This window comes from Peromyscus leucopus, chromosome 4, assembly GCF_004664715.2.
Source record: "Peromyscus leucopus breed LL Stock chromosome 4, UCI_PerLeu_2.1, whole genome shotgun sequence".
Taxonomy (NCBI): domain Eukaryota; kingdom Metazoa; phylum Chordata; class Mammalia; order Rodentia; family Cricetidae; genus Peromyscus; species Peromyscus leucopus.
Genome location: NC_051066.1, coordinates 26,986,564 through 27,259,166, shown reverse-complemented (window position 1 = coordinate 27,259,166; position 272,603 = coordinate 26,986,564). Strand labels below are relative to the sequence as shown.

General features: G+C 41.6%; 1 protein-coding gene and 1 non-coding gene across 3 annotated transcripts; one reads left to right on the top strand and one right to left on the bottom strand.

Moving 5' to 3' along the window:
- Positions 1 to 29,925: 29,925 nt before the first annotated feature.
- Positions 29,926 to 150,339, bottom strand: Epc2 (enhancer of polycomb homolog 2). Of its 2 annotated transcripts, XM_028879447.2 has the most exons (14): positions 149,886 to 150,339; positions 107,342 to 107,501; positions 69,458 to 69,603; positions 59,082 to 59,288; positions 53,243 to 53,391; positions 52,277 to 52,409; positions 50,113 to 50,307; positions 46,988 to 47,077; positions 45,767 to 45,912; positions 45,315 to 45,658; positions 35,564 to 35,700; positions 33,338 to 33,497; positions 32,209 to 32,542; positions 29,926 to 31,186 (listed from the first exon to the last, which is right to left on the bottom strand). In XM_028879447.2, exons 1-14 carry the CDS (start codon positions 150,036 to 150,038, stop codon positions 31,114 to 31,116), a joined length of 2,427 nt encoding a protein of 808 aa, XP_028735280.1. In that variant the 5' UTR covers positions 150,039 to 150,339; the 3' UTR covers positions 29,926 to 31,113. The 2 variants fall into 2 exon arrangements, with proteins under 2 accessions (XP_028735280.1, XP_028735355.1); XM_028879522.2 differs by lacking the exon at positions 50,113 to 50,307 and having other exon boundaries at positions 149,886 to 150,107.
- Positions 150,340 to 202,410: 52,071 nt separating this feature from the next.
- On the top strand, positions 202,411 to 202,535 carry LOC114705207. The gene has a single exon (XR_003736364.1). It is a non-coding gene; the product is annotated as a small nucleolar RNA SNORA29 (small nucleolar RNA).
- Positions 202,536 to 272,603: the final 70,068 nt, after the last annotated feature.

Here is a 272,603-nt window from a genome sequence, read left to right as displayed (position 1 = left end):
ACCTTCCCCAAACGACTAGATCTACATAAAAAACTTGACATAATGTTAAGTTGTATTAAGGTTCTCCAGAGAGATGGAACCAATAGAAGACAGATAAATAGATAGATAGACAGACAGATAGGTGATAGATGTTACTGGATTAGTAGGGCAATTGGATTACAAGGTTATAGTGGCTGAGAGGTCTCTTAGTATGTTATCTACAAGATGAAGTCCCTGGGATGTTGGTAGCATGACTCAATTTAAGCTCCAAAGCCTCATAACCATGAGGTGTTGGTGACAATGTTGCAACTCTGACCCTGAGGCTAAAGGCCTGAGAATCTCTCCTGGTGGTTGGTCCAAATCCTGTAATTCAAAGACCAGAGAACCTGAGCTCTGATAGCTAAGGGTAGGAGGAGGGTGTTCTGGCTCCAGAGGGCAAGAACAAGTTAGATTTCCCACTGCCCTTTTGTTCCTCACAGGGTGCCTGCTGATTGCATGGTACCACATGAGGGTAAATCTTCCCACTTGGTCCACTACCCAGGAAGCACTTTCATAGACAGTATCAGAAATAATGCTCTCCCAGCTGTCTATCTAGCTCTTAATCAAGTCAACACCTAAAATTAACCATCACACAGGTATACAAAGGAAGATGTGTGAATACCTTTATTCCCACAGAAATCCTACTTTCCCCCTCAGAATAAAGGATTTGGTTTTCCCTTTTTCTTCTTAGCATTTTTAAACAGAATCTTCTTTACACAGAATCACTTAAAAACACAAGAAAGCATTCCTCGCTGTGTTGCTCATAAATTACAAGTATCCTGTGTTCTTCCTTGCCCTATGATAGATAGCTTTATTTTTCAACTTGATACACCTAGAATCACCTGAGAAAAGTGTCTACTTTGAACTGTCCTTTGGGCTATTATCTTATTAAGTTAATAGATAGGGGAAGACCCAGCCCACTGTGGGTGGTACCATTCCCTAGGCAAGAGGTCCTGAACTGTGTAAGAGTAGAAACATCAAACTGAGCACAAGCAATGTGTACATTGCTTCTCTCTTCTCTCACATATGGATATTTCCTCTGTTTGTTTGAGACTCCTACCTTGACTTTCTCACAGTGATAGACAGTAACCTAGAATTGTGAGCTAAAATAAACCCTTTCTCCCCAGTACTGCTTTTTGATAAGATATTTTAATACAACAGAAGTGAAACTAAGATACCCTCCCCTAATGGTTTGAAATTTATATATTTTATCTTTAATTATATGATGTTATATTCTAATAATGATATTTAAATGTTTTCTATCAATGTTGGATACATATGTATCCAAAAGGCCAATAGTACCAGTGCCAAAATTTTATTATATTGCTTCTTTTAAAAAAATGTCATGTGGGCCTAGTAAAACTGATTCAGCAGGAAAAATGTTGTCTCTACATCACACAATACACACACACACACACACACACACACACACACATACACACACACACACACACACACACACACACACACACACACACGCGCGCGCGCGTGTGCGCACCTTTATGATGTTGAGATATGTCCTCTGCATCTCTATATTCTTCAGGACTGTTTTCATGTGATGTGACATTTTGTTAAAAAGTCTTTTCTGGGGCTGGAGAGATGGTTCAGAGGTTAAGAGCACTGACTGCTCTTCCAGAGATCCTGAGTTCAAGTCCCAGCAACCACATGGTGGCTCACAACCATCTGTAATGAGATCTGGCACCCACTTCTGCATACCTAATAAATAAATAAATAAATTGTTAAAAAAAAGTCTTTTCTGCATCTATTGAGATCATCATCTATTGATGATCATGTGGTTTCAGTCCTTGAGTCAATTTACATGATGGATTGCCTGTATGCTGAATTACCCCTTCATCTCTGGGATGAAGCCCACTTGATTATGGTGGGTAATGTTTATGATGTGTTCTTGAATTTGGCTTGCAATTTTTTTGTTTTGCCTTGCTTTGGTTTGGTTTTTCAAGACAAGGTTTCTTTGTGTAACAGCCTTGGCTGTCCTGGAACTTGCTCTGTAGACCAGGCACCCTCATACTCACAGAGGTCCACCTGCCTCTGCCTCTGGGTACTGGGATTAAAGGTGTGTGCCACCACCACCTGACTGGTTTGCAAGTATTTGTCTGTCAGTGTTCATCAAAGAAATTTTCTTTTCTTCTTGGCTTTTTAATCTGGTTTTGGTATCAAGGTAATAGTAACTTCATAAAAAGAATTTGTAAATGTTCTTTCCTTTTATATTTTACAGAATAATTTGAGGAGTATTGGTATTAGTTCTTCCTGGAAGGTCTGGTAGAATTCTATGCTGAATCCATCTGGCTTTCCTTAGTTGGGAGATTTGTAATTGCTTGTTATAATCCTGGTAATCTCAGTGGTTGGTTTAGGTCTATTTAAGTTATCTTCTTCATCTTGATTTAATTTTGATAAGTCATACACATCTAGAAACTCATCTATTTTTAAAATTTTTTTCAGTTTAGGTGAAAATAGATTTTTTATTTGAAATATGACTTAGGATTCTTGGAATTTCCTCAGTGTCTATTATAAATCCTCTTTTTCCTTTCTAATTTTATTAATTTGAATTCTCTCTTCCCACCCCATGCTAATTTTGATAAAGTTATGTCAATCTTGTATATCTTTTAACAGAATCTACTTTATTTCATTGATTCCTTGGATTTTTGTTTGTATTTTATTCATTTCAGCCCTGATTGTGATTCTTTCTTCCCATACATGATATGAGATGATAGAATTTTTGTACATAAAAGACCCCAAAGACTCCATCAGAAAATCTGAACAATTGGCGAACACATTCAACAAAGTATCAGGATACAAAATCAGTTCACAAATACTGACCAATACAATGCACCACAGACATGTATACAGGACAGTCTGACGGAAGCAACTTATCAACAGAGGTTTCCCCTTCCCAGGCGACTCTAGCTTGCATCAAGTTGACAAAACTAATCAGCACACACTGGATAACTACTTGTAGAAGAATGAAACTAGATCCTTAGTGCTCAGGATGCATGAAGCTCAGCACCAAATGGACCAAGAACCTCAACATAACCCCTGTTAGAGGAAAATAGGGGGGGGGTGGAGAGACTCAGAAAAGGGAGTTCTGAATAAGACTCTGATAACACAGGCATTGAGAACAGCAATTGGTGAATGAGACCTCATGAAACTGAAAAGATTCTGTGCAGCAAAAGACACCATCATTCAAGTAGGCTTCCATTGATATGCTCATAGAACTCAGGAAACCAATGAGGCACTTGGGCAGATTCCTTTAAGAGAGGGGCGATAGAACTCAGGTGATATGAAGAGAAAATGGGGAATGGAGCAAGAAAAATTAATTGGGGTGAGAGATGGGAAGATACAGTAGAGGAGGGAGTGTGGGGAAGGACAACTAACATTAAAGACTTTTGAAAAAGCCAAATGGAACCCTATAACTCTAGAAACTTCCTAGACTATATATGCACTTATAATATATATAATGTGTAATATGTGTATATTACACACACATATTACATATGTGTATGTATATATGCATATATATATGTAACATGCATATATGTGTATGTATATATGCATATATATACATGTAACATGTATATATGTGTATATAAATATTTGCATATATATGTATATATTTCAAGGCAGGGTTTGTCTGTGTAGCCCTGGATGTCCCAGAACTCACTTTGTAGACCAGGCTGGGCACAAACTCTGAGATCCGCCTACCTCTGTCTCCTGAGTGCTGGGATTAAAGCTACCACACTTAGCTGCATACATATACATTTAAAAGGGTTTAAATGGAGTGTTACCCTTTAACAAGGGGACAGCATCTCTCCCAGACACAATAGGCTGTCAAATATAAAGCCTAGTGCAAACAATGAGTCATCTCATTAGCAGTTGTGGTCAGTGGAGTCCCATAGATCCTCAAAAATGATAGGCTATTGCCATTGCTCTTTGTTACCCTCCAGAACTTGATGGTAAGACCCTATTTGCTGAAGACATCATATACTTGAGTCATTGCATGTGGAGAAATCAAGCTGGTACTGACCTGGAAGCTTTATACCTGCCTGCTCGCTATCACAGCTACGCAAGGTGCTATATGCACTACCAAGGGAGGAAATGAAACATCATTCTTACTTGCCTGTCAGTCCTACAACCTACAATAATGGGGCCTAAAGATATGGCTTAATGGTTATGGTAGTTTGAATAAATTGGCCTCCATAGGCCCAAAGGGAGAGGCACTATTAGGAGGGGTGGCCTTGTGGGAGTGGGTGTGGCTTTGTTGAAGGAGGTGTGTTGGTGAGGGGTGGCCTCTCAGGTCTCAGAAGCTCAAGCAAGTTCACTTCCTGCTGCCTTCAGATCAAGATGTAGAACTCTCAGCTACTTCTCCAGCACCATGTCTGCCTGCATGCTGCCATGATGATAATGGACTAAACCTCTGAACTGTAATCCAGCCCCAATTAAATGTTTTCCTTTATAATAGTTGCTGTAGTCATGGTGTCTCTTCACAGCAGTGAAACCCTAAGACATTGGTTAAGAACACTGGTTGCTCTTTCAGAGGACTAAGGTTCAATACCCAGCACCTGTATGGCAGCTCACAACCATCCACAATTTTAGCTTTCTTGGGTATAGGCAGGCATATGGTGCAAAAACATGTATGCACCATAAACACATTTTTTAAATAAAAAGATATGCCAAATGGTGTGATTGTGGCACAAATGGTTATGGAAGTAATCAAACCCTTTCTGATTGAATATAAGATACCTTTCAGAAGATAGAATGCATGTAAATGGGGACAAGAACCTGAAGCTAGGCAGGTAATAGGCCCTAGGGGGAGCTTACTACTATTATTCAGCTAACGGACATGCTATTAAACTGACTCCTAAAGACTTACCATTACACCCACAGATAAGTGGATCTCTCAACTCTCATCAGAGGGTTGTTTTTTTTTTGTTTTGTTTTGTTTTGTTTTTTGTAGTAGACGGCAGTTGACACAGAGACCCACAATTGATCAATATGCAGAGAATAAGAGATTGTAGGGGTGGCACATGCCTTTACTCCCAGCACTCGGAGGCAGAAGCAGGTGGATCTTTGTGAGTTCAAGGCCAGCCTGGGCTACAGAGCGAGATCCAAGAAAGGCGCAAAGCAACACAGAGAAAACCTGTCTTGAAAAACCTAAATAAATAAATAAATAAATAGATTGTAGGGGTGCTCAACTCTAAGTGAGACATCTACATCACAGTCATCCTCCCAAGGCTCAGGGATCATTACAGACAAAAAAAGGGGAGTGGGGATTGTAAGAGCAAGAGGAAGTGGATGATTACATCAAAGCAGTACTCATCAGACATGACAGCACAGTTGCTCACAGGAACCTACACACATCAGCTGTGACAGCATGCACAAGACCTGCACAAGATCAAGCCAGACAAAATACCAGCATGAAGTGAGGAGGTGGTCAGGAAATCCTTCCCACCCCTGCTGAGGAGTATTAGCAATTCATGGCTGCTAGCAGGAGAGTCTGTTTTCTTCAAGGATATGGTCCCCAAGCATCTATCAGTGCTCCAGTAGATGGCAGGCATATGGTACATACTCCATGCACATACATATAGCACTAAGAGGACTCTGTGGGTTTAAAAAAGAGAACACATGAAAGTGAGAAGGATCAGTGTGGGGGATAGAGGTAGACTTGTTCAAAACACATCATATGAGTGCATAAAATTCTTTGTTTTGAGCCAGGCAATTGTGGTGCATGCCTTCAATCCCACCAGAGGCAGGTAGAGCTCTATGAGTTTGAGGCCAGCCTGGTCTACAGAGCTAGCTAGTTCCAGGACAGCCAAAGCTACACACACACACACACACACACACACACACACACACACAAACAAAACAAAACAACAACAACAACAAAAAACCCTGTCTCGAAAAACAAAAAACAAAACAAAACCAATTATTCTTCCTTGTTTCTGTTTGTTTGTTGAAACAGGGTCTCACAGTGTAGCCTTGGTCTTCCTGGAACTAGCTCTGTAGACCAGGCTGGCCTCGAACTCACAGAGAATCATCTGCCTCTGCTTCCCAAGTGCTGGGATTAGAGGTGTGTGTCACCATGCCCAGGTCTGTATACAATTCTTAATCCATAAAAAAGGAGAGCCTAACTTTATAAACTAAATGTCATGTGGCTGAAGATGTAGCTAAGTTAGTAAAGACTGAGTTTGATTCCAGATACACCACACACACACACACACACACACACACACACACACACACTCAGCATGACACATGGCATACTCACACAGGCACACTCACAGTTGTTTATCATAAAAGCTTTCAATACAGACAAGCATTTATCAGGGAGCATAATGAATTCTCAGCAGCTTAAATATGAGGCACATGTACCAAGTCATGCCTGATCAATTATTTCTTCCCTGTTATTTTGAGATATATCCCAGATATATCATTTTATCTGTAAAAGCTTTCCCCACTTCAAGAAGGCATATGAATTTGTATATATCTAAATATAACATCCAGGTTGTACATATGAATCAATGGCATCAAATATCCAGAATCTCAAGGGTCTCATAAATGTCATTAGGTTCTTTTTCCTGCAGCTTGTTCACATTGGGAAACAAAGTTCCCATGTTGCAATTGGTTAAGGTAATTCCTTCTTCTGTTCCATCCTGAGGTTCTCTTCCACGCCCCCCAATCTATTTGTTGAAAACTATGGGTTGTTTGTGTCATGGATCCTTGTCTGGACTTCTTTTAAGGTTTATTTCTTTTCTTTCATCTGTATGAGTGTTTTGCTTGCATGTATGTGTATGTACCACATGTGTATCTGGTGTCCCAGGAGGTCGTCAGATCCTCTGGTTTTATAGCTTTGGGTAGCTGTGAGCTTCCAGTTGGGTGCTGGGCATTGAGCTCAGGTCCTCTGCAAGAATAAGAAATGCTCTTAACCACGGAGCCATCTCTCCAGCCCCAAGTGTGGATTTTGCTGGTTTCATTCCTTGAATGCGAGGCTGAACTGGCCTTTCTCCATTTGAGAGCTGGAACACTTGGAGAAACTCCTGTCTAGTCCTGGCTTGCCTTGTGTCACAGTTAGTGAAGACAAGGCTGGAGAACCATTTTATTATCTCTTTTACTTAACAGTTTTCAAAACAATGGCTGCATTTCCTTCTATCCCGTAGTGATCGTCATCTAGATTTATTCTTGCTCTCCTTTCCATTTTCCCATTCCTCTACACTCATGCATTTAAATATATTTGGTATGCTTTGGTCCACTGTAGTTATCATTGTGTCAGGTTCTCTATGTCCACAGACTACACTTTTGGAAGGCCAAGAGCCACTGTGTGCAACCAGTCAGCAGCCGGTAAACAGACCCCAGCGTCTCCCAGTTGGGAAGTGGCAGACAGGCCTTGAGCAGTGATCCCCAAGCCTGGCTGCAAGTTCAACTGCATGGCAGCAAGAATGGACTCCCCAGATTGTGGCTTCTTTCTTACGTTTTTTGAGGTCTATCCCTGCTGTTAGTGGTTTGTTTATTTTGAACACTGAGTTGCTACACATCAGAATTTATTAATCTTTTCACCATCTGATGGTCATTTGGATCATTTCCAGGTTCTGCCTATGATAAATAAAGTGATATAAGCATTCAAGCATGAGTCTTATTTATGATGGACACCTGTCTTCATTTCTTCTAGATGGGAGCTGGGCTTGGATTTTCAGTTTTATATGCTTAACTTTATGAGACACTTCTAAGAGTTTTACCAAGGGATTATACCATTGCATATTTCTACCTCATTGTGCTAACGACATTCTAACAGTCCCCCATGCTCACTAGCACTGGGTGTTACCAGACCATTGAATTCTGGCAGCTAGAGTAGTTATGGAGTGACTTCCGCTGCGACTTACATTTGCATTTCCCTAGTGACCCAGGCTCCTGATCATGTTTAGGTGCTGGTGGGCTATTCTTGGGTTCTCTGTTGTGATGTGTCTGTCCTTGGACCCTGGGCTGGTGTGTTATCTTTCTGTGTTCTAGATACAAGTCCTTCATCAAATACAGATAGATGCATTTTGAGAACTTTGTTGTAAGCCATAATTTGTTGTTTTCCTTCCTTCCCTTCTTCCTCCCTTCCTGGCAAAGATTGGTGTTGAATTCCTAACTGAACACATACCAGGTTCCTGTTTCACCACTGTGCTAGGCCTCCAGCCCTTTTTCTATTTTATTTCATGCTATTCTTATAACCCTGGGTCTTCCCTCAACTGTAGCCCAAGCTCAAATAGAATATACTGTTTCCTGAGCACTTACTTTGACTCCTCTACTGTGTCAGGTTCTCAATGTCCACAGACTACACTTTTGGCAGGCCAAGAGCCACTGTGTGCAACCAGTCAGCAGCCGGTAAACAGACTCCTAGTGTCTCCCAGTTGGGAAGTGGCAGACAGGCCATGAGCAGTGATCCCCAACCCTGGCTGCAAGTTCAATTTCGTGACAGCAAGTGAGGTTAAAATGTCTGGTGCATGCCAGTGGGTGGTGGCCCACACCTTTAATCCCAGCACTTGGGAGGCAGAGCCAGGTAAATCTCTGTAAGTTCGAGGCCAGCCTGGTCTACAGAGCGAGATCCAGGACAGGCACCAAAACTACACAGAGAAATCCTGTCTCCAAAAACCAAAGTAAGTAAGTAAGTAAATAAATAAATAAATAAATAAATAAATAAATAAATAAATGTCTGGTGCCTTCCTCCTGCCCCCCGCCCCCCCCCCCGCGCCCCGTTTACCCAGGAGGAGGGGATGGGGGATGGTCTAGTTGGGGGAGGGGAGGGGAAGGACAGCAATAAAAGAAACATCTTGATAAAGCCAGTCCTTTTATGGTGGGATTAGGGAGAAACCTGGTGCCAGAGAAACTCCCAGGAATCCACAAGGATGACCCCAGCTAAGACATCCTAACAACAGTGGAGAGGGTGCCTGAACTGGCCGCGCCTGTAATCCAATGTGTGACTGATTGCCATCATAGAACCTTCATCCAGTAACTGATGGAAACTGATGCAGAGATCCACAGCCAAGCATTGGGCCGAGCTCCAGGAGTTCTGTTGAAGAGAGGGAAGAGGAATTGTATGAGCCAAGGGGGTCACGGTCATGATGGGGGAACTCACAGAGACAGCTGAGCTGAGCGCTCATGGGAGCTCACAGACGCTAGACAGCTAGGGAGCCTGCATGGGGCTACTGACCTAGGCCCTCTGCATGTGGGTGACAGTTACATAGCTTCATCTGTTTGTGGGGCTGATAGCAGAGGGACCAGGACCTGATCCTGATGCATGAGCTGGCTTTTTGGAACCTATTCCCTATGGTGGGATGCCTAGTTCAGCCATGATGCAGGGGGAGGAGCTTAGTCCTGCCTCAACTTGATAGGCCATGCGTTGTTGACTCCCATGAGAGGCCTTACCCTTCTGAGGAGTGGATGGGGAAGTGGAGTGTAGAAAGGAGGTGGGGGGGAGGGGACGGGAGGAGAGGAGGGAGGGAAACTGTGGTTAGTTAGTAAGTAAAATAAATTTTAAAAAATTTAATTTAAAAAAATGTCTAGTGCCAAAGCACTGACCTCAGCAGTTCAGATTTAATTGGGCCTGGGGAAGCTCCTAGACATGGATATTTTAAAAAGCTCCTTAGTTGATTCTGATGACCAAAATGTCTGATTCAAAATGTACTTTGAGTGCCCTGCTCAAGGTCTGGCTCCTAAGGCTCCCCCCCCCTCAACTCAGGAAGAATTAAATGGCAGGCCATCCTGAGCCCTGGACCAGCGTCATCCCCAGACTGTGCGCACAGAACGCTCGCCTGGCTGACGCAGTTCTGCTGGGAGACGGGAGACGCTTTAGGTTTTAATTTAAGAGCTCTTTAAAATCCAATCTCTCTTCCACCCCCACCTCCCAGGAGGCAGCACACCCAGACGTCAGCTCCAGAAACCATGCCCAGTTCTGGAGGCTGCAGCAGTCTGGGGAGCCATCCAAGGTGTCCTTGTAGTCAGGCAGTCACAACCGGCAATCCCCAGTTGCAGAGGGGTCTCAGTGTTTTACTGCAAACAGCTCTCTCACTGACGATTTTCAATTTGCTGTCATTTAATGAGGCTTCAAGGAAGGCGGCTGTGTGGTGGGGGAGGGGCCCACATTGCTTGGCAGTGTTCTATTAACAGGACTGTGGCTTTGGGAGGCTGAGCTGTATTCCCTAACAGTCAGCAAACCGCTTCCTCTAAAATAATACCTGTCTTGATGTTCCTCCTTGAGATGTTTATAGCTCCTTGCAATGAACCCCAGCGGTCCTTATTTATTCCAGAATCAGAGCCCCACTATCACTTGGTTGAGGCAGGGAGAAAATGAATTTCATGAATGACTCCGTGGAGCACTGAAGATTGCCATCATCACTGGAGTGTCAAAAACGATATGCAAATGATGCTGGAGGTTTGTTCCCAGCCACCAAGCCCTGCAGTCCTCGAAAGATTGCTTCAGGGGAACCAGGTGAGTCTCACCAAGACCCATTCTCTCCAGAAAGCTCGGGACCCTGCTTACCAGAACAGAGTCAAGCTCCAGGGGCACCCCAGGGATTGGTGGGGTCTCAGGGCCACATATCCAGAGCAGTGGCTTTTAAGGGTGACCCATGGGCCACCAGCATGAACATCACCTGGAATACGGCAGAAATGAAACTCATCAGCTGAGCTCAGATCTCCTACTGCAGAGACCCGGGGCTGGGGTCCAGCCATCCATGTTTCCACAAGCCCTCCAGGGGATTCTGAGAGATCAGGAACCACCGTCTGAGTCTTGCCTCTAAAGAACATCTCTCTTGGAAAGTGTGGGCCCTCCTGAATTACAAGCAGGAAAATGTCAGGGAAGAACATCCCCACCCCACCACCCCCGCACGCCAATGCAGTTAGTTTCTGGTCATTTCCCTGCTGCTGTGTAGGGATGCATTGGGGAAAGCTAGGCGGTGAAAGCAAGACCCTACCCGCAGCAGAGCTGAGTAGCAAATCTTTGCTGACTGCTGGCTGCTGTGCCAGGTGGCTGGTGAAGAGCTGCATCGGCAGACGGCACCTCTGCTTCAGGTGCACCTCTGCTCCAGTTGTGCCAGGTCTGCAGCTATACCTCGAAAGGCTACTGGATGAACAGAAGTTAGGGAAGTGGGACGACGAAAGGGGAGTGTCAGGAACTACTCCTCCCAGCCCATAGAAATAGACTGAACATCAGCCCCAGCTGGCTGCTGTAAGCAACATGCACAGTGGCATGGAGCCTCGCTCAGGAAACAGGAACTTAAAAACAAGAGTTTCACCGGGCGGTGGTGGTGCATGCCTTTAATCCCAGCACTCGGGAGGCAGAGGCAGGCGGATCTCTGTGAGTTCGAAGCCAGTCTGGTCTACAAAGCAAAAAAAACACAAAGCTACACAGAGAAACCCTGTCTCGAAAAACCAAAACAAACAAACAAAAAACCCAAGAGTTTCATCCTTAATGCAGAGAGGCACTGAGGAAAACAGGACAGGCTTAGGGGTGAAGATGAGCCCCAAATCAGCGTATTCTTACGATGCTAGACTGGTTTGCAAAGACACATAAACATGGAGATGGCTAAAATAGAAAAAAAGCTTAATAGGCCTGCAGATTCCGGGAACAGAGGGCATGGTGTTTCATAGGGACCACCTGAAGAAGCCAGGAGAGGGAGAGAGCCCAGTTAGAGCCTTCCTTGGGCGTCTGCCTTTCTGCGCAGTGTGGTAGGTAGGGCAGGACCCACAGGACTAGATCCAGCCAGTATGAATAGTCCCCCTGGGGCTGGGCCTCAGGGGCTGTCCTTGGCTGTCCGCTTCCTGGCCCCGGGGTAGGTTAGAGTAGGGGAAAGGCATCGGGATCAGACAATGTCAGGCAGACTCTGCTGGTGGTCCTGGAGGGGCAAGTTTCCCCATGGGGGTGTCTCTAGGAACCCACAAGGCCAAGCCTTTGGTTCCGTTTCCCTCTAAGGAAACAAAAGGTCAGTGGACACACGAGGCAGTGAAATGAGATACTGAAAGCCTCCTCCACACTGGCCGCTGCCCTCGCTCGCTCGCTGTAGCATCCGCACCATCTTCAGCCATCCCACACTCAGGGCACGGCCAGCGTCTCTGAGGGGCTGGATTGCGATTTAGCTGTATAAACTTCACAAGGGAAGCTGCTAAGGAGACTTCACAACAATACAAGGTATCTAGGCTCTGGTGGGAGCCCAGGGTGAGCACCGGTCCGAAGAGGCCCCTGGAAAAAGGCATAAACATCAGGACCTGAAAGGCGTTTGTGGGGTAGGCAGACGTGGAGAGAGTTAAAGGAAAAACTCAAGTTTCCTGGGCAAGAAAGAGAGATTTGCCTCAGTTTCTACAGATTGTCGACGCAGCTCGGAGCCCCAGGCACAATCCATAGCTTTCTCAGGCTGCGTGGACACCTCTGCCCTTCTTCCCCGGCAGAAGCTGAACCTTTCTGCCTAGAACCCAACCAGCAAGGAGGGACTGACCACAGCTTTTGACAAGCAGAGGACTACGGTACCCAGCACCCACATTTGAACAGCCTTCTCCCAGGCGTGCTCTTGTGTGGCCGCCAGCTCTGGGGAGAACATATGCTCCACAGATGTCCTCAAGGTTAGGTGTTCGGGCCACTGTGTATAGAAATGAGCACAAAAGGTTTCTTGGCGTGGGATCCCAGAGCCTTGGCAAAATGTCAGCAACAGGAACACAGCTCAGCTGATGAGGGTGTGGGAGGGGAGGTTGGGGCATCGGGTGCCAAAGCTTTCAGAGCAAGGCTAGAGGCCACCCTGTCTCCAAGCTCGCTAATGGAACCCTGAGGTTGAGCAGGGCTGGAGTGGGTGGCCTCTAGGAACCCCAGAGGGAACATGGCAGGGTAGACACCCCTATACTCTGTCCCGAGGCAGGGCTTAGGAAGCCTGGACTTCTGGCTGCAATCCCTGTATATCACGGGCAATGAAGTTCTTCTCATACCTTAAGAAAAACTCACTCAAACAGATCAGAGCACAAAACAATCTGACTAAAAGGCGTAGGGTGAAATCTTCATGTCCTTGGATTTGATTATATATTTTTAGATCATGGGGCCCCCGTGCGTGAGCAACAACAACAATAATAAACTAACTTTCAAAACGGAAGGCTTTCCATCGACATTCTCAGGAAAGTGAAAGGGGAGCTGCAGAAACAGAGGAAAACTCCACAGACCACATCACTCCTGAGGATCTAGTATCCAGCGCATAAAGGATCCTCACAGACCCCAGTGTGGGGGCAGAGGCCTGGGTCTTGTTAGGGTTACTATTGCTGTGATGAACACCATGACCGGAAACAAGTTGGGGAGGAAAGCGTTTATTTGGCTTACACTTCCAGACATCCAGAGAAGTTAGGGCAGGAACTCAAACAGGGCAGGAACCTGGAGACAGGAGCTGATGCAGAAGCCATGGGGGAGTGGGGGCTGGGGGGAGGGGGGGGATGTGTTTGCTGCTTATTGGCTTGCTCCGACTACTTTCTTACAGAACCCAGGACCACCAGCCCAGTGATGGCCCCATCCACAATGGCCTGGGCCTTCTCCCATCAGTCACTAATTAAGAAAATATCCGACAGGCTTGCCCACAGCACAATCTTATAGAGGCATTTTCTTAATTGAGGTTCTCTCCTCTCAAATGACTTAAATTTGTGCAAAGTTGACATAAATCTATCCTGCACAGCCTGTAATCCCAGCTCTTAGGAAGCAGAGGTGGGAGCAGCACAAGTTCAAGGCTAACCAAGGTTACATAGTGAATCTCGTCAACGAACAGACACAAGTCCATTAATTTAACCAAAAAGGCAAGAAACGCAGCCTTTAAAATGGGCAGAGGACTTGAACAGACATTTTTCCAGAGAACACATGCAATTAGCCAACAAGCATATTAAGTGTATTGAATTTCATCACTCATCAGGGAAATGCAAATTAAACCCATAATGGCTATTTTTTTTTTTTTTTAAGGAAAGTTAATCTTGGCAAGGACATGGGGAAATTGGAGATCTTTTACATCAATGATAACAACAGCTTCATACGGTTTTCTCATGGCTGGTAAGAGTTCGGTGAGTCTTCAAAAAGTTAAACACAAACAGAAACAAATACATATGTACCCATGTCCGCAGTAGCATTATCCTAAAGGTCCAAAATATCCTCCAACAAATGAGTTAATAATTATATTTACATGTAATATGAAGCCATAAAGAGGATGACATGCCGAGACGTGTTACAGCATAAATAAATCTTAAGAACAGTGCACTAAGTAAAAAGCGAAGGAACAGAAAAAGAGACTATAGGAAAAGATGCTTAATCTCTTTCAGTAAAAGAGAAATTAAACCTACAGAAGCCAAGAGGCCCTGCCTTTCAGACTGACAAGCATTCCAAAGTTGAAACCACTCTGCTGGCCATGCTGTGTGGAGCAGACACAAATGTCACTGGTGAGGGCCACTACATTCATTCTGTCCATCCTCACCAAACGTGCAGTTGTACACATCTTCTAACTGACAAATCCTGTCTGGGGCATGTCACCGCCACATCAGTCCACACTGGGAGTTCATTAAGATAGGGAGGACAAGCAGTGGCCTGAGGTCTGTTTTCATGAGTCACATTAGGGGCTCAAACACCCCATCTGGCAGAAGTAAAGTTTGAGACCAAGACCAAGGCCAGCTGCTTTCCATTCCGTTCTCTCCATTGGTACAAATTCAACACCCCCAGGGGAGCCATGCCTTTAAAACTTTTATAGTCTCAACAGTGTCCCGTGGGGTTTTAAACACAGAGGATAGTCAGTAGTTAGTGAATAAAATGATAGACAAGTAAATAAACAAAGGAAGAAACAGAAGTTGCTTGGGTTTGATTTCCATTGCAGTCACTTCGTCAATCTTCCTTTCTTTGATTTGTCTTGTCCTGGAGGATTTTCACACTGTATCTCAAACTGGTGTGTGACTTATGATGTGGCTCACGCTTACGTTGAACTCATGTTGACCCCTGCTTCATACTAAATGCTGGGGTTATAGGTTGGGCCACCACATCTAGAATTTATAAATATGTTCTAAGGTCATTAGCTGGATGTCGGGCCTGCAGTAATTTCACTCTTTCTAGTGAGTTTGCTCATTTGAAATACCCAGTGAAGATACATGCAAAGAAGGGCCTTCAATCTAATGAAGTCAAGCTAAATTTGTGAATAGCTTCAAAATGTCTAGACTTGATTTTATGTTATATTTGTTTGAAAATTGGAGTTTGGGCGTGGCGTGGCACGGTGTGGCGTGGCGTGGCGTGGCGTGGCCTGGCAGTGTAGGCTTTTCATTTCTGCTCTCAGGAGGCAAGGCCGGAGGAGCTCAGGCCTGAGACCCACCCAAGCCACATAGGGAGATCCCATATCCAAAAATAAAAACCAGACAAATGAAATTGGGTAATTTGATGAGCTTCTACTTAGCTATAACAATCTTAAATCTCACCCTAATAGCAAATGAGCATTTAAAAATACTGAATTCAAGGCAATATTTAAGAAGAGTCTCTAGCCCAGTAGTTCTCAACCTGTGGGTTGTGACCCTTGGGGGGGGGTCAAACAACCCTTTCACAGGAGTCACCTAAGACCATCAGAAAACACAGATATTTACATTGTGATTTGTAACAGTAGCAAAATTACAGTTAGGAAATAGCAACGAGATAATTTTATGCTTGGGGAGTCAGCAAAACATGAGGAACTGTATTAAAGGGTCACAGCCTTAGGAAGGTTGAGAACCACTGCTCTAACCTATACAATGTATATGATAAAGCACCTGGTGTTATGGGTGGTAACGTCACTCGACACTTGCAGAATTATAACTAAGAGCTGGAAGCCACCGAAAGAACTGCAGTCCTGCAAGGGAAGCACACACCTGGAACTGGCGTGCACCGGGCAGGGGCCTCAGCTTGGGCACATCCAGCTCTGATTCGGACAAGCTCTTTCACCTGACTGGGACCCAGTTGAGGAATGGATTACATCATTTGTAGAGTTCTTTTTCAGTTATTAAAAAAAAAAAAAAAAGTGCCATCTATTCCCCCAAGACATACGGAAAAGAGCGAAAGCTTGGGGGAGAGGGGTTTTTTCACACCTTTGTAAACACAAAACCCAATTTCCACAGCTCCTTCTGAAGCAATGAGAGCAGAGCGGTTCATAGATGACAAATGAGCTCAAGCCAAAGCACCTTTGGATAACGGGCGGTGAGCATCAACCTCTGGAGGCAGAGTCCACGTTTCACAACCTGATGAGGCTGCTGAGGGCTGCAGACAGCCTCCTTCTGAAATAGCTGAAGTAGAAAGCTGCCAGCTCCCTGACTGATCACTGTTGACAAATCACCTTGACAACACGTTGCAGGAGGGAACACAGAAGAGGCTGCGGGGTGGCTCACCGTAACCATTGATGAAAACGCCAGCTTACGAGCAGGATGGCCACAGGGCTGCTGTCGGTCTGCTCCCGGGTTCTCTCACACGGGAACACAAATACTTATCCATATAAATAGAGGCAGAAAAACCACCTTGGGGAATCTTGGATACTATTTCCTGCTGCTAGAACCTTAGATCCTATTTTCATCTGCTAGACGATGGCTGAGAGATGCATAAGATGGTCACTACCTCACAGGAAGGCTTCCCAAGGAAAAGCAAGTTGTGACACAGAGGGCCAGCCTGTTTCAGTAGAAACTAGTTTAGATTTCAAATCTCTTGGGTTAAGATTTGAAACCATGTTTGGCGGCCACTGCGACTGGTTTAAGATGATAATAGATGGGACATGGAAAATCTCATAAGCTCATTGAGTAGCACTATAGTTAATCATTCACTCGCTTATTCAACAAACATCCCCATAATTGCCAAGTGCCTGAGAGACAGGGGAGAACAAGCCCCTACCCTTATGAGGCGTAGAAGACAGATGAAAGAACCAAAGAAGACACAAATAATAGAGTTAAGTCACTTGTAGATGACTGAGGTAGAAAATAATGGTCCCAGGCTCCCAGGGGAAGACGGCCAGGGGGCAAGTTCTTGAGATGAAAGAAGCAGGAGGGATTCTCTGAAGATGGGATCTGCAAGAACTAGAAGATAAGAGAACAAAGAGAAGGGTGCTCTAAGCAGAAGGAAGAGGAGACAAAGCAGGAGATGGTTAGAGGCAAGGACCAGCTACACAGTGGGACACCTGAGTGAGGCAGAAGGATGACCTGGGTTTGCCCATGAAGACGGGATAAGAACAGCAAAGGTCTTAAGACCATGGTGGGAACTGTAATGGGAAGAAATGGGAAGGGAGGAGTTCCTTATTGTTTTTTGCTCAATGTGGTTGTTGGAGGGTCATATTTGCTACCTAATTATCAGTAACAGGAGTTGGGAGAAGCACCATGGGGTCATTGAGGTATAAGAGCTGGCAGCCATCTGGACAAGGCAGAAACAGCAGGACAAGAGAAGAATGGGCAGGCTCAATGTATGTTTTGGAGCACCCATCCAAAGACTTGTGGCTTCACCGCAATGGAGCGAGGTAGTACCATACCCTGAGATGGGGAAGTCTAGGAGGGGAGGGGTGGAGGGATGGTGGCCATGGCTGGGGAGAAAGTGGAAAATTGTGGGTAGGCATGTGTGTGAGACTTCACATGGAAGTGCCGCAAAGACTCTGGAGGTAGGACAGTGCGATTTGGAGCAGAGTTCTGGGCTAAAGATGAACATGTGGAAACCTCAAGATAAAGGTGACAAAGTAGATCCTAACCCAAAGTTGTAAGAATTAAAGATGTCCTTCATATTGGCTAAAGGAAAAAGCCATCAGGAGGCCATTACAATTCTAAATATATACACACTGAATACAGATACAGCAGCCTTCGAGAAACAAATACTGCTAGACAGAGTCACAGTTATAGAGGGTGACTTTAATACCTCATTCTCACCAATAGACTTGACTCTCACAAGTTGTCCTCTGGTCTCCACATCCTCACTGTGGTATGTGCAACCCCATGTACACACACACACACACATACACACACACATACACACACACACACACACACACACACTCACTCACTCACAATATAAAAAGAAAAATTAATGAATTTCTAGATGTATATGACATATCAAAGTTAAGTCAAGATAAGATAAATAAGTTAAACAGATAAATAAGGTTGAAGCAACTTAAAAAAAAAAAAAAGAATCCAGGTCCAGACAGATTCAGTGCAACATTCTGGTACTACTTTGAAGAACCAACACTGAGTCTTTTCAAGTTGTTCCATAAGCTGGAAAAAGAAGGAGTGCTTCCAAACTTATTTTACAAAGCCAATATTAATTACCTTAATTCCCAAACAGAAAAAGACACAACAAAAAAGAAAATGATATACTAGTCCCTGTGTTGGACATAGACACAACAATTAGCAATTAGCAATAAAATACTTGCAAAGTGAATGCAGGAACACACAAAAAGAATTCATTGCTGGGCATAGCAGCACACATTTTTACTCCCTGCACTCAGTGGCAGATCATTGTGACTCTGACGCCAGCCTGATCTACATAATGAGTTCTAAACCAACTATGACTCTATTTATCTCTAAATAAATAAATAACAAAAATAATAACATTAAGAGAACATTCATCATGATCAAGTTGGCTTCATTACAGAGAGATATAGGGATGGTTCAACACATGCAAATCAATAAATATAGTATGTCACATAAGTGTTCTCAAGGACTGAAATCACATGATCATCTCAACAGGTGTTTTAAGAAAGGGAGTTTGACAAAATCTAACATGACTTCATGATAAAAAGCAAGAAGAGAGGCTGGTGAGACGGCTCAGTAGGTGAGAACACTGGCTGCTCTTCCAGAGGACCCAGATTCAATTCTGAGCACCCATATGCAGCTTACCAATCTGTAACTCCAGTTCCAGGGATCCGGCATATCATATAGACATACATGCACGTAAAACATCAATGTACTGTAGATGTAATTCTGAACGGTCTTATTAAAGAAGAAACACAGAGCCAAATAAAGAGTTAAAAAGCCCAGAGATCAGAGCAGTAGCCAAGAGCTAAGACCACTTTATCTTACCACTCGCTGCCATCCTTCCCGAAAGAGACCTTCTTCCTGTGTCCTGTCTGTTTATTGCCTTTCTGTTCTGCCTTCTCATTGGCTGTAAACCCAACCACATGACTTCCTCATCACTGCCTGTCTATACAGACCTCCAGGTCTCTATGCTTGGTACTGGGATTAAAGGTGTGTGTCATCATGCTGTCTGTGTCCTTGAACACACAGAGACTTTGCTTGCCATGTGATCGGATTAAGGACATGTGCTACCACCACCTGACTTCTACTTAATAGCTTGCTCTTAGCTCTGATCCCCAGGCAACTTTATTTATTAACATACAAACAAAATCACATTTCAGCCCAAATAAAATATCACCATAATGTACATAAAATAAAAATAAATAAATCATTACAAATAATAATTTTAAAAGCCCTGAAGAGATTAGAAATGGAGGGAACTTAACAAAAGGTATATAAGACAAACCTACAGCCAATATCATGGCAAGTGAAGAAAAACTCAAGGCATTCCCACCAGGGTCTGAAGCAAGACAAGCACTCCATTCAATTTAATGCTTGAAGTTTTAGCTAGATCAATCAGACAAGAGCAGGAAATAAAAGTGATACAAATGGGAAAGGAAGAAGTCAAAGTATTCTTATTTTGAGATAATACTCTTTTATGCACAAGAGTCCGTGAAGAACCAACCAACTTAGACGGATAAATGTTTTCAGCAATGGGGCAGGACACAAAGTTAACACTCAAAAACTAGCAGCTTTCCTGTGTGCTACTGACAAATTGAGAAAGAAATTATGGAAACCATTGCATTCAGGATAACCTAAAATCACCCAACATTGGAACAAACCAAGGAGGTGAAAACCTCTGTAATGAAAATACTAACGACGAAAATTGAGGAGGCTTCTAGAATACGGAAAGGCTTCCTATGCTGTGGATTAGAAGTATATTATAAAATGGCCATCCTACCAAAAGCAATGTAGAGATTCATCGCAAATGGGGTGGTTTCAAAGAACATGGCCACCAAAGGGAGTGGCACTATTAGGAGGTGTGGCCTTGTAGAAGAAAAGTGTGTCACCGGAAGGAAGTGTGTCACTCTGGGGGCAGGCTTTGAGGTCTCTTTTGCTCAGGCTTTCCTCAGTGTGACTATTCAGTCAACTTCCTGTTGCCTGCAAGATGTAGGATTCTCAGCTATTTCTCCAGCACCATATCTGCCTGCATGCCACCATACTCCCTGTCATGATAACGGGACTAGACCTCTGAAACTGTAAGCGAGCCACCCCAATGAACTGTTTTCTTTGTAAGAGTTGCCATGGTCGTGGTGTCTCTTCATTGTAGTTGTTTTTTGTTTTTTCACTATTAGGGGGCCTGCCACCAGCTCCCAGATAAATACATGGAGACTTATTCTTATTTATGAATGCCTGGCCTTAGCTTGACTTATTTCTAGCCAGCTCTTCTAACTTAAATTAACCCATTTCTCTCCTATGTTTTGCCTCTGGGCTTTTTACTTTTCTTTATTCTATATGTCTTTCTTCCCTTCTTACTCTGTGCTGGCTGTGTGGCTATGTGGCTGGCCCTGGTGTCCTCCCCTCCTTCTCCTTTTCTCACTCCTTGCTCTCCTTTTTTTCTGCATGCCAGCCCTGACTGTCTTTTCTCCTGCCTAGCTATTGGCCATTCAGCTCTTTATTAGACCAATCAGGTGTTTCAGGCAGGCAAAGTAACACAGCTTTAAAGAGTTAAACAAATGCAACATAAAAGAATACAACACATCTTTGCATCATTAAACAAATATTTCACAGCATAAACAAATACAACACATCTTAAACTAATATTCCACAACACTTCACAGCAATTAAAAACCCTGAGATGGAAGTTGGTACCAGGGACTGGGGCATTGCTGTGATAGGTCTACTCATTGTATTTGTTTTGAGGAATTTGGACTTTGGCACTTTTGGTTATAAAATCGATGGGATGCTTTAAGCACTTCTTAATGTTATTTGAACTGTCAGGGGCTCACTCAAGGTTTCAGAGGAAAAGAATTTTAGTATGTTGCCTAGAGATCATTCTTGTGATATGTCGGAGAAGAAAGTGGCTGCCTTTCACCTGTCTGAAGAGTCTGCCTGAGGCTAAAGTGAAGAGTTTTAGATTAATTCTGTTGACAGAAGAAATCTCAAAACAGCCTCATATGGACTCTGTGGTGTGGTTATTAGTGGTAACTCTAATGAAGATTTATAATGAAAGGAGAAAGCTGAGCAGGGTAAATTACAAAATGTAAATTTTGAGGTGAAAAATAGTACCAGGAAGTGGAAGGGAGCTAAATCCTCTGTTCAAGGAGATAAGCAGATTAAGAAATGGAATATAGGGAGTGGTGAGCTCAGGGCAAGACCCCACCAGCTACATTTCCATCTTGTGAAAAGGGACTAAAGAAGTTTAAAGCTGGGTGTGGTGGGGCACACCTTTAATCCTAGCACTGGGAAGGCAAAGGCTGGCGGATCTGAGTTCGAGGCCAGCCTGGTGAACAAAGCAAGTTTCAGGACAGCCAAGCTTAGGCAGTGAGGTGCAGAAAGCTGGTGATGATGTAATTGAATGAGGGCAGCATGTTCCAGCCTCAGCAAGCAGCAGAACTTGGCAGTTTGGCTCTGTGGTTCTGGGTTTAGAGTTAAGGATAGAAGAAAGGCATTATGGAATTTACCCCTGAGATTAAGGAAAGCTGTTGAGGCCAGTCATGTTTAGCAAATGGCAAGGCAGAATAAGATTAGGTGGTACCTTCAAATGGAAGATAGAGATGAAGAAGGGTAGACTCAGAGGACATGCAGCAAAACACCACCAGGAGAAGCAGGATATGAGAGAACAGGTAATGCCATGAAGCCACGTGGCAAAACATAGATTACTAGAAGCCAAACAGCTTTATCAACCAATGAGAGCAAAACATATGCACAGCATACAGAAAGACATCCCACAGCACTTCCCTTTTCTGTCTAATCAAAAAGAAAGGTCTTAACTTTAACATAGCAAAATTATATATCACAAAAACATTTATTAAGCAAGAATTACCATTACAATATCTACTCTACTTGTATTTGGTAAAATTGAAGAAAATATTCTATCATCTATCCTATATTTGTGAATCTAAAGTTTCATATCTAATTTACCTTTTATTTTAACCAAGGAAAACTGTAATTATAGACATCTAGTCTTCAAATCCATCAAAGACCCCAGAAAGATATAATACTACCTAAGTAAACAGGAAGTGAATTGTAAGCAACTTCCAAATTTCTAGAAATGACAGAGACAGCTGGCTGCCTGGACAGTCGCCCAAAGTTCTTTTGCAATGTTGGGGCATCCATCTTCAGGCTGTAGGCCTAGAGTCTCTGGCATATTTTTCAGTGAGGCAGGCAATTTGAAGGACTGTTTCACCTATTGGCAAAGTTCATCAGTTGCTTTTCTCTGTGTCCTGTAGTATATCTGGCAGTGGCTGGGAGAAGCCTCTTTGTATCCCAGCCTGTGAGAGACCACAGGAGTCTGCCATGTTGCCGCTGAAGCCTGCTGTGACCAGGGAGACATGAACTAGGAAGCTGCACTTATCTTTGTACTAGAATCTCTTCTTAAGTTCTCTCAGGTTTTAGGTGGAAACTCTTGCCAACACATATGGTTACCATATATAGATGGAAGTTTTCCTGTGTCCCGCCTGGTCCCACAGCTGCTCAGTCCCAAGTAAACACATAGAGGCTTATATTAATTACAAACTGTATGGCCTATGGCTTAGGCTCATTACTAACTAGCTCTTACAATTCAACCCATTTCTATTAATCTATGTTTTGCCACATAGCTTCGTGGTATTACCTGTTCTCTCACATTTTGCTTCTCCTGGCTGTGGCTCACAGTATCTCCTCTGAGTCCACCCTTCTTCATCTCCATCTTCAGTTTGAAGGTACCACCTAACCTTATTCTGCCTTGCCATTGGCCAAACATTTATTTATCAGCCAACGAAAGCAAAACATATTCATAGTATACATAAAGACATCTTACAGCACTGGGAAGTGATAAGCACTTTTGGAGCTAGGGACCTATTTGGAGGATGTAGGCCATTTGGGGCTGTGCACTTGGGACCATATATTGTCTTGGGTTCTTCTATGTCTGTCTTGTTTATTGTTTCCTTGTAGGTGGAGTTTTTTATCAGGACAGCTGGCCAGCTCCCAAATAACCACACAAAGACTTAATATTAATTATAAATGCTTGGCCAATAGCCTAGGTCTTTTACTAACTAGCTCTTACAACTTAAATTAACCCATATTTCTTATCTATGCTCTGCCATGTGGTGGTACCATTTTTAGCACAGCATATTCATCTTGCTTCTCTCTGCATTTCCTGCGACTTTTTCTTCTTCTCCTGGCATTCTTGTTTTGTCCATAAGTCCCACCTAACCTTTTCCTGCCTAGCTACTGGCCAGTCAGCTCTTTATAAACCAATGAGAGTAATACATATTCACAGTGTACAAAAAGATTGTTCCACAACATTTCCTGACCTCCCCGAGGTGAGCAGCTTTGCTCTGCCGTGCTCTTCTGCTGGTGATGTTCTGTCTCATGGGGCCCAGAAACAATACAGCTGGCTGATCATGGACTGAAACTGTGACTCAAAATAAACCATGTCCCCTTTTGAGTTGTTTCTGAGGCATTTATCATAGTGATGAAATACTTGACTCCCATGCCCTTCACACCCAGAGGCTCCACATCCTTGCATACAATGGAGGGTCAAAAAATGATCAGAAACATTGTTTCTGTTCTAAATGAGTACAGACTTTGTTTTGTTGTCCTTACCCAAAGAGTAGAAACAGGCACTTATGTAGTGCTGGCCTTATATAAGATACTATAAGCAATCTAACCAGGACTTAAATGTATGTGAGAGGACATCCTTCACCAGGCCCTCACTAGGTAGTGAGGTTGAGTGAGGTAAGCCTGACCCAGAAGGGCAAATGTCACATGTTCTCTCTCCTCTGAGACTCCTAGCTCCAAGTCTTCAGATGTGAGTGCATATCCTGGAATAACTGCAGAAACCAGGAAAGTCAAAGGGGGCACGCGAGGAGGCAAAAGAGAGGGGGACAGCAGGCTACAAGAGATCTGAAGGGGAAATGAGAAAAATGAAGGAGCTTTCATTAGGGTATGGGGAGGCAGATAAATTCAGGAGTGGGCATGAGGGTAAAATAACAGTGCGGATGTCTGAAAAGGTCATAGAGTCAAATTATTTTATGTCCACATAAAATGACATACTGTAAATCTAAATCTGTATATACATGTATAAATGTAGTTTAAATGAAAGTTTCCTATCTGGGATGACGACACTCCCCACAAGAGCAAAACTCCCAACACCAGGCATAAGAAGCATCCTTTTGAGTTTTTAGTCCGAATTGCCCAAAAGACTCCAAAGCATTACAGAGTGTTGTTGTCTTTGGTTGCCTTCCAGAGGTGGAGGTAAGTCCCTATTGCAGAAGACAGCTTGCATCTTGGACACAAGACCCAGAGGTCCCGAGTTGCGATCTGAAAGCGTATTCCTTAAGGAGTAGCTTTCATAGTAGTAGAAGTTTCTATGCCAACTTCCAAGGGAGTAAGCAACTTTAGAAAGTAATCCTAACCAGCTATGACACCTATGAACCACAAAAACAAAGGGAGAAATGATGTAATTATGATTTCAAAAAATAGTATTATTTTAAAAAGTGTGTGAGAGGGTGTGTGTCAGCAAGTGCAAATGTTACTTTACAGTTGGAACCTAAATATCTATGGATTTTGATACTCACTGAGGTCCTGTGTTGTTGATTTTTTTTTTTCCTCTTTGAGGAGCTTGCCACTCTGCTCCCAAATAATCATACAGAGATTTATTCTTATTTATGAATGTCTGGCCTTAGCTTGGCTTATTTCTAGTCAGCGTTTCTTAATTAATTATCCCATCTATCTTTTGTCTCTGGGCTTTTGCCTTTCTCTATTTCTGAATACCTTATCTTCCCTTCTTATTCCACGTTTGAGTGTGTGGCTGGTCCCTGGCATCTTCCTCTCCTCCTCTTCTCTCTTCTTCCTTGTTTTCTTTTCTCTATTATTCTCTCTGCCTGCCAGCCCTATTTCTCGCTCCTCCTTAGCTATCAGCTGTTCAGCTCTTTATCAGAACAACCAGGTGTTTCAGGCAGGCAAAGGAACACAGCTTCACAGACTTAAACAAATATAACATAAAAGAATGCCACACATCTTTGCATCATTAATCAAACATTCCACAGCATAAACTAATGTAACATAACTTCAGCTAATATTGTACAACAGTCATGGAACACATTTCTTTTGGATACCCACTGATGAGCTGAATAGAGGGTTCCATGCTATCCTGGGTTTCAGGCATCCACTGGAGGTCTTAAGATTTATCCCGTGGGTCTACCACAGTGACACACACAAATTAGAGGAGTGTGGGCAGAGCTGGTCTAGAGAGGCTGCAAACCTCGAACACTTGAAAGTGCTCATCACACTGTTAGAGGATAATTCTTGGAGCAGAATGTTCTGGAAGAACTTCCCAAGAGCATCCAAGAATGTTCCTTGGAAGCTCGGGTTGCTTGAGAAGGTGTGAGGAATATCTAACATTTATGTAGAGAATTTTAAGCAACCACATTTTAGATCTGCAATGGACTGCCGAAATAGAGTGCATCCCCCATAAATCTCACAAGCTTAAAGGGGGAGAGAGAAAAGCAGTTGTTATAAAATTCTTTATAATTCACATGAATTCTAGTGCCTGGGAACTTGCTCAGAGAAATTTTTGCATTTCAGAGGAGTTAATGAGGCTAGGGAAATAATTTCCCTCATTGGCCCACAAAGAAATAAAATCTGTGCTTCTAAGCAGTTACTTGCATACTATCATGAATATAAAGCAGAAATGTTAACATTAGCTGTAGTTATTATGTGGCAAGGGAGCTTGGAAAAAACCAGCCAACCCACCCACCCAACTACACAAGAAAAGAATTGCAATGACCCAAGCACAGGATACCAATATCCCAATTCAATCTTGGTGACTCCAGTCCAATGAGCCTGGTATGTGAGGGCACATATATTTTTTTTTTTTCCACCCATGTGAATGGGTACTGCTGTGGCTCAGATTCAGCTTCTTCGGTAGCTGGTACTATAGGTGTGCCCTGCCATGGCCTATACACGTAGTTCTCAAATCTTAGATGTTCTTGATGCCCAGAAGTGCTGAACAGAACTGTCCTCAGGCTTTTTCTCACATCTCCTTGATCATTTCTATGGCTGGATTTGCTTGCAGATTGTGCCTTTCTTTTTCCCACCCCACTCTGCTTCTGCATGGTTTTCCTATCACCTGACTGCCTCTTCTTTCCTTGGCTCCCCTCCCACCCTGCCCACGTAGATGCTCAGGCTCTGCTGCTTGCTGTTCTCATCAATTCCAGCTTCCACAAAGGCTTTGGGCTTGTTGTCTTTCTTCAGTCCTGACCTTATCGTCTGCCCAACAAAACAGCTGTGTTTGTATTTGAGTGTCTTAAATTGTATCATTACACAATTTGGCAAATAATTTTAAAGGTATTATCTCAAGTAATTCCGAATATTACAACCTGTACAACTAGTGTCCTAATCTAGTGTCCAGAGTTGAAGGAATGCTGGGGTGAATGGTAGGAAGATGCAGTTATCTGATGACAAAGATGGCGAGGCAGACACCCTATAATTCCTGTTATTTATGCCAAGTGTGCAAGGCCATCGACGTGCTTCAAACCAATAGACTATAGCAAATATGAAGGTTTGGAAGATGGGATTAAAGGCCCTAATCACTTAGTGGAACTCACCGGTCAGCTGACAGAACCTTCAGTGATGGCTTCATAAACAGGAATTTCACAGCCCCAAGGAAAAGAGTTGTTACAACCTAAGGAGCTTGGAAATGGCCCCTTCTCTACTTTGAGCATCTAGATTAGAATACAGCCCAGGTATCAGGAGACTGCAGCGATTCCAAACCTGCACGGTGACATTCTTCAGCAGTGTTCACATACTGATATCCTATGCTGAAACCCGAAGCCTGCATCCTGGCATCTTAAAAGTGACCTCACCTTGTTACTGACCCAAATCAACTCCCTTCAGTGAGACAAGTGCATTCAACACATTTTTAAAACATTGTGTGCCCCTAAGGCCCAGATTAAGCAGAGGAAGCTTTCAATGTGAGTAGATACAGGGCTTGAATGTATATGCCATTGCTGAGAGTGTGGCTTTCTGAAATGGTTTGGATTTTTTACTAACGGTAAAATATTTGATATGCATCAAACTCTATTTTGGGATTACCTAAAGTAAGCATCAAAGAAATGATTACTGAAATATACGGCTGTTACCTTTCTCTTACCTATGCTAAAATTTTGACAACTAAAAAGCCCTTCAGACAGTGTGAGGGACAGGAGGGCATACATCTGACTTGCTATTCATATGGTACGATGGTTATAAGGCAATGGATCCTGACAAGAGCAGGGAAGAGGTTTCTGGAATGCCTTGAGAAGGAGCTTCCTAAATAACACAAATTCAGGGATAAGACCAGCAAAGGATTAAAACATCCCTCTGAAGATTTTGTACTTTATCATTCTGTGTTCTCTCTTGGTTACAGTCATTAAGTTGGTTACAGTTATTCCACACGAGTGTATCTAGATGTTTGCTGCAATACTCCCCATTTGTCAGCTTCTGTGTCGCTCATGACTCGAGACTGACTTAGATCTGACATCGCTGACTTCCTTGGCAAACATCCAGCAGCACATGGGCACACACAAGCCTCCACCAAGTTCATCAGGGAGGCTTCTTTTACAGTTTCAGGACCTTTCTGACCTTACAATGGGGAAACAAAAGGTCCAGAAAGGGCCAACCTCAGCCCAGTCCTGCTCCCCTTTTTGCATGCGGCCTGAGGGCTTGGGAACACTCACCAGCTAGATGTGGAGGACCAGCTCGAAGGCAGGCCTGCAAATGCATGCAGCTTGGTGGTGAAAGAGTGTGGATGAGGTGGAGGTTGTGTGGGTAAACTTGTGGGCTGCTGCAGATGCCAACAAGCACAGGGCAACACAGTGAGGAAGCTCAGGAGAGGACTTTCACATCACAAGTGGGAGGCGGCGACTATCTGGGTTTAATCCCTGGCTCAGGAGCTCAGCTTGCTCCAAACCTTTCTCTAACTGGCAAAGTGAGTTATTACCTTTTAAAATTGTTTGCCGAAAGGAGTCAAGGGACAATAAAGCACAAATTATGTGAGACAGTGTAGCATCATACTTGAATTCAGCTCAACATATCAGGTCAAAGTTTCTAAGATGTCAGCCCTCTTTACTGCTCTCAACCCCTCCCAGCCCTCGAGCGATATTAACAATAAAATACTAAACACAGTTACAAACACTGTCCTTAAAAAGAAAAAAAAGCTACAATACTATACATATACACTTAAAAACAGCACACTGCAAATATTTGTATTTTCTCTCTCTCTCTCTCTCTTTCTTTCTTTTTTTGATCTTTTGCCAAAGAAACAAACTATGTCCTCCAATATACTTAGAACTGTATGGTAATACTGACTTTGATTTACTGAGAAAGGGGGTATTATTTAGTAAGGTAGAAAAATGCAGTTTGCTGGATATTTTGCCTATATCAATTAAAGGATGACCCAGCACCCAAGTAGCTCTTCTGTAATTTAAACAAATGTACACACAAAACTAAAACCTATTCCTATCCCCACACCCTCCAAAGGAATGCATTTCCCCAGTATTCAGAAATGCTCCAAGAAGTGGCGGACATGGCAGCATGCTGAGCAGACACACAAGCCACCCCTTAATTTAACAGTACCTCTTCCTTTCAGGCCTGTTTGGGGAACCATGCACACGAGTAAATGAAATGCCATTTACGAAGCAGGTACAACCACCAAAGGAAGGGAGACTTGGATTTTCTATTTTACTTCAAAGGAACAAATCAAGTGGCCATTAATTAGTTTTTGTAAGTTCTGGACTTGCTACCACCTCCAAAAGCTGTACAAATAGAGTTCTCTTGTTTTACTTATTTATAACATGGACACACACACACACACACAAACACACACACACGTATATTTATATATATCACATAAGGCAAATTAACTTCATGCTTTACTTCAGCAAAATGGGGGAAAAGCTTTCTCTGAAATTGGCACTGAAGTTTCAAATTCTTAATAGCAAGAAGATACATCCAACTGTAAGCAGAATGAACAGTCATATACATATCAATCAAAATTATTTCCTTTATATCATCAGCAGTGAACCCCAGAGGTAGTATGGCAGAAACGAGCATGGATCCTATCAGGTCACAACCAACAAAGTAATTCAATTCATTTTTTTCCCTGTGGTTTTGACCATAAATTTCTTTACATTTAGGATCTGAATAAAAACCACTCTCAGCAGAAATCCTGGTCCATTAATTTAACTGACAATAAGTTTACAACTTTCAGGACTGCAGATATAAAAAAGGTATAAAATTATGTTCAGTTTGAAATGGTTTTAATTGTATTCATTAAAAATATTTACATTTCCCAGGACTTCCAAAACCCCCTTGCAATATAATTCTACACTATATTCTATTTATTTATAAAATGAGGCTCATTTATGAGATTTCAATGACTGCTATACTGCAAATTACTTACATTCTGTAAAATATTTTAAGAACTTTTCATAGCAAAGGTAGTTTATATTGGATTCCCTGGAACCCAATAGTGCCCACAGATGAGCCTCTTCAAACTCTTCACTTAATACTTGGAAAGCACTTCAAGATGACAAACACTACCACGTGCTAGTCTGTCCTTCGCTCTCACTTACACTGTGTGCACATTGTGAAATAAACACATATGCAGCATGGCCGTGTTTTGATATGTATTTTTTATTTCCCTGCAGTTTTCACTTATCAAGAACAAGTAACAGGGAAAGTTGTCTGAACTAGTGCATAAACAAACATTCTGAAACACCACTACACGTATCTAATTTACAAGAACCGTATAAAAAAGTCACTAAAACACTACACTATGAAGGTGTCCAACACTTACAGTCAGACTTTTTCCAACCCGTTACTTGCCTTGTAGCCACAGGAAAACTCCAAAATTGAAAAGACAATCTTGCCACAACCCTCCCCCCTCCCAAAACCTGGGATGGCTCGATATATAGACTTCCAATAATTATTGCAATGATATAATGCAATACATACCTGGTAAATATCTTTTATGTGGTGTGTTTACAGTTTTAAAGCCAGTTAAAATATGCAGTCTTCAGATAAAATGTAATCCATGAAAAATTTTCTATCTGCACAGTTTAAATGTGCTAGATGCATAATTTTCCTAGTCCACTTTTTCTGTGTAATTATTTTTATAAACTGGTATTATAAATAGAAATATACATTCAAAATATATGGAAAAGTGAGTTACTACATTAAATTTGCATGTATCGATCCATCCCTTTCCCCTGCACAGTAATAGAAAATACTATTTTGCCTTGAAGTTGTATTTGACAGTGAAATGCCACTAAAGTATTTACCAAAAAGTCCATCTAGTCAAATTGTGAAACAAAATGAACCAAGTGAAAACTTTACAGTTCCTTTAGAAAAAAATTACAAGAATTTCATTTCCTAGCTATGAATCTTTAACTTTTTAGACACAAAGTTGGATTTATTTTTTTTTTACAAGATACAAAATGTAAACATGGCAAAATAAATAGTTAAAACAAGTGATGCAGGATCCCATTTCATGCTCATGATCCCATTAAAGAATTATTTTTAAAATCCATTCAGTTGCAAATTCAAGTGCAAAAGCATGATGATGAATATCTACTATTCAAGTAACAGAAATAATATTGATGATACAAAGAAACTATTTTACAAGGTAGTGATTTTCCCAATTTTACAAAATATACATCATATATCGATTTAATATCCGATATCCTGTAGTCCATTTGGGTCCACTGTTCTGCTCTGTGGTCCACAGAGTGGTGCCTTTGTACTCCGCTGGAACATGAAGGACGCACACCATCCACACAGGGCAAAGCCACATGCTTTAGGTTATGTCACTTCCATAGCTACTGTGGTCTCTGCTATTCCATTCAAACCCAGTCTCTCAGGTTCGTGGTTCTCTCTATAGTGAGATAAGAGCAGAATAAGCATTAGCACTCATGAGAATATACTGAGTATGGACAGGTCACATGGTTAAGTAACTATAACTAGACATAACCCCACAAAAACCTCAATTTTTATCACTTCCAGGCAGGAATAAAGATTTTTTTTCTTTAGCCCAGAAATTCTACTAATTTTTAATACTAGTGATAAATTAAGGAATACGTAACATGATTAGATTAATCCAAGCTTCTTTTTAAAAGCTTACAGTCAAAACTTATTAAGCCATACAAATAAATTTATTTTCTGTTTTACTCTTCTCTCTGCACTAGTGTCATTGAAAGGAACATAGAAACTTGCCCTGCAAAACATTATTTAGTTTTAGAAAGCTCTTACAATTTTTCCACATACACATACTATCAAAATAAAATTGTTTTAAAAAATATAAAGTAAAGGGTCATAGAGTATGATATCAACTTAAGCTCTGGTATAAACTTATGACAGCTCCAACCTAGACTATTAATCTATAGAAATATGATTAGATAGGGGTAGAGAGATGGCTCAGCAGTTAAGAGCACTTGTTGCTCCTGTAGAGGACCTAGGTTTGATTCCTAGCACAGAAACAATGTCTTGCATCCATCTGTAACTCCAATCCCAGGGAATCTGATGCCTTCCACTGGTATCCACAGGTACCAGGCATGCACATGGTGCATACACATGCATGCAGATCAAACATTCATACATATAAAATAATAAATCTAAAAAGATTAAAAAAATAAAATTAAAAAAATATGGGAGTGACTGAAGCTTCTGAAGTATCAGTCAGTTTAACATTCTCTTGTCTTTCAACAACTCTGGTTGGTATTTAAGGATGCTACTAGTGTATGTAGACACAGAGCTTTCTTTGTGTTAAGCAAATCCTCACGCTTTTTTGAAAAATCAAGTCTGTCAACAGACACTGCTGGAACAGTGACAAGCCAAAGGCCCTTCTCTTCCTTCCGGACAGTTGGTGCAAAGCCCGAGACTGGTCCCTGCACCACACACCTGGCCATGCTGCTGATGGCGCTGCTGGGAGTAACCTTTGGCACTCTGTCCATACTGGCAGCAACTGTGGCAAGTTTTAAGGCTGTTGGCGATGGTGCTGAAGTCCGTGTATTGATATGCACATTGACAGGAGAAACAACACTGACGTTATTGAGGTGCACTGCATTGGTCAGGCAGGAATTGTTCATGGGAAGCGGCTGAGGACTGCTTGTGCACAATGCTGGGATCAAGTGGTTTGTAGTAGTGTGGCCAACTGTCCTTACAAGCTGTACAGCTGAAATCCCTGCGCTGGATGATAAAGCCATATTGGTGGAATATAATGTTTTAGACGGTCCTGCAAAAGAGGGGGGAAACCATTCAATTAGTGTCATGGGACAATAAAAAAATCTCTAAAAATTAGGAATTTAGTAATAAAAGTAAATGTACTCATATTCTAGTTTAATAAATTCTAAGTTAACTTTCCATATCAGTCATATAAAGAAGCTTCACAAAGCATTCTGCTTCCTCTTTACGAGTCTCCTCTGGAAATAAATAAATAGGACAGATGAAAATGATAGCTGGATTGCCCTAGAGATTTAGAGGCATACAAGGTTCAGCAAGCGCAGACTGAAGAAAGAAAAGAAGAATGGTGATCCTGAGGACAAGTAAATGAAACGAGAGAATTCTGAGTGTGAGAGCTGCAAGGGGACAGAGTAGCATGTCTCTGGAGTGCAGGTAGGTAGCAGCAGACAGGCCTTCACAGCCACAATGTATCACAAGAGGAGGAGTCTGGGGAAGTACGCCTATGAAAACGGTATATTTACATGGGAAGGCAACCCGACCTCGAGCTTTTTAACTGACTGTGCTGCTTTGTATTTCACTTCATAATCAATTCATAGATGAATCAGTGTGGGTAGCCGATAAGGAGCTCAGTGGATTTCCTTACCCGTGGGTGAAATCAGGATGGATGGAGGTAACTACAGAGAACACAGTGTGAGAATCTGGGAAGCACTCAGCTATTCATCCACGCCCGTCTGAGGCACTCTGAAGAGTATTTGTATACGTTTCTCTGTGCACATGACAGACTCAAACCCACCTTCCTAAGTGGCAACTTCAAGTTACTAAGGAGTATGTGAAACCCCAGTTGTACCTGAAGGCTGGACGACACCATTCATGTTGTTGTGGCCAGGGTTCTGTTCCTTGGATACCTCGCTGCGACTTGGAACAGGAGCACTGACCACTGCAGAAGCAGCGAAGTGGGCGCTGGCTGAGTCAAGTGTTTTAGACATACAGTCAGAGGTGCTTGAGCCCTATAAAAGGGGTAGGAGCACAGTTTAGTTTTCCACGTTTCTTTGTCTGTCTGCCCGTCTGTCCGTCCATCCTTCCATCCATCTAGCTATATCCATCTAATCTCCATCTGTCCGTCCACCCCGCCCCCCCTCGTGGTAGGGACAACAGGGATACCAGTACATGTGGTGGTTAGAGGACAACTGTCAGGAATTGGTCTGTCCTTCCACCATGTCAGTCCCAGGGATCCAACTCAGGCTATCAGACTTGGCAGCAAGTGCCTTTACCCGCCATCTTGCCAGCACTCTATATTCCCAGTTTTGTTAGATGTGATGAATGAGCACATTAAGGAATGTGTGGAACCCAAAAGGACAGTGCCTTTCTAATTGTGAATAGCCAGAAGTACTTAGATGAGAGATATATGACTTTAGATTATTATTTTTTTTGCTTTATGAAGCATGAAAATTACCAAAAACTAACAAGCAATTATTTCTGAGAAAGAACTACTAAACTGAAAAACCCATGCTCTATTAATTTTTCTAGGTAATAATGAACAATTTAAAAACTTCTTGATGAGCAGACACCATAAATTAAAAAAAAAAAAATCACAGACATGATTAATAGCCACTCCTATCACAATGTAAAAACCTAGACTGATCCAATTTTGAAGCAGACTGCTAACAGTTCAGGTTAGTTACCCTAAGAGACTTACAAGCAGCAAAGCAAACCACAGTGGCCACTCTTCCATGATTCTGTGTAAAACTGGCGGCTACTAACACTGATAGCTGTAGGTTCTAAGTCAAGCCCAGATCGACTGGGACTACCAGAGGTGTGTGTATAAGCAACCAGGATCACCAAGATTTTCATGGTGTGGACTCATATTTTTAGGTAAAAGGACTGACCCTTTGAGAATGAACTAACCACAGTTGGAAGATCCTGGTTTGAGAACTCAAAGAGTGTGGCCAAACTGAGTAACTCTTAATTACTGAGATTTGTGATTTTTGAAATTATGGAACAACAAAACTGAAGACCTACAATGTGAAGTTCATTCTCTGGTGATTCAATTTTGAGATTATTTCTTTTTGTTTTGCTTTTAATGGCTTGAAACAACAAACTATGCATTCTTGCATAGTTTGGGAGGTCACAGCCACAGAGTCTTACATGGCTCACTCATATCAAGTGTTTGCTGTGTTGGTTTCCTGCAACCTTAAGTAGTATTCTCACTTGCATCACTCGTGTCTGTATTTATGGGTGTCTATGGACTTCCTTTATGCATTTCTTTTTCCCTTCAGGGAAATGTGGTTCAGAGAGGCAAGGGAGGCTGTGCAGCTTAGATTTACTGCACAATTCAATAGAATTCCTTCTCCTCGTGAGCTACACTGACACAGTACTTAAGCACAAACTTGAGGAAGAGGTTAGAAAAGCCATATTCTTTTTTTTTTTTTTTTTTAGATTTATTTATTTATTATGTATACAGAAGAGGGTGCCAGATCTCATTACAGATGGTTGTGAGCCACCATGTGGTTGCTGGGAATTGAACTCAGGACCTCTGGAAGAGCAGCCAGTGCTCTAAACCTCTGAGCCATCTCTCCAGCCCCCATATTCTTTTTTTTTAAACTATCTCTTTTCTTTTTTTAATTTATTGATTTATTTATTTTGTATACAGTGTGCCTGTGTGTCAGAAGAGGGTACCAGATCTCACTATTGATGGTTGTGAGCCACCATGTGGTTGCTGGGAATTGAACTCAGGACCTCTGGAAGAGCAGCCAGTGCTCTAAACCTCTGAGCCATCTCTCCAGCCCTAGAAAAGTCATATTCTTAAAAAAGAAAATGGTGATGAGGGTGAGGAGTGAGTTTCAAAACTACATAATTATTTTATAAAGTCTCAACAATCCTTCCAAAAACTAGTTATTTCTCTCTTAAATCTAAAATACCACATGTGGCTCTCAAAGTAACCAGAGACTATTCTGTAAATTAGCCATTCAAAAACAGGTGATTTGACTAAGGAAACCGGGGTTATTTTCAGACTCCAGAGCACAGGTGTAAAGTCATCTGTAGCAAACAGGAGAAGAGAGAAGCAGGAGGTCACCTGTGCTTTTGGATGTGTCTGCTGCGAGGAATGCTGGGATTGCTGTTTCTGTTGAAGCTGGGCAAGTTGCTGCCTTTGCATTTGAACTAGCTGCTGCTGATGTGTCTGGAACTGCTCTTCTGTGATGCCCCCTGTTACTGAGAAAGAATGAATAAGCGATTATTAAAGTATTTCTAAAGACATAAGCAGAGTACAATGCAAACCAGTTAAGTCAAAAAGCAAACACAACCACAATATATATCTGCAGAGTAGAATCACAGTGGCAAGTCTTTCAGTGTGGTGTATGTTCGCACCTATCTCCTTCGTCCCTATGCCGTTTTTAACTGTATAACAGGACTCTGGCATGAGAAATTTACCATTTACTCAGACTGAAGCTTGTCTTTGATTTTTTTTTGATATTTACTTGTATATTTAGTATGTAAATGTGTATACCACAATGCATGGATGGAGGTCAGAGGACAACTTGTAGTAGTGGGCTCTCTCCATCCACCAAGTGAATCATGAGTACTGAACTCAGGTCTTCAGGCTTGGTGGAAAGTGCCTTTCATTACCCACTGAGCATTCGTGCTGGCCTCAGTTTCAGTGTCTTTAAGATCCTCTTAGTTCTCTACATTAGAGTTCCCGTGGAGGAACAGTAGTAATAATAACAACAATAAACACTTGTATTTACTAATGTAAACATTAATAATGACCAAGTTATGGCTTTAATAAGAGAGGGCCACCTGCAAGACAAAATGACTTCTCCCAGTTTTCATGATACTTAAGTGAAAATACTTTCCTTTTTGATTCTAAATTGGAGTAGAAAACAAAGACATTCAGCAACCACAAGCCCCAGTACATTCAACATCTAAAATACATTCTATCAACTAAGAGCTGGAAACGAGACATTTTCAGAAAACTAGAGTGGACCTGCAGATGCAACCACCAGTGCTCTGACCAGCATGTGAAGTTCTGAGTTTCAAGAAAAAGCAAGACACCCATTTTCTTAAGCTGACAGAAGGATCAGCTCAAAAAAGTTACAAGATAAAATTTTTCTCAAAGAACTGTAAACAAAATTTCATGAACTGATATTTAAGTGGGCTGCTGACAGGCCCACTTAGCGAACACAAGGATCTTCATAGAAATTAGTGCACATTTAGAATACAAGTGTCCAGCCACGCCAGAAGACATGCATACTCTTAAAAGTAAGTCTCACTCTTTTTTTCTTTTTGCGGTGCTAGGGGCCCATACCTCAGCTAAGCAGATTCTACCACAGAGCTACATCTCCAGCCCCACTCTACTTAAAAAAAAAAAAAAAAAAAAAAAAAAAAAAAAAAAAAAAAAAAAAAAAAAGCTTTCTTTTCTCCTACTTTACTCAATCAGTAATAATTTACTATCTGTTCCCACACAGAATGGCACCCTACAAATTTCAGTGACTAAAGGGAAAATACATTAGAAAAAGGGCTATTAATGTAAAGTCCTACAGTGTGTCTGGGAAGAACCAAAATGTCAGTCAATGTTCACATTATGTACTGAGTGATCTAATCAATACGACCTATAATCAAGGTTACTTTACCCCCAAAGTTTCTGTTTAGTAAGACTATCAAATGAGAACATCTTGATAGTGCTGTAGACACATAGCCAAATTGTGCCTAGAAAAACTCTTACCTTTTTTTAAAAAAAATATATAAAAAGGGAATTATGTCTAGAGATGGACAAAGCTTTAAACATACTTTCATTTCTCTTATATAGCATCATAATTTCTAGTGAGCTATGAGAGAAAATAAATATTTTATTTCTAGAAGATTCCAAACCCTGGTGTATTTATTATACTGCTCACTTTAGAATTTTTACCTATATTTTTGAAGTACATAATAAAAATTTTACTGAATTACAAACAAAAACAAATATTCTTCTTTGCACATGTTAAACTCATTTCAAGTTCTATTTTTAAGTGAAAAAAATAATTCTAAAGTTATATTCTTCAAAATCAAATGAAAACATGAAGTATTCATGAATTTCCAGCTGTTTGAAAACTTTGGGGAAAAAGATGTGAAAAATAGCTTACTAGGCAGGAGGAAAAACTGTAAATCTAAATAATTTAGCAAGTCTTACATGTCTTCTAATGCTGGGCCATTTGGAATTGAGAGCTATCTCAGACCAATGATTAGAGCTGAGCTTTATGTTGTAGAAAAGGGAGACTCATGAAGGTTAGCTTATGGATAAAATATAAAACATCACACTTTTCATTGTATTTAAAAACAGGAATGTAAGCCTCTTTTCTTCTCTTTCCAAAGTCTTGTGAGGTGGTTGGTAAAATGGTTCTAATTTAGAATAAAACACACGTGACTGACAGCTAATAGAAATGCTCCAAACCCCAGAACCTTTTCACTGTATTCTAAGAGCTTAGACATTCAAAGATTTCTTAATCTGGGCACTTTGAATTCCAGAGATTCTGATTCTGGGTGTTTAACCACTCAACTTCACATAAATATTCCAAAATACAAACACTTGGAAATCCACAACACTTTGGTCTCCTTAAGTATTTCAGATACAGGACAGTACACTGTTAGTAAACCGACTAATTTGTCATTTGAATTGAATAAATTATTTTTAGCATGGAGTGTGGTGGTACCTGGCTGTGGTCCCGCTAAAGCAGCAAGATTAGCTAAGGTTGCACAGGGACAATTATTCTTGAGTTAGTCCATGGCTAACAAAGAATTGCCAACTAAGTGTTCTGCACACTTTAATGAGCAAGTTGTCTTTTGTGCATATATTTAATAGGGGTACTATAAACTCTCATCCCTGATCCCACTTCTAGTTAAGAATCACTGGTAAAACAACAACGAACAAAACCAAATCCAAAACCTAAAATAAAACAAAACCCAATTCTACAATATAGACAGGCTTTTAAATTACACCCTCTCTGCTTTATTCCAAGATTAGTTTGCTATTTCCATTCCTGACATTCAGTTCTTTACTAAGGTGTTTTGTGTTGCAAACAAACTGATGTTCTTTATCCAGAATTTTCTAGAGTACTGTTCAGCATCACTTCAATTCCTTACATGAAAATAACAAATAGTAATCAAGATAGAAAGCTGGAATAATGATCCTCTCCTCCCTTCAAGGCAGGGCTTCACACGACCCAGGCTGGCCCAGAACTCACTACACAGTGGCGTATGATCCAGAACCCGTGATCTCCTGCTTCTATCTCTCAAGTGCTGGAATTATAACCATGTGTCCACGTCCAGCACAAACACCCTAATTCCTCTGTTACCAGAGAGTGGTGGCGAAGGAAAGGTGGTAAGAGATAACGCGGTTTTTCATGCTACAGACACAATAGTGAGCTGACTCTCAGGGCTCACTTATTGGTGGGAAAAGAATAAAACTTAGATTAAAAACACTTCCTAAATGGATTATTTTTCCTTCCATGATTTGTTAGATTATTTGCACGAGATTTATTTATTTATTTTTTTTACGCCGAGTCATCTAGTGGCACACATTAAAATGCATCAGAAAGGTCACAGCTAAGAGTTAGTGAACAGATCCACCTGGGATGAAACGCAGGGAAGGAGCTCCACTTTGGTCAGGCGGTAGTGGCAAAGGCAGAAGTCAGGATGAACCAGAGAACAAGCTCTCTTCTTCTTGCAGCCAAACGAACTCTTCTATCTGACACACTGGCAGCTTAAGAGGAAATTTAGTTCACTCACCAAAGTTCTATCAGGTCACAATGACCACAAACCTGTCTGTCCTGAAAGGAGACAATATTTGACTGACTGCTTTAGATGGACGAGAAACATTTTTTTTTCTTAAGTAAATGCTTTATAAATCTTCCTGGCTAACATTCTCCGAGAGACTGGTATATCTCCTAAAGAATTTCTCCCTTTCTGTACTCAAGACTGTATAGACTGGCACCTTGGCATCTCTGGCTGCGTGTGCATTGTTGCCAGTGTTTTCTAAAAGCACCCTTTCTATACAAAAACCTCAGTACCCCTCTTGTATTAGCTGGCTTTGATTCTTCAGATGAATCCATAAACCCTTTACAGACACTAGCCACCATTCTTTTCTGCAGGGAGCTTCCTATACGGTGCTTTGCTTAGGCTAACCTCTTTGCACTTTTCTCTCCTGGCTTCTGGATAGTGATCCATGGAAAAAAATACTCTGGATACTTCATAGAGTTTATAGTAACATAACTACAAAGTCCTAAGATTGGATCCACAGAGGTATTCTTGTGGTTATATGAAATATATATATCCAAGTATTTCTTAACTTTGTATTGCTATTCACTGATAAAGTAGAGAGAAAAATAAAACAGAAACATGTTCTAGATACTCCATGATGATACAAATGATCATTCTACCACAGAATATTGACCCCCCCCCTTTTTTTTGACTTGTGCCCACCTTTGCTTTTTAACTTTTAACAGTGTTTCTTAAACTGGGCCAAGATGATGTATTCTTTGAGAAGGCGTGATTGTTCAAATACTGTCCTAGAATGCATTTTCAGTTTAATGGAGAGCACCTAATGTGGTGATGAGATTATGTTATCTTGTATTTTCTACCTGGTAGGTCTTTGTTATGAATTATAGCAAATGGTTTAAAGCAATGCTGATCGCACCGGGATTTCATTTTAAAGGACAGATCTGGGTCTGAACTGGGGGCAGGCAGATAAAGAGGGTCTGTCTTAAATCTTCCATGTCCTCATAAATGACTGGAGGTACTTCAGAGAAGAGCTAGGGGAATTGGAATTACTGTACAAGCCTACAAATGTTCTACAAACACAACTTCTAGATTCAGGAAAATAACTGTAATGGTTGGAAGGGTCAGGAAACGAACAAATGGATACAAGGATAATGAAAACAGACTTCCAATGCCCAAGCATAGTAGGGAACATTAAAACAGTGTTAATTCATATAAATGTCATACTACAATATTTTAATACCTTAGGACTGAACTTTTTTCTTATCTTTAGAGGCAACCATAATCTCCCCCAAACACCTTATGAGTATTTATGTTAGTTGTTAAAGCAATTTCACTTGCTAACACTTTATGCTTGCAAGCATTCCATGGCAATGTAAGAATAGAAAAAGAAACTGAGTACACGAAAACTCAAGAATTCCTCCTGGAACACTGGCAAACTGTGAACGACTATAAGGTATCTGGAGGTGCTCAAAAAGACTGTTGTTTGTTATCTATCAAAACATGCAAGAAAAGAAAACTATATCATGTTAACTTGACTGTGTATCACTGAAACCTATGTTAAATGTAAATCTGCCCCTTCAAGTTTGAAAGTAAAGCTGTTTTACATATTTAACATTTTCTTGAACTTAATACTAAAGAAAAAAAAATCTAAAAAAACTGACAGTACCTGTTTCAAATGACTATAAATTAGTATCCTCTACTTGCATATGGAATGTAATATTGCCATGTGCTATAAGCTTCTTGAAGATAATTGTTTTCTTCCTCACTTTTTGATTGTTAGACAACATAATGTTTTGTATATAAAACAGAATGTAAATAATTTCATATGAAATAATTTTTTTGCTTATCCACTTGTTATGTTCAATACATCTTGTCTTTCCTTTTTCAATCCTGTTGAGTTTTTAAATTAAGAAAGATTATTTTAGCTGGGTGGTGGTGGTGCATACCTTTAATCCCAGCATTCGGGAGGCAGAGGCAGGAGAATCCCTGAGTTTGAGGCCAGCCTGGTCTACAGACAAGGAGGAGGAGGAGGAGAAGGATGGGACAGGAGGAGGAGGAGGAAGATCTTTATGTAGTAATTAATAATGTGTCACTTAATTTAAAATAAGTTTCCTGTTTTGGTTTAATACTTAGGGCACACATTTAAATTTTCCTTGAAGCATACCAAAGTAATAAATATAAGATAGGTATGATGGGATACACATGTAATTCTAGCACTCCAGAGGTTGAGGCAGGAAGACCATTAAGTTTGAGGCTATAACGGGCTACACAGAGACCTTGTCTCTGAATAATCAATACATTAAATAAGTCATATTTCTGCTTAAACACTTCATTTATTGGGATTTCCCAGCTGGAAAAGGAAACTCAGCACTAATAATTTAATTCAGAAATATTCTCAAACAGGTAAAAATATGTGCCTATCTTATTGGTCTTGACAATGCACAGCTTTCAAGACCAAAGTTCACTAAAGCAAGTAAATGACAAACTCTAGTAATTTAATGGGATTCCCTATTAGTTATTCAGCTGTTGTTTACAAAATGACTTCTCACTAGTACCTGCATTCCCATGTCTGATCTCACCCCCACCCCCCGGTGGTGTAAGGAACCAAACCCAGGGTCTGCTAGGCAAGCTCCACCACTGAACAACACTGTCAGCCACCAAGCCCATTATTTTTAAAACAAAATTTTAAAAATTGAAAAGGCTCATGACCTCAAGGATGGAGAGGACCTCAGGAAGTCTTAGCAGGAAATAAATAAATTCTTTGCTTTCCTGACAAATAAATGCGAAGAGCTGATTTGAAAAGGTTGACGTGTAGTGCTGTGAAGATGCTAGTTAGCAAAGTGCTTCCTGTGCAACCACGGCAACTGAGTTCAGGGCCTCAGGTTAAAAGCAGGGGGAGCAGAAAGAAAGCACCCAGTCTCAGCGCCAGAGAGACAAGACAGGCAGTTCTCTGGAACTTACTGGCTAGCGAGCGTGGCTAATTGGTGAGCTTAGGCTCAGTAAAAGATCCCATCTCAAAAAATAACAGTGGAGAGCATCAGACTACTGACATTGAACTCTGGCCTCCATACAAACATACATATATCCTAATACACACACATACATACACCACATATAAACATATGCAGAATGACCTCCAACGTATCTGTTACTGCTTAAACACTAACATTTACTTTGTGTGTACAAGTTTGTGTTTGTATACAAGTGTATGTGCACATGTGCAGACGAACAACCGTGGTGTCATTATTCAGGAGCTGTCCATCCTGTTGTTGCTGTTGTTTTTTAAATATCTGATCCTAACTATTGGCTTGGAGTTTCACAAGTAGGCTCAGCTGGATATCAGAGAGCTCCAGAGATGTGCCAATCTCTACCTCCTTAGCTCTGGGATCACACTCATGTACTACCATGCTTGGCTGTGTGTGTGTGTGTGTGTGTGTGTGTGTACATTCTAGAGATCAAACTCAGGTCCTCATGCTTGGCTGTGTGTGTGTACATTCTAGAGATCAAACTCAGGTCCTCATGCTTGGCTGTGTGTGTGTGTGTGTGTGTGTGTGTGTGTGTGTGTACATTCTAGAGATCAAACTCAGGTCCTCATGCTTGCAAGGCAATTTTACTTTACTGACATTTCTCAAAATTTCTCAAGGGAGGAAGAAAGGGATGCTATTATGACACATGTATTTAAAACACATGAAAAATGGCAAGACATGCACACACACTTATGATGGTAATCTAAATGCTTTTTGGTGACAACACATGGATAATGTACCTCATAACGAGAAAACTGTTTCAGTTACATTAAGTTATAATTGTGGAGCAATATATATTCAGAATTGATATAGCAACAGAGGAAAAAATATATATGTTATAGAAAAGTGATGTCAAATCCAGAGTTCATCTGGGACATATAGTAGAATTCTGTAAATACTCAAATTGAGAATTCATTCAAATCATTTTTAACATGCTATACATTGGAAGAATTAAAAAGTCAATGTATAGTCAAACACCATTATAAACACCTATATATGATATGTTTCAAATTCCCTTTTTGAATGTTTGGTAAGAAATTTCTATTCAGATAATTTTGAACAATTTTGGGAGCTGGCTGGAGAAAGACTCAACCTAATATTGTTTAACTTCTTGTTATGACAGATTTCTAGACACTGCATGATCTCAATTTATACTACGTATTTTTATACATTTCAGATAAAAAGGCTCATTAAGCTTCACAACCTCACAAACTGAATATAAAGGGCCATCATTTTCTTAAAGTTCAGCTGGGAGAAAATGAACCAACATATTCAGAAAAATACAGGACAACTTCCACTCATTCAAAAAATTCTAATTTTCTACTGCAATGTTTAAATGGATGAATGTCTATATCAAGTTGGAAAACAGCTCAATACACACAAGATTGTGAACACCAGATTCCAAACTGAAGAACTGTAAAATCACTTTAAATAAGTCTAATATAACTGTAGACCTACTAATGCACATCCAAGACATAATTCAGATACGTATATGTTTGCTAGTAGCCAACAGCAGTTAGTGCAGAGACTCACAGCTGGTCAAGGGGTAAAGAACAGCTGACTGCTGAGTGCTCAGCTTTAAACCAAGCTTGCAAATCACCACATCCAATGTTCAGGGATACTGAGGGAAGGGGACAGAAAGAATTAAGAGATGAATAATAGGGAGGAAGGCTGAGAAATACGGTCTTATGCTTGCAACAAGGTCATGGCATTCAGGAAGTCATAATAGCTGTGGCTGATTGCATGGGGCATAAACAAGAATGAACCAGAAAATAAACATTCACAGAGAGGGGAGGGTCTCATGGGGCCCTACATCATCCACGGGAGCTAATGGCAATCTAGGGCTGCTGGAGGAGAGGAAGTCAGTTGTCTTCAGTGACATACTGGTGAGTCCAGGGGATAGGCTCACACCTTTGCCCACAGTAGGGGCCATGATTAAACCAAGTGATTCTCCCAAACAAAACAAAAGAACAAGAAACTGGGAGAGGGACTTGATGGGTGGAAGAGAGGCTTTGAAAAGGCTGAGAGGAAAACAAGAAAGAAGGGAGGAATGAATTTCACCAGAATATACTATTTATGTGCATAAAATTGTTAAAGAATAAGTTGTTTTAAAAACGAAATAAGACGTTTTGTAAGAAAGGGTACTTAACAGTATTAAATCACACATTTTCACTGGATACCATGCATAATTGCAGTGTATACATTATAAACATATTTCTAAACTATATATATATTTGTAAAGTTGTGATAAGATTACTTACAGAATAAAATAAATCAAAATTACATTTTAGAATGTCTGGATATTGAAATTATTTACAAATAATAAGTTATCAATTATTTACAAATCATAAAAATACTAAATTAATTTGAGCACAAACTCATATCCTGTAGGTGTGTGTGTGCATGTGTGGTGTGTGTGTGTGTGTGTGTGTGTGTGTGTGTGTGTGTGTGTGTGTGTGTGTATATTGAGACAGGGCCTCAAACTAGCTATGCAGTCAAGGATGACCTTGAACTCCTGATCTTCCTGCCTCTACCTTCCAAATTTTGAGATTATAATCACACGTCACCACATCTAGCACAGTATCTCTTAAAATGAAAAAAGATCTTTCTGATCTCAACTAAAAAGGTAAGCTATCAGACCAAAATCACTACTCAGTGAGCCTCCTTTCAAAAAAAAAAAATTCATTTTCCAGAAAGGTTTTCAATGAGACTCTCAAGGAGCAATGCTTACATTCCATCCAAGTTAATGAATAATTTTTTTTAAAAAAACGTAAGTTGAGAGCATTGTACAATGATTACTGGGAGGCAACTAATAAGCAGTAAGCTCACAGGGAACACTGTATTCGGCCCACACATTCGCCACACCAGACATTCACATGCCAAATTAGTAGGGGGTATGCTTCTTATGCTGAAAACTAAAAATACAATTTATTTCCCAAGTAGGAAAATAAGTCTCCAAAATTGATTATGAGTTGACTTATCACATAATGGACATGAAGGAGAAGAGTGGCGAGAGAGACTTGTGGCAGATCTTTTGATGCTTACCTGATATGCCGTTCTTGCTGGTGTTCAATAAAGCTACAGATGCTGCAGAAACTCTTTTACTGCTCACAGTCTGCCCTGGTTTTCTTGAGGTACATTCTTCATTATCAATGTCCTGTACATTTAGTAGCCTTGGCTGGAAACACTGTAGTCGACATGATCTGATATTGCTTAATATTTCAGAAAGGGACAGTCTATTTTCACAAGGTTTACTGGAAGCATTGGTCCGAGAGAAATTAGAAGAAAAGTCTATAGTTTGGGAAGAGCTTGAAGAACCATTCAGCATCTCAGGGTCTATCTGTTTCAGGACTGGGTCATGTTCTGTAGATATTCGGTCCATTATGACCCTGTAAAGCAGTAAGACAGACATGTGTATATTATATATAAAATACATAGCTGTTTCTCTATGGCTTGCCTTTCAGCTAGAAAATGAAAACAAGGTCAAAGTAGCTTACCTTCCACCTCTGCCAATTCGTCTCCGTGCAAATCCTATACACCTTCTTGGAACTGTAAGTGTGGTGAGACAATGCTTAGATCTCAACTTATCTAGGTCTGCCAACTCTGAATTTTCACACGTATGGTTAGCTTGGTCCAAACGAGGCTGCAAAGAGAGAGAGACAGGAAAAAAAATAACTCATAGAGTAATTATGAAAGGAAGAAAAGTTAAATAATGATAAAAAATAAAATGACTGAAGGTAGTATTAGGAGAACAATTAAAATTTAGATGAAAACCTAAGAAGAGTATGTTTTAATATTGATTTATACATGGGGAATAGGTGAAATTATTAACTAATTTTTTTCAGGGGGTATGCTAGAGACAACTGAAAGTTGAAGTGTATGCACGGGTTAAGCTTAAGCATTCTCTTTACTTTTAAGGACTGGAGAGCCTATTTCTTGGCCTTTCCATTCTGTGGATCACTCTGTTTTCTGTCTCACCGTCTGTCCCCCTCGACAGCAGTTTCACTGTCCTTTATCAGCCTAACTGAAAACAAATCCTCATTCATCCTACATCAAGTCTACCCTCAAAAAAGCTGTCTATGTGAGCATAGCATAATGCAATCACACGGTTCCTACAAACCATGTTAAAAGGGAAAAACCACCTTCACTACTCTATAGTTATTACACTTGATGGAAAACGTTAGCACTGGAAAGTCAAGGTTATTCTCTAACACTGCACCCAAAATGGGACATTAATAAAACAAAGAGATTTTTTAATGTGTCTGAAATGTATAGGTACAATTATCAGATAACACTGGCATGAAAGAAAGTTTAAAAATTATACTTACTGGGTATATATTCCATACACACACACACACACACACACACACACACACACACACACACACAAAATCAGTGAAAACCCAGAAGCTATCAAAAGTTCTGAAGCCAACTTAGACATGTGCAATTAATTTTCACAATTGTTAAAGCTATAATTAAAGCTCCAAATGAAATAATTTTTTAAAATAGTTGTCTTATTTCCAGGTAAAAGATTCTGACATCCTTTGAAAGAATTTGGCATCTTTCATCTACTTTTGTTGGTATTCACACACTACAGGAGGCATAAAATAAAAAATACTGATGCACTTCCCACTTTTAGACTCAGCCTAAGTTACCTTGACATGAATGATCTGTTAATTCCAGCTCACCAAAAATATCACAAAAAATAAAGTTCTTACAGCATAATACTGGCATCCTGCCCGCCTTCTGAAAGCACAGGGACCATCAGGATCATTTTCTTCTTCAGGTTCTGATGCTGGAGATGGTACCTGGATAAAACAGGTGTTCCATTTAGCAGTTACCAGGTTAACAGATCAATGTACATAAAGATCGAAAATGAAATCAGACCACAAACACATCTGCTACATCCAGCAGGTAGCTAATTTGCCCCAAACATTTAATAACTGTTACATAAATATTTTCTGTGGCTATAAATCTGTATTTTTAAGATTCATTCTTGCATCTAAGTACACATGGTATTTTCTTGTTTCTGAACATAAAGGCTAGATTTAAGAATTAGTATAGTTTTAATATATATCCCATTTATATAAAGTCATAAATTATGCAGTCACAAATACTTGATGACAGTTATGCTTCCCTATAGGTAGTTAGTTGTATTTTTATTTAGAAACTCCTCTTTTTTTGGGAAACTTCTTTCTGTAATAAAGCCAAATGCTAGGAAGAAAGGGGCATTGGCTTCCTGGAAACCAGAGCCACAGAAGCTGTGAGGGGCCATGTAGGTGCTGGAAGCAAACCTAGGTCCTCTTTAAGAGCACCTAGCCATCTCTCTAGCCCTTTAAATCCCTGCTTAAACCTAACAGGTCAGAAACAAAATCAGAAGACAGAAATTTGCTAACGTATATAAACAGATTGGTTGCTGAGAGTAAGTTTAAGATCACAACAGTAGAGCAAAAGCATAAAGACTTGAGTTGCTACATTAAAAAGGATTTTGCCAGGACCAGACGCTACCAGCCAAATATCCTTATATAATCTGAAGGGGAACCCTAGGATAGCACTGAGTTTTTAGAGCACATTTTATGTCATAAATGCAGGGTAAGTAATATTATGTAAAATATACTCTGATAATCAGAGAAACAATAAATATAAATGTCCACCCTAATTGTTAAACACCATAAATACCTTAGTACTTAAGTTTTAGTTGTCTTACAATTTTACTTTGCAGTACATCTTTTTCTCACAAATGCCTGCTTAATCATATTTACCTGGCATGGTTTTGAACCTCACAAATCCCTTATTCCATTTTAGAGAGGAAGTTTTTTTCCCTTCACATTAATTTCAAATTGGGTCACCTTGGGGAAAGGGCATTTGTTTGAGGTTCCACTATCCCTTCAATACCCCATGGAGGAAAAAGGTACAGAGAGGCGGGGTTAATTCTCCTTCCTGAGGTATCAACTCCCAAACTCAAAACTATAAAGAAATTTTAACAATTTGGTTCCTCTACAAGTATCTACCTCTTCTAAAACAGATAAGGAGGTGATACAGTGTCTGACAACCCTTTGCATGAAGCACTTCATTCCTTCCTAACTCTCCCTCCCTAGGGAAGGACTCCAGCATGCACAGAAAGGTAACAACATACAGCGATAACAGAAGAAGCAGACTATAATCAGAGCAGACATGGGGCTTCTTCCCAACTACAATGTTAGTCAGCCTGGATATAATACTCCCTTAAGGTTATGTATTCCTCTGTTCCTTTTCTATTGGACAACATGCTATCTTCCTGAAATCTACCCCTGGGGGGAATTTAGAAGAGCTATAGTTATAGTAATACCTACATTATATATTGACACCAAGGTATAGGAAAGCAGTTCTCAGTAATGTGAAAATACCAAAAAAAAAACAAAAACAAAAACAAAAAAAACCCAACAACAACAACAATAACAACAAAAAAACCAAACCAATGGAAGTTGAGTAAGACCTAGTAACAGGCTCCAGAGCACAGGCAAGACTTTCTAGGTTCTCACTAGTACTGACAGTAACCTACTCTGCAAGTTTTACATGCATTTATTTAATTGTATCATTTGCTGACTTAAGCTTTTAATAATTTCCCATTTGCCTACATCATCCCTTCCATCTTTTCCTATCTCTTCTGTTAGACTCCAGCAATGCCAAACTGGTACATTTTCCTCTCACAAGAGTCTCTATTTCCTCTACCTGAAAGAACTTGATAGGTCCACTATTTATTACATTTCTCATTTCTTCAGAATGGTCATCTGATGACTGCAAAGGGTTATCCCAGACTAACTGGATAATTTTTCTGACAAATGTAATGACTGATTTCATTAAGTGGTTCTCAAGAACATATAAAATAAAGCATATTTTGTGCACTTACTAATACATATGGATGCCAGAATATCATGTGGGGGAGAAAAAGCAAGTTGGTGACAGGGTAAAAAAGTAATACAGCCACAGGAGGTATATTTTATGACCTGGATTTTAAATGGCTGCAACAATAAAAGGCTTTACAAGCAGTCTTGCTTCTAAAGTTGTATTTTTGATGTTGGCTTTTAAAAGAACATTTATTTTAAGTAAATAAAACTATTAAACTATGACACATCTGATAGTAGATTCAAGCTGTTACTGTATTTTCTTGTGAATGCTTTATAGATCGTATAGAAAGAAGAAAAATAAGTTATTGTCAGACCAGGTGATTTTTTGAAAAATAATCTGATCCTTTAATATATAAAATAAAAATCTTGTTTTAAAAACAACACTGATGAAAATGACATTAAAAGAATTTTTTTATTCTAAATACTCTGCTATGAAACTGTTGAATAGCTGACAAAGAATTTTTCACAAGTTAAAAGTTTAATTAATTCTTCTAAGTCTTCTTTAAAATAAAAGAGCTATTACCTGACAAATAAATAAACTTTGCATTAACTATAAAAATCTATTATGTTGGTTGACTATGACAAAAAGTGAGCTGCTGGTAAACATTGTACTCATGTTTAAATGTCTTCAAACACTGTCATCTTGGACTCAGTAAAGCTATTTCTAAAAGGCCATTTTACAAACAGGGAGAAGCCAAAGATGCCTGTTTTTATGAAAGGGAACCTGAAACTATCTAACTGTCCCACAGAACACACCTCTACAGCTGACAGAAAATCACAGTAAGTCCTGTGAGTGACAATATGTGTGCAGACATGTACACTTATGAAATATGTAGAAATGTTTTATACCACTAAGTGAGCAGAGCAGAAGCAAGACTAAGATGCCAATTACGTTTCGGAATATAGGAAATCAAAGAGCAGGAGGACACGTGTTGAAAACAGTTTCAAACAAGCACCTGTGGAAATTCATCTTCATCTGAGCTCTGAAAGTCATATTGCTTAATGTCACTCTTATTGATCACAGGCAATGTCTCAGGAGTGGGCTGCGGAGGAGCTATCACAGCCTCTGCCACCTTAGGCTTCTTTGGGTACTTCTTCTTTTGACGAACCACATCAGAAGCCTCTTCTTTCAAAGACAAATGATGAGGGTGCTGTTTACGTGTCGGATTTTCCCCCAAAAGGAAGAAATGAAAATCATTTTAGAAGTCATGAAAAACTATGCTGGTCTTTGAAAAACATACACTTTTCTTTAGGAGTGAATTTTAATTATTTTTTTAAGTATGAAAACTTTATTATGGTCATAAACTGAAACATGATTTAGATTTACTTTCTGTAATTTATAATGAAAAATAATTATGGTGTTTAAGTTTGGTTTTTATGAATAGTTAAACTGTAATTTTTAGATTGTCGTATTATCATACCATTCAGTATTTTAAAGTATTTAAATTTAATTCTTAGCTAAATCCACTGTGCTGATGAACAAAATTCATTACTTTATTTTAAAACATAAATGAATTAGATCACAAACTTATTAATTTAGTTAGTTCTACACTTATTTCAAATTTTAAAAAATGTCTACATGTGGTATCTTTTGAGAAAAATAATATGAGCTAGACAAATACCTTCATTTTTTTGCAACATATAATTATTGCCTTGACTGAACAATAATCAAATGGTTCTCTAGTACCCCAGGGTTCTGTGGAGTCCATCTGGCAAAGGGGCTGACTGCAGGGTTGGGCCCCTCCTCCTTCCCACAAAGCAGAGACCTGTTTCTATTTTATATACTGGTTGGTATTGCTTTTGATAAAAGGAGAATTGCGACTTTAAAAAAGGTGCTGGAAATGACTGTTCTGAGCAAGAAAGTAAAAAAAAAAAATATTAAAAATGTAAAATTCATAAGGAAATTAGATAATGAATCATGTAGCCAAAATATTAAAATTACCTTAAAATGAGAAACAGTGCATACAACAGAAATGCTGTTTGAGGGACAGATCATCCTTAGTGAAATATAAGCTACTTGATAGAGATGGATAATTGGGTATAAACTATTAGATCAAAAGGAAAACTCCAAATTCTCAGCAATTTTCTGTTTTAAGGTGGGAAGAATGAAAATTACATATAGTAACTATGTGTGTAGGATAAGACAATAATGTGTTACACTGTATCTCTAAAAATAATAGTTAGACTATTTTTATTGACTTAGATAAGACCTAAAGTAAGATTCAATGTAATTCTATCAATCATTATAGGTTAAAATTTTATGTTCTAAAATTTTATGTAATGATACTCTTAGGAAAAGCTCTGACTGATACAAAGTGGATTGATTAAAAAGTAGTTTTCGCAGTGACATTTGTTGTGCTGATAACTTTTTTTTTTTTGGCTCTCTTTGAGATGTGATTCAAAGGGAATCGGGTGGGTGGGCTAGATGCCTGTGATTAATAAGAACCTGCTGGTTGAACTGACATGCATTGAATGAGGAGGAGTCATACTGCTCCACATTCTTCCTTGGTGTTTAAAAATGAACCCATGAAAAACAATGACATTTTTAAAGATGAATTTTCCACAAACACCCCAAGTCACTTATAAAATCTTGCTGCAGGCAAGCCTCTACTTACTGTTTAGATGCTTCAGGTCAATGCTTATTTAAATCTAAACTTCTTAAAATGAAAGGCTCTATGAAGTTTTACATACCCAAATTAAATAATACTTGAATACAGCAAATGAGCACTAAATAAAGTGTTCATCAAGGCTAGCTCTTTTACTGGGAATAAACCATGTTCCAGAATACAGAGGACTTTCTAAAGTCAATCAAGGTATGTAACTGGCAAATGCTGGTTCTGGCAATGACCCTGTTCTCTAGAGAAGCAGACAGCACATCAAAACAATGCATTTTGGGAGACATGAACTCAAACTGCAATGTGACACTTACTAGCTATGATCTAGAAGTCACAGAGGTAGAGTTCTTGAGGGGACTAATGGGTCAGCTGTATATAAATCAAAGCAGTAGCATGATAATAAAAACAAACAAACAAACAAACCCATGCTATTTACTGTCTTCCTTTGCCACCACATTATGTAATCAATATTACCACCCATGATTCTCTCCAAAGAATTATTTACCTTAGTTTTACATTCTTGAACTTTGTGGTGGTTTCCATTATGAAGAGTTGCTGGTGTGGCATATAACTCTTTTTCTGATCTATTAACTTTCACTTCATTAAGGATTTCACCCCCATAATCTCCCAGATGATATCTTGAAAAGATAATAAAGTATAAGAAAATAAAGCAGAGTTTAATGAAAGAAAAATATATTAAAAACTATGACATTTTAAGTAACTGAATGAGCAAAACAGAACTATCAATTTTGGGGGGTGGGAAGAGATGAGATAGAGCCTCAAGTGTGCAGGTGGCCTCAAACTTGCTTCAACTCCTGATCCTCCTGGGTCAACCTCAACTGCTAAAATTACAGGCATGTGCCACCAAGCCTAGCTTTAGGATAGCAGATTATTGTTAAAGAGAAAAGTTACAGAAACAAACAAGTTCATATTTGAGGTTCAGTTAAAAACACAACAAACAAGAAACTTGAGAAATGACTAAGGCATATAATGCATGACTTATGTATTAAAAATACCTAATGTATTTTATTAAGCACTGGGACTATTGCTTAGAATGTTTATTTCAGCATCACACAAAATTCCCTAAAACCTAATGGAACTTCAGTCAATTTAATTATGAAGGAGAATACTTCATAGATCCTAATTCTATTTAAGAATAGAAACAGGAAATTTCACCTTTCAACCATTCATTTCCTTTAAATATTGTTTAAGAAAAAGTAATACAGAGAAATGGGCAAGGTAATCCCTAGGTTTTGTTAAGAAAAGCACAATGACTCTGACAATATCTAAAAAGATCAATTCTCTATACCAAAATGCCCCCAAATGAAATATAAACCATACTAATCTAATTTTAAAAACAACTAGTAACCACAACTCTTAAAAGGCAGAAATGAAATTCTACTATATCATTGCTATCTATGGTCACAAAGCCTGGCTATCATGGCCCTAGTACAAACAGGGGTAATGGTACCTTTTCTCCACGACTTCCAATGTTAAGTGCAATAATTCCCTTTTGGTTTTCTCTCTTCTCTTAATCATTTCCAAAATCGTTATGGCTCTGCTGAACTCCCGCCTCAGCTTCAGCATCTTTTCATAAGAGGCTTCATCATTCTTACGGTTCTTTTGAAATAATAATTTTAAAGAATAATGAAATTATCCATGTTTCCAGTTTCATTTAACAAGCTCTTACCAAATCTCAATTATCCTATAACTTTTAAATTATTAAAATAAACAAATAGCAAACCCAAATAGCAACTCCACAAGAACTTACCTGTTTAACTTTGAAAACTTAAGTACAAGCAATGTTCAGAAAAATAAAAATGTTGATAACTAATGGCACAGAAAGAATAATTCCAATGTAGAAAAAAATCCAACTGACATAAAACATAGCATATAAAAATTATAAAGTCCTTGTACTGTAGTAATATGCTACCAAATGATAAAAATAGTCTTGCCAAGATCTAAAAAGTAGCCCACATGAGCATCTAACCATGTATCTATCCATCTAAATCTATAGGGGGAGCTAAAAGGTTCACAGCAATATAATACTGCTGTGGGGCGGTCTTTCTGTATGCTGTGAAAATGTGTTGCTACCATTGGTTAATAAAGAAGTTGCTATGGCCTATAGTAAGACAGAATAGTGCCAGGTGAGGAATCCAAGCAGAAACAAGGAGAAGAAAGCAGAGTCAGAGGAGATGCTGAGAGCCGCCCAGGGAAGCAAGATGTAATAGAACACAGGTAACACCACAAGCCAGTGGCAACACATAGTTGAACAGAAATGGGTTAATTTAAGTTGTAAGAGCCTGAGCCATACGCCAAAGTTTGTAATTAATATAAGCCTCTGTGTGTTTACTTGGGACTGAGTGGCTGTGGGACACAGGAAAACTTCTGGCTACACAATATAATCAAGAACAATGACAAAATTTTACTTCCAGCAGCTCAGAAAACTGAAAATAGAATATTGAACACCTAAAGAAATGGGATTCTCATGCTTCAAGGTATACCTCATTGAAGGGGATGAAAGAGGTCCAACAAAAACTTTAGACTTCAGAATATTGCTAACTTCTTACCTATAAGCATAAAACATAACTTCAACTAAAGATGGCTTTGTTGTAATAAGCAGCATTCATAAGAATATAAAATCACCAATGATGTGTGCTTTAAATGTCCCCATAGTGTCTAATTTATACAGAGCCACATTTAAACAAAGACCTCTACTACTCCTCAACTGGCAGACAGACCTATACTTTAAGCAATCTTTTCATTCTTAACAATTGGCTATATTAGAAAGAATCTAATCTAATTTAATCTAATCTAAAGGTAGTTTGCAGAACACAGTTTTAAGCAATTTTGGAGCATAAACAGGAAACAATAACTTGTAACTGAAAACAATTAACATGATCAACAGCAAACATTAAAGTGCCTACTATTCTGCTAATACTCTATGTGCTTCCCAGATATGTGTCTACATATCAACACATATAAGAGACAAAGAATCAAAAGATACATATTCAGGAGGCTATAGTCACCTAAATTACTCTTCCTAACCTTTTCTTTCCTCTGCTGTGCCCCTTCTACTCTTCAAAAATTTATTTTGAAATAATTTCAGACATACAAAATTACAAAAATAGCACAAATAATACTTTCCATGGATATTTAACCAGATCTCCCAAAGGTTTAAAGTTTAACTAGCTTTTTATCTCCAGTTAGGTATATAAATATACATAATATTTGCAGTATTTTCCAAATTTGAGGTGAACAAACATCACTTAATACTGTAATCTGCTTTTACAAAAACAATAATGTTTTCATATAATCACAACACAGTGATCAAAATCAAGAAACTAAGATCAATAGAATATCAGTGAGACAGTATTTTTATTTTCAAAATTAATTTTTTTTGCAAGTCTGATTCAAGATTAAATACTGTTTTTAGTTGTTATACTTCTAATACCTCATTATTTGGAAAATTTCCATTTTTCTGTGATCATCATGATCTCCTTTTTTAAATGGAGAATATTTATTTTTGTAGTGTATTCCTCAATTTGAGTTTCACTGATGTTTTCCCATGATTACATTCAGGTTGTATGTTTTTGGCACAACCACCACAGAAATGATGTTGACTCTGTCTCACACCCTATCAAGAGTTAGATACCACAATTTGTCCTATTACTGCTGATTACTCAATTAAGATGGTGTCTGTCAGGTTTACCTATTAAAATACTTTTCCCTTTTAAATTAACATAATATGTTGTATAATTACATAAGCATTGTGTGTCCTTAAAATTTCCCTCATTAGTTTAATGTTCAATGGTTCTTTCACATGAAATAATTATTAGTATTGTGGTTGCCAAATGGTGAAGTTTAAACTGTTCCTGTTGATTTTTTTTTAAAGTTTTGATATCTATAGAAAAAATTGTAATGAATGGATAAAGAAAATGTACATATACACAGTGGAAACTTTTTTAGCTATAAAAATGAAATCATATTTAAAAGAAAATAGATAAAATTGGAGATCAATATGTTAAACAAAATAAGCCAAGATTCAGAAAGACAAATACTACATTTTTTCCCATGTGTAGAATCTAGATTGAAATTTGTGTATGCACAGATGTGTATATGTGTGGTCATGAAAACAGAAAGAGGATGAATGGATCTTGGAGGGGGTGGTAATACATGAGACATGAGGCATAAGGGAAGACTTTGGTGGTTTGAAAGCAAATGGCCCCCAAAGGAAGTGGCACTATTAGGTACGGCCTTGGAGGAAGTGTGTCATCGTGGGGGCAGACTTTGAGGTGTCTTGCTCAAGCTTCTCTCAGTGTGACTGTCAGTCAACTTCCTGTTGCCTGCAAAATGTAGGACTCCTAATTCCTCCAGCAGCACATCTGCCTGCATGCCACCATGCTCCCTGCCATGAGGATAATGAACTGGACCTCTGAAATTGTAAGTGAGCCCCCTCAATGAAATGTTTTCCTTATAAGAGTTGCTGTGGTCATGGTATATCTTCACAGCAAGAGTAATCCTAACTGACAATCTGCAGGTGTTAAGAGGACCAGCAGGTGGAGAACAGTGTTAGGAATGGGGGAGATAGCATAAAGACATACATGAAACTTATGTTTGACTTAAAAACATTCACATGTTTTCAGTCTCTGTCTTAATCTCCCTTTTAAGTAAGGGAGATTAAGTAAGTATGGGCTCATGGGCTATTCTGTGAGCTGATTCATTACTCTCATTATTTTGATTCTTAAACTTTCCCAGCTCCCTTCAGGTTGGCTCCTGTGACCTACTATGGCTCCAATGTTTTCATTTTCTTGCACAGCAGAATCCTTCTTTCACGTTTATCTTTATACTTCACCACCATTAAAAACAATAGTTCACACTGATACTGTTTCTATTCTCTTCAATTGGCATTTCTCTCTAATTTCTAACTCTTTACCCTTTCTGTAACTGTCCCTGCATGGGGCCAGCTTATGTTGCTTTAAAGATTTTTTTCATTTATGTTTTATTTTATCTTAATGGTATGTGTGTGTGCAGTTATGTGTACCATGAGTGCAAGTGCCCACAGAAGCCACATGTGTTGAGTTACCCTGGAGCTGAAGTTACAGAAGTTGTGAACTGTAAACTAAACTTAGGCCTTCTCCAAGAGCATCTTTTCCAATATGATCTAACTGCTCCATCCCTCCAGCTCCTCAGGATTAATTCTTCTTGTTGCAGCTATATATTATACTTCTGTACCCACCATTAAATCCCTAGGGAAGTGATTTTCAAACTACTGTCATTTGGAGTCAACTGCAGATCTTTTTGTAATGGAAGATGATTCACAGGTGACTGATGTGCACAGGCAGAACTGTGAACCTGGGAGTTTCCCTTCCCACCCAATTACATTTTTGAGTCAGAGGTAGACAGATGGCACAGGCAATAAATAAGACTGTATCTATGTAGTTAGCATATTAAATACACATGCTGATTGGGACTTTCTAACCAGTACATTCAGATAAGATCATCTGGTGTAAAAATGTCCTAAAGTACTTATTAATATCCAAGTTAATTTTAGTTCAGTGAGTTCTAGTTCAATTCTAGACTGCCCTGCAAACACTGCCATGCAAACAGTAGTCCTTCTGGCCTCTGCACAAGCTCTAAGTGTTTGTAAGTTTAATGAGGCAAAGAAAGGAATCAGGGCCTCGTTACCAGCAGTATTATCCCTATATGCCACATCCTGCCCACCTCCTCTCTACCTAGTGTGTGGCATGATTTGTGGAGCACTTTCCCATCTTTCTCATTTTGAGACACAATATGCATTTGTTAATAGCACACAGTGCATGGCAGGGATAATCCATCTGGTCTAAAATCGGAGAGAAGAATGAAAAACAAAGAGCACTGAAAAGGAAACTGCAGTACCCTGCAGAGAAAAATGAAAATAATGAGCTAGACAAAAGGCAAGAAGCAACGTCAGGAAAAATTGGTATTGGTGATTGACATGCCTAATTTAAGAAACAGTTACTAGTAATACATTGCACAATACATTGCTAAAAAAGAATAAAGTATACTTTTATATCCAGAATGCCACTTATATGCAAATAAATCATCAATCTCAAGGATTTTACACTAAAGGAAGCACAATACTACTGTCTTTGCAGAAAAGATTACTAATAGTCATGTTTATTATGTAACCCAAATGATGACACTGCTTTTAAAAGGCAACTGGTACTTTTCAATACTGACAAGTCTCTTTCTTCACAGCCAGTCCATATGTAAACACAGTTACTGTGTTCACAAACTTAGTTCATCTTAAAAAGTCTTTTCTAATTAAGATGTTACAACCTCAAAATCCTTAGCTCTTCTCAGTTAAGACTGGGGTGCTAAACTGAAAAATAAGTCTGTGCTAGTGACAGTCATATATTCTTGGGAAATCCATCCTCTTATGTTTAGGAAAATCACATTCATAATAAAAACTTATACAAAAATTCTAGTTATTAACTGGTAGGAGAATTTTTCTTAAAATATATAAATCCCTGCATCTGCTGTATTTCACAGCTGTTATGTTAACAGCTGACGAAGATAATCTTTCAATGTTAGCAGAAACAAGAATCCACAGAAAATGCTTTGTTCCAAATTATAATTCTTCAGTTTTTATCTTAAGTGTTCCTGTTTTCTTGTGAAGTTAACAGAATATGATACCATGTGTAGTATTTACTGTTCCTTATGATAAATGCAATCCAGTGAACAATCCCCTGAAACAATACTTCCATTTTATTCTATATCATATCATTCCACAGTATGAAATTTTATTTCTCTTAAATTCTAATGCACACTTCTGGAATTCAGATGTATACATGTCTGTCAATTTGAAATCTGACACAACTGACAATTAAGAAGGTGAGAAAAAGATGCCACTGTTACTTTTGGTAATTTCCAGAACAGGTTTGAAAAAGAACTCTTCCTTACTTCCTACAATCTCAAAACTCAGAGGCAACAAGACCATTTCACTTGCAAGAACAAGACTACCATTTCAAAGCTCCTCTGTAACCAAGGAAAAGTAGTGTTCAGATTCTCAGCTTCTCAAATAGAAGTGATTCATGAGTGCATGTATAGTTCATTGAGGAACTCAAAACCTTCAAGTGTATAAGCACATACAACTCTTCCTATGGCTACAACTGGAAGTCTAGGGCGAGCATAACAAATATTGTAAACACATGGTCAAAGATCAACTGAAAAGTAGGCTTTCAGTTCATCAGTGTCACTGTGTTCAAATGATGAATGACAGTAAATACTATCAAGCTACATGCAATTAAATACAATGTGGACATTACCTTTCGAGTCTGCATTTTCTCTGTTCTCCTCCGAAATGCAACGTAAGGATCATTGTTGGTAGAGCCATCTCTTTTCTCTTGCTTAATCTGGGGGATGAGGGATGGCCCCCTGCAGTTTTTCCGTTTTCTCACCCAGTAGTCATATACAGCTTTAATAAGGTAATCGTCTTCATTTAGCAGCAGTTTTGCTTCTTGAAGTGTTACAAGCTAAACAGAAAGCACAAGATGTCACCAAGGGCAATGTTGACAACAAAGTCAGTTTAAACTACAGCAACTGGAGAAAATGTGATTCATTTAAGTAATTACAATTAGATATTGGGGTGGCTGTGAAAACATAATTCTATTCAACCTAACAAAAAGACTCAAAAGTTGGGATGTTATTTAAAAAAATTAGTATTTTGTCCAGGGAGGTAGTGTCTCCACTATTTAAAATATTTGATAAGGGCCTGGGGAGATGGGGTTCAGTGAAGAACTACAACTAAAAAGGTAGAGAAAGAAAGAAAGCAGGTATCAACCTCTGGACTACACACACCCACACATATATTCACAGAAATACACACTCTCACATATACATAAACACACACACACAAACACATATACACACATATAAATATTTAATTAAGGTGGACGAGTGATACCTGGAAAGACTATTATTGATGTCTTGTGTAAATGTTGGAAAAGAAGATACCTAGAAGCCTTAAAATTTTCTGATATTAGAAGATTCTACTATATTGAAGTTTGCTAGTTTCAAGTTTATTAGTATCTATCTGTTTGGTTTTCAGTAGAAATTAGAAGATATGAATTTCTTTTTATCTGTCTTCAAAATATACTGTAACTCACTATGACTATTTTGAAACTGATAAATAAAAGGGCAGATTTCAACATTATGCAATTTTGAATCCTTGTATGAATTACATATAAAAGTACCCTAACAGTTGAGCTGGCTAAATGCTAGAAAATTCTTGTTCTCAACACTCTTTGGTTTAAGATACTGTTATAATGTTGGTGTATCTCAAAATAAAATGTATAAAAATTTGCTTAATCATATACACTGTCTTGCTCCTTAAGAAGACCAGTCACTTTTTAGCAGAATGCAATGGGGGTGTCAGTTACTATAATGAACTCAAAATTAGAAAAAGATCATGTCGTTTTAAGGCTGGGAAGCCTTACTGAAGTAATGCCACCCAAGCCACATTAGAGGAGTCCCTTTTCACAAGTTGAGATAGAACCTAAGATATGTTCCCTAGAAATCAGAAATAGCTAGGCGGTGGTGGCACACGCCTTTAATCCCAGCACTCAGAGAAGGCAGAGCCAGGTGGATCTCTGTGATCTGTGAGTTTGAGGCCAGCCTTGTCTATAGAGTGAGCTCCAGGACAGGCAACAAAACTACATAGAGAAACCCTGTCTCGAAGAACCAAAAATAAATAAATAAACAAATAAATAAATCAGAAATAAGCAGAAAGTTTTCTCACTAATATACATTTACCTATATGTTACATAAAATCATCTGAAAAAGACACAACTGAACAAATAAATTTCTCATGGGAGTCCCTGTGTTGACGTAACTTTACAGAATAAATGTACCGAGTGAGCACTGGGCTTCCCAAATTTATGTAGTGACTTTTTGGTTGATTAACTGGTCTATTATAATTTGGCTGCCCTAACACACACACACACACACACACACACACACACACACCCCTTCCTACTGCTACAACGGGAAGTCTAAACTAATTATGATCAGGTTGCTAGGACAGGAAAACAAACACTGTAAAAACATGGTCAAAAGATGAACTGAAGAGAAGGCTTTCAGCAGGTCATCAATGTCACTGTGTTCAAATGACCAATGCTAGTAAACACTACCAAACTGCATTCAGTCAAACCATTAAAACCTTGCTGCAACATGATCTTTTTCTAATTTAGAGTTCATTGTAAGCAACTGACACCTCCAATACATCCTGCTAAACAGCTAATTGACTGGTCTGATCTTCTCAAGGAGCAAGGCAGTGTATATGATTAAGCAAATTTTCATACATCTTATTTTGAGGTAATCAGCATTATGCTGGCTGAATTCATAAAGGAGAAACAAACCCCTTAATGCCTATGTCAGAGCTCTTAAGGAAAGCATTTGTCACAGACCTGGAACCAGGGCAGTGCTGAGAACAAGAACCCAGCCTGAGTACTGGGTTTACTTTTATATCTGTAATTCAAAAAGGAAGAGAATATACTGATAATTCAACTCGTGCATTCTAGAACACCTGACAACTGAGTATAAAAAAGGACTAGTGTTTCTAAATACAATTCAAAACACACAATTTAAAAATTATGCCTATTTAACTTGTAAGAGTGTATGTAAATGCAGGCCTGCACATGCCATGGCTCCTGTGTGGAGGCAGAGGACAATTTTCAGGAGTAGGTTCTCGATTTCCATCTTGTTGGGGCAGGGTCTTGTTTCTGCTGCTGCACTGTGAACTCTAAATTAACATGTGATCATCTAAGTTATTTCCTATCTCTACTTACCTACCATCCTATGAGTACCAGGATTACAGATTTAGGCCACTGCATCCAACTTTTTGAACAAGTTCTGAGAACTGAATTCAGGCCATCAGGCTTGTTGCTTTTACCTGCTAGCTATCTATCTCCCTGACCCTCTAAACACGATCTTATGTAGCTTCAAATTATTACAAGTTCTTGGAATGGTAATATAGATTCCTAAAGTCTACCAGAACAGGACTAGAACAAGAACTAAGCTTTCTGTCCCATTTCTTTCTTGCATATCCATGTGTCCTTGGGAGTGTAGTAGGTGAACTCAGGCCCTAATGCCGACTAGGAGAGCGCTCATCTACTGACCTACACTGTTAGTCCAGAACAGACTTCCTGAAGCTTATAAAATCCTACCTCCTACTGATAGCGTCACAGCATCCCTGGCAGTTCTCGTGTTCTGGAGGCCAGGAGAAACAATGCTATGCCATGCTGTGTGCGTGTCAGCTGTTGGATCATTATGTTGCTGATGCTATTTTGCAATCTTTGCTAATTAAATCAAGAACTTAGTCTAATCAAAGAGTGAGGAGAACAAGAGCTCTTTTCCAGTCAGGCAGACCAATAGTGAGATTCTTATGCCACACTACACTGTGACTACTTCCTATGCTCCCGCATACGCCAGAGGACTAAATCACCTCTGTTTATCTCTCCTTTCTGGTGCTCTTTTTCCAGCTTGCAATTTTTTTTTTAATTTTTTGTCGTCTTTTTAAATATCCTATATTACAACTAACAATTTAACATACAATTTATAAACATTCTGACATTTTTCCACTGTCAGCTATATTTTCCAAAAATCTATAAAAATCAACCCCCCTGACATGTATTTACTGGCTTGTTTGTTTATGTGTAGTCCTGGTTTACAATCTGCCTCAGCTCCTCACTGCTGCTATTACAGGTAGGCATAATTATGCTGGGCTTTTCTACCATGTTGAAATGATTTTTAAAAACCTGTCACTTAGCATGCATTTTATTTACTAAAACAGTGGAAGCCAGCAGTGATTGGCGAAAAGGTCTGTAGTAAATGTGTTACTTCTCAGACATTTCTGAGCTGCTTGGTCACCTGGGCATCAAGAGACAGGGAGGAAACTCCTTACCTGGGCTTTCTTTCCTGAACACTACAAGCTCTGTGGTATCAAGGAGCATTTAGTTTGCTGACAGACTTTAAAAACCTAAGGCCCTGCAATTTCAATATATTTTGAAAAGACAAATAAATTACCAAAGAAAATGAAAGGTTTTTTTATTTACAGAAGTCAAATGGGCAAAAAGGAAATATCAGCTCGGCATTAGTTCAGATTGGAGAGAAAGGGAAAATAAACTAAGATAAATTGTCTAGCTAAAGAAACTCACAAAATGGAAATGAAAGCAAGACAAACACACAGCTGAAAGAGAATGGGAACTTAGGACAGAGACTGGTGAAATGAGATACAGGCAGAGTAAGTACTACAGCAACTCTTCCCTGTGAGGGGGACTCTGCTACAGATCGGCTTTGCCTTCCCCTTCTCCCAAACCACTGTCGTCGTCATCGACATCACACTGCAAGTGTTAAACGGGACTTTTCCACCTCGTGTTCTCCAAGAATGAGGAACAACACTTGGTTCACAGTGGGCAGAGTGAAGGACTGACATGAGTGTATGCATATAACACAACAAACATTTTTCACTTATCAGATGACTCCAAATGTACAATACCACACAATTATGAAACACCAGCATTTAATTAAGTAGAACTATATACCTTAACACACTGAGTATTCTACAAGCATAAAAATGAAGAAAAAGCATTATTTTTATCTAGGGCCCAGAAAATGGAAAAGGTCTTCAAACCACAGTAATGAAGATCTGACGGAATCACAACGTCTGAGTCAGGATCCCTGGGAAAGCATTGTAACACCAGCCATGTACTCTTTTTTAAAGGACATGTGTCCAAATGAAAAAGACTTCCACTTCAATTCTAAGTCTATTAATGCCACAGCTAAAGAACTTAATATGCTCCTTGTTCATAGGAAACCAAAACTAATCCATTAAAATCATACGATTGCCAGGCCTAGTGGCAATCACCTGCAATCTCAACAGGAGGTAGAGGCATGAGGATTGAGCTCCAGGCTAGCCTGATCTACATGAGAGCCTGTCTCAAAACAAAATAAAACACACACCCCAACTAGCCAAACAAACAAATCACACTATTCCACTTACCTCCATATTTGAGATAACTACTAAAGAAAAATACGTGTAATCCATTCTTTCATTCCAAGCTTTCACTATAGTTTTCATTTAGGAAAATTTTTCTCCTAGCCACATACTGATAAGATTGCTGTTGTGTTAAAACCAACCTCTTCAGCAATGTGAACAACACTGGTTTTCCAGCACTACAAAGTTAACACAAACCTGGGTATAATAACACTTGGAGCTGCAGTGGAAATTATAAACACCAAATTTGAGTTATTTTAAAAACTAGATTACTTGGGGGCTGAACAATGGTTCTGTAGTTAACAATATGTGTTGCTCTGCTGTGGCCCCTGGTTCGTTTCCCAACGCTGACATGGTGGATCACAACCATCCCTAAGTCCAGTTCCAGGTGATCCAATATTCTCTTACGTCTGCAGACACCAGGCATGCACATGGTGCACCTACAAACACGCAAAGCAACACTCTGTGCTCATACAATTTTAAAACTCTAAAAGAAATTTAGAGTCTCTTTCATCGATTTGATAACATACATGTACTAAAAATATCACACCATACAGTGTGACTATTTAAAAACTACTTTTTGACAGCCAAAGAGAGGACTAGACAACAAAATAGCTCTTTTATCAACATATTTTTCTTGAAAAAGAACTATTTAACTATTAATGATGCTCTAGGAATCTTCCCAGGAAGATGCCAGAGCTCTAGCTTCCCTTCTATTTCTGATCTCATAGACTCTGGCAGGAATCTAGCTAGCATCAGAAAAATAGAACTGACGCACATCCCTGAACTTCAATATAGATTTTGGCTAAGTGGAAGGAGCAGGAAAGAAGCTAGTGTGGCTACTTTTACAGGAAGTGATGTTGATGGACTTTAATCAGCTGTAAAATATTTAGTAAAGAACCATCAGACTGGGGTTTAGACTATGCTTACTAAAACCACAGTATTAGAAATGTAGATGCAGAGGGAACAGGGAAGATCTATAAAACAGCATAGGGCTTTGGGGGTCCACAGGGATGATCTATAAAATGGCATAGGGCGTTGGGGTCCAGAGAGTTGTATACCTGGAGTCAAGTGGAAGACAGTCTTTAGCAAAAACCATCTACTATTTTTTTTCTCCTTCTTAAGAAAAGTTTTTAATAAAATAGCAACTAGCAGAATGAATGGAAGTCCAGATGAGAGACAATAAAAATGGAAGAGGTGGAAAAGATAATATCACTTCAAAACAAAATCGATGGTTTCATTTAGGGTATACTTGGCTGTGTAGAAAGGGAGACCTCAAGAATGGATAAGGGTCTGAAAATGATGAATTTGAAGATTCTGCTATGTTAGAAATGTTCTAGAGAAATACTTCCTGGAGCTTAGCAGATAGAGACAGGACTTGAGGGCCAGCAAGAAGCTGATGGGAACTTAAGATAAAAGAGTGTGAGCTGAGGATAAGACACCAAAGTGAGCATTAACACACTTGACAGAAAAGGGCAATAGAGAAAGAGAAAACGAAATCATCAAATGTGGTCAACATTACGTAATATAATACAGGGAAAGATACTGATGTGAACATGGGTTGAAGAGGCTCCTAGATGACAATCTGGAGACTACTAGGAACTTAAAGAATTCAGGAGTATGAGTAAAAGTTTATGGTAAATGTAGGAGACACCAAGTATTTCAAATTATCTTTTCAAAATTTATATATGACAAAAAGGGAGAGATGAGGTGGAAGTTTATTGAAAAAGATGAGATTAAACAAAAAGGTTGTCTTGGAAACAAAGATCCATGGATACTTTTTTGAGAAGACAGACAAGAGATGTGAGAAAAGATAAGTAAAAATGAGATAAAGACGAAATATGTAGTTATACAATCAAATCAGGAAGGGTTGGGGATAAAAGAGGATAAAGGAGGTATGTAAGTAGGAAGGCAGGAAACTGCGATTCATGGGTGGTGGGTTTTGTTTCCCCCCACACTGACTGTCAGAAGCATTCTGTTTGGGATGGGGTGGCAGAAGGCAAGAAGTAAAGAGTCTTTCTAGGGAAGGTGTGCTAAGTGGAGAGCAGCGTTAATAAGCATGTGAAAATCGAGTGTTAGTTAAAGGAGGTAACAGGCTTATAAGGGAAACATTAAAAATGATTCTAGAAAATGATTACTTTAAAAAATTGGGCATAATTCACACACCAGCAATCCCAACACTCAGCAAGAAAAGCAAGGGGAACTACAGTGATTTCAAGGCCAGCCTAAAATACATAGGTATACATGAAAAAAGAGCATAGCCTTCCGTTTTACAAAGTATCTTATTAAGGTATTCATACTGAGAGGAAAGTCAAATAAAGAGAATGCCATTTAAGGCAGCTTGTGTCAAAACAACAACCAACCATTTTCACTTAGAAACGACTGCAAATGTACAAAGAAGCTTGCAAGAATAAACCATTTTAAAGAACACCTGCACACTTTCCAGACCTAGACTCATCCATGTTATCTTTAATACTTTTATCTAAACTACCAACAGTTTATAATGTTGTCAAGTGATTAAAAAAAACGGTCCTATAATTTTCCCATTTCCAGTAAGAGGTGCAATCTAAGTTCAGGCATTAGAATTAGCTGTCAAGACTGTAAAAAGGATTAAAAAAAAAAAAGATTAGTTGAGTTTGGGTAGTCACTGCTAAGACATGTTAAGATCATCCAGGATGGGACAGTTAATTTAGTCTTAGAAGGGTTTTAAACTTGAAGGGTCTTGATGGAGATGCCAAGATGTTTTATGAGAAGAGGGAGAAAAACAAACAAACAAACAATCAAAAAACCCCGAAGCCGGTCAAAGAAGTCAAGGGCAGAGGTACATGGCTTATTCTATCCATTAAAACCAGTACTGAAGTGATTTTACCCCCAAATGCACAGAGCATGAATACTGAGAATAAAATTTCAACATATCAGCTGTTCTTCCAGCACACAAGGAGGCTGCCGCCAACCCGAGCTACAGTAAGCTCTAGAACAGCCTGGGAAACAAGGGGAGAGGCCTTGCCACAAAGAAAGAAAACAACAAGCACAGTTCAGAGAGAGCAAACTGGAAGGGACAAAGCTGTTGCACACACTGGAAACAGTGTTAAGAAAAGAGGAGAGCTTAGTAGTAGGGAAATTTCTTAGCGGACACAAGGCCCTGGATCCATGCCTAGCATCACAGAGAGAAAAAGGACAGGTGGACACAGAAATAAACAATAGATGGAGACTGACAAAAACCACAGCATTTGCTAATAGTTCGCAAAAATGACTTCAGTGCACTGATCTCCAGAACGACAGGAGCAGAAACTTTGCCTGTCTTTTTAAGTTTTTCCTCTATTAACCTAACAAATACTAGTTTACTACAAACTCAATCCTCTGCCCTGTGATGCCATGCCAGCCCCCCAAAGGACAAACAGGAATGCATGGAGTGGGGAGTTAGGAGGACAGCTAGCCTTCTGAGGTCTGTAAGCCCTTAGTTCTGCTAACAGAATCTTCTCACAGTCCTCTGATAACAACTCTGCTATTAGTTCTCTGTGCTTCCCAGTAGGTGCTGCCATGCCCTCTGTTTAGCAACTCCTCTGAAGGCCTAGAATCTCATTCCTAAACAAAGAGAAAACAAGATGGCACTGAGCATATGTGCATAGTGAGCTGCCAGGTGTGTGCAGCTTATTAGCTGCACAAAGGTAGAGCTTGTTCATGTTTCATTCAATGTCATCATCTATTTGTTTGTCTAGACACTAAGCAAGTAATCCATTCAACAGAGAACAGAAGACTTTTGATGCTATGATCTCAGCCATACCAAGTGAATTTCTAAGCCATTATAGAAAATAGAATAAATTCCAAAAGACTAGTCCAGCCTAGATTTGCTGGGAATATTTGTATATAAACGGACCCCAGAAACTGTTTGATACCTGTGGATATAAACTCAGGGCAACTGTGAACACAAACTGTGACCACCTTTTAAAACATTGTCTCATGTTACCCAGGTTAGTCTTAAATTGGCCATGCTGTCAATCCTTGAACCTATAATACTTCTGACTACCTCTGAAAAGCTGGCATTACAGGCACATGCCACCACACACGGTTATATGACAGTACTAGGGATCAAATTCGAGGCCTTGAGCATGCTTGGTAAGCACTTTACCAACTGAGTTTTAGCTCCAGTTTCTTTTGATAGAACACTGGGTATTATTTTCAGTCAAAACAAGTAATCAAAGTCAAGTCACTTTCCAATGGAAAGGCTTTGAAAATGTTCTGAAGAGCTGGTAATACCTTACAGCAGCGGTTCTCAACCTTCCTAATGCTGTGACCCTTTAATACAGTTCCTCATGTTGTGAGGACCCTCAATCATAAAATTATTTTCATACTTCATATTTTCATTACTTCATAACTGTAACTTTGCTGTTATAAATCATAATGTAAATATGCAACCCCAAAGAGGTCATGACCCATAGATTGAGAACCATCACCTTAGAGAGTTAAAGAATTTAAGTTGTAAGGGGAATTAACTTTTATAGGTAAACTGATTTAAAAAAATTAACTCTATTGTATAGTTTATTTACAATTTTGTTATATCCCTAACTTCTTTAAAAATGAGTAATTAGCACATTAATATACCACACAGGTACACCAAAAGTAATTTTAAAAATAGTTTATTTAAAAATCTAATTATGCAACAATACATCCTTTATTATAGTAAGCCTGCAAGACAAAAAAATAGCATAAAGAATACAAAAATCTCCAATTATTTCAGCATCCCAATACAACCATTGTTGGCACATTGTTGTATCTTCTTTTTCTTAATGTACATGTGCAAATATGTTTTACCCAAACCTCAGTTTTCTAGGTAAATTCTATATCCTGTTTTCAAAACTGCGTATCATGTACTAAATAATGTACTAAGGTATAAGTCACTTTTCAAACTCATTATTTTAATGCCTGCATTATATTCTACCATACAGGCAAATGTCTCTCTTCTAATTTTTGTGGTGCAAGGGAGATGATATCAGGTCTTAACACATGTTAAGTAAGAGCTTCATCATTGAGCTACATCCCCAGCAATCTATTTACTTTTCTGCAGAATAATTCCAGACACGAGGTCATTAAGTCAAAAGGATCAACACTTAAAATCTCCTCACATGTGCCGTTTAATTTTTTCTAGAAAGACAGTTATTTTAAATTGCTTGTAAATTTTTGGAATAGCTCACTAAGAAAATTCTCAATTACTTTGTGAATAATTTTCTAGAACTTAGCATTTTGAGTAATATGCAAGTTATTAAACTTTAAACTCAGTAAAATAATGGAGATTTGTATAAATTTGGGCAACTGAGCAAGATTTAAGATAACTACCTCAGAAACTCAATTAAACAAAATTAGTTACAGAACTATCAAGAATATAGCAACTATGCAAAGGATCAAGGCACTATAACACTATTCTATTCATATGGGAAAAGGTAAGAACATTATTCTCTATGTTCCTATTCAAGAAAATGATGAAGTATTTTGTTCACATAGAAATTCTAGGATGTCAAAAAAAAAAAAAAAGAAAAAAAGAAATTCAACAAACAGCAAAATGCAGCACATTCACACAATACACTTGGATGAGGAGAAGCAAAGGTGTTAATTGGTTTAATCATAAAGAGACACTTTTACATGGTACAGTACCTGGTTAGAACTGGCTTTTTCAAGTCTGTCAATCATAATTTCGAATTGCAAAGGCTTAATTTCCATCTTTCTGTTAAGTCTATTTAATAATGTCTCATCTTCTGAATCCATATCATAATCTGGTTGCTCATTGTCTAGGTTAAAAGCTGAAAAAAAAAAGAGAATAATTCTTCAAACTGAGTTGAAATTATGACACAAAAATTAGTTTTAGAGACTGTACAAGGGCAGTTGCTTTACACATGACTTAAAGTTTGAAAGAATAAAAACATAAACTGAGAAACTATCTTTTAAAGTCCCCACATATATGACAAAACATAAAATAGTAGTTGTAATATAGATGAACATGCCAGTGTAATAACATAAGAACTATGGAAGAACATTAAAAAATTTATAATTAAGCTTAGCATTCAGTATATTATACAAATCGTTGAAGATAAAATATAAATAAAAACATTTTTTAGTGGTATTAGAACAGCAGGCTAGTTACAAAACAAATTAAGGCTAATTCCTACTCTTATTGTAAAGCTAATAAGTGACATATCTCACAATGTTTAAAAAAATTCAGATACACTAAAATAGAAGAAGAAATTGCAGGATATATGGACAATTTTAAATTCAAACACTAAAAACTAATTTAAAATATTGACTATATAAAATTTTATAACAAGTCAATATACAAATAACTAAGGAAAAAAAGAGCCATTTTTCTTATGATTTCTCTGAAATGTAAGAAAATATACTTAATACCTTAAAAAAACTAGCAAAGAATTTTTAGTGGAGAATAAGTAGCAATGGACTTTTAAACATGCAAATCAGGCAGACACAGACATAGTATTTTTCACACATCAGCTAGACTAAGATATAAAAGTTGATATTTAGCTATTTGGGAATGTGAGGAGAAAATTGTAAGCTTGTATTTATCAATTAAAATATATGCTCTCTGACTTGGTAATTCCAATAACTTTTAAATTTACATAGAAAAATACATACAGGATTGGTTGTGACTCCATGAGAAGTAAAGAAAATGGAAAATAAGCAGTCCATAGAGGAAAAGGAAATGATGTTGTACACATGCTCAGAACGTCATCCAAAGCCAGGGTGGCAACGAGCTGTGAGCATTCATGATGGGGGTGAAACTGAAAGAACATGAGGCAGAAGGCCAAGGTGTAGAAAGGACATGCATGGGTAGGCGTACTTATGTTTTAAGTGCAGAGTATTTGGAAGAAGAAAAAAAAGAAATTGCTGATAATTCTCTACGTCTGCTCAAGAGGGGCTATCAGGATAGTAGTTCAAGGATGGAAAAGGGAATACCAATTTTTCTCTCTGATAGACATTGTTGAACATTTTAAAATATCGTGTCTTTACTGAAAAAGCTAAAGTGCACAAATATTCACTGAAAATATGTGGTGAGAGTTTAGAACAAAGCAGTGAGAATACCAGCCACCAGTGTGCTGGTTATTTAATGCTGCCTGCATATGAAGGTAGACCCACTGTAACTATAGGTCTTATCTGTGCCATTCGAAGATTTCAACCTGACGTTTTTAAAGGTAGTTCCCAACAGTGACAATAGAAACAGAGGTGTATGCTTATTAACTTCAATAAAACCAGTCACTACAGATAAGATTTGAACTCCAATTCATTCTTTAAAGTGTTTTACCACTAACAATAAAAATAAAAATAAATGTTAGCCAATACTTATATACTTTTATACCAATTACTATGGGCCAGGCAATGGCTAATGTGCTCTATGCCTACTAAATCAACTGCCTCAGCCTCCCTATGTAGTAGGTATTTTACATCCCAATGAGTCTCAGATTCTGACATTTTACAATGTTAATGTATTTAACTTGTACCATATCCTACACAATGAAGTTAGAGAGTCAGGAGTTCTAGCTATTGGTGAACTTATACTATTCTGTAATTATGATTGATTTAAAAATATACTTGAAATTTAAAATTTAGTCTTTTATAATTATTTTTAATTACATGACTATTCTTCACAAGAATGCCTTCAAAAAGTCAATCCAATTCATATCAAACTCAATGAGAGACATTTAAATCCTACGAACTCTGCAGATTACTAAACACTCTTCTTTCTTCCATAAAGAAAATGCTATTTGCAGCTGCACACAATGAACACCTTTAGTGTGCAGACTAACAACAGTTAACCAGGTAGCTTGATACAAGCAGAAGCTATTTTAAAGAAAGACTTTCCTAAGTGCTAAGGAGCTTAACCCAATATGCTGCTTTCCACAGTAAACAGAAATTCCCCAAAGTCCAAGGGCAAGGCTATATACAAAATCTGCATGACCATCTTGTACACACCTACCTAATCTTACTCACCTCTTGTTCCTCCACCTCCTATCTGCTCTATCTTCTTATTCTATTCTGACAAAAGCCAGCACCCCCACTTGTGAGGCAGGGGAAAGGCAAGAAAAGCTGGGAAATAGTTTAGAAAATTAATGATAAGAATTGACAGGAGATCTGACAATGTGCTAAATCAGAGTTGGGGCAAAGACTAGCTTAAGCTAGCACTCTAATTATGCCAGCACTCTCATTTTCTCTTTTACTCGGAAACTACAAGCATCATCAGAGACTTAGACTTTCTGTTGTTTCCAAATCAGGTACAGGTGTTTCAGCATTCTGTTTACCCCATACATGGGTTCTTTATGTTATCAGATAAAAAGGCAGATTCTCTTGTAAAAGTGGTCACTGCTTTCATCATACTTATATACCTCTACATAGTACTTGGGGAAAGCGAGAACTCAATGCTGTTGGCTAAAACAGCATTTGTTAAATGTGGTACAAGAGACTTTTAAGCTATAAGCAGAATTTTTTAGTTTATTATAACTCAGCTTTTGAAACCCAGAAAACATCTTTCCTTGCTGTATAACAAATAATATAACAATGGGTTAGTGTTGCAGGCCAGTCAACCAAACAAAAAAAGTAAAACACCCCCTATATACAAGAAAAGGAGGGGGAGAGGGGAGACGGAAAGAGCTGGAAATGTTCTTATACCCAAGGCTCAGGGAACATCGAGGAAGAGGGGGCAGAAAGATTTTGAAGGCCAGAAGAACAAGGCGCTTGCTGAGACTGTGTCTCCTAGTAATGTTAGAAGCTACACCCATAAAGTCTCATCTACATAAGTGCCCAACAAAGACAACAACAGACTTGTCAACACGGATGGGGAAAGCCCACAAAGCCTAAGCCAACAGGCAACTAGGGAATGTTGGGCAAAGGAGAAACAGTCATCCCTGGGGAAGAGCACATCAATTAGTTGTCCAGTGTCAAATGGTCAGCCCTGAATATATATATACATACAAGTAACATAATATGGGCCAAACAGGTTATATTTAGGAATACCTATATATATATATATACATATATATGCATATGCATATAGATTTTAATAATAACTAGTGAAAAAAGAGACCATAAATTTGAAGCACAGTGGGGAGGGAATATGGGAGAGCTTGGAGGGAGGAAAGAAATATTATAATTATATCATAATCTCAAAAAATGAAATATACAAAGGCACTGAAAAGGTTAATATGGGCATATATCTCCCTGCATGTAAATGTCTTGTGGTAAAAGTGTATCAGCAATGAAACAACCAAGAAACCTAAGAGGATTTAAAGATGTGCATAATCATGCTAAGAAGAAAAAATGAAGTGGGAATGAAAGCAGAAAATTCCCTTCAGTGTCCATCAAGAAAGTCTGGTTACTCTCTGTAAGAAGAGCAATAGCTGCTGCATTGGAAAGAAACTTGTATAGTCCGTTGACAGAACACATAAATTATTTCCAAGTTGACTGGTTATAGCTTAAGGAATATATGCTTATTAGTCTAACTAGGAGTACCTTTCAAAGTCAGTTAGCATTTGGCCATATTCATATTCAAGTATCTAACAAGCACAGCAGCCTAATGGAATGAAAACACATATAACCAGGAAGATCAGATTTCCAATAGCTGAAATATGGCAAGATGTTTTCAGATTGAAGTAGCTAACTGAGCATGGTATAAAATGAGTGGTATCCAGTTCAGTGGAGCACGTAATAATGAGGCAGTTCACCTCACACTATCATTATTGATATGACTGCTAACTACTATATCATGCTCATTAAATGTTGTAGAATACAGGGAAACATTTATTCTCTTCCTCTAATCTTTTCTCTCAAATCTCCAGGAGGGAAAGGTATAGGAATGGTAATATAGCTCGTTTTTGTTCTCCCCCTTCAGTTTCCCAACTGTTGGAGCTGGGAGAACTTAATTGGGTGTATGTTCTCTCATGTCCTTCTTCCTTTTTTCCTTCCTTCCTTCCTTCTCCCTTCCAGGCATCCACTGAACGGTAAGCACAAGAGGCCTAAACTCCTACAGCTGAAGACCTGATGTAATGAGTAGTACAATAAGTGTTTCTAATGATGTCTTAGAAAGTCCTTTAAGACATATTTTTTCTCACCTTCTAATACTTCTTTAAGTACTATTAAAATTATGTCTGTTTCTCAGTTTTAAAGTAGAAAAGGGAAAGGAATGGTACTTTGCTCAATAGTATCTTAAATAGTCAATATTTTCTGCTATTCCTTTTTATTTGTTGATGTCAAAACATTTTATTTTCTCCAATTTGGTCTCTACCTCATAACCTTTAGGTAATACAGCCGACTGCACAGTTTTACTTAAACTCTTCTTTTTATTTACATTAAGAGTGCAGCTGGGGCTGGAGAGATGGCTCAGTGGTTAAGAGCACTGACTGCTCTTCCAGAGGACCTGGGTTCAAGTCCCAGCACCCACATGGCAGCTCACAACTGTCTGTAACTCAAGATCTGATATCCTCACACAGTCATACATGCAGCAAAACACCAATGCAAATAAATAAACAAATTTAAAAAAAAAAGAGTGCAGCACCACGTGTAGCATACATATTCTCTGATATACTGAACATGCCAATCAGAGTGTTTAAAAATCAAGACTTTACAAATAACAAAGCCCATCCTGATCACTTCTCTACTTATTTATGGATTTGGAACTCTTTACATAAGTCACCTCTTATTTATAGATGTCCACCTTGCCCTGAACCCTTACTCAGTTCTGTCTGATACCCTTCCATAGTTAACTACACCACAGAGGAGCCACTCACTCAAACGGCCAGAGTTTAAATATATGAGGTAGATTTCCTCCAACAAAGTTAAATGAAGTTAAATAAGGCAGAATGATCATGAGGCTTGTCTCAAAATTCCATTCTCAAGTAAGTTGTTAGAGCTGATAAGAATGGTGTGAAAGTTAACAATAAATATTTCAGGATTATAGAGAACCTGAATTAGCAGGTAAGAGAACATTGAAATGTTCAGTAAGGATCAGTCCCCTTCCTCCTCTGTATCTAGGAGTTAGCTAAAATCAAGTTACCTTCAAAGGGAATGATTGTGTGTCTGAAAACAAGAAGATTGGTTGGAAATCTTTATATAGATAAGTAGAGTTTGTTCTCCTTCGGGGTAGCTGGAGAAATCCTTTCTTCTCACATATCAACCTGAAAGTTGATTTACAAAGGCTTCTTCAGAGAACTGTGGACTACACAAGGATGACTCCAGCTAAGACTCCTAGCAATGGTGGAAAGGGTGCCTGAACTGGCTGCCCCTGTAATAAGATTGGGGACTACCCTAATTGTTATCATAGAACTTTCATCCAGTAACTGATGGAAGCAGATGCAAAGATCCATAGCCAAGCACTGCTCCTAGCTCCCGGAGTCAAGTTGAAGGGAGGAAGGAGGGATTATATGAGTGCTCGCTGGGGATGGGGTGGGGGAGGTGGGGGTGGGGTGAGGGGCATGTTGGTTGGTTGGTTGGTTGGTTAATATCATGAGGGGGGAAAGCCACAGCTCATGAGCTCATGGAGTCTAGACCGACAGCTAGGAAGCCTGCATGGGACCTACCTAGGCCTTCTGCATGTGGGTGACAGTTGTGGAGCTTGGTCTGTTTGTGGCCCCTAGCAGTGGGACCAAGACCTGTTCCTGGCATATGAACTGGCTTTGGGAACCTTTTAGGATGCCTTGCTCAGCCTTGATGCAGGGGGGGAGGAGCTTGATCCTGCCTCAACTTGGTATGCCATGCTTTGTTGACCCCCATGGGAGGTTACCTGTTCTGAGGAGTGGATAGGGGAGGGGGTAGGAAAGAGGAAGAAAGAAGAGGCGGGAAACTGTGGTTGGTATGTATAATAAAATGTAAATTAAAAAAAAGAAAACTGTGAACTACAACACTAGTGTATCAAAGGCAAGCCGAGGTGCCATATTAGTGGAGGTAAAACACAAGGAACTAGTCGGGTGGTGGTGGTGGTGGTGGTGGTGGTGGTGGTGGTGGTGGTGGTGGCGGCGGCGGCAGCGGCAGCGGCGGCGGCGGCAGCGGCGGCGCACGCCTTTAATCCCAGCACTCAGGAGGCAGAGGCAGGCGGATCTCTGTGAGTTCGAGGCCAGCCTGGGCTACCAAGTGAGTTCCAGGAGAGGCGCAAAGCTACACAGAGAAACGCCGTCTCGAAAAAACAAAAAACAAAACAAACAAACAAACAAACAAAACACACAAGGAACTATCTATCCTACCACTGCCACTCCACTCCTCCTACTCCATCCTTCAACTCAGCCACTCAGGAATAAAGCCAAAGCATCCTTCTCTGGGGAGCTGACAGGTTAAAAATACCATCGGTTATATGATCTTATTCAAATATCAATGGATAATTGAGTAGTTCAGTTTTTTAAGTAAAAAACAAACAGCAGGAATGATTTCAGAGTGAGCAGACAGTGCAAGAAGAAAAACAATATATCCTGAAAATTATTAATGAAACAATAAAACAGGAACAAAATGCTACAGAAAAAGAAACACATTTACAACAACAAATTTCAAATTTGTAGAAAATCTGCAATTCATACATATACATGATTTGTTAATAGCAACATTGAAAGTTAAAGGAAACCATGTTCAAAATTCCGATGGATGGCGGTTTCCAAACTAGAACTTAATTTCAGATATAGAAGGCCTGCAACAAAGTCCGCCTGTTATGTACACTTAGGAAGCTGAAGGAAGATATGTCCACTTAAAAGGAAGAAAACAGGCCCTCCAAGAACTGGAAACAAACACATGAAAGAAGCAAGAGAACCCCAGGATGATGAATGATAAGCATGCACCAAGCCTAACAGCAGCTAGTCCAGAATACTGCAGCCAAACGAACAGCTCCAAAGAAAGGTCCACAGGAGAAATGACAGACTCTGCCACTCTTGGAGAATACTGGGAAAGCTATCCTCCTGCCGAAGAGTTTGTGACAAATATAAGATAGAAATTGTCATAGTCAGGGTTTCTATTGCTGCAATAAAACATCATGATCAAGAGCAACATGGGGAGGAAAGCATTTATTTTTAGCTTACAATTTATAGTCTATCACTGAGTGAGGTTAGGGAAGGAACTCAAGGCAGGGGCTAATGAAAAGGCCATGGAGATACACTGCTTACTGGCTTACTCCTCCTGGCTTACTCAGCCTGCTTTCTTATACAAGCCAGAACAACATGTTCACAGGTGGCACTGCCACATGTTCACAGGTGGCACCACCGCAAGTGGGCTGGGCCCTCCCACATCAACCACTAATTAAGAAAATGCACTACAGGCTTGTTCACGGGCCTATCTGATGGGGGCGGGGGCACTTTCTAAACTAAGGTTCCCTCTTCCCAAATAACTCTAGCTCGAGTCAAGTTTACATAAAACTATTCAGCACAGTAATAGACACAAAGAGAGGAAGACCATTTCCTTTGAAAATACAACTTAATCAAGAAACATGAAATTACTGCTGATCACCAGTATCAGCTGATAACATCTGCTTAACATACAATGAATACTGATTTAATAGTAAAACCACAGTCAAAAAAGTGTGCTGACACATGAAAAAACTGAATTCTGATCTTAAGTAGTATGAAATGAGGAGATAGCATTTTTAAAGCAGTTAAAAGATAGTAGTATCATTATTCAGAATTTGGAAGACAAACACTGAAAGAAAAAAGTACGTTTTGGTACCTTTTCTATTCTATAATAAAATACCGTGACAAAAGCAATTTAAGGGATGAAAGGTTTTTCTGGTCCACAATTCCAAGTTACATCACAGTAGGGAAGTCACAGGCAGGAGCTGAGAGAAGTGGTCACATCACACCCATAGTTAAGTGCAGACAGCAATGGGAATGCTGCATGCATGCTAGTACTCAGCTAGCTTTCTCCACCCTCCTACAACCCAGGATCCTCTGCCAAAGGAATGATGCCACCCACCGTGGGCAGGCCTAGCAAACATACCCACAAGACATCCTAATCTAGACAATTGCTCTTTGAGACTCCCTTTCCTGGACTTTCAAAATTCTGTTAAATTAACCATAACATGCTAAGATTAAAGGTAGCTGCTTCACTAGAGATTGACTTTCTAAGACGTTTCTATTACATACATTATGCATGATAATGGATTTCATAATACCTTCACACATCTAATGTACTGCCCTCGAACCCCAAACTCTTACTGTCTCATTCTCCTACCATTATCCCCAGCCTTCTTTTCTTTCCAACAAGTCCCACTTTTACTTTGTGTCTGTGTGTGTGGTTCTATGAGTTGTATTAAAGCTATTTCTAGGAGCATGTGTTACGATTTGTCTACAGGCACATGGAGTCTTACCAATGCTTCTTCCATCAACCTGCCTCATCAACCTTAACTGCATGTAAATCCTCAGAAAGGAGTGGGGCCCCAAGAGGTTCTCCCCTTCCATGACAGGTGCTGACAGGCCTATCTTGGGTAGATTTTGTACAGGTAATCGCAGTTGCTGTGAGTTCAGGAGTACAACAGCCACATTGTACCTGGAAGTCCATGTCTTACACCAGACTGACTCATGTGAGAAAAAAAAATTAATCAAGCCTAATAATATATGCATTGCTTTTATTTTTTAAAATAAATTTAAAGTAAACCCTAAAAGAACAAATCAGACATAATATTTAATAATGAGAGCAAAGATGCAACTTACAATATAGATCATCAAAGACCCAGCTTTGAAGCAGTAAGTAGTAGGAGGAAAAAAGTATAAAGAATTCTAGTTCCAGTTCACAAGCATTAAAAATCTATTCAATAACTCCATTTTGATTTCTGTTTTCTTTACTTAAATAATCACTAGCCTTGTGAAAATTACCCTTATAAAGTATTTTAGCCACTTCAAAAACCTGAGCTTTTTTTCTAGCTCTGAAGATCTTGGTCAGGCTAGAGGGCAGAAGTTATTGATTTCTTTATAGCTTAAATATTTCTAGTTAATTTTAAGTACCTAATCAAATCCTAATTCACTAATATAATACGACAAGTTACAATTCTTGTTTACTACTGATGCTTTTCTTTAGTTCTCAATGTGCATTTGTACATATATATTTCCTAATCCACAAATCCAGGAAACTATTTTTAATTTCATTTGTATATACTGACACTAAGTTCCGGAAGTGTTTTAATCAGTGTGTGTCAAATCACACAGAATTCAGCACCCAAGCTGGCTGGATTCTGAGAAAAAGAGACTTTATATTCCCTCTATTCCCAACTGCCTGGAAGATGTGCATTCATTAGTATCTCCCTCCAGTCTATGTTTTATAATGTCTTTTAGTATTCAGGAACTTACATTTTAGTAGTCTTTGCCTTTATAGTTTCTGTTCTTTGCAGCAAGCATTATCTTTGGGGCAAGGGGAACAGCTCAGTCGGTGAAGTGCTTGCCATCTGAGCATTAGGTCCTCCTACCTGAGTCCTCTCTTGCACTCACATAAACAACCAGGTATTGGCAGTCCTTACAAGCTGAGCAGCATGAGGTTGGCTGGGTTTGTCTGCCTTTCTAAGGTCCTAACAGAAGTTGGAAATAACTTTTTTTTTTTTTTCTATTTCTTTCTTTCATACACCAGCCAGAATCTAAGTATGCTTTTTTTGGGAGGCGGGGGTGGCAGTACTTTAGGACTTCCTTACTCTTTTCCTAAAGCTCTCCTCCCCACCAATGTAGCTGCTTGTGGGCTATGTGCCTGATAGCCATGTCAGCTTAAAGGGCATGGCCTTCCCTCTGCTTCACCTGCAGGGAGCTGATGAGATTTTCAGCTTGCCTGCCCCATTTGTTTTGGTTATTGTTTTTCTTTTAAACTCCAATAAAACTGTCCTTGAGCTTAAAAAACAAAATGACAACAAAAATCAAAATAGGTATGGTGGCATGCTTATAATCCCAGTGCTGAGGATGCAGAAATAGTGGATTGCTAGTGCTTGCTAGCCAGCTAGCTTAGCCTAACTGGGGAGTCAGAAGCCAATGAGAAATCCCATCTCAAAAATCAAGGTGGAGAGTTCCCGAGGCTCGGCACTGGAGGATTACCGCTGGCTTCTATATGCACAGACACACGCACACACACAAACATGCACATATATTGTCTTCACTTTTAAATCATTAAGATAACTTTATATAATCTCTTCTAAAACTGTTAGTTTTCCTGTATTTTTTACTTTTGTAATTTTCCATATGGAAAATTAACTGACCTAGTACTACCTACCAAATACGTCCATACTTTCCCAACAATCTCCAATGCCTATTGAGTCTTTGTGAAAGTTAATATTGTCAACTTGACAGAGTAGCATCAACGATGAAACAGACAAGCCTCTGGCCATGGCTGTGAAGAAGTATTTAGATTAAGTTAACAGAGGTAAGGACTCAACCTAAACATGGATAGCATCATTCTATAGGCTGGGGCAACGGATGCAGTAAACAGCTCAACACTAGCGTGCATTACTCTTTGCAGATGGGATGTGACCAGTGGCCGCCTGCCCTGTTGTCTCTAACATCTGATGTCATTTCTAGTTTCACGATGGACTGTCTTTCCTCAAACTGTGGGCCAAAATCAGCCCTCTTTCCTTCTGTTGCCTTTGTCAGGTTTTTGTCACAGCAATAAGTAACCAGACACTCTAATATCAAAGTCCCACTCATGTGGGAGTCTTCCCGAAATTTCTGAATGCAAGATAATATCCTAAACCATGATTTTAGGAGGGCTTAATAAGAAGAAATAGCATGGTGGTAGGAGCAGGTGGTAGAGAATTACACGGAAACATTTAGTTTTCTTTGAACATAGCCTGTATTATTACTTGTAGAGCTATTTAAATATTTTGTATAATAACAAAATAAAATCATGGAAACTTTTCTAAACTAAAAAATTTAGTAGAAGAAGTAAATAAAAGTATCTTTAAGACTTAAAAATGCAAATAAACAAACAACAAAAACTTTGAAACTATTTCCAGAAATTATATTGTTGGTGGAAGTACTGGTTTATTTACTCTGACACTATTGTAGTGTCACAGGACATAAAATATAGGGATTACACAGATGTCTGTCAGAAGTGACGGAGACACAGAAGACAGTTGTAAGGATAGAAGGTTATTAGTCTTACTGCATTGTCATGGTGCCTAAGGACTACAATATGCTAGGCAAGCACTCTACCACTAAGATAGATACCTACCCCAACTTGTAATCTTGAGTCAGAGTAAGTTACAGTAGTTTGTGTACATGTACACACACACACCCCTTTTTGGGGTGGGTGTGTGTGCAGGGGCAGGGGGATAGTCTCATTATCTAGCACCAGCTGACCTTGGGTGTTTTTCAGACACTAGGTTCACCAATAACCCGAGAGAGAATGGCATGGTGGTGACAACTGTAAAGTGCTTCCCTTTCAAACATGAGCACTCAAGTTGAACCCACACAAAAAACAACAGACATAGGAGCATGTGCCTGTGAAAACAGGATTTCTAGCACTCACTGGCTAGCCAGTCCAGCCCAATTGGTGAGCTCTAGCCCAAAAAAAGACCCTCCCTCAAAGGAGGTGTACAGACTTCCTGAGAATGATATCCGAGGTTGTCCTCAGGCCTCTACATGAACATGTATATTTTAGCTAGAATAGTTCTACAGGGAAACTGTCTATCTCAATTACCTATCTATCTTGAAAATAAGCCAGGGTCAAAGCTTGGTTCCTGGTCACAGGAATCTAAAGAGACTACCAATGTGCAGATTTTCTGATCCGAATTTGAAACAAAAGAATCTAAATTTTTGTATCCTTAAATAAGTCAATTTGTGAGGCAAAAATGGAAAGAAGTCAATTGTTTACAATATAAAGAAATAAGAGATCAATCACGTAATCATAGCGCAATGACTAAGTATTTGATAACATTAAGATGTGTGATAAAAATGACTGTGAAAGTTTTGCTCACAGTATTGTGACAGGCCTTTGATATTCCAAAATGAAATAACATTGAGGTGGCTACAAGACACTGGGGGAAAGTGATGTATGAGCATAGAGGAACAATACTAGCCAGCTGAGCAGACCCAATTCATTACTATTTTATTTACTTTTGTATATGATGAAAATCATCCATAGTGAAAGGTTTAAAATATAGAAAGAATAAAGGCGGGCAGTGGTAGCTCATGCCTTTAATTCCAACACTTGGGAGGCAGAGGCTGGTAGATCCCTGCTAATTTGAGGCCAGCTACGACTACACAGAGAAACACTGTTTCAAAAACAAAGTTCTAGACTCCAAGGCCATCTTTATTCTTATTTTATTTATTATCATTCTCTCTTTCTCTATGTATGTGCCATAGTGCATATGTAGAGATCAGAGGACTTTGTCCAATAAATATTAGATTTACAAAGATTATGAAGTCTGAAAATAACTAGTATTGACAAAAATAGAGAACAGAATTCTCATACACAAATAGGGAGAATACAAAACTGGTACAGTCAGTTTGGATAGAGTAAAGCTAAACATGGACTTCGTAAAAGACCCAGGAACTCCAATTTTAGACCTGTGTATCCAAAGAAGTACTCATAAATGAGGGCAAAGGGGCATGTGCATACACTTTTTATCACTATCCATGAAAGCAAAAAAGTTAGAGAAAATAACTTAAATGTTCATTATTAGTAAGGGATAAACTGAGATAAATTTACAAAAATAATAGTTATGGAGTTCAGCTTCCCCACCACATACATGCACACACATGGCACAGTTACAAAATTAAATTTCTGTTCATGTAAACTCACTGACACAGCCAGCAAGATGACTCATTAGGTAAAAGTGCCTGCTGCACAAGCCTGACAATGTGAGATCGATTCCTGGAACCCATGTACAAGTGGAAGGAGAGAACTGACCCAAAAAGCTGTCTTCTGACCTCCATATTTGGTTTCTGACAGTTGTTATTAGTATAGTATACTATACTATAACATACTCTGAATAATCACTTTTAAGATAATTAAAATTTTAAAACTCAACACTAATGTTCACAGCAAATTGATTCACAATAGCCAAAAATGTCTTCCAGTGGTGAAGCAGCAGCAAACAAGTGGAGCGAAGGACTCACAGTTAACACAGTTATGACAGGCCATAAGGTCAAATTACTGATCCACACAGTAACTTGGAAAACTGCAGTGGGATTAGGCCAAGTTTGAAAAATGTCAATTGTAAAAGTTACACTGTGCATATTCCATTTACATAACATTCTTGAAATGACAAAATTATACAGCTGGATAGGAGAGTGACAGCTACAAAACCAAACCAATAAATTTATCAGGTGGTGGTGGCACACGCCTTTAATATCAGCAGCACTCAGAAGGCAGAGGCAGGAGGATCTCTGTGAGTTTGAAGCCAACCTGGTTTACAGAATGAGTTCCAGGACAGCCACAACTACACAGAGAAACCCTGTCTTGAAAAACCAAGCACTGAGCAATCAATCAAGAAATATAGATGACTCCTATGACCTAACTCTACTCCATTAGCTGATAAAGACTATTATCTAATTTAGGAGAAGTGAAGTAAAGTACAATGTTACAGCTCATTTTAGTAGTGATGTCCATAATAATAAGTATACAGAAATAATGGTTTTTAGTTTAAGTATGGTTAGTCTCAGAAATAGCAGGAAATAATACTCTACTGCAAAAATAATGCCCTTTTCTGCCTTTATGCTGGCAAAGATACCTCCTGTATCAACCACTATATGTATTTGTCTGGCTTCTCAAAACTAGTTTGTACACAACATGCTCCTGATTCATGAAACTTCAAGTTACAGAAGCTTCACACATACAAGAAGGGAAGGCATCTATCTAATATGGCTATATGTACAGATATATTATTATTATTTCGTAACAATTGTAATTCAAAGAAAAAACATAGTAATGAATGGGTAATGTTAAGTAATGATCAGTGATGGCACGGAGTGTTTCTTATCCTATATGCCTTATTTTTTTCTGGGAGAGGTGATTCTAAGTCACCAATAGAACATAATTATTTTTACTATGCTTTAACTAAAGCATAGTAGATCAAGGAACAATGACCCCCAGCTAGTTTAGATAAAATTGTGAAAAAATAATATTACATTTTGAAAGAGGAATTTGAAAATAGTATTAATAAAAACAGTGGTAGAGTGTCATCAAGAAAACTGAAAATACTATATTAAATGGCCAAGTAAGCCACTCAGAGTGGCTGGTTACTACTTCAAGGACACTAAAATGCATGCATCCACACAAAATAATAAAACTGGAATCCTGTCTTGTGGAAGCTGAGACAAGCAGACTATAAAAGAATGCTGTACTGGGTGGGCTCAGGAACAAACTGCAACCTGATGTGAGCTTAGGGATATACAAGAGGAATAAGGGGAACAACCTTATCCACAAGTTTTTGTTGTTGTTTGTTCCCTTAATAAAGAGTTGAAAGGGCTTATAAATGAAGCCGACTGGGGGCTGGAGAGGAGGTTCAGCAGTTAAAAGCACTGGCTGCTCTTCCAGAGGACCTGGGTTCAGTTACCAGCTCCCACATGGTGGCTTACAGTCATTCTTAACCTCCAGTTCCAGGGGAACAAACAACCTCTTCTGGCCTCTTTGGGTGTTGCATGTATGTGGTGCACAGACAATAAAAATAAATAGATCTTTAAAAAAAAAATGAAGCAGACTACCATCTTTGCCCCACCTCACTCAAGATTTTAATTATTTTCCTACAATTCTAGCTATCCCAGTGGAGAAAAGTCATGGGAGAGTTGGGATAACTTCCACACATTATCAAGACCATCTTACCTTTCATCAACTGATAGCAGGCTACTTAGTATTTCAGAAAAATGTGCAGTATCAGAGAATGCATAAAAAAAAAAACAGCATTACTGAAGTCAAATGGTTAATTTTATCCAATTCCTCATCAAATTTTAAGATTTTTATGAAGGCTGGACAGAGAGTGGTTAAGAGCACCTGATGGATGCTCTTGCAGAGGGCCCAGGTTTGATTCCCAGCACCCACATGATGGCTTATAGTCCTCTGTAATCCCAACTCTCATTCTAGGAGATTCAAAAGACACAAACCTGGTACACATACTTGCACGTAGGTCAAAATATTCCTATACATAAAGTAAAATAAATAAATCTAAAATAAACTTCTAAAAGATTTTAAATGGGCCGGGCGGTGGTGGCGCACGCCTTTAATCCCAGCACTCGGGAGGCAGAGCCAGGCGGATCTCTGTGAGTTCGAGGCCAGCCTGGTCTACCAAGTGAGTTCCAGGAAAGGCGCAAAGCTACACAAAGAAACCCTGTCTCGAAAAACCAAAAAAAAAAAAAAAAAAGATTTTAAATGATACAAATTCTAAGCAGCACACTTTGTAAATGAGATGCCATTTATAAATCTCACAATCAGTAAGTAATAAAAATGAGAGAACTGCATATAATCAGAGGTAAAAATTTACATTTCTATAACGTGTACACACACACACACACACACACACACACACAGGACTATATATCCAACTTTGCTACAATGAGTATTTTTTACACTTTTATTACAGTAAATACATAAGCTCGTCTGTCTATAAATCCCGTTTTATAACCAGTCACTCGTCTCCATACAGCTGAGTGGAGTAAGCACATGCACTGCTGTGCATCCACCTTCAGAAGCACCTAGCAAGTTCTAGCCTCTCCCTCTCCCCTTTCTTGTAATGCTGCAGAAACTTGAAGATACTACTACTGCAGAGAGCTGATGGAACAGAGGCAAAGGGCTTCTTCCCAGGCTTTTGAGGATCACTGATTTCTATGTAAAAACATACCTGGACAGGAAACCTTGTGATTATCAGGGTTTTCTTGACAAATACACCTAGTGGTTACTGGGCTTAGAAGAAAATGTTAAACTATATCCTTTGAATTACTTTGACCATATCTAATTTAGGTTTCTCGGTAAGTCACCATACACTTGGGTTATTCACAGTAAAGAAGTTACCTTGGGAAAACTTCCTTCTGAGCTTGATTTGTCTACCATAAACTTAAACCTCTACTGGGTACTGAATACTACTAAAAAAGCATCATTTAATTTTCCTTCCTAAGGAGTCAAAATGAATGAATGAATGAATGAATGAATGAATGAATGAGAAACAGTCCCTCCTGTTTTCCTTTCCTAGGAAGTCTCAGGCAGGAAAGCTGCAACAAAAAAGGCAGGTAGCAGTGACCAGAGAACACACTGCCAATACTCACAAGCAAACCTACCAAGACCAACAGAGAAAAAACACCACATTTATAATAAAGGAAACAGATGATCAAAACAAATACATTTATGTAACACAAACCTCATACACCAAGATAGCTAGAAGACACACCAAAAGGGGGTGGTGAAACATCACATTTGCTAACAGCTTCAACAAAGTTGTCAAGAGGAATGCCCAAAACCATCTCAGAATGTTTATTCAGAAAAATGTAACTATACATTTGTCAATACATACTAGTCGTCTGTACAAATATTCCTTTTTTCAAACCCAAAGACCAAGAATGGGCTTTGCATTTCATCTTACTACCCAACACAGAGAGAAGTAACTACTATGTAAATTGGGTAAAGCTGATTAGAGCTCTTCTTTAGAAATGGGGGTCCATGATAGGAGAAGGTTAAAAACTCTTAAAAATGAATAGTCCCTACAGACCAGAGCCCAGATGTTCATGTTTGCTGGAAAAACACTAGGTGTGTAGAAAAACTATGCAATTAACTATGGTTGCTCATGTAATATGTAATAAAGGAAAAATATCAGTCTTAAAATTTTGATTGCTGTGCTTACTCATTCATGGAATCCAGTTTGAATGAACTTTATTTTTTATTCTCTTCTCCCTACCAACATTTTCTAGAGACATGACAAGAGTATGCCATCCCAAAATATCCCACATTGGTCCCCAAATTATTTCCAGGTAAGGACATTTGGAAAACAGCAGACCCAAGAAGAGCATGGCAACCTTCTTTTCTTTCCCAAAGCAATCAAAGCTCTCATGTGAAGACACCGCCCTAGCCAGGAGATGGAGAGCAAGATGGCCAAGAGTAATGGCTGCAAATAAACTGTTATTTGCCTTTAGTTTCCTCATATATTTAATTACTTTTCTGGAACTGCTACTCTATAATCAACATAGTACACCAGTACCTGGGTCCATCTACTTTTTCTGGTCTTCATTTACCTATGAGGTTCTCCCCGACCCATGCAGCTAAATTAATCTTAATGCTTTTCTCCTAATAGTGTGTTTATGTACATTTAATCCCCAGTCCCAGCCAGAGCTCTACAGAGAGCCAAGTTTCACTAAAACTCCCGCTGAGGTCGTATTTTCAAAAGAGCAAGGAAGTTAAATGAAGACAGAAATAGAAGTTTATTTATGTGTTAACACAGCAAAGTTATATAATTTAGAGTTGAAACACTGCATCTTATAGCTCAGACCATGGTCAAGAACCCTGGTGAGCTGAGCACAGGCCTCAAGGTCATGATATAAAGACTAGGACTTTAATTATTCACAGAAGCTAAATCATACTCTTCTAGTCTTACCAGAAGTAATGAAAAAGTCTTTGGATCATCAGAAGGGAATAAAGACATCAATATGTCAAAAGATAGCTTTTGTTTGACTCTGAAGTTAAATATTTAAGCTTACAAATTATATTTAGTAACCAAAGACAATAAAAAGAGATTAACATGGGCTGGTGAGATGGCTCTGAAGATCCAAGTGCATGCCTTACAAGTCTGACAACTTGAGTTAGAGTCCTGGAGCCATTTAAAGGTGGAAAGAGAGAAATGACTCCACAAAGTTTTCCTCTGACCTCTATACATGCGTGTTACACTTCCAACATTACCTATGAATTATAATAGTTTAAAAATGTATTAGTCACCTCCATCTGTTTCCTAAGTGCTACCTATGGAAACTACTTTTAAAAAATCCCTGACTTGAGGCAACAAAGTGACAGAAACACCAGTACATCTTGTCCGGAAGGCTCATCTTTGGGCACTAATAATAGCACTTTCTAAGACAAGCATGTATTTAAAAGACTAACCAGGCTGTGTTTCCTGTCCAATTCTTCGTTCTTTCTTCTAACTTTTCAAAGCCATTATTACTTCAATTTATCTAATAATAGCTAACATTGACTCCTCAAGTACAACATGTATGACAGGCTCCCCTTAGAAATAAGCAATATACCAATACTACACAACACAGAGAAAGTAAATGAAAAGGCATTCTAGAAAGAGCAAAAGGAACAAGGATAGGAATGTAGAAGGGACATATTTAACTACAAAACATAAACTGCCGAACATGCGACTGGGCAAGTGGCTATGTGACCCAAATCTACCTTCCAAGTAAAACAAGTATCCAGGACTACATAGCCAAAGCAATTGTATGAACAAAGATGAAACACACACTTGAAAAGCAGAACTGAGACACTGTATAAGTTTAGCATCAATAAATGCTCTCTCTCGCTCTCTCTCTCTCTCTCTCTCTCTCTCTCTCTCTCTCTCTCTCTCTCTCTCTCTCTCAAATATATATATCTCCAAATCTCAATTAAGTGGAATAAACAATACCTTCCTAAGATCCCACACAAGTCCTCCTTGACATGATTATTAACACAGTCTTGAAGCTAGTGTTTCTCAAACTTCACCATTCACCAGAAATCACATGGAGGACTTGTTCGTTTTGGGATTGATGACTTATTTGCAATCCAGTAGGTCTAGAGTGGGGTTTATAAGTCTGTCTTTCTAACTCTCAAGTGATACTGGACTGTGTACTGAGAACCATAACTCTAGTGTTCACCGAAACATCAGAATTATTTTTGTGCCTATGTAAAATACACTGAATTACAAGAATCTGTAAATATTTCAGGTCTTCAGGGTTAAAATAATCTTTTAAAGCAGCTACTGAAAAGTGCCTCTGTTTGGAGCTCTCCGAGGTACTGATTCAACACACAAGACTGGCTGAGAACCATCTACTGAGTCTGGACGCTAGTAACCAGGACTTTTAACAGTGATTCTCTCAGATTTCTTAGAATTCTAAGACTTAGCCAGAGGTGGTGTTCATATGTCTCATCTCCAACTTACATAGGAAGTGAACCACAGTCAAGTTCAAAGCTACTTCTACAATGTTGTGTAGTGAAATCCAACCAAACCACTTATAATTCGATTCTTAAAAAGTTTCCCAATCAGGATTATTCTTGGTCTTTTTGATCAACCTATAACTGTAACTACCTATGTCTCTCCCACTTCAAAAAGTTCATTTTATATAAATAATAAATATCACTGCCCCAGATTAATGGCAATTACAAGAAGTATGAGTAAGGGAGGGGAAACTGCAGTTGGTATGTAAAATAAATGAAAAAATTTAATAAAAAAAGAAAAGAAGAACTATATGCAATGAGAACAAGCACGTTGTTGTCTTTAATTCTTAATTTAAGTGGAGACTTTTATCATTACAGAGCGGACACAGCCTAACATTAGACAACCCAGAGGATTCAATGATAATCAAAAAATTCAGGCAAAAGAGTATGGCTGGGTGGCTGAAGCAGGAGGACTCAAAGGAGGAGGACAGCCTGGTTATATGGCATAGCAAAGAACACCCAGCTCCTTTTCGGAAAGGTGCTGGGCTGCCGGGGTCAGTAGTAGAGCATTTGCCTAGCATGCACAGAACCCTAGGCAATGCTGAGAGCAGGAGAAATTGTCTTCTCCATGGAAGAGAACACCAATTGGTTATCCAGTATCAAATGGTCAGCCCTGAAAACATCAGAGTTAGGAGTATGAAGACAATTTTAAATTTCCCTTCTATGATCTTCTCAGTCTTCCTTCTCTTCCTTCAGAATCTCATTCTTTTGTTGCTTTGTTATTCAAGAAAAAAAATTCTGTGAAGGATAGTAATTTTTTTTGAATAAAAATGCTCTTGTAGTGGGTAGCTGTTCTAGATATGACCCTGAAGCACTGCCCCTAGTGAGGCAGCAGGTCACTGCTATACCTGACCATGACCTTGAAGTACATGCCCCTGGGGTATGGCCACTGGAGACCCTTAAGACCTGGGATGCACATAGGTGGTGCTCTATTCACTCCCTCATGGTTTGGATGCTAGGACTGACCAGGTAGATCTTGGAAGACGATCAGTGTGGGACATAGCTTGGCTTTCCCAGACCCTGTGATAAATACCCATGCTGTAGTGAGTTACCCCCTAATAAATTGCTCATTAAGTAGACTCTGTAGATTTCTCACATTAGCTCCTAACATTTGAAGACATTCAACTTCAGCCATAAGAAATACAAATTATAATGCTACCAAGAGAAATAGAACATAGGTAATAGAGTAAGAACAAGGGTATCATTACAGGAAACTAAGACTGGCTGACAGTGTACAGACTATTTGTATCACCTTTTCTCAAAATAGAAAGTCTATTTTCAAAATAAAGGATTTGATAATTTAATTTAATTTGAAAAATATTATGCTAGTTTAGCACGACATGGACTGGAGAAAAATTACTGCGCTGACACTAGGAATGCCAGACAAGGGAATTCCGGAAAGAGGAAGGCTGAGTGAGGAGACGTCAGCAAGCCGCCCAAGGAGCAACATGGAATGGGATGCAGGTAAAGCCATGGAACATGTGGCGATACATAGATTAATAGTTATGGGCTAATTTAAGATATAAGAGCTAGCTAGCAAAAGCTTGAGCCATGGTCATGCAGTTATAATTAATATAAGCCTCTGCGTGTTTACTTGGAGGACGTGAGTGGGAGAGATTTGTCCTGAACGCCAGCAGTCTAAGAAATCTTCCGACTACACACCCTGTACATGTCAATATAAAATTAATTTCCAGACTATAAATTTTTACCTAGCCTTAAACATAAAAAGCCAAGGTGTAGAAAAACACACACATGCTGGGCAGTGGTGGCGCACACCTTTAATCCCAGCACTTGTGAGGCAGAGGCAGATGGATTTCTGTGAGGCTAGCCTGTTCTACAGAGCTAGTTGTAGGACAGCAAAAGAAAAAAGAAAAAAAAGGGGGGGGGGGAATACACATAGATGGCTGGATAGATGGCGTAGTGGTTAAGAGCATCGGCTGCTTCCAAGTGACCCAGGTTCAATTCCCAGCATCCACATGGCAGCTTCTGTAACTTCAGTCTCAGGATTTGACCTCTCTGGGCACTACATACATGTGGTGCACAGACATACATACAGGCAAAGCACCCGTATGTATGTATGTGCATAATAAATTTTTAAAAAGAGAAAAATGCCCACAGAGTGTAACAAGAGTTATAAAAATAAAAAGTACCACTTGCTTGAGTTTAGGTGAGGAGAAAAGACAACAAAGGAACCGATGAAGGAGCTCACTGTAAAAGTGGCTGCAGTGCAGGCTGAGTACACATGATGTTTGATTCACACGTGTCTTTTCTCTTTTAGAATCAAAATGACCTGGTTTATGTAAAGCCATCTTATTTTGTGTTTTAACAATCCTGGGTCAGTGTTCCTGTTTACCATCTCATACTCTCACAGTTTCCCTCCAAACTATAATCATTCTTGTTCACTCTCACCTTTGCAAGTAGAGAATGAGAGCAGAAGTTGGTATGTAGTCTGAGATCAGGCAGCAAGTGATAATCAGCATAAACTAACCCCCAAACAACACATACCTAAGAACAGAAATTCATTAGTATCTCATAGTATACTGTCAAAAGAATGTATCTTCAGAATCTTAATCAGCCGGGAACAGAAGCACCAGAAGCATTCTCCATCAGACTGGCTGTTTCAACATTAACAAGACAACAATGAGCCAGGTTTGAACTCAGTGCATAGTAGATATCAGAGAAATCAGAAATACTCTTAATAGAACTGAGAAAACATCTATAAGGCAAAATTTGGTGGATAATTAATAATTATTTTTCTAACGGCATTCTTTGCTAAGGATTTTACCATTTTTTAAAAAAAATAAATAGCTCAGGGGCTGGAAAGATGCTCAGCAGTCAAAAGCACTGGCTGCTCTTCCAGAGGACCTGGTTCATTTCCCAGCATCCACACAGTAGCTCACAGCTGGCTGTGGCTCCAGTTCCAGGGGATCTGATACCTTCACATCAATGCCCATAAAATAAAGTTGTTTTGTTTTGTTTTTTTTTTTTAAAAAAAAAAGAGCCAATATAGGCACTTAAAATAAATAAATAGCTGTGCTGAGGATATGAAAGATTTAAATTGCAAAATATAAGCTACAAAGCTACAATGATCCAAAAGTATGCCATGAGTGTAAAGTTGTACCAAGCAGAGAACTCAGAAATGAACCCTCATGTATATATTCAAATGACTGACATGGGTGCCAAGATGACCCAATCAGAAGAAACAGATAATGGGAACTGAATATTTTACATGGGGGAATGAAGGTGAAGTCTTACTTTATACTAGGAAAAACTAAAAACAAAAACAAAACAAAAACAAAACCTAAAAATGGGTTAAAGACCAAGATCTAAGACCAGAAACTCAAAACTACTAGAAGAAATCATAGGAAGCAATTCTGGCAGGATTTCACACTCATCTTCCTCCCTGTACTCACCACCCCACCTCTAACAGGCTCTCCCAGTGTAAGCCAGGCAGACCTGGAACTTGTCACCCCACAGCACTCCCAGTGCCTAAGCCTTCCCATACACCCCTCTCATTTGTTTGCTATGACTAAAAGCTTCTGCAAAGGCAAGGAAAGATCAGTAAAAGAAAAAGGGAGACAATGCAAAGCATGTATGTAATAAGAGGATGCTATCTACAGCACAAGAACTACAATTCAAGAACAACCCCTACTAAATAATCCAACTCCCAAATGGACAAAGGTCTTGAATAGGTATTTCTCTAAAGAAGAACAAACAACCACTAAGCACATGAAAAGATGCTCAACATCAACAATCATCAGACTGCAATTCAAGCCACAATAAGATCTCACTTTCCAACTGTTAAGATGGCCAGTAGCGCGCGCGCGCGCGCGCGCGCGCACACACACACACACACACACACACACACACACACACACACACACAAACAAAACTAACAGAAAATGGACTGCTGAGCATTACTGTGTATGGCAGTTTCTCAAAGCACACACAAAGAAAAAAAAAAAAAAACCTAACTACTACTACGCAATTCAATAACCCAATCTGGGTTTATACCCAGGATCCTGAAGAGGTGTGGACACCCACGCTTATTTCAGCATTATTTAGAATAAACAGGTAAAAGCAATCCAAATGTCCACATACTAGTGAATGAATTTTTAAATGTGGCAGATACACACAGTGGAATATTATCTGGCACTATAAAAACAAAATCTGGTTATAACCTACAACACGAACGAATCTTGAGGCCATTATAGCAAGTCACAAAGATAAATAGTGTTGAGGCTTCTAAAATAATTAAGCTCATGGAACAGAAAGTAGAATAGTGGTAGTCAGGGGCTGGCGAGCAATTATTATCAAAAAGATAACGTGAGGGTCAGTTTTACTAAATGAAATTGGAGTTCCAGATCTTTTGTACAAAATTGTCTACATGGCTAGCATAATATGTACTGAAAAGTATTTAGGTAAATGTATGCTCTGTCATTTCTTTACAATGAAAAAGTGAGCAAAACCCCAACATTTAGTCAGAATCATGTCCTAACTGGTAAATACAAATTAAGGAGCCTTCACTAAATAATTAGGCTGTCCCCTGAGCACATCACTGACATAAACACAAGAAAATTTAGGAATAATCTGAGGAGACACAACAGAAAATGAAAAGCAATCCCTGGAATTTTCCATTGCTATATAGCTATTAAGTTATGTACAAAGTCAAGAGATTAGTTAATTATATTAGACTAAAGATAATGCAGTCATTTTGATAACCACGCTGTGGCTAAATGAGAAAATGCCCTTGTTCCTAAGAAATATACATTGATGTATTTGTAAGTAAATCTAAAATTTACTCTAAAGGGTTCTGAATGAAAACTATGTGGGGGGAGGAGGGGGAGAAAAATGACAAGGAATAAGGAAAACTAGAGAAGAAGCAGCAAAGACTGCTAATTCAACATTTCCTGAATCATGGAGAAGGATCTACAGGATTCATTATGTCATTCTGGCGATTTTCCCATGAGTTGGAAGTTATGCTAAATTGTAAGAATTTAACTTAAATTACATCAAAATAAAAACAGAAAGTATGTTTAGGCACAATTTTCTCTCACTACCAATTTTATCTTCTAATATAAACCCAAGCCAGTTCAAACACATAGATACCAAATATAAGTAAAGGTTGTTTTATAGCCCCCCAAATAAAAAAAAATCCTAACTATTTCAATTGGATTCTTTCACGTTTGAACCGAGCACTGCTAGTATCGGACGAGAACCATATAAAGATAACAGAGAAGTAAGCTGTTTTCTGCTCCTAGTGTCTAGTAACATAGCTGTAATACAAAGTAGCTTGGTACTGCAGAAGAGGAGGTGCATCTGCAGCTGGGGCCTCACTCCCAGTGCCAGCCACCTTCTCTTTAAAAACAGACAAACACAAACAGTAGGCAGAGCTCAGGGAACCCCACAGGAGAGGGGGAGAAAGGACTGTAGGAACCAGAGGGGGTCAAAGACACCACAAGAACATGATCCACAGAATCATTTAAGCAGGGCTCATAGGAGCTCATAAAGACTGAAGCAACAATCACGGAGCCTGTAAGAGTCTGAACTAGGTCCTCTGAATGTATGTTATGGTTGTGTAGCCTGGGGTGTCTGCGGGACTCCTGACAGTGGGAGTGGGAGGGTGTCTCTAACTCTTTCCCCTGCTCTTGGGATCCTTTTCCTCCTACTGGTTTGTCTTGTCCAGCCTTGATATGAGGGGAGGTGCCTAGTCTTATTATAACTTGTTATACCATGTTCAGTTGATATTCCTGAGACCTGAAGGAAAATGGAGGAGGAGTGGATCTAGGGGAGAGAGAAGCAGGGGAGAGCTGAGAGGGGTAGAGGAAGGGGAGGCTATGGTCAGAGGATGTAATGTATGAGAGAAGAATAAAACAAACAAACAAACAAACAAACAAACAAACAAACAAAACCAACCTGCCTAGCTCTAGATCCTTCAAAAATAGTTCCCAAAGTCAGTAGTAAGATTCTTTTACTCTTTGTTTTTTTTTTTTTTGGTTTTTCGAGACAGGGTTTCTCTGTGTAGCTTTGCGCCTTTCCTGGAACTCACTTGGTAGCCCAGGCTGGCCTCGAACTCACAAAGATCCGCCTGCCTCTGCCTCCCGAGTGCTGGGATTAAAGGCGTGCGCCACCACCGCCCGGCTAGATTCTTTTACTCTTAATACAGCCTTCTGGCCAAGAATTCCTGCTCCAGAATTATCAATGCCTAAAAATTCACTAAAAATGTTTCTAGAAAGAACAGCAAAATAATTGCTAGTTACTATAAAGAAAATGGAATTCTTGGCTAAATGTTAATGAAAGCTGTATTCTCTTTGTATCAACAAAACTGAACTAATATATAGTGAGCAAACTTACAAATGAATGCACTGGACTAGGTGTACTGGTACATGCTGAAATCCCAGCACTCAAGGGTCAGAGGCAGGTTACTGCTTATTTGAGGCTACCCTGGGCTACACAATGAGTTCCAATCTAGCCAGAGCTACAGAGCAAGACTTTGTTAAAAATAAAAACTAAAAGAATTAAAATATGCATGTATATACACACATACACATATTTAGATCACTACTCTAACTGAAATAAAAAATGATACATTTTCAAATAAAAATTGATTTTTAAAAATGTAAGTTGTACATACATTTTGATAAAACTAAACACGAATATTTGAGAAGCCATTCTCTCCAAGTCTTGCCAGGAGAGGCTACATGACATGAAAGAAACAGGCCTCCCAGAGTGGTTACTGTGGTGACACATACATGGGGAGTCAGAACAGGGCATCTCAAGTGCAACACTATAGCAGACCCGAGAGGACGACAACCAAGACAGAAAGCACAGAAGGAAGAAAGGAGGGGAAAGAGGAGAAAATAAACAAGGAAAGGGAGGGGAGGACGGGGAGGGAGAGAAAACAGTAAAAAAAAATTTAAAACCAAATAGTACCAAAGTTATTAACCAAAGCTGAATAAACTCCATTATGCCAAGAGGCAAAAATTTATGATTACTGAAGGAATTTAAAACACAAACCATAAAAATTTCCACAAGTTTTTGTATGTTTTCTAAACCTTTAAATAATCACTAAAAAGTCAAATGAACAAATACAAGCAATGTTTGTTATTAATACCATCATCACCTCCAAACAAATCTGTTTTCATTAAAAGAAATCTAAAAATGAAAAAAAAAAGATTGTCAAAGAAAGCTAGAAACCAAATTATATGCAGAATTTCTGGTTTTCAGGTAAGGAACGTAGAATTTGCCACTTCATCTTAATAATACATGGAAAGGGAAACAAATAAAAACTGATAAAGTCATAGTTTAAGTCACTGTCACCAAAGCTAGAGACAGTCAGGGTGAATTCAGAGAATCATGAACCAATTTAGGAGGTGTGTGCCAAGCTTAAAGTGTGCTTATGGAATGACTAACGTGGCCTGGGCAAGTCTAAGCTTCCAAACATGGGCTGCTGTACACATTTTTTTTTCACCTTCAGGTATCTGAGTGAGTCTTCAGCGCATGCAGGAGTCCCTCTGTGCTTCTCGTAGGAGAGGAAAGGGAAGCATTTTGAAATATTCAGGACATTTAGTTCTTAGCAAATGATGAACATCAGCTTGTCCACCAGAGCCTAATCTGCTGGTGTTTTATCCTAACATCCTGATCTGGTGGAAGAGAAACAACCAATTCCAGAGGCGCTGAAGTCTTCAACAGGCTTTATGGGCACAGATGACCAACTCCACTCACATTATTAGTCCCACCAAAAGGGAGGGAGGGAAGAGGACAGGGAGGGAGGGGGAAAAAAAAAGAAAACTACTAAGAAGCACTACTGCAGTTCACAATCCAGACCCGCAGGCTCACAAAAGACAACTCCATCTGTCTGTCTTTTGTACTATTAACTCCCTCATTATATCATTCAAGTCTTTTTTGCTGCAGTTCATTTTGCCCAATACATCACGTCTACATTCAAGCAAAACATGATAAAGCACAGTAAAAAGCAAAGAGAGACTAAAGAGGTACCACAGTCAGAGCTAGGACCTGATGGAAATGTTGTATTTTTCTGACCAGGAATTAAGAAAACTATAACATGCCTAAGGCTTTAACAACAACAAAAAGACAGCATTGCCAGGAAGATAGATAACATAAGCTGAAAGACAGAAACTCTAGAAAGAAAAATCTAAACAAATGGCAGAGATAAAAATTACTAGCAACAAAAAGTGGTTTTGGTGCCTTTATTAGATTGGACATGATTAAGGAAAGCATCTCTTGGGTGGGCCTGGTGATTCATACTTGTAATTCCAGCTCTGAGGAGTCTGAGCAGGGAAATTACTCTAAGTCTGAGGCCAGCTGGTGTGCAAAGCATGGTCCTGCCTCAAAAATCCTAAATAAACTCTAAAACACACAACCTGCTAAAAAGGATAAAAGCCAAAGACTTAATGCTAGAGATAATACAAAAGTTGTCCTTTAATCTCAACACACAAACTGTGGCACCTGCCCAAAAGCATACACATGGGCATGTACACACAAACACTAAAGATACGTAACAACAATTTCAAAATAAGCCAGAAGGAGAAAATGTCTTATCTACAGAGGACCAAAGATAAAAATTATATTCAATAGTCTCAAAAAAAATGCAAAGAGAATAAAGTAAAATATCAGAAATATTGAGGAAAAAAGACTACCAACATAAAACCTTCTACCCTAAAAGCATGCACTCTATGAAATAATCCTTCCAAAATAAAGAAATAAAATCTTCTCAGACAAATAAATTTTGAGATCATTTATTGCCAAGACTTGACTTACATGAAATTTTAAAAGTCCACCAGAGAAAGAAAATCACATGGGTAAGAAAATCTGATCTGTATAAAAAAAGGAAGAATACTAGAAAATAAGTAAGCAAGGGCAAAACTATTTTTCTTATCCCTGATTACCTAACAATAGTAAAAAGATAATTTGTTCAAAACAGTACTGGTGACAACATGTTGTTATGCACATACACACACATAAGCATATACACAGACAGTTGTGTCTTTCATGTGATGTTTCAGTCAACTATGGACTACATATAACAGGGTTCTACAAGATTAGGACAGCTAAAAAAATTCCCATCACTCACTCGTTTGTGGGTAATGCTAGTATGAATCTGTGTTTCTGGATGTATAAAAAACACAACAGATCAATTATGTACAGCATGTAATACCTGACAATAAATTACTGTTCCTGATCTATGTACTCCCAATATTATACTTTGTTGTTACTGTTGTTCCATGTTTATGAGACAATCTCACTAGATTACTAAGAACGATCTGGAATGTTCAGGTTCAAGTGATCCTTATCTCAATCTCTTGAATAGCTGGGACATGCCATATGCTCAGCATTATACTACCTTCTATCAGTAGAGTACACTCTTCTAAAATACACACACACACACACACACACACACACACACACACACGTTTAATGTAAAAGATTCACATATTCATGTATACAATACAATGCATATTATAACAAAGGGAGTAAGGACAGGTCACCAATTTTCTTCTGCAATTAACATTGTGTAAATTTTTCTTAAACTATTTATTTGTATGTGTGTATGTGTGTGCGCACGCGCATGTGTGTACACCAATGAAGTGCACATGGAGGTCAGAAGATAATTCATAGGAGTCAGTTCTCTCCTTCCACCATGTGGGTTCCAGGAAACTGAACATCAAGCTTGGTGTCCAAGCTCATTTACACCCATTGCACTATCTCCTCAGCCCATGCAATTTTAATTATAATCAGAATATAAAAACCAGTCTCTCAACACACAACCTTATTCTCTTCATTCTTACTGAGGAAACAATGGGGATTCTAAAGTCAGTAAAAAACAAACAAAAAACCCAAACCAACTAAGTTTCTGATTATGTTCTGAATAAGGTCTATATTGGGGGATAGGAGATAAGTGTCTTTATTCAACTACATGGAAAGAAGACTGTATGGTCCAACAACCTTGACTGCATAACCAACAACAGTTTCAGTATGAAAACAATTATTTATTATTATGTGTATGAATTTTGCTTGCTTTCATGTCTGTGTACCACCATCACATGCAAGGTACAGATGGTTGTAAACTGTCATGTTGGGGTTGGCAACTGAACCTGTGGCTTATGGAAGAGCAGCCAGTGCTCTTTCTTAACTCTGAGCTCTCTCTCCAGTCTGAAAACAATTATTTTAATCACTGTACTTGTACTGATTGCTTATTCTTTTCACCACTCATCTCTATTATTCATTTTAGCTTTATCTGAAAGCATCAATAGGCACAGTACCTATTTCTTTTGTAATGGATAAAACCCATTTGACCAAGGTCCTATACAGTCCAGCAAACCTTAGTTTTTACCAAGCACACATGTTTAGTCAAAGGCTTAGAGATAAGCAATTACCTCATAACTCTTTCCTCTAACCTCCTGCTACTAGGGGTGTGTGATTATCTTCACAAACTGGCTGAGCCTGGAACACACCTGCTTGGTCAGTTCCTGAAGCCCAGAGGACCTAACTGATTCTCCCATTCTGTGTATGGTCTTAGTATTTGACTATGCATGTGCACTGGAATGAGAGCAATTGTCCTTACTGTTATTTGTTGTTTAGGCTTTTCAAGACAAAGCTTCTCTGTGTAGCCCTGGCTGTCCTAGAACTTGCTCTGTAGACCAGGCTATCCTCAAACTCAGAGATGTGCCTGCCTCTCCCACCTCTCTCTCTGAGTACTGGAATTAAAGGTGTGAGCCACTATGCCTGGCACAAAAGAAATTTTCTCTGAAAGGCTCAGCTTATACAAGTAGCTCTCTCTTCAATGTTTTAGATTTGTAAACTTTAAAAGCTCTTTTTATTTTTCAGCTGGATCTTGGATTTTTTTTCCCCCTACAAGCCAAAATCCATCGCCTTTCTATGGAGCTCCTCACTATCCTGGAAATTTGAATTCTTTGGGATCTGTTGTTTCAGCAATATGCCAAAAGGCAGGGCACCAGTATCTTTAGAGTATCTCCTCCCCTGGCAAAGCAGTTATAAAAGGAATGTTGTGAGGCAGCTTATACTTTGACACCCATTTAAAACCTAAGATTTCACAAAGAGCTCAGGATAATGCAGCTAATAATCATGTTGCCAGAAGAGAAAGACTGAAGCCTGGTGCCAGACCACAGGAGGAGCTTGCCTTTCCAAAAAGGGATTGTCACACAGTTCTGATAACTTATGGGAACACATTGCAAGAAAAGACCAGACCAAAGACAAAGTTGACTCAGCCATGGGCAAGACAACATCCCAATCAGCACAGTTTAATTATGCAAAGCTTTTGTCATCCACTTAAACTTAAATTTCATACCCTGTATCCTAAAAACTGCTATCAGTCGGTCACTAGACCCCTTTATCTGTTTCTCTTCCCATTGTGACTACACTCAACAAATCTCTTCTATACTCTTCACATAATTACTTGTTCCTTTGAAATAATGAGGATGGGTAACTGAACCTAGCTTATTGTGGCTGAAGGTGTTCGGGCTAATGTTGCTGGAGGGCTTCTCTCCAGGTTCCCCAAGCCCCGCAGTCCCACAATCTACTTATAAAATAATCACTCAGACGCTTATATCACTTATAAACTGTATGGCCGTGGCAGGCTTCTTGCTAACTGTTCTTATATCTTAAATTAACCCATTTTTATAAATCTATATCTTGCCACGTGGCTGGTGGCTTACCAGAGTCTTTATATGCTGCTTGTCCTGGCGGTGGCTGCAGTGTCTCCCCCCTCAGCCTTCTGCTTCCCAGAATTCTCCTCTCTCCTTGCCCCACCTACTTCCTGTCTGGCAACCTACTTCCTTCCTGGTCACTGGCCATCAGTGTTTTATTTATATAGAGCAATATCCACAGCACTTCCCTTTTTTTCTTTTTTTAAAAAGGAAGGTTTTAACTTTAACATGGTAAAATTACATATAACAAAACAATTACCGAGCAAGAATTATAGTTACAATATTAAAGATGTCCTATCTATCTTATATTTGTGAGTTTAAGGTTTTATATCTAACTTATCTTTTATCATAACTGAGGAAATTACAACTATCTAGTTTTCAACCACATCAAAGACCTGAGAAGGAACATAATGATACCTGAGAAATGGTAGATGGATGCAAGCAACTTTTGGGAATCTTGCAAAAGTAGACCAAGACAGCTGGCAGCCTGGACAGTCACCTAATGTTTCTCAGAATTGTTGGTGCATTTAAATTGGCTACAGGCCTAGAGTATCTGACAGACCATTTTTAGTTTATATAGAGCAATATCCACAGCAGGCTAATACCTTAAAACTCTGGGAAGACTATGAGAAACAACTGGCCTAGTGTGAATAAAATTTATAACACTGAACAGAGCCTGGACACAGGTCAGTTAATATTAGCTATTTCACTATATAAGAAGAAAAGTTTAGTTTCCTATTAAAATCCCAAGAAATAAACATTCTCAGGAAATTTTAGGGTAGAGAACATTTTTATAGGTATGTAGCCCACAAAACTGTAAGGCAGGAAAGCAAACTTCCCTTAAATTTTGTGCAAGATAGGGAGCCAAGATGTTGGATGGTGCCAACTCCCAAGGTAGCATTGCATCACTACAGCATCTTCAGGAGAGATGCTGGTTGCTAGGTGAATGTGCTAAATGTACTATTCCTGGCAAGTCCTACTAGCACAACCAGGCAGGCTCTATCTTTCCACAGTATATTCTGTAGGAAGACACACAGGAAGGTTCTGAGTGCTTGCATGTCAACAACAATTACCCCACACACACACACACACACGTGTCTGGCACTCTGCCCCTTCTCTTGCACACTATTCTGCCATTTATTAGTTGTCTGTCCAGGCCAAAGAAAAGTATGTCCCATCAGTCCTTTCTATCAATAGGTAACATGTTCTCTACAGCCAATCTCAATTTTTTTGTGTTTTATATATTTTAATAGCCATAAAACACATATCACAGATGAGTGGTGGTGACGCAAGCCTTTAATACCAGCCATCAGGAGGCAGAGGCAGGTGGATCTGAGTTTGAGGCCAGCCTGGTCTACAGAGCCAGTTCCAGGACAGCTACACAGAGAAACCTCATCTCGAAAAACCAAACCAAAAACAAAAACAAAAAAACCAAAACCCACATACTACAATAAATGCAATTTAACTATCAGAGTGGCTTACTTTCTCTAATTGTTTTAATCATGACATTTAGTCTGTTTTATTTTTTAATCTAGGTGATGGCAATTCCATCCTCCTCCTTCTAAATACCGGACATACAAATTACACTGAGGTCAAAGGAGCATGCATTCTCCTTGAACTCAGGACTTTTTCAACTCCCTACCAAGATGACCAAGGGATTTATTATATTATTTATATATTATCTGTATCTTCTAGGTTAGGAATACTCCTCCTTACCGAACTAGCAGCTTCCCCAACATTACTCTGCCACTTCTCCCTCAGTGTCAGAGTCAGTACAACCCGAGGGAAGAGTTTTAGAGCCGGCTGACCTCAACAGTGGTTGCGACAGCTGTCTGGGTCTGACCTTGCTCACTATGTCAGTCATCCTTCTAAACACCTGAAGCAACTTAACTTGAAAAAGTGTTTGCCACAAATCTGATACCATCTGCCACTAACTAGTGGCAGTTTTTCTAGTACTTGCTTATTTGAATAGTAGGTGTGATTTCATGCAATCTATGTTCAGTTTAATTTCTTAATATTCAATGACGTTAAAAAAGATGTCCCTTGAAATACAGGCAAAAATTCTTTCTGCCAAGTAATTCTAATGTAGAAATGCAATAAAACTGAGCAACTGCTTTGGACTGTTCTTTCAATCAAAGCATATTTAGATCATCCCCAACTCTTTTCAATATGCTTGCCCCTGTCTCAAGGAAAAGGGTCTATGTTCTGTTATGTTCACTGGAGAAAACAATGAAGAATATTGCAAGGATAACAGAGCAAAATTAGATGTTAGTCTGGCATATATTTCATACACTTGCTGAAAACAAAAACAATATAAAGTCCCAGTTTATACTGGGTGTTAAGCTTCCCTTTTTTAAACCAAGAAATAGAGGCTTGCTATCAAGAAGCATTTAAATGACTGTAAAACCAGATGCAAATTAACATTAACACAACATTTCAAATTTATTCATGTTCTAAAATTCTGATACTTGAAAATAATTGTAAAGTATTTTCCCCATTAAATAAAAGGGGTAACAGGAAATTAAATAACTGACTGAAAGTAACTAACACTGTCCTTAAGGGGTCTCGAAATTAATTAAGTTATTTAAGTCCAAAAGGAATACCCTCATGTGTTATGAGTAAATTCTCAGAATACCAGTGTAGTGATTATAGAAAACACACTGAAAAGGACAAGAACAGGAACAAATAAGATGGTTATCTCATATCCAGATTCATTCCATTCTCAGCATGGGGGCTGGGAATGGACAGGAAGTCTGTGCTGGGAGTCAAACCCAAGGTTTTTGTACATCCTAGACAAACGTTCTACTACTAAGCATATTTCTGGCTTTTGGTTTTATGAGACAGGATCTTACTGTGTAGCTCAGATTGGCCTTGAACTCAATAATCTTCCTGCCTCTATCTCCCATACAGTGGGATTATACTTATGTGCCATTAAACCTGATCTACTCTCAATTCATCTACCCTAAAATAACACTGCTGATGAGTAAGGGAACTCACTTTTTAATTTCTTACTTGGATGTCACAGAGCAAGTCTTCAAATTTCACTGTGTGTGTTAATAATTTTAGTTTTATATTTAATCTTGTATATAATTTCTATGTCCTGCAAGATTACTGTCTAAGAACAATCATGTCATGTATGCATTTATCTTTAATCATCAACTCATTTACTCATTTATTCAACAAACATTTAATTGTAATCATAATCATGTTAGGTAGTACATTAGGCAATGAGATTCAGATTTTAGAAATCTGAGAGACAACAGAAGGCAAACAAACCATCACAACTGAAGGGAGTTTTGAAGGAAACAGCACTCAGAATTTTGTTGAGAGGAATCAGGAAACACTCCTAACAGCAATCCCAGGGACAACACTTACCTTAAAAATAAGTGTAGAAGGACTAAGAAGGTGCAAGCAAATAAGGTATTTTATATATAAAGCAAATTTTAGAGAGTTTACTACTCCTGTAGCTAAAACATGAAAGGTCAGAGAAATTAGAAAACCAAAGTTCACTGCAACTGCAATTTCCATGAGTAATGGAAATACTAAAGTGAATGTGATTGGCTCCTCCTGATGAGCTTTGAATGCAGAGGAAGAAAAAGATAGCCAATTTTAATTCAGTTCAATAAAGTTGGCATTATAATGAAAAACAAAACAAAACACGGAGCCAAACATGGTTGGAGAGGCAGAAAGGAAGGCTTTACATTATACAAGTATACTAAAAATTCTATCCCATAGGCAAGAGAGAGGTGCTGGGAGATTCTGAAATGGGAAGCCACAATTATAGGAGTACATGTGATTGATGCGAAGGTATAAACCCTAAGTGAGTTCCAAGCAGCCCTTACCCTTCCTCCAGCTAAGCAAACCCACAGCCACAGAAAGTTTTAGCCAATGCCTACCAGTGTGATTGTTTCCCCTAGCTAGGTAAATGGGATACTTACAAATCTTTTATTAAGAAGGAAATGAAAAATTTAGTGACATTTTCTAAAATTCCCTGTATTTATAGGGTTTCCAAGAAGTTATATTTAAAATTTAAGACTTTCTTTTAAAAATCTAATTAAAAACAACAACAACAAAAACCAAAAACCAAAAAAACCAAAAAAACAAAAACTAACCATGAACTTGAGATCTAGTATACCTAACCTTAAATACAATTGGCCTATAAGATGAACAAACTGGAATATCAATTTGACAAAAATTTACATAGAAGCTTAAAGGTTATAGGTTATAAATACAAAACCTTAAAAGGCAGAATATAAAACTACCTATATAATATGTATAATACAATATATACTATATTTTGACAAACAGAATAAAATGAAATGAAAAAAATAACAATGTAAGAGTCATGTTTGTTGCTTCCAATGGGGATGATTCAAATTTGTTACACTTAGTTTTGGTGTTTATTTTCCAAGAAAGGTTTATTTAGCTCTGCTATTAAAACACAGAACAACTGATTCTTTGACCTCAGCAAAATGTTTAAGATTCCCACTGTGAAAATCTGTCTCATTCCTCACTGATATAAAGGTAAAGGCAAATTGAATAAACTGAAAGGATTCAAAGTCAAAGAACAGAGAAAGCAAGTCATATAAATGTTTGTGACCATATTCCCCCTCAATGCTTCTCAGAAAAGGCTGGGGTGTAGCTCAGTGGTAAGGTACTTGCCTAGGTCTGTTCCATCACAGAAAGAAAACACAATGAAAAAAGGTCTCTGGAAAACCGTTCTTTCCCCAAAGGGCTTAATTTTTAGAACCATTTAAAAACAATGAGCCAAGAAGCATATCAACAAGAGAGAAAAAACTGCTCACTAGGGGTGACAGTCTAAAAGACACAAAGAATGACTACCAATGGTTACTACAGACAGTAACTCCTCTGGAAAAGTTATACACAAGCACAAGATAAACAAAGAGGAGAGACAGAATGAGAAGAAGTAGGGTAAACTTCCTTAAGAGGATTTGGTCTTAAATGACCTGTAGGGTGGAAAAGAACTTTTGAATACGCATGTTAAGAAAATGTAAAGTACAGGAAATGTAGGTCATTTCCAGCACCCCCTGGACACCACGAGGGGAAGAGCAATAGGAAATGACACTAGAGATTAAGGCATGGCCCAGTCACAAAGAATGTCATATATCCATTCTACTTTTGAGTTCTATCTACAGTGTCATCAATTGTAAGATACAGCATTACAATATGGATCCTAAAGCCTGATGATCGAGTCCTATTAGAATGTTATACTTTAAGTGTAAGATAATTAGCCAAACATGCAGGGGACAGCAAAAAAAAAAAAAAAAAAAAAAAAAGACCTTTGTATTTCTCAATTTACTAAGGTGGAAGGAGAGGGGCAGTAATCCTTGGAGAACTGATCTTTGAGTCGGTTTGTAATCTGAATTAAACCTAACAGTATAGACCCAAACCAAGAGATTGAAACAAACAAGCAACTGTTTTCAAGTGGCCTTAAGTTGGCAGTACCCTGCTGTCTCTCAGAAGTACGTGAGTATTCTCTTCAGGGGGCAAACTTCAGTCAGGGACAACAGCAACTGAAGACGAAAATTCATTTCAAAGATGAAAAACCAAAGACGGACATCTCAGGATCAACGAAAACAATCATCACTCTTAAGTATGGTGATGTCTCAGGATTACTGAGGGGACTTTACTAAAATTTGCGGCACTGGGAGGACGTGGTCCAAGGGTACAGTAGCTGCCAAGCATTGACGAAGCCCCAGATCTAAATCCCTAGTGCTGTCAAAAATAATACATCCACATATTCAAGGATACTCAGAGAGGTAAGTACTTCAGCAGGAATTCCCCAAGCAGAACCCTGGAATCTCTATCTTAACAAGTAACCCAACACCTAAGACATGTTGACAATTCTGACAAGATATGAAGGCACTGACACCAGTGTGCATAATGTTAGCAATAAGGAACAGTAGGATTTTAATCAAGAACATGATTGGATCAGATTGAAAAGTTTGGAAGACCACTATGGTGCAAAGCAAACTTTGGAGAGCAGACAGAATAGTGTAAGGATGGAAAACAGAGCATAGTAAATGTTATAATTAGGAAATCATCAAAAATAATATTAAGGTCCAAGATGATGACCATTTATATACTAACAGTGGGAGGAAAACAAGAGTAGTAAAAAATTAGAATTAGAGTTTATAAAACTTAAATGAAGCTGGGTGGCAATGGCATATACCTTTAATCCCAGCACTCAGGAGGCAGAGCCAGGCGGATCTCTGTGAGTTCGAGGCCAGCCTGGTCTACAGAGTGAGAGAACCAGGACAAGCACCAAAACTATACAGAGACACCCTGTCTCAAAAAACCAAACCAAAAAAAAAAAAAAAAAAACTTAAATGAAAGATGTTATTTTGAATTTTCTAAAGATACAGCCCTAATAGTGAGCATTATAGACACTTGCCTTTTAAAAATAAACCTTATTGAGTATTGTAGCCCACCATCTTTTTAGCTGTATAATAAACTGTGTTCTATAAAATCTTACACTATATAAACATTACAGGGTCCAAATATTATTAAAACTCAAAGTGATCTTCAAGCTCAAATGAAAATATAAACAGATTTAAATCTCTAATGTTTAACATTCTATTAATCAGAGTATATGAATTGAAAGCTTAAAATCTCAGACAATATAAAAGATTTTCAGTGACTGATAACTGAAAATTACAAACAGAAAACAATCAATTAGCAAACTTAAAATTACAAACAGAAAACAATCAATTAGCAAACTTACGCTGAATGTGAATGAACTGTTTGGGCTGTTTAAATTCCCCTTTGTACAAGCGATTGTAATAGTTGACGTTGCTCTCTGCCTCGGGAACTGGAATGACCATGCTCTCTTTTTTTTCTCTAAATACTTGCTGTGCTGAAATAGCTCGCTGTAAGTGATGTTCCTGGAAAATGTAAAGTAGGCAACATAAGTTGTGTTGGTAATAGTAACTCATGCATAATTCTATTTAAAAGTTACTTGGTTAATTAATTGCAAAAAATCAATTACAAATAGTTTCCCTTTGCTAAATCATAGGGTTTTTTTCTGCATACCCAAGAAAGCATTACCATAATTTTCCCGTAATAACTGTGGCTTATTATCAGTATCACAACTTTATAACAATTTTAACAGTTTTAAAAAGACAAACCCATATACACATTTATAACGTAGAATTAATGTTTCCATTATAAGTCTATCCCTTGCTTGTTAAATAAATTGAGGTATTTGTCACCACTACCAGATCAAGAAAAAAATATTTGAGTGACAGGAAGTAAGTTTGTATTAAATTTTAAATATGTTCTACACTTGAAACTTAATCTGTACAACATTCTGAATTATTAAAAAATAAAGATGAAATTATGTCCAACAAATAGTATTACAACCATGGCAGGAAATACTGAATAAATATTAAACAAAAAGTTCCTATAAAATATACACAGGCTCTAATCACTTCTCATCAACAGCCTCTGAAATGTCCTACCATGCTTATTCCCCTTAGAGCAGCTTTACCTTTTAGAAGGTAAATACATTATTGCCACTCCCACAAAGATCCCCATCGTTTCAGTGTAAAGGTTAAAATTCCTCAATGACCTTTAAGGCTCTGTAGTATTTCTCCGACACCTCAACCTCTCATCTTTTGCTCTAGTCATAAATGTTTGTTCCTGTTTTCAAGTAGTCTCTAAATAGTCTACTTTTGAAATTCTTTAGTTTCATCTACCAGGGAGGCCTTCCTAGGACTTCCTCATCTAGAACAGACCTTGCCCATCACACCTTGCAAAGCTTTTTTTTTTTTCATTCCACTTATTACATATGATACATTAAAAAAAAAATCTCATTTGTCCATCCACCTGCTAAGCATAAGCATGCTCTTAGGGAACAGCTATTTCTGCTCCTTCTGTAAACACATACATCTACAAATTGTACAAAACAGTAACAACACATAAAAGCTGTTAAATAGGCTGGGCGGTGGTGGCGCACGCCTTTAATCCCAGCACTCGGGAGGGAGAGCCAGGCGGATCTCTGTGAGTTCGAGGCCAGCCTGGGCTACCAAGTGAGTTCCAGGAAAGGCACAAAGCTACATAGAGAAACCCTGTCTCGAAAAACCAAAAAAAAAGAAAAGCTGTCAAATATATATTTAGTATATAATATCTACTAGATTCCTAATATTTCAGAGAATGCAAAAATGTACTGTCAACAAAGAAACTGAGGTATAAATATGCTTAGTAACTTGTTAAGGTCACATAATTCTAAGTAACAAAGCAGATATGAACTTGGCTATATATTTGCAAAGCCAAATTCTTAATAATAGTATTTTAATTTTTGAATCAAAGAAATTAGATATTACCTTCATTCAAGCCTTTGACGTGGGTGTCCCAGCCCCAGGCACAGTCACAACCACAGCCCCACAATGGGCAAGATAACTATGAATGGGACCCAACACAAAATCATAACCTTACTTAAAACATTATGAGATTTTGATAATTTTTAATAATTCAATTGAGTGGTTCTCAACCACAAACTTTGTAGATTAAATACCATTATAGTGTCATGCAAAATAAACGTTATAGTCTCACTATTTGTATGTATACATGGCTTTCAGTTTGAAGGTGGTGCTCATCTTTTTAGTGTCACATTCCAAGCACAATTCAATTCACACCATCAGACATTATATGTGCTCTTGGTGGCTTGGTAAGTAAAATGCAGCAATTATCAATAATATTTTAGCCTACCATTACAACCGATAGGTGTTTAATGTTATTCAAAAGGCAGGTGAGTGCTTACATTTGATTATTAAGGTACCTCCACACCTTGGTCACGCCTCAAGCATCAGCTGCACTCTGTAAGTCGGCAACCCATTTGAGCTGCACTGGCAGCTGAGGTATGGAAGGGTTCAAGTCTTGCTTTTTTGCTTTTCTGTCAATTAATCCTCATAAGAAAAGTAAATATAGCCCCTTAGCTATTGTTTTTAAAGTTCTAGTATGGCTTCTCCAACAGCTGAAAAGAAAACGAAAGCAAGTGTCCAAAAGGAATCTCACAGATGAAAAGGGTTACTCATCAAAGAGTGGCAGGTGACTAACACGTCAGAGCACACAGGAAGGCACTGTACTTTGGGGAATCTGTCCAAGTTTTTAAAACTGTGATTTGAAGAGAACATTACATGCAAAAGAATGCTGCCAAATTTAGTGAGTATCCAAGACTGTATCATAAGGACAAATGTCAGAACTGGAAAAACTTCGGATTATACTATAGAAGCAAGTTATGTGGTAACATACTTAAAAGGAAAAAAGCCGTTTACTCTGATAGTAGACTCACTAAACTGTGTTTGAAAAGTGTGGTAGAAATAATAAGCCCTGAAAAAACAGGAAGGTATTTCTAAAGTCAGTCTGAAGCACAGAGCTGCTAATCTTAGATTTCGTATTTGGTGATGATGACAACAGTGATGGTACAAATACGGCGTGGGCTACTATCATTTTATGAGAGATACCGATGATGAACACGACACAACTAAATCCAGAGATAAATACAAAGCAGGAAAGTATGCTAAAGCAATTTTCTTTGTTCATTGTCAAAATTATGTACAGTTAATGATGGTGCCCTGGTGATGGGAAGCAAAGAGAGGGACCTGTAAAATTAATAGATCAAAATGCAACTGGCGCCCAAAAACTCATGCTTGATGAAGTATCACTGCATAGCAAATCAAGAAAATTTATGTGAGGCTGGAGAGATGGCTCAGCAGTTAAGAGCACCTGACGGCTTTTGCAGAACACCATGGTTCAGTTCCCAGGACCTACAACGTGGCTCACAACTGTCTGTAACCTCTGGAACCGGAATTATAAATGACTATGAGCCACCATGTGGGTGCTGAGCATGGGGAATCCAGGTCCTCTGCAAGAGAAACAAGTGTTCCTAACCACTGAGCCATTTCTCCAGCCCTTACCGAGTCATCTTTCTTTTTTTCCGTTTTTGTTTGTTTGTTTGTTTTTGTTTTTGTTGTTGTGGTTTGGTTTGGTTTGATTTTGGTTTTTTGAGATAGGGTTTCTCTGTGTAGCCCTGGCTGGGTTCGAACTCAGAGATCTACCTGTCTTTGCCTCCCAAGTGCTGGGATTAAAGGCATGCACCACCACCACCCAGTGTCATTTGTTTCTTAATACAATGTCAAATACTCTACTAGCTTTGTTGCTTTAAAAAAAAAAAAAAAACCACAACACCTTAATAACTAAAAAGTGTATTTTTAAAATCATAATTAAAAATTTTTTAATAAAAAAAATCAGAAAATGCCAAATGGAGAAAGAATGTTATCCTATAAACATTTCAGTAACATATATGTGTATTTTTATCAATCACAGCCAAAACTTTTAAAGAATTCGAATACCCTAAATGTTCATATAAGGTTTTACTCTTACAATGAAATTAAACCATAGCCTTCAAGAGATTTGGAGGTTCTCACATAGTAACATAAATGGCTATTCTTCCCTGCAGTATCTTACCTTCCACAATGAACAAACAATATCCTACTTCTAAATGACAATGTCTGTAGGATCCATGTTTAAAACAGCACATCTGAAGTGAAATCTGACCATATACTTTTAAACTTCCCTGGTACTGGGAAATCAAACTCTAGGTTCTATGAATCATCTTCAGCCTTCTAAGTTCTCTTTTCTTTAAAGTTCTTTTTATTGTTTCTCAAATTCATACACCTTTCTATTATAAGTCCCTCAGACTTACAAGTTTTTGTTTATTTGTTTATTGCTATCACGTTCACAGAGCTTTTACATCATATTGGAATAAAGGAAGGCAGGTTACCTACCACCTACTACTGTCTCAGTTTCTGAGCTTCATAAACAAGTGTCTTCTCAAGTAGTCCAACCTCTCAAGCCTGTACCTAAACATCATTCCCCCAGAATCACAACTCCTACCATTTTCTCTGCATCCTTCTACTACATTTGCCTCTTAAAATCCTGGCCCTTTCCTGAAGACACCTTCTACTTTCCAATCTTGATTACACACATCTCTCCAGACAACTGTCTGTTATCAACAGTTGGTTCCTCAATTAAGAAAAGCTTCAGTTTCTCAACCTCTCCACTTTCCTATCAGACTCATTCATCACCTTCATTCTTTATCCAGTTCTGGAATATACAGCTGAGACTACCACTCCTCTCTTCAGTGCCTTCCATTCTTCTGCTATGTGAAAGCATTGATCAATTTAAGGTAATTAGCGTATGACCTTAAGTTCTATTTAAACTTTTCACACATATTCAAACACTCATACACACAGCGCACACACATACACGCGCAAAAAAAATGGGCTTCAAGTATAGAAGTGTACTACACTAATACAAATGAAGATCAGACAATAAAATACCTAAATTTAAAAGTTATTATCAGTCATCCTTTCAACAAGTTTAAGTGTACCTGTTAGTGCACTGATATTATCTTGTCACTCAAAATTTGAAAGTGAATGAGCATAGTCTCTGCTAAGCAGATTATTTGGTAGAAGTGACTCAGGTATACAATCCTGTCTGAACCTGACAAGTATGTCTCCTCTCAATAGTCAAACGACTGTTTCTGGACAACAGGAAAAGATGCCCAAAGAATATAAAATCTAATGTGAGACTCTTAGAAAGACCGACGATTTGACAAATCAAAAGAAGAAATAACTCAGACAGCAAAAACAACATGAACAAAATGGATGAAGGCCCAGCCTAGCAACAAGACAGGTAGTTGAGGACAGGTTTAGTTTCCACACTTTCAATGCACTTACTTTTCTTTACAGGATAGGATCCCAAGCTCACCAATTACATTTTCTCATATATTAATAACTAATACTATGCTATAAATTTAAAATACATTAGTGGTAGAAATTTGAGTCAACTAAACAATTAACTAAACACAGTATTTCTTGCTCTTAGAGACCATCCACAACCACAAAATCACAATTATCTTGAGATTCAAGAAACAAGTGATTTGTTCTTAGATAAATAACAAGCAAATTAGAAAATCAAATTTCAGAACTCTGGTTACAGTGTTGTTTGACTATTCCATCTTCACAAGATAAGGACTTTTATTAAAATAGAGTTGAGAAGCCATGTTCTTATAATACTAACAGTTTTCAACTTGGGGAGGAGTAATAAGAGAAATCTAGGTTGAATGGCAGCATGTTTTAAAATCTGGATTCTTCTACTATAAATGTCACTTTCTTCCAAGTATAAGACATTTTGAAGTATTAATATTATCAAGTTTTAAAGTACTAAAATTATCAAAACACTTTGAGACAAGGGTTCATGGTAATTCATAAAAATTAAGACATTTATTTAATTTGGTGAACAAAGGGCCTCCTGCCTGAAAATCCCTTGTTTACTAATCTATTTACAGTTCTAAATGAAAATTTTTAAAGTAGATCAGAAATTATTTTATTAGCAGAGTTGGCAGACGACAGAGCTGTAGCCAGAAATTGAAAAACAAGACTACAACACTCTCCTATTTTAAGTTAGAGACCAAATTTGTCTCTAAAAATAAATGCTCAGCTATTATTTCCTTCATCAGATTTTGAGGCAGTCTCTCAAAAAGAAGGCAGGGCAGCTGGAGAGATGGCTCAGTGTTTAAGAGCACTAGGAGCTCTTGCAGAGAGAGGACCTGGGTTGGGTTCTCAGCACCCACACAATGGCTCACAACCATCTGGAACAAGACTTCCATGTAGATTGTGCTGTAGAGCATGTGTACACATGCAGGAAAAACACTTGTACACAAAATAAACTGTCAAAACTTTTTTAACAATCAGAACAGCAATAATCAGGTTTCTAGAGTTCTGTGTTTCTGCTAATAACTATAACCAGTCTCAGATTTTAAATAGCAAGAGAGTACCTCCTAAAAGTAGGTACTCAAGTTTTGCTTTGTCTTTGGGGGCAGAAGAGTTAAGCAGGGATAATGTCAGGTTCTTGTCATATGCTGCATAACACTTTGAAGGGCATCCCTGGGGCCGGAGAGATGCCTCAGCAGGTAAAGGGCTGACAATAGGCTTGATGACCTGAATTTCCTATCTGAGACCCACATAGTAGAAGAAGAAAATCTGCTCCCAAAAGTTGTTCTCTCACCTCCACCAGCAGGCTGTGCAAGCCAGTGCACCAACACATACACACCTCTCAATAAACTGTAATCTAAAAAAAAAAAAAAAAAAAAAAAAAAAAAAAAAAAAAAAAAAAACCCAAACAAAACATACCTCTTGGGGCTGTGCTCAGACAGTAAAGCACCAGCCTATCATATCAAAGCACCTCCTAACACAGGCACTACCCAACAGGTCTGCCATTCCATCAGGAGGCTTAGAAGTTCAAGGTCATCCATGCCTGAGCTAGCTACATGAAACCCTGTTTCAAATCTATCACCACAAGGGAAAAGTTTAAAAAGGCCGGTGATATAGCTCAGCAAGTTACACAGCTTTCCACCAAACCTGAGGACCTGAATTTGATCCCCAGAATCCACATAAAGAAAAACAATTAAGTTATCCTCTGACCTCCACAGAGTACCATGCAAAGTGTACACTCACATACACACACCATAAACACACAATAACAATAAATAAAATTAAAAAATAAAACCAGCTATTACTATAATTACACCTAAATATTTTGTGTTTTCATGGAGATATTATATATCATTTTCCCTAGTAAACATGGAATTATATATAAGCTATGGAAAGCAAACAAATTAAATAATCTATGACTTTTAATCATACATAGTACCACAATTTTTTAATTTTTTCCTTTTGGGAAGGTGTGAGCTCAGGTTCTATGGCCATAACCATTCAGTCAGAAATCAGGACTGAAATTTAAAGCCCTCTGTTGAATCTTACAATACTCACAGGCCAACTTGTTGGCTTTCAAAATTTACTCAATGAATGTAAAAAGGCTGTACATAAAGTCACAGGTTACTTTTCATAATTTTAAAAGTGCACAGGCAACACCATCAAGGAAAAGCATTCGACAGGCCACTTACACTTTGCTACTATAACGTTACTAGCAGACAACTAAACGCCTTATAAACCACAAAGACAAAGGAAACATATGATCAGCAGCAGACAGTGAAGCAAAACTCTGGAAACTAAAATACTGATGCAGAAGACCACAGGACACAAATTCCTATAAAAGGGGATTAAAAACTGAGCCTACCTGACCTACAGAACACCAGACGATGGCAATTTTGAAATACTAGCAAGAAGAGCTAGAATGAGAAAAGCCCTAATTAGAAACTAGCTCAAAGCTTATAGTTCCCCAGGCAAGCTGAAAAGAAATGCCACTTCCAGCATCCCTTCAAGTCAGCACAGAAGAGTGTCACTGGGGGAAAGCCCACAAGACAGCATCTCCTTTCAGAGGAAAGAGGAGCAACACAAACCTAGCCTTCTCCCATGGAGATACCTGCCTGAAAGAACTGGCATTCTGTGGTGCCTGGACCCCACATAGAAAAAACACATAGATATGGTGATATTTTATTTGTACTGAAATGTAATTTTAATTTTATGTTAATAAATAAAGTTGCCCTGGGGTCAGAGCTATTAGAGCCATAGCAAGAGCGTGGTGGTTAGAAGAGCTAGGTAGATTTCTGTGTGTTCAGGGATACAGCCAGTATTGGAGACATACGCCTTTAAGACCTGGAGGGCGGTACTTACAGGCAGTGATGAGGCAGTCATGTGGTTGGGTTTAGAACCAATGAGAAGGCAGAACAGAAAGACTTTTTAAACACAGACAAACAGGAAGTAGCTCTCTCTCCGGGAAGCTAGGAGCACTGCAGGAGGTAAGATTTTATCTCTGAGCTCTGACCTCTCGGCTTTCTCTTTTACATTGGCTCTGTGTTTTTTATTTTAATAAAACGATTGGTTACATCTACATCTGGCGCCCAACGTGACAAGAATCCATTAAAAACTGCTTGGGGCCGGCTCCCTAGCCGGAGCAGCCGGCTCCCTAGCCCCGGCCCAGGTCTGCTTGGGCTCAGGCCGGACTGTGAGCTGCTTGCTTAAGGCCAGTGCTACAAACAGCTCAGGCCTGCCTGCTAAACAGGGCCCCTGCCTGTAAAGCCAAGCCTTGACTCGGCTCAAGAGGGAACAAGTGGCTGGCTTTAAGCTTTAGCCGGCTACCCCTTCGCTTTCACTTTCGCTTTCGCTTTCTCTCTTGCTTTCTCTCTGTCTCTGTTTCTCTCTCTCTCTCTCTCTCTCTCTCTCTCTCTCTCTCTCTCTCTCTCTGGATTCACACCTAGGACACTAGGTGGCTGTTTTGAAATTCGCTCGGATTTCTACTGTTCTACGCAGATTTGGTAAGTCATAAAGGAAACTATTTAAACGACAAATTTTTTCCACATTAAAAAAAAATGGGTTTTCTGTGTACATTGGAAGAAAATTGGGTTTTTGAAATTTTAGGCAGTCTGACAATGGAACAACTATATGAGAAGATTAATGTTGATCGAATTATGCAGTTTATCACCATGCTTATTCTCATTTTACTATTTAAAAAGATAGTCGATTTAAGTGCCAGGATAACAGCTTTAGAAAAACCTGTTAATTTTAACAGTGAAGTTGGTTCAAGTTTGGATCATAAGGTTACAGAAAGAAAGCCTGTTTTCACACAGTCACCCTTAATTTATCCTGTAACCGTACAGCAGATGCCTGATCAAATGGCTACACAAAATACTTGGGCTCCAATTGAACTGATGGATTTTAAAAGGTTTAAGGAGGCAATACTATCTTATGGCATGCATTCCCCATATGTAAAGCAAATGTTAAACTCTTGGTCAACATATAATAGGATTATACCACAGGACTGGCGGGACCTTGCACAAGCTGTTCTGGAACCCAGCCAGAGACTTCAGTTTCTAACGTGGTTTAAGGACGAAGCTAGAAACGTAGAAAAACAATGGAGGGATAAAGGAATACAAGTTTGTCAGGATCAGCTTATTGGAGAAGGCCAATATGCTTCAATACAAACACAATGTTTATATGATGTTCAAACCCTAATTTTATGTCGAATGGCAGCCTTGAATGCATGGGACAGAGTTGAGGAACCAGGAAAAAAACCTGAGTCATTCACAAAGGTTATGCAAGGCCCAAAAGAATCTTTCACAGATTTTTTAGAAAGACTGGCTTCAGCAGTAAACAGAATGGTCTCAGGATCAGAAACTAGTAAGGCAATAATTGAAGCTTTGGCATTTGAGAATGCGAATGCAGCATGTAAAAGAATAATCAGGCCGTTAAAGGCAAGATCTGCACCTTTGGAAGATTGGATTAGAGAAACAATTAATGTTGAGGTTGATGAGCATGATGATACGTGGGTAGGAGAAGTAATTTCAAAAGGTTTGAGGAGTGTTAGATGTTTTGGGTGTGGAAAGCAAGGACATTTTAAAAGGGACTGTAAACAGGTCATTCCTAGAAGCAATGTTTCTTCAAGGAACAATGGCAACAGAATGCCCCTTCCTTCTGGAGTATGCAGAAGGTGTGGTAAGGGAAAACACTGGACCAACGAATGTAGATCAACAAAGGACAGACAGGGTAATCCTTTGCCTCAGTTTTCGGGAAACTCCCGGAGGGGCCTCATGCAGGCCCCCATAGCAAAACCAGTTCAAACCTTTCCTGCAGCTGTAGAGGAAATCCCTGCTCTGAGCGATTAAATAATCAAATGACTATTGGAATAAATCATGCTGGTCAGGATGATGAAACAGAGAGAATAGAAAATTCAGGAGAAAACATAAAGAAAATTTTTTGGCAAACTTCTATTAATGAACAAAGACCAAAATTAACGATAAAAATAAATGGTGTTTTGTTGTCTGGTCTGGTAGACACAGGTGCGGACATTACCATAATTGCACCAGAATTTTGGCATCCAGCTTGGGCTCTTCAGGAGGTAAACGTTCAACTGTTAGGAATTGGGACATTATCTCAGGTAAAACAGAGTGCAAGATGGCTGGAATGTATAGGTCCAGAAGGACAGAGAGGAAAATTAAAACCATATGTGGCTAACATAGCTATGAACCTGTGGGGTCGAGACTTGTTGCAACAATGGAATACTCAGATTAAAATCCCTCCAATCTCAGAAACAAATCATAAACTAGCACATGTTTCTGAGAGAAATATTAGAAGGCATTATTTTGAGTGGTCACCAGCCATCCATATTATACAGGAACAGGGCACAACAACTGATAATCTTCCAAAAATACCAACAGCTCTACCTTTAAAATGGTTAACAGACAAGCCTGTATGGGTTCAGCAATGGCCTTTAACAACAGAGAAACTCCAGGCTTTAGAAGAGCTGGTAGAAGAACAGTTAAATGCTCAGCATATTGAACAGTCAATCAGCCCTTGGAATTCTCCTGTATTTGTTATTAAAAAGAAATCTGGTAAATGGAGAATGGTAACAGACCTTAGAGCATTAACAAAGTAATTCAGCCAATGGGCTCTCTACAATCTGGAATTCCTTTGCCTACTCTGTTACCAAAAGGATGGCCTCTCATAGTTATTGATTTAAAAGACTGTTTCTTTTCAATACCCTTACAAGAAAAAGACAAAGATTTGCTTTCACAGTGCCTACTTATAATAATTCTCAACCGGTTAAAAGATTTCAATGGAGGGTCCTCCCACAGGGAATGTTAAATAGCCCAACTCTGTGCCAATATTTTGTACAACAGCCATTGGAAGTGATACGTAAAAAATTTCCTAAATCTATAATTTATCATTATATGGATGATATTTTACTAGCTGACTCAAATGCAGATACTTTAGAAAGAATGTTTGAAGAAGTAAAGAAAATTTTGCCTTGCTGGGGATTACAAATTGCTCCTGAAAAAATACAAAGAGGAGATTCTATTAATTATTTAGGATATAAAATAGAGCTACAAAAAATTAGACCCCAAAAGGTGCAAATTAGGAGAGATAGACTACAGACTCTTAATGACTTTCAAAGATTATTTGGAGATATTTCTCATCTATGAACTATTGTTGGGGTAAAAAATGATGAACTGACTAATTTGTTCAAAACCTTAGAAGGTGACAAGGACTTAAATAGTCCAAGAGAATTATCACCTGAAGCTGAGAAAGAATTGGCCTTGGTAGAAAAGAAAGTACATGAAGGGCACGTGGATCGTATTGATCCAAAGCTGGATTGCATTTTGGTTATTTTACCTTCTAGGCATTCCCCTACTGGAATATTAATGCAGAGGGAAGATATTATATTGGAATGGATATTTTTACCAAATAAACCAAATAAAAAATTAAAAACTTATGGGGAAAAAATCTCTGACTTGATTTGGAAAGGAAAATTGAGACTTCGTCAATTAGCAGGAATAGACCCAGCAGAAATTGTCGTACCTTTAACTAAGGAGGACATTGAAAAATTATGGACAGAAAGTGAACCTTGGCAAAGAGCTTGCAGTAATTTTTTGGGAGAAATTAACAGCAAATATCCCAAAAGCAACAGAATTGATTTTATAAAGAGAGCTGATTGGATCTTGCCTCGAATTGTGCGGCAAAAACCCATATCTGGAGTTCGTACATTTTATACAGATGCCAACAAACAAGGAAAGGCAGGTTACAAATCAGAAAATTTAAGTAAAGTGGTTCAAAGTCCTTATAATTCAGTGCAAAAATCAGAATTGTATGCTATTCTGTTGGTATTAATGGATTTTTCAGAACCTCTCAACATAGTAACTGACTCTCAGTATGCTGAAAGAGTGGTATTACATATTGAGACTGCAGAATTTATCCCTGATGCTTCAGAATTAACTTCACTATTTATTCAATTACAAGATACAATCAGGAAAAGGAATCATCCTTTATATATAACTCACATCCGATCCATACTGGTCTGCCAGGCCCTCTAGCACAAGGCAATGATGAGATTGATAAATTATTGATAGGAAATGTGCTGGAGGCCTCAGAATTTCATAAAAAACATCATGTCAATAGTAAAGGTTTAAAAAAGGATTTTTCCATAACCTGGCAACAAGCCAAAGAAATAGTAAAGAAATGTCCTACTTGTTCCTTCTATAATCAAACGCCATTACCAGCAGGATGTAACCCAAAGGGTACTCAGAGGAATGAAATCTGGCAGATGGATGTGTTTCACTTTGCAGAATTTGGAAAATTGAAATATGTACACCACACCATTGATACTTATTCAGGATTTCAATGGGCAACTGCTTTGAGTTCTGAAAAAGCTGATTCTGTAATCACTCATTTGCTAGAAGTCATGGCCATCATGGGTATACCTGCACAAATCAAAACTGACAATGCTCCATCATATGTCTCTGTTAAAATGAAACAGTTTTTTGCTTACTACAATATAAAGCATATTACAGGTATACCACATAATCCTACAGGTCAAGCAGTTATAGAAAGATCAAACAGAACTCTAAAGGATATGCTAAATAAACAGAAAGGAGTAACAAAAACCCCCAGAAATAGACTGCATAATGCTCTATTAACTTTGAATTTTCTGAATGCCAATGAGAAAGGAACAACAGCTGCAGAGAGACATTGGATAATAGAAAAAACTACAGAATTAAATCAGCCTATATACTTTAAGGATGTGCTGACCTCAGAATGGAAACCAGGGTATGTATTACGTTGGGGACGAGGTTTTGCTTTTGTTTCTACAGGAGAAGATAAGCTGTGGGTACCATCAAAATTGATAAAGGTTCGATTTGAACAAGAGAAACCTCTTAATTAGAGGAGGTGATAGTTCATCAACCAGCATGAACATCCAATTTAAACTAACTTGTACCAGTAACACGTCTTTTCATTTAATCAGATAATAACTTGCCAAAAAGGAACATCCCCAAAATTAGTCTTGGGGAAAGGTTTTTGTTTTTGTCTTTTAGGAGAATGATGGCTAAGGAATCTGAAGAACACAAGACAAATGAGACAACTGAAGAAAAGGGACCAATCATCAATCCCAGGAAACAGAGTGAAACGGTGTTTGGTTATATATTATCTAAAAAATTTTATGTCTTCCTAAATGTTTGTTTCTGCTTTTCTCTAAAGATTTAACACTATTGGTCTTCTAATAGTCCCAGTTCAATTAAAATTTAAAGCTGACTTTGGAGTTGGAGAATGGCTCTCTCCTTCTTTAAACTCAAGCATGTTGTTAAAAGAAAAATGCAAACTCCCTGTATCATGCCAGAAAGAGCCATTTTCTGCTATGGGACAGGACAAAAGCCAAATTAATTAAGGGACTATTCTATTACTAATCTCAACTCTTTGATTCTATTCTGATTCTTTAAACTTTTCTCAAAGTATAAATTTTATATCAAAATTTACAAGATTAATATATACATATACATTTTAAACTTTGTTAAGATATGAATGGTCATATAGAGTACTAACTAATTCTAGAAAAAAGGCTTCAATTAGCTGCATATATATGTCTTTGTGTTCGAGTCTCTTATCAGTTTTCTGCAGGAAATCACGGCCAGGCCTAATATCAACTGAAGTCTCCGGAAGAAGATGGGGCACCACCACCACAACAACAACAATTCCACGTGGACAATAATAATATCACTGAACTGACAAACATCATCTACAGATCAGCTTTGAACTACAAGGTGTTCAGAGCAATTTTGAGATGACTAGCTGAGATGATCCAGTCTCAAAGACTACTTGAATAAGGACTTGAGATAAACCCTGAACTTTGGCATTATACACAGACTGGATAATAATGAAGGATATAGTTACCTTTCCTAGAATTTGACAATTAACCTAAAATTTTTCTTTCAGGATAAAGATAACTTCGCCCATACCCAGCAGCAAGCAATTTTAAGAATACGACGCCCACATTCCCAAAGAGGTGGTGTGGGGCGGGTAGTTTTTTTGGTTCTTTTTAACGGGTTTTGGGTCTGGGATAATTTTCATTATTTAGGGGGGTAGGTTACAAGTTGTTGTCAAGGGTTAGGAAAAAGGCTAAGCAAAGGAGATTAGATTTAAGGTTCTTGTTTAAAAAAAAAAAGAAAGAAAGAAAAGAAAAAAAGATAATTACTAGTTTTAAATACTTTACATTATTACCAACTATTAGGATATAAAGAAATGAAAGTTAGTAGTTAGACATTACAATAGAAATTGTAGTCATATTAGATATGTTTTAAAAATTGAGCAGATATATTTTAGACAGGTCATCTTCAAACCCTTCAGAGATCTACTGAATATGGCATTTAAAATGTTTTAATAACTTAGAAATTTTTCTTTTTTGAGACATGTCGGCTCCTGGCAGTACCAATCTACTTCAGAGAAAATATGGGCATTGAAGAAACTGCATATGGAGTTAATTTTCATTGTGGCAAAAGTTAGCCACTGGACAACAAAGTATCCTCAAATCAACAGGACAAAATGGACAGACAGAACACGAAACAAAGGACTACCGATTCCTGCCAAAACAAGTGTGGTTATGGCTTTATCAGAAGGCATCTTCTGAGGCCAGGACAATATGGCACCATCCCTGAAGTGGCCTTCACAATCTGGAAAAGGTACAGTGTCCTTTTCTTCGAAGACAGCTGAACAGGCAGTGGGCCGATGGCTTCTGGTGTGCAATGGAACAGCAACTGAAAGCTCACGCCTCTCAATAGTAGACTGGCATTTAATAGACGGATGTGGAGAAGAAGAGGATGCTGAGATGAAGCCATATATACACAGCCGAGAAGAATGGACAGCTGAATTCAAAAATCGTCAACAATTTTCAGAATTTAAAATCCTGAATCATGACATGACACTAGTGGAATTCAGGTGTTTCTGGTACATGGACTGCTCTCACCCAATGTGAGGTTGAACTGTTGACCTTGTGTACAACCTACTTCACAAATGAGTCTGTCAGATACGATAAGCCTATAGGCTGAAGATGATGCCCCAACACTGCGGAGAAACCTCAGGTGACTGTCCAGGCAGCTGGCTGTTTCTGTCAACTCACAAAATTTTTTGGAAGTTGCTTGCGTGCACTTCCTGTTTTTATTTTTGTTAGCTAATAGTATTTCCTTCTTGGGTCTCTGAGGGAGTTGAAGATTAGTTAGTTATAGTTGAAGATTAATTAGAATAGAAAGTGAGTTAGATACATTTTGGACTTACTAAAATAGGATAGATAAGGGAATTATTTTCTCTGATTTGTCAAATACAAATGGACTAGACATCGTTTAGGTATTTGTTACTTGTATATATTGTATATAGTTATTGTACTTTTGTATATAGTTTTTCTTTTGTTAGTTATAACCTTTTGCCTTTTTTCTTTTTATTAAAATAGAAAAGGGGAAATATGGTGATATTTTATTTGTACTGAAATGTAATTTTAATTTTATGTTAATAAATAAAGTTGCCCTGGGGTCAGAGCTATTAGAGCCATAGCAAGAGCGTGGTGGTTAGAAGAGCTAGGTAGATTTCTGTGTGTTCAGGGATACAGCCAGTATTGGAGACATACGCCTTTAAGACCTGGAGGGCGGTACTTACAGGCAGTGATGAGGCAGTCATGTGGTTGGGTTTAGAACCAATGAGAAGGCAGAACAGAAAGACTTTTTAAACACAGACAAACAGGAAGTAGCTCTCTCTCCGGGAAGCTAGGAGCACTGCAGGAGGTAAGATTTTATCTCTGAGCTCTGACCTCTCGGCTTTCTCTTTTACATTGGCTCTGTGTTTTTTATTTTAATAAAACGATTGGTTACGTCTACACATAGAAGCTTCTTGCAGTACCAGGGCATGCATCACTGGAGACAGACACCATCACACCTGCTATAATCAGAACAAAGAGCTCAGCTCAGGGCTTGTACTGATTTTGTTTTTGTATTGTTCCAAACCAAGGTCTTGCTATTATGTAACCCCTGGTTGCCACTCTGTAGACCAGAATGGGTTCAAACTCACAGAGATCCACCTGCCTCTACCTACCAAGTGCTGGGATTAAAGATGTCCACCACCACATCCAACAGAGCTTGATTTTTGCAAAGAGAGGGATAAGCAAAACATTTAAACAACATTCTGTCCATCTGGAAAAGTTTCCCATGTCTATCTTAGAACACTCACTTAATTAATACCCTTATATACCTGGGGACTACTGAGAAAACAGCTCAGCATCTTGCCACAAGAATGGGAATCAGTAGTACATAAGACATATCAGAGGGTGCACACAACTTTGAGCACATGAAAAAAGACATAAACCTCGAAAGTTTCGACAAGCCCTCAGAACTGCCAGGTGACTGATTAAGGTCTTCCCACACAGTCAGTCCTCAAGAGCTGCTTTCTCAAATGTTCAACTGACAGAAGGACAAAAAAAGATAAAAAAAACCTGGGAAGTATGGCCCAAGAAAGAAAGGGGGGGAAAATCAATGAATCAAGGAGAGAGGGAGAGACTGAAGAAACAGGAATTTACAAACTACCTAATGAAGAGTTTTAAAGGCACTATCTTGGTGATTGATGCACTACAACAGAATATACCTATAGGCAAACAAATGAAATTAGGAAGACAAGGAATGTACCAAATGATAGTATCGGGGAAGTGATAAAAAGTACTATTAAAAAGAATGAAAACTAATCCTAGTGACATGACACACTTACAATCCCAAAACATCGAGAAAAGGGAGAGTTCAAGGCCAGCCTATACTGCTTCTCAAAGTCTTATCTCAAATAAAAATTATAAAACACCATCATAGTTAGCTTCAGCTGCTAACTGACTGAAACCTAGATTACCCAGGAATGGGGAATTACAACAGAAGAACTACCTCCATCAGATTGGCCTACAGGCATATCTATGGAGCATTTTCTTGATTTCTAATTGATGGGCGGAGGACATAGGCCACTGTGAGAGGTACCACCCTAGGGAAGTTGGTCCTGTGTTTCATGTGGAAGACAGCTAAACAAGCCATAAGCAGCCGTAAGCAGCCATGTTGTGGTCTGGGCTTAAGTTCCATCCTTGCCTTCCCTCAATGACTGAATGGAAAACACTTTCCCCAGCAAGCTGCTCTTGGCCAGAGTATTTCAAAGCAACAGAAAAAGTAAACTAGAACATACACCAAAAAGAACCTTGGAGCTTTAAAAGAGAAAAAAAAAATCTGAATTGAAAACTTCAAGACACTCAATAACAGACTTAACCAGAACAATCTATGAACTCAGAAGACAGGTCTCATGAAACTAAGAGGGAAGAATGCAAAAAAGAATGAGAATGAAAAAACAAAAACAAAAATAAAACAAAAAACAAAAAAAACTAATCCTAATTGGACACAATCAAGTGGGAAATATATATTTTAAAGGAAATTAAGAAGGAAGCAGGAAAGAAAAGGCAACAAGAACCTTATTTGAAGAATTAATGGCCAAAAAAACCCCTTCCCGTATCTGATAAACTTTCAAGAAGTTCAAAGGACAAGGACAAACCAAAGATAAGCCCACTGGGAGACTGTTAACAGTCATAAGATTGCTGTGGAAAGCATATTACTTATTAAAGTACTCAAAACAGTTCACTGCATAAGAGATGTTGCATACTTTTATAGAAAAGGCATGCTAACCAAAATAATGGAATTTTAAGAACAGCGGAAAAAGACTACAAAAATTAAAATGTGTAAGTATTTTTAAAAAATCTTTCAGTAATTCATCTATATTTAAAATTTCCCAGACAAGAACTTCCTCAACTTGACAGAAGACAAACAACCATAGAAAATTCACCTCTAACATTATATTATGTGATCAAGGCCAGTACAAATCAAATACCTCCATCCTATTTCTAGTCACCATTTTACTTGAGTTTCTAATTAGTGTAAATAAAAACATGCAGATTAAAAAGTAGAATAAAGTCATCTTGCACATAACCATCATGATTGGTGTGTTTACAGTGGTATAATCATTATTAAAACACAGAACTGTACAGAAAATGTATTTTGTGTTCAGTGTATTCTATAAACTTCAAGATCTAGAAAAAGAAATCTATGAAGTGAAAAAAACAAAGGGTAATATTGTGATATTACCTTAATAAACTTTAACAGTTAACTTATTATTTATGTAATTATAACTAGAAATGACCTATTTATAGTATTAGAGTAGTTCTATTTTAGCAATCCACATGATGGATTGTTACACTGCCATTTAACACTTTTTGAAAAATTTAATTAAGGACTTGACAAGGTCTCACTATGTAGCCACAGCTGGTCTGGAACTTGCTATGTAGAATAGGATAGACTTGAATTTACCCAGATCCACCTGCATTCTAAGTATACAACTAGCTTAATTTAGAGACTTTTTTAAAATGATTATGGCGGGGCGGTAGTGGTGCACACCTTTAATCCCAGCACTCGGGAGGCAGAGCCAGGCGGACCTGTGAGTTCGAGGCCAGTCTGGTCTACAGAGCGAGATCCAGGACAGGCACCAAAGCTACAGAGAAACCTTGTCTCAAAAAACAAAAAACAAACAAACAAAAATGATTATGCATTAAGTAAAAAAAGTAGGAATCCAAGTCACATCCTCAGGAGACTCTCCAGAAGTAGTAATGTGAATACAATGAGAGATGGTAATATGCATGGTTGAAGTATTAGAAGACACACAGAAAAAAAGAAAAGGCCTGAAGGGAAATGTGTTCAAATACCAGTCAATGTAATTGGTTCCTAATGTCCTCCTCTAAGTCCTTCAATGTTTTCTACAATATCTCAAAGGGCAGGTATTACAAAAACCAGTCAGCACCAGAGTTTCAAACTATTTACATGTATTTAGCAGTTTCTCTCAAAATCAAAGAAAGGAGCAGATGGAGAAAGATAGACAAGAAATAAAGAAAGAAAAACAAACTTTAGAAGTCATTTTCCTATTCTAATTAAACTTGCAGTTCTAGTACATTTAAACCTGATTTTCAGCCCAGCAGTGAATTAAAATCACCTTTAGCCAAAAATGGATACAACTGGAACAAATTAATGCTACACAAAATGAGACTCAGAAAGACATATATCACATTTTCTCTCAAAGAAGAGCAGAAAATAAAGTTAAATGTGTGTGTGTGTGTACTTGTATGTGTTTGTAGTGAGAAAACTGGACAGGGAACCATGAGGAGAAGAAACAGCTTAAGGGAGGGGGAAAACAGCAGATTCAGAACCGTAGCAATTTTTTGTTTGTTTGTTTTTCGAGACAGGGTTTCTCTGTGTAACTTTGCACCTTTCCTTATTTAACAGAGCAAAACCTGAAGGTATTGAACTATTTACAAGTACTTTAACTACATCTGCAGACAAATGCTACGAACATTCATGAGAATACAAAAAGATCTATCACCCAACAAAATAAAATTCAATGGGATAAGATAATTTTAAAAGCGTCAAATCTAGGGTTGCTGGGCGGTAGTGGCGAACACCTTTAATCCCAGCACTAGGAAGGCAGAGGCAAGTAGACCTCTGTGAGTTTGATGTTAGCCTGGTCTTCAGAGCTAGGTCTATGCAGAGAAAACCTGTCTCAAAAACCCAAGAAGGGAGGAAGGGAAGGAAGGAGGGAGAAAAGGAGGGAGGGGGGGGAGGGGGAGAGGGGAGGGGGAAGGGGGGAAGGGAGAGAGGGAGGGGAGGGAGGGAGAAGGAAGGGAGGGGAGGGGGAGGGAGGGAGGGAGGAAGGGGGAGGGGGGGAGGGAGGAAGGGGAGGGGGAGGGAGGGAGGGGGGAGGGAGGGGAGACAACAAATGCTGATGAGAATGTGAGAAAAGAGGAAACCTTATTCATCGCTAGTGGGAGTGCAAACTAGTACAACCATTATGGAAATCAGTATAGAGGTTATTTAAAAAATTAAAATTAGAACCACCATATGACTCAGCTATATTTATCACGGTAACCTGAGTAAGAAATTTGCCCCACCCCCTCTCCAGGCTCACATATCTGACCACTTGGTCCCTAGTTGGTGGTGCTGTTTGGGGAGGATGTGGAATGTCTAGGGGGTAGAGCCTTGCTGGAAAACATACATGGGGGGGGGGCTTTGAGAGTTTACAGCCTCACCCACTTTCAGTTTACACTCTCTGGTTCTGTTTTTTATTTGAACGTGTACTCTCTAAGTTTCCTATTAAGGCCATATTGTCATGCCTCCCACGCCATTAGGGACTCTACTTGTGGAATTATACGGACAAAAAAAAAACCTTTCTGTAAATTGTCTTGGTCATGGTGCTTTATTACAGCAACAGAAAAGGAACTAAGACAGAAACTGGCACCAGAAGAGTGAGCTGTCGCTGTGAAAACAACTGACCATGTTATTTCCTGGGGAAGATTTTGGAAGTGTGGACTTGACTTAAGAAGTGGTTTAACGTTGTAAGTAAAGCTTAGGCAAATGTTCCAAGAGGAGTCTGGAAGGTAGCAAGGCTGAGAGTAATTCTGATGGTGTAAGTCCTGAAGAGGTTTCAGAGGGGAACAATATTAATAATTGGGGTAGACGCCATTTATATGGTATTTTGTCAAAGAATCTGGCTGCCTTCTGCCCTTGTCCTAAGAACTTTTCTGAGGCAAAGTTAAAAATGATTTCTTTGGCCGATTCAAGAGAATATATGTTTAATCAGTGGTATGGTTATTACTGATAGCTCTCATGCAGATTTGCAATGAAATATAACAAATGGGGCAGAAAGATATACAAATTGTACAGTTTGGAGAGAAAAAGTGCAATCAGAAGCTTAACGTTACAGTTGGAAGACAGGTGCAGAAAGACATTACGGGACTGATGCCATTATGGAGAGGCCTGTTCTGCACTGGAACAAAGGGACGTGCATGGCAAGACCCCAGGCAGCTAAACTTCCAACTTGTGAAAGGAATAGGCCTAAGAGTTTTCAGCTCCCAGAAAATAACAGCACACTAAAGCCCCTGCTAGTATGATCCAAGAGGACAAGTGTCCATCCCAAGCTGGCAGTCAAACTTGGCAGTGCCATCCATATGATATGGGTTTGGAAGTATAAAAGATCAAAGAGTGAGGGAGTCATGACTCTTTCTTCATGATTCCAGAGAGCTAAGGCCAGGCACCATGGGGGAGTTCTGGAGTTGCTGGGAGGAGGCCCTGAAAGGTCATTCATTGCATGAAGCCACGACAGTAAAGCCTAGGTTGCAGGAGAGACTCCAGTAGGTTGAGAACACCAGAGCCATGAAATATCTGTCAAGGAGAGCTAACATACAGGGAGTTAAACCAGCCCTAGAGAGCTCAAGGACAGCATGATTTACACAGTGAGCCCATTTCAAAAACTCACTTCAAAAAGATACACAATATTTTAGTGAACATAATGCAAATTTAAATGGTCACTTATAAGGACTTAAGGGACACAATTCTAAGATACAATGGAATTAAGTAAGAAATTGATAAAAAAAATCCCTATGAACTCAATAAATATTTAGAAACCAAAAAACACTCTTCAACTATGGATCAAAGAAAAATAGCAAAGGAAAACCAACAATTATTTTGAATTAAAAAACATCAAAACAAGGGCCAGTGAGATGCTCAGAAGATTAAAGCATTTGCTGCCAAGCCTGATAAGCTGCAATTGATCTTAACAGCGTTCAACTCCCAAGACCTACAACATAGAAAGTAATAACCAACTTCCACAAGTTGTCCTTTGAACTCTGCACTTGCTTGTGACTGTATACACTCACACAAATGTAATAAAAAATTTACATGAAAATGTGTAAAATATAACAAAGCAAACTTGTGAAGAAAAATTACTTACACGCCTATAAGTACTACACACCTTTATGAAGAAAATAAAAGATGTTGGGCTGAAGTTCACTTGGGTGAATACAGGGCTAGCATGTGTATGGTTCTGGGTTTAATGCCCCCAAAACACAAAAATTTAAATAAAATAAATATACCAAACCAATAATCTGAATATCCACCTTAAGACAGTAGAAAAAGAACAGATTAAGTGCAAAGTAAACTAAAGAAGGGAAATATGAGAAATATGAAAATCAGTTAAACAGAAAACAGAAAAAAATTCATGAAATGAAAAGTGGATGCTTTAAGGAAATCCACAGAACTGGTGATGATACAGATCAGAGAGGAGAAAAGATACAAACTACCAGTATAAGCAATCTTTCTAAACAATTTACTGCCAAGAAATTGTTCAATCAGTTAACAGGGACAAATTTTTTTTTTCTGTTTTATTCTTTTCTAAGTTTTTTCTACTAAAATTTTTTTCATACAATATATTCTAATCAGTTTCTCTCCCCCCAACTCCTCCCAGATCCTCCCCACCTACCTAACTCCACCCCCTTTCTTCCTCTCTTTAGAAAACAGGCAAAGATAATAATAAAAAGAAACACAAAACTGGTAAGTACAATATACAAGGCAGTAAGACCCCCCCCCAAAAAAAACCACAAACCAAACAAAGCAATACAAGACAAAAAGTCTACAAAAATACCACTGTGTTTATCTTCTGCTGGCCATCTACTCTTAAGTGTGAGGTCTACTCTTAAGTGTGATTAATATACCCAGTGAGATTTCACTGGAAAAAAAAACTGATTTTTTTTTCCTTTGTAAATGGTAGTCAACTGGATATAGCTTCTTGGTTAAGGTTTGGGAGCCCATATCCACTTCACCCTCTCAGAGCTTGGACCTGGTCTGTCTTGAGCCTGTGCAGGTCCTGTGCATGCTGCCACAGTCTGAGTGAGTTCAGATGTGCATCAGCTTTACTGTCTGGAAGTTTCCCTGGTATCAGCCATTCCCTCTGGCTTATAATCTTTCCGGCTCCTCTTCACATAGATTCCTGAGCCCTGATGGAAGGGGGTTGATGAAGACATCCCATTTAGGACTAAGTGTTCCAAAATCTTTCACTCTGCACACTGTCCCATTGTGAGTATGTTAGTTCAGAGTTCTTGAAAGGAACAAACTGAAAGCTTACTCAGATAACCTAAATAACCTTGCAGACATTGGCGTGATTGAAATATATTTTAAAACCCCACAAAAAGAAAATTCATAGGCGAAGGCTTCACTGGGGGATGTCTTCAAAAAAATAGCTGAAGTGGAAAGAACAGCCCAATTTCTTTCAAAATTATGACGAGAAGAGACTGTCCCTAATTCATTCTATGGATGAGTATTTCTCTGATACTAAAACCAAAAAAGCACATTGGGAAAAAAAATTATACCAAATATTCTCTGTAAACATATATGCAATCACTCAAAACAAAAAAATGAGCAATCAGTGGGGTGGTGGTGATGCATGCTTTGAATCTCAGCACTCGAGAGGCAGAGCCAGACAGGTCTCTGTAAGTTTGAAGCCAACTTGATCTACATAGTGAGTTCCAGGACAACCAGGGCTACAAAGAAATACCCTGTCTTAAAAAACCAAACAAACACCAAAAAACTTGAGCAAACAGAATCCACTAGTGTACTGAAAACCGTTACACAACTGTTTAATACAAGAGAAGTTCTTCAGTTTAGCACAGGGCATCTACAAAAACTGATAATATCACACTTAAATATTCAGTGCTTTTCTCCTAAGATGAGGAGAGAGACAATACTCATTGTCTACCTAATGCCTACTGGAGGTTTATAATCATCAGGCAGAAGGGAGGGAAGGAATGGAAACGAGAGGGAAAAGGACAGACAGACAGACACAGACACACAGAAAGAGGGAGGTTAGGGGAACAAACTAATCTGAACTTATTTCTGAAAAGAAAACAATTCATTCTCCAGTGGTTTGAGACAAGCAAAACAACTTGCCAGACACTTAGTGCGGTCTGATACACTTGCTATGCATCTCTGAGGTCTTAGAATGATCAAGCTCTGTGCCCACTACAGCTGGCTTGAATCTTCCTTTTCACTTAGCAGATAGTTCAACTGTATAATCTTGAATTCAAATCACACCTATTATTTCCTATCTAAGAATTTGAAACAGGGCTGTAGCCCAGTGGTAAAGCACCAGCCTAGCATACATAAGGCCCTAGTTTAATCTCCAAAACTTGTGCTCGTGGTGTGTGTGTGTGTTTAAAATGTCATAACCAACCCAATCTTTAAGTCTTCTTTTTACAAAATTGGTATTCAAAGAATTCAGACTTAGTAAGAGTCATCTTCCAGTTCTGAGTAAGCACATCCTAGATCATCAGCATTTGCAATGAAGAAAATCCAATCATGGCTCTCCAACATTTGTGAGTGTCAGGATGATCTGACGGGTCTTGTTTCAACACACTCTAATAGGAACTTCAGAGTCTCTGATTCAGCACATCTGGGATGGAGTTAGACAACACATATTTCTAACAAGTTCCCACAAGATAATGATGTTGGGGGTTGAAGCTACACTCTGAGAACCACCAGTTTAAGAACCACTCACTTAAGGCACTACAGCTCATAGCATGTGGTCCTCTGTAATCACAAAACTTCAGAGTAAACATTTAGAAACTTTCAAAGCAATCTGGCAGTAATTTGGTGTAACCAAATGTTTAAAATATATGGTCTTGTATTTTCTATCTCTTTTATTAATTTTCTAGTAACATTTTCATTGTACTTGACAAAAGTATAGCCATATTTTATTAAAATTAATGTTTATAAAAACATTCAAAATATCTGGAGAATATTCACTTCTCTGGTATTTTTAACCATACACTGCCTTTAAAGGTAACATTATACATATCTCATTAATTTTTGCCTCCTTAAGAAACATACAAGCTCTGAGTGGTGGAGCCGAGCACGCCTTTAATCCCAGCAGAAGGCAGAGGCAGGTGAATCTCTTGAGTCGAGGCCAGCCTGATCTACAAAGTGAGTTCCAGAACAGCCAGGGCTACACAGAGAAACCCTGTCTCAAAAAAGAAAAAGAGGAAAAAAGAGGAGGAGGAAGAGGGGGAGGAGGAAGAAGAAGAAGAGAAGAAAGTGGAGGTGGAGACGGAGGGGGAAAGAAACACTTTAGCTTGAAATAATTACATTATCAAATTTTGTTCTTTCTGTTAATGTATATTTAAGGATGTTTATCAAGAAAATTAAGTGTCCATTTGCAATAAATTCCCTTTAGACTGAAAACCAGGGTAGAGATTTTTCTCTCCTGGAAAACAGCTGATACATTTTAAGTGACTCAGAACTGAGTCATGCACAGCTTCTCTTTTGATTATAATTACCTGGGAGGTATATGAAGGCAAGACAGGCAGGAAGGGATTTAATGCAGTGAGTTACACTATATAGGCATAGATGGAAAGCCTGAAGCAATCTCACTGTGTGGAAATGTCAGAAGCTTTAACATTTTGAACAATTGGACTTATAGATCAACATTTGAAATACCCACTATGTTACTTTAACATTAACTTGCTTCACTTGATAACGTAACAAAATATCTACCCTTTGTTACTGTACCCAATTTTCTGAAACCTTGTTTGGGACCATGTATTTCCTAATGCTAGTAAGAACATAATCCTCAACACCAACATTACTTTAAAAAGGTGACACAAACAACATCCTTGTCATTTAGTCTAATCATTTACTCAACAGAGAAATGAGCAGAAGACTCAAAGCAAGTTATTGACATTTGGTTGTTTAAAAAAAATAACTTATTTGATGGTGAATTTATGCATTGATTTCTACTTATTTCTGAAATTATCTTTCATTCCTTTAACACTAAGAGTGGACAGACAACCCCATACAGTATTTCAAGACCTACATTTAAAAACAACCAAGACTTATGGTCTGGGGAGATGGCTTAGTGGGCAAGTGCTGAACAAGCAGGAAGACATGAATTTGGACCCTCAGGATACTACACAAAAGCCAGTTGTGATCATGTGTGCCTGTAACCACAGTGCTTGGGAAGGCAGGGGAGGATGAGAGACAGAGGCTCATCCCTGCTGGCTGGCCAAGCCAACCTAACCAAAATAAAGGGAGCTCTGTATCCAGTAAGACACCCTGTCCTAAGGGGATAAGGTAGAAAGTGGTAGCACAGGTGCTTCCATACAGGTGCAGGCACACTCAAACACACCCACTACACAAACAAAAAAAAATTTTAAACAAAAAACAATTTTGAGCTGGATCTCAGTGAATTTGAGGCCAGCCAGGACTACAGAGTGAGACCTTGTCTCAGGAAAAAAAAAAAAAAAAAGGAGGAAGGAAGGAAGGAGGGAGGGAGGGAAGGAAGAGACAGAAGGAAGGGAGGAAGGAACAAAGGAAGGAAGGAAAAGAGAAGGGAAGAAAGGAAAGGAAAGGAAGGAAGAAAAGAAGGGAGAATTTTAGTCAAGAATTGTATTACTGGGTAGTGGCTTGAATAAGATTGGTCCCCCACAGACTCATATATTTGAATGTTTATTTCCCAGTTGGTAGACTGTTTAGGAAAGGTATGGACTTGTTGGAGGACTTGTCACTGGAGGTGGGCTTTGAGGTTTCAAAAACCCACACAGTCCCAGTCTCTTTGTCTGTCTTTCTTTCTGTCTCTCTTTCCTGCAATTTATTGCTCAGATGTAAACTCTCAGCTACCGCTCTACGCCAGTGCCATGCCTGTCTCCTGCCACCATGCTTCCAAAAATGACGAAAATGGACTCACCCTCTGAAACTGTAAACAAGCCTCCAATGAAATGCTTTCTGTTATTAGTTGCCCTGGTCATGACGTCTCTTCACAGCAGTAGAACAGTAACTAAAGCACACTAGTTGTGAACAAAGATGAAGAACATAAGGTACAGCTAGCGGACTACCTGACTCACCAGGTGTGGTGGTTTGAATGAGAATGGCCCCTACAGGCTTATGTCTCAATCCTTCCTCTCTAGTTGGTGGGACTGTTTGAGAATGTTCTGGACATGCCCAGAAACCAGCATCCCAGGTGATTCTAGATCCTGTCAAATTGACAATTAACCTTAATCACAACACTCTCCATTATCAATATTACATCATACTTTTTAATTAAAAAGTATCTTTATAACTTTTTACAATCTTACAACTACCCCTAAAACAAAATGTGTCAAAGCATTCATGTGTTCTATAGCAGAAAAACAAACAAACAAAAATTATATGTAGAAGTTCTGCTTTCCAACCAAACATTCTCAAATCCTAATGAGCATTTGAACGACCTAGGGAATTTTTAAACAAACAAACAAACAAACAAACAAATAAACAGCAGAATTACATTTAAAAGTGCACATTTTGATTCTCTATCCTTAGGATGAGATCTGATAACTAACATATTAAACTTTCTCCCAGGTAAGACCAAATCTCTATCCCAAATTTTTGCATTACAACATTTTCAACTATATAAACACCTCAAAAACGTATCATTAGGTTAGCAACACCATGGAAAACAGTTTGACACTTCAAACTTTTATATAAAATTACCATTACCTGAAGCCATTTCGCTCAAGGCACTTAGTTACCAAAAGTCATTATTCTTAGAACAACTTTAGTTTTTAACAGCCAGTGTCACCAAACAGGCTACTACTGTACCACAGCTTTTAAAAAGGAACACTATTCATCAACTAAAAAAGGATGAAGCTTCCTTTCTGGAGAGAGAGGGCTTTTTTGAAACAGTGTCTCACTAATGTTTCACTGGCAGGTCTGTAACTAACTTCAAATTTGTGATGATTCTCCTGCCTGTCTCCTGAGAGATGAATGTTATAATATGTATGGATCTTAACAACAATTAAATGCTGAATAACAATAGGCCAGAGAGGGTAAGAATGTTCCATTTATCTAAAACTCTAGAAAATAGGTCATTAACCACAAATAATGGGAAGACTATTGTTTATTTAAAACTCACAGTAGAAGAAGGAGTGCAAGAACACTTAGAGTCATTTATTCTGACTGTGGCAATGGTTTCTCAGGAGTACACAGATGCCAACGCTATTCAGTTACATAACTTAATATGTATACTATGTCAATATACATAAATAAATGTATCATTCAAATACTAAATTCTGGCTTAAATAGGTTATTATATACAATATAGGTATATGTTAATTCTTTAAAAGCTCCATATAGTACTCAACAAGAATGCCTCAACTAAGAACATAAGAGCCTTGTCTTTTCTTTTCTTTTCTTTTTTTTTTCCTCGAGACAGGGTTTCTCTGTGTAGTTTTGAAGCCGGTCCTGGATCTCTCACTCTGTAGACCAGGCTGGCATCGAACTCACAGAGATTTGCCTGGCTCTGCCTCCTGAGTGCTGGGATTAAAGACATGTGCCACCACTGCCCAGCAAGAGCCCTGTATTTTAAGAGGTTGTGGTTGGTAGGTGGGTGACTCTCAAGGTCATTTAGTATTTGGTACCAAGTTGCCACTAAACACATGTATTATAGAGTAAAATAGCCAGTTGTGGCCAGACAGTGGTGGCACAAGACTTTAATCCCAGCACTCGGGAGGCAGAGGCAGGCAGATCTCTGTGAGTTCGAGGCCAGCCTGGTCTCCAAAGTGAGTTCTAGGAAAGGCATAAAGTTATACAGAGAAACCCTGTCTCAAAAAACAAAACAAAACAAAACAAAAAATAGCCAGTTGTGGGTGATCCAGGTGTCTGATGCCACTTACCAGGAAGAGAAACCACAATTTGGATAGTCAAATTGGCATTAATAGCTACAGCTATGAATTTTGTACTACAAAATATAAAATTGTGGTAGATATCTTTGCAGGTATCTGTCCCAGTCTTTAAAGTCCCATTCTCTCCCACAAATGGTATGTCCATCAACCATTCAATCATTAATCACCTCATCCTACCCAAAGTCACAGTTAACTGAATCAGAGTAGGTATGTGACCTGAACTAGCCACACATATTTCATCTCTCAGTAATTTAGAAGAATGAATTACAGAAGCTTTGAAGTGGCCACATTTGGTCAAGAATATGTCAAAGCTCTGTTAAGACTCTGTAGATGATAAAACTAAATTAATTTTTGAAAAGAGTAAATACTTCATTGCCAAATAGAGTTCATTCCAAGAAAGCTAGGATAGTCCAGTTTCACAATATCCATCATTAGTGAAGGGGAAAAATCATGTGGCAAATCTCCAAAAGCAAATATATATATTTTTAAAAAATATATCGGGGTGTATAATCTCATGATATTACAACACAACCCTGACATCTACTGAGTTCACACTCAAGAACCACACAGCAGGAACTAGAGAAACGATGGCTTAGCTGTTCAGAACATTTCCTGTGTTGCCAGGGATTCAGTTCCCAGTACACCTATCGGGTGGCTCTTCAGCCTCTCACTCTTGCCCCAGAGAATCTAATACCCTCTTCTGGCCTCCATAGGCACCACACCTATGTGCCATACACTCCGACACACATACAAAATAAATTAGCTAATTAAAAGAAAAATAAAAACCACACAATAGAATTACAAATAAAAATCTCAATTTAAAGAAATGTATGGTTTTTATTTTGGAATACAGTCAAAGCTACCCTTGGCTGCATGCCCAGGCCACGGGTTGTACATACTTGCTTGGAGACAGACATTCACATTAATGTCATAAATAAGGATGCTCATTATTCTCCACAATTTTTCAACATGGAGTTAGAAGTATTTACTAACAGAATTCAAAAGGAAAAAACCATTTGAGGCCTAGTGTTTGAGAAGCTAAGGTAAACTATCTCTATCTTTATTAACAGACATCTAAACTCAACAACCCAAGCAAATCAATACAAAACCTAGTACAATTAGGTAATTTAGTAATGCTGTGGAATATGAAATTAATATATAGCTTGGGCTAAAGAGATGGTTCAGTGATCAAGAGCACTTGCTACTCCTTCAGAGAACCTAGGGTTGGTTCAGAGCACCTACATCAGGCAGCTCACAACTGTCTATAACTGTTATCCCAGGGAATGCTCTCTTCTGGCCTCCAAGGACACCAGGCATGCACAGGGTGCACAAACATACGTGCAAGCACTCACACGTACACATACAAAAATAAATATTTTTAAAAGAAATCAATCACGTTCATAAATACAATGATAAGTGGAAGAGAATATTGAATTGCCATTTACAATAAAAAACACATAAAACTCCTGCAAAAAAAAAAAAAGCCCAACAAAAACATTAAAAAAAAAAAAAAAGAAAAGAAAAACATCCCTCAAAGATAAGGAGACTTCAGCAAATGAGACAATCTATGTTCTTGAATAAAAAGTCAATTCCATAAATGTATCAATTCTCTTTAAGTCGATTTATCAGTGTATGCTGAATCCCAACAAAAATACTGTGGTTTGAAAGAAAATGGCCCCCAAAGGGAGTGGCACTATTAGGAGGCATGGCCTTGCTGGAGGAAGTGTGTTACTATGGAGGTGGGCTTTGAGGGCTCATATATGCTCAAGCCACACCCAGTGAGACACACCACTTCCTGTTGCTTTTGATCAAGATATAAGGACTCTCAGCTCTAGCACCTTGTCTGCCTGAATGCTGCCTTTCTTCCTGCCATGATGATAATGGACTAAACCTCTGAAAATAGTAAGCCACCCCAATTAAATGTTTTCCTTTCTAAGAGTTGTTGAGTCAAGGTGTCTCTTCACAGCAATGGAAACCCTAACTAAGACAAATACCAACACTATTGTCTGGATTTTGGCAAAATAATTATGAAGTTCACATGGAAAAATATGCACTAATAAGGTACTTAGGAAATCCCTGGAAAAGCAGAGCAGTGAGAGGCAATGGTGAAAAGCTCTATAAGAGGTGAAATAAATAATAGAATGTATTGATGACATTATAAAACAACAATGAAAGCAGTAAACATTCTGCTCAATGAAGCAAAAGAGAAAGTTAGAAGATAGGCACAGGGGGGTGCTGCCACACACCTATAACCCTACAGTCTAGGAGGCTGACAGATGAGCAGCACAAGAACCCAATCTCAAACTCAAAAGGCCCCAATACCTAAGACACTTCAGACAAAAGATAACTTTATTATTTTCTCTGAACAACTCGATATCCATCTGGATTCAGGAGAGGGGTGGGTACTGGAAAGTTTAGGGGCTTGGGATATGACTCAGTGGTCTAGCACTCGGTCTAGCATAAGCAAAGCATTGGAGCTGATCCCAGCACAAACAAACAAAATAGCACACACTAGAAGAAACCATAGAAATTTCATAATAAAGTTTAAGGTAATTAATAACCAGACAGAGGAACCTTAAACTTTAATTACATAACTAGAAGCATTTTTTTTTAATGAGCACTGGTGTTTTGCCTGCATGTATGTCCTTGTGAGGGTGTCGGGCCCCCTGAAACTGAGGTTACACACAGTTGTGAGCTACCATGTGAGTGCTGGGAATTGAACCCAGGTCTTCTGGAAGAGCAGTCGGTGCTCCTAACCACTGAGCCATCTCTCCAGCCCCCAGAGGCAATTTTTATTAAGAATAAATTTAATGCATGTCAAAACTTGTCAATATACAGCAGATTGACAGTAAATTAATACTCTGAACCACCACCTAATTACGTCAGTGCCACAGAGCCCAGAAAGGTTTAATAAACATGTCTACTTTTAGTTCCTTTGTTTTTTTTTTTTTTTTTTTTTTGGTTTTTTCGAGACAGGGTTTCTCTGCGTAGTTTTGCGCCTTTCCTGGAGCTCACTTGGTAGCCCAGGCTGGCCTCGAACTCACAGCGATCCGCCTGGCTCTGCCTCCCGAGTGCTGGGATTAAAGGCGTGCGCCACCACCGCCCAGCATAGTCCCTTTGTTTTTGAGAACCACTATTCATCCCAAGCTCAAGTTAGACCAATGATCCAAATACAAGCTGCCTTGTTTGTATACCACCCATGTCATACATAGGCTTCAATGACTAGACTAATCCAAAATGACAAGACATCACAGACTCAATGGAAGAGATTCTTTTCTCAGATTTTCAATCTAACAGTAACAGTTTAAAAAGCACAACAAAATAGGCATCTGTTCTTCTCTCTCTTATTCAAGGGATACCTATACGGAAAGAGGCAGGGACGGCAGTACATTCACCCCAAAAGCCAACCATGGACTTCTCAAGGTGGGTGAGATTCAGGGATCTATGTTTCTTTTCCACACTTTTCTGGCATATTCTGAGCATCTTTTCACACACACAATATTGTTATGATGGAGAAGTAGGTAAGGATGCATAAGTCTAATCTGGAAATCCAAAAGGATGCCACAAGTGGAAAACTCCACACCTGTAGTTCACAATGTTCAAGTTAATACAAGTGACATGCCACTATAAACAAAATGAAGTTTACAAATCCATATGATCAGCTCAACAGATGCAAAAAAGGCACTTATGAACATTCAAACCTCTATAGACAGACTACTAAATGAACTAGGTTCAGAAGGAATAGACAGTAATATTTAATGGTAGCCTAAAATAAGCCAACCACAATCACTCTAAGGAATGAGGAAATGTTTAAGGCTTTCACATCAAGATCTGGAACAAGACAAAAGCACCCACTTTCACTGCTTTTACTCAACACAGTACTAGATGTCAAAATAATCAGCCAAGAGCAAGATGTAAAGAGTATCTAAACTGTCACTCTACAGATGACATGACCTCATACACAAGAAGCTCCAACTCCACCAAAAAACTAGACTGTATCAAAACTACAGAATACAAAATCAACAAAACAAAATCAATAGCATAACAATACACCATTAAGTACCTAAAGTACCATTTACAACAGCTACCAAAAAAAGAAGAAAAAAAAAAAAAGAACCAAAAAACAAAATGCCTAGGACTGAATATATTTAATGAAAGAAAAAAATATCTCTTCAGTAAGAAAGAACCATAAAACACTGATGAAGAAATCCTGCAACAAGAAGTGTGTGTGTGTGTGTGTGTGTGTGTGTGTGTGTGTGTGTGTGTATTAGAGGCTGGAGAGATGGCCCAATAGTTAGTACATACTACTCTTGAAGAGGACCTTAGTTTGATTCCCAGAACCCATGTTGGATGGCTCACAATTTTCTGTAACTCTAGCTCTAGAAGATCCAACAAATCTTCTGGCCTCTTTGGGCACCCCTACACATGTGACATATGTAGATACACACAAATGAAGAAAAAAGAAAAAGGGGGGGGGGGCTATCCTGTATTTAGGCATTAGATCACTTAGTCAATCTTCATTGTCAACTTGACTAGATTTAGCATCACCATGGAAATATACCTATGACTTTGCCTATGAGTTTTCAGAAACTGAGTGGTGAAGAAAACCAGACTTACCTCCAGCACTCTTCTGTGCTACCTGACTAGTCACAATGTGACCAACCACCTCACACTCCTGCTTTCACTGTCTTTGCTACCACAGTGAAATGCATTTCTCCTTAAATCATGAATCGAAAATAAATTCTTCCCTTCATAAGTTGTTTTTGTAAATTGTGTTGTCACAGCAGGAAGAAAAGTAACTGGTACACTTGGGAATGTCTTAAAAATGAAAATTCTTAAGCACCATATTAGACCCACTGGGGAATGCAACCCCAAAAGTTTGTTTTAATAAACCTTTCAAAAGATTCTGACACGTGTTAACATTTGAGAATTAACTGAACCTTAGGGGTATTACAGAAGTCCTGACAAGTCCTGCTAAGTGGGTGAGCTACCTCACATGTCCTAAGTACCAAGTACTGTACGTGAACAACCTTATTTGCAGTCTAGGAAATCAGCCACTGTGCTATATGGTAAAGTAAAAATCAATGTATCTCCTGTATGACAGGCAAGCAACAAGGTTTCCTATAACATCCTTCATATATTTCTTTTCCTCAGGAATCATAGATCGCCAAAATAGTCACAGGAAATAAGTGAAGGATCCTCAGAATGGATGAGAAAATAATAATAATCTTTTAATTGTCCTAACCTCAAGTAAATTTAACATTTCCTTCCATTTTACTAATGTAGTCAATAGTAAGAAGTAGTTCTAGCAATACTAACAGAAATCATAAATCTTTTCATGTCATGTTACAATGATACTTGTCAAAATACTGTTTCTACCCTTCACTACTTCAAACCTAACCAGATCTAACTCCACATCCTGTTTTAATGTTAATATTATCTCAATTTTTTTCCAATTTAACTTCTCTATGATCTTGTATATTTAAGGTATCATTCTGAGAAGTTTCATCAGACTGCCAAAAGAATTCATAACACAAAAAAGCTGGGACTCCCTAGATAAAGGGTCTCACATCAAGTGTAACAGCCTCCATTCGGAAACTGAGAGAGGAATCATTTAACTAGCCAAAATGGAATGTTACCAGAAATTAATGACCAGTGGGCAGATGTAAAAACTTCTTATTTTGCCTGCAATAGTCACTGTGGATTGAATTGCTAATAATTCTCCAGCTGAAAAATATTACATGAATAAAATATGTAGCATAGCTACTCTCATCAATTACCTTGTTTTCTAAGTATGTTAACACTGAAGCTCACTGGTATACCAAACTGTCTTCTTCGTCCACTCTTCTTGTGTTTACCAACCACTGAAGAGGTTGTCATCACACAAATCTATTTTCTCTCATGATTATTTATTTAGCCAATCTAAAATAAAAAAATCTTTAAAATAAAAAAAACTGAAAAGCAAATACAAATACTCAACTATTAATTTAGAACCCAATACTGCTTTAGAAGTAGCTAAAAATTTAGCTCTCTTAGCCAGTAATTTTAAAACTAAAATTAAAATTTTAATTGTTAAGTCAATTTAACAGTTACTCTGTCACAAAACAGAGAAGGAAAGAAAAAATATACATTATTAATTTGTTTGTGCTTTTGAAACTAAAGCTTTTAAAAATAAAATATTTTTCAATTGGCAGGAAAAAAAATAGGAAACTATAGGAAAGAATGTGTTTGGGAATACTTTATATTTTAGCCTTCCCATTCCTTCATACTTTACTATATTGCTGAAAATTGTTCATAAATTACAGTTGTTATCAAACAGTATATAAGGCAAATTTAAGTCTTGCCAAAAATAAACTCTTAAATTCTAAAACTATCCTCTGAGGTGTTGATGAGATGGCTCAGTGGTTAAGAGCACTTGCTGTTCTTGCAAATGACTGGAGTGTGGGTCCCAACACCCACATGGTGGCTGGTGACCACCTGTAACTCCTGGTCCAGAGGATCAGACACTCTCTTCTGGTCTCTGCGGTCAACCAGACATGGACCCAATTTACTTACATATATGCAAATAAAACACTCATATACACTAAATAAAAATAAATCCTAACAAAAACGACCCTTTGGGATAGTTACCACTTAACTTTGTCCATGAGAAGAGGCAAAGGCCAAGGTTATTTTGTCAACAGTACTGTTGACCACTTTTGTAGTTCAACGAAACGTCTTACACCCTTTGCCCAAGGAAGGTAGGGGTGAGGAGATACGCTGGCAAATAAACCAACAAGCAGATTCTCACTCTGCAGCCCTCTGATTTCAACACGATATTAGTTGGTGGAAAGAAGCCTAAAAGTGGATGGCTAAAGGAAATGCTGCTGAGGAAAATCTGCAAGTGACTACCATTTACTTTCACAATATTAACTCCACAAAGAATAGCCCTGTTCCATTTATATAGTACAGTTGTGTTCTATTTATACAGTACAGGCAAGGCAAATAATCAAAGACTAACATTAAGCCAAAACTCAAATAATTGAAAGAGACCTTCTGCCATCTGTACTGGCCTCCCTCGTGACTTACTCCTATCAGCCATTCCTCCTCTACAGGTCCTATCATCTTTTACTATTTCTCCACTTACACTCTACTTGAAATGAAGATGCAGAGCTGTATGTTCAGTCATACAATCAAACTCAACCAAGTAGCTATGACCATGCCAATGCCTATATTACAAACCTTCCATCACTTAGAGTAAACGTGACAGAAGTTCGTGTTGGCTATCCTGCTTGTGTAAGGCATTAAATAAAATAAATATAATAACTTTCTGATGTCGATTAGCCTAGTTGGGAAAGTGTATATTCATTCTCTCCCCTCATACACAACATTCATACTCATACAATTTTACACACAACCCCAAGAGACATGAGAACACTGACTAAAACACTCAATAGCAATGATAACAGCAGTAAAGATAGTGCAAGAAAACCAAAGCTACAGAAATACCCAAGATATAGAGCAGACTGTTCTATCCGTTTATAAGCAAGTATCAGATAGTGAGTAAGCATAACTGATTCTCATTTTAAAAGTACTCCAGGTCAAAACAATGGCTGAGAACTGCAGCGTTCAATCTTCTAAAGGGGTATTCCTAATACTCAGAACCGTATTTGCTAGTTCTCTTCATCTAGTTATATCTGGACTGTTAAACAGAATGGAAATTCACAATGCAAGTAATTTTTACAGCCAAAAGTCATCTAAAGCTCAGTCTAATTCTATTTCAGAAATAAGAAAATTAAGGGCCAAGAAGGCTCAATAACTTCTTTGGATCCCAGAAATTCATACCTTACAATTCTGTAAAATATAAAGGATTGGCTTTCTTTAAACAAATTTTGGAGATTTACTTTAATTTCATTAAAACCCATTTCAATTTTTATGGCTTATAAAAACTAAGTACATGAATTTGCTATGGGTCACATCATAGATTTTTTAAAAATTAGCTGGGAGATGGTGATGTATGCCTTTAATCCCAGGTGGAGGCAGGCAGATATCTTTGAGTTCGAGGCCAGCCTGATCTACAGAGAGAGTTCCAGGACAGCCAAAGCTATACTTAGAAACCCTGTCTCAAAAAACCAAAATAAATAAATAAATTAAGCTTCCTAACTGTTCCATACCATCAGTAGTAGCTGTTTGGTCGACCTCCTGTCTAGAAGTAGACTACCTCTCTAACTATCAGACTTAGAGACAGAAATTTCATACAAGTCAGCTAGATACCACATTCAATATCCAAGAATCTGAATATTTTCAGATTGAGAATCAGTCTGTCATTTTTATTTGCCTGAATATCTCCTCACCCAAGAAAATGAGAGAAACCTAACCATGATGAAAATGAGGGCTGATGAATGGCTAAGAGGGTTAATAAAGATGCTTGCTGCTAAGTCTAGTGATCTGAGTTCAACTCCCACACCCACAGTCTCAAAAGCTGTCCTCTGATCTCCACACATGTTCCAGATTTTTCACACACACACACACACACACACACACACACACACACACACACACATAACTGCAATTAAAATTTTAATTAAAAGATAATACCTGATAGTTAGTGAATGCTTCCCTCATGCCATATTAACTTTTCTAAATACACTATAATTCATCCTCAAAAAAACTGATTGAATCTCATAAATACTGGCATGTCCAAGAATGCAAACCTACATAGCCTGAACAGGGAACATGTACAATTAGCCAATATTGTTCAGAGCTTCTCAAAGATAATTAGTTATCAGTGATATCAATGTCAGTTGGTGCTAAAGGGACTAGCATGGCCATGGTTCCTAGCGTTGACTACTCAACCATTCCTTGGAGTCTTCCAGATAATTCCCAGGGCTCCTTAAGGTAGCCAGCTTTGTTTTCTGCTACTTGAAATCAATAAGATCATCTATGTAAGATAGGGCCTCATTTTCAGAGAACTGAAACAAACATTTAAACTTATACCACAGACCAAGCATTCCTTTACATTTTTAAGGAATGTATGTACAAAAGGAATTCAGTTTCTTCAATAATACCATTTGCCTCAAGTCACTAATTTACCAGATGAAGCAATACAAAGGTGAGGCTCAGAGTCCTTAAGTCAGACACAGGACCTCAGTTTCTGTATTTTATTTTAGATGGGTCATGTTGGACAAGTCATTTCATTTCATTTCTAAAGTGCTATTCTGCCCTCTGGAAATAAGACATTTGCACTTACATATCATATTGCTATAATGAGCTCTAAACCCTGAACTTAACAAAGTTAACTTAACAAAGACCTGGCACACATTCAACACAAATGTTAACATAATCTCAAGGTTACATAAGATGAGCAATCTGAGACTCAGAGAGAAGGTAGGCAGCTTCCCTCATTAAATAGCCACATGATGACCAAAACTAGAAAAGCTGACTCCAGAACCACATCAGAGAAATATTTCTTCCAGACTACTCTATCAACTCCTGGACCTAACACTCAAAGCTAGCTAGAATCTGGTATAGTTCTATGCTGTGTTCAACTTAACCTTCACCTCAACTTTTCTTCAATCACTTATCAAATATTTACTGCATTTCTACAAAATTTAAAACAGCATTGAAGATAGAAAGCATTCAGATAGGAAGAATTAGAAAAGAAATAAGATGTCTACATATCCAGAAATAAGAAAAAGTTGAAAGAATAATAAAATTAGGAAAGAGTCCCACACTCTCCTAAATTTCGGATCAGCAAGAGCTGTCAGTTAGGAATGGATAATAAAGAGATTCTGGAAAAACCTTCCTTTTGTCTATGTAATATCCATAGACCTTTCAAATGGGGGGGGCAAGCAAGATGGCACACTGGGTAGCAGCCTGGTGCCCCGAGTTTGATCCCCAGACCCCACATGAAGGTGGCAAGTGAGAACTGATATAAAAAAAGTCGTCCCTACCCTCATAGGAACACCCTGGCATGTGTGCACTAGTCACACAAATATATTTTTTAAAAGAAAACTCAAAGTTCTCTTTCTTCATGACGCCTCTATACATCAGAAAGTTTCTCTCATGCCTCTCAACTACATTGACATTTAACTTTTTCTGACACACCCTGATGTCTGCCGTGTTACCTTAACCCCCTAGTTTTTGCTAACTTTCCCAATACTGTACATGATTTTACTTCAAATGACTCACTTTAAATTCCATGAAATCAAGACATTTATTTTCTTGAAGAACTAAGAATACCTCAGTACACTGGCTTATACATAACTTTTATATCCATTATGTTTCAACAACTAACATCCCAATGTCATTTTTAGGTAACATTTGGCATACAGCACTTTTGTTGAAAGAAATACTTCATGTTTTTACGATATCAACTTACAAAACTGTACTTTATATTCTATTATAAATCATGAAAAACATCAGTGCCTAAGTTAATTCTGAAAAGATATTAAGACTCAATATATTTCTTCCCACTGAAATATCACTTAAAAGAGAAATGACAAAAATCAAGAAATAATAATGGGAAGAAAATTACAAATTCAAATCAGTCCTGTTCTTTTTCTTTGAAAGTAAGCTAAAAGATGTAGTGGACACAGCTGTAATTGCAAGGGGAGAGGATGCAGGAAGACAGTGAGTCTGAGGCCAGCCTGGCTACAAACCAGGACTTTTGTCTTAACAACACTGTACATGTATGTATGTATGTATATGTATGTGTGTGTATATATTGTATGTGAATGCTGAATCATATGATTCATGTAGACTTTGGCTCGGGCATGTATAAAGATTTCTCTCACAGAAATCTGCCCATAATTATGAAATAGCTATTTAACACAGGACAAAGAATAATACTTCAGCTATACCTATATGTTCAAAAAGTAACTGAGTATCAAAAAAGTCCTCAAAATTAAGAGGAAAAACAGAGGTATCATATTTGGTTGTGTGCAGCATCAAAGAAAAGCAACAAAAGATGGCTTCTACAACCTAGTTTTTGTTGAATTTTATATCTATGCACACATAGAGAATGTACATGGGTGAGCACAAGAGTGAACGTGCATAGAAAAACAGGTCTCAATACTGAAAAGAGTATTCAACAAACATTTACCAAGCATATACATTATGTGCCAGGCACAGTTCTAGGCACTTGGAATATATAATGAACAAAATCAGCAAAAGTCACGACAAAGATTATACTCTAACTAGAGAAAAATCTAAATAATAAACTAGGATTGTTTCCCACAAATTTCTTAAACACTTAAGGTAACAAGCAGTCAAATATAACAGTGTCAATAGAAGCAGCAGCAAAATCAAGTAACTACTAATAAAAAAGAGAGTCTGAAAAGCAAGGAACAAAGCAGAGCAGAGGATACAGCTCAGTGGTGGAGTGCAGAACCCATGGCTCTAACCCAAGTGCTGAAAAAAAAGAAAGAAAGAAAGAAAAACAGCCAAGCCAGACAGAATTAAGTGATGAAAAACAACCCGACTTCTTAATAACTTTATCTTAATAACTTTATTGTCTGAGCAAGTCAGTATCAGTTCTGAAAGTTCTCAGAATTATACAAATATATTATTTACAAAATTTCTAGTAAACATAATAGTACAGATAACTCTAGGTTCTGTAAGAATCCTAAATATGAAAGAATGGGGATCATGACAATAGGGTCTTACAACAACTAAGGCAAGGGTTTGAGTTCCAGACCGCTGTTATCAGTGAGACCTTTTAGGCTATCTATAAAACAGAAAACTGTAGCAACTCACAAGGCTGTTATTACTAGGACTGAGATAATTATAAACCAGGAAAAACTCAAATGTCTAGTAACAAGTACATATTAATTGTATATTAATTACAATATTACTCAGCAATAAAAAGGAATACATGGTATATGAAACAAGAGAGACAATAATAGTACCATGCTGAGCAAAAGAAGCCATACACACATGTGTATCCTCCATTTACACAAAACTTCAAAATGCAATGCCAATCTCCAGTGAAAGCAAGTTGGTGGTTTCCTGGAATTATAATCCAGGGATTAGCTACAGAGGACAAGAACACTTAACTGCAGTTGGAAATGTTTCTTATTCTTGGTTGTATACATTTGTGAAACCTCATTAAACCTTTATTGTAAACCGGTACATCTTCCTGAACTTACATCTCAGAAAAGTGGATTTAAAATTTTTATATTAAATATACATAGAATTCTTAATACAGTATCTGAGACCCAAATATTTGACAAACAGTAATATCAAAAACAGTAACTACCACTAGACAACATTAATGAAGAAAAGGCAGAACAACTGATAGCCCGATCTTCAGGTTTAGAGAGAAAATAAATTACAGAGTTTTAGACTAAGCACCATGAGGAGAACTCCTGGGACCGAGACACAGGACAACTGGCAAACCTTAGACAAAAGACAGCAAACATAAGGAAAAGAAGAAAACAATGGAAAGACACTCATGTGTCCAAAAGAAATAGTTAAGAGAAAGATGTGGTCAGCAAAGACAGCATCATGCCACCAAAAGCAAACAATATCTAAATTACCTTATCAAGACACTGTCAGAAGGTAGCTCAAAACTGAGTCAATGACTACCTAAGCAAATTTCTCAAACACGACTAAGCTTTAAATCTTAGGCATAAAAGCTGAGCTTTTTTTTTAATTGAAGGTTTATAAAGAGGCCCTATTTTATCTTCTACTGAAAATGTTAAGTCAGGTAATCAAACACCAAAGAGAAATGTGATTAAGTCAAAGCACCAACACAATGAGGTCAGAATTCGAGCAGCCAATCAAAGGCTTAAATGCATTTCCTGCACTATTAATAGTCAAAAGAGAAAACCAATCACAGAAACCTTCAGCTTTCTTTTGACAGTCACAGAAGCAAAAGAACCAATCCACACACACCCGAGGTTGACAATAAGGCGGGACTGAAGGTTCATTGAAGAAATTCTTCAGGGTGCAGTTACTATGAACTTCTCACGCAAGTAACAACACTCCAGAGTCGTAAACACTGTCAAGTCAGAGGAAATTCAATCTTGGGTAAAATTTAACCCCTGGAAGAGGGAAACAGCACTTGTGCCAAAATTTTACCATCCGGTCAAAAATACAACTGTCAATGTGGACGCACTGAGTCTTCAACTTGTCAATGGCCAGCTCGCAAGCTACCTCCCCAGGCAGTGCGCCGGGCAGCGCGGGCCTGGAGGCTGGTTTCTAGCCCTCGGGACCCTTCCTAACGCCGCACAACCGAGCAGGGCCAGCCCGGCAGGCAAAGCCCGCGCGCGGTTTAGGGGACACGCTAACGCGGGGTCCGGCTCGGGAGTTGCTGCCCCGGCGGAGCAGGTCCCGCCGCACCTCCTCCGGCGAGCAGCGCACACCATCATCACCCTGCTAGCACAGACAGACAGACCCTCCTCACCCTGCTGGCACGAAGGCGTTTGTTTTGAAAGGGCTTTACTTTTTCCTAAATCATTTCAAAGGCGCTCTAACGCACACACCCATTTCAAAGTGTAATGAAAAGATCGCCTAGCCAAAAGACTCCCCACCACCACCCCCTTGTCAATCAATGAAGCCCGTGCCGGGGTTTGAAATGTCTACCAGGTAAACAGAGGCCGTACGCCAAGTGCGGCCAGGCGCATCCCTGCGCCATTCCCGGCCGCCGCTTACGGCAGGGCCCCCTTACGGCAGCGTAAGCGGCGCCGAGAGCTAATCACAACACTGGGACGCAACAACATGGCGGCCGCGGGCGGGCGCTGCGCCGGCCGCCAGGCTTACGCTACTCCGCCGGCGTAGGGTCCCGAGCGCGCAGCAGCAGCGGCGCCCTCCAGCGAGCGTAGAGCGCTCTGTGAATGGCGAGGCCCGGCTGACAAAGGGGAGGGGGGAGGAGGGAGAGAGGGGGGGGTAATAAACACTCGAGTCCCTACCGATTCCTCCTCCTTCTCCATCCCGGTGGGCATCTGGGGCACGGCCCGGTTGATGGAGACGCAGTCGTTGAGATCAGGCATGTCCTTGCCGCGGTAGATGGGCAGCGGTTTGGCGGCGTCCAGCGCCCGCGCTCGGAAGGAGAGTTTACTCATTGTCTCCCCGCCTTACAGGAACAGCCCGGGCGGCGGCGGCGGCGGGGCGGGCGGGGAGGGGGGGAGCACTCCCGCCGCCTCCTCCACCTCCTTCCTCAGTGCAGCGCGGCCGGCCCGCTCCTCCTCCTCCTCCGCACTGCCCCCGGCCCCAGCATGGGCGCCCACCCCGCCCCAAAAACAGCCCCCCGCCGCCCGCGGCCGCTTCCGCACTCTAGATCCGCCGCTCGCCCGCCCGATCCGCTCCCTGCGCCATGGCCAACATGGCGGACATTACCACAGCGGCGGCGAGCGATCCCGGCAGCCCGCGCGAGAGCGCGCCCCCGCCGCGGGGACGCGCGTCGCCCTCTCCCTCCCTCCCTCCCTCCCTCCTTCCTCTCTCCTCTCTCTCTCCCTTTCCCTCCCCTGCCTGCCCACCCACTCTCTCCGGCGCGGCGCGGCTCGGCGCGGCCAGCGGAGCCGGCGACAGCGAGCCGAGTCCCCGGTGCCCCTCGGCCGGCCGCTCGGCACGCAGGCGGCCCGGCAGGTGCCAGGTGCGCTCGGCCCGGGAGCCAGAGCTGGCGCCTCTGCCTCCGCCGCCGCCGCCGAGCCGAGCCGAGCCGCGCGCAGGGCTCCCTCGGGAAGGCGCGGCGCTCAGGACCGCCCGGCCCAGGGGGCAGGAGGCCGTCCACCCGGGGCCACCGGCCGGGCCGCCCCTTGGAGCCTGCACTTGGAAAGCTCTGGGCTCCGGGGGCGCCGGCTGCCTGCTTCGCGCCCCGGGTTTGCGCGCAGCCCCGGGGAGGTACCGAAAAGTCCGTGGCGTCTGCCCACGCCGAGAAGCACAGCCCTGCTGCGTCTCGCACCCTGAAAAATCGGGCAGCCCTCTCCCCTCGCCCCCCAGTCCAAAAGAGCGCTCCGAAGTTAGGCACCCTCGCCTTCACCGGGAGGATGCTTGGGGTAGCCACGAGGGTTCCTAGTTAGAGACTGCGGGGCGCAACAAGCGGACTTGCACCTGTCATCCAAACTTGCCTAGTTATTTAGTGGATGGTAGGCACTTCTCTGATTTGAGAGGGGGGGAAAAAAAGGCAGTTCTTAAAGGCTCCATTTGAAATCTTTGGCCAAAGCTAGATGTATGTTTAAAAAAAAAATTGGTTACTGTGACGACTCAAAGAGTTTAATAAAGTTCTTGAATCCAATTAACTTGCATGTTACTATGTTACAACTGTTGAATAATTAGCAGTAAGAGTCGTAAATACTTGAGGAAACGGGCAGCTGAAAAGATTATAGTCCAAAAAATATATAGATGAATGCTTGAATACTTGACGAAAACGATACAGATGACACAAGAGCGTAATGCGAGGGTAATTACCAAATGACATCTACCGACAGTTGTGACCTGTCAGAGAAAGGAGACAGCTTTGGCCAGAAGTAGTAGAGTAGTAAGTATCTCTGCAAAAGGAAGAATCAAATTGACTCAATTAAATACGGCTACTATTGACACAAATCTCTTTGTTGCCTAGTTTCTTAGTCTTTACGCATTACAGGTTTCTGAGAAAATTCCCACAAAGTGCAACAATTTTACCATTTCCTAACCATTGACAAAAACCCTACCTAGCTCAGAAAAAGGTAGATGGTTTGCTACAGTCCAACTATAAAAACTGATTTCTCCTGTCATTTCTTCATGTAACAAAACTGTCTTTCTTCATTGCCACCCACGTTTTTTCTACTTCCTTCTCTCCCTGCTTTTTCTACCCCTCTCCTTTCTCTCTTGTTTTCCCCTCTGTCTCCACCCTTCCCTTTGAAGGCAGGATGGTGAATATGAACTTCCTCATCACATCTAAATAATCTAACCAGTTTGTCCCACCAACGCTTTGGAGCATTCTTCAGTGAGCTTGTGTTTTACATCCACTGTTACTGGGAACAATGCAAACACTGTGACTCTCTTCTTGTAAGCAATACCTTTCTCATGCTTGTGGGCATGTCCTGCTCTGAGTACTACCCTCTGGAGTAGTTCCAATCCTTTGTAAGGAAGAACAAGAAGTCCTCAGGTGGGGGGTCATTACTGAGTGCAGGCCTGAAAGACAGGGGGAAAGAGTGGTTGAAAAAATGAGTCACCCAGGCCTTTTATCTGGATGCCCGACCCTTCTCAGGTTTAGAAATGATAGCTTCCTTCTAGTCTCTCTGCTCAATGTTACACTCAGAAAAATAAGTGTGAACATCGTGTGTGTGTGTGTGTGTGTGTGTGTGTGTGTCTGTGTGTAGTCTCAAGCAGTTGAAGTCCACTTAATTCTTAGAGCTACATACTCCTCATAGGGAGAAATATTGTAATTTTTACTAATAGGGAAACTGGGACTCGGATAACTTGTCAAGATCCAATACTACTTAGTGGATCCCAGAGCTGGATTCAAATGTGGGTCTAGCCAGAGTCCAAAACTCTGTTCTCACAGTGGCATACTTCAGTTTCCAAGCTCTTTGGTTTATTACCATCCAAAGTTTCTGACCCAAAGTTAATTAATGAAAGTCTCCTCCAAAGTTGCTTAGTGAGAACTTCTAGCCAATGGCAAGAATGGCCTCACCTCTTTCATTACTACAAACCTAGTTCCAGACCTCACATGGGGCAGGCTCTCGTGTGTTTGCTGATTGAGACGAAGTCATATCATATCAGCTCCACGAAGAACTTCGGTACCACTGACCCTATTCCACCCCAAGTTGGAGTCTGAGTGCCTTCCTGGCCTGGCATGAGGCTTGGCCATGGCTGCTGATTTTTCCTCCTTGGCCTGCCTTGCCCTTCAGATTCTTTTCTTTGGCCAGCAGAACTTGAGAACCAGCGAGAGCCATCTCAGAGAAACTTTTTTTTTCCCTAATGTAAACTCAACCATGGGAATAGTTTTCGCATCATGGTTGGTTTGCTGTTGTTCTTTTGCTTTGAACGTGTGACAGGCTTTTCCCCAGTGGTCCCTTTTCGTCTTGCCTAGCAGGCAATGATTACAGAGCTCAGAATACAGACTGAAGCAAACATCACTATACCCTTTCACCTGAGACATGGTCGGTTTTCCTAGCTTCTAATTCAGTGCCCAAACCCAAATGCCTGTTTCACATCTGGAAAGTAGATTTTATTTGTCTACAAATACTCTTTATGGTCAACTTTGCTTCTATTTGTTGAATACTTTTGTTTGTTAGTGCTAAAGGCACAGATACCTTTTCAACTTTTGAAGTAAATCCTCTTAGGAAACTTCTTTATCAAAATCTGTTTCAAATGGTTATGCAGCCTAGCCTATTCTAACTTCCATATGCAATGCACATGTACAGCCATCCTAAAAATCAGTCTACTTCAAATATATCCTGGGTCAATCCAAATGACAGTCATCTAGTCTAGCGAATGTAATGTATAAATGCTAAGAATTAGAACCAGCACCAGTTTTATAGCCATATAAAAATACACAAATTAAGTAACTGTAAAGAAAAAAATTGAAATTACATGTCAGTTTCCATTTCCCAGTACCACAATCAGGGCTTCCAAGTAATAGACAAGTTACTTTTTGAAAACAACCTTTAAGCTAGTAAATACAGTTGCTATTCAGTGATTTCAGGGTTTTGCAAATGTCACGTTCTTTCTAATTGACTCCAAGTGATCTCAGCAAACCCAATTGAAAGTTAATTGGGTTGGTATGTGAACTGCATCTCCACCCTTCCCCCCCATGTTCCTAGGAATGAACCTAGTACTAATAAAGCGTCCTTGTTTCCCGGATGTAATCTGAAAGTGGGAGTCTGCATTCATTACAATCAACTGGAAGCCTTCCTGCAGTCCCGGTGCTCTTTATGAAGGGAGCTCTTGATCTTTCAAGATATTGGGAGAGAGACAGTACTAAGGGGACACATGACAAATATCTCCGTTCGCCCCCTTCACTTGCCACTGGGAACATGAGGCATTAAATAAAAATCTGTAGCTGTGGCTCAGTCACCGGAGCAGCATCTCCTCTCTCAGACCTGGTTGGAATCACAGGGTGCCACCTTGTGTATAAGCTGACGATTTACTTCCCAGCTCCACCAAGCCTCCAGACAGACTCTAAAATAGTCTGCCCCAAACCCCTGCACTTTATTAACCAAGAAAAGATAAAACAGATTAATTGAAGGAAACAAATTTGAAAACACACAACTCCAGAGCATCTACAACCCTTGATTTTAAATCTGACAGCCTGTCTCATTTGTCTCCCCAGCCCTGACCGGAAAACACACCCAATGTCCCACATATGGAATAGATTGACACCGTACACTCAGGCTTTTAAGTGGGGGAGGGGGTAGAAATAATTAAGCTCTTGTGATGGGGCTAATATTTCTGACTTGGATAATTATCTGTGTTCTAACATGTGAGTGAGTGAATTACTTAATTTCAAGACTTTGAATTTTTTAGAAGCATTAGGTTCTATTCAGCTGATGAATATGGTCCCACTCACTTTAATAAAGCATGATAGTGATGTTTGGAAAAATGAATTCAAAACAAGAAAATACAAGCAATGTCCTGAATGGTAAAATAGGATCTCCTTCAGTGCTGCTACTCGAGGGAAAATAACTCTCTACCTTCAGTACTGCTCCCATGTAGCTAAGGCTACGACCTGGTGCTGTGGAATAATTCTTTTGTACACTGGTTTAATAAAACACTAATTGGCCATCAGCTCAGGCTAACTACTGACGAGCTCTTACATTTAAACTCAGCCCATTTTTGTTAATCTATATGTCGCCATATGTTCCATGGCTTTACCTGTGTGCCTTTACATGCTGCTCCCTGGACTGGCCGGAGTCTCCTGACTCAGCCTTTCTCTTTTTAGAATTTTTTTTTTGTCTGTTTATTCCGCCTATACTTCCTGCCTGGCTATTAGCCAATCAGTGTTTTTATTAAACCAGTGTACAAAAGCATTATTCCACAACAACCTGGACTCATGGAGCTAGCGGCCTCTTCTGTGTTACTCCAATAAGGTGTAGGAATGGAGAGCCTGGGGCTTTGCTGGAGGTTGTGGGTGCACACCTGCTGTTGGTTAGGTCTCCCTTAACGGGCTCATCTTAGCTGTCTTCCCCGACTTCCTCGACTGGCTCATCATTTTCTCAAGCACCCCAGGAAGGTAGCTGGGAGGATGTATTCATTTATTCATGTCCTCCCTCTCCTCCCCGTTCCTGGTCTCCCTGACCACAAACAGGCTCAGAGCACTCCGCTCTCTGGGGTGGAAAGTGTTAGCTGAGAGGACTATTGCTAGGAAACCTGGTCCCAGCTATTTTCAGCCCTGCTCCCCTCCTCTCACCTGTTTTGTTTTGGTTTGGGTTCCGAACCTCTCCCTCTAACAAAGAGCTGATGTTTACCACATAAGCACAGATTTGTGAATAAAGTATGCAGCTGGAATCCTGAATTAAAGAAAATGGTGAACTGATTCAGTAAGAGCCATGCCTTGGTGAGCCTATTGTTGTTGTCCTAGAACAAAACAGCTCATTTCCTATGGTACTGGCATATTGAGAGCCCCCTGAATTCCTCAATGAAGTCAGGAGGCAGAGAAGAGAGCAACTTTGTATCTCCAAATCAAAGGGGCCATTTACTTACCTTTCATCAGCTATTAGAGGTGACTTTGCTGCAAAGAAACATCCCGCTGAAATAAAACATTAATTATTTACATTTCTACTGGCATACCTAAACCACTCACTCACCTTGTTTCAGAAAGAATTTCATGTTGCTTTAGAACTTAGCTACATATATAGTAGGATGGCATTTGAACTCTAAACTCCTAGCATCCTAAAATGAACATGTCAGCTTCACAGTTCATGGTGTCCATTAGATAATGTGATTAATAGGTTTTCTGTACCCCCAATAATAGGTTTCTCTGCTGAGGCAGTAAGCCAAATCAAGCTGAATTAAAAAGTAGAAGACCAGGTTTATTCTGGGCAAAGCAGCTCCCAGGTGACTCTTCCAGCTCCCAGAGATTGAGGCAGGAGAAGGGGCAGGAGAAAATCACATGGCCCATCTAAAGGAGGGAGCTTAAATACCCTGTAGGTATGGGGAGATGGCGTGTCCTCCACAAGCTGGGTTTGTGCCCAATTATCACACTTTAGGCGGGGATTGGGCAGCTAGCAGCTTCAGAGGAGGAGCCGTCACAACTGCCAGGAATGTGGAACTGGACTTTTTGGTGGTTTTTCTGAGGGGGTGGGGTTTGGAGAGAGAGAAATGAGGCTGAGTTGGAGAGTTCAGCTGAACATTCCGATCTTCTTGGATATATGGGCACTGGTTCAAATCTGGCTACTTCCTATTGGCATGGGATGACCTGGGGAGGGGGAATTGGGAGTCAGTGGGCTCATGTTCAGCCAGAGGTATGGGTGAAGAAGCATTTGGTTAACTGGAGACCTCAGGAATCCATTCCGGGAGGAAGAGGAGAAGACAATTGCTGGGAGGAAAAAAATAGATTATTACCACCGGCCCTATGAAGAGGGCTAGCCATAGGAAGAGCGAAGACAGCCAGTAAGAATGAAATGGAGATGTGCCCTGGTTGTATTGATGAAGTTCTTCAGACAATTTGTGGAGTGGCTGGATATTAGTTTCCACCAGGCCAGATTCCTTGATACAGTAGCAGCACACTCTCCCCAGGAACATTCAGGTGTCTGTAAAATAGCTGAAACAGATTTATACCTTGGTGTCATAGCAAAGACTATGGCTTTGGGTTAAAAGGCATGAACATTTTTCTTAGGTTGAGAGAGTCTGGTGTTAGCACAATGAAATGCACCTCTTTAGGTCTATATTTAGAAGACACCAGAGGAAATTTAAAATCCCGAGCTTATGATTGAATAGTAAATAGTCAGTACTCTACCAGTTTATCAGAACTCCATTCACCAATGCCAAAACTCTGAACCTCTGAAATTCCAGTGTAATAATAGCATAGAAAGGGAACAGAAATCCGAAACATCTTTACATACCTTAAACCATTTACAACTTGCATTTATATATGTTAAATCATCTTCTGTGTTCCTTTAGTGGACAGTTACATTTGAAACCTGTTGATCATTTACTATGAAGCTTATGAACAAGGCAACCATGTCTGTATTTTTAACAAGAAACTTAACTAATGAACTACCAAAGTGGTTGTAGCCTTGAGGTGCTGGTCAGTACCCTAGTCATCAAACACCATCAGATCTGAGAAGGGTAAATATCACCTGAGTAAGCAGAAGTGCAGAACAAGTAGCTTCCAAACTTATTAAAAATGACAGGGACTTACTGGCTACCTAGAGAACTACCCCATGTTCCTCTGTGGACGTTGGGGACAGAGGTCCCAGGGCAGTATCAATCTTCAGTTGCCAGCTCCAGAAGATCTGACAGACTTTTCTATGTAGTAGGAATTTGGGGGACCGACCTATCTTGTCTTGACAAAGTAGGGAAATCAATTCCCCAGTGTCCTGCTTGTTCCCAGTCTGGACAGGGTCTTGGCAGCAGTTGAGGAGAAAGGCAGTTTTTTCTGCTCAGTGACTGGATTTGCCACATTTAAAGCAAGCTCCAAGTGAGAGTTCTTCTGTGCCCGTCCATCTTCTTTGGAGGAGATAAGGGTGCTTCCAGGAGCTGGCAGATCTCTTACCACAAAAAGCTTTTTTATTAAACATATTAAATGCCATATTCTCAGATCTCTGGAGCATTTGAGGACCATTATTTATTACGTATGTCTAAACTAGACAAATGTTATTTCTTTTCTTTTTTTTTTTTTTTTTTTTTTTTTTTGGTTTTTCGAGACAGGGTTTCTCTGTGTAGCTTTGCGCCTTTCCTGGGACTCACTTGGTAGCCTAGGCTGGCCTCGAACTCACAGAGATCCGCCTGGTTCTGCCTCCCGAGTGCTGGGATTAAAGGCGTTCGCCACCACCGCCCAGCATGACAAATGTTATTTCTAGCTACTTGTTTTAGGCTTAGCTTTGAGAACACAGACACACATATACATACAAACAGGTATATATACATATATATATACATATATATAAACATATCAAAGAAGTTAATCCTTTATGAGGTGACTGATGGTTAACTTATATGTCTTATAAGAGTAGTATTTTATAGCTTTGTCCCTGTTAAGGTTAGCCTTAAAAAAATAACAACTTCTGAATGGAAGCTCTTTTAATATCAAGATAAGACTTTTAACTCATAAACACAGTCCATAAAGAGACTGGAATCTTTTCTGAGAGACAGCATAGTGGGTCTGCAGTCTGGCTACAAGGTGAAAGAAAGCCAGGAAGCCGCAGAAGATAAGGGAGCTGTCCACGTGGGTCTGCAGGTCAAAACAGTGGCCTAGAACTTAAGCTATGGATCTCCCAGGCTACTGAGGGAGGGGAGAGAGCACGAGAGGAGATGTCCACATGGGTGCAAGAGGCTGAAGGAGCCAGACTAGCACACGTGTCCACGTGGAAAGTAACGTAGGAAGAACTGGACTCTAAAATTCAGAATTAGATTCAGTCAGACAAATGGTCCATACATACCTTAGTGGAGGCCTGATGAGCAGATGCTGTAAGGGATAACAGGCATGGGCTGGGCACGAAGCAGCCAGCCTCTCCAGCTCTGACTCCGATGTTGTAACAAACATACGGATGAGACATTTACGGTTTAGGGTGGGACAGACAGAAAACAACAAAAAGAACGGATCTGTTGCGGGTAGAATCCCAGCATGACCAGACAAAATGCCAAGAGAGCCTAGTGAGTAAAAAGGCAAAGTGGGTACCTTTCCGCGGGCTCTGCCAACGTATGCCACTAAGAGAACACATTAGGAACAACAGAGTTAGTGCAAAGAGGTTCATTGTGGAGGTGGGGAGAGTGAAGGAGTGAAAGGCCATCTCAGAGTAGAGACGGGAGAGGTGGGTAGACAGAGATCAGGCAAGAGTGCAGAGCTCAAAAACCCTGGATAAGGGAGCTCAAACCATTTGTCATACGGTGTGCGACAGCCCCAATTTGGATAAATTTTGCAGTAGACACCCCAAGGGTGACTGAGGATCGGATTTAGATCCACAGTTGCCTATTTCCAAGCCTGTGCTGGAGACGGAAGACCAGAGTGGTCGAGTAGCGGGGTGGGTGTGGGGTTGCCTTTGGGAAGGACGGCTCCTCCACCAAGGTCCCAAGGAACAAAGATGCCCTTTGCTCCCGAAACAGGTCAGACTTGCCCCGGTGCGGTTGCAGCTTGGCAGGAGATACTGGGGGTCTTGACCCAGAAGGGGTCTTGACTCAGAAGAGGTCCTGGGCCGACAGTGGCTTGGAAATGGCTGATTTACTACGACTCAAAAGTCGATCCTGTCTGGGAGAGAGAGAGAGAGAGAGAGAGAGAGAGAGAGAGAGAGAGAGAGAGAGAGAGAGAGAGAGAGAGAGAGAGAGAGAAGGTAAGTGACTGGGGGACTGGGTCAGCCTGGAGGGGAAGACTCAACTCCTCCAGGTCTTCTGCCACCAAAATAATAGGTTTTCTGTACCCCAATAATAGGTTTCTCCACCGACACAGTAAGCCAGATCAATCTGAATTAAAAAGTGAAAGATCTGATTTATTCTGGGCAACGCAGCTCCCGGGTGACCCTCCAACCCCCAGAGATCGAGGCAGAAGAAAAATCACATGGCTGAACTAAACCAGGGAGTTTAAACACCCTGTAGGCATGGGGAGATGATGTCTCCTGCAAACTGGGTTTGTGGCCAATTATCACACTTTAGGCAGGGATTGGGCAGCTAGCAGCTTCAAGGGAGGAGCCGCCACAATCGCCAGGAATGTGGAACTGGACTTTTAGATGGTTTTCCTGAGAGGATGGGGTTTGGAGAGAGAGAAATGGGTCTGAGCTAAAGATTCCAGCAGAACGATGATTACTCGGGATGTTTACCACTGCTCTCAATCAGAGTGTCCACAAGTAAACAGAACAGTTAGATGGTGTAACACTATCTCAACAACATCTTGACAATAGACACAACAGGGTACTCTAGTGCTGTTTTCTGCGGTGACCTTCCAGATAAACTAGGGGATTAAAAGGAGTCCGGGATGTCTGGGACGATGAGCACCAGCCCACACAGGCAGGTTTCAGGGTGAATGGACACCATAGCCCTCAGGCCACCCTCCATGAATGCACTTTCCCTCTGCTGTTTCTTGATAAACTGGATTGGGTTGAAAATTCGGCTCTGTTCTTTTCACCTGAAGTGTGGCTCTTCTGAGTGTCCAATTACACTCCTGTGCCTCCAATGACCATGTTACAGGGGATAGAGTTAGCATTCTTTTGTGAGAAGAGCTTAACAAGTACCAATGCTTCTTCTTGCTGTGAGCTGAGGGTGTGACCCCCGGCAGGGCCAAGAGGCAATTTGACCCTGGATCACGAAGGTAGGTATTGTGGTCTCAGGTTGAATGGCACTGGGGGATGGGAATGCTCTGAAAATGTTCTTGTATTTGCCATGGAAAGCTTTGGAAGCCCACCAGACTGTGCAAAGGATAGTCGTGAAGAAACTGAGTTCACAGTACCCACTTCTCACTTGCGTACCAAGTCCTCATCTTCTACGCTTTCCCAGTCTGGCAGCTCTTGCAACTGTGGGCAATTCCCTCTAAGACTGATACACAAGCTACACAAGCCTGTGCCTACATATAACCTAGACCCACCATCTTCTAATAACATCAATAGACCTGCAAAGATGGGGGATTCTGGCCATAGAGTTCATGTTATTAGACTTGCCCGGTTTTAAAATCAACCACAATACATGGCAAATGCTTTATCCCATTGAGCCGTCTCACTGGCCGGGAAAACTACATGTCAAACTTTTTTAAAGATTTATTTATTTTATATGTATGGGTGGTTTTTGTGCATGTATGTATGTGCACCTGGATGTGTGGTGTCCTTGGAGGTCAGAAGAAGACATTGGATTCCCTGGAACTGGAGTTAGAAATAGCTGTTAGCCGCCATGTGGGTGTTGGGAATTGAACCCAGGTCCTCTGTACAAGCAACAAGTGCTCTTACCTGCTGAATCATCTCTCCAGTTCCTAAAGCCCATTTTAGGCATAGAAGTAAGCCTGGAATTTTTTTTCCCCCCAAAATATTCCCTTAATGGAAAACTCTCAACTAATTCTCCAGCATCATGTCTGCCTATATGCCACCATGCTTTCCGCCATGGTGATAATGGACTAAACCTTTGAAACTGTAAGGCAGCCCCAGTTAAATGCTTTCTCTTGTAAGAGTTGCTGTGGTCAGGGCGTCTCTTTACAGCAGTAGAACACTGACTAAGACATCCCTCCAACTGTCAGCCAAAACAAACCCTTCCTTTCTTAAACTGCTTCTTGTTATCTGTATTGTTGCAGAAATGAGAAAAGTAACTATACGAGGTTGATTTACAATTTTAAACTTAACAAAATGAAACCTTCTATCCGTCCACACCCTTGCTTTAATACCCCCTTCTCTGTGTCTTTTTGGTCCCTATCAACTAGCCAGGTGTAGGGATGAACTAGTCATACCATGGTGACCAAAGATGGATATAGAGCTTTCTTCCTCATAATCCCAGAACTCAGGTAGGGTAAGGCAGGACGAGGGCAAATTGGAGGCCAGTCTGGGCTACATAGCAAGACCTGTTTCAATGGATGGATGGAGATGATAGATAGATAGATAGATAGATAGATAGATAGATAGATAGATAGAAGGCTATGGAGATGGTTCAATTGATAATAGTGCTTGCTAGGCAAGCATGAGAACCCAGCACCCATGTAAAAAGTCAGAGATTGTGGTACATGTCTGTAATTCCCAAGCTGAGGTACTGGGTACTGCAAGCCAGACATTTTAGCCAGTTGGAATTTCCAGGTTCAATGAGAGTCCCTGTTTCCAAAAAAAAAAAAAAAAAAAAAAAAAATTAAAGGAAGCTAGAGAGATAGCTCAGTGAGAGCACAGGCTGGTTTTCCAGAAGACCCTGGTTCAATTGCCAGCACCCACAGGGCAACTCACAACTGTCTGTAATTCCAGCTCCAAAGGACCTGACGCCCTCCTCTGGCTTCCTCAGGCACCACACACACAGCGGTGCACAGACATACACACAGGCAAAACGTCCATAGACATAAAATACTAAAAACATTTTTTGTAAAAATGAGGTGGACAACAATAGAGGAAGACACTTAATGTCAACCTATGGCCTCCACATACACACGCACATCTGTGTGCATATACTGTTGACACATACAAGTGCACACACACATAACATATATAGACACAAAGAAACACACAAATATTCATGGCCCAGCAAAAGTGATGACCTTAGAATTTTTGAATAAGAAAACTATGTCTTTCTTAGAGAAAAATCATATATTTATCAGAGACCCTGATAACCAGTCGCTCTAAAGCAGTGGTTCTCAACCTGTGGGTCACAACCCTTTTAGGGGGAGGTCAAATGACCCCTTTACAGCAGTTGCTTAAGACCATCAGGAAACACAGATATTTACATCACAATTCATAATAGTAGCAAAATTAGAGTTATGAAGTAGTAACAAAAATGATTTTCTGGTTGGGGGTCATGATAACATGAGGAGCTGTGTTAAAGGGTGGCAGCACCAGGAAGGGTGAGAACCACTGCTCTAAAAAGTCTGATTTGCCAAACATTGTATTCCAGGTTGGGAAGTCACACTTGTTGCTTTTGCGGAGGAACTGGTTTGATTCTCAGTGCTGAGACAGCAGTCTGAAACCATCCGCAGCTCCAGTCTCAAAAGGTCTGACATCCTTTCTGACCTCTGAGGGTACCAGGCATGCATGTAGTACACATACATGTATGTAGGCAGAACACTCATACACATAAAGTAATAAAATAAATCTAAAAAATATTCCAAAAATATTCTCCCATACCTATGAGAAGAATCATGTGACTTAAGAGCAGATGTGAGGGAAGGAATCTTGTCCTTCCTACCTTCTTTCCCTCCGTTTTCTCCCCTCTCCCATTTGCTTACTTATTGTGTGTGCCTGTGTGTGTGTGTGTTATGTGTGTGTTATGTGTGTGGTGTGTGTGTGCCTCTGTGTGTGTGTGTGGTGTGTGTATGTGTGTGTGGTGTGTGTGTGTGTGTGGTGTGTGTGTGTAGTGTGTGTATGTGTGTGTGGTGTGTGTGTGTGTGTGTGGTGTGTGTGTGTATGGTATGTGTGTGTGTGGTGTGTGGTGTGTGTGGTGTGTGGTGTGTGTGGTGCGTGTGTATGTGTGTGGTGTGTGTGTGTGTATGTGCGTGTGTATGTGTGTGTATGTGCGTGTGCATGTGTGGTGTGTGTGTGTATGTGTGTGTATGTGTGCATGTGCGTGTGCCACAGTGCTGCAGATGCAGACATCAGAGGACAGCTTGCAGGAGCTGGTTCTTTCCTCCCACTGCTTGGGGTCCAGGGACGGAACTCGGGCTGCCAGGCTTGCAGCGGGCACCTGTACCTGCTGAGCCATCTCACCAGCCTTCTCCCTCCTTTTCTGTTTTCCTCCCATCGTTTAAAAACCAAACATTTTTAGCAGCTTTTTAATTGATTCATTTGTTTTGTGTGTAAGCAATCAGAAGACATCCTGTGGGAGTCGGCTCTGTCCTTCCACTCTGTGGGTTCAGGGGATTAAACTCCGGTCTTCAGACTTGGTGGCCAGTACCTTTGCCGCCCCGCCATCTCAGCGCTCCATGTCTTAGTTTAGCAACTTCCAGAGCTGATTTTAATAAAAGTTTCTGAACTGCAACATAAGTAGCTCCTGTTCAAAATCAGAAGGAGACGGGACTTCCTTGAAAAGACTCATCATATAGCTCATGGGCTGACTTTCTGTTTTTCTGGGAAACAGACGACCATGGTCACAAGAGGCATAAAAAAATGGCATTAGCAGAAGTCAGAATGATGTATCTGCAACATACTGGGAGGACTTCTGAAAGAATTGGCCCATGGTTCTTGAAAATGTTTGTCTGATTGTTTTCAACAATCTGCCAGATTATATAGACACTAATACATTACACTAATACATTGCCTTGCATGCCCACTTTATTTGAAGGAGGAACCAAACATCTCTGAAGTCAAGCCTGATGGCTAAATTAAGCAAGCCATTTCAGTAGATGCCTGGTTACTTGTTGTTGCTGCTGCTTGTGTTTGTATTTTAAAAGGACGTTTTGTTTGTTTTTGCAAGAGGGTGTCACTATGTAGCTATGTAGACCAAGCTGGCCTCTAAATCACAGAGATCCATCTGACTCTGCCTCCCGAGTGCTGGAGTAACACAGGCCAGATGTGTTTATTTATGTGTGTGTGTGGTCTGTATTTCTGTGAGTGTATGCGCATCTGTGTGTTCATGCAGGCCAGAAAGGGCACTGGGTCTCCAGACTCGGGAGTTCCTGGAGTTTGAGGGATTCCAGGCTTATTCCGTGGTACAAGGATCTAAGCTCCAGTCCTTGTGACTGTACGGCAGGCTCCTAACAGCTGAGCCATCTCTCTGGGCCCCTGACTTTTCATTTTCCTGTCATCAGGGTCAATGACTGTTTACTTACAGGGTTTGTGACTAACTCCAAATGCCTTTCCACACTGAGTCCCAAATGCAGTGAGTTTTCCCCAGTCTCTACTGTGAAAGAGTCTGCTGTTGGATACACACATTGTGTACTTATTAAGCCAGTCCCCAGGTCAGGTGTGGTGGTGGCACATGCCTAGAACCCTAATGCTTAAGAGGCAGAAGCAGGAGGATAAGGAATTCAAGGGTAGTCTGGGACATGAGACCCAGACTCCCGAACAAACAAACAAAAATAAAACACAACACCAAACTAAAAACAAAACAAAAACTATAGGACCCTGCTCACTGACCCTCTGACCTCTTAAAAAAAATCAATATTTATTTATGACTTTTCTAGTGCTGAAAATTGAAGAAGTGTCTCACACATGCTAGGCAAGTGCTCCCTCACTGAGCTATACAGCCTTGGTCCCTCTCACTTTGTCCCCTTTTATTTATCACTGATATAAATAAATTCAAAGGAAATTTGAAATATAAGGCTAGAAGTAGGCTTAGTTGGTTTTACCAATCTTCTGAATCCTAAGAGGTAAGAAAATTCCCCTAGCTGGAGCTAAGTAAAACAAAACAAAATAAAAGGACAATAAACATCCTGCTTAGCACCATGCTTTTTGACAAGATACTTGTTCTTTATTCATTTTATGAATTTATGAATAGCTCCAATGTTCTACTTAAATAAACTTGAGTCAAGCTTGATGTCGTTTGTTGATTTTAATATAGCTGTTAAGTCTGTACAGAGTTCATCACTTTTAGAGCCACTTACTTTAATTACAAATAGTTTGTTGTTATATGAAGAATAACTATAATTCAAATACTCAGAAGTGAAATGTTAACCTCATTTTCTTCCCCAAACCAAAGATTTGTTTCATACCCTGAATGAACAAATGCTGTCAACGGTACAGCTAATAGCCCAAAGCCAGCCCAATTATTGGCTTCTCTTCTGCTCAACCAGATGACCTATGACAATAAATTCCCGGGGTTTCCATGTAATAACATACAACAGAGTTACTATCACAACAGGCTCAGCTAGGTACATACAACATGACCACTTATCAAGCAGGCATAGTCCAATATGATAGGAAATATGATCACTGCCCAACAGGCCCTTCCAACATGGTTCCTAAACCTAGCCGTCTTAGGGTTTCTATTGCTGTGAAGAGACACTATGGCCATGGCAGTCCCTATAAAGGAAAGACATTTAATTGGGGAGGCTTACATTTTCAGAGGTTTAGTCCATTATCATCATGGTGAGACATGGTGGTGTGCAGGCAGACATGGTACTGGAGCAGGAGCTGAGAGTTTTACTTCTTGATATGAGGGCAACAGGAAGTGGTCTAAGACACTAGGTGTGGCTTGAGCATATATGAGACCTCAAAGCCAGCCTCCACAGTGACACCCTTCCTCCAACAAGGTCATGTCTACACCAACAAAGCCGCACCTCCTCAGTGCCACTCCCTCTAGGGGCCATTTTATTTCAAACCACCACTCGAGCCCTGACTAGAACGCCAGGCCACGTGTGAGCATCAGAAAGGCAATACCGTTTCCATAGAAACAGTTTGATGAGGACATACCACAGAACACCTAACTCCCCAGTACACTCGGGGGCCAATATCCTGGAGGAGGTTCACTAGCATAGCAGTTTCTATCACAGGAGAATTTGGGAACAGGCATAGCAAGGATAAAAAAAAATAATTACAAAAAATTATCCTGGATGCTAAAATTATTCTTATAATGCACGCCTGCCTCTGTTTATCTTGAAGTATAATGTAAGAGTAATATAGCTTCTTTAAAACATTTTAATTACATCTATCTATTTTGTGAAAGGAGGGTGTGGTGATATTTTATTTATGCTCTAACAAATAAAACTTATCCGAGAATCAGAGGAAAAAGCGAACCACCACATTAAACATTAGAGGGCAGGCAGTGGTAGCACAAGCCTTGAATCCCAGGACTTGAAATCTCATGTCTTTGCTTGGGAAGGACACACGCCTTTAATCCTAGGAAGTGATGGCAGGAAGAGAAAGGAATATAAGGCGTGAGGACCAGGAACTAGAGGCTTTTAAGCTGTTCAGCTGAGATCCATTCTGGGTGAGGACTCAGAGTCTTTCAGTCTGAGCAAACAGAATCATCTGAGGAGTTGGTGAAGCGAGGTTGGTTGTGGCTTGTTTTGTCTCTCTGATCTTTCAGGTTTCTCTCCAATATCTGGCTCGGCTCCAGGTTTTTTCCATTAATAAGACTCTTTAGCAATTTGAGTTACAGGAGGGCATGCACACACTATGGCATACATGTGGAGGTCACAGAACAAATTGCAGGAATCTGTTCTCTTTTTCTACCAGGTGGACCTCGGAGCTCCGATTCAGGTCATCAGGCTTGGCAGCATGTGCCTTTACACGCTAAGCCAACTCACCAGCCCAATATAACTTTTTTTTTTTATGTGCTATAATTCCAGCATTGTTGATAACCCCCTCACTTTGAACCTTTGGACAAGACATCAGGGGACTCCCCATGGGACTGCAAGCATGGCAGGCAACATCCCAATTTCTGCCAAGTGCCCATAAGAAAATGTCTAATGGCAAACAAGTGATCCATAATCAGGAAGCATCCCAGCAAATGGGCTGCAGGAAAGAGCAGGACACACACTGCTGTGGTTCATCTGTTTCCTGCATGCCCAGCTCCAGTGCCTGTGGCAGAGGAGAAAACATATTTGACATTACCAGGCTACTGTTCTTAGAGTGGATCCTTTTGATGAAAGGTGCTATGTTTCAGGGCCGCTTTGATGTGTGTGGAAACACACCAACATCTTCTCAAAAGTAACGGTTATCAAGCATTGTATAGAGTTAAAAAGAAAAGCCTTTTAGGCAAGGAGATGAACTATTTTTTCCCCAGCTTTAGAGAAGCAAATGGATTTTAAAATTTGAATAAAAATAAAATTTGAAATCAAATTAACAAAAAGAGGAGTAATTATTTTATCAAAAAGCTTACTCTTAAATCATGCTGTTGCCATGGATGCCAATTTGGCTAATCTGGGATGTGGCCCAGAATGAACATTTCACAATACAGGTGATTCTGCCTCAGAATAGTTTACACTGTCTCATTCTTTGGTTCCTCTTTCATGATCATTTTTTTAATTTTCTCTAATTTTCATCTTCCTCTAATTTCTCTTATGTTTCTTTGATCTCTCTCTCTCTCTCTCTCTCTCTCTCTCTCTCTCTCTCTCTCTCTCTCTCTCCAACTGCTCCCTTCTTTTCCTTTCTTTCTCCTGGAATAGAAAGAAGATGTTGAAGGAAGGCGGCAACAGGGATGGGGAGACTGGTGGGAGAGACCTGAGGGATAAAGAGGAAGGACACTGCCAACTCCATCAACCTCACGTTGCGTTCTCAAACGGTGAACGGCCTCACTGTGTTCCCCATGCTTCTGTAAGTGGCATACACTCAGACCCCCAATGTGTTAGTCATGGCTAGTAGAGGGAGGCCACCAGAGGCCGGGGAAAATGGGTGTGGACGTTGGATTAAAGCCTGCAAATGTCCAAATGTAGTTCTTCCAACTAAAAGAAGCTGCGTTTAAAATGCTCAGAGCGAAACTGGTGTTAAAGCAGCTCTGTCTTCACTTCCCAACAGTCGACACTCCATCTCCATCTACTCGATGGCCACTTGCTTCTGTGTGCTTCTGCCAGACAGACTTGCTCAGATTTATTTTTCTAACATAGTAAAGTAATATTGTTTGAAGAACCTTGACCTACGAGTCAGAGGAAGCGCATCCACACCAGCCCCTAGCACTAGCTAACCTTGGTCCTTGGTATATCATTATCTACAATGCTCATTTTGGTGCTAGAATTATGCTAAATTAAATTATATTAATCTTTTATAATGCTTCAAGATAAACAAGATCAGGTATGCATAATGATAAGAATAAGTGAGCTCTTATTATATTTTAATATTTTAAAGATTTGTTTTTAATTTTTAATTAGGTATATGTACACATGAGTGAAGGGGACCTTGGAGACAAGAGGTGTTGGTCTCTTGGAACTGGAGTTACAGACAGTTGCAAGCTGATGAGGGTAAAAGCAGGAAGCAAAGGGAAGGTATCCCCAAAACCCAGTGTAGGACTTTCCCTGGCATGGCCTGGAGTCCTTATTGTCAATCGAAAATGATGTGCATGCAAGACTCAAGGATCATATGGGTTTTCCAGACATCTAGACTCAGGTGTTCTATGCCTGGGTGACTTTATGTAAGAGATTCAGCGGCTTCTTGTAGTGTGACAAAACTTCTCCTGGGAAAATGCAAAACGTATCTACTCATCCCGGATAAGGAACCAACAACAGATGGCGTACAGGTGCCACCAAAGTCGAACTTGGTGAACCAGTGAGTTATTAGGGTTACTTACAGGAACATGAATGAGGGGTTCCTTACAGGAGGAGAAATGGCTCAGAGACAGCGACCCCCCCCCAGCATGGTGACAGCTCATAAAAGCTGGGAACCTGGTGCACACTGCACAGCCTGCAGGCAGCTCAACAGGTTGCAAACGTCCTTTCCAGGTGCCTCAACCTCTTCCAGGTACCTTGGCTGGTTCCTGCTGACTCAGGGCAGCTGGTTTGAACTCCGAGTCTTCTGTGCAGCTTGGTTTGTCAGAGCATGACACTTGGCAGTCTTTTTTGTTTGTTTGTTTGTTTGTTTTTTTGTTTTTTGAGAGGGTTTTTCTGTGTAGTTTTGGTGCCTATCCTGAATCTCGCTCTGTAGACCAGGCTGACCCCAAACTTAGAGAGATCTGCCTGGCTCTGCCTCCCGAGTGATGGGGTTAAAGACATGTGCCACCATTGCCCGGTTCCCTTGGCAGTCTTTATTTCTTACTGTTTACCCCTGTTGAGGGATGAGACCTGAGAGATAAACGCTGCTGATAAATGAGGCAGATGAAAGTCTCATGCAATAGCCAACTTTATTCAGAGAATCAGACAATTTAGACTCAGGGGGTTAAGAAAATTCATGTGATGGCTGGGTGGTGGTGGTGCATGCCTTTAATCCTAGCCCTTGGGAGGCAGAGGCAGGTGGATCTCTGAGTTTGTGGCCAGCCAGGTCTATGGAGTGAGTTTCAGGACAACCAGGGCTACACAGAGAAATCCTGTTTCAAAACAAAATAAAATGGAAAAAAAAGAGAAAGAAAATTCACATAAATTCTCAGAGTTCAAGCTGTACAATCACAAGGACAAACCACATGTGGCAAAAACATGCTTTTTCTATAGAGGTATAAACATTTAATTCAATAACATCAACAAGCAATAATAAGTCATCTGAAGCAGACTCACTCCTATCTGCTACACCTGAGGGGAACACAAGAACACATTCCAAGAACAATTCTGTGTTTTAAAGAAATTGAGGTCACAAGACCCTGTTTCTCAGGTGACCCAGAATTCTTCTTGCATGACTCTATTCTAGGACTGTGTTCCAACACTTTGGCAGGGAGGGGCCTAGTGAACCTGGTCAGTTTCAGGGTATTCCTGAAGCTATTTTGAGTGGTTTACCTGGCTATCTTCAAACTTCGCTGAAAGTAGAATGTTTCAGTCTCAGAGGAAACGGCTACAGAAGAGCTCTCCATGAAATCTAAAAAGTAAACTAGCTGAACATCTTCACATTATCTTAAGAGAACGTTTCTGCTTTCGGTCTTGGAATAGAGAGGAGACAAGAGCGAGTATGAAAACATTAGAAGTGTTTCTCCTCCTGAACATCACATCCTTGGGACTGACTTTTCTCATCTTGTTCGTTCCTTTATTCCAACATCGGTAATATCTACTATGCTTTCCACTTTCCATTAAGGGAAGCTTTCTATGAAGTTCTCTGAGGATTTACACGTAAAGGTGTTTTTTCTTTTGGTGCCTGTTGCCTACAGTAGGACATAAGATGTATATAAACGTAGTTGACTACACAGCAACATGCAAAATAATAGGTGTCATATGGGAAATGCAACATTAAAAATAACAGGAGAAAGTTATGAAGAGATTGCTTCTAGCTGATGGGGTTGGTGGTATTCCAGAGAAACGTAAGAGAGGAAATACGAACTGAGCTTTGAAAAAGCTGTAAACAGGTAGATATGGGCAAGTTTATTGTTGACTGAAAAAAGTGTGTGTAAACAGCACATACAGGAAGGAAGGATGGGATGCATTCCAGACTCAGGAACCCAAGGAGTGGAGCAGAGTTAGTACAAACATCTACGAATAAACCAGTGATGTTTCCAGTCTAGGTTCTGCCTATTAATGACTATGTCACCAACATGTTTAGTTTCTTTCATTTCCAGCTTTTGTTATTGCAGATGGTGGAATAACCATCTGCCAAAACTTCAGGGTTATTGTGAGCATGAAATAAATGAAGCCTGTGAACACTCTTCAAGTTGTTATGGTCTGAATGCCCCTCAAAAAGCCTGTGTTGAAACTTAATTGCCAACATAATAGCATTTAGACTCCTCGGGAGTGTTGCATCTTCCTTCCTGTTGCCCAGCAAATCATTTGTCTTGTGACATTATTTCCCCATGAGCAGAAGCTCTGCCTGGACTCCCATGATCTAACTCGACTAGTCCTCTACCTAGTGGCTACCCCTATCCAGTCTTGCCCTCCCTGTCTCCACAGCAGTGTGAGAGTGTCCATTTGGTGTGTTAATCTGGGCATGTCTTTCCTATATTTCCTATAGGCCACGCAGCCCTCCCTAACCTCTCCCTCCTTGGTCACATCTCCCCTGGTGTCCACTTCCTATGTGCTGGTGCCCACCACTGCCTCTCAGCAGACCATGCTCTTCTGCCAGTTCCTTCTCTGCATTGCCACTCCCTGGATTTTCTACCCAGTGCCCTTACAGTGCCTCCACCATCAAACCATGACATCAGCCCCTTTTCCACAAAGATACCCTGACGGTGATGCTGCTCATCAGCTGGCCTTGGTGATTCAGTTCCTCTCTCAACACTTCACCCACAATAAGCCGTTGGAGCATTTTCCACACACAGTCATTGTTCATTGGTCGCCACATCAGATACAGAGTCCTCCGTTGTTGATGTTTTTTCCAAGCTATGACATTTAGAACAGTTGGACCCAATAAATACCTGTTAAATGGATTAACAATGTACCCATAGACTTGGACTTCAGAAAATCCTCCCCAAATCTTGGTTCTTTCTCATCCTTTCTCTGATTGCCTATTCTATTTAGGTCTTAGTACCACAATTTCCATTCCAATTCAACCCAGCTGCAGATGTCTTAGGTCAGGAGTCAAAGGCTGGTCTCTATTTTCAAGCAACACTAGTCTGGAGTGAAATGAAAGCTTTCACATCCATCAACCACATTTCACTCTCTTGCTGGCATCAAGGTTTCAGTTACACGTACATTTTGAAGAGGAATGGTTTTTGCTGTAGTTCTTCTTACCCCTGACTTGTAAACAGAATTTTTGCCCAATAGAAGTAATAACAGAAAAGAAAAATGGAAGTAATATCCCAAACAATTCAAACTCAAATCCAGCTCAGTTTTTGATATTGTCTCTGGGCCAGGCTAAGTATGAGGGAACACTTCTACATACGCTCTTCTTTAGCTAGAATCGTTTATCCAGTTGCTTCGATTTTGACACCACTGATGTTTAGGACTATATGACTATCTGTTGGGAGGGAGGGGGCTTTTCGAAGCATCAGAATGTTGTACAGCACCCATTGCTTCTACCCACTAGATGCCAGCAGTGTCCACACATTGTGACAGTGAAAAATGGCTCAAAACAATTGACAAGTATTTCCAGGGCAAAATCGCTCTTGGTTGAGAATGACTGACTTAGTTCTGGTTATCATTTAGCTAATATGTTATTACCTCTTTGAAGCTCCCCTTAGCCCCTTAGAGTAGATCAAATGCCCTCTCCTTAGTTACGTCATTAGTTTTATGTATATGGGTGCTTTGCTTGCAATGTATATCTGCGCACCATGTCTGGTGTCATTGGAGCTGTAACAGGGCATCGGATCCCCTGGAACTGAAGTTACAGTTGTATGGTGTGCCATGTGGGTACTAGGAATTGAACTTGGATCCTCTGCAAGAGCAGCTAGTGCTCTTAACTACTGAGTCACCTCTCCAGACCCATATTCTCAGTTCTTTTAATACTGTATGCTTGCCGGGAGGTGGTGGCACAAGCCACCTTTAATCCCAGCACTTGGGAGTTCAAGGCCAGCCTGGTCTGAAGAGTGAGATCCAGGACAGACTGCAAAGCTACACAGAGAAATTCTGTCTTGAAAAAAAAAAAAAAAAAAACAAAAACCAAAAAAATTACATGCTACTCTTTCATAATATATATTAAGGTTTGCAGTTATCTAGTTATTAGCATGTATATTTGAGTTTTCTATAAACAGAACCAATAGGATACATATGGAGGATTTATTTCATTAGAATAATTGGCCGATGTGATCATGGAGGCTGAGAAATCCCTGGACAGGCTGTCTGAAAAGTGGGTAGGTGCTTTCAGGTGAAGGGATGCAAGACTAGAGCCCAGGAAGCTGATGACATCATTCTCAGTCCCCACCAATGATGGGAGAATCCTGGGACTGCTGATCCAAATCCTGAGTCTCTGGACCAGGCAAGCCGCAATTTTGAAGTCCAAAGGCAGGAGAAGAAGGAATGTTCAGGTCCAGGAGGAAAGCAATCTCTTTCTTTCCCTCTTGTTCTTTTCGAGCCCCCAGCTACTGAGCTGGTTCCTGTCCACATCTAGGGCAAATTTCCCACCTCACCCCACTGAGTCACATGCTACCCGCCTCCAGCCTCCAGCCGTACCTTCTCAGACACCCCCAGCAGTAATTCACACTTTCCAGTTCTCTCAGCATTCATCCGTTCAGTCAGGCTGACCCCTAAAACCAACCATCACAGCATGTTTCTAGACCAGCAGGGTCGAGACAGTACACACCTGCTGCCCTATGCCTGCCCTTAGCACAGTACCTGGCTCATACGCTGGGCTCCATGAAAGAACTGTATAATTTCTGCCCCAAACTCAAAGAAATCCTAAGTATAGCCCCGTGACCAGAGGTCTTTAAGAAGCAGTGTAGTTTGCAAGGGATGGGGGCTTTTAAGATTCTTTCTGAAAACCTGAAAGACAGGGAAGATCATCCATAAAAACCAACAAGGCAGAAGAATCTGATAAGCCTTTTGGAACACGAAGGGACGCACACACATAGATGCTTGTGTTTGCAGTAAGTGTTTGATGGAGGTTGGCACCCAGCAGGACCCACAGCTCCATAAGGCCTTGTAGATGTATCCAATCGTCTTTTTAAAATAAAAAACACAGAGCCAATGTAAAAGAGAGAAAGCCAAGAGGTCAGAGCTCAGAGATAAAATCTTACCTCCTGCAGTGCTCCTAACTTCCCCGCAGAGAGCTACTTCCTGTTTGTCTGTGTTTAAATAGTCTTTCTGTTCTGCCTTCTCATTGGTTCTAAACCCAACCACATGACTGCCTCATCACTGCCTGTAAGTACCGCCCTCCAGGTCTTAAAGGCATATGTCTCCAATACTGGCTGTATCCCTGAACACACAGAAATCTACCTAGCTCTTCTAACCATCACGCTCTTGCTATGGCTCTAATAGCTCTGACCCCAGGGCAACTTTATTTATTAACATAAAATTAAAATTACATTTCAGTACAAATAAAATATCACCATAAGGCCTCAGTCTACAGAAAGGACTTTCTGATCTGGACCATGGCAAGCAGCAGTGGCAAGGGACCCCAGGACAAGTTAGCAGAACAGGTGAGGAATTTGCTCCCAGCTTCTCAAGCATACTGTGTGTGTGGCTAAATTCCAAACAAAAGCTGTTTTCCTTTCCTTTAATACATGAATAATGGACCATCTCCTTTCTGGAGATGTTAACAAAATAGGAACTAAAGCATTTCCTCTCGTCTCCCTGCTATCAATGGCACCTTTCCAAATAGAAGATCCTAAACTTGTTTTTAACTTTCTTGCTTTAAACTGTCTATGCTTCGTCTTGTTTGCTGTTTATTTGAAGGGTGTTAAGAGTCGGGGTGTGGGCAGGAAAAATAAAAACCTGTAAGAGATGGTTTACAAAGTGTGTTAGGAAACCACAAGGCTGGTGCTATGTCTAAGGTCTGGTGAAAGGGGAGGCACTCCAGTCCTCTCTTTCACTGTGCCTAAGCGGTAATGGCGGAATGGGGAGGGTGGCTGTGTGCAGTGATCTGTGGCCTTCAGAACAGGGATGAGGTAACCAGGAGGTGAGGGAGCACAGAAATAAATCAGCAGTCAACTTTCCCATTCTCTGCTGCCTCACGTTTCTACCTTTTACTGATAGCGATCAAGTCCTGAAGCAGGAAGGTGGTGTCCTGGAGCTCCCGGGGGCCCAGATAGCATGGGAAAGGGCAGAAAATATACCTAATATAAATATACCTAGTGCCAGAGAAACCTCATTGCGGACATAACTGCCAACAATTTGTAAACAAATGTGGATTTTCCAACAAAGCTTCTACTTTGAAAGTTGATATATCATGAAGAAACTGTGCGTGGCTATCTCAAGAGATTTGGTCACTTTCCTTGTTCCTGCCACGCTGCAGAGCTGGCTGCAAGGACAAATACATGGAATGAATTAAACTAAACTCAGCATCTGCCTCCCTCCTGCAGGCAGGGGTGTTAGAGGTCTCACGACGACGATTGCTTCCCCATTCACCTTTTCTATGATGGAAAGGGAGACGTGAGGAGAGCCATCAAGACTTAAGGGATGTGCAAGACTTTGAGGAAATTTCAGGGGAAGCAGAGAGGAAAAACAGCTGATTGTTGGACAAGGAGGACCTTCGGACACTAACTGGGTCAGAAGGATAAGACGTTTGCCTGAATGTGGTGCAATACTGTCTGTCTTTGCCCTTTGGAAGTTCCTGAAACATTTGAGAGAAGATTTAAATTGCTTCCCAATTGTGTTTCTAAATATGAAGCTGCTCAGATAGACGCCGTAAATTATCCCAGCCTTCATGTGGGCTGCAGATGACCAGGGATTATTTTCCAGGAGGAAAATGCAGAGAAGATGAGAGCAGAGAGTCGTCAAGCTCTGTGTCTTGCCTTCGGGAACTCCTGCCTTCACTCTTGTTTCCAGGGAAGACTGGAGAACCTCTTCATTAGGGCATCATGGAAGATTCAGAGGTGAATCTTCGGGAACAATCTCAATGCCCGCTATGTTCTCCTGGCTTCCACTAATTAAATCCCAGCTTCTCAGCATATGCAAAATGAGTCATTTGTCTCTTTCGGAGATAGAGTCTCAAGATGAAAGATGACTGGCCTGGAACTCTCTAGGTAGACCACGCTGGCCTCGAACTCAGAGAAAGCCATCTGCCTCTTCCTCCCAGAGTACTGGGATTGAAGGTGTGGGCCACAACTGGCTCATGGTTTGGAGGAGAGACAACACAAGAATTCAGGGAGGACATGTCTTGCTGTGTAATGAGAATTTGATTGCTGGCACAAATTCGGTTGCCCCCCATAATATGAGTTGAGCTCTCACTTCTGGCCCATTTTATCACATATTCTCTATCTCTCCAGGATGCTTACATCGTATTTTACGGCTGCTAGTGTGTGCTGACATCTGGGAGAACACGACATTGTGAGAAAGTCATTTATATTTGGCAGAGGGGGCTTTATTTTTAAAACGAAGAGCACATTCGTCCTTTTAAAGATTGTCAGAGCCACAGAGTCCTTCTCTGAGTGGAGCCCAGGAGTTATTCACAGTCAAGCTACAGTAACTAGGAGAGAGTCACAGGGTTCTGTCCCTGCAAAAGTGGCCCTAGAGGAGGGGACCTTGGAGAGAGAGCCATCAAAGTAGAATTGGAAAGTAGCAGATAACAGATCAGATTCATCATGTCAATGTAGGTGAGCTGTCGCTGGCATCTTCCCTGGCCCTAAGCCATGGAGCTGGACCCTGTGGGCAGGACTCAATCCACCCTGGGAACTAGGTTTGCACCAAAGCCTCACCCTGTCCCAGATCAGTGATCATGAAACAGCAGAAAACCAGTCTGCCTTCCCTTAAGACTTTGGTGGTGGAGCATTGGAATAGACGTGGCTGTTAAATCTGAGAAATGGGTCAACATTTGCCTTAGGTCCCTGCCATGTGGTTAGTGACACAGATTCTTATGTGTACCCATTGACAAACTGGAGCCAAGAGACTGTTCTCAACCTGATGTGTCAGTGAACTAAAGGGGAATCCGTTTAGAAATGTGAACCAAATGTGAGAAAGAGGAGAGGGAACTGGCATGTTTTTCTTCTCATGAGGAAAGGCTCATTGAAGAAATCTCATCTTCCACCAAGGTGTTCATTACAGAGGAACAGTGTATTTCACACTCTCAGAAGTATCTGCAGTTTTGAACTATTTTTTTTTCTTACATGTGTACATTTGCAACATTCACATTTACGACATTTGTGCTTGCTTCTCTTGAACCAACTCGAGCTGGCCAAGGAGAAATGAGCCTCTCAGCTTGTAGAAATGTGGAGGGAGTGATTCCAAAATAAGGAAATAAAAAAACCATAAGATGTTCATGGTTGCATCACAGGCTGTTCCTTGGTACAGAGGCAGAGCTGGGGGACCAATCTCAGTGCTTTTAGAAAATTCTTTTGATGTTACAAAAAGTGAGAAGAACCTAAAATTTCTTCCAAATGTGGTGCATTCACAACAGGAGTAGGAGGCGTTCTGTCTTGGATGCTTCTGATAAGATCTTTTACATTTTTCTTTTTTATTTTCTTCAAAACAGGGATAAAGGCCTCTGGTGATGGTTAGTTGTAGCCTTTATTATTCCAAGGGCATTAAGAGTTGTGAGCGCACACACTACTAGTATTTGCTCCCTGGGTAAAATGCCAGTATTTGAGGCTTTTTCAAATGATTGAAGGAGCCATGAGCCTGCTATTGGTACTCAGATTAAAAATTATATATATATATATATATATACATGTATATATATATATACATATATATACACATATATATATATATATATTAAGCAAACAAAGGGCTGGAGAGATGGCTTAGCAGTTAAGAGCACTGACTGTTTTTCTAGAGGACCCAGGTTCAATTCCCAGCACCCACATGGCAGCTAACAACTGTCTGTAATCCAAGATCTGACGCCTTCACACAGACATACATACAAGCAAAAGACCAATGCAAATAAAAATAAATAAATTTAAAAAACCCAAAAACCTGGGTTGTAACCTATAGCTGGGAGTGGGGTGGGGAGGAGAATTGGACTTTGTGGAGCCTAGACTTCCTATCTTTTAAATGCAGCAATAATGCCTATCTCATAAGGTGTGTGTGCTAGATAAAGGGCTGGTCACGCAGATACAAGGCAGTTACCTGGAAACACCCGTGTCAATATCTTGCTGGAACTGATTAGCACATGCTTATAAGAGTTGATAGCTACATTTTCAGGAATTCTGCTAGCCACTTGCCAAACTATTGGTAGCTTGGAAGTACAATGGTAGGAACACTCACACCATAACTGTCCGCAATCATAAACAGGGTTTCCCTTGGTTGGCAGTCAATGATTTCCACGCACTCTGCTAATGCTCATAATAAATGTAAGGTTTTTTTTCCCCTTGGAATTCAGTTTTCCTTCCTCCTCCCCCTCTGTCTCTGAGTTGTGATAGGGTTTTGATATGTAGCGCAGGTTGGCTTTGAACTTGGCCTTCTTGCCTCCTTTTCCTCAGCCTCGCCAGTGCTGGGATTTCAGGTGTGCCATGTTTTGCTCAATTTCTTGTTTGATTTCCTAAAAATATTGTCGACTAAATAGTTTGGGCATAAATGTCTTGAAAGTGTGGCTTTATTCAGTGGGACAAAAACCTCTCTCTTTCACTTTGTTTTTTTGAGATAGTTTCTCTGTGTAGCCCTGGATGTCCTGAAACTCACTCTGTAGACCAGGCTGGCCATAAACTCATCTACCTCTGCTTCCAGGGTACTGGGATTAAAGGCCTGTGCCATCAATGCCTACTTGGGACAAAATCTCTTTTAATAAAAAATGTCAGCCGGGCGGTGGTGGCGCACGCCTTTAATCCCAGCACTCGGGAGGCAGAGCCAGGCGGATCTCTGTGAGTTCAAGGCCAGCCTGGGCTACCAAGTGAGTCCCAGGAAAGGCGCAAAGCTACACAGAGAAACCCTGTCTCGAAACACCAAAAAAAAAAAAAAAAAAAAAAAAAAAAAAAAAAAATGTCATTGGGCAGTAGTGCCATACTCCTATAATCCTACCACGAGGGAGGTAGAGGCAGGCAGATCTCTGTGAATTCGAGGCCAGCATGGTCTACAAAGTAGTGCCAGGACTGTTACACAAAGAAACTCTGTCTCAAAAGCAAAACAACAACAACAAAAAAAAAAAAAAAAAAATGGAAAAAACTAAGAGACTAGATTCCAGGTACCAGCAAGCTTTGTGGTTACAGTCTTATTTCAGGCTGACTACTGTACAAGCCTCCCCTCCACACTGAAGAACTTCAAATAGTCTCACTTTGGGTGAAGGTTGGACCACTCACAGCTCCACAGATAAATCATAGTAGTTTCTTCAGTTGTGGAGATGCAATTTCTCTCCAACAGTGACTTGTTTAGTGGTACCCATGTGACTAAGCTGTGGCTTCCATTCCCAATACAGACATAGATTATTATAGAGATTGTATCCTTTGTGTTCATCCTCTATGGTGTGAGGATGTAACCTTCGGGCAACCAGCAGGTAGGGGAAAATGCTAACTTCCTATGGGGCTCTGAGCAGAAAAGTAGAGAGTGTATTTCTGTGACATCATTGAGCCACTACTTAAACTCTGAATTTGCCTTTCCCCAGTAAAAGCAATTTAAACCGTGGTGACATCTTCCTTTTATTTGAAGCCCAAAAGCTTTCAGCTTAATGCATGGGAGGAAATATATTGCAAGTACAGCTGCCCTTTCAACGTTCTCCTGGCTGTAACGTAATCAACACCTACTTATAGAGGCCATTCTACTTCCAAATCTTGAAAGCACAGAGACCAACATAAGAGAAGAGCATACAATGGGGGCAAGAACATATAATGGGGGTAAGAAAATAAAGAATAGCTGGGCAGTGGTGGCGCACGCCTTTAATCCCAGCACTCGGGAGGCAGAGGCAGGCAGGCAGATCTCTGTGAGTTTGAGGTCAGTCTGGGCTACAGAGTGAGTTCCAGGAAAGTCGCAAAGCTGCACAGAGAAACCCTGTCTGGGCCGGGGGGTGGGGGTGTCCGGGGGGAGAAGATAAGAAATGGGGATTTGCTTAACTACTGTAGTAGAGCCAAGCGTGAGTAGACCTCACTTTGAAGTCTTCTAGGTACAACACCATGGTGACCCTTTTAGGGTTATTCTTGAGGTTATTTTACCCTGAGTCATTCTGAAATCTTACCAGAGATTCACTCATGGCTGAACAATAAAACAAACGATGAAGACATAAAGGCGTGATGAAGGTATTGACAGATGCTGTGAAGACAGAACGTACTATGCTGTCACACACAGACTTGGTCCCCATGACAAGCTTTTCTAGACTTCACATAGGAAGACTGGGCCCGAGACACAGGGAACAGGTCTCAGAAGGCATACAGACAGCTCTATGCTCTTCATCTCCTCCCGGCCATAGTTCCTGACTCATCTCTTCTCTATGGAGCCTTTCAACTTTTCTGATGCTAACGTCTTCCCATACTCCCAAGACTCTGAGCTTCAGAGGGCTCAGCTGCCAGGCTGACACCTAAGAGGGGCAATGGCAATAGTGAGGAGGCATGTTCAGGGCCTCAGCACTGGGAAATGGTGGAGAGCGCCAGGAAGTCTGTCCATGGCTTCCGATGCCGCTTAGAGCGCATCAAGACTTCCTTTTTCCTTTTGCTGAAAACTCCCGTGGAACTGAAAGGAACCTCTGTCTGCTTTATTTCAAAGGAGAGTTTGTAAAAAAGAAAAAAATTTTTTGAACATTATCCAAGTAGCTCTTTACTGGGTAATTTTCAGAGCTAAATATCTCAACTGTTCAAAAATATTTCTTTTTCATATTACTCAAAGGGAATGGGAATGGAGTTTGACATCAGATGCATTTTCTTTTATATATATGTCTCTGTCTCTCTGTCTCTGTCTCTCTCTGTTGGAAAGATTTAAGCACTTTTAGAAACTATTTTTAAGGCGCAAACTGCTACCTAATAAATGTTCAAGTCAATTTCAGAAAGGAAGAATACTGCATAGTATTATTATTATTTGGGATCAATGAACTCTGAATTTTTTTTTTGACAGGGTTTCTCTGTGTAGTTTTGGTGCCTGTCCTGGATCTCACTCTGTAGACCAGGCTGGCCTGGAACTCACAGAGATCCACCTGGCTCTGCCTCCTGAGTGCTGGGATTAAAGGCGTGCGCCACCACCACCTGGGCAAACTCTGAATTTTTAAGCCATTACAGACCTAGCCTGTTTCCATGTTCATATGGCAGGTGAAAAAGTTAGAAAGAATATGGCAGGGCCCCTCTAGGATCAGGGCCCTTATTTGAGGTTGGAATTCTACAGGCGATGTGTAAAGGATCATGTGTACCCCCAACTCACTACCTTCACATCCAGGAAGTAGGCACAAAGAGGGAAGCGACTGTGCTTAGGCCATAATCCCCCTACAATGATATCATTCAAAATAAGGTTGAATAATTTGACGGGCAGAGACACATTCAAGTTACCCCAACAAGCGTTGAAAGCAGTGAGTCTTTCACCTCTGTGGGTGGCTTAATAAGGATCAGGGAACCCAAGAGAACCATGTATCCTAGCCACCAAGAGAGTAAGACCTGTGGCCGAGTCAGGTGGAAGAGAAAGGAATTGTCCAGCTCCTGCCATCAGATGATGCTCCTCTGTCCTTCCTGGTCTCGGTATTTCTGCTTTCTTGTCATTTTCGCCTCGTCATCGCCCAGTTTCTTTTTCCTTTAGCCTTTCTGCTCTTGTGTGGATCCAATGGCACCCCGCAGTTTCTCTCAGGGACTGCTCCAGCTCCACAGCCAGCCCTCATTTATTGCTTCCTCATTCTGACTTCTAGGGAGAATTTTATAGCCCAGTTCATCTTCTCTTGGAGCCCCTCCATCCTGTGGTTTCACTTTCTGTGGTTTCGGTTACTCATGGTTCATGTCAGTCTGAAAAGTATTAAGTGGGAAATTCCATAAATAAATAATTTATAGATGTAAAAATTGTCAGCTGTTTTGAGTGGCATGATGAATCTTTTGTCATCCTGTTCCATCTCACCGAGGATATGAATCATCCCTTTTTCCATCTCACCCAGGACATGAATCATCCTTTTCCCCCAGCACACACACACACACACAGTGTATATCTTACCTGCCTACTTGCCATTTACTGGTTACCTTAGTTGAAAGACGGTACAGCTCTTAGTGTTTGTGTGGAGCTACGCCTTGTCTTCAGTAATGTCCCCAGAGCACAGGTATAGTGACAGAAGCAGTGTAGGTATGTCCAACAGAAGCCATGGTGTCTTCCTTAAGTAAAAAGGGGAGATCCTTGACTTAATAAGGCAAAAAAAAAAATATGTGCTGCTGTTACTGAGACCTGTTATGGTAAAAGCAAGTCTATGAAATCATGAAGAGGAATGTACTGGTTTTCAAGTCTTATTTTAAAATGTAAATGTTTCAGGAGCAACATGTAATAAGCGCTTAGTTATAGAGTTCTCTGGACCAGACATTCACTGGGGGCTTAGAATACCTTTCTCTAGGACAGGGAGGGCTCTCTTGCTTGACCTCCTGAGGGTTGATGCTGTGGTTGCCGGCTGGTGTAATCTAGGAGGTGGATCATGTGGCTCAAAACTGGACTGTCTCCTGCTTAAGAGCAGTGGCTAGTAGTGGGCCCTGTGGTTGGTATGTTTTCTAAAACGTGTGCGGATGTAGTTCAAGTACCCTCAACCCAAATTTTCAGGATTTGTCTCTAACTGTGTGCCTGCGGTTTTTGTGGACATGTGTTTTATGCTGAGTGTGAATATTTAGGCAGAAACAACACAGTAGGACATCTCAGTTGGAACCCTACCCCTCACTGAGTCTTTTTGATCATGTGATATAAAGGGCTCCCTGGGCCACTTGTCCCCTCCCCAGTTCCCTACCACTTCATTTCCTTGGTTCTTGTATCTAAAATGACACAGTTTCTTCTGTAACCTATTGCCCCCGCCAACTGTAAGCCCTTATAAGACAGGGACTTAGATTTGGCTGGTCCTAGTCACTCTCTTCATTCTCAGCACATCACATGGTGCCTGGCCCACAGAAACACTTGTTGAATAAATTAACAAGTAACTGGGATAGAGGAATGCATAAGAGAAAATACTGATGTGGAGCCTCTGACCACCAGCGAGCAGGAGGATAGCCTGGTTCTTGTTGAAAGTGCATGATCCTTCCAAATATTCTCACTGAGGGGTTCTGAGAAAGAACCCAGGATTCTCCGTTGTGATCGATCACGCTGAGCGACTGTGATGTGTGTGCTTGAAGGATAACAGCTTGATAAACACTGCTGTAGACGAACTTCGGAGATCTTCCCTTGGAGATTCTCTACCCAATCAATACAAGGACAAGCATGAGACCACAAAGGGCCTGGCACTTGGAAGGTTGGAACCAACCCCATTTGTCAAGGACTGTTAGGACCGATGGTCCATCAGCTGTTGCCTCTCGCTAAGTCAGAAAGACCTGATCAAATGAAAGGTGTTAAATCTAATTTAAGATCCAGCTCAAAACCCTTCTCAGAGTGCAGTGAGGGGCTTCTGAAGTGGCAATATTCAAAGCAGAGAAAACTCAGGCTTTAAATTAGGATATATGCAGTTTTTTCCTTCACTATTTTTAACATCCTTGATAGACAAGACATTATGAGTTACTGTAAAGAAGAGGGGAAAGGTTGTTTTAAATAATCTTCACAACAGTCCAGGGGAGTCATTCTCTTCATTCACACTTAATGGATGGGGCACAGAGAAGTTAGGAGACATTCCCAAGGTGGTACAACGAGGAGCCCATGTACCTGGACCTGAGAAACTAGTGTTGACTTTTCTGCAAAAGAGCATTCTTAGCATGGGTGATGTCCTCCGAACACTCAAGCCACATAATAATATCAGCCCAAACCAGACTTTTCCATACAGGCCAACGAAAATCTTTGGTCCAAGGCGGAGGTTGTGTTTTCTTCCTTTGGCCGTTACAAGGCTCCAGAACTTGTCGGTCACCGCGCACTGCTGTGGAAACATCAAGCATGTCCTAACACTCAAGGAGGAAGATTCATGTTGGTTCACGGTTCCTGAACTATCATCCTCTGACTGGCTGGTGCCATGGCTTCGGGACTGATGTAATGCACAATATCACGGCAAACGGTATGAAAACGCAGATCAGCTAAGAGGCAGAGAGGCAGCAGGAGACAAGGGTGCTGGGGGAAAACCAGACCCTTCCAGGACGTGTCCCCAGTGAGCTATTTCCTCTAAGATGGTCCTGCCGCCTGCTTTCTATCACCCCCAAGGACTGCCATCAAATTACGAATTTGTGAGTCCATCAATGCATTAGCCCACCAATGAGGGCAGAGCCTTGTGATCCAGGCACTGCCCGAAGCTCCTCAGCAAATGAAAGCTTTCACACTGTGAGTCTAAGTAAATATTTTTTCTTCGAAAGTTGATTTCCTCAGGTATTTTGTCAGACTAACAAAAAGGTAACAAAGCCCTGTTGCTGCTATCCGGTCTATTTAACAGCAGGCAGAATGAAGGCTGTAACTGGAGTACAGGTCCCCTAGAATTCATTTGTTAGAAATCTAAGCTCCTAACACATATGTTGATGGCGTTTGTGGTGTTTAGAGGCAGGGCCTTTGGGAGGGGATTGGAAGAGTTTTCAAGAGTGAAACCTCCACAGTGTCATTATTATATTTATAAACAGGTGAAAAACCCAAGCTGGAACACTTAATCTGCCTTGCCATGTCATGCCCTGCGTGTTGTGATTCAGCAAGAAGGCCCTCCCCTAGGAAGTACTTACTGGCTCCGTGTTCTTAGAATTCTGAGCCTTCGGAACTGGGGGCCAATTAAACTATTCTTTTTGAATATTTCCCAGTCTGGGGTTTTTGTTTTTTATCAATGAAGGAAATTGTAATACTCTGACCTTCTGGTAGTTTCTCTTAGCTCACCATGTTCTTTTACTCCTTGCTTTTCAAGTATTAAAAATAAATAAATAAATAAAGCCTTTGATGACAGTTGCCAATTTCTGTGTGCAAAAGCTTCCCCCTAACTGGTTTCAAGTTATTTACATGATATTCATGGATGTGGCCTTGGGAGGCCATGGCTGTCAGACTACCAGCCTCTTGTGTCTATAAAAGCAGATTCCAGCATACCACTACCTCTGGGATCTTCACTGTTTTCTTATACTAGAATGACACCCAAGTCTTTCCACTGCCCAGAAGCACTTCTATGCTAACTCCCCTAGGTCTTCCATCTGAAGTGCAGATATTGCCAACCTTGCCTGGGAACAGTATTGGTCCTACCTGCTTCTAAGACCCCTGTGTTTCCCTTTGGTACAGAAGCATCCACTGCACTTTGCACAGTACTTAGAACATAGTGCATAGTAAGTCACCGTGTTTATTGGAAAGATGAAAGAGTGCATGTGTGCTTGCCTTATGGCTCATGAAAGAGGCTCTTGTGAGCAGCTGTCTACCCAGTATGAAGCCAGGCAGAACATATTCACTAAAGATGTAAATGATGCATCTGGGAAGGACTTCCCAAGGGTTGAGATACTACTCAGTCTCATCTCACTGAGAGGCTGTGCCCAAGTGATCAGTAACTCATGTCTTTTCTATCCTGTGTCAGTTTTCCTTACTTGTAAAGCTCCTGGGAGGCATCTGGAAGTAGATGATAACCTGTGCAAGGTGAAGGGCATCTGTGCAAGCTGAATGCCTTGCTTCTGTGAGAATGGGGACAATAAAGCCATCAGGATGGTGAGTAGATGGACTGGTGGGATGGTGGGATGGTGGGATGGATGGATGGTGGGATGGTGGGATGGATGGATGGTGGGATGGTGGGATGGTGGGATGGAGTGATGATGGGATGGTGGGATGATGGGATGGTGGGATGGTGGGATGGTGGGATGATGGGATGGATGGATGGTGGGATGGATGGATGGTGGGATGGATGGATGGTGGGATGGATGGTGGGATGGTGGAATGGATGGATGGTGGGATGGTGGGATGGTGGGATGGTGGGATGATGGGATGGTGGGATGATGGGATGATGAGATGGTGGTGGGAGGGAGTTGGCTGAGTAACACTTAGGAGGGAGAGTTGAGGGTTACTAACTCATTCCCTACATATTTTGGGGGCTTAGAGATGGGGAACATTCTATACTTAAAAGTTGGTATAATACTGTACCCCCTTTAAAAGAAAATTACAAGTAGCAATAGATCATTTTGATTCTCTGTAATAAAAAACAGACAAAAAGTAACAAGCTCCTTATAGCAGGGGTTGTTTCTACATCTATGAGAAGTACAATATAGGGCAGGCAAGTCGGCCCAGCGGATCAAGGTCCTTGCTGTAAAAGCTCACGATCCAAGTTCCAGTCTGGGGACGACCATGGTGAACAGAGAGAATGGACCCCCAAAGGCTGCTCTCTGACCTCATGTTTGTACTGTGGCATATCCCTGTCCACCCACCTGTCCAAAATAAATGAATACATGGAAAATAAAAAATAAAAAACTAAAACTTCTAAGCCTCCTGGCACCTATGGAAAATATCCATGTGTCCATGGTTTTGTCCTTTTCTTGTACCCTGACCTCCAAGGGACAATCAGTGCCGGACACAGACAGGAAGTACAGTGCTTTAATATGAATCCTGACTGCTGAGAGTCCATAGAAGAACTTGGACAAATGGGGTGAAATCCTGGCTGCAGCAGCCCCCCCTTGCTTTTAAATGGACAATGTACAGAGTGTTTAAAAAGTTGGGCAGCATAGACAAACTAATTTTCCAACACTGCTAAATCTATTTTTACTCAATCTTTTCAGATTAGATGAAAGACTTCTCAGTTTAAACCGAGGCCAGTCGTTCATCTGAGAAAAGTGGAGTCAGCACTCTCTTTGTTTCTAGACTTTTGGAACCACCTTTCATCTACTGAAATGTGAAAGACGTTTATTTGAAATGCTGTTTGAGAACTGAAGAAAAGATTCTCAAGCCTATTACTTGAAAACAGACTAGCATGGTGCTTAAACTGGTTTATCTCCTCAGACTGTTCAATATCCCCTGTCTACAGGTATTGGTGAAATTATTAAGGCCACTCCACATAGTTAAAAGGAGGTTTATTTTGTGGGGGTAACTTACAAGTGAAGGGATAGTTTACAGAGTCTGGGAAAGGCATGGCGCAGTCCGGCCTGTGTTCTCTGGAGAACTCTGCTCGGTCTACCTCCAGCGTCCAGGGTCCAGGAACCAAGAGAGCCAGCGCATCTGGATCTCAGGTCTTCAGGGTCCTCCCTTGGCCCCGCCTTGTAGATGTGACAGTTACCAAAGCCTCAGTGAGGGTTGGAACTTCCAGATCAAAGCTGGAATGGCTGCCCACTACATTCAGGTTGTTGACACAGTTTTAGTTTTAGTAAAAGAAAAGTTTCGTGGATCTCAAAAAGACAAGCTAGCTTCCCAGTGAAGGGTTCATGAGTCTACACTGCTCTACACTCCATCAGCCACTAGGCACCCAGTGGTCAGGTGTATAGCTGTCTGTCATTTTGGTCCCTTTATCCATCCATTTTTTGAACTCCAGTGTTGGCAAGATATCTAGCATTTCCCTGTGTGGTCTTCTCTGTGGTAGATGACTCTCTTGTTCTGCAGGGTAACTCTGCTCTTCAGAGATGAACTCAGTCACATCTATTCTCATGAACCTGGTTTTGTAAAAATGCTGGCTACAGAATAGGAATCCTAGAGGAGTCTGGTATTTCCCTATGAAGTGAACAGGCCCTGAAATATGTTTCCAGTACTCTGTGCTAAGCATCAGGTGGTGACAGGTTGGTTAATAGACTGACTTCCTCCTGGCTCCTGTCCTGTGCTCACATCACATCACAATGTCCTCCACTGTGGGAGTGGGACAAGCCCTGAGTGAATGAAGTCCTGAGTGAACATGCGCTGTTGATGTGGGTGAGTCCATGTCCCCGACTGCAGCCTTAGTTCCATGGAAATAGCAAGCCTTCCCCGTCTCCCCACGGTGAGGCTCAGAGGGATAGCAAAGCCTTCCTCTGGCCTATGTGTGGATGTTGATAGCATGTGCAGAAAATGTCCACCATAGCGTTCTCCCCATGGGGAGAAGATTGCTCAGCTACAGAGACTGCTCTTGCTGAAATTAGCTACGCCTGCCTCCTTCTCCAGCTGGATATAGTAACCCTGCCTTCTTGTTTATTTCTATTAATAACCTCACCTCCTTGTTCACTTGTATGCAGAAACCCCGCCTCCCTATTCAACTGTATAGAATAAACATGCTGAGCTTCTCCTGTTGCTGGGAGCCGTGGAAAATGGCATCTCATTTTTCATGGTTGTTTAGAGAGAGCTCAAGAGCATGTGCAGGTCAGAGGACAACTTACAGGACTTGGTACTCTTCTTCACCATGTGGGTTCTGGAGGCTAGAGTCTGGTCATCATGCTTGGTAGCAAGTGCTGTTATCTGCCGAACCGCTCACCACTGGCTTTAAAATGGTATAACTATTTGAAAAACTATATGGCATTTCCTTATTTATTTATTTGTTTGTTTGTTTATTTTTGGTTGTGAGCCTAGCCTTTAATGCCTGAGCCATCTCTCCAGCCCATGGCATTTCCTTATAAAGTTCAGTATAAAACAACCCTGAGACTGAGCAATTTGACTTCTAGGTATTAACCGAAGGGAAATACTGTTAATCAAAGTGTGTAATATTAAGTGAGGTCGTTCAATCTTAGAATGAAAAAATCTGTTTTCCTTAATATGTGAATCCTTGTGTGTTAGGTGTTCATTTTGCTCTAGTAGGCGATAAAGCTAGTTGTTTTTCTAGTTTAACTCTGGCATGGATTTTTCATTTTTCTTTTTCATTTTCTTTTGTGGTGGTGGGTAAGTGCCTTTGTTTTGTATAATGTAATTGATAATCCAAAGCTACACTCTGTGACTTTGGAATCGTTACTCTAAGTGTATTGAAGTTCTTTACAATAAAGTGATTTTTATAATTAAAAATAGTGAAAGCAAATGTCCATATAAAGACATGAGCTGAAAGCTGGAAACAGAATTCTGACCTATAAAAATAATAATAAATGTAGACTGATTAATCTGCTACATTTGTGGCAACTTGTTACACAGTATAAAAAAAATGAACACACACCCCTAGTGTTTATTAGCAGGTGAGTGTATAAAAACATTGTAGCATGTTTCTTCAATGAATGTTACTTATCAATAAAATGAAGCCCTCTACTGATAGGTGACAAATCTCAGCATCTGAGGAGCATGTGTACATCACAGAAATCAAGAAAATGGTTGCTTCTAAGGGTGTGGGTGTTTGACTGACAGCACCTAGAGAAGCTTTCTGGGCATTATTAGAAGGCTTGCTTAGGGTGGTGTTTACATGGAATGTAAGCATTCATCAAACTCAATAGAACGATGCACTTAAAAATCTACATTTAGCTGGGTGGTGGTGGTGGCGGCGGCGGCGGCGGCGGCGGCGGCGGCGGCGGCGGCGGCGGCGGCGGCGGCGGCGGTGGCGCATGCCTTTAATCCCAGCACTCGGGAGGCAGAGCCAGGCGGATTTCTATGAGTTCGAGGCCAGCCTGGACTACCAAGTGAGTCCCAGGAGAGGCGCAAAGCTACACAGAGAAACCCTGTCTCGAAAAACCAAAAAAAAAAAAAAAAAAAAAAAAAAAAAAAAAAAAAAAAAAAAAAAAAAAATCTACATTTAAGCTCGCAGACCTGTATTTAAAAGCACAAGTAGTTTTCCTCCCAGATTCTGATTCCGTGGGTGGAGCAGTGGTGTATAGAATGCATTCTCGTGTGTGTACATGAATGTGAATGCACACGCCAGAAGTCAACCTCAGATGTCATTTCTCTGTCCACCTTGTTTTTTGAAACAGGAATTCTCACTGGGACCTGAGGTTTGCTGACTATGCTGGCTAGCCAGTGAACTTAACATTTCTGCCTGCCTCTGCCTCCTTTGCACTAGGGTAACAAGTGTATGCCACATGCCCGGCTTTTCGTATGGGTGCTGGTGATTAAATGCATGTTCCCATGCTTGCCACACAAACACTTTACCTGCTGAGATATCTCTCAGCCCCAATTCTTCACTCTTAGTCAACACCTGCTTCTAATGCAGAAGTCACCCCAGAGCGGCAGGTCATGTAAGAAGGAAGGATAAGGAATCAGGGACATATGGTTTCTTCTGACTCAATTTAGCTTTCTCCCAAGGGATCTGAATTGCGATTAGAACAACATCCTCACTCATTACTCAGCCAGTCAGCAGGCATTTCCAGTCAGTATTTTTTTTAAGTAATTATTATTTATCTTATTCAAAGAAATCATGAGACAACTATTCTTCCAAAAGTGTGTAACGTTTAATTAAAAGAAAACACCTGTGTATATAAGAAATTGGGACCATTTGATTGCAATATAAAGAGGATAAGCATTCACTATCCAATTTAGTTTTTCCTGATAATTTCCCAACAGCCCTGTTCCCTTATGTCCATGTGTCCTTTAGAACGACATTTTCATGGAGTAGTTTGTGTTTGTAATGGCTGTTCAGGTGCTGTTTCTGGTACCCATTTTCCTTTGATCTTAGGTTCCTCTTTTTCCATTTCGTCGCAGTTAATCAGGAGTTCAGCAGATCTCGGACTTTCTGAGTTGAGGATCGGGGTAGTAATACTCCATCCCCCTGCTCCCCGGTGTCTTGTCAGAGCCTGTGTTCCAAGACTAATGAAAGACTTTATTCTAATCAAAAGCCCAGACAGACAGATAAAAGACACCATCCTAATTCCTGGATGATGCTGGGTTTTGCTGAGCCTACTTCTCAGAGTAATTTCTGCTAATTACCTACGTGTTAAATTTTAATCCTAATTATCTCAACCTATGATGTTCACAGAGATCCATACTTCTGAAACCTTCCTAACAAATTCTACTTCCTCAATTCCAGGTTATTTAAAAGAATGCTTTTCTACTAATAATCGATGGTCCAGAAAACCTTTCCCTTTGGTGATAAAGATGGAATTTTTTCTTTCTTAGAAGGGAAGAGCAAAAAGGCCCAGATCAGAATGGCTTTTCAAAACTTATTTTGTTGTTAAAGCAAATGGCCACTTAGGTAGACTATAAATCTAGGTATTTCGGCAAGATGTGGCACATTTGGCCCAAAGCAACAAAGACAAAGGATGTGCAGGGGCCTTGGCTCCAAAGGAAGGCGGCCTTCAGCAGATAGTGTAGACTGTCTTCCTAGCTACAAGCAATGGAGTCTGGTCTGCTAGTAGAAGGAACAAAGTGATAGATCTTAGTATAAGGAGAAAAAAATTCTTACAAGTACTACTGAAAGAGAGAACGAACTGCTTGGGAGGATATACTAGCTTTCTGTGGCTGTGATAACAAATCATCATGAATTTAACTTCTTAAAACAGCAGCCATTTATTATTGTCCAGCTTGGGAGGTCAGAAGTCCAGACAGACAGACTGGGTTCCACCCGATCTTCTGCTCTGCTTCTCATGAGGCTGAAACTGGAGTGCTGGCTAGCCTGTGTTACATGGTGGGACCTCCGAGGGGCATCTGAGCATCCAAGCTCATCCAGCAGGCCACGTTCAGGTCCTTGCTCCCTCGACAGCTGTGTCTTTCATTCCCAGAGGCGACTGCATCCCTTCTCACATTTCCTTTGGACGCCTTCTTCAGCCATGGCAGGCTGAGTCCTTCTCATGCTTAGATCTGCCTGGCTTCCCTTTCTGCCTTGTTCCTCACACTTCTGCTATCCGCAGCTTCCTGTAAAGGTTTATATGAAAGGAACGGGCTGTAGCTCAATTACAGTGCTTGCTAAGGATGTTCAAGGCCATGTTTGATCATCCCTAGCTCAGGTGTTTGCGTGTGTGTCATGGCTCATATGATTATTCTGGCTCACCTGGATGATCATCTCCCAGATTAGGTTCAGATGACAAGTCACCTTAATTATATCTGTAGGATCCTTTCACAGGTGTGAGTTACCAGGGTGTAGCAATCTTGTGAAGTGTCTTCAGAATTCTGCCTACTGCACGAGCTCTCTATTATCAAAGACAAAGAGGATGCAGAAGAGAGGGGACTGATAACCGTGAGAGAAGTGTTGACTTTTACTCCACATAGAGCAGAACTATGCAAGTACAGAGCCCTGTACACTTCTCACAATGACTGTTATTACTGGGATTTTGGTGCAAACAGGACAAGAACACAGTATCTATACAATATTTGGGACAATCCTATAAAGTGAAGATCTGTCTCCCCAAACTGCTAAAAGAGCACCCCCGAGAGGCACTCAGCACAGACAGCTGAGTGTGTGCCCAAATCATCAGCACTGGATGTGGACGCATGCAGCCTCCCAGCAGCTCAGATGCCCTTGTGTCTCGTTTGTGCCATCCTGCCTCCAATAAGACACTAGAGGAGGAAGGAAAGCAGAGAAGCAGCCAGGGTAACAGAGACAGGCAGATCCCCTTGCTAGAGCTGGCTCCTTCCAGAAACACGGAAAAAGCAAATTGGTGATGTAGGCACACAGGCCAGCCCTGAGTTGTGGATTCACACTTGGCTCTGGATAGGAAGCCTGGTAGCTTTAATGCCTGGCCCTTGCTCTGCCTGTCATCTTAGTGTTGGGCTCTGTGGTGCTGGGATTTCCCCCAATGGCAGAAGATACTTGTAATTAGTTCCTAAGGGACATTGAAGGTCATGCTTCCTCAAAGGGTTCTATGTAGAGGAAAGTTCTTGACGGTCGAGCCTACTGTAACAGTGGCAACCACCGTGGCAAGAGTGACTATGTGTCATGGTGGGCTGGCCGACCATGCTCCACTGTGAAGTGTGAAGAGAACACAGGAAGGCCTGGTACAAACGACAAGTGGAGGGAAGATGGACAAACAGACAGCAGGAGGGGCAGGAAGGAGAGAGAGAGGGAGAGGGAGAGAGAGAGAGAGAGAGAGAGAGAGAGAGAGAGAGAGAGAGAGAGAGAGAGCGCCATACTTGACACTAACGAAGGGAGGAGAAGATTTCATGATGCTGACTCCTGAGTGCTGGTCAGTTAGGAGTAAGACTAGGGAAATGACAGGGGACTCGAGGAGCCATGGGAAGTGTAACGTAAGGGGACTGTTCGCAGGTGGGCATCAGGGCGCTGCCCTTAGTCCTTTTCAGAACACACGGGCTCTTCTCTGGTACTTCCCCAGCCCCTTGACATGAAGGAAGAGCTGCTTTTTTGCCCCACTTTTGTGCATTAAGTTTATCCCAATAAGAATTTTTGAAGATTATTTACTTGTGTGTGTGTATGTGTGCGTGTATGTGTGCGTGTATGTGTGTGTGTATGTGTGTGTGTATGTGTGCGTGTATGTGTGCGTGCGTGCGTGTGTGTGTGTGTGTGTGTGTGTGTGTGTGTGTGTGTATCACCTGTGTGCAGGTCCCCTCGGAGGTCAGAAGAACATTATTAGATCACATGAAACTGAGGTTATAGGTTGCTGGAAGCTGCCCTTTGTGTGTGCTAGGAATAGAACATGGGTCCAGCGCTGGCCAGTTTTATGTCAGCTTGACACAATCTAGAGTCATCAGAGAGGAAGCCAGAAGATTGGGCTATAGGCAATTCTGTAGAGGATTTTCTTAATTGATGATTGATGAGGGAGGACCCAGCCCATTGTGGATAGTGTCAGGTCCTGGGTTCTGTAAGAAACCAGGCTGAGCCAGGTGGTAGTGGCATACACCTTTAATCCCAGCACTTGGAAGGCAAAGGCAGGCAGATCTTTGTGAGTTTGAGGCCAGCCAGGTCTACAAAGTGAGTTCCAGGACAGCCAGGACTGTTACATAGAGAAACTCTGTCTTGAAAAACCAAACAACAACAAAAACATAAACAACAACAACAACAAAAACAGGTTGAACAAGCCAGGAGGAGAAAGCCAGTAAACAGTATCCCTCTATGGCCTTTGCATCAGCTCCTGCCTTCAGTTTCCTGCCCTGTTTGAGTTCCTGTCCTGACTTCTCTCTGTGATGAACAGTGATGTGGAAGTGTAAGCCAGAGCCAAAAAACCCCTTTCCTCCCCAAGTTGCCTTGATTATTGTGTTTCACTACAGCAATAGTAACCATAACTAAGATGGGTCCTCTGGAAGAGAGATTACTCTTAACCACCAAGCCATCTCTCCAGCCCTCAATATGAATTATAAAATGCCACTGATATTTAGAAAGTTCCCAAATGTATACATCTAGTCCAGATGTTTTTCTCTGAACGTGAGGGTTTTGCATTTGATTATACGCTTGAAATGCCTATTGCACTAAACAGACATGTCAATTTTTTTTAGTTCTTTGTAAGTTTCCAGTTTCATACAAAGTATTTTGATCATATTGACCCCCTCAACTCTTCCCAGATCCACCCCCTTCTCTATCAACCCAATTTTGTGTCCTTTAAGAAAAAAAAAACCTTCAAGACGGATTTGTGCCACCCCAAATACTCTTCAATCTATGTTCTTCTATTGGAGTATGGCCAACTTCCCAGACGTTGGCCATCTGTAGGTCTCTGTGTTAATTACTATCTATTGTAAAAAGAAGACAAGGGTTGAGAGCGCGTTGACCTGACACATCAAATTTAACATCCCTAACACCATCACTAGTCTTCCCTGGCAAACATGTCTTATCCTAGTCTTCCTTCCTTTCTGAGTAAATGATACTCTATTAATTTAGGACTAGATAGTTTACGTAACCAAGTTTTAGATTGAAATCATTGATATAAAGGTCTGAGTTTTCCAGGAGGTTTAGGAAGAAGGGTTCTCCATGTGTGGGGTACACAATCGGTGAAGGTCAGGATATACTGTTATAGCGAGCCTTCACAAATGTCACCAATGACCCCAATTCCTTCAGTCATTTCTGCTTTTGTTTGGCCTTTCCCACACTGAATGTGGCTACCTAGGTATTAATAGACTCAAGAGATATGATACCATATTACTTCTGGGGTGTGATCCTCAAAAACATAGCTGATCTCACTTGTTTTGGCCAGAGATGAGTTTGCTCTGGGAGAAGCCAGTTGACATGTGTGGTAGTTTGAATGTATTTGGTTCCCATAAGCTCATAGGGAGTGGCACTATTAGTAGGTGTAGCTTTGTGAGTAGGTATGGCCTTGTTGGAGGAAGGGTGTCACTATGGGAGTGGGTTTTGAGGGCTCATATATGCTAAAGTCATGCTCAGTATCTCAGTTTACTTCTTGTTGCCTTCGGATAAAGATGTAGAACTCTCAGCCCCTTTTCCAGCACCATGTCTGCCTGCACGCCGCCATGTCCCACCGTGATGACAATGGACTAAACCTCTGAACTGTAAGCCACCCAATCAAATGTTTTCCTTTATAAGAGCTGCTGTGGTCATGGTATCTCTTCACAGCAACAGAAACCCTAACTAAGACAACATGTCATCAGGCTCTCCTCCCTTTCATCTCTGCCTACTCTTCCCCAGAGTAGGAATCAAGAAAGGGCTATCAATCTGTCAATCCTGTCCTGTGGAGAAGTACACTTTGCAAGGAACAGAGGCGCCTGTCAATGGCTAATGCCTGTTAACTACTCCCATAATGATGCTATTTTAGAGCAGACTTCCAGATGACTAGCTGACATCTGAACTGAAGTACTGTGCTGTACACGTGCATGCATGTGTGCGCACATGTGTTTAGTGTCCATGTGTGTGAGGATACATATGCCTAGGAGTGCACCAGCCAAAGGATGTGAGCTGATTTGCTCTGTCATTATTTGCCTTACTCCCTTGAAGCAGCGCCTCTCACCGAACCCAGAGCCCATTATTTTTGGCCTAGGTTGGCTGGCCAGCAAACCACAGCAGTCTTATCTTCACCCCCCACAGTGCTGGGGTTACAACAGCATGCTGTTGTGGCAAGATTTTTTTTTTTAACATGGGTTTGTTGGCTCTGTCGTTTATGATCTTTGTGGGATACTAGTTAGTGAATGTCACTGTCCTGATCAAAGTCTTGCCTTTCAGAAATCTTCCAGTGACTGGGGCTGGTGAGGTGACTCAGAGGTTAAGAGCACTGGCTGCTCTTCCAGAGGTCCTGAGTTCAGTTCCCAGCAACCACACGTTGGCTCACAACCATCCGTAATGAGATCTGGTGCCCTCTCTTGCACACAGGCGTATGTGCAGGAGGAACCCTGTATACATAATAAATAAATAAAGCTTAAAACAAAAAGAAAGAAATCTGAGAGTGATCAATAGCATATGCCTCCTATTTCTCATCCCCCTTTGTTCTCATCAACTGCTCTCCCCTCCCTCACTCCATGTTGACCGTTCTCATCTCCTCACCTCCAAACTGCAACTGCTTCTACCTTCCACCTGTGCTCTCTAGAGCCTTATTGCTTGTCACCATCTAACACAGTGATTAGGGTGAACCATCTTAAAGGTTCCCAGTGGGCAGACCGAACTGTCAGATCTCTATCCTACTCTGAAAAGATTGCCCCTTCCTAATCTTTCTTCCTCCTTCTCCTCATCCTCCACTAGTATGCTGGCAATCTAAGCCAGAACCTCATACATGCTAGGCAGGTGCTCTACCACTGTGGTGGTTTGAATAAGAATGGCCCCCGTAGACTCATGTGTTTGAATACTTGCCCCATAGGGAGTAGCACTGTTAGGAGGCGTGACCTTGTTGGAGGAAGTGTGTCACTGTGGAGGTGGGCTTTGAGGTATAATATGCTCAAGCTATGGCCAGTGTGGCACACAGTCTCCTTCTGCTTCCTGTGGCTCAAGATGTAGAACTCTCAGATCCTTTTCTAGCACCATGTCTGCCTGAATGCCACCATGCTTCTAGCCATGATGATAATAAACTAAACCTAAGCCAGCCCCCAAAGAGTTTTCCTCTACGTGCCGTGGTCAGGGTTCTCTTCACAGCAATAGAAACCCTAACAAGACAATCACCAGGTCATGTTCTTAGCCTTCTTTTATTTTTTTAATGAGCATACTCCCCAGTGATCTTTTGCCTTCCTAGTTTTATCTCAGTGTCTGCATCCCCAGAGAGCAAAACAAACCCAAATACTGCTGTAAGCCCTTTGCATACGTGTACTAATCTAAATGCATGGCTTTTTACAGAATATTTAAAAGTCTAAAATCCCAGTAGCATGAGAAAGTTAATTAATCCTTACTTTTATTAGAAATATCACTCTTAGTTCTTAATCCTAAGTTGTTTTAAAACAATTCATTTTTTTCTCTTTTTGGAAAGAAAAATAAACCATTGTTGGGCCCTCTGGCCATCAGTTTCCTGTCTTCATACTGCCCACTTCTACGTCCAGCTGACCCCGTTTTCTTCCTGGACCTTGTGCAGCCTGACTTCCCTCCATCCCTTGGAGCTTCTGGCTCTCTCAGAACCTGCCCTGCTCTCCAATGCTCCCTTTTCTTTGCTCTCTCCCAACTCCACGTCCAGCTATTGCTTCTGGATTTCCTTTGCCTTTCCTTCTTTCCCCTAGAATGCTTGCCAGGATCTTCCCCCTGACACAATGCTTTGCCCTCCCTGCCGCTTTGCTGTCTCTGAGCAGGCTCCGGCGGCCTCTGTTAGTATCTGGAGATGTCTAATGATGGCGTGCTCTCTGTCACTCCTGTACATTGTCACACTTCAGAAGAGTCTCCAGAAAGATAAGCCTGATGTGGAAGCCATAAGAAATACTGGAATCTTCTGGCTTAAGATAAAAACACTGGTAAATAACTGAACAAGAAATGCCAAGAATCTTGGGAATCCGGTGCCTGTGGTGCAGTGGGAAGGGGCTTGGGCCTGCCTTGGCTCAGTGTGCCTGGCTCTGCTGACTCCCCATGGGAGACCTTGATTTGGGGGATGTGGGGATGTGGGGTGGCTTGGGAGAGAGGGCTTGGGGGTGGGAGGAGGGAGGAGGTGGGATCTGTGGGTGGTATGTAGAGTGAGTAGAAAATTTCTTAATAAAGAAAAATAGAAAATAAAATAGAATAAAAGTGGTACTTAAAATTCAAAAAAGAAAGAAAGAAAGAAAAAAAGAAAGAAAGAAAGAAAGAAAGAAAGAAAGAGAGAAAGAAATGCCAAGAAATCAACTTGACCACAAACAAATTTAATCATTAAGTGAGTGTTCTAGTTTGTTTTCTATTGCTGAAATAAACACCATGACCAAAAGCAATTTGGGGAGGCCATGGAGGAACATTGCTTAATGGCTTGTTTTCCCTGTGTCTCAGTTACCTTTTCATTGCTGTGGTAAAACACCATGACCAAGGCAAATTTAAAATATATTATTATTTTAATTTGATTTAATAAAATTAATTTAATTTAATAAAATTTTAAAAAATAAAAGAAACAATTTAATTTGGGGGCTTGTTTACAGTTTCAGAGAGTGAATCCATGACCGTTATGTCAAGGAGCATGGTTGTAGGCAGGCAGGCATGGTTCTGGAACAGTAGCTAAGGGCTTACATATGACCCATAACCACAGGGAGGAGGGAGAGAGGCAGAGAGAGAGAGAGAGAGAGAGAGAGAGAGAGAGAGAGAGAGAGAGAGAGAGAGAGTCTGCATAGCCTTTTGAAATCTCAAAGCTCATCCCTAATGATACACCTCCTCCAACAAGACCACACCTTCTAATCCTTCCTCAACAGTTTCACCAACTGGGAACCAAGAATTCAAACATATGAGCCCACGGGGCCCACTCTAACTCAAACCACCACACTCTGCCTTGCTTAGTGACCCCCTCCTACACAACCTAGTACCACCTACTACCTCCCCAGGGCTGGCACTGGCCTCCCATCTTGATGATCAATCAAGAAAATTGGCTCACAGGCCAATGTGATGAAAACAATTCCTCAAAGTTCTCTCTTATAACAACTCTAGCTTGTGTGAAATTTATAAGAAAAATAAAAGCAAAGCAAAACAAAATAAAACCTAACAAGCACAGTGAGAAAAATATTTACAATCCACGTGACCACCTTTCTTACTAGGTGAGGAGTGCTACAAATTCATACAAGCACCTAAAATAGTAAAATAGAAAGAAACAGGAAAGATGCATACAGTGTATAGAGTTAACAAGGCAAACGGATGGTGGGGCAATCAGATCCTGACATGAAAAAGAAAGAATTTAGACTCTGACTTCATACTGTATAAAAACAGATAAAAATAAAGATTTCAATGTGAGCGTTCAAACTATAAAACTCCTAGAAGAAAACAATGTATTTGTGACTTGGGATAGGCAAAGCTCTGACACTAAAAGCGTGGCAGCCACGTAGAAAAGTCAGGGGCACAGCGCTCTAACAGAAAGCCAAAGCTTTCATGCATCAAGGGATATTGCTAAGAAAGTGAAGAGACAACTCACTGAGGGGAAAGAAAATATTTTCCAATCACTCATCTGCTGAGGCCTTGGTATCCAGAACATACAGAGAGCGTTTGCAATTCACCAGCAAAAGACAGTGTTCAAATGGACCAAAACGTTCTGATACGTATTCTTCAAAGGAAAAAAGCAGCTAGGAACAACATGAAAAGCTGTTGGAAAATGCAAATGAACTCTGCAGTGGGGTACCACTTCACGTGTGTGACAATGAAGAAACACTAGTATCGTGAGGACATGTAGGAAGACAATCCCAAATTGTTAATGGCAAAGCAAATAGGGCGGTCTCTGTGTAAAGCAGCTGGCAGCATCTCAAAATGTCAAACGTGAAATTACAACGTCACCCAGCCATTTCATCCTTCAAGAGGATTGAACGCAGGGAATGTAGTTCGGGTGGTAGAGTGCTAGCCTAGCGTGCCCATATCCCTGGATCCTACGTCCAGCATCCAGGAGGCAGAAGCAAGAGGATCAGCAGTTCAAGGTCATCCTCAGCTATGTAAGGACTTGGCTTACAGCTATGTAAGACTTGTTACAAACAAACAGAAAAACTACTTAGGAAAGAACTGAAAAAACTATATTTATACAAAAATCTATATTTGAATGTTTAAAACAGTGGACAAAAGGTAAAAAGAACCCAAATATCCATCACTTGATGAATGGATAAATAAAATGTGGTTATTTTAAATAATAGATCATCTAAAAAATATATTTTAAATTTATCTTTGAAAAGTTCACACATGCATATAATGCATTTTGATTATATTCTCCCTCCTTTCCCATTGTCCTCCTAACCCCCAAAATACCCCTTACCAATTTTATGTCTTCTTCTTTTTTTGATAACCTGAGTCCAATTTGGGCTGTCAATGTACACTTGGGTGTTGGCCCATCTCTGGAGCCTGGGGGACCTACTAGAGACCATACCCTTAAAACTGACTTACTCTCCAAGCAGCCACAATAGCTCTTCTGCTAGGGGGAGGGGCTTACCTACTAGGTGCTACAATGTTGACTAGTGTGGTCTTGCTCAGCTACAAAAGTAATGAAGTATTTATAGATGTTTCAATATGGATGAAAATATGTTAAACGGAAGAAGCCATTCATAAAAGTCACATGTTATTTGATTCCAGTTATTGAAAATGTTTGTATTTGTGGTTGTCGGGCACTAGAGTGTGGAGACAGGGTGGGGATGGGGACTGCTAATGCACATGAGATTTCTTTTTGGGGCGATGTAAATTTCTGTAATTAGATAATGGTAATGGTGGTATAAAGTTATGAACATGCTAAAGCCACCAAGTTGCACTTTTTTAAAAAAAGTCTTTTTGTTTGTTTGTGTGTTTGTTTGTTTGTTTTTGAGACAGAGTCTTATTGTTCATCCCAGTCAGGCCTAGACCTCACTAGATAATTTAGCTAGTTCGGACTAAGATTCTTCTGTGTTGTTGGATTTTCTTTTACTCTAGCCCCACATTGGGTGTCAAAATGTTGGTTGTTTTTGCTCTTTTGGGGGGCCCATGACCCAGCTATCAAATAAATCACACACAGAGGCTTATTCTTAATATAAATGCTCAGCTCTAGCTTGGCTTGTTTCTAGCCAGCTTTTCTTAACTTCAATGATCCCATCTATCTTTGGCCTCAGGGTTTTTATCTCTGTCTATTCCTGTATATCTTTTCTTTCCTTCTTACTCCATGTTTGGTTGTGTAGCTGGGTGGCTGGCTGGCTGACCCTGTTGTCCTCCTCCTTCCTCTCTTGTTTCTTCTTCTTCCCCCTCTCCCACATTTTTCATTCTATTTATTCTCTCTCTGGCTGCCAGTCACCCCCCCCCCCCGCCCCGTCCTTTCTCTTGTCTTGCCATTGACCATTCAGCTCTTTATTAGACCATCAGGTGTTTTACACAGACAGGCACAATAACACAGCTTCACAGAACTAAACAAATGCAACATGAACAAAAGTAACACATCTTAAAATAATATTCACCAGTACTTCTGCCTTAATCTTTCAAGTGCTGTGACCACAGATCTGTTCCACCATGCCTACCTAAACTATAGCTTAAAATGGTAACTTTGAAGGCAGATAAATTATTCATGTATCTAATAAAAATGAGCTTAAAAATAAGGTAATAGATGATCAAACTCAATATCAAGCTTTTAATGTTTGATTGAAACAATAACCAGGATTAATTTTTCCATTATTGCATTAGCAAATATTTAAAATTTTGTACCACATAGTATTTCATAGCTCCAAGCAAACTCCTTTATCTAATTTTGTTCAGAGTAACAAGGTATAGCATGTACATAACTTTTTAAAAAACGAACACACCAGTCAGATGTTGCAACGTCTGCCTTTAATCACAGCACACCAAGACTGGGGCAGGAGAACAATGAGATTGAGGCTTGTCTGGGTTACATAACAAGTATAAAATAAAATAGGTAAACTATAAAGCTCAATTAATTTATAAGTTAGAGAGGGGCTTAAGAGATGGCTTTGTCAGTGAAGTAAGTGTTTGCCACATAATCGCTAGGACCTGAGTTCAGTCCCCAGTATGCACATAAAAAGTCAGACATGGTGGTGAGTGTAATCCTAGCACAGTGGAAACAGAGATAGGCAGAGCTGCCGAGCTGTGGCCCGGCAGCCTCTCACTTCGGGTCCCAGGGAGAGAGCAAAAGACAAGGTCGATGGGCTGGCTCCTGAGGAATGACACGAGGTTGTCCTCCACATACACTCACACACATGCGCGCCCCCCAAACACACGTACACCAACGCTTCACTTCCAAAAGGTGAGTCTATGCTTTTGCTTTCATATACACCTGTATAAAAGCTGTTAGCAATAGCACTGTTACTAAGACTTAAACCACTGGCCACAGCTGAACAGTCACACAAGAAAAAATCAGCTACCATGAAATAAGATAAACTTACATGTAGGAAATGCCTACAATATGTTTTTTAAAATGTATTACAATTACAAATATATATAATATAAAATGCCAAATCTATATGTATGTTTACACATGTACACCTATATTTTATAGTTATTCTATTCATAGTACTTAAAAGGTACGTTACAGAGAACATTTGAGAGATGAAATCAGTTTCCTAGAACTCACCATTTATATTATCTATGATTGGAATTTTATTTAGTTTTGTTTAGCATGAGTTATCATTTATTAATTTATAAAAATGTTCTCTCCTGTTAGTTGCCAAGAGTTTATATCATTTTGTACCTAAGGAGAAACAGCTGGACTTTGGAAGTAAGAGGACTGTGTTGGTGGTCCATAACCTTGCTACTCAGGAGGTGACGATGCCTGTGGGGATGAGCGGTGGCTAGCATGACAGGGAAATCAACAATTTCACCGCCACCAATGGAATTCTGTGCACATCTCACTGAACGTGAGGAGGACAATTTTCTGTGTCCCGTGAAAGCAGGCTCCTATTTTCTCAATGACTTTTTCCCTGGGAACTAGCTCAGGCGCTGCACACACAATAGTTGTCTCCTTCTCTTATTGCTAGATTATAGTGGCTATGCTTATGGAGTAGATGAAAGGTGCCATGATATGAAGAGAGAGGGATTTTCAGTGTCCTCTATGAAATGACTGGACATAACACTCCTGCCTTTGATGATTGACACTATGCTTTATGTGGTAAAACCCAAAAGTTTGAGTAATGGACTTGTAAGGCTTTTTATCCCCTAGGCTTTAAACAGGGAAGCTCTGCCATTTCATTGGTAAATGTAAATGTTAGTGCGGATGGAGTTGAGTTTGCCTGGTAATACAGCTAGGCATGTGTGTCTTCCCAAATTAGTGATGGGCGGTGATTTCTTCTCTAATACGGTAATAGATGTGGTGCTGCTGTTGCACAGTTAAAACTGGAAATAAAACTGATTCTCTTTTTAAGCTGTAATTAGATTTGTATACATTTTGATTTGATTGCATGTTTAAGTTTGGGTAATTTCACCTCTCTTTAACTAAAACTAAAGCAAAAAACCAGTAGCTGTTTTCTAATCTGAAGTGAAGTTGGAGCAGAAAAGAGCAAACACCCCTGTGTCACCACAGTCTTGGAGAAACGAGAATGGTGTGGAGGAGGACGCTGGCTAAGCGTGGACCTTATGTTTCTCCAGACAGTCTCTCACCCTGTATCCCATGCTGGCCACCGGCTGCTGAGATTACACACGTGTGCCACCACGAGAGGGTTAGCAGGAAGTCTTAATGGGATTTCGAATGGATTCCTCTCTGCCTCCTTCAGAACGCCTTTGAAAATTTAGCTAGGATGCGGATCTAGGACACCATACACATGTATTGAAATATCACACTTGGCCCCACAAATATGTACAGTGACTGTTTCTCAAGGAATAATCTCAAAGAGTAGGGAGGCCAGATCCCAGAGTGACGAAGGAAAACCAGTGCAGCCACCAGGCAGCTCTCAGGTACCGCGTCTTCTCCAGAGGCCACCCAGACACCGCTGCAAGGTGGCTCTACTAGGAAAGATACCAGAAACCCTTTGTTCTCCGGTCACCGTGAACTTTTAGAAAAAGGCATGCATGGTCTTCTCTGTTTCATTACTTAGTTGAGTGGTATCAGGAGGGAACGGTTTGCGACCGTCACACTTCTCGGCCTCGGAGCAGCATGTCTGCGAGCAATGGTCCAAGCTCTTGGAGATGCCACCACCCTCTGGGGTTCAGGTCGGGGCTGGCAATTGCTTTAAATTCATTGTTTGCTGTGAATCCTGTTCAGTTCAAACAAAACTGACACATTTCAAATCTAGACAGACAGGGAACATCTGAAAGTTCCCGTGAGGCAGGCAATCGCGTCGGGCTGTCTTGGACAGGTCTGTGATAGTATCTGTGTTTTGGTTGTTGTTCTCTCTCTCTCTCTCTCTCTCTCTCTCTCTCTCTCTCTCTCTCTCTCTCTCTCTCTCTGTTATTTACTGGCAAATTCCAAGTGAAGCTATCACTGATGAATATGAAATGGCCAGTGACTATGATTGCGAAGCTACTTGTGTCCAGAGCACAGACTTCAGTTGACCGTGAGCACCTGTTCAGACCAGAGATGATATGACACACTGGGAAACTGGGAAAACAATTCAGTAGATCTCAACAGCATTTACAAACAAAATCAAGGGTGATAAAATGGAACATATTAGAGTTTATACTCCACAGTAAAAGTAGACTGTTTATGGAGCCCAAGTTCATCGTGTGTGTGTGTGTGTGTGTGTGTGTGTGTGTGTGTGTGTAATAGTAGGTTTAACTGAAGAACAGATGCCTCCCTTATATTCATAGTCTCAAGTACAAAAGGTATCCAAACTAGTGCTAACCAATCACAGCCCATAGCAAATGCAAAGCCTGTGGAATACGGCCTGCAGAATGGCTTTCATCTCTAGATGTCGGGAAACAGATCCAAATGAGTATTTCATGGTGAAAATCACGTGATCTCAAACTTTTATGTCTACGTGGTACTGCTGGAATCTATTCCCGTGTGTTTCCATATTGTCTGTGGCCACTTCAGCAGGTTTGAGTCCAGTATTTAGGACAGTTGCTTTATGGCTGACAAAGATTAAAAAGGGACAATATCTATGAAAACAAGTTTAGCAAACCTTGATCTAGAGGAGTGGTGTGTGTGCGTGTGTGCAACTGTGTTCATGGGGGTGGTGCATGTGCACATGTGTGCACTTGTGTGTGGAAGCCAGAGGTTAATCTCTGGTGTTGTATCTAAGATGCCATCCCTGCTTATTTGACATTAGGTATCTCACTGGCCTGACCCGGAAGTTGTTGAGTAGGCAAGGCTGGCTGGCCAGTGGTCCCTAGGACTCCTCTGTCTCTGCCTCCTCAGCTGTGGGATGATAAGTGCAGGTCACATGCCTGGTTTTTTGCATGAGTTCTGGGGGTTTGCACTGAGGTCCTCACGTTTGTATGACAAGGTTTTTGACAATCACTGAACCCTCTCCTCACTAGAGAACTCACTTTTATGATGCATTTTTCTCATGTGTATATCATCAGTATATATATTTACACTAATTTGTTGAATGCCTAGAGGAAAGAGGCATTTGGGGATGCCATGGGTACCACTGAAACTTTCCACAAAAAGTCAAGGAAAAGATAAAAATAACTCAAAACCCTACCACTCAGGTTGTAAACATTTTAACCATCCTTGTATGGTTTTCAGTCTTTTTACGAGACAGGAAGTGAGTCTGATTAACACCAAGTTGTCAGGTCCTAATATCAATTGAATTTGTTTCTAATTGTTAAGACAGACTTGTCTTGGGCTGAGGTAATCAGCAACTGAGTCCACATGCTCATATACAAAGGCTTACGTGTTTAAAATGACTTTAAAATCTTGGAGAGCTCAAGGTGACATCCTTAAAATTAATGTAATTAAATGAGTAAGACACGAGTTTAATTAATAAAGCATAATGAAGAGAGGCCAGCCGCTGGCTTCATGTGTGGATGATGCAGTTGAGCTGTAAGACATGGTGCTGGTAGGAGGCTGAGCACATACATGGCAGACAGAATAGACACAGTGTAAGAAAAGTTCTGTTATGGCAACTTTCTACATGATATGAATGACTTGTTTCCAGTTTTTATCATTTTCTTTCTAAACTTCGTGAACTCTATGTCAAAATTATAAGATTTTCTAGCAGCTACCAAAATTAGCAAATTCAGATGCTATTTCCTTCTGGTGTCTTGAATCGTTCCTTAATAATAAGCCAGCGAAGTGGGTCCTCGCAGTGCCGTCCAGCTCTCTGTGACATGCACCGTCCAGCTCTCTATGACATGCGCGACTAGAGGGCTATTCAGACGTGCAGAGCGGCTGCTCAGATTTCTGCTCTTGTAAAGAGAACAGCAGTGAACTTCTCAGTCCCTCTCAACAGTGACTGCCTGGTTGCTCTTTGAAAAGGCCACACCCATTCCCCATTCCTTGCAGGTGTGGAAGTTTGCCAAATTCTCACCAACATCTAAATCTTCGTAGATCTGGTAGTTGAAAAGAAAGAATTGTATTTAAATGGCGTAAATGGTTTTTTAAGTAACACTTATTTTACTTTAGTGTGTGTGTGTGTGTGTGTGTGTGTGTGTGTGTGTGTGTGTGCTTGCATGTGGCAGTTAGAGGACAACAATTGTTCTGTCTTTCCAACATGTGAGTCCCAGGAATTGAACTCATCAGCAAGTGACTTCACCCATGGAGCCATCTTGCCAACCCTATATGCTTTTAGTCTGCGTTTCTGTGTTTCAGTTGTGTCTGAATGGCGCAGTGAGTGCTGAACTATGAAAGCATCTCATTCACTTCATTTGTTTGGTCTGTTTATTCCTGTGCATCTTATCAGCCAATAGCCAGGAAACACTATCTTGCAGATGGTTAAGGTTTTTGCTTCCCTTGCAGAGGAGTGTTCACATTTAAAAACATTTACAAGCTTGAAGTTCCTAGGGAGCTTCATGGGAATTCTACTTAATCTCACTCTACCCTGAGAAAATGGCAGATCAAAGAGCTGGACAGTGTTGGCAGCTGCCTCGGCCTTCAGTACTGACATAAGTGCGGTCCCAGCTGTCTCTGGATTCAGACGTCCCAAGGAAGGGCCAGATCCCTCTCTGGAGAAGCATTTTTTTTTTCTAAATAAGGGATAAAAGTGTCTTTTGTGTTCCCAAGTTCCAGAGCCTTAATTTTCCACATGTGGATTCATATATGTTGACACTATCTTAAAGGAGTGAACAAAATTCCATGCAAGTCATTTACTCAGAAGACAGAGAAAGCATGCTTTGCAGTGCAGGGCTCTTGAACTTCTTTGGTGGCAGATTGTGTCCAATCCATCCTCATCCTTGCATCTTCCATGCCTTGTAGAATGCCTGGCACACGATTGGAGAAGCAGGAACATCCAAGTATGCATTGGAAATCTGGGAAGAGGAACTGGTTGATTTTTTTTCTTAACTGGACTTTACTGTTTGGGGAAATCATTATATACAGAGGGTAATGGTTTAAACTTTGCTGGAATTAATGGCAAGATATTGTAGATGATAAATACAAGTTCTCTCTAAAACCACAACTGACTGATTTACAAATGTGGATTCGGGTTCCATTTCTATTAGTAACCAGAAAGGAAAGCTTGATTATCATCAGAAACTCTGTTACTAAGGGAACCAATAAGGTCAAAGACCTCATTACTGATGAAGCTGAAAACACAAATTAGGAAACAAAAATCCAATGATGGCTGGTCAGAGTAGTCTCTAAAGAGTTATCGGACCTTGCTTGCTCTTCACTTCCTTTTAAAAAACGTTAAAGCTGAGATGTAATTCACACACAGCGCAATCCACCTTCTCGGTGGTCTTCAGCCTCCTCACAAATATGCCGTAGCCACCACACTAGTTTCAGAAGCTCCTTATCCTTGGTGAGCACTGATCCCCTTCTACTTATCTCTGGTTCATGGTACCTGAGGTCTCAAGCAGGTGGTGGCTAGTAGCATCATATCTTTGAAGGAGACCTGCTTCCACAATCTTGTCCTCTCTCTTCTACCTTCAGGAAATGCTATGGACCAAACTCAGAAACTCCAAGGAAGTTCAAGTCGGGCAATTGCTCTTCATCATACAAAGACGTGAGATGGCTGGGGTAGATTCAATTCATGAGCACGTGGATCATGGCCTTTGTGAAGAAGAATAGTAATTGCCACCAAGACTGAGGACTGCTTTCTTTTAAAGAGACACATTAGCATGGCAAGCCCTTGCACATATAAACAAAGTCATCTGCCACCAGATGTCTAAGACGGAGCCTGGAATTCAATGCATAACACAAAACTCAGGCTCACAAACACTGACAACTGGCCTTTTTTTAAGGCCCCGGAGTTCAAGCCCAGGTACTTCTAAAAAGAAAATTAAAATAATATATATAAAATAATATACATATGCCTAGTTATAGATTTCCATAATATATAAAACATTTTATGTATTAAAACATATGTAAGACCAGGTATAATGATGCACATTTGTAATTCTAGTCCTTGGAAAGCGGAGGCAGGAGGATCACTGAAAATACAAGGCCAACCTGAGCTCCACAGTGAGACCCTGACTTCAGTGAAATAAGAAGTAAAACTTCTGATGGAAGCATTGTCTCAGTTGAGGTCCCCTATTCCCAGAAGTCTCTAGTCCATGTCATGTTGACATGCAACTAACCAGCACATCTTGATAAGCTGCCCATGTTCCAGTAGAAGGCCCCATACCCATACGCATGCTTGCAGCGGTAAATGGACTTACTGTGTTTTAAAAAAGAGTCCGTGAAATTAGGAGGGGAGAGTGGGGACATAGGGAAGGAGTTGGGAGGAAGGAAGTGTGTAGCGGATTTGAACAAAACATATATAGTCATGTCTGAAATTCTCAAACAATAAAGAAGAAAACTCAGGGTTGCAATTGACACGGACAAATGGTATATAAAATGATAGATAAATAGATTATTCCCCCCCACACTTTTTTTTTCTTTTTGAGACAGTCTCATTGGGTAGTCCTGGCTGTCCTGGAACTCATTATGTAGACCAGACTGGCCTCCAACTCACAGACACCTGCTTACCTCTGCCTTCCAAGTGCTGGGATTAAAAGAGGTCACTACCACACTCCAATCCTTTAACTACTCCCACGTGCTCCACCCAGGTACTGGGAGTTGGAACAGAGCCTTTGTTATTGCTAGACAGAGGTACTACCGCTGAGCTACATGCCAGCCCCAACAAAGGTTTTAAAGTAAGGACAACCGTGTTGGGACTACTGAATTTTGAGACTAAATGAACTTTATGTTGGTGTCTTAGTCACTGTCCTATTACTGTAAAGAGACACTATGATGCCAACTTCTGGGACTGGCCCAGTCTGGCGAACAGTCCTGAACAGAGGAGTGAGGATTGAGAAATTACAGAAGCAGAAGACTAGAGGGAGGCAGAAAAATAGGATCGGGAGGGCTCTGAGTCAATACCACAGCAGCCCGGAGTTTATTTCTCAGGGCCTCTTTATACCCAAAGCAGGGGAGGCAAAAAGGCCTCCCCCTCTCAAGGATACAATGGTTAAAGGTATAAACAAGTGTAAACACCTCCTTAATTCTCAAAATATCTAGTAATTATACCTTGTGGCAAAACCTTGAGGAACAAAACATTTAGTAGCCATGCCTTTGGCCATTCATCCTGTTATTCAGCCTTGAAGGACAATGACAAGCTTAAACTCTCTAACCACAAGTCAAGATGGAATCAAGTCACTGGGGGCTCCCACAGCCAAATTATGAAAGAGAACATTGAATGAGCTGGGGGCTTCCTTAAAATTTCAGAGGGCTGGTCCATGATCATCATGATGGGAAGCATGGTGGAAGTCAGGCTTGGCATTGGAACAGTAGCTAAGAACTTACGTCCTGGTCCACAGGCAGGGGCAGAGAGAAAGCACCTGGGCCTGGCATGGGCTTTTGAAACTTCAAAGCCCACCCCCAGTGACACACCTCCTTCAATAAAGCCACATCTTCTAATCTGTCCTAAACAGTCCACTAACTGGGAACCAAACATCCAAGTATATGAACTTATGAGGTCCATTCTTATTCAAACTACCACACATACATAAGAGGCTTTCCCCCCTCCTTTAAGAATTACTTGGGTAATAAGTGGTTTTGTTATAAACAGCATAGGAAAAACTCTTTGAGAAGAAAAGATTGCAGAAATTATATGTTCTTCCCTTTTTTACCCCCAGGTGAAGGACTTTCTACTTAACATGTGTTGATGGATATTGACAAAAATCTTGGCTCCTACCTGCAGCCTTACAAATTGGAATCAGTGTGTTTCTTGGTCCTATGTGATTCATGCACACGTTGAAGTTTTGAAGTTTGAGGAACACTACTCTAAGCCATGGAAGCCTACCATGGCCAGACCTTACCTGGCAATCTTCTTCTAGAGACACAGCCCCGGACAGCTACCAAGGAAACTGGATGTCTGGACTAAGAACCTGATTGAAAACATAAGCTCTTCTGTGCTGGTTTGCCATTGTTTTGACAACTTGACACAAGCCAGGGTCTTTTAGAAAGAGGGAATGTCAATTGGCAAAATGCCATCATCAGACTCTCCTGGAGGCAAGTCTATGGGGCATTTTCTTGATTATTGATTAACATGGGACAGCCCTGTTTACTGAGGGTGGTACCACTCCCAGGGCGGGTGGTCCCAGGCTGTATAAGAAAGCAGGTTGAGTAAGCCACATGGAGAGAGCAGCATTCAATCATGTCTCTGGTTCAGTTCCTGCCTCCAGGTTGCTGCCTTGAATTTCTGCCCGACTTCCCTCAGTGACAGGGATCGTGAACTGGAACATGTAAGCCAAACAAACCCTTCCCTCCCTCAGTTGCTTTTGTTTGCGGTATCTTCATCACAAACTCGTCCTAAATCTGGGCCACAGCTGGTGACAGCCTATATAAGGGACATGGGACAAAGAGGCTTCTGCTTTTGCCTGCCTGGCCTCAGTCTTGCTGGCAAGTTCCTATCTCCTGCTGCTGAGGCTTTTCTTCGGTGGCATTAGAACACACTTCTTTGGGATTGCAACATAGACTGAAGATCAGCTGAGACATTATCCAGCCTTGTGGACCAACCAACCACTAGATTCTTGACTTTCCATTGGAAGACAGCCATTGTTGGACCAGCCAGACTACTGCCTATAAGCCACCTCTGTAATCAATCCACTATATATATATATATATATATATATATATATATATATATATATATATATATGGAGAGAGAGAGGCATTCTGTCAGTTGAGTTCCTCTAGAGAACCCTGACTGTTACGCCGTATTACACAGAAGACTTAGGAAGTGAACGTTTCTTTTATTTGGAAGGAAATCACACAAGTCCAATCTGAAAACAAAATACCAAACCATAACGTGTGATTTTTCAGCTGATGGAGGGGCCAAGCATAAGAATAAGGTTAAAAAAGGGGGTGCTGGCCAGATGGCTGTGGGTAAAGGTGTCTACTGCCAAGCTAACAACCTGACTTTGATCCCTGGGACCCACATGGTGGAAGAGAACTGACTCTGGCAAGTTGTCCTCTGACCCCCATACTTGTGCCCTGGCACATGCACTGCACCCACATATGTACACATGAACTCAAAATGAATACACGAAAGTGTAGTCAGACTGTCAGCCAACAAACAATGACATGTAGACTTCTTATTAATCATGAAAGCTTGGCCTTTAGCTTAGGATTATCCCCAACTAGCTCTTATAACTCAAATTAACTTGTGTTAATTAATTGATGATCTACCACGTGGCTTTTACTTTTCTCCCATTCTGTATATCTGACTTGTTCCTCATCTCCCTGGAGTCTCTTCAAGCCTAGATTCCTTCTCCTCTTCCTCTCTCTCCCCAGAAATCCCACCTATCCTCTCCGGCCTAGCCATTGGCTGTTTAGCTCTTTATTAAACCAATCAGACAGGCACCTTAGGCAGAGACACATCTTTACAGTGTATGCAAATATTCTGCAACACAAAAGTGCAGTAAAAATTAAATTAAAAAAGAAATTTGCAATATTAATTTTCTTCCTTTTTCCTCCCAACTCTCAGGACCATCTCACGTCCCTGAGCTGCTGGTTCAGAAGCATGTCTGTCCTATGTGGGAAATACAGGAATACACAGGAAGAACAGAATCCATAGAAAGTAAAGAATTCAAGCACATAAAAAAGGAAACGTTCACATTTATGTTTCTTTGAGGAAGCATTTTCGGTGGGAGGCCTTGTCCAAGGACTTCCTCCCTGTTCTCAGCCCCCCCCCCCCCCCCGTCCTTTCTTCAGTCAGTATTTATGGAATGAATGAAATCGCTTCCCGCCATGGGCAGCAAATCTCTTCCCCTCTCTGTAGCAACTGGAGTCTTGCCCAGGGAGGGGTCTTTGATATCACACTTTCTCCATCCCAACAGTCATACAAAATCAGCATTTCTGAATGTTCCAGTGACCACAGCAGAAGGTGGCTCTGAAGAAGGCTGAATGACATGAGCCAATCAGAACACAGACAGGCACAAAACGCTGTGCTTCACCATGGTGACTGTTAGGTGAGCCGTAATCTAATGTTTACATAGTAAAAAGATTGCTTTGTTTTTAGCTTGTTTGTTTGTTTGTTTGTTTTTGACACAGGGTTTCTCTGTGTAGCCCTGATTGTCCTGGATCTCACTCTGTAGACCAGATTGGCCTCAACTCCGCCGCCCACCTCTGCCTCCCAAGTGCTGGGATTAAAGACGTGTGCCACCACTGCCTGGCTGCTTATTTGTTTCTCCTTCCCAGGATTCCGTTTTGAAAACCTTCCCTGCCCCTCTATTGCCCCCATGCCACATCTGTGTTCTGTTTCTCCAGCGCATTCATTTTTCCAACTACCTTCTTAACACTTGCTGTCAGGGATGCCAAGATATTATTAGAACATTATCTCATGGGACTATATACAATAAAGGACTTTGATAAAACTAGACAAATAAAAATAACCTAATTTGAGTTGAAAAGTCCTTCAACATGTACATTTAGAGCTCTAATGCATTTTAGATTTCTCCAGGTACTTTATAGCAAAGAAGAAGGAAAGAAAGGACCAGGTATTCCTATTTTGTGCCATCACACACTGATAGCATGGGAAGAAACAAAGACAGGTCAATTTCTAGACTAAAATATGTTAGAGATGAGCCTACAGCATGCCTGGTACTGATTTGGACTCTAAATGTCTAAGGCAGACATTCCAATATAGTGTGGTTCTTCTCTCTGGCTATAAGGTAGAGATACTTGGAATGTCTGTCTGTCTATCTATCTATCATCTATCTTTTATCTGTCTCTTCTCTACACAGACACACATAGACACACACACACACACACACACACACATACACACACACACACACACACACACACACACACACATCAATCAGATGCCTACTCCCATTCCTAGAGGTTTTTAAGCAATTTGTTTGGAGTGAAGCTTTTTAAAAGTTCACTAGATATTCTGTCCATGGCCCAAAGTTAAGAGTCACTGCTTAAAAAATATAGAATATTAAAATAATTCATACATAAACCATAGGGTCAATTGATTTTGACCTGTGTAGTAATAGAGAGCATATCTTTCCTTATGCCCTTGAGAATATGGTTTTTGTGTTTCTATCATATCACAGATAGTCATCAATAAATGAGTGTTGCAGACCTCTGGGATGACATCTAAGAAGCTATATATTACTGTTTACCAACATAAAGCTCTTTGAAAGATTTTTTTTAGATTTGCTTATTTTATGTGTATGAGTATTTTGCTCATATTTATGTCTGTGCAGAGGTCATAAAGGGGCATCAGATTCTCTGGAACTAGAGTTATGGGCAGCTGTGAGCTGACATATGGGGTGGCTGGCAATCAACTCAGATCCTCTGTAAGAACAGCAAGTGCTTTTAACTGCTGGGCCATCTCTCCAACCTCCCCCAAGCTCTTATACCTGTTTATTAAATGGGGAACAAAAGCTTGAGACAATGAAGAAAGATGCTGCTTTCCTTTTGTGAAGCAGGGAAGGTACAGAACCCCATAGCTCCACTGTTCTGCCTCAGGAATCACGAACTGCCCATCTCCTCCCAGCAAACGTTCTTTGTAACTGATTGCCCAGAGAGCCCTGCGTCTGTCTCCTCAGGTCCATCCTCTGCATCATCTGCTGAGCCCAACTAGATGTAACCAAGAAGTAGTCATCAGGAAGAGGGTCAGTGTGCAGACTGGTTTATGTCAGCGCGACACCAGCTAGAGTCAATGGGGAAGAGGAAACCTCAACTGAGAAGATGCCTACACAAAACTGGCCTGTAGGCAAATCTGTGGGGCATTTTTTTACTTAGTGATTGATGTGAAGGCCCATGCCACTGAGGGTGGGGTGGTGCCACCCCTGGACTGGTAGTCCTGAGTGCTGTGTACATGGCTGAGTAAGCCATGTACACAGCATTCCTCCAAGGCTTTTGCTTGAGTTCTTGCCTGACTTCCTTAGATGATGGGCTGCGATGTAGCAGTGTAAGCTGAAATAAACCCTTTCCTCCCCAAGTTTCCTTTGGCTATGGTGTTTTTATAGCACCAAGAGAGACCCTAACAAAGACAATCAGGAAGGAAATGCCATCAGTGAAGGGATGAGACAGAGCATCAGCACAATAGGGAACGAGAGCTCTGAGGACTTACGTAGTCAGGGGCTGAATTCTACTATGCAAGTCCGTCTTCTATACTTAGAGTCAGGCAGTTCCCCCTTAAAAAATTCCACCCTCCTTGATAGAAGTGGTTATAGTGGCATTCTTGGCATCAAAAGAAATTCTTTTGGTAGAGGGATATTATGTAAGCACCTGTACATCTAAGTTGTACTTAAACGTCACAGTCCATGAAATGTTTTCTTTTTTTGCAACTTGCGCTGCCCAAATATCTGTACCATATCTAACGGTGTGGTGTTTACTGCACAGGATGCATTACATTGCCATCCCACCACAGCATTATCCCACTAACATATAATCTTTTATTGCATAGATTTAGATATGATGGAGAGGACACTGCTTCGTGAGACTGGAATTCCTATAAAAGACAGCCCAGCATGCTCAGCCTCTTTGGTGGATATTAGCCTCTCCCTCCAACGTCAGCCTGAGTCTGTGTACCTGTGTGTAAAGCTCCGTGCTGAGTGTCCCAGGAGGGTGCCTCCTGCCACAGCACCAGTCACTGAAAATATAATTAGAGTTCCCAAGTCTTTAATCAAGGAACCAGCTCAAAGGGAAGGGAGCCTCCACTGTGTCTTAAAGGAACATGCCGCTGAGAACAAACTCCAGCCTTCTCACCCGGCACCCAGGTTTATAAACAGTTTCCTTGTCTTCAGAAAGAAATTAGGAGACAGAAATCGGTTTAAAAATGGATCTTCATGCCAGGCGGTGGTGGTGCACGCCTTTAATCCCAGCACTCGGGAGGCAGAGGCAGGTGGGTCTCCGTGACTTCGAGGCCAGCCTGGTCTACAAAGCAAGTTCCAGAAAAGGCACAAAACTACACAGGAAATCCTGTCTCAAAAAACCAAAAAAAAAAAAAAGGATCTTCATATAGAGTTTGACCAAGGAGTAGGACAGTGTAACTTCCTTCCCACTGCCTGTGGCTATCTTCTAATTTACAGAAAGCCATGAAACAGAGGCCAGAATGTATGCAAATTTAAGGCTAATTAGTCTTTTGCTTATAAGAAGGGGAGCTGGACCCCAGGATGTGTCTCTGACAGGTCTCTTAAATAGAGATTTTATTTTTAAAAAAAGTATTTGGGTGTGGGTTTGTGCACATGAGTAAAGTGTCCACAGAGGCCAGACAATAGTCAGGTCCTCTGGAGTTGGATGTACAGGCGGTGGTGTGCTGAAATCCAAACTCAGGTCCCCTGGAAGAGCAACAGTACCCTTAACTGCGGAGCCATTTCTCTGGCTCCTCAGACAGTTCTTTATTTAGGTCTAGGCAGAAGAAAATAGACTCCTAAAGAGTCCCCACCCCCATTCAGACAGTCTCATGATGTAGACCAGGCTAGCCTTGGACTTGTCATTCTCCCCGCCCCCATTTTCAGACAGCTTCATGATGTAGACCAGGCTGGCCTTGGACTTGATGTCATTCTCCTGACTTTGTTCCACAAACACTGTGATTACACGTCTGTGCCACCAGGTCCACTGCTCTCCCCAGTTTTGAGAAGAGTCCCTACCCACTGCAGGACTGGCAGTTCTTTGCTGGAACTTTCAATTACTCATTATCAATAAACTCTTGGCTCTATTAATATTTAACTAGTAGAGAGTTGTTGTAATCAAGGAAATTGTAGAAGGTGGCAACCGCATTGCTTTCATTTTCCTGAGACAAAAACTTTCCTGGGGTTTGGCTTAGGAAGGACTGACTTCATTGTCCATAGTTTGACTTACCTTTCTCCTTCATATTCTTTGTTTCGTCAGTTTCTTTCCTGAAAGCAGTGGCAATCACCTGGGGGAAATGTGTTTGAGGATTATAATTTAACAGCAGAGGGGATGAAATAGTCAGGGTCTGCTGCAACACAATAATACTATGTCATGAGTGGCTTAAGCAACAACGTTTCCTCCATTATTCTGGACTCGAAGGTCCAAGATGAGATGCCCACAAGTCAGCCTCCTTTTAAGGCTGTGAGGAAGAATCTGATGTGTACTTCTTCCCCAGCTTCAGCCTCTAGTGTTCTCTGGCTTATAGAGTGTCAGCTTGAGCCTTGCAAATTCACTCTATCTCCCTCGACCCTCTTCTTTATTTCTTCCTTAGGTAAGAACACTAGTCAAGCTGGATTACAGCAATCTAAGACCTCATTTCAGCTGACCGCCTCCCTAAGCCCCTCTCCCCTGTCACATGTTGAGGTGGTAGGATTAGAACTTTGATTCTGGGGAAACAGTCCCACATGACATAACTTTTTCTGAGACATCTAAGATGCAATGGGTGACAGCTTGCCTCCTCACTGGCTGTGGTTCCTTCCTGTTTCATGCCCTTTAAACATCATAACTGTGGTCTCATTTGGTGTTATCTTCCTCCAAAGGAAGTATCACTTGCTGTAGAGAGAGGAAACAGCTATTTGCACTCAAGAACTCAGGAGGTAACACTAGAATTATTGTTTTCTGTCATCCTTCCCCATTTCCTGCTCCCCACACCTTCTCCCAGGCTGTCGTTCAGCTTCTGACTTTTTCTTCTGACTTTTCCTGTGAAGTCATTTGGGCTTAAGTCACTACCTCCACTGTAGGAAATCCAAGGAAGCTACTTATCTAGGTATCTCCAATAGTTCAGACCCTGGGACACCCTACTTTGAGTTCTCTTTCTCTTACAGAGGAAGACAGTCACGATGCAGAGACGAGTAATGGTCTCATCTGAGAAGAAAGAGGTCAACAGGATGAGCTGAAATGCCACATCTGGGGGGAAATGAGGTCCAATGAGGCAGACAATAAGTGGAAGCATCAACATAGCACCCAGGAAGCTGCCTGAAGCTTTGGTTCATATTTGCGACCACACTGGGGTTTCTTACTGGCTTTCTAGATGTAGTGAGCACAGCCAGAGCCGTTTCTAAGACTAGGGCACAAAGCCACAAACAGGGAGGTGGTTGTGGTGGTTCTTTTGATTTTTTCCTTTCTTTTCCCCTCTAGTACTTTGCTTATAACTAAACCATTTATGATCATTGTTTGCACCCTGATGTTCTGATGTCAAACAAAATAACCTCAGGGAACCTTTTTGTAAATCACGTAAAAGCTTATAAATAGTCATCTCCCAGTACATGTGGGAATCCTCCAGAAAGACAATTACAAATGGATTCTAAGAGACCTACAAGAGACCAGAGCCAGAACTCAACACTGCGTTTGAGAAGAGGTTAGAAAAGGATGGGTGTGGTGGATTTTACTATGTGGTAAAAAACACCTCTTACTTAGCTGCTCTGATTTTCTTTTCAATCTATCAAACAGAGAACAACACACCTGCCCAAAGCTGGATAGTCAGTGAGATATGCAGAATTACACCATTTTTGCCTGTACAGGTCATTCTGAGGCAAGTCCTCTGCCCCTTTCAGTGACCATATCTCAAGACAGTCCCAAGTGTGAGGAATGTTAGGAGAAAGAGAGAGAACAAAGCGAGGAAAGACAGTAGATGCTCTGAGGGCTTGTTGTCTCCTAATGCAGACTTCCTGGGCCCCGAGCACCTCCACTCAGATGTAGCCAAGGCTGGGTGTCATGTGTGGTCTCCACCTGGTGCTCTCACTCTGCTCTCTGTTCCGTACCCAGTTTCTCCTCCATGTGGGCTCTGGCACACATACACATCCACCTGCTCACACATCTCCACAAGGGACTTTACAGTGCTCTGGAATAGGAGTTGAACAAAGGAAGCGTTTGCTTTTTACCGTGGTTCACGGTAGCCTCTCAACCTCCCAGTACTACAATTCTTGTAGTATGCTATAATCTTGTCAGCTGTTGTCTTGTCCCGGCTTGGGAACTGAAGGCCAGGAACCATCTTTTATGTCTTTTAGCTGCCCTGAAGTTCCAGCACGTTCAGAAGATGGCAGATGTTTTAAAAATGCTTGTTAGGGCAGAGAAAGTGGGGAATAACCTTGAATGCATTGGCACAGGAGACAATTTTCTGAACAGAACGTTGATAGAACAGGCACTATGATTTAGTAATTAATAAACGGGGCTTCATGAAACTGAAAAACTTCTATAAGTCAAAGGCCACCCTCAACTGGACAAAGTGGTAACCCACAGAATGGGAAGAGATTTTTATAAGCTCCACGTCTGATAGAGGACTAATATCCAAAATATATAAAGAACTCAAGAGACTAGGCATCAAAACACCAAATAATCCATTTTAAAAATAGGGTACAGATCTAGACAAAGAATTCTCAGTAGAGGAATCTCAAATGGCTGAGAAAGACTTAAAGAAATGTTCAACATCCTTAGCCATCAAGGGAAATGCAAATCAAAACTACTTTGAGATTCCATCTTATACCTGAAAGAATGGCCAAGATTGATTAGCACAGGCAATAGCTCATGCTGGTGAGGATGTGGAGCAAGGGGAACATTCCTCCACTGCTTGTGGGAGTACAAACTCATACAGCCACCATGGAAATCAATATGGGGATCCTCAGAAAATTGCAAATCAATTTACTACAAGACCCAGCTAAATCACTCTTGGACATATACCCAAAGGACACTCCAGCCTACTATAAGGACACTTGCTTAACTATGTTCATTACAGTTTTATTCATAATAGCCAGAAAAAGGAAACAACCTAAATATCCCTCAACCAAAGAACAAATTTTTAAAAATATGGCACATTTACACAATGGAGTATTACTCAGCTCTTTAAAAAAAATGACTTCATGAAATTTATAGGCAAATGGATGCAGCTAGAAAAAAAATCATCCTGAATGAGGTAACCCAGACCCAGAAAGACAAATATTACATGTTTTCACTTTTAAGTGGATATTAACTGTTAAGTAAAGAATAATCAAGCTACAGTCCACAGACTCAGAGAGGAGAGGTAAAGAGGGTTCTAGGTGGGAATGGCCAACCAGTGTCTGTTTTAACTTGAGGCCCACATCAAGAAAGGGAGCCCATGACCTGCACTGCCTGGAAGGCCAGGAACTGGAGTTTGGATAGTCCAGAGACCTAGGGTAGAGGACCAAACATAGCTGGCAAAAAAAAATCAAAGAAATTATTCCCAACTATATTCTACTATACTCCTAGACTGGTACCTTGTCTAGTCACCATCAGTGAGGCTTCCTGTGGCAGCTGATTGGAGCTGGTGCAGAGACTGACATGTGGAGAGAGAGAGAGCCCAAATTGGAGGTTTCCACCAGTCCCTCCTGTTGCAGCTTTGGGAACGCTGTGGAAGAGGGGAAGAAAGATTCTAGGAGTCAGAGAGGTTGGAGGACACCAGGAGAACATGGCCCACTGAATCAACTAAGCAGGGCTCACATGGGCTCACAGAGACTGGTACAACAAGCACAGGGCCTTCCTGGGTCTGCACCAGGCCCTCTGCATATATGTTATGACTGTTAGCTTGGTGTTCTTGTGAGACTCCTAACAGTGGGAATGGGTGTGTCTCTGACTCTTTTGCCATCTCTTGGGACTCTTTTCCTCCCATTAGGTTGCCTTGTCCAGCCTTGATTTGAGGGCTTTTGCTTTGTCTTATTATATTTTGTTTTGTTATGTTTGGTTATTGTATCTTGGAGGTCTGTTCCTTTCTGAAGGGAAACAAGAGTGCATCTGGGGGCAGGGAGCTGGGAGGAGTGGAGCAATTGGGATGTATTGTATGAGAAAAAAAATCTGTTTTTAATAAAAAACATGTCTTTAATAACAACCATGGAAAATGATTTTTAGGGGCTGGAAAGATGGCTCGGTGGTTAAAAACACTGGCTGCTCTTCCAAAGGACCCAGATTTGATTCCCAACACCCACCTAGAGGCTCATAACTTTGTAGCTCTAGTTCCAGAGGATCCAGTGCCCTCTTCTAGCCTCTATGGGTATGGCATGCACATAATGCACAGATATACATGTAGACAAAATGCACATTTACATAATTTTTTAATCAAATGGTTTATTAATTAGGTTTCCATTGACGCTCTATACTGTAACTTCAATGATATCATTGTCCCATTGAAACCAACTAAAATAGCTGGATTTTTAAGATCCCTGTGTTTGGAATAATCAGAGAGTTACCTAGGTAGACAGATACTAGGTTTAAGGCTCTGGAGACACTGGGGATATACGGAGGTGAACCAGAGCAGGAGACCCTTCTGCCCCAAGCCCCAGGCACTTGTTGATTCTTAGAAGATGAGAAGCTGAGAATACAATCTGAAATTGGTGGTAGAGACAGAGTAGGGCTTCACATAGTAGAAAATGCAAAAACTGGAACTTGGGTGTCCCAGTGTGTGGGACTATGGAAAATCAGGGTAAACCCCCAAAGGCAAATTCTTACTCTGTGGTTTGAAGAACTATGGGGACTGTCATCTGGTTCCCTATCCCCCATGACTTGTCTCCTAGTCCACTTGTGCTGCCCTTAGTGACTGGTAGTGGAGGACTTGGGTAAAGATCTCAGGCTTGTTTGGATCCCTGCAAAGAGACATAGTAGGAGAAAAAGGAAGACCCAGAAATAGTTCTGGCTGAGTCCAACAGAAACCCAATTTCCCATCAGCTCAATCCAAGGCTGGGTTAATGCAAACAACTGTAGTTGCTTCATGAGAAGACAATCCTATCCAGGACTCCCATACATCTTCAAGCTGTTATTCCATGGTATCATGGTTTGTATACCTTTTCCCACCCAATCTTTCAGGTCTCCTGTGAGATGTGGGAAAAATAGTGGGTGTCCAGAAAACCTTGTCTCTGGGTTTACTTCCGTATTGACAGAGCTGGTTTCTAGCTTTCAACACCTCTATCTCTGGAGTGGATCTAGCCTCAGCCCAGGCACTTCCTACCTACTCCCCAGCCAGTGAGGAGGCAATTCTAGCCCTGTGGCAATGGGGACAGATGGAGAGGATTCCCAACACGGGGTACACATAGGCACTGCCACAGCACATCCTCAGTCAATGGCAACGGCACCATTAGGAACACAGCCAGGTAGGTCCTCTAGCTAACCAGCCTCCAGCATCTTCTTCCAAGGACTCTCAAACCCAGAAACCAGAGAAGCCTGCTCTTTGCCCCTTTACCTTGGTTTTGACTCTGTTTTTCAGACCATCTTCAAGAGGCCACCATCCCCTAAATGTCTCCTCAAAGGGAGACCAGGGGACACTCAGTGGGCAGGATCTGACTTAACATCTTTCTTTTTCCCCTTTTTCCTGTGTATGTCCATATGTGGTGTTCATGAGTGCATGCATGTGCATGTCAGGGGAGGGCACATACACAAGTGTGTGCGTGAGTGCGTGTGTATGAGTGTGTGTGTGTGTGTGTGTGTGTATGTACCAGAGGTGACGTTGGGTATCTTCCTTGGTTCTTGTTTACTTTATTTATTGAGATAGGTCTTTCACTTGAACCCAGAGCTTGCCAGTTCAGCTAGTCTAGCTGGCCAGCTTGCCCCAGAAGATGCCTTCTGAGTGCTTGGGAGTTTAGGGGCACTGACTCGGTTACTCGCAATCCAAACACTGATCCTATGTTTGCAGAGCAAGCACGTTACTGACTGAGCCCGTTCCGACACTTTTCTTTTCAAATAGATTTTTCTCAACCTATAGGGAAGGTAACTTCATCACAAAGCGCTCCGTCTCTCTCAAAACAACTCTTTCACAGTTCAATTAGCTTTGGCTTCCTTAGTGACTACTATTCACACACTATTAGTCACTAAAGACAGTGAGAATTCGTGAGGAACAAGCTACAGAGACAACGAACCAGATGACAGCCCCTGTGCTTCTTAAGCCCACAGAATAAGAATCTGCTTACGTGTTTTAGTAGATTTCCACAGTCCTATCTATATGCAGAAGGCTCAGTGTTTTAGTGCCAGGAGTAGAGATGGGATCAAGGGTACAAGAGAAGTAGAGAGAACAGGCCCGTTGATAAGACAGATTCAAAGGCACTGGGCTGCCAGCGTCTGGCCCCCACCCCAGCCAAGGCTTTTCGGGTGTTCACTTCGGTCTGTGCAGGAGACAGCTACTTGGTTATCATCTCTCTGCTCCCACTCTCTTCAAGCCAGGAGCCTCCCAGACGGAAGGCAGGAAGCATGAGTGTCAAGAAAGAAATGGGAGAGATGCTGTAGACATTTTCTTTGGCATGTCCCTGGCTGTCCATCACATAGGGGCAGAAGAGTCTTTAGGGCAGATGCCGCCTAGATTACTTGAAAACTTTCAGGTGAAGGACTAGTTCACCACAAGAGGCACTGAAGTGGTTGGCCTGTTGGCTACACAGCCAGCCCCCTAATAATCGGGCGGTCTTTTTCTCTCTTCCCCGTGTGCCTGTCCTCTACTAGATGGCTTTATATTCCCGATTTGAGTATGCCCTTTCAGAGACAAAGGTGGGCATAGCAAAGCCCCACTCTATTCTCTTGTGGCTTCCTGAGGACGGACACATCATCTCCGGCTCTCTCTCTCCATCTCCTTGGCAGCATCTCCTGATTTTCTCTGAGGACAGATGTGGGGCTGCCTGCAGAAGGTCTAGAGCCTTCTCGCATCAAGCTAGTTCCACAAAAGTGCCTATTTCCTCACGAGTACTAACTGATAGCCCTCCGCATGCGGTTGGGGTGTGCAGTGTGGCACACGCTCAAAGCATTTGTTCCTACCCACACTGCTGTTACTGGCTCACTCCCAAGCCTGAACAATAATGGCCCTGCTGAGGACAGTTTTCTTTACCACAGTCCAGAAAGCTCTTATTTCATTTTCTTGTAGAAACCATTTAATCAACCAGGGCAGCCTGTGGTCAGGCAGCCCGGCCCACACTTCGTCTTGACAGCTTGGAAGTCTTTTGTGCTCTGCTGGGGGCACAGATAACTTTTCTTGAACATGTTGCTGTATCCATGTGTTGTTTACCTCCCTCCCACCTCCCACCACCCACAGGTCTGGTGATCTCCTTGGACCTGCAGCCTCCTCTAAGTGACCACCGAGGAGGTAAGACAAGTTGGCTTTTGGGTGGAGTGAGCTGGCTATCATCACCACTTAGTGATTAGTTTGTTCCTGAAGAGCAGCATCTCCCCTGCACACACCTCTGGACCCCAGCTTCTCCAAACACAAAGATGGTGCCATGGCGGCATAGTGCCAAGGCCTACAGCTGAGGCGTGGGGCCTGTAATCATAACGTCACCGAAAGAGAAGGCATATGAAGAAATGGGTTTTTCTTTTCTTAATTCTTCTCTGTTTTTCAAAAGGCTTTTCCTCTTGAAGGAGGAGTGTCAGGACATCCCACCCACATCCTCTGGGTGGAGGGCTGGAATGCAGCCCCTGGAACCATTGGGTATCATCCCACTCACCTGTGGGATATGGCAGCGTGTATTCTAAAATCAGACCTACAGTCAAATTCTGTCTTTGCTTCTTTCTAGCTATGAGGCCTTGGGTAAGGGGCTTAACCTCTTCGGCTGGAGGTTTTTTTTTTACCTACAAAAGAAACACAAGTCCCAATCTTGTTGACTCACTGAGCAGATTGATCAAGAAAGCCCAGGCAGGGCTTGCATCCCTGGTGTATATGTACAAATACTCGACACAGAACACCTTATTCTTTGACCTTTCCTGAATGAGAATCTTCGTTTTGTCCAGCAGTTATCAAAGTGAAGGGGGGAAAAGCCAGGATACGGGAAGAGATGATGACAAGGAAAAAAGTGGGTCCGGAAGAGAAGTGGGAGCTGGATTCCATAGATGATGGAGTCTCTCACATTTCTTCAATGTCCTGGGTATCACATAGACAAGAAATTAGTCTACTCCCCCCAATATGCTTTTCCGGGACTTCTTTGCAATAAAAAGGAGATCATCAAGAGAACTTTTGAGAAAGGCTACTCCTGTGGTGGATGTACCAGAATTTCAAAAGTCAACCAATGAAATTAATACAGTGTCAACTATTGGGTGAGATACGCCTGGACTCCCATGTCATAGCTGCTGTTTTCAGGGTATACAGAATTTTCTGTTGATAACATTTCCCAATGTAAATATGGAGACAATTTGTCCAGTATATCATAGATTCTTGGAGTATGGGAAAACATGTCATTTGATAAAATCTTTGCCCTTGATTACTGGCATGTGTCAGTGGGACAGCCACGAAGGGATGAAGAGGAGCCTCCAGACAGACATGCAGGGCGGGATGGACACACCAGGAGAAAGACTATTTCCAAAGGTCACATGTAAGGACAGTATGGTTAGTGCAGAATTCACGAGCCATTGAGCATTACCTGAGTGTAAGAGTGAGGGCTGAGTCAACACATTGGTACTTGACATTTGAATTTGATCTTTCTAAGCTGTACAAAATCAGTGAATGCCTTAGGAGCATGTAACGAATAGTTCAGAACAACCATGATCCCGCAGAAAGAAAAATCAAGGATTCCTGAAGTAGTGGGGTTAAGACGGCCTGAGCTAAAGTAGGAAGAATCTGCAGGAAATTAATTTTTAATCTTTTCCCAAAATGTATCTGTCTGTCTATCTATCTATCTATCTATCTATCTATCTATCTATCTATCTATCTATCTATCTGTGTGTCTTAGAGTTTCTATTGTTGTGAAGACACACCATGACCACAGCAATGTTTATAAAGGAAAAACGTTTAATTGGGGTGACTTACATTTTCAGAGGTTTAGTCCATTGTCATCACGGTGTGACATGGTGGCAGGCAGGCAGACAGGGTGCTGGAGGAGCTGAGAGTCCTACATCTTGATGCACAGGCAACAGGAAGTGGTCTCAGATACTGGGTATGTCTTGAGCATATTGAGACCTCAAAGCCAGCCTCCACAGTGATACATTCCTCCAACAAGGCCATGTCTACTGCAACAAAGTAGTGCCCTTCCCTCTGAGCTTATGGAGGCCAATTACACTCAAATTACCACAGTGTGTGTGTCTGTTTGTCTGTCTGGTCTGTGTCTATGTGGAAGGACAACTTTGGGAGCTGGTTCTCCCTTTGCACTGTTGGCTTGGGATCAAATTCAGGTTCGTCAGGTTTGTGCAGTAAGTGTCTTTTCTTGCTGAGCCATTTCATTGGACCAGAACTCATTTTGGGATCACTAGATCTTGGAAGCCTTCTATTAGCAGAAGAAACAACTTCCTGGTTTCTGGTTTAAGTACCTAGAGTGGATGATGGGGGCTCCAGGGACAGAGAACTTGCATGTGGGAAATGGATATTGGAAGATCAAAGGCTGAGTGTAGAGGTGTGTGTGTGTGTGTGTGTGTGTGTGTGTGTGTGTGTGTGTAAACAAGGATGGGCCTGGTGAAAGTGCTTTCAAAATTAAATTGAGTAGAGACTGGCTCAGCAGCTGCCTTCTACTATCTTCATATCTGTTCTTCTTCAAGAGGGAATATTTAAGGACACCCCAAAGGCAAAGCAAACAGCTAGCTAGTGTTTAGTGTTTCCTTTGTGACTTCCTTGAGCCGTTAAGTACTTTACCTGTGTTACCTCATTTGATGCTCAAAATGGTTTTATGAAATGAATACTATCATCTCTAGTTTACAAATGAGCAAATTGAGATACAAAGGGATTAAGTGCTAAGAACCTCGCCAATGGCAAAAGGCGGCATCAGTGTCACTCTACGGGAATCAAGACATTTTCCATAAAAGAGAAACTGTTCTTATTTCTGGCTGCAGAAAGATAGGGCAGAAAGAAACGTGGATGAACAAATGTGCTTTGGCAGTTTTATTATCGCTTTATTCTTAAATCTGTTGATGCTTTCAAGACATGGTCACATCCCCTGTTTCAGATTTCTCTCAAATTATCTCTGTGAGATAGCCCAGGCAGATGATCACGTCTCTATTAATCAATCAACAAATATGTGTTGGGTACCACACTAAGCAAGTCACTCTTCATAATGGCATTTTCTCTGCTTTCAAGGAGTTGAGGTCTAGGAAAGGCTCCCCACAGTGGGTGATGGGACTACATGAGGTGTGCGTGCTGAGTGCTGAATGAAGGCTGGGGAGCCCTCGCTTTCAAACATCGTTCCATGGAAACTCCAGATCCTAGTTCCTGCATGGTAAGGTTTCTCAGAACGTTCCGGGATGGTTTTGCCCCAGAGACTTCTGGCAATGCTGAGGCAGTTTTGGTTCCAACAACATCCCATAAGCATGCCAGAGAGAAAAAGGGTGTGCACTGCTGGCATCCAGGGCACAGGGAAGTTGGCACATGTCCTGCCATGTACAGGACAAAGCCCACAGGAAGTAGTTAGCCACCAACATAGAAATCATGCCCAGGCTGAGAATGCTGCTCCAGGAAAACAGAGCAATAGAACAGCACGTTGTTGAAAATTACAATATACTGAACTCATATGCTCACTCAAGGACTAAGATGCACCATGAAGTTAAGTGCTTTCTGGAAAGCCCTTCCCAGCATAGTGATCACAAAGACCCCCTCCCAACAGGGTGACATACTATGATGAACATCCTAAAATTTCGAGGAGAGAGTTATTTAAAAAATAAAAAAAAAGCCGGGCGGTGGTGGCGCACGCCTTTAATCCCAGCACTCGGAAGGCAGAGGCAGGCGGATCCCTGTGAGTTCGAGGCCAGCCTGGGCTACCAAGTGAGATCCAGGACAGGCGCAAAACTACACAGAGAAACCCTGTCTCGAAAAACCAAAAAAAAAAAAAAATAAAAAAATAAAAAAAATAAAAAATAAAAAAATAAAAAAAAATGTACCATTTGAGGGTTTTTATCAATAAAATACAGACATAAATTTGGTAGCTGAAGCTGATATAAGATTACAGTCATCTGTAACTTTCATATTATTGTACTTACCAGCCTAATTGAATTTATAAATAAATGTTAGAATTGAACTTATACATTTGAATTAATGAAATACTTATTCTATTTGAGGAGGGGGGGAAAGGCCTTTATTACTTCAAACAAGCAAAAAACGAAACAAAACAAAAAAAAACAAACTCAAAACCCTATGCGAAGCTACTGGGCATAAAATCTGGGTCCATGGCTTTGAGCCTCACATGTTCTTCATAGTAGTGGAATTGGGATTGTCTGAGGAGCTCAGCACAAATGCCGAGTCCCGGGCCCAGCTCTGAATCAGAACCTGCATTTCTACAAAATTCCATTCATATTAGACTCTGGCCGTACTGGCCTCTAGGACTTCACAGAACAGAAACGGTCCGGGCCATGATCAACAGGCAGGGCTCCAGGCAGAGCAGCGCTTCTACAGATGTGATTCAAGTGACCCAGAAAGGATGTCCTGGGTGGGACCCCAGGTAAGGAGAGGAGCAATATATGAGGGGTCTCAGACAGAATGTCCAGACAGCATTTTCTAGAAGCAGGGTACAGGAAGTGTCTGAAGAATTTAGGGGAAGAGGGGAGCTTGGAACTGAATGCAGAGCAGCCGCCAGCCAGCTCCCTGGTGCTGCGGGCTGTCTCCTTACTGTGTCAACAGAGAAGCCTCCACCAGATTCCAGGCCAGGATTGCCAACTGCTCAGCCACCATGAACCAATTAAACCTTCAATAGCCCCAGAAGTTGAGGTTCATTATCTCCAATTTCTAGAGGGGAGCCAACCACTTCCGAAGCTCTAATTACCAAAGGTCAGCAGAGCACCTGAAACAGGAAGTCTGGTCTACAGCAGCACATTCTTGGCCTCCACGGATCTTCATCCTGCGCCTCCCAGAGGAGGGGCTGCTCTCAGTACAGTCCTTCCAGTTTCTGGGCCCTTGAGGGACTCTGGCAGGGCAAAGGGGGCTATTCTCCTCTTCATTCGGGCCCGTTTGGGGTGGAGATCAGAGTTCAGCCTCATGCCACCAAGGGCCAGGCTGAGAAGGCTTCCAAGAAGGATGCCGGGTCAGAGGTGCCCTGGGACCAGTAAGTGGGGAGCTAGAGAGAGCTGAGGAGGGGCTGCTGCGGAGTTGAGTCTGTCTCCATCCATGCAGGAAGTTGGAACCACAGCCAGCACGCAGTGAAGCAGCAGAGAAACCTCAGTTGAGTCAGGGATCAGCCAGTTTGCTGGGGAATCTGCTTCCTTTATCCATTCATTATTATTGCAAGCGTGTCCATGTGGAGGTGCACAGGTCACAGGCCACGTGCACAGGGTGTGCCGGTCAGAAGACCGCTCTGTGGAGTGAGCTCTCTCCTTTCGCCTTTACGTGGGTTCCGACGACTGAAATGTATCTGTCCACCAAGTTTGTGTGGCAAGGGCTTTACCCACTGAGGCACCTCCTCAGACCTTATTTGAGAATTCTAACTGCAGCCTTATTGGCCTGCAGACTCTTTCACATGCTGGAGTGGATATTCCGGGGGATGGGATTTGGAGACTGAAGTATAAGCTGGCTGGGACTCCTGAAGTCCTGATTTCGCTAGGAATCTGTATAGGGTCAGCTTCCTCCCAGCCTCTTGAGAGGCCCAGTGTCTCAAGTCTAAGTCGTCTAAGTCAAGGCAAAGGACTAAACTCTAGTAAAGGGACAAGTTCCCAAGCGGTGACAGGAAAGAGTCAGTCCAGCTGCTCTATCCCTCCAAAGCCTCTTTCTGCCACCACCTAGAGATGGCACCAACTCTGCTCAGAGAACATACTGCCACCTAGCCCGGCACCTTGAGCTTTGCTTAGAGGCCAAGAGTGAGGTTTCTGGGCCAGCCTGAGCCCCTGCCTCCCTTACATTTTCTCCTTCAGTTCCTGGTTAACGACTCTCAGCTGCGCAAGTCCTGACTGAGTCTGTTAAGATATTTGGGAAGAAAAGGCCTTGAAAATAAGAGCCTTTTACTAGGTAGGTATGGACACCTTGGGAGCAGAGCAAATACTGCTGGTCTCTGCTGTGAGCTATAGCATCACTGAGGAATGGGGAAATACCTTGGGTTGCTTGTGGGGAAACAGGGAAGTTACTGCCCTCTTGACCTCCCAGGTCTCCTGCCCAGACGTTAGGCATGAAATCTGCTCCCCAATTCATGGTTGGGTCTTTAGATGAGGTCTTAGTGTAAGGAGCCTAAGACGTAGCCTGACGACCCACTAATACCTGGCACTTAACTCTTCTGGGATTAGAAAAACAAAGCAAAACCTTTTTTTTTTTTTTTTTTTTTTTTTTTTTTTTGGCAACAACAAAACCCCAGGGAGAGGGTTGACATTAAGCTGAGAACACCTTATTGTAGTAAAGGTGTGTGGGGCCTTCCGCATGGTCTGGACAGGGGAAGATGGAGGAGATAGTTATGGTGGATGACGTGTGAAGAGAAACAGGGAAGCCCCAAGCTAATTGTCATGCTCCAGCTTCTGGGGCACCTTGGGCAGGGCTGTCCTCCAATCAGTAGGGGGTAGGATATACCACAATCCCTTTGGAGACACTGCAGAGCAAGGTGGGCACAGAATGAAGAAAGGAAGATGAACCCTGGCGGGTTAGCCTAGCCCCAGCTCAGGTACCTGTCCTGGCTTCCATTAGAGAAGATGCCAAGCTGACCTGGCTGGCTTCCAAACTGTTGAACCGGGCATCTAGCAGGCCCTGTGGGGACAGGCTGCGTGTCCTCTTTAGGAGTGACATGATAATGGAGGCCTGTGATTTCATCCACCAAGACCCAGAAAGAATGGCGCAAGCATGTGATAGGACACCACACAAGTCTCTGAAAATGAGTCGCTGCTGAGGTGGATCAGCAAGTCAAGGCTCCGGCTGCCAAGCCTAATGACCTCGGTTTGATTTCTAGAACCCACATAGTGGAGAGAGAAGTTCTGATCTCCAAGTGTGCACCAAGCACATGGACACCCCCCCCCAAATGAATAAACAAACAAGTAAATAAATGTTTTCCAAAATAATTACATGGAACTGGGGAAATGGCTTACAGTCTAAGAGTGTTGACTGGTCTTGGAGGACTCTGATTTAGATCCCAGCCCCCCCACAGTAGCTCACAATCATCCTCAACTTCAGTTCCAGGGGGAACCAATGTCTTCTTTTGACCTTTGTGGACACCAGACACTTGCCCGGTATACAGATATACATGCAAGCAAAACATTCATGCACATAAAATAAATAAATCTTAAAATTTTTTTTTTCTTTTTTCAAGACAGGGTCTCTCTGTGTACTTTGGCTGTCCTGGAACTCTCGCTGTAGAACAGGTTGGCCTCCAACTCATAGAGATCTGTCTTTTAAAAACCATTTTTTTAAGAGAACCATACTATCCTTCAAGAATGTAAGTATGTAGGATAATCTCATGATGTTTTAGCTGGGAAAAGGCAGTATTTGCAGCTCTGGAGTCCAGTTATCTCCTGAAATGTACACACACTCATGCTGAGAGCACAGTGCATCAATAGCTTTGGATAAAACCTTGTGGGCGACATTATTGTCTCCATGGTCCTGGCTTTCTTTAACCAGCACTGCCCGTTTCGGTCAATAGCTGTTTATCCACAGTAGCTCTGCTTTAAATGGCCGAAGCTGGCCGAGTTGAGGAGCCGCGACAGATGAGAAGGGCCTTGTGCCCCGTAAGCTGTCTCTCAGCATCCCTTGCCCCCTCTTCTTCCTGCCACTGCCCCAGTTTTACTCTGGTGCTGACTCTTTCACTGCTCCATCGGCCCTCCATTTCAGTCTGGTTTTGTGTGCCAGAAGGAGGCTGACCTTAGGGACCACATTTAAAGTCCTGACTAGACCTGGCTAAAAGGAACAGGCAGCAGAGGATGCAAGAGAGGTCGGGGCATAATGCAGAGCACTGACCACTCAGCTGTCTCACTGTGGGCCTCAGCAACATGCCTTCCTGCGATGGTTCTTCCTACAAACCTCCGTGGGTTCTTCTTCACTCCCGATACTTCTGCCTGTCTTGAATTAGGTAGTAAATTGAATGGTGAAACATCAAAGAAGTTCTAATCCCTGGAACCAGTGCTGTGGCTGGCTTGCCTGTCCATCCATCCATCCATCCATCCATCCATCCATCTGTCTGTCTATCTAAAGTACTCTTTCCAGATGTGGTGGCCCATACCTATAATCACAGAATTTGGAAGATGGAAACAGTATCCGGAACTCAGGGCCTTCCTCTCTGACAAAGTGAGTTTGAGACCATTCTGAGCCATTTAAGAACCTGTCTCAGAAAAACAAAAACAAAACAAAACAAACAAAAAAAAAAAAAAAAAACAAGGGGTGGGTGGGACTCTTTTTTTCTTTGGTTGTCACTAAGATGAGGAAATTGTGCTGGATTCTGTTGGGTGCCCTCATGAGGGAGAGAAGCACAAAGAGAACTGAGATACAGAAGAGATGATGTCATCACGGAGGTTGAGACTGGAAGGATGAGGCCGCAAATCAAGGAAAGCCAACAGCCACCCAAAGACAAAGACAAAGAACAGATTCTCTCCTGAGACTCTAGAAGGACTACGAGACTTCTGGTCTCCAAAGCAGGGAGAGAGTAAATGTATTTAGTGTCTGCTGCTTGTCACCCTGCCAGAGGAAATGCCACACAAGTGGTAATAGTGTGGCCCGTTGCCACCAGCTCTGAGGAGTCCGGGTATGCTCCTGTGGCTCTCTTCCATCTCGACCACACTTCTACATTAGTCTCGCTGTGCAACTGCCTTCTGATTGTCCAGATGTATGAACAGCATTTCCTTCCATGAGTCCCTCTGACCTGGACATCTATTCAACCTTGTTGCCCCCATGTCTCAGAGCATATTGAACCAACCCACTCTAAAAGTTCAGTCAAGAACAGTAGTCTCCTTCGATTTCCCAGGAGTCACTCTAAAAGCAAACATATCCCAATGGTAGCCAAGTGGGCAGTTCCAGGTGAGAGGGCCACAGCAGAGTTAGGTTTTCTCTCTCTCCCACCCGCATGCCTGAGCCCAAGGCTGCAGTAAAAACTTGCCATCAGCTGGAGCCACTGAATCTACCAGCTCCATAGATGGCCCTGTTCTTCCTGTCCTGTACTATAAAGTAACACACTTCCACATCAATTCTTTCCTTTAGAGCTGGGGTTATGCCACACTAAACACTGGAAAATTCGTATAGCTGAATGTTGCTGCAAGGCAGAAATGGTCCAATGGTCTCGGTACTTAAAAAAAAAAAAGAAAAAAAAAACCACACAAAACTTGACTCAAAAGCTCTTATGGGTCCAGCGAGGTAGTTCAGTAAGTACCATTACTTACCTCAAGCCAGGCAATCTGAGTTCAGATCCCCAGGACCCAGATGGTGAGAAGAATCAACTCCTGCAAATTGTCCCCTGCCCTGTACACACACACACACACACACACACACACACACACACACACACACTGTGGCACATACATCTCCCACCCCAAATAAATAAGTATATTGTAATAAGAAATTTAGGAGGTTTTATGATGCCTATTCTTACACAGTAGGAGAGTAAGAATAACTACGGATGCAGTCAGTTGCCACACAGAAGGAAGAGACTCCAAGGAAAAGCAAGAAGTAGCAATAGTAGCAAGGTAAAACAGTGGTAACTCTTGTGTACACACAGCTGGAGTCTGGAGATCACCAAATGTCTATAAAGCTGCCTTACAATGGCGCCTCCCCAGGGCCGTCAGATGGGTTCATTTCCTTGAGAAGTTCATAGTTACATACACACAAAATAGAAGGGGAAAAGCCCCAATAGCAGAAGCCAGAAGTCCTTTTCCCCATCATGGGAACGTCAAGTGAGAACTCAATGGGGCTACACACGTTCCCTTTTTGCTCTGCTATTGACCCTGCATTTTGGGAGAAAGGCATGGCCACCAGGTCAGTGTGAGGACAGTTCAGAGGTTGAAAAAGAAGGAAGAACCATGCCTAGAAAATATTTCATAAAGTGGAAGAGACAAAACAGATTTTTACCCCAAATGCTAAAACCTGTGTTCTTGTGAAGCATCACCTGAGACTGTGGCAGGAATGTCCCAGGCAGGGAGTCTAGAGGCTGGTTGAAGGCTTTGGAGAGTGATGATAGCACATTAAACCTCCCCACCGCTCTTCAGCTCCAGACACAGTCAGCAGACATCCTTTAGTGAGTGTAGATAGGTTTCTCCATCAAAATCCGTTCTCATCAGCTGAAGAGCCTAGAGATTGACTGGTCCCACTTAGAATTCCTCTATAAAACAGTAACATTCATCAGAGGGAACCAAATTAATTCACAATAATGGGTGATTAGTCTTTCCACAGACCTCTGAGAGGAAGAGGCCCAGGGCGGTGCAGATGAGAGAGATCAAGAGAACCCTGTTTGGGAAGGCCGCTACAGGTGAGAAATGCAAGTCGGGAAAGCAGGCCGAAGGGACGGGAGACAAATTGCCTCTCTCTGTAGTCCTTCAATCTCTGCTTCGCTCTCTTCACTTAGACAATGCTTCAGTTGAGGCCTACCTTCCCCTCTGAGCTTTCCCAACATACCGGAATACTAATTCTACAAGATTCTTAGAAAATTTGGTGGCCAATAAGTTTGAGAAATTCTGGGTTTACAAATGAATGCCTCTAAGAGGTCTTGCTTTTTGGAATCCTAGTTTTTATTAATGTAAGCCAAGCTCTCCTATGTTTCTTTTGATTAAACCAATTTTTGGCGCATGTGTATCATTATCTCTTGGCAGTATCTTCTGAGAACTGCTTCTCTGATACCCGTGGATTTCCCTGCAAATGTTTTGTGATTGGTTGGTTATTTTTAGGTGGGAGTCTCACTGTACAGCTCAGATAGACGAACTCAGCATATTGAGTTCTGGAATTACAGGTCAAGGCACCACAGGCAGCACTGGGGGTTTTAGAGACTGTGGACCCAATATTTCTTTCTTTAGCTATCTCTGTAGCTAATTGCCAACCTATAACATGTGAGCAAGAAAGATCTTGGTCTGTCTTCTGCTGCAGCAATAAAACACTTGAACCCATGTGATTTATAATGGAAGGTTCGGGGCTTGTGTGTTTGGGGGCTGGAACTCCAAGAGCTTGGTACTGGGATTTGCTCAGTAGTTGTTAAGGTCTTTGTGTGCCACATAGTGGTGAGGGCACTTCCTAATCAGACTGTGATGGTTTGAATGAGGGTGGCTGCCATAGGCTCAGACACTTGGCTATTTGGTCACTCATTGGTAGTGTGGTTTGGGTAGATTGAGGAGGTGTGGCCTTGCTGGAGGAAGTGTGTCCCTGGTGCGGGCTTGGAGGTCTCAGAGCCATGTGCCAGTCCTAGTTCGCTCTCTCTGTTCTTGCAGGTGGTTCAAAATGTGAGCCCTCAGCATCCTGTGCCAGTCTGCTGCTTACTGCCCTGCTTCCATGCCGTAACAGAGGGGCCTCACCCTCTGGGACCCATCAGTGCAAATAAACCCTTCCTTCTGTGGATTGGCTTGGCCATGGTGTTTTATCACAGGAATAGAAAATGAGTTAATTCAAGACAAAGCAAGCGTACTAACTTAGGACTCTGTCCTTCATATAAAATGAGTGATGCCATCATGGGTCCCACCCTCATGGCCTCATCTAGTCCTAATCACCTCCCACAGGCCCTACTCCAAAGATTGCTAACATGAGTTTGGAGATCAAATTTCAACAGATGCGTTTTGTGGGAGCACATCTGCATGACAGCAGAGAAGGGTCAATGAATACCTGGGTTTGCTATTCCTACTCAGTGATGAGGATGGAAAGGGCACCACACATTCCTCACCCCAGAGTTAGCAGATTTCCTCCAGAATACAATGGCCTGTGCTAGCTTTTATTAGTCTGACTTGGAGACTGGTTCCTGCTGAGCTGTTATCAGCAGAACTTGGCCCTCTTTGAAGCAGTAGCTTCCTCAGTATGCTTCTTTCATTGCTTTGTAATCTTTGGAAAGAGCCCAAGCATCTCTCTTCTCTAAGCAGAACTGGTTTGGGAAAACTGTTATTCCTGGCCAGAAAATATTTCGCAAACAGTCATCACAGCTGTAACTGGATACTTGGGATGTTGTCTGAATACCACCCAAAGACAAAGTCTTTGAGATCGCAAGAGAAAGATCCAAGGGCTTACTATAAAATTTTGCTACTCGGAGTGAGTTTTGTGGGCCAGAAGCCCCAAACCACAGAGGACTTGTTAGAAACGCAGATCTGAGGTCACATCCTAGACCCAGTGAGCAGTCCCTGCCATTGAGAAGCTCCGCTAAGTGATCTGTGGACATACAAAGCCTAATACACATCAAAGTTTATCTTACCACATGTCATTAGTTAATTCATTTAGTAGTAAGCAATTACTGAGTATTCACTGTATGCCCACATGTCTTCTAGGTATTGGGGACAGAGTAGTAAAATAATAGCTAAGTCTCTTCCTCCCATTATTGTGCCGTTACATTCTGGTAGGGCAGATGAACAAACACTTTTAAGAAAATAGGTGTTATGCAGTGTGAGATGCTTAAGAAACTATTGGGTAATGAATTAGAAAGTGACTGGAAGTTGGAAGTGTAGCGGCAAGGGAGGACCTGTCTGAACAGAGGCCTGCATGGTGAGGGTCGGGTCCCAGGGGATGGAGGCAGGTAAATTTTAAGCAGGTACCTGTTAGAGCAAAGGACCTGAGGTGAGTTTGAACTCAGGTACAGAGAGAAAGAAGACCAGTGTGGCTCATATTTTGTGAATCAGGAGACACAGAGTTCAGAGAGACAGAGAAGTGCCAGGTCCATATATTTTCAAATTCACTGCTCTTTGAAATCCCATGTTGGAAGGCATGACAGACACAGATTGCTAGGGCTTCCCCTGGAGTTCATGATTCGGCAGCTGTGGAGGAGGGGCCCAAGAATTCACATTTCTAATAAGCTCCAGGTGCTGCAGTGGTGCTGGTCTGGGTACCTTACTTGTAGGGCCGCTGGGGTGGGGCCTGGTTGGTCCTTGTAAAGAGTTCAGTGTGGTGGAAAGCCAGCCGAAGATTGTGAATGGGACAGTGACCTGGTCTAGTTTCCGTTTCCTTAGAAGAGAAGGCGTTTCTGGTCACTCGTTATCACTGTGCTAATACCCGTTCCTGTCTTGCTCATCATGTGGTTTGACCCATTCTCACACCCTTCCTTTCCATTTCCTCCCACATACTTACGTATCTTCTGGAATCCCCGCTCCCTAGTCTATGATTTTTGCACGTATACTCAGCCTCTTTTAGAACTTCTCCTTCCTCTACTTAGCGGGAGCCTGCATCGTCCCAAGAACGCAGCAGGCTCTTTCTGGCAGGGCCTGTTGGGTCTGTGAGCTTCAAGTTCTGTAGGATATGTTTGTGGATGCCTGATGTTGTTGCTGTTCTATGTTGTTGTTGTTTTCTAAAACTTAACCCGAAGTATCTCTTCCCAAAGCCTCTTCCTGTTAGGTGGCCCTACTGCCCGACTCACACAGTCTTCAGTCATTGAGGCCCAGACTTCCTGGTTCCCCGGCTCCCTGTCTTCTTCTCTGCACAGCTCCTTTGTTCATTTCGTTGAAATTAGCCCTGTAGGCGTCCCATCCAGTATCCTATCTTCTCATTGTTCGTGACCTCCTCATGCACTATGACCTTTGCTCTTTCCACCTTAAGGTTCTTCTCATCCTCTTTGCCATCAGAAAATCTCATGCCTCTGCAAGTCCAAACGCTCATTCTTTCCCACACTGTCCTCTTCTTGGCACATGCAACAGTTCCTCGATGCATCAAGATCTTCTTCCCATTGATCCCACCAGCTTCTATAATCTATCAGCTACATCATATGCTTACCCTTCTTGTCTCTCTTAGGGCTTGTGGCTCACCATTGTGACCAATTTCTTAAAAATCTCCCATCCTCAGAACTGACTTGTCTCCCAAGTGTAGTCTCCTACAAAACACTGCTAGACCTGACTATTGACTGCTCCCTGACTGCTCAAGTACCTCCATGTTAGTATGGAAAGCCAAGGGAGCAAGTCTGCTTCTTCTTTCAGTTCAAAACCACTATGTGACATTAAGAACAACTCATAATCTTTTATGTGACTTGGTCATAACCTCTTTTATCCTTAAAACTCTCACTTAACGTTTTCCTGTTTTCTAATCTTCACAGATGAACTAGCCTCATGTTTCATTAAGAAAAGAGATAGGATAGAATGGGAACTCTGCTTCCTACCTAAAATCCATAAACCAAGATTGGACCAAGAGCAGCTTGCTCAGACACAGGCACCTCTTGAACCTATTGAAGGAAGAGATGGGTAGATGCCAGTGCAAAAATACATAAACAGCATTAAGAGCAATATGGAACCACCAGAACCTAGCAGTTCTACAACAGCAAGATCTGAACATCACAACATAGAAGAAGCAGAGGAAAGTGACCCTAAAAATAACATTATGAAGATGATAAAGGCCTTTAAAGAGGAAATGAAAAATTACCCTAAAGAAATTGAGGAAAAGACAACTAAAACATTGGAAGAAATCAATAAATCCCATAAAGAAAGCCAAGAAAAGCAAGAAAAAGCAATTAAACAAGTGAAGGAAACAGTTTAAGACCTGAAAATTGAAATAGAAACAATGAAGAAGAACAAACTGAGGGAATGCTGGAAATGGAAAACCTAAGTAAATGAACAGGAACTACAGAAGCAAGCATAACCAACAGAATACAGGAGATGGAAGAGAGAATCTCTGGTGTGGATGATACAATAGAGGAAACAGATTCCTCAGTCAAAGAAAACACTAAAGTCAAAAAAGTCATAACACAAAATGTCTAGGAAATCTGGGACACCATGAAAAGACCAAACCTAAGAATAATAGAGATAGAAGAAGGAGAAGAATACAAACTCAAAATCTGTATGTAAAATGAATAATAAATTCCTTAATAAAAAAAAAGAAAGAAAAAAAAATCCAATCTTTCCTTGCCGGACTCTTCCCTTTCCTCAGATGGATTGTCACTCTCAAAAGCTCACAATGCTCCAGGTAATCTGAGTGGTCAAGCTCCCCCCCCCACCCCCGTTCATTCATTTATTTCATCCGCATGGGTGTCCTCTACTGTATCATTCCGACTGTCACACACAAAGGCTGCAGGGTATCCCATCTGCTCCTCCTGAAGTTCCTGTCTGTATTCTAATACAGCTCTCTTTAGTTCCTTCCATCTCTGAACCCTTTCTACCACAGATATTCACCCCTTTAGTTCATGCTTCTCATCCTTCCATCCTGCCAGTGTAGCCACACCACCGTTTTGGCTAACAAATCAACGTTATATGTATGCATTACTATGGTGGCTAGGCATCCACAGCTGAACGTGTGGAACATTATTTTTCTCTGGCTTAACTTTGATTGTCTTGGAGCTACTAATTGTTTTCTTTTTCTTTCTTTCTTTTTTTTTTTTACATATCACCAAGTTTTTCTAAATTTACCAAACAGATTACAAAGCTTCTCTCATGAGTCACACATGACTAACCAAGATGCCTCTCTACTCCCAAGTTCAACACCTTTGTCAATACAGCTAAAAACAGCTCAGCTGTGAGCGGTACCAGACCGTGTGCTGAAACGTGGTGTCTCTAGCTTGGTGGTCATAGAATGAACAGACTTCTCACCTGGAATCTCAGGATTCCAAGCATGAATGTTCTAGAAAACAAGGTGGCACCTTGAGGACTTTTAGCTTGGGGACTGGGAAGACCTCTCCAATGTACAGATGGAGTGTCACAGAAGATTTGTGTCTGTGTTTTGAAAATGTCACAGAATCACACACACATACATGAAAACACACACACACACACACACACACACACATTCACTCACACACAGATTTGAGTTGAATATCTCTGGAGGGATTTTCAAAAAGTTGGTGTGAGGAAAACTGGGTCACTGGAGATGGGCAGAAAGAGACTTTCTGTATAAATCATTTTGTATGTTTTGAATTTTGCATTGTGTGTTTGAACTACTTTCTAGAAAATACTGAATGATTGAATATTTGTACCTTATCCTAACTTTTCTGGGCGTTAACTGTCCCTCCAGGCATGTGTGTTCTCAGAATGTAGCAAGCCTGTGGTGTCCTACAGAACTTTCATGATGATGGGAGTATCCTGAGCTTGGGCCAGGATAATTAAGAAATAAAGAACAAAATTTAAACTATACTGCACACCACAGCTCTAGGGAGGGAAGGAGCTAATGTAACCAGTGTCCAACAGTGAGATACCCAAGGCTTCTGTTTCCAAACACTTTTGCTCAAGTGCACCCTAAAACAATGTTAAACTACTGGGTACCCTGTGCCCATATTAATGTTGACATCTAATTGCTTCATCTTTGGCTTGAGAGTTTATTTTTGTTAGGAGTTATAAAAGATTAAACATCTCATAAGATGAAATGAGATGAGGAGTGGCTATAATTGGAATAAATATTTCATAGGCCGGTTTGATAAAATAAGTTTTAATTACTGAATAATGCAGAATAACTTTGAAGGAAATCGTGTGAACAAGCCTATCATCACTAACCTATAGTGCCCCCGTCTAAATTTAGAACACATCAGGGCAGGCTACACTTCACCCTTGACAGACATGCACATGACCCGGGGAGACAGGAAGCCCTGAGCACTGAAGATGGCTTGATGAATCATTAAAGAAACCCCAGAAACCAACATATTCATCTTCTCTCTGTGGGCTCAAGGAGCTTTTGATACCCCAGAACAAGGCTCTGTGGTGAGATTTCAGTGGGCAGAGGAGGGCATGGGAACTTTTCGGAGATGGTTGTAGAAATCAGTCCTTTGGGAGTTAAGACTCTGGCAATAGACGGACGGTGGTGGCGCATGCCTTTAATCCCAGCACTCGGGAGGCAGAGCCAGGCGGATCTCTGTGAGTTCGAGGCCAGCCTGGGCTACCAAGTGAGTTCCCGGAAAGGCGCAAAGCTACACAGAGAAACCCTGTCTCAAAAAAAAAAAAAAAAAAAAGACTCTGGCAATGGAGTCTCTAACACTTTCATGATGTGTGTGCCCTGGAGAATTCCGCACAGTTGGATGTACTTTCTTCCCAGTCTGAAAACAGCTACCGGGGGCAGATGGAAGAAGCAGTGGCTGTAGCTTCAGTTGAAGCTGAGAACGAGGAAGGAAGGGGGTGGTTTGCTGTGGGTGGGGCACAAGGTTGCTCTCCTTTGCGCTCTTGTTTATTTAGAGTGCAAAGTGACTCGGGACTGGCCTGTTCCTCACGGCAGTCATGAAGAACCAGCAAAGCGAAACCTAGTCGCTTTTGACCAGTAGTGGACTCTGCTCCAACCCCACCCTCCTCTCCGACAGCCCCTCCCCTCCCTTGAATTGGAGGCGGGTGTGGAGCATCTCTGTTCACCAAACACGTACCAGGGCTGGCTACAGCATAATCCTCATACCAGACTCTGCTGTCAGACCCATTGGGGGCCAAAATTATCCCTTAACGTTCTTGAAGTTGGGCATGAAAATGGCTTACAAAGCGTTTATAGGTGCCTCATTGGAGACCAGTATGTTATCCTTCAAAGTACCCTGTGCAGAGCCACGTTTCTCTACTGCCCGATCGCGGTTTCTTTGGTCAAGTATAGATGCGTAGATGATTGGCATCCAAGAGCCCCGTTGTAACTCTATGTTCTGTTAAACCAGGTGTCATGCTCCTTTCACGTGTTGCACACAAGCTCTGAGAGTGGAGTGGAGCCCTGCCACCTCTAACATCCCGGGAACTGCGAGCAAAGATCATCCCCTACTGGTGTAATGGGCAGAGTCCCTGACAGCATTTCCTTTTCCATTCAGAAACTGTCCCTTGCCCTACCCTCAGCTCAGCAACTGTAGCTGAACTGTGTAAGTTTACTTCTGCCTGCGGCCCTTGTCACCTGCATCCCCTCCCTACTCTTTGGTCAGCTTCAGAAGGTGGCAGCTGTTCACTGCTCACTGTCTCTTGCCAGGTTCTGCATTAAGCAGCCAACACTTGCCTTTCAGACAAGACTTAGCACACCGGCCCCTCAGTCTCTCCCTGTTCCCAGGTTAAAAGCCACACCTCTGTCTACTTGCAGACTCATAAAGGACACAGAGGGCAAGGAGGGCAGCGCATTTGCCCCCTCCATCAACACAAGGAACTGCAATGCCAGGAAGTGGCAAAGGAGGCAGCATTGGTGTACTTAAGGTATACTGTCTGGACGGTGTCTGTCATGGAAAGAGACCGAAAGGACCCAGAGAGTCACAGCAGCCCAGGGGGTTGAAAGGAAGATGAATGAGTGAAATCCAGGAAAACGAAAGCACTTTGTGTGACAAAACCTTGATAATTTGCAGTAGAAGACACTCAAGGCATCAGCGTGCTCTCTCTCCTTCTGTGCCGCGGGGTAACTTCTAACACATCAAATTAATAACTTCTATAACATGTGCTCAATTTGCCTGTAACTGTCATAGAGAAAAGCAAGCGCCTCATGAACATGGCTGGTTTAATTGACTTTAGGACTTGCGGCCCCTCACCCCGTCATGCTGACTTCAGAGGCTAACGCTTATCTCTCCTCAGAATTAGCACTGCTGCAAGCTAATTCACACCCCTGTTTCTCTTCCCCCATCAGGTCTCTTCACTAAGGCTTCACTGTTCCTTTCAAAAGGTCTTTTGGGGGCGTGCTGAAGTAAGCACTCAGTGGGGTCCTCCTCACCAGCCACCTAAGCAGCCCACTGTTCTGCAGATGTCAGGGAGGGAGAAAGGACAGATGAGCCCGAGAGCAGTTGTTGATGATTTCAGCTTCCTGGGGGGATCACATTTCTGATCTGACACCACCAACAACTATCTTCTGTTTGTTTTAATGATAAAGTAACAGGTGTCATATTACCCCCGTCGCCATGTTTCATCTGAAGTGCCCATTGCCAAACTGTCAGGATGTTATTTTCCAGGTAGAAGAAGCCTGGCATTTTCCTCTTTAACTCAGACCCAGACCCTTTGTATTTGGGTGGCGATAAGGACACACTGTTCCCAGGTGAGAAGGTTCAAGGTTGGCATTGTGTGTCCCGGAGTTATTAGCGGCTTGGTCCTGTTTCTGCTCATGCAGAGTCTGGCTGCCTGCTGACCGTGTTCTGATGCCTAAGTCCTCGATGACAGCGTTGCTCACACTGCGCCATTTCAGCTCCTCTCTTCTTTCTAGAGGTCGTGCGAGCTCACCTGAGATTTGTCCACTATCCCCTTGGCCTCACCGTACTGTCTTCCTCTGCACTCCAATAACCTGCCCCATCCACCCAATTCCACGGGCCTTGGAGATCCCCTATGTTAATATCAATAAGTTTTGACCCTACCTTAAAATAGTGGGGCTCCGTTCGTGGTATGGCTCGATTGTGTGTACAGCACATGAGACCAGAGCTGGAGAGAAAAATGGGTTAGCTTCCAATCAAGCGACCTGAGGACCCACTGAGCATTCCTGTTCAGCCTCCACTGTTTCAGTCTACACCAACCACAGCGCCTTGGGCGTGCTAGCTGAAATGGTCCTTGGAGATTCCATTCTTGAGTGCTAAGCAGCATCACCCGGGTGGCTCCAGCACCTGAAGTGAGGCCATACTGAAAACCAACCTTCTGAGGCCCTCCCCAGAGAACAAATCACAAGGTTAACATGAGTGACATCAGTACAGCTTCACTCTCTCAGCTGGATTTCTCAGAGAAATGAAAAAGTGAGTTCATTCCTTAGCGCTTGACCATCAGAGTCACTGTATCTGTCCCTGCCACGCCCCTGCTCCTGTTGCAGCAGAAGACTTAGATGCTCCACACTGTTAAGGATGGAAAGGCCTTCCCTTTGTAGTGGACTCAGCAAATGTTTATTGTCTGCAGATGAGCAAAAGAGACCCCTGTCCTCACGGGCCACAATCTACGCTAGCAGGGCGGACATGAATAACAGGCAACACACGAGTGGGCAGGAATAGTGCTATCCAGTGCGCTGGCTGGGAATTGAATGCTGCAGAAAAAGAACCTGGGAGGGGATGGTGGTAGGGTCAACAAACTACCTCAGACATCAGGAATCACAGACACAGTTCACCCGGAGAACTCTTTCACCCATGGAGACGCATCCTTATCAACGTGGAGGTGATTTTCAAGTCAGAACTGAAGCCTGGTTATCGTTCTATCACAATGATATAGCACCATGGCCAAGGTACATTGAATTGAGTTCAATTGAGTTCCAGAGGGTTAAAGTTTCTGCGGACTGAATGGGACACAGTGAGAAAGGGGCTAGAGCAGCAGCCGAGAGTTCACATCCACAAGCAAGAGGCAGAGAGTGCATTGGGAATGGCGCGGTCTTTTGAAATCTCACTCTTCCCTCCCTCCTCCTCAAGTGACACACCTCCTCCCCAAATGGCCACACCTCCTAATCACTGTTGCCTCCAAAGAGAAAAGTATCTGTTAGAATCCACAACATCCCCCTGGCCAGAAGACTTGTTTTTATTTTATGTTCTTTATTTTGAAATGTTCATGTGACTCCAAGATACAGACATCTTGACAACGAAAGTGAAAATTAGGGAGAAGGGCAGCTGAAGCTATGTCCTGCCCACCAACCATTAAATCGGGGGTAAAGGGTACGTGTCTCCTCCTCCAGTTTCCTAGGTGGTATACCACAGGCTTTAAATTCCCAAGCCAGCACCCCAGGAAGAGGTCCTGTGACAGACGCTGATGCCCAGGAGTGGGGAACCACATGAAGGCCTTGAGGGGGGAAGTGCCTTCCCCTGAGCAGGACCTGAGCTTTGGGGAAAGGAGATGCACACCTTTCCCCTTTAGTTGAGGCTGTGATCCACCATCCACTTCATGTGCTCTAGGAGCCTCTTCCACTGGAGACATGAGAGATCCCTTGTCTTCAAAGGGACCTGTTCCCTGAATCTCGTTCCCATGTCTTCTTGTGTTAGAAAACCAAGAGGCTGGTGCTAGATGTGAAATGGCTGAAGCTACTATGTCAAGGAGATGGTACAACCTCACGGCCTCCTCCAGGTGGGCTTGGCTGTTGGGGGTGAGTTTGGGGGTAACCAGAAGACAGGAAGCACAGAGACAGTTTGTTAGAAGTGTGTGGTTGGCAGGGTTTGCAGGCTGGGTTTGAGTCCAGGCCTTGTGACACAGAACTATTTACCCCTCCAGGGCTGTCCTGGGGTGATTTGGTCCTGGTGGTGAGGTCTCAAGGAGGATGCCCATGGGCTTTCCAGCTCAGGGGACCAGCAGGCAGCTTGCCTCTCATTTGGGGGCTGAGTGTAGGAGCTGCCCCGACTCCCACGGCACCAGGCCTCCCCAGCTCTTACTAGTCTCCTGCAGGCCTCTTTTCAGTGTCCCCCAGGAGTCCCACCAGAACCTCTCAAATGTATTCACTGGGGTATTCTTGATGAAAGCTGAGTGCATGCCCTTAAGCAACAGATAGGAAATTTCTTTCAAGTGCCTTTTCTAGCTTAAAAATTCATATGAATTTTGCATCTGACTTTATAATCTACTCAGGCTTGTTTTAATATAAATATATTATTTCCTCCAACTATTCAAATAATATGGGTAGTTCAAGGAAGCTGCCAGTAGAGGAGGACTGGGTGGCAAGCAAGCAGAGAGGACGCTAGCCCCTCATACATGAAGCCTTGGTTAATGCTCTCCCCAACATGGCCCTTCAGGTGGAGACTTTTGTGAGAAGAAACATATTTATTATAAAAGAATTAAGGCATTTTCAGTCTTTAGAAAGCATACTGTGAATACCCCTAGAAACTTCTTCTCCAAGAAAAACCCCAGTAAGGACTACCTGTGTTATCTTTATTCTCAATGGCCTTGCTCTGTCTGACCACCCTTGTCCCCTGCAGTCTGTGAGTTCTGTTCCCGCTGTAGTCACTTGCAGGTTCTGTTCCCATACTGTGCACAGAGTGGCAGCCCTCTACCCAGACCCCATTTTGAATTGCAAGTCATCCTAGTTCGCCTTCCATGGCTGGGGTAAATACCATGACTGTTACCATTCCCAACACCCTAACTGCTTCCGGAATCGCATGGCCGCACATGCGCTACCAGCATTCAGGCAAAATGCTTACTCAGTCAGTCCAGGGCCTTACGTCATACATAATCCATATGAAGCGTGGCCATGTAATCTGTGTGCACACGTGGCTACATAAGCCCCTATACGAATGCTCAAAGTGATCCTTAAAAGCAGACTCCACCCCATTACCCCTCCCCTTCCATACATTTCTCTCTGGCAGGCCTGCTCCCTCACCCATCTTTCCTATCTCCCCCCAACCAATGAAATCTTAAAGTGGGTTTTGTTGTTCTCATGCCTGATAAAAAATAATGACCAAAAGCAGCTTGGGGAGGAAACGGTTTATTTAACTTACAGGTTAGAGCCCATTGTAGAGGGAAAGCCAAGACAGGAAGACAGGAGGTCAGGGCAGGAACCCGGAGGCAGAACTGAAGCGGAACCATGGCTTGCTCTCCTGTGCTTGCTCAGCCACGTTTCTTATGCAACTCAGGACCACCTGCCCATGGCTGGCATTGCCAACCGGAGACTGGGTTCTTCCACATCAATCATTAATCACGAAAATTCTCTACAGACTCACCTACAGGCAGTCTGATGAAGACAATTCCTCAATTAAGGTTCTGTATTCCTGGATGACTTCATCTTGTGTCAAGTGACAGAAACAAAAACAAACACCACCACCACCAAAAACTAACCAGCATACAAGCTTTGTTTTGAACTCAACTCTGTCTTAAACCTAAAGACATCACAGGAGAACTTGACCTGTTAAGATCCCACTTTGGCCAGGCGGTGGTGCCTCACACCTTTAATTCCAGTACTCAAGAGGCAAAGGCAGTGGGTTCTCTGAGTTCGAGGCCAGCCTCATCCTACAGCGTGAGTTCCAGAACAGCCAGGGCTACACGGAGAAAGCCTGTCTCAAAAAGCAAAAACAACAACAACAACAACAAAAGATCCTGTCCTGGTCTTGAAGTCCTGGCTTAATTTCCCAGGGACTTTTTTGTCTGGTGGGGCCATCTGCTGGTAGCCAGATGCTCAGGAGTCTGAATAAAGAGAGGATGCCATCAGCACTTCATCTCAGAGCCAAGATGGGGACAGATGGAGCTGGACATGGTCGTCTCTGTTCCCCAGCTTGTAGAAGAGTACCCCAAAAAGAAACTGCATACAGAAGGTCAATAAGCTCCTTGCAATAGGGACTTGGGAGACCCACATCCAGAGGATGTGGTATGATATGAGATTTGAATGCAAATCTCTGTTTTATGTTTATAGGGTAAATAGAGTCCCAAGAAGTCAGCACTCCCAGAGTTCCAGGCCAAAATGTCCCCAAGAGGCTTCTTAAGTAGCTGGGGTCAGCAACCAGGTGTCCCAGCAGAGCACCCTCTAGAGGAGACTGCTCCTTCACACCAAGGAGCCTCTGGCCGTACTGGAAAGTAGGTGGGGCTCAAAGGTGATGGAGGCAGGAGCCATGGAGAAGAGCAGTTTAACGGCCATACTTACTCGGCCTTAAAAACATTCACATCCTGGGAAGGCTTGGGGAACTTTAGAGGAAAATTCCATTGGTCGATTATTTAGGTGTGGGGTCTTTTTTGCTTGTGTATGGTCTAAAAACAAAAACAAACAGGCTGGAACCAGCACATCACAATTAGCTTTCCCCTCCAGAGCGGTGCCTCGGGAGGTGACGACACACCAGTTCTCCTCCAGAACTTATCTGTGGGGCTGACTTTCAAGCTCTTCTCAAGGTCACACTCGTGATTCGGCTGCTTTGATCATCCAATGTATTCTTTAGCTTTGTCTTGAGTCCAAAGATAAATCTTTTGTCAAATAAGTATTATTTCTCACCAAGTCTGCCTCCCTGTAGACGGTACGTTTCTTGAATTGATGGACCATATCTGGCTTATCTTTGGCTACCCACAAGCCCTGGCCATGTGTTTCAGAGGTTCTTGAGCAATATTTGTCTCTATGGTGGCCGACTCCCCTCCACTGGGATGATATAGATGCAGTAGAAGCCAAGTATCTTAGTTAGGGTTACTACTGCTGCGAAGAGACACCATGACCTTGGCAACTCTTATAAGGAAACATTCCCTTGTGGTGGCTTCCTTACAGTTCAGAGGTTTAACCAATTATTGCCATAGCAGGGAACATGGCAGCATGCAGGCAGAGGTGGTCCTGGAGCTGAGACGGCTACATCTTGTAGGCAACAGGAAATCAATTGACACTTTGGGTGGCATCCTGAGTGTCTGAAACCTCAAAGCCCGCCCCCACAGTGACACACTTCCTCCCACAAGGCCACACCTACTCCAAAAAAAGCCACAACTCCTGACAGTGCCACTCCCTAGGAGATGATCATGGGATTATGGGGGGCCAATTACAGTCAAACTACCACACTAAGTATCAAAAGGTTTGCCTCAGGGTTGTGATAGGGCACGCCTTTAATCCCAGCATGGGAGGTAGAGGCAGGTGAATTTCTGAGTTTGAGGCCAGCTTGGTCTACAGAGTGAGTTCCAGGACAACCAGTGTGACACAGAGAAACCCTGTCTCACAATAATCAATCAATCAATCAATCAATCAAAATTTGCCTTCACTTCTCAATGAATTAAACAGTTAATCTTTATTTCGGAAGAGTATTGTTTTAAATCTTCAGCCCCCAAGCCCATGGTAGACATGCCTGTGGAACCAACACGAGCCTCTTCACTTTTTCCTCTCACAGAGCATGCGGGCAACATGTCTCCTGCATCGTTTTTCTTTGTGGAAGCACGAAGTGAGGACAGAAGACTCACGGAGGAGGACTGCGGGACTGAGGAGACAGTCACCTTTTATTACAATTCTAAAAACTGCTGCATCTGCTTTGACTTTCTCAAGCTGGGAGAAGAAATTTCACTAGCCAGTGTTCTCAAATAATGCATACAATGCTGTGTGTGAAAGAATGTAAAGGTTCTTTCTAGACCTAAAGAAGAAAAAAAAAAATGTAACAACCGAAAATAGTGCCTGAAGCAGGAACTCAAGTTAACTGGACTTACCACCACCTTCAAGTGCTCGCAAGGAGTGAGTGCAATTTCCTTCCCCTCCCTCTAGTGAGTCCACAGCAGCTCCAAATGTAAACAGAGGGAGTTTTCTGTTGTTGACTGGCGCCCAGACGTGGAAGACATTCCGCCATCAGTTCACCCACCCACCCACCTCAGGAGCTGGGAAGCCCTGACCTGACATCGCTTTGCTCTTGTGAAGTTCTCTCCATGGACTTTTGGCCCCTGGTTGACATGAGATCTGTAACTGTCTCTCCACCCTTGCTGCCCGGTTTCTCACCTGTTGTCCTCGTTGTCCCTCAAAGGTTACATTTGGGTCACATGGTAGAATAGGCTTTTTCTTACCAGAAAGAGCAAGAATTTGTTAGCTTGCACTCTAGCAATGGGTTTGATGTGTTTATCACTTGACTGAGCGGTCAAGAATATTATTTTAACTCTGTAAAGATGTGCTACATTTGTTTAATGATGTAAGGATGTGTGTTTAATCATGTAAAGATGTGTTACATTTGTTTAACGATGTAAGGATGTGTGTTTAATCATGTAAAGATGTGTTACATTTGTTTCACCTTGCCTGCCTAAGGCACCTGATTGGGCTAATAAAGAGCTGAACGGCCACTAGGTAGGCAGAGAAAACAGAACAGCTAGGCAGAATTGGCAGGCAGAGAAAATAAGGAGGAGGAGAACTCAAGGAAGAAGAGAGAGAAGAAAGAGAAGAGAACAAGGAGAAGGAGAGGGACACTCTTGGGACCATCGAGGCAGCCACCAGCCACCAGACACAGAGTAGGACACACAGAAAGAAAGGTATAAAGCCCAGAGGCAAAACATAGACATAGAGAAATGGGTTAAGTTGTAAGAATTAACAAGAAACAAGCTTAAGCTAGGCCAAGCATTCATAACTAATAAGTCTCCATGCCATTATTTGGGAGCTGGTTGGTGGCCCAGAAGAAAAAGCCTGCTACACCAAGCTCTTCAAAAAATCCACCTTCTTGGAGGTCTTATTGTGGCCCTTCTTGTGGTTTGTTGTTTTCTCCTCAGCTTCCTTGCAAAGGTGAAAGGTCGTGCAGCTGCTCTGGCCTCATGACCCCATCCAAGTTAGACCCCTTTCCCCAAGCTCTACAATGACACTCTGTCATCTGACTCTCTTTAGTCCGGCTTGGCTTCTGGTGGCCATCCCTCTGTCAGATAGATGTCTAATACAGAAGGTACTTGGAATATTTAGAGCAAAGATGGTTTCGAAAGCAGCATTGGCTGCTTGTAATGTTTCTAGATGGTCTGAAAGAGTGTGTTTTAGAGTGAGTCTTCAGAAATAACTCCCAGAACTTGGCAGAACTAATCTCTAGTGGGCAGCTATCACTTAGCAAAGTGGGAAGCAGGATACCTCCATGGCCGTGATGAGATTCAAGACTGTAGGACTATTTGTGCTTCAGGAATTTGGAAGCCAGGAAGCTCTTGGAAATGCACTCTCCATCACTCCTCTTAAGACACAATTGAACCAGGGTGAATGGTTGCTTGGTGGACTCTTCATAGCATCAAAGGGTAAAACATCTTCACTGGAAACAGAAATGCATTGGCCACAGAGAAGTCATTTCTGGGTTATGCATCTGCCCTCCAAATTTCAAGTGGAACATTTGGGGCAGAGCATCAGAAAGGGTAGTTTCTGCTTGTACAACTCTTGCAAGCATTGCAGGACAAGATGATGCACCAAAGAGACTAAACCAGTGTCTGGAGACTAGTCCCTGGTAGGGGAAATCTGGGAGGCTGGCAAGTAGTCCTTGGCCAGATCTGGGGTCAAACTCTCAGCTCCTGGGACTGGGAAAGGATCAAGTCCACTCAAAGTCCAGAGCCTATGGGTGACAAAAATTATCCAGGTGTTATATTGCCACTGGGAGGAAAGATACAAAGTGCTGTAACGGATAACCAAGTAATACCCCCTGCAAAGTACACAATACGCTATCATTTACAAATACCTCCATCTACATTGACCATTTGCTTCTTATAAAACCTTGTGAAGGAGGAAGTGTGGAGATATTGTATCCCCCAATATATTATGCACCTTAATAAACTTATCTGGGGTCAGAGAACAGAACAGCTCCTAGATAGACATAGAGGCCAGAAAATGGTGGCACGCACTCCTTTAATCCTATCACTTGGGAGGCAGAGATCCATCCTGATCTCTGTGAGTTCAAAGCTACACAGGAAACAGCCAGGCATGGTGACACACGCCTTTAATCCCAAGAATTGATGGCAGGAAGCAGAAAGGTATATAAGGCGTGAAAACCAGGAGCTAGAGTCTGTTAAGCTTTTAGGCTTTTAGCAGCAGTTCACCTGAGATCCATTCAGATGAGGACACAGAGGCTTCCAGTTTGAGGAAACAAGATCAGCTGAGAACTTGGCAACTTGAGGTTGGATGTGGTTTGTTCTGTTTCTCTGATCATTCAGCGTTCACCCCAATACCTGGCTCTGGGTTTGTTTTTATTAATAAGACCTGTTAAGATTCATGTTACAAGAAAGGTTAAATACTATTATTATGAAAGCCCAGACTTAGAGACCAGGAGATGGCCCAAGCAGATCCCTTGCTGCTGGTAAATGGCAGTGCTTAGATTCAGCTGGTCAGGTCCTGCCTCAAATCCTGTTCTTTTGGACTGGATCAGACTGTAAAAGAAACTTACGTTTGAAATAAAAGTGCCAGGTCTCACCCACCTCATGCTGGGGAAGTAATTTTCCTACTTCTTGGTTGCTAGAGCCAGATTCGAACAGGAGGGAGCACGAGGAGTCTTGCCAGAGTGGAGGCGGGAAGCATGCAATCATTTGTCTTTATTTGAAGAATGGAGCAGGTGTTCCATGCCGGCTGGCTGACTCGCTTAATGTTGAATGCTCTAAGGTGCCACAGTATTATTGTAAATATCTAAATTCTGGGCATACATGGGTCTGTGTTTCTCCCAAACAGCAGCATTTGTGGTAATAATCATTTCCCCCAAAATGCAAAATCTTCTTCCACACTTGACCAAGGCAGATGCCCCTCCAAAGCCTTTCCCACAGGCTGCAAAATGACTGCATTTATCTGACCCAGATTTTTCACAGAGTTGGTAGCAGCATCACAAATGCCTCCTGGGGTCAGCACCCAAGATGCAAGAGCCTCCTGCCCCTCTGCCTGTAGCCTTGGGCCATTTACGGAGATGGAGATCTCAAGCTTGGACTGAATGGCACTTGATGAAGGGGATTTGGCCCTGGTCAAAGAGGCAATGTGAATTTAGAGGCAAATTCTTAGGAAAGATGAGGAAATACCAGGACCTGCTTCCTGGAAGTTCTTCCTCGAGGTCAGACTGTGCAGGGTCTGCCCAGCTGCTGAAGCCTCTGTTTCTCCTGTGTGGGGAAATGGGCCAAGTGCTTGGAATCAGTGAACACCTTTTATTTCATGTAAGTGTGCGCTAGGGCCAGTGTATTCCAGGCATTCTCTCTATTCTGCTGGAGAGAGGACTTTGTTGTTGTTTGGTTTTTACTCTTTTGGGGGCCTGCCACCCAGCTCCCAGATAAATCACACACAGAGGCTTATTAATTATCAATGCTCAGCTTTAGCTTGGCTTAGTTTCTTGCCAGTTTTCCATAATTTATCCTGTCTATGTTTTACCTCGGGGCTTTTCCCGTTCTCTAACTCTGTAAATCTTACTCTTACTCCATGGCTTGCTGTGTAGCTGGGTGGCTGGCTCCTGATGTCCTCCTTCTTCTCTGGCTCCTTCTTCCTTGATCTGTTCTCCTCCCAGATTTCTCTTTCTATATATTCTCTCTGCCTGCCAGCCCCACCTGTCTCTCTCTTCTGCCTCGCCATTGGCCGTTCAGTTCTTCATTAGACCATCAGGTGTTTTAGACAGGCACAGTAACACAGCTCCACAGAGTTAAGCCAATGCAACATAAGCAAAAGTAACACACCTTAAAATAATATTCTACAACATGGCTTTGGACGGTTTTGGCCCGGAGTGGCCATCAGAGTCAGTCTCCTGGCCGTGCCACCCTCCCCACCCCGGCCTTTGCGACACTCCACACAGACGATCGCTTGTGTGTTTTCTCCTGTTGCTTCATTTTACCAAGGTTGAGGGGCTCTTTCTGTGGAGTTGAGCCGTGTCCTGTGGGCACGCCTATGTGAAGTCCTCCCCTCTCAGACCTCGGGATATTTGGAGATAGTCTTTAAAGAGATGGCTAAGGTTAAGTGAGGGCATTGGAGTTGAAGCTAATCCAATATGACTGGTGTTAGAAGAAAAGCTTAGGACCCAGGTCTACGGGGGTGGGGGAGAGCGTATAAAGACAGCCATCCACAGAGTAAACGACCATCTGACCGCTTGCTCTCATCCTCCCAACCATGGCGAACAATGAAGTCCTACCGTTTAAGCCAGGCAGTTTACAGTACTTTGCAGTTGCAGCCTCCGCTGACTAATGCGTCTTCCTTCAGACCAAATGCAAGGGTGACTTCCTGCCTCCTATTCACTATCTTTGAAACTTTAAAAGTGTAAACTTGTCGTCTGCATGTATGTCTGCGTACCACTTGCATAGCTAGTGTCCCTGGAGGCCTGGTGAGGATGTCAGGTGCCCTGAACCTGCAGTTAGAGATGGTTGCCAGCTGCCAGAGAGGGGCTGGGAAATGAACCCATCTCTCCAGCCCCCCTTCCTTTCTTAACAGAAGTGCTGACTATGGTCATGAGGCCACCACTAGTAGGAAGGAGTTTGGGGACCTTTCTCAATGACCTTGAAGTCAACCATCCCCCTTTCCTCTTTCTCATCCTTCTGGGACCAAGATGTGTACAGGCTGACCAGAGGCTACTGCTGTGGACATTCTGTGGAGAGGAGAGGCTCATCTCCTCCATCCCCTCCATTCTAGCCAGTGACTCACCAAACATTTGACTCTGCTTCTTCTCTGCCTCTGAGGTTTAGTTTTGGGCCCCTTTAGAGGGATGGCATTAGGCTAGACCAAGTTCCAGCCACCCAGTCACATTCTACCAGCCAGCCAGGGGTTAGGCTCTCTAGGTTGACATAAAGAGTTATCCTCTCCTCTCCTCCTCTTCCTTCTCTTCCCCTCCTCTCTCCCTTCCCTTCCCTTCCCATTCCCTCCCATCACCCCCTCCCCTCCTCTTCCCCTCCCTTCCTCTCCCCTACCATCATCCCCTCCTCTTCCCTCCTCCCCCTCCCATCTTCCCCTTTTCTTCCCTCTCCTCTCTTTTCTCCTCCCCTCCCCTCCTCTCCCCCTTCTGATCATCCCTTCCTCTCCTTTCCCCCCTCCCCTCCCCTCCCTTCTCCTCTCTACCCCTTCCCGTCCCGACCCGACCCGACCCTCCTCTCCTCTCTTCCTCTCCCCTGCCCCTCCCCTCCTCTCCTCATCTCTTCTCACATCCTTTTGTCTTCTATGAGCTGGGTAAGGGAAGGTCAGAGAGGCTCAAGGCAGTTTTCTGGCTGACTCGCCTTACCTGTCTGATCCTAAGAAAGGGCTCCCTGCCCAAGCCTTCAACACTGGGTCTTTCCAAACGGGATGAGCTTTACTGAAGGCCAGCTGATACCTGGGCTGCTCAAAACATCTCTGCCTCCATTTGTCAGAGTGCAAGAGTTTAAAAGTTACAGGGGACTGGGAGAAGGAAAGCCACTGTCTGTGTGTGGATGTCTTGGTGGTGTAGACTGGTCCAGGTGAAACATAGAACTCTAATCTACCCACTAGCTGTTACTGACACCCTGGCTTCTGCTCAGCAGCGTTCTTCTGTCTCAATACCATTTACTTAGTTTATTTTATCTAGTTTTGTATTGCTGAGGATAGAGCCCGGGGCCTTGTTCACTCTGGACGAGTGTTCTACCACTGAGCTACACCCTAGCCCTCAGGGTTGTTGTAAGTCAGGTTCTAGGATTCTGTGCCTGTGTCCAGAAAACAACATTTTTGGAAATAGCTCTATCACGGCTGGCTTTTCATCCCTGGGGGAGGGGCTGCTTCTTCATCTCAGGGGAAACCCTTGGATCCAGGCTTCCAGCTTGGAGAGCAAGCCTGGGCTGAGGCCTCCTCATTGTCATTCCAGATGCCACCTCTACAGATGCTGTCACCACGACTCTCCCTGAAGTCTCCTGCTGGTGGGCCAGTAGGATCTTGCCATCCTGCCCTCAGCAGCTGGATGGGCTGAGCTGGGTGGATGTTCAGGGCTGGATTCAGGTCTGCCTCCTCCGCCAAGCCTGAGCTGAGCGCTAGGCTTTTCACCCTCCAGGTCTTCCTACCCAGATACCCAGCTCCCTCCCCTGCCTGTGCTTCTGCTCGCCTGAGGCCACCAGGGCCCACAGTTCCCTTTTATTTATTTATTTATTTATTTATTTATTTATTTATTTATTTATTTATTTTTGGTTTTCCGAGACAGGGTTTCTCTGTGTAGCTTTGCGCCTTTTCTGGAACTCACTCTGTAGCCCAGGCTGGCCTCGAACTCACAGAGATCCGCCTGCCTCTGCCTCCCGAGTGCTGGGATTAAAGGCATGCGCCGCCACCGCCACCGCCACCGCCACCGCCGCCGCCACCACCACCACCGCCGCCACCACCACCACCGCCTGGCCACAGTTCCCTTTCATCACCCGCTTCTAGGCAGAGCCCATTTCAGCAGCACAACACAAACTGAGTTCCAGGTTCGAATCCTGCCTTGCACACTTGGTCACTCAGTTAATGTTTGGCAGGTTATGAGCAGTGAGCCATCATGAGCCTCATTCCTTCCTCTGAAGCAGGTGTGAGGCTGAGGCCCTGGACCAAAGGTCTGGGCTCCATGCCAGCCTTGCCACTCCCGCCCTCCTGGGCCATGGGAAGTCACAGAGAGTCCCCTCGGTGTAATAACATTTCCTGCTGCCGGGACCGGTTACGGACTCAAAGGAGATGATGCGTGCAAGCATTCAGCTCAGCTCCTGCTCACTGTGACCCTAACACGATCATGTCATTACAACTGCTGAGAGTGCCCACGGAGCCTGGCACACAGTCGGGACTAAACAAATATTGGCTTAGTGCACACAGGAGCTGGGCTGGAGGCTAAGTCCTTGCCTGTCACTCAGACAGTGAGACGATAAAGTCCACGAATCTGGCTTTTTAGAGCCGGGGAAGCCGATGGGAAGCGAGAGGCTGATCCTACAGGAGACAGGGAGGCTCTCCTCCACTTTTCCTCAGCAGCTTTCTGAACAAGGGTATGGCCGTGTGTATTCCAGCCGCAACACTGCTGCCTAAACCCAGGTGTGTTGGCAGGACACAGCCCTGGGGGAAGAGCCAGTGGACTGTGGACTGTGGGCGCTTGGAGCTTGGGCTAGGCTAGGCCTATTGCCTAGTGCTCAGTAGCCGCCTCTGACAGCAAGAGCACCAGGCAGTGTCCAGAGGTCACAGAAGGAGACAGTGTATTAGCAGAGGGTTCACAAGTGGGCGGGGCAGGGGCAGGAGGGTGCATCAATAGCTGCATGTCTATGTCAACCAGAGCAAGCACAGACAGCGGCCTCCCCAGCAGGGGCATTCATTCCAGGGAGGCTGGAGGAGAGGGCTGGGGGAGGCCTGATAATGCATAGCATGAACACAAGGACATTTATAGACTGACAGTCCAGATGCACACAGATATCACTGTACACGCATGCACACAGACACATTAGAAACGCATGTACACAGAGATATACAGAGATACACTCCTGTATACATGCAGAGACGCCTAGCAACAGACGCACAAAGGATAGACCAGGGGTTCAGGGGCAGTGCATGTCGGACTACCCGGGCTAGGCAGCTGGTGTCAGATTCTGTTTTTTATTTTTGTTTTTGTTTTTGGGTTTTTTTGGGGGGGGGGTGCGGGGGAGGGGGAAGGCGGTTTCAAGACAAGCTTTCTCTGCTTAGCTTTGGCGCCTTTCCTGGAACTCACTCTCTGGCCCAGGCTGACCTCGAACTCGCACAGAGATCCTCCTGCCTCTGCCTCCCGAGTGCTGGGATTAAAGGCGTGCGCCACCACCATACCTCTCAGATACTGGGTTTTAAGCCTCACCCAAGGGATTGTGGGAAATCTGCCCTTTCCAGGAGCTCCTCAGACAGCGCCAAGGGGGTGGTGAACCCTGGATCATAGTTTGGGAGACGCTTCTTTAGTACCCATTATTAAAACGATGACTTGGGGCAGATGACCAGAGGAACTGAAGAGACAATTCTAGTCCCCCGAGGCCTGCCTCCACCCTTAGCTAGAACGTCGGTGAGGCGCACCAGGAAGGATACACACACCGAACACACGGGACCTGCTTTAGCAAGGATGGCTGTGGACGTGAAGAACTGGATTTCCGTTCTCTTCAGCCTCCCCTTCCTCCTGGACCCTGTGGGCGGCAGCACACAGGTGATGCATTAGCCGGCAAACGTTCTTAGAGTGCCCAGGCCAGGGCTACACCTGCAGGCTGCTTCTTAAGAGCCCCTCATTCGCCAGGCTCTGGAGCCCCCCCCCCCCCCGGAGTCCCCACATATTCTCTTCCTTTCCCTCACTCCCACCCCCAGACCACCAAACCTGCCCCCCACACCATCTTCCTCCCCAGGAGAGGCTGTTAGCAGACACTCTGTGGTCCGGCTGTCCTTGTGGGGACAAAGGCAGGTTAGGAGAGAGCAGCAGGTGAGCCGGGGCGATGGTGACGCACGCCTTCAATCCCAGCACTCGGGAGGCAGAGGCAGGCGGATCTCTGTGAGTTCGAGGCCAGCCTGGTCTCCAAAGTGAGTTCCAGGAAAGGCGCAAAGCTACACAGAGAAACCCTGTCTCGAAAAACCAAAAACCAAAACCAAAACAAAACGAAACAAAAAAACCCACAAAAAAACAAAAAAACAAAAACAAAAACAACAACAACAACAAAAACAAACAAACAAACAAACAAAAAAAAAAAACGAGAGAGCAGCAGGCTCACTGGATCCAGGCTTACTGCCTGGTGGCCTTAGGCCTAATCCTGGGCATCATCCTTAACACAATGCCCTGGGCAGTGCAGAGGTCCGTGTCAGAGAGAAGAGGTCAGCAAACGCACTGGCTGAGGAGGGCCAGTCCCGACACCCAAGCTCCAGCTCACACCCTCTGCTGAGTGTGGACATGTGTAACACCATAATTTGAGGGTACACACTACATTCTCTTCCTGTTCTGTGGAGTATTCCTCTATCCCTCCATTCCTTTCCTCCCTCCCTTCTCCTCCTGCTTCTTTTTCAAGCAAGTCACCTTGTGTTTTGGGAGAGCAGAGACGGAGATGAACAGGAGAAAGAAATGTCCCTGAGACAGCGGGGCCACAAGGCAAGCAAAGGGAGGTGTGAGTTCCGTGAGTCCTGCTGTCCGTCCCCTGCAGTGCCCTGGGTGGGCAGGACTCCACAGGTTGCCATACCCACGCAGGGCAAGTATGTTCTTACAGGAAACCCTGCGGAAGGGAACACAGAGACCCTGGCAGTGCCCCTGTGCCAAACAAGGAGCTGGGACCTTTAAGTCTGGAAAAAAAAATGGGATTGAACTTTCCACTAGTTCTGCCTGATTGGAACCACGGGAAATGTTGAGTTTTCTGTTGAGAGAAAAAAAGAATGCTCTGCTTCTACCACTCATGGGTTTGTGGTCTGATGTTTTTCTTCTGATTTCAGCAGTTAATTTCTTCAGACATTTTTGTCTTTATGTGCAGGATTTATGTGTGTGTGTTCAAATATATGCATGAGTGTGTGCACAGACACCTCCTTTAAACACGTTTATTAACAGATTTTAGAAAGGCAGACAAGAGTCACAGTGTGCATGTACATGTGCGCACATCCTTCAACTCAGCGCTCCCTGTCCCGTGTCGTCATCCCCCCCCCCCCCCCCCCCCCCCCCCCCCCCCCCGCCTCTCAATTCAGCCTTGAAACAATGGGTAGAATCAGTTCTTGCCATGACCAATCTTGGTTGTCCACTTGACTGGATCTGGAATCAACTAAAATGTGAGCACTGGGTAGACCTGTGAGGGCAATTCTCGATTGGAGTGTTTGAAGCAGGAAGACCCACCCTCAGTGTGGGTGGCACCTTCTGGTGGAAACCCGAAACAATGAACAGAGAAGAAAGAGACCTTTTCTTCTGACTGCTGGCCCTCACGCTCGCCGGCAAGTTCATCCACCCTGTTTCTGTGGTACTGCACAGCTGCTATTAGAAACAGTTTCTTCAGGTTTCCAACATGGACCAAAGACTAGCAGCTCCCCAGGTCTCCTCCAGGCCTTTAGTGCCGGAGTGGGATTGCTGAGACATCCAGACCCACAAACTGAGTATCAGGTTCTTGTCCTCTCCAAGGTGAGTAGGCATTGTTGGACTACCCAGACCCTACCTTGGACACCAGTTTAATAGATACCACATATATATGTATATGTGAATATATGTAGATATATTCATCCTATCCTGTAGTTCTGCTCCCTAGGGAATACTGCTATGAGTCTCCACTCTAAAAGAGGGAGAGGAAACTATGGTCTACCCCTCTCCAGCACCCTGCCTGCCCCAGCCTCTTCACATCTTCCAGATGTAGTTGCTCACCTCTGCCACTGGGGGCCTCCTGCTGTGGTGTAGGTGTGTGAGGCTGTAGTCTCCACACCAGCTTTCAAGGCTGTTGTTCATGTTGCCCTTACTCTTTCTTTGTGCCTGAGATGAAGCAGAGAGATGGATCTAAGCCTGAAGGCAGAGGTTCCTACACTTCTCTAGAAATGCCTCAGCTTAACAACAACAACAGAAAGAAAACAATCTGAAAAGTAGGGATTTTCACCTCCTCAAAATGAGCATGTCTGATACCTTACGAGAACCCTGTAAATTATTGCTTGAACTCTTGAATTCACTCGTTTGATTAAAGTCTACATAAGAGCCAGTATCAGGTCCAAAGGCAACTCTGTTTCCCCAGATTCTGGTGGTCAGACAAAGGCCAGCATTCCTCAGGAACTTGTAAAGCCAGTTCCTTTACCAAAAGGAGACATTTCCCTTATCGCAAGCAGAAGGGACAGGCCTTCTCTTCAATGCCTACTGGTCTATCACAGTGCATGCTGGCCTCCAGGCTCCCTCAGCATCACAGGCACCAGATTTCATCTCCTCCCTCTCCCTTCTGCCAGCCACTCACCCTGCTTTTAACCCTGCTATTTCAGGTATGTTTACTCTAGCTCTCTCTTTCTTTATCTCCCCCCTCCCCGTCTGCCTGCCTGCGCTCTCCCTCTCTCTCCCCCTCCCTCCTCCTCTCCCCCACTGCTCTGCTCTAATATCCAGATCCACTCTACTGGCCATGTGCAGTCTACATTATCTCTCTCTGACCTGGACTCTGACAGATGTTTTCTGACTGTTCTCTCTCTCATAAATACAATAAAAAGCTTCCCTTTAACCATGGCATGGAGCTGACATGCTGTCAGTTTATGGATCTGGTGCTAAAACCCAGAGAGGGCCATAAATGGACTCCTTTTCAAGGGGCCTGGCCTCTCCTAACAGAACCAGGTTGCTGATTTAAGACTCTCTTAAGATATGGATCATTTGTTTCTGCTGGCTTCTACCACCCACCTTATTCAACTCCAAATTTTTAAATTTATTTTTTACTGTTTTTTATTTAAATTTTTTTATTCATTTTACATACCAACCACAGATCCCCCTCTCATCCTTCCTCCTACTACCCCCCAGCCTTCCCCCACCAAAATCCCCCCATCCCCTCCTCCAAAAGGGTAAGGCCTCCCATTGGGAGCCAGCAAAGCCTGGTACATTCAGTTGAGACAGGACCAAGGCCCTCTCCACTGTATCAAGACTGAGCAAAGCATCTCATCATAGGTAATGGGCTCCAGAAAGCCAGCTCATGCACCAGGGATAGATCCTGATCCCACTGCCAGGGGCCCTTCAAACAGACCCAACTCATAGGAAGTCCAATCACGCCCCCATGGTCGAGCATGCCCGGTGGGACACTTAGTCATTTCTGCCTAGTCATTTCCGGGTCATATGTCCTATGTAACCCATGCCCATGGCTGCGTAATCACGTAATTGTGTGTTGCGACCACGTGATCTATGTGCATGCGTGGAGTAGCCACGTGGGCCTGTGTGCCCAGGTGTAATCTGGCCCTTAAAAGATAGGCCCCATGTTCCCCCGCCCCCTTCACACACATGTCCTTCCACAAGCCTGATCAAGTCTATCCCTTTCTTTTGTTCTTAATAAAACTCTTGTTTGTGGATTCTGTCATGTTTTGTGACTTTTCCTTGCAGGGTAAGAGCACTGCTAAAAACCATCATTGGTGCCATGCACAACAGCCCCTTCTGGGAACCTGAACTGGGGGAGTCTGCCCCACCCACCACAGTCCACTGTCCCTTTGCCTGGCCGCAGGATCCTGCACACACCACTGGCTACTTCGATTGCTAAGTCCCCCAATTTTCAGCCAGCGTAAACAGTTTCCTGGATCTGTGGGAATGACCATTGAGCATCCAGCACCCCACTGGTGTCCTTGAAACTAATGGTACCCCTGGCCACGGTCCTCACTGGCTACGGTCGGTCCATATGGCAGGCTAAAATTTCTAGCTACCTCCCACGTCTGCAGTTTGAGATATAATTCTCGCGATTGGACCCCCGCCTTCAGGTGCGTCCTCAGGCTGTGTAAGGCCGACACATTTTTCTGGCTTGACGAAGCAGTAAGTGCTGTCGGACTTGTGGGGAGTCCCCACCTTCGCACGCCTTAGGTCCCCTCCTTAGGTCTGATGAGTCATCTGGCGGTTTGTGCCTGGTACAGATCCATCCTTGACCTTAGGGACGCCTGGGACCTTGACTTGGGATCACGTTTGGTTTTTTTATTTTTTTTAATTTTTTGCCTCTCTGCTGCAGAAATAGGAAATAAGGCTTCCAATCCCATCAGTCCCACCTCTCCCCTAGGATGCCTTCTTGAAGCTTTAAAGTCTCTCGCTTAATGCCTTGCTTAAAGATCCCTAAGCTTGTCTGTCTCTGTGTTAAGAGATGGCCCAAATATGCCTTAGAGAATAACAAAAAATGGCCGCTGAGTGGTTCCTTAGACCCCGATATTTTACAGGAATTATCTAACTTCTGGCAACAAACAGGCAAATGGAAAGAGTTGCCCTATATCATAGCTCTTTTTCTATCTAAGTTCTAAACCGTCTCTTCTGGATTCCTTCTCTCCTGCTCACAGGCTTTTAGCTATGCCTGAACTGGACGATTCCCTGACTCCAGAATCTCTAGCTCTAGATCCTGCAAACGAACCTTTGCCTATCCAACTTTCCGCTCCCACTCCTGCCCCCAGGGCGCCTGTTTCTTTGGCTCCTCTTCGGTTTCCTCCTCCTCCTCTTCAACAGTGGCCATTTCCAAAGGTCCGGCTCTGGCGCCAATCTTTACACCTCCTGCTATATTCACTCTCCTGCTATCCACTCTCTGACTGCTAAAGGGCCTGACCCCAGCCATTCAAACCCACCAACCATTCTCCCTTTTGAGAGGTGGCCGGAGTGGATGGACTAGTTAAGGTCCATGTCCCATTCCCTCTTGCAGAACTCTCTCAGATAGAAAAGAAACTGGGTTTTTATACCTCTAATTCTGCTTCCTTTATTAAACAGTTTCAATATACCACTCAATCTTATAGTCTCACCTTTCATGACGTATATATGATACTTGCTAATGATCTACTTCCTGAGGAGCGCAGGTGGGTTTGGGAGCAGGCAAGAATACATGCAGATGAGGTTCACCAAACTAACCCTGAACACCCTCCAGGGGCTGAGGCGGTTCCTGATCAGGACCCACATTGGGATTATAACACCCAGGGTGGGTCTCTATCCAGGGATAAGTTTGTTACCTGCCTCCTGGCAGGCCTCTTTATAAGGCTGCCCTAAAATCAGTAAATTACAAAAAACTAAAAATGATAATTCAAGATATGTACGAAAATCTGTCTCATTTCTTAGAATGGCTCACTAAGGCCCTCCTTCAATATACTAGCCTAGATTCTGAAAGCCCTGAGGGCAGGCAGCTCCGTATGATCCACTTTGTCTCACAGAACTTCCCTGACATGAGGGCGGAACTTAAATGCTTGGAGAAAGGCCCTCTGACCCCACAGGCAGAAGTGTTAGCAGTGGCATTTAAGGTGTACCATGGAAGAGATGGAAAAGCCCAAAAAAGAAACTGCCAGAAGCTGGCCTATGCTGTCCGTTCGGCTCCCTGAAAGCCACTGGGTCCCTGTTTTAAGTGTGGGAAAGATGGCCATTGGGCCTGGGCTTGCACCAGAGGGCCTTGCCCAAAATGTTGCCAAAAGGGTCACTGGTCAGCTGACTGTCCTAATGCACCTTAGTGGCATAGGAATGCCAGATGAAGACCACCCAGCTATACCCTGACACTAGGAAGATTCTTTCCTAGCTACACCAGCTCTTTCACCCTAATAGTCTTGCTCTGTCTCAATTCATAAAAGCCCTCCTGCAGCCCACCTCTGAGGACTTACAATTCTTAAGAACTGCCTCTTCTGAGATCTGCCGAAAAACAGATCCCAATACCAAGTACAGAAGTCAGCCTTTTCCCACCCACCAGGCTAGAGGTTCCCTTCCAGGGACTGACTGGCAGCTCGATTTTACCCATATGCCCACCGTCAGGCATTAAATATTAGATAATAAAAAATTAGATAATAAATAATCAGAAAATTAAATATCTCCTTGTGATGGTGGACTCATTTTCAAATTGGGTGGAGGCATACCCGGTTTCTAATAAGCAGGCTCAGACAGTTGCAGATCTTTTTCTCTGAGAAATTATTCCTCAGTTTGGGATTCCTGCTTCCCTTCAATTTGACAATGGTCCCAGAGTTCACCTCCCAGGTTTCCCAGACACTAGCTATGGCTCTTAACATTCCTTGGCATTTTCATATCCCATACCGTCCTCAGTCCTCAGGAAAGGTGAAGTGTACCAACCGCTCTTTAAAAACTATTCTTACTAAGATGTCATAGGAACTTCACCTCGACTGGGTAAGATTATTGCCTCTAGCTCTTTTCAGGCTCAGAGATATCCCTAAAAAGCCTCTTTCAATTTCTCCATTTGAACTAATGTATGGAAGGACAGTTCTAACACCAGGTCTTCTATCCAACCCTCCAACCATTCCAGATAGCCTGTTAACTCCCCTTTTATGTCACCTAAGGTCTATCCTGTGGAACTTTGCAGACCATTCCTTACCTCAGCCATGTGACAGTCCTTGCCCACCCCCAATCCACATTGGGGATCAGGTTCTTCTTTCCCCTCCAGGCCAGTACCCTTCACCCCTACATGGCAGGGACCCTTCAAGGTAATTCTTGTAACCCCCACAGCTTCTAAACTTGAGGGCTTTCCTCCCTGGGTCCACCTGTCTCATCTGAAACCTCTTATCTCACCTCCATCCCAGAAAAAACTTCTCTTCATATACAGCGACACAGACAGGGCCCTGCTCTCTCAAGTTCCAGAGGACATCAGGACCAGAGGAATGAGGTATCACCCCTTCCTTTACTAATTAGGGCCCCACAGAGCCAGAGGCAAAAGGACCCTCAGACATATCCAGGCAGTAAGGAAAAAAAAAACAGTAATCATCAAAAGGTATTTATACCCCCAGACTCAAAAGTGTCTGGGCTCTGCAAAAAAGGGCCCTAATGCCACAGTCTATTACTGTTGAGTGCTCTCAGCAATTGATCACCTATGTCTCCTGAATGCTAAACTAATAATGGAAACAGGTGCCTTAAATAAACTACCTCTAATAAAGCTTATCTCAGGTAAATATTAAGCAGAGTACTAGACACCACAATGCTCACTAATTTTCTTATGGCTGCTTCTTAACATGTTCAAAATTTTTTCCAAGCTCCAAAAACCAGCTTAAATCCATCTGGACAGTCTGGATCTACTTCAGATAAGCGCCAACTCCTCTGGTCTGGTAATACCCCAAATGAAATAAAATAATAATGATTTTTTTTTCTCTAAGCTTTTTCTGTGTCACCACCCTGTTAGGCAAAAAGTTCCGAGACATAAAGGATGGACAACTCCATGGAAACAGACGACAGACAGCCCACCATCCCAGGACTTCAGAAGTTCCCCTCCCTATCCCCCCCAAAAGTCAACTGATGCCCACCAAGTCAGCTGGAAGCAGTTTTTTGGGAGAAACAATGCCCCATACCCAGTCATCTGTCATCTTTTATAAAAACAAAGAGTCCGGGATGATAGGAATTCTAACCACGTCCCATGGTTGTGCATGCCCAGTGGGACACTTAGTCATTTCCTGGTCATATGTCCTATGTAACCCATTTCCAGTGGCTATGTGGTCGTGTAATTGCATGGTGCAACCACGTGATCTATGTGCATGCATGGAGTAGCCACATGTGCCTGTGTGCATAGGTGTGACCTGGCCCTAAGAAGACAGGGCCCATGTTCCCCCTCCCTCTTCACACATGTGTCCTTCCACAGGCCTGATCACGTCTATCCCTTTCTCTTTGTATTAATACAACTCTTGTTGATGAATTCTGTTGTGTTTCATGACTTTTCCTCACAGGGTAAGAGCACTACTAAAAACCATCCCCAGCTACACAATTGTCTGCCATATGCAGAGAGTCTACTCCAGTCCCATGTAGGTTCCACAGCTGTCAGTCTAGAGTTGTTCATAACGAGCTTGGTTCAGTTGTCTCTGTAGATTTCCCCACCATGATCTTGAACCCCCACCCCTCCTCTTGCTCATAGAATCCCTCTTCCCTATCTTGGACTGGACTCCCAGAGCTCAGCCTGGTGCTTGGCTGTGAATCTCTGCATCTGCTTCCATAAGTTACTGGAGAAAGGCTCTATGATGACAGTTAGGGTATACACCAATCTGATTACCAGGGTAGGCCAGTTCAGACTCCCTCTCCACTATTGCTAATAGTCTAAGTTGGGGTCATCCTTGGGGATTCCTGGGAACTTCCCTAGCACCAGGTTTCTCCCTATCCCCACGATGTCTCCCTCTATCAAGATATCTCTTTCATTGCTCTCACACTTTGTCCCTCCCCCAGCTTGACCATCCTGTTCCCTCATGTTCTCATCCCCCATTCCCTCCCCTCGATTGCCCCCTCATCCCCTATTTATTTATGGAGATCTCATCTGTTTTCCCTTCCCAAGGTGATCCGTACATCCCCCTTAGGGCCCTCCTCATTAGCTAGCTTCTCTGGAACTGTGGGTTGTAGTCTGATTAACCTTTGCTTTCTTTATATCTAGTATCCACTTATGAGTGAGTACATACCATGTTTCTCTAAGTATGGGTTACCTCACTCAGGATGATATTTTCTATTTCCATCCATTTACCTGCAAATCTCATGATGTCATTGTTTTTTTACAGCTGAGTAATACTCTGTTGTGTATATGAACCGCATTTTCTTTATCCATTCTTTGTTGAGGGCATCTAGGTTGTTTCCAGGTTCTGGCTATTACAAATAATGCTGCTATGAACATAGTTGAGCAAGTGTCCTTGTGGTATGATTGAGAATTCCTTGGATATATGCCCAAGAGTGATATTATTGGGTCTTGAGGTAGATTGATTCCCAATTTTCTGAGAAACTGCCATACTGATTTCCAAAGTGACTGTACAAGTTTGCATTCCCACCAACAGTGGAGGAGTGTTCCCCTTGTTCCACATCTTCTCCAACATAAGCTATCATCAGTGTTTTTGATCTTAGCCATTTTGACAGGTGTAAGATGGTATCTCAGAGTCATTTTGATTTGCATTTCATTGATGACTAAGGATGTTGAACAATTCTTTAAATGTCTTTCGGCCATTTGAGATTCTTCTATTGAGAATTCTCTGTTTAGATATGTAGCCCACTTTTTAATTGGATTGTTTGGTATTTTGATGCCTAGTTTCTTGAATTCTTTATATATTTTGGAGACCAGCCCTCTGTCAGATGTGGGATTGGTGAAGATCTTTTCTCATTTTGTAGGTTGTTGTTTTGTCTTATTTACTGTGTCCTTTGCCTTACAGAAGCATCTTAGGTTCCAGAGGTCCCATTTATTAATTGTTGTTTTCAGTGTCTGTGCTACTGGTGTTATATTTAGGAAGTGGTCTCCTGTGCCAATGCATTCTAGGCTACTTCCCACTTTCTCTTCTATCAGATTTAGTGTAGCTGAATTTATGTTGAGGTCTTTGACCCACTTGGACTTGAGTTTTGTGCAAGGTAATAGATATGGATCTATTTATAATCTTCTATATGTTGACATCCAATTATGCCAGCACCATTTGTTGAGGATGCTTTCTTTTTTCCATGGTACAGTTTGGCTTCTTTGTCAAAAATCAAGTATTCATAGGTGTGTGGATTAATGTCAGGGTCTTCAGTTTAATTTCATTGGTCCAATACCAAGCTGTTTTTATTACTATCTCAATTCCAAATTTTAGAGTCCACCTCTTTAGCTACTTTCCCCTCCATCTTCTCTCTCCTGGTTCTCAAATGTTACCTTGGGGCTGCATGCCCAGTTTCTCTCCAATCCTGGAGCCACTACTGCTACAGAAGTTGTATGTTCTAGTATTTCAGGCAGCTAATCTCATTCTCCTGGGTACCCAGCACATGGAAAAGGATACCTTTCCTTTATGATTTGGGCCATTTCCCCCTGACAAGTCTCTCAGTCCACTTGGAGATGCCCTGAATTGAAATTCTCATCACCAGCCCCCTCACCCTTCTCTCTCCCATCCTTGCTCTCCCTCCCCTAGGAGCTGTTTGCTCTGCCTAGGTCCCCCTCTATGGCTTGCTGGAGCTTGCTGTTGAAGTCCTGCAGGTACATCCAGGCAACTTCTGTCCTGGGGCCTCTAAGATACTGGACTCCTCCCTCTGGCAGAGTTCCTGTTCTTGCCCCTTGCCCCTTTGTCTCTCAGCTCCTCCTGGAGCTCACTGGAACCTTCCCTCTGGGGGATTTCCTCCTCGGTGACTCTTTCCTTAAGCCTCTCCCACCATGCTTTCTTTCCTGATTGCTCTGTCTCAGCTGGCTCCTGGCTATCTGTATCCATGGGCTTTTCCCATTCAGAGCATTACCTGCCTCATCTAATCTCCTCCTCTGACTCAGAAATTTCATTAAGCCTTTCTGCAGCCAGCTCGGCCTCAGTGCAGCTCAATGGACAATTGACGGCACACTCCATTCTTCTGCCACCACACAAACAAATGATCCTAAAATCTCCTATCTCTACACTTTCTCTGCTCTCCACTCTCAAAAGTCTCTCATCTCTAAGCTTCTCGACTCCATTTGCTCTTCTCTCCCTTTAATTGCTAAATTCAATCTTACAGTGATTCAAATGTTTTTGAGTATGGATAATATTTTTTTAAAGAATGTTTTATGCCATTCTACTCTATAAAATAAGCTGGCTATGGAGTTGGCTATGGTATGGCCCGTCATCTCTAGATGTGGGCATGCTTGTTTAAAAAGTTCCTCCAAACTCTAGAAAAAAGCAAGGCCTGATTTTTCATATGAAATGGACTGACCAGGCAGATACAGCCTTAGGGGTTGAAATTGGTTAAGACCTTCTTATTACTGTTAAGGTGATAAAGCTAGAGTTAGCCATCAACGCCATCAGAGATCTGAGAAGAATAGATTTGACTAGGAAGTATAATCCAAAGGGCTCTGTATCAATTAAAATGACAGAGCCTTACCCACTACCTGAACAGCCAGCCTGGGATCCTCCCTGGTGATCTTGATGGCTTTGTTGGGGGCAGAAGTTGTCAGTCTTTGGCTGTCACACAGGACAGCATTAAATCTTCAGCTGCTACACTGGACAGCATCAACCGTTGCCCACCAGACCCATGATGTCTGAGAGATTTTTCCATAGAAGAGGAACTTGGGAACACTGACCTATTTCGGAGAAGCAGGGTAGGGCAGTCAACCTAACAGTATCCACAGCTTTGCCTGTGCCCTGGCAGTGGTTGTGGCATGGGGCAGGTCTTGCCTAGTGGTCAGCATTATCACAATCCAGGTGGAGTCTGTAGCTACCCATCTTTGGTGTTTTTGTCTATCGAGGGAAGTCTTTTTCATTAAACACCTTACATGCCATATTCAGCAGATCTCGGGGTAGTCTGAGTCCATCATCTAACACATTAAGTATACCTGATTTTAAACAAACTTTACTGGGTTTTAGTTACTTACTTCGGGTCCCTGACGATATCTATGGAAGGCTACAGCTTGTCCCTGTAAATGCAGTACATTTGTACTTGGCATGACTACAAGCATAGCTCTGAGCATAATAAAGAATTTGATCTTTTATAATGTGACCATTAACTTTCACATCTTAATTATCTTCAACAGTTACAGCAAGTTAGTAGCTTTTATAAGATTAGGATTTACAGTTTTATTCCTGTTAAGTTGGAGCCTTAAAATTTTGCATTGTCTGAGACCCATGCCAGAAGAGTGAGCCCACCCCTGACACTGCCTGGGGCGCCAGGACCCAGAGGCTAGATGACCCAGAGACCTAGGATAGAACCAAACATGACTGGCAAAAACAGAAAAAGAGTCAATGTAATGATGCTGAACAATATTCTGCTGTACTCAGATTGGTGCCTGATCCAGCTGTCGTCAGAGAGGCTTCGTCCAGTGACTGATGGAGACAGAGGCAGACCCACCGCCCAACCTAAGGCCAAGCTCAGGGAATCCTGCGGAAGAGCAGGAAGGACTACAGGGGTCAAGGACACCACAGGGAAACACACAGACTGGACTAACTGGGCTCACAGGGGCTCACAGAGACTGAACCTACAACCAGGGAGCCTGCATGGGACTGTATGTGACAGTTGTGTAGCTTGGTCCTCTGTGGGACTCCTAACCATGGTAGCAGGTGCTGTCTCTGACTGTTTTGCCAGCTTTTAGGACTCTGTTACTCATACTGGGTGGTGTTGCCCAGTCTTACTGCAAGGGGAGGGGCTTAGTTTTCCTGCAATTTGATATGCTGTGTTTTGTTGATCTCCATGATGGGAGGAGGCCTGCCCTTTTCTAAATAGAAATGTAGGAGGAGTGGGTGGGGGAGGGGCAGAGGAGGGATGGGATGGAGGGACTGGAAGGAGAGGAGGGAGGGGAAACTGTGGTCAAGATATAAAAAAAGAAAGAAGGAAAAAAGGGAAGGAGGGAAGGAAGGAAGGAAGAAAGACAGACAGACGGAAAGAAAGAAAAGATATGAATTTTAATAAAGGCAAAATATTCTACTATAAAAAATTTGAATTGAAGATTTAATGGAATTTTTCTTTATCAACAAAATAAAACTTTAAGACATAAACACAGTCCACCGAGAGACTGGGGCTCAAACTTTCCTGATCTTTTCATAGTGCACCATTACAGGGTATTAGCTTCCTGTGTGACTCAGTTTACTCAAATAGCTAAAGCTTAACAAAGTTAGCAAAGACAAAGAGGCTAGACAGACATCTTTAAGTCAGTTTCTGTTACCCTGAATAGACCTTCACAGCCTTAGGAGTAACCTTAGTCAAACAGACTTCTATTCATCAAATATTTGTTGTTCCTTATCTGAAATGTTTACTCTCAGGACAAAAATAATCATAAAAATCCATCCTAATCAAACTCTTTCGCGACTTCCTGTTGATTCTTTAGTCTAGAAAAGAGGTACAATGATAAGCAGAGGACTCAGTCGGCCTGAGGAGTTTCATGGGTGCTGCCTTAGTTGGTTTATACCATGTGGGCATCTTAACCAAGGCGGTGGTGAAGTCACAGGGCATGTGTTCTCTCAGACCTCGGCAAAGACGGCTGCCAGCCACACGGCTGCTGTTTATTCCAACCTAAGTCCCTCAGGCATATAACCTCTTTCTCTTTCCTTTTTTCTAAACATCTATTTACCTAAACAAGAGTTGCATCCAAGTTACATACATAGTATGCTGTAGCAGATCTATTTTTTAAACAAGAGTTGAATCCAAGTTACTTATATACATGCATGTGGTAGCACTTAATAGCAACTTCTCTGGAATGTACTTTTTCTGTATTTATTTATTTGTTTGTTTTTATGTCCTGACTGAAGTTTCCCCTCCCTCCTCTCCTCCCATTCCCTTTCCCCCACCCCCACCCTCAACCCCCCATCCTCTCCTCCTCTTTTTCTCTTTAGAAAAGGGCAAACCTCCCATGGAAATCAACCAGCTGTGTTATATCAAGTTGTACCTCCTCTCCTGTTAAGGTTGGACCAGGCAACATGGTAGAAGTAAAGGGTCCCCAAAGCAGACAACGGAGTCAGAGACAGCTCAGGCTCCCACTGTGAGGAGTTCCACAGGAAGATCAAGCTACACAACTGTCACACATATGCTGACGGCCTCGGTCAGTTCCATGCAGGTTCCCTGGTTGTCGGTTCACTCTCCGTAAGCTGAACCGAGTTTCATTCTTACCTCACCCTGATCAGTTTCGTCACCCAGTCTTATGGCCTTTAGGGATCTCCCACAAATCTCCAAATATAGACATGTAAGGTATTAGGGCTATAACCCAAGAATTTGGTGGACACAATTCAGTCTATGCCAGCCTATACGGGTTACCCACCTCATTGCTGTGACCAAATACTTAATAAGATAAAAACTTAAGGAAAGAAGAACACATTGGACTCACAATTTGAGAGGAGGTGTGGTAATGGGTGGTACCATGGCAGTGGACAGCTCAGTGGCCATGAGTGACTTTGTATGCAACATCTGCCTCTTCAGATCCTAGCAGATGAGGAAGCCGAGAGAGAAGAATGCTGCCGTCTGGACCATCAGGAGATGGGATGCTGCCACCATATTCAGGGTAGGTCTTCTCCTCTCATTTAATTCTCTCTGTAAGTATTCCCACAGACACAGCCTGAGGTGCACTGAACCTGGGCATATTTTTGGAATGCCTTAATCCAATCAAGTTGAAGTTAAGACTTTTACCTTCACTGAATTTCATTTTTTAATCTCCTGATTTTTACCCAGCAGGGCCACAGATAAGACCTATAACTTTGAAAGTCTATTCTCACAGCAATGTAGATTCATAGGGAGGAGTCAGGAGGGAGGCAGGGCCGAGGCAGGAAGCAACAGCAGTGGTACAGGTTGGAGTTGATGGTGATCTAATCAATGGTAGCAGGAACGGGAAGAAGGGTGAGAGGTCAGGGAGCTGGTGGCTGGCAGAGGGGAGGAAGACCCGGTGAGCAGAGATGCTCTTCCTGGAGGTAGCAGAAGCAGCTAGGAGCATGTTCTCGGGCAGCTGGTGAGTGTCATAGTTGAGGAGTTGGTGGAGCAGATGGGATGAGAAATAAGAACAAATGGATCCAACAGAAAGAAAGTCGGCTGGTGCAGAACTTGGTGCTCGTGGCTGTAATGAAAGGATGCCACCCAAGCCTCCAGAAGTCTGTGCTGCTCAAGTGTCCTCCACAAAGGAGCACGAACAGGAGCAAGGCCTTTGTGCTGGCGGAGCAAGAATAAATAATGCAGCAGGGAGCTCACAATGCAATCAAGAAACGAGTGAGAAATCACAACAGAAATGTAAGTAGATCATGTAGACTACCAACACAAAACAGGGCGGTAGAGGTCACAAGTATAGTCACACTTCCACAGGGTAAACAAAGAGAACAGAGCTGAAGGGTTTTCAGTTTAGATCTTGTTTGATCTTCTGTGAGAAGAGCAAGACCTTTGCCTGAGGCGATGTGGCAGAGAGGTTCACGGTACTTAAGTCTTGGAGGTGAGTGGACTCTCACGGCTTCTACCTTCCATGTGCGGGACCTGCCCCTCTGCAAGGCCCTCTGTCACCTGTGCTCAGTTGTACGGATGGTGATGATGTGTGGAGAGACCACAGAAAGCTCTAGAAGTCAGTCTTCCCCTCCGATCATTCCTGTTTCTACTTCCTGTAAGATTTGTTTTGGAGAAAGTCTTAGTGTGGCTTATAAAAGAAAAGAAAAAGAAAACTCCACAAATCTAGGGTAACTGGCCCATTTTTGAGATAAGGAAGTTCTCACCTTCCTTGTTTTGATTTGCATGTTGGTTGAACGGGATCATACATTTCAATCAAAGTTCTAAGCTGGAACCCAAAGAGATTCAGAGAATTTCCTTAGAGTAGGATTTTGATAGGTGACATTGGAACTGCCAACAAGCCAGGGTGAAGGGAATAGGCAGCGAGAGCTGCTTCACATCTTCGAGCATGGCAGTTGAGAACACGCAACCGGAAGCTGCTGTAGCTCGGTGTAAAACAAGATCCCGAAACTTTACATCTGTGCATTGAGGGTTTCACGCAGCCTTGTTAAAGCCTGCCTCTGCTGGGCACCGCTCTGCCACTGACCAGCCCTCCAAACTCAGGAGAGAGAAGGGATAAAATCTTGAGGACCCGGTCTGCTTTGCTGCTGGAACCATCCTGCTCAGGCTGCTAGGGTGTCTTAGTCGGATAGGCTGCCTTAGCAAATATCCCAGACTGGGTGGCTTAAGCAATCGACACCTATTGGACAGACATCCAAGAGCAAAGGCCAGTGGGATCTCCTGGGCTCCTCTTGCCATGTCTTAGCACTGGTTTGTGCATTTCCCAGTTTCTTTCCTCTTTCTAGAAGGACAGCATCCCTTAGATTAGATTACGTTCCTGCTCTTCAATTCATTTAACCTTAGTCACCCTCTCAAAGGCCCTATTTCCGGTCACACTGGAAACGAATTTGGGGAGGGCACCAATCACTCTGCAATTCCCACCTAACTTCCTCAGGTGGGGGACTCTCCGGGTGAAGACCTACCTCTCACACACCCTTTTCGGTGTTCCCAAATTGCGCCTGGTACCTTGCCTACTACCCAGCAGTCCCTGTACTGCGAAAGCCGCGGTGCATTCTGTATTGCCTTGTATTCTGTAGGCTGAGGTCTGAAGCTTCCAGGACACAGACAATGTAATGTACAGACAGTGCCTGTACCTCCTGTGACACTCGGGACCTCCTTGCCTTCAGAGGTTTAGGTCACCTTTGACTAAGCTCTAACTCCATGGCCTCTCTACAGTTTCCT

Excerpts from the sequence above, each read along its gene's own strand:
- Epc2 (XM_028879447.2), bottom strand. The coding sequence starts at position 150,038 with ATGAGTAAACTCTCCTTCCGAGCGCGGGCGCTGGACGCCGCCAAACCG. Across the intron at positions 45,913-46,987 it reads CAGGATGCCAGTATTATGCT|CCTCGTTTGGACCAAGCTAA; the intron begins GTAAGAACTTTA and ends CTCTCTTTGCAG. Across the intron at positions 32,543-33,337 it reads TGGTGTCGTCCAGCCTTCAG|GACCGTCTAAAACATTATAT; the intron begins GTACAACTGGGG and ends CCTCTTTTGCAG.